The sequence below is a fragment of the Paroedura picta genome, chromosome 5, assembly GCF_049243985.1.
Source record: "Paroedura picta isolate Pp20150507F chromosome 5, Ppicta_v3.0, whole genome shotgun sequence".
Classification (NCBI taxonomy): Eukaryota; Metazoa; Chordata; class Lepidosauria; order Squamata; family Gekkonidae; genus Paroedura; species Paroedura picta.
In genome coordinates, this window is record NC_135373.1 from 58789533 (window position 1) to 59012914 (window position 223382).

A 223382-nucleotide genomic window follows, 5' to 3' on the forward strand; every position below is an offset into this window, starting at 1 on the left:
ATAGTAATGGAACGTATCAGCAAGATGCTCTGTGCCTGAATAGATGACTCCCAAGCCTGTTAGGTCTCAAATAGAGATTTGGACCATTTTTTAGCAAATGCAAACCTCCGAATTGGCATTCTTAAATATTTTCCGCACAATTTTTTGCCTCCCCAGTAGTAGATCCGAATTCAGTTCCCCATTTTCCCAATCCACTTTTTCTATGATTCCTCCCTCCCCTTCAGACCTGAACTTGCAGCTTTCCAGTGAAGATCTCCCAATTTAGAATTTTTGAATTTTGTCATCTGTGTCTCAGAGCCAGTGATTTAGAAGTACAGATGGAAGACTGACAAAGGAGGACAAAGAGGCAGGAAAACAGCTGAGTGCAGTCTGAAAACAACTAATGACCAGAAGTCAAGGGTGAAGACAATATAAGGCTGAAGGAAACCTTATCAAGCCCTTGATGAATCAACAGATTATGGTATCTCCATCTAGCCAAAAATGTTTGGTACCAAAGATCAGCTGAGAGGAGACCAGTAGCTCCCTCTTCTGGTGAACTAGCACTGACAATAAATTAATTAGTTCTGATTGCCACAACCAGATTTGAGATACCAGTCCTGAAAAGCATAATGAATTAAGTTATTTTCTAGATCCTGTAAAGTGAATCCAAAGCCAGTGAAGCTGGCACATCCAGAAATTTCCTAAAATTACCCCCTGGCAGTCAACGGACCCAAAACAAGTGTCAGGGCTATGTAGGGTATCAATAAAAATCATCATCCCCTCTCAGAAGAAGACAGTGTAACTCTAAGGATTCCTGCAGTCCACAAAGAAATATCACAACTTAGAGAATCTTGATATCACCAGAGTGCTTGATCCTTGAAATCTTACTGTTTGTCAGCAAACAGGTGATTAAATCCCGCTCTAAAAAATCACCAGTGTTGTCATGGTGGGGTGATCTAGCCCCTCTAACTTAAGTGGCTCTTCCGCTAAAAATTACCCAGAAGCTGTCCAGAATTTGGAGGAAGGCTTCATGAGGATTGGGAAGAGCCACCTAAGTTGGAGGAAGGCTTAGCTATAATTACATAAGAGAAAGAGAACTAGAATAGTCGAGGACATTCCTTTAATTCTTTGTCATTGTTTCAGTGCCCAAACAATGTATTTTTCCCCCGTTAACACCCAAGGGAGTGTACCATTTATAAAACAAGTCAGAAAATCTTAACCAAGTCTAGCCATTCCTCTCATACTTCGAGCCATCAAGTCTTTATTCACTATTGCAGCCAAGAATGCCAGAAACAAATCTCAAATCTAATCAAAATCATTGCTAATTTCCAGTCTGCCTGCTCCAGAGTCCATTTGTTCTCTATAGATTGTGGTTGCAAACACAGACACCGCTTGCTGTCTGCACTGGGGGAAAGCTATTAGAATGATTAAAAATGCCATTGTTTTAAGCTGCCGCTTCAGTGGAAGGCAAAACAGAGTACCATTTGTACAGGCCCAATATAGCCATTCTTCTTGTTTGCTTTTTGAAAAGGAGGAGATGATTTGATTTGTTTTCATTTGAATGTGGTGTTGCAGAACTGTTATCTGGCTTTAAAAAAATCCATTAGAAAAATCCTTCTTGGCAAAAGCATGTAATCATTAGAGAGATTAAGAGGAGAATGGTTGATGGAGCCATGCTTATGTGAATAGGAGTCTACTCAGTTGCTTTTTAGACTTATTCTTTTCCTGTCTGTTTTATGAGTAGTTATTGCATTATAATTTCCTGAACTACTGTAGTTTTAATTATATGGTAAACAATTTTTTTTGTATTCAGTTTTGTATTTGCATTTTTTGTATTACGTACTGGCTAGATAGCCATAATAATTGTACTTGACTAGACTTGCTCAGTAGCTTCTGCTCAATGGGAGTATCTGAGCAGAATATGAGAGGTATAGGCTAGGCCATCATATTGGATCAGACAGTCTAGGTCTCATCATGGCCCACTAAGAGATACATAGCACCATCCTAAACTCAGTTTCACTCTTCCAAGTCTGTCAAAGCCGGTGGGCTTAGAATAGCGTAACTCTGCTTAGAATGGCACTGCCAGAGAAGGTCCCATAAGGTGAAGACGCTGATGACTTGCTTTTGGGTCAGCATACATCGGGTCTCTCTCTGAGCTTTGTGCTTTTGGCTGTTGTCATTAGTTGTCACCAAATGGGACTGAGCATTTAGCTGAACAGCAGCTTTGCCTTGATGACTACGAGTTGTGCGGGGATTAGGGCTGCTTGACAAATGTGACAGAACTGTATGGGCTTGTGCCGGTAGGCTTGCGGCATACAAAGATATGGATAACTGTATGTACAACCTGCTCTGGAAGGAAGGGGTTTTTTTGGAGGGAGAGTGTATGTGATTTAAGTCAGGATGGGGGCAATGGGGAAAGGATATATATATATTTAAAACCTCCAGCAGCCTGATTTCCCACAAATTCCTTTAATGCTTGACAAACCACCAGGTCATCTAGCACAGACCCCCACCATTTGTCTCTCCAGTTTGGTCCTCAGCATAGTCTGTTGAAAGGATGCCCTTTGCCCAGCAGAAATTCATTGTGGTCTTTTGAGAATCAGAAAACCTGGCAACAAAAATATAATACAGGAGAATGTGTGCCACAAGAAACCTATTCCTGAGATGTATTGCACTGGAAATGTTTTATTTGTGTACATGATATCCTGCCTGTCTACAATGTACACAGAGGGGCTTAAATGATGGAAGCCTTCAGAATTTCAAATCAGAGCTGCATTGCATGGCAATAAACAACTGGCAGTAGCAGCAAAGTCACGTTTGACAACAAGAACATTGAATGCACTGATGATTTCATCTTTCTTGGCTCTATGATCACTCAAAGCAGTGGATGCAGCCGTGAAATTAAACGGCAAATAACACTGGGTCAGAACGCAGTGTTAGGCATGAACCGAATATGGAAGGATATCAGCCTTAATACAAAGTGCCAGCTAGTCAACACCATTGTCTTCCCCATAACAAGTTATGGATGCGAAAGCTGGACCCTGAAGAAGGAAGACAGAAGGAGAATAATGCTTTCAATTATGGTGTTGGAGACGAATGCTGCTAATATCATGGACAGCCAAAGTTACCAACAAGATAGTTTTAGAGAGGAGCAAACCAACTATGTCATTAGAAGGGAAGATATTTTTTTGGAGCTAAAGCTCACTTACTTTGGACACATCATGTGATCAAACTCACTAGAAAAATCATTAATGCTCGGCATGGTCAGCAGCAAAAGGAAACGTGGTCACCAAACGATCCGCTGGCTCGACACGATCAAAGCCGATACAGGGATGACCATGAAACAACTAAAAGAAGCAGTCAGAGACAGGGGCGCATGGCGGAAACTTTCCTATAGAATCATCGAGGGTCGGACATGACTGAACCAATAACATCATCATCATCAAACAACCTCATTTGCTTGGGTGGTTTACAAAAATTAAAACTGCAGGCTTTTGAGAAAGGCCTTAGTAACATTTAGATATCAAAATTGGGTGCATACTGTTGTGATTTGCTCAGGTGTGATTGAAGTCTTATACCTAGGAAAGTTTTTAAAAACTGCATAGCAAACCAGTTAACAAAATAGGAAGGCATTATACCTGGAAACGCTACAGGAAGAAAACAGATGGACGAGTTCAGTAGAAAAGTCAACATAAAGCTTTAGAGTCACATGAACTTTTAACATTCAGGGAATAAGTGCCTGTGTCTCAGCACGCCTTGCTTTTCCACTTTTCAGCCATCCATGAAATGCTCAACCTAAATTAGTTATATTCTGCCTCCTAAAAATAAACCTAGGAATTTATTTATCCTGCTTGCTAACTCTAGCTCAGTAGGGCTATTCTTTTTTCCATTTTGAAGCACAGAAAGAATCTCTTTCTGCACGTTCTCTTTATGCGGTTAAGCTCCTGGGCACACCAAGGAGGCAATTTCAGCTTGACTCTGCCACTGCCCTGCCAGGTTCCTGAGTCAGATGCTCATCCTGAGAAGAGGTTAAAAATAGAACCATATCTTTCCAAGTCTGCACTATGGCATTTGGAAAGGAACACCTGTTTTCAGAAGTGATATTTATGACTCTCCAGTGGAATAAGTATGTGCTGCTTGCATGTTCTGCTGATGCCTGAATTTGGCACCCGTTGGGAAACCAACATGGGCTGCAACATGCACTGGAACTTTACATTATAATAGAACAAGGTTCCGTTGTGCAGAGACTGAACGCCACACAGAGTACGAATAGGTGAATTACCATGACAACATTAACCACTTTAGAAATAAATGTCAGCATTTAACGGTGGGCTCTTCAAATATCACTGATGAGTGGGAAAAAATATTATGATTCCTGCAGTTATTAACCGGAATGCTGTGTAAGTTAATGCAGAACTTTAGCCTCAAGCCCCTCTCTCTAATGAGAGTCATTTTTCATAAGTACAATTAAACCCAATGATTAGTGTATGGGACGTACAGCTGGGGAGCTTGGGTTCAAATCTTCACCACAATTTCCAATGTCGTATGTGGGCATTATTAGGAATTAAGCAGTTAATTGGATTTCTGAGAAAATGAACACCATAAGGATTGTGGAAGAGCTGTGTGCAATTATCATATGCCCTGGATAATCATTAACGTGTTAAAACAAACCCATCCAGCAATTCTTAATTAGTCAGACAGGTACAAAACATGAGAGTGATGTCCCCATAGGACCCTTTCCTCTGGCCCACGAGCCTTGTTTCAAGGGGAAGGCACTTTCTGCTGGAGAAAGGCACCACCATTAGTGGAATGGGTCTGTGGGATCCAACCCTGTGTGTGCCTCTTCTGCAACAAGAACAAATGCCCGTAACTAGTCTTGCCAATCCCTTTCCTGACTGGTTCAAATTCTGCAGCAGCAGGCTGATGGGTGGAGACTGAAAAAGGTATTAAAGGTTCAGACTATCTTGCACTTGTCAGAGCTTGGAAACGAAACAGGGCTGGATGGGAGACAGCCAAGGAAGACTCGGTTTGCTATGCAGAAGAAGGCAATGGCAAACATCTCTGCTCATTTCTTGCCCTGAAAACCCCACGAAATAGAAGTTCATAGGGTTACCATAAGTTGATAGCAACTTGATGGTCCTTAATGATTTATTAATTTTCTGCTCCTCTGGCATTTTAACCATTATAAAAGGTGGCTTTATCAGGAAGGGAGAGAAAAGATATGATTTGCATTAGCTATCTCAGTCACTGCGGAGGGAAGGCGGCATAGCACAGCCTCATCTTGTCAGATCTCAGAAGCTAAGCAGAGTTGGTACTTGGCAAGGGGACTGACAAGGAGGCCTTGGCAGAGGAAGGAAATGGCAAAGCACCTCTGGAGCTCACTTGCCTGGGTTGCCGTAAGTCGGCTGCAGCTTAGCGGCCCTTTCCGTGCACACACATCTCAGTCAGTAAAGGCAGCTGATGTTTTTCCAATTTGCTGGAATGTAAAATAACAGTATGAGGTTGTTTGTTTGTTTTTTGTCACAGGCTATTTTATAAACATGCATTCTCTCTAAGAGCTCATGCTTTCTCGTGCTTATATAATCCAGGTGCAATCTGTAGAAAAAAGGAAAATCTTAGATTTGAATCAGTTTTGCTGGGCAAAATTGTTTCTACTCCCTTGAGGAGAAGATTCTACCACAGGATATTCAATTGTTTTTTCTCCCTTGAGGAGAAGTTTCTACCACAAAATATTCAATTGTTTGTTCTCCTTTGAGGAGAAGTTTCCACCACAGGATTTTCTTTGTTGTGTGGCATGTGGCAAATCACTAAAGATCAGATTATATAATATTTGTCCCCATTTCATACTAATATGAACACTAGTGCTGAAAGGATGTAATACAAAAGCAATACATAGTTGTGGTAATTGAGTCATTTGGGTGCGGAGAACATTCCACTTAATTCATCTAATGGCTGATTTGATCCTGCACTTCATTGTATCAAAGGCCCTAATAGTGAATAATTTCCATTAAGACAATTGCCAGTTTCTTTCTTTAGACAATTTTGTTTAATCTATCAAATTCCCAGCTAAATAGGAGAAAGCCAGACATATAAAAGCATGTTGTGCAACTCAGAGGGTTAAGCCAGCCAGCTTTTTCACTCATTTTCACCTAATTTTCCTCTTTACCTCCAGCCCTCTATCTCTCATGCCTTTCATTCATGCAGGCCCTGTGATTCCCAGAACAGCTAAATCAATGGTAAAAGTGGATGCTCTCCTTTTCACCAGCTGGCTGGAACCAACCCAAAGGCTAATCTTGCATCCTTTTCTTGACACATGGTGATCCCAAGGCTTAGGGAAATTGTGTGTGTGTGTGTGGGGGGGGGGGTCCTGAAACCCCTTCTTAGCACTGTTTTCTAGTACTGTTCAGAGAGTTGTCAGACACCTTGAGCTGAATTGGTCAATTGAGAAAGAAACCTTCATGCAGGAGACAGTTTATGGTTGTGGGCAAGAAACAGAGCTGAAGGACTAGAAAACCTTTCCCTACAATTTTTCTCACCAGTTGGGATTCTACAAGCAGGAGACACACAAAGACTTGTGGAGGGGGGATCTCATTTCCCCTTCTCCCACAATTCCTTTCACTAAAGGCCCCCATAGCATCTTCTCTCTTTTCCTGCTTCCTTCTCTCCTTCCCACCCACCCACCTATTTTTATCTGAGCCCTTGTCTTCAGCTTTCCTTCTTTTCCTTTCCATGTTAGCTTTTACCAGGGAGAATGATGTCACACAGTTGCATCATGGAGACCTGCAAGGGGCACCTCACTTTCCAATGGATACCCCTTCCCAAATCTTTTTCCTCATCTGTCTTCTTTCCACCCACCAAGCAACCTACCGTTTTATCTGCCTCCCCCATCTTTAGCTATTTACTTCATCCATACCTTACCTTTCTCTACAGTGGGGAAGCAACAGAGTGTACATTGTTTATTGTCCTCCATTTTATCCTTACAACAACCTGGTAGGGTTGGCTGAACTGAGTGTGTATAACTAGCACACGTTCACCCAGTGACCTTCTGTGGGAGAATAGTGATTCAAACCTAGTCTGAAAGAGTCATGCAAATTGTATGGTATCAAGTTACCCAGGGTTGCCCCCAGGCCTGCTTTAGGGGGAAGCAGCCCTCCCCCACTCTTTGTTTTAGAAACAGAAACAGAACTTTGAAGTATGTTCTTTATGGTGGCAGATTCCAACTAAAAGGATCAGGAATTAAGTGCCTTCTGCCAGATACCCTGGAGAGCCGCTGTCAGTCTGCGTAGCCAATTCTGACCTTGATAGCTTTGTGTGTGTTCATGTGTGATACCAAGTCAACACTCAACTAGGGCTGGATCCAGGTGACGCTAATGCTCTTTCGAGGTAGCTGGTAATGAAGTTATCAGCATGAAAAATTAAGGAGCTCATTAGCCCAGCTCCTGGGCAATGGGGCTGCATTCCCTGTTTTCCACAGAGAATTTTAAGGACAATGGGAGAACTTAATGTTTCCTTACTGACATTGCTGTTCAACTAAATGGTACTACATGGCCCTCAAGTCCCATATTGATCCCTGGGATTACACTATAAAGAAAGCCATTTAATTCTATTTTTTAAAGTAAAGTGATAGCAGATCATAGAAACATGGGCTGTAAAAAATGCACAAAGGAATGGGAAGCAGCCGTTTCTCATGTAAATAAAGAGTAGCTGCGTCTTGACCCTCATGAATATTCTTTTCAGTGACAGGTACTCTTGAGTCTCTGGAAGGAGTGTGGCAAATAAATGTAACAAATAAAATTTAAAAACTATCCTGTTCAGTGCAGATGGAACCCTTAGATGCCTTTGCCTTTGTGAAAAATGAGCATAGATATTTTCTTTCCAGTGCCCCAAGAAACATTAATCATGTTTTGGTTTGCTGGATTTATTATCAATTGACTCACTAAGGCCCTGAGAACACGACTTTAATCACATAGAGCTCTGAATTCTTCATTGCAGTCAATTCTAAATAGGAATATGGGACACACTGAAAAAAGGAGTTAAATCCACTAAAACAACAAGCATAAAAATGTCTAATTAACTAAGCCTATGCTCTTATTGTTAGTGACATTCTAAATGTCACCATGTGCTTTTGCAATTTGTGAACGACCCACAGGGCATCATAAGGATTGGCAGGAAAATTGAGCTATCTGGGGGAAAGATGGCATATTATATCTCTCTTAATTTCAGCAAGAATTATATCTTTTTTAGCAAAAAAAATTTTTTTAATGTGTTTAATCTTTATAGAGTCCATTACTGTAAAAGACATTTGAGTCTGCTGGGGTCTTAATGAATACCAAGCAAAAGTAATTAAGATCCATTTAGGCTCTCTGTGCTTGACAGAGGTGGGATACCTCTCTTGCCAGCCTGATTTTTGCTGACCAGTATCTTCACAGTGCAACTATGTCCCATCCAAGACTGCGTATGGATTTGGTGAACATCAACACCCATCCTTTAAACACAAAATGAACCATATTACTGTATTTGCTGGCATATAAGACTACTTTCCCCCCCCTGAAAAACATGCCTCCAAGTGGGGGGGTCATCCTATACGCCGGGTGCATTTCAGTTAGGATAGACAGAGCTGCCCATAGTGGCCTCCCGATGCCCGCCCACCTCATTCTACATACCATCCAGTATCGTGCGGTATCCATCGTGGCCGCGGTGGGTCATCAGTGTGGCTGCGGCAAGCATTACTAGCGAGACAGGGGTGCCAGCCTTTTCGGCATGACCGGCCCGTTCTGCTCAGCGGGAAGCAGAGCCACTCCAGCCCACCCCTTGTCTACGCAGAGCTCGCACATGCGCACTTGCAGGGAGATGCAGGGGCGGGCCGGAGGCACTGCGGTCATGCTGCGGCCGTACAATGGTGACAATGACAGATACTGTAATGTAATGTAACAAACTCTATATTTTGAGTGGAAATGTTGGGAGGGTCGTCTAATATGCCCAATGGGATGTATACTAGGGACCAGTCTCCAAAGATAAGTTATTTACAGGTGCAATCCTAAACAGATTTAAACCTTCCTAAGACCATAAGAATATGCTGAATCAGACCAAAAGCTCATCTTGTCCAGCGTTCTGTTCACACTGTAGTCAACCAGCTACCTCCTTTAATCCCACAAGCAGGACTACAACTCCTGCTTAGAAAACCTTCTGTCTGTTGAATCATCAGGCCATATTTTTCTGTTTCTTCAAGTGTCTTCTTAGAACTCTTTCTAAAATAAAGTTTTTACTCCAGGTATTTTTAAATGTGCTGAACTTGTGGGCACTTTTGGAATTTTGAGAGGACTTAGTAGACAGCACCACAAAATGGCTCCCATGGGAACTAGGTTTAGTCACAAACTGTTGAATGATTCCCAACTAAGAGTCTTCCTGGATGAAGCAGCTGTTTCCAAATGGGTACTCCCTGGAGACAAAAGTATCCCCTGAATTCCTGGATTCTTCTCAAGAACCTGTGGTAAAGGAAAGACAACTTAATTCTTTTTGTTTTTGGGGGGCGATGCTTTGGCAAAGAAAGAACTAGGAACCAGGAAATACATTGATGGTTGCTAATGATGCCTGTAGATGCAATGTTGGGGAAGGGTCACTGCTTTACATAAGCTTCATTCACCTTGAGTTTCTGAAGTTTCCATTGGATCTGAAGGTTCCTGCTGGGAAGCACTTCTGAGAAACTGTGAGTAAAAGTAATGGGGCTGATCATATTATGAACATCATCTTTTTTGGGGAAAAGGATCCTTGTAACAATTCATTACACCTGAAACAATGTTGGACCAACATTAGCATTTCATTAAAATGAAATGAGAAGCCCAAGCAATAGCTAATTTACCATCAGTAGCAAAGGTTATTAAATGCTTAAATTACTTAAAATACAGAAAGACTGAGTGCTACCAGAGTGAAATATCTCAGGCATATCAGTAACACTGGGATCATTATTGCTCTCTGCCAACTTTCTAGTCAGTCTGAAAACACAGTCGATACAAAAGAAACATTTTGGTTGACACTCAGAGATTGGATGCATAAATGAATTATTTCCCATTTTTCCTTTAGATTGAAAGGGAGTCCTAAATGACCACTTAGTGAAATAAATGTCTTTCCTGTGCACATATTTCTTATTGTAAGAGCTGATTAAAATCAATAGGAAAAAGACATATTTAATTTAAATTTTTGATATTTCAGATGCATGCAACCCCATATGGAGTCCATCCTTTCTATGTATGCATAGAGAATGATGCAAATAGAATCATAGAATCATAGAGTTGGAAGGGGCCATACAGGCCATCTAGTCCAACCCCCTGCTCAACGCAGGATCTGCCCTAAGCATCCTAAAGCATCCAAGAAAAGTGTGTATCCAACCTTTGCTTGAAGGCTGCCAGTGAGGGGGAGCTCACCACCTACTTAGGCAGCCTATTCCACTGCTGAACTACTCTGACAGTGAAATTTTTTTTCCTGATATCTAGCATATATCGTTGTACTTGTAGTTTAAACCCATTACTGTGCGTCCTTTGCAGCCAACGGAAACAGCATCATGCCCTCCTCTAAGCGACAACCTTTCAAATACTTAAAGAGGGCTATCATGTCCCATCTCAACCTCCTTTTCTCCAGGCTGAACATTCCCAAGTCCCTCAACCTATCTTCATAGGGCTTGGTCCCTTGGCCCCAGATCATCTTCGTCGCTCTCCTCTGTACCCTTTCAATTTTATCTATGTCCTTCTTGAAGTGAGGCCTCCAGAACTGCACACAGTACTCCAGGTGTGGTCTGACCAGTGCCGTATACAATGGGACTATGACATCTTGTGATTTTGATGTGATCTTGTGATTTTGATGTGAATACTCATGGGGTCCTCTTCCTAAATGCCAATGCACAAGGTAATAATAGTTAAGTATAGATAGCCACTAAGCCTGTAAGTCTTGTAATGATTTTGCTTTTAGAAATCACAGGGATATGACTGTATTTGATGAATGGATTGTCTGAAGTCCTACAGCATGCTCTACCCTGTGTCTCTGACAATACATCCGCCTACTGAATGCCATCGAGCTGAGCGTAATAGGACTTACTTCTGAGTGAGTGCATCTCAGACAGCAACCTCATAGCTGTTTTTCACATTTGGAAATATGGTGCACATGTCTGCATGCAAGGGCTTTCCTGTTTAGAGGGTGGAAGCTGATTGTATATGCTGAAGCTCACCTAGAACATTGTATCAGAATCTTAGGCCATTTCCACTTGATTATGGGGGCTCTCTCTGCCATGAATACAGAGGCATTCACAGTGGCAAAGAAGCTGCTACCATTCTCCCCAACTTTAATCTCACTGGAGGACTTTTGGGGGATTTTTATCATAACACATAATTGGCACACCTCTGTAATGTTACAGAGATGTATCGATTACCAGTTAAGAATCTGCTCCACCCATCCCTCTGGTGACATGGGTAAGGGAATCCCATGTGGAACAGAGGCATGGAAAATGGCATTGGTATGGAGGCAAGTGAGAAAGATCTATACTTTCCTATCTACACGGCATTTGCCCCAACTTTGATGCTATCTTGCAAAACTTTATAGGAAAGCAGATTTAAGTAGCAAAGCCCAGGGAAAACTGAATGGTGCACAACTACACCATGATTCTTTGTGGAAGCAGGAAACATACCTGTTTCTCATTCACAGCCATGACAGACCAAATCAGTGCCATAGAACAGATTTTGTCAAGATCATATATCACATTACTAAGGATGGGCATGAACCTGTTCACAAAGTACAGTTTGTGATGAATTTTGGTCAGTTCATGGTTTGCAAACTGAAGTTCATGACAGTTCAACTGATTTGACCTTATTCCTGTTGGGTTTGCACTGCCACACTGGCACAGGTTCTGCTAGGCACATTGTACTGGTTTTGCTGGGCTTGCAGAAATGTTTCCCCTCCAGTTTCTGCTATAGATATTCTCTAGGACTTTAATTCTGTTCTGCTGGGCCTGCAGTTTTGTAGGTTTCCCCCCTTCATTGGAAACAATGGAGGATGGGGGCATCTTTTTTAAGTGTCCATCTCAGACCCCGTAAATCAAATCCTTGCCAAACTTGTAGAGCAGGTAGAAGAGAATCAGCTGGAGATTCACTATTAGTTTGGCTTCTCTAACCCACTAGGGTCATTCTACCACAGTCACAAACCTCATGAACTGAACCAGTTCATTTAGCCCCTAAAAGTTCATGATAGTTTGTGGTTTGGAAACTAAGCATGCTACAAACCATCACAAATCAAATTTTCCCAGTTCATGCCCATCCATACACATTACAAAATTATCAGGACTTCCCATGCTGTTCATACAGCAAATGAACTAAGTGCTGTAAAAAAAAAAAAAAACCTTGTCAACCTCCCAAAGAGTAGAAAGGTTTGTTAGAGAATAATGGAAGAAACCCAAAGGCTGATTTTCATCCCAGAATAACTGATCTAAACTAATCTAGCTAATGCTTTCTAAGAGTCGATGTTACGTCCAGAACACTCATAGCTGGAATCTTCTACATAAAAATATCTTTTTTCACTGGTGGTATTTTAACTTCTTTATCACTGAATTTCTAAATAATCATTCTCAGGTGCCCAGGAATTGCTATAAACTATTCAAAATTGCTGGCCTCTTGTTATTGTTAAATGAAGCAAAATGTGATTTTTAAACTAAAAGCATGATTAACTGTTAAAAATAGATACACACAAAGAAAAAAAAGCCACTGAAATTGGCAGAAATTACCTCAGGGGTTGGTGCAGTCGAAACAAGCCAATTTAGATGTGTCCTGTATTCTGTTGATGGAGAATAGTTTTTCCCTGTTGCCATGGTCACCTTACTGTATTAATCTCACTCTCTAATTTTTGAAAAGGAGGCATCTTCCCTAAAGCTATGAACACTATTTCTCAAGCAGGCTATAAAAGTGGCATACTTTTGCTGCTGGATCTATATTTAAGCACTGTTGAAGTGTCTGGAGTTACGGGATATTTGAAAAGAAATGGAATCTTTACATCATTTTGTGCTTGAGAAATTTCAGGTCAAATCTTAACATTGAATATCAGCCAGGTTTGGTGTATATCAGTGCCTATTTCCATTGAGTGAGATCATGGCTGTTCTAAATATCTTGTACATGCTCAATAGAATGAGAAGTGCTTAATGGTGCATTCCTGTGCAGTACTATTTATTTATTGTATCGCATATATGTTCTGGCCTACATAATAAACATGCCACAGGCCCTTAATGCCTCTCATTATATCCAGCATGTTCCAAATATGTAGCATATCCATGTTTTCAGTAAATGGAAACAGGCACTGATGCAACCAATTTATCATATGACATGTGTGTTATGTAGCCAGGGATCCAACGATTGTCTGGCTGCCAGACAAGGGATGCTTGGCGGAGTGCCATTGCCTGTCCTCACATCATGGCTCTGGTAGTACTTGGAGGCAGGCCTGTCTTAATGCATGGCCCTGATGGGCACTTGCCCGGAAGCCCCACAAACAGAGGGGTTCCATGCTAATCGTAGTAATTTCATACTGTGCCATTTAATCTGTGTGGCTTACTGAGTATTATTGTACAATAAAATCGGAGTCCAGTAGCACCTTTAAGACCAACAAAGATTTATTCAAGGCGTGAGCTTTCGAGTGCAAGCACTCTTCCTCAGACTATGAACTGGCCATCATAACAGTAGGAATATATGAGCAAAAGTTAATCTTGTTACATTAGTAAACTGTTATTATTGTGTTTTTCAAGCCTTGTGTATTGTTCAAATGTTTATCATGTTAATTAGTAGCTGCTGTACAGCATGTTTTTAATGTTTTAACACCAGTTTTGTTGATGTGCCAATAAAATAAATATATGTCGACCATTTACTTTTTATCCCTGTGAGTGGTTGTCATAGGGATAAAACCAGCACACTGGTTTGCCCAGTTGCCCATAATGCTATTAAAAAGACCCTACTTGGAAGTTGTCCTTCCAAGTGCTAGCCAGTGTTGACCCTGCTTAGCTTCTGAGATCTAACATGACTGGACTTCCTTGGCCTATCTAGGTTGGTTTATTCCAGTTTAAGCTCATTTAGTGGATTTAGACTGAAGTGCTCTGTATAGGATTGCAGTGTGAATGGCCAGCCTCTCAATTATTGCTAGGGGTTATGGATGCACTGGTATGCTTGGTTCTGTTATCAAGCCAACTGAAATTTATCTTCTTCCAGATGTCACTTTGAACCCAGAGCCATCTTTGACATTCCGCACCAGTGGAGAAGTCCTTGATTTCTATGTTTTCCTTGGCCCAACCCCTGAAAATGTAGCTCAGCAATACACAGAGATCTACTCAGGCAAGAAAGGAAAGCTTTGACTTATAGGCACAGAATTTGGTCATGTATTTGTACATGAGATTCCAGTTTTAAGAATGAAGCAGAACGGATAAAACTGATTGAGTTGTTGTTAAAATCACTGCTACTGAAAACACTGAACAATGATTTATTATGCATCCTTAGAAATCAATTGGAAAACTTTTATAGCAACCCTTATTCAAATCCTATGAATTTCAATACAGAGAGGCTTTCCTTAGAAAATGCGGGAATGCTACAGGAATGATATGTCCAAAGTAATGTTATACGGATCTTTCTGAATTTTGATTATTCTACTGCAGGGATTCAATTTCCTATAACATGATTTCACCTGAAGTTATTGTGCTGCTAAATGTTAATCCTTATCAGACAAGCATTTGATGGCACCCAGGGATGAGGAACTGAAATAACAATCAAATATGATTTATTCACTTCCTATTTTACTCCAGGCTTATAACCAACATTAAGTCTGAATTTGTTTTTTCTCCTCCTTCTGCTGCTCAATCACTTCTCCCCAAGGTACTGCATTTTTTGGGCACATAGCAAAAAGAGTTTTTTAAAACACAAAAGGCATTTCTCAAATCACACAAAAAAATCCCTTGCACTGTATTATCCTAGTTAATGCTGGGGTTCTGATTACAGGTCTTGTAACGCCACCTGTGAGTCTTTGCATTCCTGGGCAGAGTGCTAAATTCCACAAGAAAGATGACTACAGTTATTATGCAATCTGAATGTACCTTTCTTTGTTCCTCCACTCTTCCAGCTTAGAAGGCTTGCTACTGAGAAAGGCATTGCTTGCAAGATGATTGGCAAAGAGCGATCATAGCAACCAACACTCATTCTCATGCAAGCATTTCAAAATCATTATCATTGTTACACTGGTTGGATCTACATGGAGGAAACAAAATGAACACACACACTGTGGCAGCAGGGAGTATCATGGGAGCAGGTAGGAAAGTGTCTACATGGCCCATCCCTGTGATGCTTGTTGGTGCTGCCATTCCCCTGCCCTTTCCTCCATTCTGTTTGGGGCCTAGGAATCCCTTTCCTCTCACTTTGGTTCCCAATCTCCAGATGAAGACTGGATTTCTCCCAGAATTACAACTGATTTCCAGACAACAGAGATCAATTCCCCTGGAGGAAATGGTAGTCTTGGAAGGCAAACTGTCTGTCATCACATCCACAATGAGCTCCCTAAACCAGGGGTAGCCAATCTGTGGCTCTCCAGATGTCCATAGGCTACAATTACCATGCTTGCAGGGGCTCATGGCAATTGTAGTCCATGGACATCTGGAGAGCCACAGTTTGGCCACCTCTGCCCTAAACTCTCCAAACTCTGCCTTCCCCAGGCTCTGCCCTCAAATCTCAGGGAGTTTCCTAAGCCAGAACTGGCAAATCAAACTATGGTGTTACACTACAGTGAAGTGAACCTGACAGAGCAGTTCCTCGGTGGAACAGGCTTCCTCAAGAGGTGGTGAGTTCTCCTTCTTTGGAAGTTTTTAAGCAGAGGCTAGATAGTCATCTGACAGAAATGCTGATTTTATGAACGTAGGCAGATTGTGAGTGGGTGGGCAGGAAGGGATGTGCCAGTGTTTGTCTCTTGTGGCCCTTCCTTGTATACTCAGGGAATTGCTGATGGGATGGTAGGTGGATTTCCTCCAGGCCAGACTATGAACCAAGGTGGAGAAGAGGGCATATTTTGCCTAGTTGTAACATCTGGAGGTTTTCTTTCTCAACAAGGACAGCAACCAGTCTTTCTGCATAGTGAGCATCAAATGTTTGAAGGCTGTTCAAATACAGAAACTCCAAAGCAGCACACCCTTGGTCTCTCCTTAGCAAAGATTCTGAGCTGTTACCATATTGTTGTTATGTGCGAAGTCGTGTCCGACCCATCGCGACCCCATGGACAATGATCCTCCAGGCCTTCCTATCCTCTACCATTCCCCGGAGTCCATTTAAGTTTGCACCTACTGCTTCAGTGACTCCATCCAGCCACCTCATTCTCTGTCGTCCCCTTCTTCTTTTGCCCTCGATCGCTCCCAGCATTAGTCTCTTCAGGGAGTCCTTCCTTCTCATGAGGTGGCCAAAGTATTTGAGTTTCATCTTCAGGATCTGGCCTTCTAAAGAGCAGTCAGGGTTGATCTCCTCTAGGACTGATCGGTTTGTTCGCCTTGCAGTCCAAGGGACTCGCAAGAGTCTTCTCCAGCACCAGAGTTCAAAAGCCTCAATTCTTTGACGCTCGGCCTTCCTTATGGTCCAACCTTCGCAGCCATACATTGCAACTGGGAAGACCATAGCCTTGACTAAACGCACTTTTGTTGGCAGGGTGATGTCTCTGCTTTTTAGGATGCTGTCTAGATTTGCCATAGCTTTCCTCCCCAGGAGCAAGCGTCTTTTAATTTCTTTGCTGCAGTCCCCATCTGCAGTGATCTTGGAGCCCAGGAAAATAAAATCTGTCACTATCTCCATTTCTTCCCCATCTATTTGCCAGGAATTGAGAGGGCCGGATGCCATGATCTTTGTTTTCTTGATGTTGAGTTTCAAGCCAACTTTTGCACTCTCCTCCTTCACCCGCATCAACAGGCTCTTTAGTTCCTCTTCACTTTCTGCCATTAGAGTGGTATCATCTGCGTATCTGAGGTTGTTGATATTTCTTCCTGCAATCTTGATCCCAATTTGTGACTCCTCTAATCCCGCATTTCTCATGATGTGCTCTGCATACAAGTTAAATAGGCAAGGCGACAGTATACAGCCTTGCCGAACTCCTTTCTCAATTTTGAACCAGTCAGTGATTCCATGTTCAGTTCTCACTGTTGCTTCTTGACCTGCATATAAATTTCTCAAGAGACAAATAAGATGCTCTGGTATTCCCATCTCTTTAAGAACTTGCCACAATTTGTTGTGCTCCACACAGTCAAAGGCTTTAGCATAGTCAATGAAGCAGAAGTAGACGTTCTTCTGGTACTCCCTAGCTTTCTCCATGATCCAGCGTATGTTGGCAATTTGATCTCTAGTTCCTCTGCCTCTTCGAAATCCTGCCTGTACTTCTGGAAGTTCTCGGTCCACATATTGCTGGAGCCTAGCTTGTAGGATTTTGAGCATAACTTTGCTAGCATGAGAAATTAGTGCAATGGTGCGGTAGTTTGAACATTCTTTGGCATTGCCCTTCTTTGGGATTGGAATGTAAACTGACCTTTTCCAATCCTGTGGCCATTGTTGAGTTTTCCAAATTTGCTGGCATATTGAGTGTAGTACTTTTACTGCATCATCCTTTAAGATTTTGAATAGTTCAACTGGAATGCTGTCACCACCACTAGCTTTATTATTGCTCAGACTTCCTAAGGCCCATTTGACTTCACATTCCAGGATGTCTGGCTCCAGGTCAGTAACTACCCCACTGTGGTCATCAGGGATGTTAAGCTCGCTCTTGTATAGTTGTTCTGTATAATTTTGCCACCTTTGTTTAATCTCTTCTGCTTCTGTGAGGTCCCTACCATTTTGGTCCCTTATCATACCCAACTTTGCATGAAACGTTCTCTTCATATCTCCAATTTTCTTGAAAAGATCTCTGGTCCTCCCCATTCTATTGTTTTCTTCTATTTGTTTGCACTGTTCGTTTAAGAAGGCATTCTTATCTCTTCTAGCTTTTCTCTGGAATTCTGCATTCAGTTGGGTGTATCTTTCTCTTTCTCCCTTGCCTTTCACATCCCTTCTCTCCTTAGCTATTTGTAAAGCTTCCTCAGACAGCCATTTTGATTTCTTGCATTTCTTTTTCTTTGGGATGGTTTTAGTTGCTACCTCTTGTACAATGTTGCGAACCTCCGTCCATAGTTCTTCAGGCACTCTGTCTATCAGATCTAATTCCTTAAATCTATTTGTCACCTCTACTGTGTATTCGTTGGGGATATGATTTAGTTCATACCTGAGTGGCCTAGTGCTTTTCCCTACTTTCTTCAATTTAAGCCTAAATTTTGCAACAAGAAGCTCATGATCTGAACCACAATCAGCTCCTGGTCTTGTTTTTATTGACTGGATAGAACTTTTCCATCTTTGGCTGCAGAGCACATAGTCAATCTGATTTCTGTGTTGACCGTCTGGTGATGTCCATGTGTAGAGTCATCTCTTGGGTTGTTGGAAAAGAGTGTTTGCTATGACCATTGTATTCTCTTGACAAAATTCTACCAGCCTGTGCCCTGCTTCATTTTGTACTCCAAGGCCAAACTTGCCTGTTATCCCAGTTATCTTTTGGTTTCCTACTTTAGCATTCCAATCCCCCATGATGATAAGCACATCATTTTTTGGCGTTGCTTCTAGAAGGTGTTGTAGGGCTTCATAGAACTGATCAACTTCATCCTCTTCAGCAGCAGTGGTTGGGGCATAGACCTGGATCACTGTGATGTTGAATGGTTTGCCTTGGATTCGAACTGAGATCATTCTGTCATTTTGGGGATTGTATCCCAAGACTGCTTTTCCTACTCTCTTATTGATTATGAAGGCTACTCCATTTCTTCTGCGAGATTCTTGTCCACAGTAGTATACCTGATGGTCATCTGAATTAAATTCACCCATTCCTGTCCATTTTAGTTCACTGATTCCTAAAATGTCGATGTTCAGTCTTGTCATTTCTTGTTTGACCACGTCCAGCTTACCTTGATTCATGGATCTGACGTTCCAGGTTCCTATGGAATAAAAATCTTTACAGCATCGGACTGTCTTTTCGCCACCAGTTACTTCCACAACTGAGCGTCCTTTCGGCTTTGGCCCAGTCGCTTCATTCATTCTGGCGCTACTTGTACTAGCCGTCTGCTCATCCCCAGTAGCATATTGGACACCTTCCGACCTGAGGGGCTCATCTTCCGGCGTCATATCGTTATGCCTATTGGAACTGTCCATAGAGTTTTCATGGCAAAGATACTGGAGTGGTTTGCCATTTCCTTCTCCAGTGGATCACCTTTTGTCAGAGCTCTCAGCTATGACCTGTCCGTCTTGGGTGGCCCTGCACGGTATAGCTCATAGCTTCACTGAACTACGCAAGCCCCCTTGCCACAACAAGGCAGCGATCCTTGAAGGGGGGTTACCATATTATAGAATCATAAAATCATAAAGTTGGAAGGGATCTGCACAAGGCAGGAAGTCACAACTACCTGCCCACCCACAGCAACCCCAATTTTTTATGCCCAAGTGATCCCTCAACCAAAATCTGCAGAATCCAGCCTGGCTTGGAGGAAATTCACCTACCATCCCACATTGGCAGTTAGCAATTCCCTGGGTATGCAAGGAAGGGCCACAAGAGACAAACACTGGCACATCCCTTCCTGCCCACCCACTCACAATCTACCTAAGTTCATATATTCAATAACAACAGTATTCACTCTTGATGCAGCATTCTACAAGTGCACATCATTGACACCTTTATGGATAACTTTCAAGATCCAGGATGCAGTATAACACAAGAGGAACTTCATGAACAATTTGTTCATTGTTCATTAGAAATCAGTATTAGAAGGAGCGGACCAACTTGCTTCTTTGCTCTGACCTTCTAGGACCTTTGGTGTGTTCAGCGCCTCTCACTTTCCGTGGTGTCTTCACAATATGTCTTGATAGCACAAGAGGACAGAGAGAAAGGCCACCTTCATGACTGAGATGAAATTAAAACCTGGCTTGTGCACATCACTGTTACCACACAGCAGCTGTCACAAAGAACTGTCCTTAAAGGTTTGCAATTGCATTCCCATGTCTGTATCTAAAAATAAGTGGGGTGTAAGATGAAAGGGAAAATCGACACAGCCTCCACAGAGAGTAGACCTGACTACTGAGGCTTCTCCTGCGTTCTTCATGTTCAGAGATCTTGTGCCAAGCTGGTTGCATGAGCTGTATTGTTTATTTTTTACTTACCAAGAAAATGCACATGCTGCTTCTGCAGAGAAATGACCAACCCATATAAAAAACTCAGGCAGCCAATACTTCTCTTTCCAGCAGCCACAAAATCAACAGAATAAGGACACCATAAAAGCAGGGCAAAACCCAGTGTAAAATAAGGTGAAATGCAGGCCATAAAACCATTAAAAGAAATTAAAATAAAGTATCCAAAGTTAAAAGCCTGGGCAAAGAAGAATATATATATTTTTAAGTTGCATTTATAAGTACCGTCAGTTCTGACATCGATTCATGGGGATTTATATGTTTCTGTAACATAAGAAGTGGCCCTTGTGAGAAAGATGAGAGGATAAGCAGTTATTGGATCACAGTGTACACACAAGGAGCTCTATAAATTGAACAAAATCAGGCGATGTCACTAGAACAAGCAAATAGTTGGTCACATATAGGCTTACCACCTTCCTGGTAGAGCCTGGAGATCTCCCAGAACTACAACTGGTGACCATATTAGAGAGATCAGTTCCCCAGATCTGCTTTGGTGGTGGACTCTGGCATTATTCACTGCAGAGATCCCTCCTCTCCCCTAACCTGGCCCTCCTTAGGCTCTATTCCCCATACCTCCAGGAATTTTCCAACCTGGAGGTAGCAACCCTAGTCACAGAACAGTCAGTAACTGCCATCCTGTATGGGAAAACAGAGGTGACAGCTGTGAGGCCAGAGAGCTATGAAAAGAGAATGCTGATTTTTTTAAAAAAACAACAACATTGCAATCACTGAGATGATTAAAAAAGCTTATATAGACTTTGACTTCGAGTGGACAGGGTCAGTTGCTTCCTTTCTCCTCCTGACAGAATCTGAACAGCTTTTCTGAACACCTTTTTCTGAACAGCTTTTCTGAATATGCTGGGCAACAACTGGGAAAGTGTCTGCCATTAATTTCTAATGTAGATAGTTGTATTTCTACAAAGTTTTTGTGAACTACAACTGAACTCAAAAGGACTGATTAGCCGTTTTAGCACAGTATTATCATATGGCATCATATGGCTTACTTTGGATGTTGTGACATAGTTTACTAATTTACGATAATTTGCTTTTGCCTTATATCTCTACAGTTATGATGATTTCTCATTTAGTCTGGGGAAGAGTGCATGTACTCGAAAGCTCACGTCTTGAATAAATATTTGTCTTAAAGGTGCTACTGGACTACTAGAAGATATATATATATATATATCTTCTATTTTATTACAACCTCTGACTTTTTGTTGTCTTTTCCTGCTATGGGAACCTTAATTCTCTATTGGTGCTGTACCAGTTGTCTTGTGATAATAGGAAATTTTCTCAAAATTGCCCATATAGAGAAAGAGCCTTGGTTTTTCATTCTATTATACGTGCTGACTTTATTAAGAAGTGTTCAGATTTCCACACCAGCCTAAATGAAATCCTAATCAAGTGGCAGAACTTTAAGATATCCCCCCTCCTGTGATGTCTGAAATAATAATTTCCCCAGCTCTGTAGGGGGCAGTAACTGAAAATAGTAAGTGAAATCTTGGATCTCAGCTGGTAACCCATTGGCAGCTTCAATTCTACCCTTGTTTCTGTGGAAATATAGGGTGGAGCTGTAAAAATAGCCTAAGCACTACCTAAGGTTTCTTGAATAAATATGTGAGAGGCTTAACTGTAACGGATATTGGCCCATGCCCTCAGCTTCTCTCTAAGTCTCTGTGGGAAGTCTAGGGATGTGCACTGAGGTAATTTCACAGTGAAATTATTTCTGAAGCCAACATCCTGGAGTTTTTAAATGTCTGCTTCTATTATTAGAACAGTATTAAACCAGTGGGTGATGACTGGGGATTTTACATTCAAGAAATCTGCCTGCTGGGAAATACATTGTTTTGATCAGGCCCGGTATGACTTTCATTCCCGTGAAGTCAATCACATTTTACCTCAGTTGTTCTCCATTTCTAGCTCCTAGCCCCTAGCCCCATAAGGTCTGATTAGCGAGTTACTAATGTCTGAAGGAGCTGGTTTCTTCTTTTTCAAGGCTTTAGAAAGGGGCCCAAACACCTTTTCCCAGAACCTTTTCTTATCTAAATAACATATTTTCCCTTTCCCCAAACAGACTCCATAGCTGAAAAATGAAACCTGAAAGCTGAATTTCTTCAGATTGCACTTTGGGGGGCTTTGGGGGAGCAACTAATATCTCTGTTTTTGCTGGCTGAGGACCTAAAAGTACCTTTTTCATTCTGTCAAATCTTAGAACAATGTTCTGCTGCTTAACATATGGTAACTGTTTATATGATTGATACACCCTTAATTTCAAAGAGTCAAGCTTCAGTTTGCTCTCTTGACTTAATGGGCTGTGGCGACTTCTTAGAACCTGATCTAGCTGAGGCAGTCCCATGAGGCAAATGGTGTTTATGGGTGTTAACAGGGGAGAGATTCCTTCTTGCTTAAAAACATAAATCATGTATAGTGCATGCACAAAGAACTTCTTTTTCTTAATCAGATAGCTCTAGGTATTTTTGTGAATAAAAAGAGAGTAAAAATCTCTACGCTCCTAATAGATTAGGTAGAAGCACCACTGTTTTCTCACTTCCTAGATGTACCAGTGACCCACTGACTAGAGATGAGCATATATATAGTAAAGGTATCCCCTGTGCAAGCACCGGGTCATGTGTGACCCTTGGGGTGACACCCTCTAGCATTTTCTGGCAGACTCAGTATGGGGTGGTTTGCCAGTGCCTTCCCCAGTCATTACCGTTTACCTCCCAGCAAGCTGGGTACTCATTTTACTGAACTCAGAAGGATAGAAGGCTGAGTCAACCTTGAGCCAGCTGCTGCAATCGAACTCCCAGCCTCATGGGCAGAGCTTCAGACTGCATGTCTGCTGCCTTACCACTCTGCGCCACAAGAGGCGCGCTCTCTCTCTCTCTCTCTCTTTATATATATATATACACATACATACATACATACATACATACATACATACATACACATAATAAAATTGTCCTGGCTCATGCTCCCTGAACCAAGGTCTGGGGAGGTGCCTCCCCTGAGGCTTTGTCGAATTCAGTTTGCAGTTTGGCTGGCAGCTACTTTAGGCTGACAGGAAATGGTTGTGAGTGCCCTGTTGTCACTGTAAAATGGTTGTAAGCCTTTTCAGAGTGCTGGTCAATTTCCCTTGTTTTCAATGGGAGGGAAGGGAACCGGTGGCAGCTGAGCAGATCCCAAGCTGTGCATGCAGACCCCATGCTTGTTCTCAATGTAGTCAGTTGTTTGGCAAGCATACCCCAAACTACTTGTGTGGGGAGCTCACCCTCCATGTGAGCAGTTGGTTGGCAAGAAGCCATTTTAGCCTGCAGTTTGTTTCCTCCCCCCCCCCCCCCCCACACACACTTTTAAGTGAAACAGACTGATGCAAACTGAACTGGTTTGTTTCAGGAATTGGGTCATTTGGAATTCAGTGACTGAGAACATGCCAAACTGAAGTAGAATTTTCCAGTCCATGCCCTCCCCTACCACTGATTACTGAAGTGTGTGATACTCTTTCTCTCACACATGTCTGAGGAAGTCCTTACACCTGGTTTTCTCTTTTTAACTGGGCAAGGATAATCCTCCTCTTTTTGAAGAATTCTCTTTTTAATTTAGCCTGAATTGGGAGTAAAATCTCATTGCCCAAATTTCCACTGCCAAATAGCTGCCCCAGTTGTCCAGACACTGTGTGGACTAGCTGTCAGTAAAAACTCAATTCTTTAACCAAAGTTTGTTCTCAGAGTGGATGGTCAGCAAGGTTGTTTCTGAACCAGCATCAGAATTAGAATGCATTTTTCTCCAGCACATGGTATAATAGCTTCCTCTCAGCCAGTTAGAGTGCTCAGAGCAGCTTGTTGCTTTGGCTAGTGAAGATTTTTAACCCTTCAGTTACTGTTGCTGTTACTTCAGCACTTGGAATCTGATTTTCAAAGTGCTGCCCTTCATACCATACCAAGACCAGAATCAAGGTCTTGGCTACTTAGTTTCAGACCTGTCATCTCACCTGCTGGAACAGGAAATTCCTTCAGGAATTTTGTCAAAGATAAAAGGATTATTATCTAAGCATTGAAATCTATTTTTAGATACCAGCTGGTGAATTTAAAAAATCATCAATTAGGGAGTTAAAGTGAGAAGAGAGCATGTGTGGTAACTACAAATGTGATTCTCAACAGCATAAATTTTCCACAAAATACCTCATTTGCATCAGTGATTTTTATTGAAAACCTAGAGGCGTTTTTCCAATTATCCTTAATCTTGGAGATGCATCTCTGTGACCTCAGAAAATATTTTCTCTACTAGACTTTAAAAAAGCAAGAAAGTACATTCATCATAAGCTTTACATTGCAAGATTATACCATGTTGATGGCACTTTAAAATGGTTTCCACATGCTCCTGGTCTCCATGGATTCTGGGGAGAATAAAATGTTTGTTTTTTAAAAGTTGTCCAAATTCCCATGGATCAGGATTCAGTCCAATGACCTGTATCTTTGAGGGAGGGGGTGGACACTATATTTCCTAAAATTCAAAAGCAAGTGCTGTTCAAGTTGGATTTGTTCCCTTTTACTAGCTAGGAATTTTTCTTCTAATTTTCACTCACCCTCTAATCTGTTTCCACAAATGATGGCCCTTTTTGTTCTTCAAGGGTTTGTAAAGAGCATTCTGTATCAAGAGCTTTGTAACAAACATACATCTCACAGAAATAAACTTTATACTGAATATAGCAAATCAAAACTAAATCCCAGTTCTGCAAAAGTATAACTCTGCTTCACTGAATCCATCTGGAATAGGTACCATATGTCAGTTTCTTTATTAGGATGCTTCAGGGGGATCCATTAGAGAGACCAGCTCTGGCATAATTAGAACAAGAAACATTTGTTTTCCCATCTGTCCTTTTAAAAAAATCCTTCTTTTAGAATATAGTCTTTTGATTTGAATTAAGTCTCACCCTAGATACTCCAGCCTTATCAACCATGAGAGTTTAAAAGTTAAGCCCACCTTGCTAGTGAAGTTTTCTTGTATTTGTTCAACTGAAAATGCAATTGTCTCCAAGGGGCTGTATCAAAAGACAGTCTTGCCTTGGGTTACACCTGATGTTGCAAATGTAAAAGAACAGTTACATAACTGAATCTATAACATGCAGATGTAGGGGATGCACTGTCTGGAAAGAATAACCATGTTGCCCACTGGAACGCTGTTGAAGAACTTCAAGAGGGTTGAGAAATATAGGAAAAACTACCACTCATACCCGGGACCTCAAAATCAACAAATATAAATTAAGCCCCATGAGGTTCTTGATGCCTTGACTGGCAAAAAGGAGCACTGATATTGCATCTGTTGGATGAAAGAAAGATTTTCTTTTCAGTCAATAAGAGAAATGCTTTCTGTATGAAGATGTCTCTAAAACTTTTCCCCTTGACAACACATTTTACAAATTTAAAGGATCCAAAGAACCACAAGCTAATTCCGTGAGGCCCAAGGGTTTCAGATATTTAATCTCGGGTGAACCTAAATACCTTTTAAAACTCCACCCTCCTAATTTAATCAAGTTATGGACTGCTCCTTTTGCTTCCTTTCCAAATGAGATATACTGCTGGAAAAATATCACTGGTACTATTGGTAGGTATAGTAATGTAGAACTTTGCTGTCTTCTAGATAGTTTGGAGATTGTTTGTACTCCTTGAATTGGTGCTGAACACAAATGTTGACCACATAACAAAGTTAAGGAAATTTCTCCCACTGAAAACCTGTTATTAAATGAGAAATCAAAACAAAACACCCTAGGCATGTACTTGTACTTAGGCTCAATTTTTGGCTGTTGCCATTCTTAAAATAGGCGTGAAGGGGCATGTGAGTATGGTATACAATTCATGCCTCCCACCTGTCTTCACCACTGTTTTGCCTCCACTTCAGCCCAACATTTCAAGGATCTGGGCTGAATATAGAAACGAGTTTTCTCATAGGTCATTTCAGTCACCAGGTCACAAATTTTCATGATGAGGCATGGCTGGAAGTGACTCTGCCAGTATAGGGCATCACTAGACTACAGTGGTTTTCATAGTTTTCAAATTTTCTGAGCTTTGGAAAGTGTTAGAAATATCTATTGATTGAGCAGCCTAAATAGTCTAGGCTACCTTGCTCTTGTCAGAGCTTTGATGCTAAGCAAGGATTGGCCCTGGTTAGTACTTGCATGGAAGACTGCCAAGGAAGGCTAGGGTTCTTCTTATGCAAAGGAAGGCAAAGGCAAATAATCTTCTCTTGCCTTGTCACAACTTGACAGCTCACTGTACCTTTTCACCGATTTATTTATTGTAGGGTATTTACAGTACAATCCTGAGGTCTGCCGTTATGAGGACTAAATGTCAAACTTGGGAGGGGAGATCAAATAATTAGGAACAGCTCCACAGAAGGCCCTCGTCTGAGTTCCAGCCAGTCATACTTCCATAATTGTGAGTTTCCACCACAAAAACAATCTCAGCTTATGTGCAAGGACCAAGTAGGACATATGGGTAATAGTAACCTTAGGTACTATTGGCGTGAACCATAAATATGGTCCTATCAGTGGCTACTAGTCACAGTTACTAAAGAGAACATCCATATTCAGAGGCAATAAACATGAATACCAGTGCCAGGAGGCAACGTTTTGGGAAGGTTTTAGCCTCTGTGCCCTGTTGGTGAATCTATGGAGGAACTGGTTGGCCATTGTGTGAGAGAAGGTGCTGGACTAGATAGATCATGGTCTGATCCATGAGGGCTCTTATATATAAGTACATTCTTCTTATATATACTTATAATATATATTATATTCTTATATTCTGATAGGAGAAGCTCAGTGAACAAATGGTAGGTATGCACAAGCCAGGTTGGTGTAGTGGTTAGGTGTGTGGACTTCTAATCTGGTGAGCCAGGTTCGATTCTGCACTTCCCCACATGCAACTAGCTGGGTGACCTTGGGCTTGCCAGGGCACTGATAAATCTGTTCTGACCAAGCAGTAATCTCAGGGCTCTCTCAGCCTCACCTACCTCACAGGGTATCTATTGTGGGGATAGGAAAGCTGCTTTGACACTCCTTCGGGTAGAGTAAAAGCGGAATATAAGAACCAACTCTTCTTCTTCTTCTTCTTCTTCTTCTTCTTCTTCTTCTTCTTCTTCTCTCCCATTTTACAATCTAATGGGAGTGTTTGTTCATACCTACCATTTGTTCACCTGACTTCTCCTGTCAGTTGCAGAAAGGCAGGATCAGGTTTAATTACTTAACACCTACCCAGCATTATAGCAAAAAGTATGTTTACATGGTATCCTTTTGTGACTAACTTGTGTTGGCCTCCCAAGTACAATGCTGCAAATGTTTTGTCTGTCTGTCCTATCTTTCCTTACCATTGTTCCCAGATCAAGCCAGCTTGTGGTGGTTTACTTAAAACCTCCATAAAATACAATAAAAGACAGTTATAAAACCCTTGGCAGCATAATCCTTCTTCCTCCCTCCCAACCCACCAGTCCCATGTGGGTCAAAACCACCCACCCCCTGCATTCCCCACCCAACTTAACATTTATCAGACATAGAGATTCATGGTTCTCAGTTTGTCCCTACACGTGGCAAGACATCTCATGTGATGCTTTCAAAGAGCACACAGTTGCATATTGTCATGTAAAGATTTGCACATGCTTAGTAATCCCAAACAATATTTTATGTAGCCAGTGGCAATTAACTGCATTTCTGAGGGGAGCCTGACCTGAGGAGGTGTAGCAAATTTAAAATGTAGGGTGCTTGGAATAAATACCGAGCTTTTTCATGAGATAACTTAGCAGACTGTGGTATTAAAAATAGCATAATTCTAGCTGGAAAGTTCAGAATCATGTATTGATTTAATTAAAGGATTGCTTTTCTTTAAAAAGTTGGAATAATTGGTAAGGACTTGGGGAGAGGGGGTGGAGAAGGAACTGGACTGAGCCGGTCTGTGAAAAAAGACCAACCTCTCCATTATTAGACCTTGTATTAGTGTCTAATGGTATGGAACTAGGCAACGGAAAAGACTCTGGCCTTAATGTCTGGTGCACCTTCTATCATTAATATCATAATATGCCCAGAATGCACTGGGGAAGGAATAAGGATGGGAGTGAGCTGAATAGAATGTAGCCTTTGTAGCTTCAGTTTGCAACTGTGGGCCACAGTGCTGAGGCCAGATGTCAAGGCCCCTGAACTTTCACTCCAAAGGCCATCCCTAATGGCATAAACTGCCAATCGGTCTTATTTCCCCCCTACCAGTATTGTTCATAATGGAGAGTTTTATATATCCTCAGAAGAACAATTCTGCAGCACAAATCTGGACCCCTTTAGCATGTGTGCAGCAATATGATTATCGGTAGTGTTTATTCCAAAGACATTTTAAAATCCCCTTTTAAAAAATCTCATTTGCAAAAAGAAAAGCACATAAAGCATATGTTTAGAGCATATGTTTATGCAGAAATGTCTTTGTTACTTTGATTCCAAAATTCTCTTCTATAGCTCATGGAATCTTGGATTGTACCATGGCAAATAAATACATAAGTACACAATTTTGTTACTTTGTTTTTAAGGCCATTGGACATCAACATCTCCCTCCTTACTGGTCTCTTGGGTACCAGCTCTCAGGTGGGGACATCCTGACATTGCTGCAGTAAAAAAAAAACTGTTAGGTGAATGGATCAGTATGGCATTCCTCTAGTAATTGTGCATTTTGCAACATGCATTTCAGTTTGTTTCCCAAGTAACAAGAATGAATAACAAGAAGTAATAGCATAATTCATGGTATTAGTACAGTTAATATTACACTAACAGTATAATCTTAAATAAAGTTATGGCCTTCTAAATCCCTGGGTTTAGAAGAGTGCATCTCTGTTTGGGATTGCACTCAAAGAGTTGTTGTCAATGGTGTTTCATCAGACTGGAGAGAGGTGAGTAGCGGGGTACCTCAGGGCTCGGTGCTCGGCCCGGTACTTTTTAACGTATTTATTAATGATCTAGAAGAGGGGGTGGAGGGACTACTCATCAAGTTTGCAGATGACACCAAATTGGGAGAACTGGCAAATACTCCGGAAGATAGAGACAGAATTCAATGAGATCTGAACACAATGGAAAAATGGGCAAACGAGAACAAGATGCAATTTAATAAAGTGTAAAGTTCTGCATTTGGGTCAGAAAAATGAAAAGAATGCCTACTGGATGGGGGATACGCTTCTAGGTAACACTGTGTGTCAATGAGACCTTGGGGTACTTGTGGATTGTAAACTAAACATGAGCAGGCAGTGTGATGCAACGGTTAAAAAGGCAAATGTCATTTTGGGCTGTATCAACAGGGGCATCACATCAAAATCACAAGATGTCATAGTCCCATTGTATACGGTCAGACCACACCTGGAATACTGTATGCAGTTCTGGAGGCCTCACTTCAAGAAGGACGTAGATAAAATTGAAAGGGTACAGAGGAGAGCGACGAAGATGATCTGGGGCCAAGGGACCAAGCCCTATGAAGATAGGTTGAGGAACTTGGGAATGTTCAGCCTGGAGAAAAGGAGGTTGAGCGGGGACATGACAGCCCTCTTTAAGTATTTGAAAGGTTGTCATTTGGAGGAGGGCAGGGTGCTGTTTCTGTTGTCTGCAGAGGAGAGGACACGCAATAATGGGTTTAAACTTCAAGTACAACGATATAGGCTAGATATCAGGAAAAAAATCTTCACAGTCAGAGTAGTTCAGCAGTGGAATAGGCTGCCTAAGGCGGTGGTGAGCTCCCCCTCACTGGCAGTCTTCAAGCAAAGGTTGGATACACACTTTTCTTGGATGCTTTAGGATGCTTAGGGCTGATCCTGCGTTGAGCAAGGGGTTGGACTAGATGGCCTGTATGGCCCCTTCCAACTCTATGATTCTATGATTCTATGATTCTATGATTCTATGATAAGGGGGCAGTTCTAAACAAATCTCTTTGGAAAGCTCATTTTATTCAATACGGCTTACTTCTTTGGATATTATTATTCTATTTCCACCAGCATTGCTATCATGTTAATTGTATAAAGAATAATAGATTTTTTTTCATAATTTAATTAAATATTATTATTTTCTTTAAAATATGCACATATGTCATATCTATAAAAGAATACTTCAAGGACATACATTCAGTTCCAAGGAGTGAATATTTAGTTAAATTCACTGATGATTTCTGTATCCACTCTTACTATGGTGCTAACTCAAGTGGCATACTAATTCTGAGTAACTGTGCCAGTTTGGCTCATGGGTTTAAAAATGCTCCAGTGGTTTGCAATCAGCAGGATGTCCAGAATACAGACATTGACTACATGGACCAGCAATGAGATTTCACTTATTATAAAGAAAACTATGCAAGCCTGCCTGTGTTCATCTAAGAGACGAAGAATGAAGGATTGTATTATGTCGTTATTCTCATAAACTTTCAGTATTTTCCCATAACCTTCCTGTTTGTATGAAGAGTGCATTGATTTGGGGAAGTAGGTGCTCTTCTAGGTACAGTGACATCCTTCTAAGCCCACTGAAAGTTTTAGAAAGGATCTCTGCTAGGATTGAACTGTAAGTCCAGGGTTCTCCACTCTATTTTCCTTTGTAATATGATTTTGGTCTTTGGAGAAACCATAAAGCATATGATGTTCCTAATAACTTCTCATGAGAAATCCTGTATTGCACTTTTCTTTGTGAACCATAATGGTAGTCATTCTTGTCCCCCACTCTCTGTTCCCACATTTGTATAGGGGAAAGGCCCACGTGTGAATTCTTTGGAAAACAATAGCTTAACTAAATTTAAAGCATATATTCTCAAATAAAGCAAATAATGAGGGAAACTAAAGGTATATATTTCCCTTCTCATATTTATTACTAAAGTGGAGGCCTATCTATATGAAAATATCTGATAAACTTTTTAGTAGGATGATGGGAAGCTAGTTATTTTAAGTGCTAATTGTAGATTGTTGTATGCTTGCATTCTTGTGAAAGAGGACTGATTTTTATAGCAGAGTTGTAGAATTCCAGTTGCCTAGAAAGCCCACTGATTTCATTGATGCTTACTTGATTGAACATGTTCATGAAATTGCATCCTCAGGTGTTATGAGCAAAATTTATCTATAGTGTATGAACATTGTGAATGTTGAGCTAGTCATCAACATAAAAACATACAGTAAGTTCATATATGGGACTTGCAATGATTTCAGACAGCAACAATAAAAAGACCCCAAAATGAGACTACCATTTTTCTCTCCAGTGGAAACCCAAAGCTACATACAACATTGCTCTCCCCTTCTCCATTTTACCTTTAAAAAAACCTTGTAAGATATGTTAGGCTGAGTGCAGGACTGGTCCAAGGTCACTCAGCAAGCTTCCATATCAGAGCAGGGATTTGTATCTGAGTCTCTCAGATCCTAGTACAGTAGTCTAACTACTGTACTAGATAAATGTACAGTGGAAATGCACATAACCTCATGACAATCCAAACCCAATTGCTTAGATTTAACAGGTAATTCCTAAGCACACAATAATGTTGAGTTCTTCTTTGCAAACGTATCACCTAATGGAACACATTGAGAATTCTGAATACACCCTGTAGACTGCCAGGGCCGAGTGATATAATTGCTAGAACACCTGTTTATAGCTGAAGAGCACTTTTTGCTTTCTCTCAAGAGCTGTGCTGCGTGCTGATGAAAATATGAGAAAAACTGGTCTTTACTTGGAGAGTGGGCTAGTACAATCTGTGGATGAATGCAAATGTGTTCAGGCACACTAGCATACTTTGGCTGCTGGGGGAAAAGCCTGCCCCCTTCTTTGGTAGGCCAGTATGTGCAGAAAAGAACTTTGAATACACACTTTCTTTCATTAAAGTGTCAGCATGGGAAACTAGTGAGTGTATTCGACAGGTAATTATGCCTACACTGAAGCCTTATGTTTCCATTGAAAGGTGCAGAACAGTGCAGTGCAGGACAATTTTGGCTTATGATTGGGATCTATAGAACTGTACAATTTCTTCTACGCACCCAAGAGGGTGTGGAGCTGGAAGTTCATCTGGGCCATTTGGCCAACCTCTTTTGAAAGTAAGAAGATGTTTCAAATTGGATTGTGATATGTAGTGGGCACGTGAGAGGAGCAAAGTCTTATTCTTCAAAGGACAAAAATCCAGTACTTGTGCCCATTAACCTAATGTTGTTCCTTTGATCTTGCCCTCTGAATTTGAAGCTAAAGCCTTACCCTTGCTGTTTAAAAACATTAATATGTAAGTCACTCTTATCCCATCTATGTGACTCTGCTAGGAAACAATGTCCCGACACCATCAATATGTGAAAGATACACACTTTCTTTCATTAAAGTGTCAGCATGGGAAACCAGTGAGTGTATTCGACAGGTAATTATGCCTACACTGAAGCCTTATGTATAGCCTCTTTCCATTTTTCAGAAGAATTGCGTGAAGAAGTGGGTGTCCTTTTAACTTACTAGGGACATTCCTGGTGGGCTGCTGCCCTTAGCCAAGAGCAAGCTGAGCCAAGTGGCTCCTGTGGTGGTGGCAGCATCCAAATGATCCAGCCCATGGTGAGGATGACAACTGGTATAGGCTTGGCCATTGGGATGACCTCTGTCGCCATTGTTAATGTTGGCTCAGTTTGTTCAAAGGCTGCTTTCACATCCTAATCTGCTCTTGGCCTACTAAATTGGTGTCTGGAACAGGAAAGCCTGAACGAGGGTCAATAAACTGAAGTTCCTGATTTTGCCATGTAAAAGCCTTACTTATTTTTCATTTATTAAAAACATTCATATCCCGTCTTTCCTTAGGGATCAAGGTGGCTTACAATAATAATTTAAAACATATCCAATTTAAAAGCAAAAATAAAGTAACCTCAAATCCCACTCCCCCTCTGGAGGGATGCCAGTCCCCAGGTGGGACCTGGGGATCCACTGGGATTATAGCTCATCTCTAGACTAAAGAGATCTGCTGCCCTGGAGAAAATGGCTGCTTTGGAGGGTGGATTTCATAGTATTATAGTCTACTAAGGCCCCTCCTCAAATTCCACTCACTCCTGGCTCAATGCCCCATGTCTCCAGGTATTTCTCAACCCAGAGCTCACAACTTTACTTAAAATATTCCTTACAATTCAGACTCCCTCAAAAGCCCCAGCATATAGCACCTCCTGAAGAGTGCTGGAGCCATCATGGAAAAGGCCTGGGCTCTGATTGATGCTAGATAGGCCAACCTAAGTGATGGAAATGCTGCATGATTATCATGCATAAGGATATATGGAAGGTGATAATTTTCAAATATATGGATCCCACGTCATCAAGAGCATATGTTCTTAAAGGGAAGCCATAGTTGGGCTGCTGTGTTCTGGACTAGTTGCAATTCCTGGATTGCCTTTCACAGCAGTGCTGTGTAGAGTGCATTGCAATAATACAAATGTGAGGTTACAGAAGCATGGATCAGCATAGCCCGATCAGGTGATTCTTGGCAATGAGTTTGGCAAATCATTTGATCAATTATTTGGCAAATTAGCTGATGAAACTTGCTCTTGGCCACCAGGCCAATCTGCTTTTCAAACAACAAGGCAGGATCCATGCTCTTAACCGGCTTGGAAAAGACCAGTGTCACTCTGTCTAGGATAATCCCTTTAGAATATCAACCAGAGTCCCTCTATCTTGTCTGGGTTCAGCTTCAGTTTGTTCTGCCTTGGCCATTTTGAACCAGTTCAGAACCAGGGAGGATGCATCTGGAGACTTGGATAATGAAATATATCTTATTCTGGATGGGGTTATCAGGGGGCTACTATCAGTGACTTTGTGATGTCACTTTTTAAAGAAACATGAAAGGGTTGTCAGACCTATCTAGGAATCACAAGTAAGGCTATGGTGAAATAATGGCATATCTGATAATTCCTAGAGATCAATGATGTTCCATCTGGATTTTCTCTGGAAATGACATTACAGTATTGCAAATGACTCAGTCATGTGTCCCTGCCCTGTGCTCTGAGCAGTCCTGAAGAATGGGAACTGGGGGTAAAGGATCCATTGGGGGAGTCAGCTTGGTATAGTGGTTAACAGCAGCAGCTTCTGGTGAACCGGGTTTGACTCTTCCACATGCAGGCAGCTGGATAACCTTGGTCTCATCACAGTCCTGATAGTGCTGTTCTGACTGAGCAGTCGTGTCAGAGATCTCTCAGCCTTACTTACCTCACAGGGTGGCTGTTGTGGGGAGAGGAAGGGAAGGCAACTGTAAGCCACTTTGACCCATTATGCATGGCAGCAGCAAAAAGCTGTGCCATCCCCCGTGTATGCACGGGGGCGGAACTCCGCCAGCTGTCCCGGCTCAATGGCCCCACACAGGCGGAGCTGCAGAGCCGGCAGAGGTGAGAGGTGTCCCTGCAGGTCAGGGGAGGAGCCGGGCCGAAAGCCTGGCTCCTCCAAATATGCATGGGACACAGGCAGCTTGGCCCTCGCCTGTGCCCTTGGGAGTCCTGGGACTCCAGAAGAACCCGCATTTCGTTAACGCGGGTCTTCCGAGGGCTTGGGCTGGGACATGCCTGCGCTGGCAGCGGCGTGCATTATCGGGGATTTTCCCTGAAGCCCTGCCACCACCAGCGCGGGCATTCTGGCCCTTGCATAATGGGTCTCAGAGACTCTTTCAGGTAGTGAAAAATGGGGTATAAAACCCAACTCTTCTTCACTGGGGGTTTGGCATCACCAACAATCTGAAAGAGCAGGTTCCTAGCTATTTTGCAGTAAATGGAGTTTTTTTTGGGGGGGGGGGATGTTTGCAGTCTCTGCTGCAGTACGTATGGCTTTCGCCCAACTTCAGTTGTTGCACCACCCATCTCTTTTACTTGAGATGCAGGTTAGCCATACTACGGTCACATCCAGATTAGATTACGGTAATGGAGTTTATGTTGTGCTGCCTCTGAAAACAGTTCTGTAGAAAACAGAACTGTAGTCCAAGTTTTATTTAGTGCAAACAGGCAGACAGGTACCTGTTACTGGGATTTTAACTTCTGAGTTTTTACTGAGCTTAGCTGGGTGTCTTTCTAGTTCCAGGAATGATTTAAAGATGTGGTTATGACCCCCATGATCTTAGGTGAGGTAAGGCTTCTTGAGAATGGTCCTTTTATATAGTGACACTATAAATTTGGCTTACCCACCCTCATCTGCCTGGTGCTTTGCATTTTTATTTTTAGGAGCCAAACTAGGCTTTTCTGTTTACCTGGAAATTTGGTTAACAATTAGGTCCCTTGAAGCCATTGCCTCAGGTTTGGGACTGGTTCCAGAATTTGGTGGTCCCTGAGCAGAAAATGTCCAGGGATCATCCTCCCCTGGTCTGCCACGACCAGACTCCCAGTTTGGGCTTCCCTTTCTGCCCAGCCTGTTTCTCCCACACATACCTGCTTGCAAGCCATCCCACCACTCCTAACTAGCTGCACTGTCAGCAGCCCTTTCCTTGATACTTCAGGGTAGTATGTACCACCTCCATGGATTCCAGAAAAACTGCTACCAGTGTGCACCCCCAGTATGTCTTTTTTGGTGGCAGCAGCAAAAATGTTCAGCAGGAAATGCAGGTGGCACTGGTGGAAAGCTTGCAAGCAGAGAGGGGAAGGGTGCATGAAAGAAATGGGTCCTACCAGAAGCTTTGGATCATGGAAGTTGCCTGTCTTAGGATATTTTGACCCTGCTTCAGGTTAGATGGAGTTTTTGACCTCACCATGACCATTTATGCACTGGGAACTTCACTGCCCCACCCCCCTATTAGGAGCACAGATAGGGGGTGGATGAGGCACACTAGGCCAAATGCTTCCCCGTGTGGGTGCAGGAAGAGATGGGACAACCTGCCACAACTAAAACTCCAGCCTGCAGCCCGGCATGAAGCATCCAGTGCATAAACGGTCCATGTGGAGACACACCTGAAAGAAATGGTAGTCTCATGAAAATGACATATACAAACTGAGGTTACTTCATATTTGAGAAAATGAATGTGGATATTTGAGATCAATATTTCCTGACTAGCAGCTCTCACCTCATTGCCTCTTGGTCATGCTTTTTCTAAGAATGTCAGGACTTACTCATCACCCTTGTACAATGGCCCCATTTTTGCCTGTGACTTATTCTGAGTCAGAGCAAGTATATTGTTTGGATAAAAAGAGAGATGTTCTAAAAGTAACAATGGTTATCAAGTGGAATGATAAACATCTGTTACAGCCGAAGAACTTTAATGAGCAAGGTTTCCTACTGCTTGTTAACTCACGCTAAAAAGAGAATCCACTCCGGAAGAAAAATCAATGAGGAAAGAATTTACAATGTGCTAGATGGAAGAGACTGTGATGACAAACAATATTCTGGAATTCTGGCATATTGAGAAATAGTGATGTGGTGAGATCTCATCAGAGATAATATGGTATTTGCTGCCTAATCTCAAGGACTAGGAAATGTAAATTTAGGAATTAACATTAAGGTATTGGTTGGTACAGTGGTTAAGAGTGATGGCCTCTAATTTGGAGAACTGGATTGAATTCTCTTCCACATCCAGCTAGCTATGTAACCTTGGGCCAGTCACAGCTCTCAGAGCTCTCTCAGCCTCACTCACCTCACAGGGTGTCTGTTGGGGGGAGAGGAAAGGGAAGGTGATTGTAAGCCACTTTGAGACTCCTCCTGGTAGAGAAAAGCAGCATATAAAAACCAGCTCTTCTTCTGAGCCTCATTTGTATATTGTGACCACTGGGAGTACTGAGAAAATTCGCCAGATTGTTTACTGTTGAATAACTTTTTATCAAATTGTATTCTTTATCACATTTATACATGCAGAAGAATGAGGTAGTAGTGGGCTGTACACTTTAGACTGCATGTAGGAAAAATCGTATTTCTGAATTCTTCTGTACATAAAACCTTTCTGAAAACAGAGAATTAGCAGAACTGATGAAAAACTGGGCTAAAACCTCTTCTCATCCTGTGTTAGTTCTTTTCTGTTTCCTAGGATTTTTTTTACATGGGGGAACATTCAAGATCAGCTTTAGTCTTAAATGGTGCAGCCCATTTAACTGCCCCCAAATTTCACTGCGTGGAAGTGGTGGGTTATAAATGAAATGAATAAATAAAATAAATAATAAATACTGTCACAGCATGTTGCATGTATAGATCAGGTTCTCTACTTCATCCAAAGAGTTCAAACCAAGTCTCGCTTAGGGTTTCTTATGTGGTCTCCCTTCTGGCCAATTTACAGGCCAGATCCTTGTAGCTTCAGCAGCATAACAACTTAGCTTTGTTGTTGAATGTCAAAGATACCTGAAGTTGGTTTTGAATGCAAAATCAGTCACTGAAACCTTTTGTTCTCCTTGAGATGACACTGAATCTGCATAATGGATTAGATTTAAGCATTAAAAAAACTTTTTTTGGGGGGGGGGAAGAGGCATCAGCTAATTAAACTGAATTGTCATTCAGTATTTATATTCCTCGAGAATCACCTTGCTGGGATTTACTTCTACAGAAGGGCAGCTTTTGTCTTTAAAAAAGGGCTACTTAAGACTCCATGCCTATTGAGCACTTACGTTCCTGAAATCTGGAGGTGTCAACCTTTTATATTTAAAAGGAAAAGTAAAGATGGTCCTGCTGATATAAGGGTGCAGAGGCCACAAACAACTTTGTATATGATGGCTGATATTTTGAGTTGCATCCAGTGACTAATTGGCAGCCAACTGGGATACTGGAGAATGGGTGTAATATGAACGCAGTGTCTAGTTTTCTAATAATGACTGATAATGATGATGATAACATAACTGAAACCAACCAGTTAATATATATAGTGCAGCAGTTGCAGTTACAAAAGAACTGGAAATAGACATTAAGAAAAAGGCAGTTGATTTAAAAGTGATACTAAACAGGCAAATGAGACTGGAAGAAAAAGTGCCTTAATAGAATCAAAAGAAAGGAAACTCAAGAATCAAAAAAGAAAAGCAAACATCAGGAAGAAATATCATATATAAAAACAATAGCCCAAGTAGCAGAAGAAATGAAATGAAGGGTTGTTATAGTATCCAAGAAGATAAAGAGGTACAACTATAGGATTCAGCAATCCTGACATTTCCACTTCCACATCTGGGCCCTCCCTCCCTCCCGTTGGTTCCTATGTATGGTATTAGGCTGCACTGGGAACCCTAGGTCGTTCTATCAAAAACTGCCAATCAATATTGTTAATATTGTCGTCTGTATTGATACCAATGGTTCAATGCTTGAGAAGAAGAATGTTTTTAAATAGGAAACTGTTTATACTGCTGTCTTGTATGATGTTGGGGATTTTTTTAGAATTATTGGGGATTGTTTTTTTAGGATGTGATGCCATACAGTTCTTCCTCCAAAGTTGTCTTTTCCTCCAGGGGAAATTATGTCTGTCATCTGGAGATAAGTTGTAATTCCAGGAGAACTGTAGGTCCCATCAGGAAGTTAGCAACCCTATGCAACCTTGAGGAAGTTAAATGCTTCTAAGGACTACTGGTTTTACTCTTCCTCTACAAAACACTGTCCATTCTACTGTTCTAGAAACCATCTGTATCATGGCAAGACAAAAGGAGAAAGCATTGGGTTTAGGTTGACAAACATACCTGTGGATCTGAAAATGGCAATACTTTATTGCTTTTGACTGGCTTTAGGGTTGCCAGGTCTGTCAGTGCTGCTGGAGGGGGGTTAGGGGCACTTTCCATGAATGAGGAGGAATACTGTGATGTGCTGATGTCACCCAAAAGTGATGTCAGCATGTTGGGGGTGTTGGGGGGCAGCTTCTAACCATAGAATTTCGACCCCAAACCAGTGTGTCATCTCTCCAATGACTCTGACAGAATGACGTGCCTTCCAAGTGATATCAGTATATCATGGTGTTTTTCCGGTTGGGGGGGTGGGAAGTGCATCCAGAAAGTGGGGGATTCCAGACATGGACCAGTTGACCTGGCAACCTTAACTGGCTCTCAATTTTTTATATTCAGTATCATTTGGAAGGGAAAGTAATACACTTGTGTGTGTGTGTGTGTGTGTGTGCTTTTATAAGATTTTTATTTTTATTTTCCAGGATTAAAGGTAATAGAATACATGTAATCTACATTATTAATACAGAAAAAAGAAAGGTTATGCTCTTCATTTAATACATTTAGTTCCCCATTTCAATCCCCTTTTGTATTATTTTCTTATATAGTTCAGGTAAGGGCTCCATTGTTCTTGAAAAGCCTCTTCTGTTCTTCCGTTGACTATCAGTGTCAGTTTAGCCATCTTGGCAAAGTCAGCTAATTTATTCAGCCAGTCTTCTATTGAGGGTAGTTCTTGCGTTTTCCATTTCTTGGCCAATTCTAGTCTTGCTGCCGTCGTCGCGTAGAAGAATAAACTTTGTGTGTGGGTTGGGAGGCACTGCGGAGGAACACTTAATAACATAGCTTCAGCTTTCATAGGAAATCTAAGACCCCACATTTTCTGCATAATAGTAAGTATTTTTGCCCAGAATTTATAAACTTTTTCACATCTCCACCACATATGAAAAAAAGAGCCTGCTTTATCATCACATTTCCAGCATTTATTATTACAGTTTTTGGCAATTTTGGCGATCACTTTTGGTGTTACTGTTTGTTTGTTTGTTTTTGATAGCATACCAACATATCTAGTAACCTGAGCAAGGAGTACAGTTTACCTGTATAGGCTGTCATATTCTGTGTGAAATGATTTAGAATGCCTGAGGTTAAAACTATATTCTAGGAAGCCAGAAACCCTACAGCTTCTTGTCAGCAATCCAGTAATTAGTCTGGTCAACATCCTTCAAACAAAGTCCTGCTGCTTTAGCAAGCCTAATTGGTGGCAGGCGGCGGGGATAGCTATTATGTGCTTTTTGGCACTGAAATATTAGAAGGAAATCCCAAATGAAGAACAGCTCTCTGTTACTTTCCTGCCACTTGCTAATCCTGAATGTTCAGCAACAGTAAACTATTATTTAAGAATTTATTTCTCAGTTCAAGAACTTAGTACAAAGGCTACGAAGAGTTTTTTAAAGACTGAGAGAAATCACTGCACAGGAAGTTTGATGGCTAGAGATACCCATATAGAATAAAAAACAGGTGGTCCTCTATTAGTAATCACTGTTAGGAAGGCTAAGGTTGCTGCTTATATGGGGCATAATAATAGTAGTAGTGGTAACAACAACAACAACAACAACAACAACAACAACAACAACAACAACAACAACAACAACAACAACAACAATAATAATAATAATAATAATAATAATAATAATAATAATAATAATAATAATAATAATAATAATAATAATAATAATAATAATTTGTACCGTGCCTTTTCCTGGTCAGCTCAGGGTGGCTGACAACAACCCAAACCAATCATATTCATGAGCATTAAAACATTGAAACATTTTGACACTAAAAGCCCTCCTTCTGATAATTTGAACCTTTTGACAGAACTTGGAGGGATTTTTCTTGGCGGATGGGTTGTCAGGCAGGGAGGCCAGCATTTATGATGCTCTGTCTTGCAAGCCCTCTGAAATTGTTTAAGATCCCAGAGGAAGTGATCTCCTCAGGCAGAGTGTTCCACCAGGTTGAGGCAAGGCTGAAAACTGGGCAAGGCCAGTTTTATCTCTTTAGGGCAAGGGATCCTTAGTGGATTTTGATTGCTTGGTCTTAACACTCCAGTAGACTCAGGGATCCCCGATCTTGAACCTGATTTGGGCTCCAATCTGGAGCCAATGCACCTGGGAGAGTACTGGGTCCTCATGAGGACCCAAGCTGCTGCATTTTGAACCAGCTGGAGTTTTGAAGCACCTTAAAGGGCTTTTGTACCTCAGCCTTCCTAACAGCCAGGTATGCTCTTTAGCTCTGTGCAATCACTTTTTCTCCCTGCAAAAGAGTTTAAGATGGTAGGTATGTGGGAATCTTAACCCTCTACTCAGGGTAACTTCTCACTATCAAATTCCTGGCCTGCTCTGAGCATAATGTCATGGTTTGTTCATGCATACTGGTTCTAATTCAGTAATCCCAAGAACACAGATCTATAAATAAAGTACAGTGATTACAGCAGCACTTTCTTCCAGGATGCTAGACATGTTTAGAATTGCAGAAGTTGCCTTATACTGAACCTGACTACAGCTCCATTAAATTCAGAATTGTCTACTTTGGCAGTGTCTCTCCAGGGTGTTCAGTAGGGGTCTTCCACTTCACATTCTACCACATCCTTTTAATGGGAGGTGGCAGGACCTGAACCTGAGATCTTCTGCATGCCAAGCAGAGGTTCTACCACTGAGTTACGCCCCCCCTTCCTTATAACTAAAATGTAAAGCCAGTTTGGTGTAGTGGTTAGGAGTGCGGACTTCTAATCTGGCATGCCAGATTCGATTCTGCGCTCCCCCACATGCAACCATCTGGGTGACCTTGGGCTCGCCACGGCACTGATAAAACTGTTCTGACTGAGCAGTGATATCAGGGCTCTCTCAGCCTCACCCACCCCACATGGTGTCTGTTGTGGGGAGAGGAATGGGAAGGCGACTGTAAGCCGCTTTGAGCCTCCTTCGGGTAGTGAAAAGCGGCATATAAGAACCAACTCTTCTTCTTCTTCTTCTAAAGTTGTTACATATGCCCATGAAAATAATGTGTAATGTAATTCCATTAGATGTATATATATAATTGTTCAATGAGATTTAACTCTTAGGGCTAAAATGAATCTGCCTCAAACTGCTTTTCGGACTTGTGAAAACCGACACCTAATTTTTAAAGAATTAAAGGCATCAGTAGAGATTCATGTCAGTAAAATGAGTATCCAGCTTGCTGCTGGGGGGTAAACGGTAATGACTGGGGAAGGCACTGGCAAACCACCCCGTATTGAGTCTGCCATGAAAACGCTGGAGGGCGTCACCCCAAGGGTCAGACATGACTCGGTGCTTGCACAGGGGATACCTTTACCTTTACCTTTAGAGATTCATGTATGATGATAGAAATTAGCATAATGGTAAAGGCAGAAGTGAAGGTTGCCCAGTGTTATTTAATATATGAATATGTCACAGAATTTGTTAATGATAATTTCTTATTTTCCATTCTCCTTTATTTCTTATATGGGGCAGGAATTGTGTTACTACAAGACGCTTGTTTGTAGCTGAATTCAAAAACATACTCCTTCCTAAGCTGCAGGTGAAATACCTGTCAAAGTTATATGAAAGTAGACCATGAAGCTATTTCACATACAAATAATTTGCCACGGAGCCTTTGCTTCCCAGAAATGAAAGCTCCTGTTTTGAAAAGATAGCTGTTTCTATCCTGCCTGTTACATTCAGTGCTTCATATGGTCACAACTTGTAGGGTTCTGTGCGGCGGTGTCCAAATCGGCCGTTCCAGGCTGACACAGCCAGCACTGCGCCGTGGAGGGGGAGAGAAAGGGAGGGGGGAGGCGCAGGCACCAGTGCATCTTAAAGAAAGCAGTTCCAGTGCATTCCCCTATCTAAGACTTGAGGAATCCTTCACACAAAGGTTTCCCCATGAATTGGCTGTTGAATTGTAGCAGTTCCCCCCCCCCCGTCTTTACAATGTTGTGTATTGGTTTCTGTAGTTTCTTCATCATTTCTCCATGCTTTCTCAAATAACTTTGGATCCAATTTTGGGAAAGTACAGAGAAACATGGCAAGGAAACTAGGGGAAAAACAGCTATGGTCTGACATCCAAACTGTTGGCATAACCTCTGGGCAGAAGACCCCCAAAAGAAAAAAAAAAGAGGATATTCCTTAAAAAAATTTTTTTGAGATGTTTTTCCTGGAACTTCAAGGCTGACTGTAAAGGCTGCAGTTTATCTAAAACATTTATCTGGTGTAGCTCATTTTACTGCTCAATTTCACATGGTAACCTCCATGAAATAAAAATAACCTGGTCTCAACACTTCTTACTGCAGCCTAGAACACAGTTAGTGTGAATTGATTGCCAAAGAGCATAGGGTCAGTATCAAAGCCATTCTCCAGCACATTTGTGCCCCTGCGGTGTGACATCTGCTAACAGATTAGTACTGGTGCAGGCACAGTTTAATCTTTTTCATCATGTGTATGTAAAGGGCTGTCAGGTCACAACTGACTTATGGTAACCCAAGCTATTGCCTTCCCCTGCACAGTCTTCCTTGGTGGTCTCCCTTCCACGTATTTTCCCTGCTTAGCTTCTAGGATCTGACAAGATCAGGCTATACCAGGCTACCTTTCCTCCCTTCTCATCATGTATTTTCCCCTCCAACCAGGTTTCTTTTAAATGAATTTTCTTTTATAAATATGATCTCTGGGATTGTTTGATCAAGGGAAGAGGGTGGAGAAAGGCTTTTTCCTCCCCTGGTTTCTCAGTCAGAAAAGCCAACCCTGAGCTGTTTGTTTGTTTTTTCCCTTGACAGAAAAAATACGTATACCTGTACGTTTTCTCTAAGAGGAGTAAAAGCAATTCGGGGTGGCTTCTTATTTTTCAGTAAGAAAGCAGTAGGAAAGTGCCAAAGCCCACCAATCCTGGAGACTGCTTTTGGAAAACAAAATAAAATACTTTAAAATAGTTGGAATGAATGCATAGTTTGGAATGAATGCATAGCTGATTCTTGAACCTCTCATATCTTTCCCACATGGTGGCAGCCATACCAGTCTGCTGCCGGGAGTTTACAATGGGGCTGTTTGCCCTGCCACCTCCTGTGTCCTCAAGAGGGACAGTTTTCAGTGGCAGACCCTATCCACCCAGGATTTCTGCCTCCATATAAGCCAGCCAGGGCAGAAAGGTTCTTCCATGCAGGGGCATGGTGGCAGGAGGGTTTATCTCCTTCATGAAAGTTTTTTTTAATGCCCCAGTCATCTCTGTGCCATCATGAAGCACCACATAGCCGACTGGGGCATTTTTGTTCCATTCCAGGACACATTAGGAGGGGGAGGAGCTGGGCCTCTTCCCCTTCCACACATGCCTGAGCTTGGATAGGCCCCATTGGTACCCAAGGTAGAAAAGGGAACCTGGAAATAGCCATGGTCTCTTTTCGTGGGGCAACAGAAGGCCTAAAGTCCACCAGGCCATGGATGGAGATGGAACAGCACTGATGTCACGTGGAAATGGAGTTTAGCCCTGCTGCTATATGAGCACTGGCCCAGCCTTTTTGCCCCATGTGGAAATGGTCACAAGGAGGTAAAGTATTGTTTGGGTGGCTCCAGGATCAGCCTCTTGCCTTCACCTTCCAAGACATAATTATTGGTGCACACCTGGCTACAAACTGAAACCTCTTGATGTAGTAGACAACAGAAAGGACAATAAATACTTCTTTTGCTTTCAAGTCACAGCTGACTGATGGCAAACCCATCGAGTTTTCAAGGAAAGAAATGTTCAGAGCTGGTTTGCCATTGTCTACCTCTGCCTCTGAATAGCAACTATAGACTTCATTGGCCATATCCAACCCAAATACTAAGCAGGGATGGCTCTGCTTAGCCTCCAAGATCTGATCCTATAAATGGTTGCACCATTCAAGTAACCTAATCATTTTAAATATTTTCCATTTGCAGGAATTTCTGATTTTTTGCTGTCTCAGAACACATTAAGTCCAGATTCCCAAACACATTCTCTTTTTGGTTCGGCAGAAGCAGCATCAACTTTTTGGTAAGTCATCCAAACATCTACTTTTAAAGAAATGATTCTATGTGTGTTTCATTCAGAGTTGCAGTCAAAGACCAAGTGATAACCTCTTGGAAACTCACAGTGGCTTCTATTGAGGATGGTTGCTCACTGAATAATTAGATAATATTTGTGAACAGCTATATTTCTGATGACAAGCTGACTCCTTGTTGCTAGCTGCTACAACTGTTTCAAAGCTCAAATAGCATAAAATGCAAATTTTAATATGGACTTCAAAAAAAAAGAGAATCCTTTTCTTACCTACCATTTTCCCACTCTAAATGTCCCTTTCCCTACCGAGCTCTTCCCCTCCCCTGCCATGAGACTTTCCAATGCATATTTATTATGATGGCAGACCCACCTAAGGAACCTCTCAGAATATGTGTATAGAAGCAGAAGGGGAATATTTGAAGAGCACGAATGGGTGGTGGAGAAAAGGTCGATAACACACACATCTTTGCCACTTCTCCATTCAAATTTGCATTCTGTGAAATTGCTTTTTATTCTTAAAAGTAACTGTCACAGTCGTCTTAGACACATTTAAATGTAATGCATGATTTTGTAGCTCCTTTCACTGCAATCAGTAGTTGCTCTGTAATTAATCATCCTTATTTTTAGGTGGAACATATAGCTTTCTTAAGAAGGTATAGCTGAAACATTCACAGAGGCATGAGTTCCTTGAAGGAAATGTTTCTGATTTATATATGCTTATGGTCAGTTGGCCAGGCAGTGTTGGCCATGGGGTCATACCTCTCTGGAATGCAGTGGAGGGAGTGATGTCACTTATTTGGAAGTGTTCCTGTGCTGGCAAGAAGGGTAATTTGCAATACTATTTGTAATGTATTTTTCATAAGTGAAAATCTACTTATGTGTATCTGATTAAGTGTGCTCTAGCCTAGAACACCAGTGTTGCATAATGGGTAGAGTGTCAGTCTAGGATCCGGGAAGTCCAGGTTCAAATCCCCACTGTGCCATGGATGCTCACTATTTGATGACTGGTCAAATGGTGCAATGGGATTGCATTAAACGAGTGTTTGTTGTGAGGGTAAAATGGAGGTGAGGAGAATAATTGAAGCTGCTTTGGGTCCCCATGGGAGAGAACAGTAGGATATAAATAAGGTAAACAAATACAATTAAGTAAATAAATAATAGCCTATTAAGCCTTAGACAGGCATGCCATTCTGTTAGTCTTTGAGGTGTCACGAGATTTCTGTGAAGGATTTGTTCTTGCCAGACACTTATACACGGAAGGAATCCACAGACTTGGCTTCAGGGCTTAAACAGAGGGAAATTTCATTTTCACACATTCCCGAGCAAACAGATATCTGACGGATGGTAGGGAGGGCAAGAGGCATTGGCCAGTACTCAAAATAGAACATCCCTAGTTGATAAAATTTAACTTATAAAAATTGGGATTTCAAAATCCTTATGCTGTGACTTGTTAGTTCTTATTGAACATCTTGAAAGCTCAAGGAGATTAATAGTGCAATCTTAAAATGAGCTACACCCTTATAAGCCCATTGATTTCTTCTTGAAAGAAATAACAAAACCAAGCAGGATTCCTTTCTAAGAAATGCTAGCCTGGTAATATCCAAACAATCTCAAGTTTGGAGTCTGCTCAGCTCTGGGGCTCTTTTCCTGGCATTTGCAGCCAAACATTTTACTGCTTAGCAGGAAGCTGCATTTATGCAGGGAATCAGCATGCATACTGTTTCTAAGCTGCTAAGTAAAGGTCAGCTTTGACTTCTCTCTCATGTGTGTGCATATCATTCTAGATGCACGCAAAATGCACTGCACAATCTCTCAGCAATCCTCTGGCCTCTCAGGGACATAGTATTACACTCATACACTATTGAGCTACTCAAGGAGAAGCCTGGGATAAAGGGACACAGGGGTATTCAAAAACAAATCTGCAGTTGGAAGCTTACTGAGTAATAGAATTTGGCAACGTGTGCTGAAATGGGAACTCAATTTGTTTTTAAGATATTTGCTGGATAGTATGGTTGCCAGCCACTGAGTGGAGCGTGGGGATCTCCCAGCCAGTTTGGCGTAGTGGTTAGGACTGGAGTGTGGACTTCTAATCTGGCATGCCAGGTTTGATTCTGTGCTCCCCCACATGCAGCCAGCTGGGAGATCTTGGGCTCGCCACAGCACTGATAAAGCTGTTCTGACCGAGCAGTGATATCAGGGCTCTCTCAGCCTCTCCCACCTCACAGGGTGTCTGTTGTGGGGAGAGGAAGGCAATTATAAGCCGCTTTGAGCCTCCTTCGGGTAGAGAAAGGCAGAATATAAGAACCAACTCTTCTTCTTCTTCAAATGTACAGCTGAACTCCAGGGTATAGAGATTAGCTTCTCTGTCGAAAATTGCTGCTATGTAGGTAGGGTCCCATATCTCCCAACCTCCCTGGACTTTACTCACAAACCTCTAAGAATTTCCTAACCTGGAATTGGCAACCCTAATGGAAGGGTTTGGGTTTTGTGAGTTTTTACCCAGTAATTATTAGTGAACATTTAATTGCCCATTCATTGGTTTGCTTTAAAAAAAATCATTAGAATCCTACTAAAGATCATATGTAGTGCTCAAGACACTAAGGTCCTACTTCCTCAGCAATAGCTGCAATGGGAGGGCTCCTTTTAAACCCACCTAGAAATATTTAAGGAATTGGGTGATCAGAGCTGCTGACATGATCTTTTGCCATTCAGGCATCACAATATCATGGCAAAAGCAATTAAAGGGGCTTGAGGTTTCCCCATCCAAGACCACACATACGTTCATTAATGTCAAGAAAATGATCAAAATTCATTTCCAGGTGGGAGCTTCTTAAGTTTGTATAGAAGGAACAGACAGAACACAGAACAAAACTTCTCTTTTAATTATTAAAGTAGAAAGGGTGAGTAGTAGCTTTAATAGCCTAGACTAGCACTATGAGTTCTTGGAAACTAAACAGGGTCAGTACTTGGATGGGAGACAGCCAAGGAAGACTAAGGATTGCTATGCAGAAGAAGGCAATGACAAGCCACCTCTGCTCAATGCTTGGCATGAAAACCCCATGAGGTGGAACTTCACAGGATCGCCATAAGCCAGGTGTGACTTTAAGGCACACTTTACCTTAGAAAGAGTGAATTATTGTTAATTATGCTCTTTGGGGGCAAATAGGAGGTGCGTGGATGATGTTTGAGCTGCAACCTGAAGGTTTGTTGAGCAATTCTGGGAAACTTTATAACATGCCAAACATCGTATCAAATCTGGTTGTACAACTTGACTGCATGCTGGAGAACTGCTGTGCCATCCTAAGCAACCCTTCCGCAGAAGGACATTTATTTCAGGGAATTTTTCTTAAATTGGGAATCTGACTCTCTCATGTGTTCTGCACTTCCTTTGAAAAGGAGTTGTGCAACCATGCCAGTCAGTCAGATCTTTATTACAGTCATAGCCCAGCATAAGGGAAATTCATAAACAATCTGTTAGAACATAGGAAACAGACAGCAAAAAGCATAAATCTACTAATATAAAATAGCTTTGACCATAAAAGCATAGAATAGCATATAGGAAATTATTCTGATCAATCACAACTCTCTGATTCATTAGGTATGAGTCATCTTGCACCAAATTTTCATGGCTGCTATGACTTGAACACCCTGGGAATTTATATAACAATGGTAAAATAAAAATGGAACATATCCTTATCCATGGTTCCTCTATATATTTGTGAAACACCCCTGTGGGAGGAGCATGTCCAGGGTGTCCGTTGAATATGGGCCAACCCTGATTGGGCCATCCCCTATGCTTGCCTCCCTCAGAGTAGGCCTATTATGGGGAGAGGAAGGGTAGGTGATTTTTAACGGCTTAGAGACACCTGAGGCCTGCTGGATGACTGTGAACCATTCCCAGAGCTCTCAGCCCCATTTCCCTCACACGGTGACTGTTTTGAGGAGAGGAAGGGAAGAAACTTTAAAACTGCATAGAGATACCTAAGGACTGCTGGGTGACTGTGGACCATTCCCAGTTCTCTCAGACCTCTCACAGCCCCACATCCATCATAGGTTGTGGGGAGATGAAGGGAAAAGGTGTTTGTAAACTGTTTTGTGACTCCTTTCAGCAGTAATCAGCAGGGTACAAAATCTAGCCTTCTTCTAAGGGGAAACAGTGAAAGAAGCATGTGGGCACATAGCATTATATCAAAAGTAAAAAAAAATGGAGACACAAGGAATAGGGCCACAGAACTGGGAGGAATTGGCTGTCATCTAATCTCCCCCTAAGAAGAGTCTCCAGTCTGATTTTCCCTTCACATATCTGAAGACATGGCTCTGGAAAGCTCATCTGTAACAACTATGCCACAATTCCCAAAGTTCAGTCCTTTCCCACACTCAACTAACATTCCAAACCACAGGTTCTTGACACCAATCTCTCCACACCCATGCCCTCATTGGTCACCACACCACCACAACCTCCCACACAACACACATATTCAACCTCATGCCTTTACAGATTGTACAGTCCCTCTCCTTACTCTTCCCAATGCCAAGCTATCTTGACCTTAATCACTCTTTTCCTTTCTACCTCCCACTTTCTTTGCTATTTTCCTCCCCCCCCCCACTCGTGCCCATTGTACCAGCTACAACAGGCTTTAATTCTAGTATCTTTATAGTAATAGCATTGAAGAAGAATATGTTCCGTTGTTTCTATTAGACCAGAGCCACAGGGGCACTTACTCTCAGCATAAAGATGCTTTCATTCATTTGTTATTTATGGTCATTGACCATCATCAGAGCATAGGTAAAACCACAATAACATTATTAAAACAAATGAACAACCAAGACCCTTAACATCAAGGAAGGATTTCAGCACTCAACTGGCAATATAATAAAACTTCGCCACTGTATAAGAAATCATGTTGGCATTCTAGGTCTACTACTTACTGTTTAATAACTTCTTTAGCTTGATAAGTCATATGATCAGACCACACCTGGAGTACTGTGTGCAGTTCTGGAGGCCTCACTTCAAGAAGGACGTGGATAAAATTGAAAGGGTACAGAGGAGAGTGATGAGGATGATCTGGGACCAAGGGACCAAGCCCTATGAAGATAGGTTGAGGATCTTGGGAATGTTCAGCCTGGAGAAAAGGAGGTTGAGAGGGGACATGATAGCCCTCTTTAGTATTTGAAAGGCTGTCACTTAGAGGAGGGCAGGATGCTATTTCCGTTGGCTGCAGAGAAAGGACGCACAGTAATGGGTTTAAACTACAAGTACAGCAATATAGGCTAGATACCAGGGGAAAAAATTTCACAGTCAAGAGTAGTTCAGCAGTGGAATAGGCTGTCTAAGGAAGTGATGAGCTCCTCCTCACTGGCAGTTTTCAAACAAAGGTTGGATACACACTTTTCTTGGATGCTTTAGGATGCTTTGGGCTGATCCTGCGTTGAGCAGGGGGTTGGACTAGATGGCCTGTGTGGCCCCTTCCAACTCTGTGATTCTATGATTCTATGATTCATATACAGCAGAAATTCTGGAAAAAATCCCAAAGTTGCAATTTTTCCCTCACAGTCTGTGCAGTTATGTCACTATTTATATTGTCAACAGCAGAACTTCCTTTTTCATATATGCAGCAACACTATAACAACATAACATTGTAAAAAAAAAGTCTGGATGCATCATTGGGGGGATCATGGTTACCACCATTTCAAAGGTCCCCTGCTTCTCTTTAATTGCCAACTAAGAAATGACTGGCAATCATCAAACTGGATACACCAGTTCATAACACTGCTATTCAGTAACTGTGAAACATGCTATGTCATCATGCACTTCATCACCATATGTAGTGATGTTGTGAGATCATAACATTGTGATGTTATAATATCATAACAGTATTAAAAAAAACACTTTGAAAGCTATAGAGAAGGAAAGAGGGGGAGAATGAAGAAACAACACAAGCACATGGCATCAATACATATCTGCTCACCCCCTTAAAAAAAGGAAAGGAAAGGAATTTCATGGACAAGTAACTGCTACATGAAGCCTCACTGCCTGTTTTGTTCCAACATTATAACATTGCTATATTACAATTTTTTTGAAAATTGCCTCGTAATGCAATCAACATTATACTTAAAAAATTGGTGGATTGCTCAGGGGACAACCTGGGGGGAGGGAGAGAATAGGGGGTGAATATGCAACACTGATGATGCAAAAGGATTTGAAATCAAGAATTCCTTGCTAGAAAAGTGCAAGTTTGAATCCAAAGGAGTGGGGAAAAGTGGATTTGAAAAACGCCTGGTAACAGGGTATTAAATTAAGATCTACTCCCGGGGAAACAAAAAGTTGTGCAGAAAGTTTTCCGAGCTTGGATTATTTAAGTATGCTAATGCAGAGGTTTGCCCTTGTGTGGAAGTAATTAAGGTCATGCAAGCAATACAGTGACAGTAAAAAGTTTGCAAAGTTGGCATTGAATATAATAAAGAGGGGAAGCCAGAAAACATTTTGGTGATGCCAGGAATGACAAGAATTCATGCCGATTCTATTCATGAGGTGTTCTTGTATCCCCCTCAGTGATATTCATTCTGGTCTCCTTCATGAAAATGAGACTGCTATGATATTTAAAATTAGCTCAAGTTATGTGATGTCAATGCAAAATCTTATGAATACACCGCATTGAGGGAGAGTGAATCTATTCATGAAAATAAATTAGTGATGTTCTATGGCTGGTGGTTCAAAAGGAAGCTTAGAGATACAAGCTGCCCAAATCACCCCCAAATTCAATAGATGTTGGATGGCTGTAATCTTCTACATTCTAAGAATGCCTTTATTAGTCATTAATACAATATATTCAATTACACCTAAATGTGAAAGCACATTTCAATGTATAGTGGATGACCCTTAGTCCAGTAACTTTACTTGTTCAGCAGCAGAAAGTACTATCAAAATTATTTGGTCTTCCTGTTGGGCAATGAAACTACAAATTCTTTGAGGATCAAAAGGAACTTTCTACTGGTTAAAAATATTGAGAAAAGAATCTGTTGTGTCAAGAAAGGAAATCCAAAGTCAAAGAGGGATTATATCAGGAATAGCTGGAGATATTTCAGTCAATTATTTGATACTTAGTCATTGTTTCTCATTTATTTCCCCTCAGAATTCTTTTGTGAAAATGATGCCACTGGTATTGCTTATATTGTTGCATTTTTAATTCCCAGTGCCATCCAGGAAGCGATGGGTAAGAGACCGTTTGTACTGAGTCGTTCTACATTTTTGGAAATGGGAAATATGGCTTGGTGACAACCATGCTCTGTGGGAAGATATGCATTTGTCAATAATTGGAATATTGGAATTTTATCTCTTTGGATTCCCACAAGTAAGTTACAGTCTAAAAAGATCCAGCAGTCAGTGGTCTCAATTCAAAATCACCACAAAAGTTTAGTTTTCTGAAAATACATATGTCCTACTCAGCAAAATAATCCTTAACCCCTAGGCAGGGGGGGGGGATCAGTTTTGAAACAAGCATAATGATGGTCTGATGAGATGTTACACTGATTGCATGGTGGATATAAAGAAGGCAGACCAGGTGGGTGTCTTTCTGCATGGGAACAGAATGAGAATATGCCTGTGCAACTGAGAACTGATCAGAGGCAGGTGCTGAACCCATTCCACAGTTAGCAGCTTCTGTACTAATCCTAGTGGGCTCCAGCAATCACACTAACACGTGGGTAACAAACACTGAGTGACCTGATGGTAAAAGAGTGGTCCATAATAACTGGCCTCTGTGTGCCTGTGTACTTCCTCCAATGAAACGGCACTTCTGTTCACAGAAAAGAAGGTAAGATTTCTATTGATTCTCTCCTCTCACTGCAAACCGCAGCTTTGCTGTCCATGCTGTTCCTGAAATCACTGACCCTCCCACCTCTCCCTGAAACAACATTTCAGGGAGCTGTGATACAACACAAAGGGCATTTCCACACCCTTTAATTGTGGTGAAATTCTTACCTTATGTAGTTGTTATATTCCGACCCCTCCATATGACATCACCAACATCCAGCGTCTGGGCAGTAACCAGCTGGCTACATCCTCCATTTTAAAGCGCTAGTTTGGGAATTGCATAAAGTGGATCTCCAAGCTATTTAGTGCAAGCTACGGGAGAGCAACTAGCAGAGGGAAGGTATAGAGGCTCAAACACGCCTACCTCATCCCGCCCTCACACCCGCCTCCCTCTCGTTTCTGGGGACGGGAATTTCTTTTTTAAAAGGTCTAACATCCTGGAGCAACAAATAGGTGGACAAGTGTGCAAGTGATGCTGGAAATACAGTTCCCCCCCCCAAAGTTGTAACACAAAGCATGCCTCTCTAAAGTCCCCACCCCCCAAAAAAAACAATATCAGGAACGAGATTAATCTTTTAAAGTTATATGCATTGGCATTTAAACGGAGAACTATGAATTTAAAAAAATTAGCGGGCATTGCAAGACCTTTAAAACATGGAGAAAGGGGATTGGCTGTCTGAATTAATTGACAGGTGGAAGAGAGTCACGTTTAAAGCGCGTTGCTCTCCTTTGCCATTTCCAGCAGCACTTGTGGTGGGTGAGAAGTGCAAAAAGGTGGCAGACGAAAGTGAGACAGTAAAAAGGTGAGGAGGGGCTTGGAGGTCAAATAATATTTATATATTGACCTGCTCACTCAAGACTTTGCGCTAAAGAGAGCAATTGGCCAGGAAAAGAACTTTTCTGTCCCATTAATAGAAGTTTAAAGAGTCACTGAAGAATTTAATTGCATGGAGCTAAACAGTATTGCCTGTTGATGGCTACTGATTAGATTGATATTAAAAGAGACCGCTGGAGGGACCATTTAAAAAGTAGGTAATCCAACATATCTTGCCCATTTCTTCCAATGGAGGGAACATCTCTTTTTGCTTGATGGGATGCAAATTCACAGAAGAACGAATAATAGTGATTTTCTAATGTTATCCTCCATTTCTGGAGTCCAATGTTTGGAAAATCACCATACTGGCCTGAAATTTCTTATGACTTTAGAAAAATGACACTCTCCTTCCCCAAAGCAGTATATATAGCTTCCCCTGACTTTTCTGAGCAGGCATTTTATCCAAGTGCAACAGAGGTAAATTTCCAGCAGTTACTCATGGAGGGGAATACTCACTGATGAATCATTCTGTTTTGATAAGTGGGTGGAGATATTTGTGTTTTTTACTTACGTACCAACTTGGAACTATGCTTGCGCTGAACACAGCTTGGTGCCTTCTAGCCCCTGTCTAGAAACAATAATGCACTTGGCCAACAGGTAAACCATCGGTGTTTAGGACTGCTACAATGTGGCCGTCAAACAGCCATGTTATTACTGTAACCTGCACATTAGTAAACAGTGTCCCCAACATACAGCCACTTACCACTTTCTTTCTGTAAACAGAAAACTACTTGGGCCGTAAGACAACCTCAGATGCCTATTACTTTTGCCATTGTGTTGTTTTTTCACATGAACTAACAGATAAAAATATATTATGAATTTTTGCAAAGGAAAGCTGATCCCAAGAAGCGCTGAAAAAAAGTGTTATAATTATCTGTTTACACAAAGTTTACACAATAATTGGAATTTGGCTTGGGGTTGTGAATACATCTTCAATACACTTTGTGTATGTTCTTCACATAGTGGACATTAAGCTAGTTAGTGTGACAAGCTTTGGGGAACAAATACTTCTGTCTGATCTGAAGAAATACATTTGGTGCATAAGGGTTACCTTTTGTTTCTGTAAATGAGTATACAGCTCATGGGAAGAGAGTTTAGCATCCTGGTCACATCAGTGCCATGTTGAGCATTGCATATTGTGAAGAAGTGAATACCTACGCATATCTATTGACTCTGCCAATGTTAATAAGCAATCTTAACAAAAACAAAGGAAGCTTTGATTATGGCTGAACAATGCCCACTGATTGGGAGAACAGTAATGTTCTGCTGTCAGATTTAGTTGTCTCAGAAATCAACATTTTAAGATCTAGAATGAAGATGTTAAATATGATTAAAATGGTAAAAATGCCTTTGCTTTCTCTAAATGGTGGGCTTTTAAATAGCATTTTAAAATGTATTACAATTTTTATCCTTCTCTCAACGAACCATTTTTATATTTCCCTCCCTGCTTTATCCTTAACACTAATTTGCTTCCTTATATATTTGGGAAATAGCCTCCTGGGAGGAGACTTTCCGGGGCCCTGTCCGTCCAAGGTCCACCCTGATTGGCCCTCTTCCTCCAGCTCCCATCCTCCCTCCTTGCCTGCTAGAAGCCTTGTGGCTGCAGCCTCCATTGTTGCCCATGAGGAGAGAGGGCGACAGGGCTTTGCGGCCCGCAGGTACAGTCCTGCTGGGGGGGGGACTTTCCACTCCCTTTAGCTTGCTTTGAGGGCCAAAAGGAGCCGTGGCCACCCTCTCACACCCTCCTGCCCGCCGCCCCTTTCAAAGCCCATTTTTAAAATGGGCTTTGATATTAGTTCTTAAATAAAGAGGCAGATTTGGATGAGATTGAGCAACTAATCCAGAATCATGGCTAACTGGTGATTACAACCTAGATTAGAATTCTCTTAGCTATGTCCAATGCTGTTTACACTACATCATGGTTTCATATTTCCTTAATCAGGATTTTCACCAAGGCATTCGTTATTTGATGTAGATGGTGGTTATTAACCAAAAATTCTTTAATTCTATAAATTCTTGAAAACTTAAAACTGTTATCCACCTGAAGTTCTGAGGAAGGGAATAAGCTGAGTGGTCAGCTAATTATTTCAACATAAAATCCTACTGTTCCACAGGAACAAGACCCAGGATCATTTGGAATTAAATTTGCTACCATTGCTCAATTGACCCTGCAGATTCAATACTCCCTCCTGCCATATTGATATACTCTGTTCTATGAAGCCCATGTCTCTGGAAATACAGTGGCCCATGGATCAATGCATGAGTAAATTAATTAACTATTCCTTTTTTCCCCCATGACTGATATGTTGTGAAGTGCCAGCTACACATTTTCCTTGCTTTCTGGCCAAGTCCAGAGTGGACCCTTATGATCAGATGTGCTCTGTGAGTTCTATGCTTGGAATTCAATGTCCAAGCAAGTAGGAGCCTCATTTGGACGAAGGTACATGGGGAGAGGGACTTTAAGCCTCCCTCTCTTTGGTGTCATTTTCCTGACCTGAACGAGTCCTGGGGAACCGCTGGGAAAAGCGGGGTGAAAGGCTGAGCAATGAGTTATTTGGGCAGACCTTGCAGCACGTGTTAGATTGCAAGAATCCAGGGACCCGGTTAGGATGCAAGGAAAGTATGATGTGTAGCTGGGCCTGAGGTGTTACAAAGGCTTTTGGTCAGCTGGTAACAGAAAGAGTCTAGAATGTTTCTTCCATTACCTTGAGTTCTAGTTCATTAAACAGCCTTCATATGGGATAAAGCTGTAAAGTGTAAATATTGACCTATTCACATATGAGAGATCTGAATTTAGTACTCTTTATATTGGGGAAATCCTGAAACTCTTAACCCATGTTCATTATGAAAACATTTTTCATAAACAACATTTCTTTGTATAAAACAAACAATAACTTATGGTTCATTTCCTTCTTGGAAGAAAAACTTGTTTGGGCAAGTGAAGGAAAAGGGCATGGCATATTTCTTCTTAACACAGAAGGCCCATAAAAAAATTCTGTCTTTAAATGTTTTCAGTCAGGTTGGTCTCTGAGGTTTGTTTTTGCCACAGATAAGTAAAGAAAGATGCCTGAAGGAAGCTTTTGAGTACATTTTGTTTGCTTTAGTCTCACAAGACTGTCAATTATTTTAGAAAGAGTAACTGAGATACATTTTGGTTTCTTTTTCTTTATCTCTTGCTGCAATTCCATTTAACCTTTAAAACTTTAGTGGTGCCATCTTTTTTTATTTTCAGAAGCCAATGTGGCTCATTGTGTATGTACACAGAGCAGGATAGGATGCACTGTGTCCCACACGGGAACAAAAGTGTGAGGGCTGCAAGTTAACAGTCAGACAGCCAAAGAGAAGAGAGTAGAAGCTTTCCATAGACTCAAGAACAACAGCAAGAACCAGAGAGATGAACAATGAGGCAAGTTACCCAAAGAAGTGGGCTGTCCTGGCTGGTACATAGAATCCCCTAGAATTATACCTCATCTCCAGTCTGATCAGTTCCTCTGGAGAAAATGGTTATTTTCGAGGGTAGATTCCATTGCATTATACTCCACTGAGGTCTCTCACTGGAGTATCCTGCTCACTCCTGGCAACACTTCCAAAGTCTCCAGGCATTTCCCAACCCCAAGCTGGCATCCCTGCTGGTACACAAGCTGGTTTATGGATTTGGTACACCAGCAGAGGTCAGATACCACTGAGGTGTTTGGTAGGAACTGATAGATCAGCCTTTCCTATCACCAAAGTAATAACTCTGAACCTCCCGAGACTCAAAGAGTCTAGTACTCTTTTCCTGGAGTAGGACTGACTTTTGAGACACCCTGAGCTGTCAGATGTGTATGGCTCTGCCTCATCCAGGTTTCTGCGTGGCATCACCACCTTCATTGCTCCTGAGGTCCCATCTGGAGGCAGAGGAAGAAGAAGAGGAAGAAGAAGAGTTGGTTATTACATGCCGCTTTTCCCTACCCGAAGGAGGCTCAAAGCGGCTTACAGTCGCCTTCACATTCCTCTCCCCACAACAGACACCCTGTGAGGTGGGTGAGGCTGAGAGAGCCCTGATATCACTGCTCGGTCAGAACAGCTTTATCAGTGCCGTGGCGAGCCCTAGGTCACTCAGCTGGATGCATGTGGGGGAGTGCAGAATCGAACCCGGCTCGCCAGATTAGAAGTCCGCACTCCTAACCACTACACCAAACTGGCAGATAGGTCCTGGTAGGCAATCCTGGATTCACTTTCTGCACTGACTCCCTCACCAGATCCCTTTCCTGTGAATTAGGCCTGGGGCCTCTCTCTCAAGATTTTGAGGCCCTTCAAGCCACTTTGTGGCAAGGATTGAGACGTTCTGCTGTTCCCTAGAAAGAATACAATTTGCATGTAGTAGTTTAATTTTTGAACCTAGATTTACAGGTGACCCAGAGACTCGTGGAATAGACACTGCTCTTATGATTACTCCAGTTCTTCAACAGGCAAGTATTGTTTTCCTAGAAATGCTATAGTGCTAGATGCGGGTATACCATTTGTGATTTTCAGTTAGGTGCAGGATGAATGTCTGTTTCCCAAGTTGGCAGTGCTGGTGCATGAACACAGTCAATTACAAAAGGAGATTGATTTTTAGAGCTAGTTAATTATAAATTGATCCTAGTCAATTATCCAAAGAGATTGACTGGAAATGAAAAGTAATGCTGGTGCATGGACTTTTATTTAGTAGCTTGCAAATTCTCCTGTGACTCCTGCCTGCCATCATATTTTTGTGCTTGGGAAAGGGAAGGAGATGGAGGGGAGAAAGGAATGGCAAAGCTGATTTAAATATTTCAGTGCTTTATAAAAATGTGCCATTGTACCAGGCTCTTTTGGACCACAATCAATACTCGTGTTTATTACATAAATTATTCTTTGGCTTTGTTCAGACAATTGTGTGAACTCATGGCTTGTTTTCATTATTGTTAGTATCTAAGACCAGAATTTGGCTCAAAGACAATCATTCAAATCCATGACATCACCTTTAGACTTTCTGCCACCTCCTCCACAAGGACCCAGCTGGCATCTTTTCTCCACTGAGGCTAGGACAGCACTACATCATGAAAAATTGACATTAATTTGGCCAACATCAGGCCATAGTTTCTGATCCTGATTTGAAGGATACTAACAAACCATTGCTAATAGTGTGATGTATTCAGATAATCACACTAATTATTTAATTAATCCATGGTTTTGCATAATATCTGATCCCAGCTTATGTAAAGAAAACTCCTATTTGATGAGTATAATAATGGGTACAGGAAACTAATTAATCATACTGGCTTAATGGCCCTTGTATATGCTTTGCCTTCTAGTCTAACAGATCACCAAATCCGATGTACTAGTCCAGGTTTTTGTGAAATCCTGGGGGTTCTTGACAACCATGGAAGGGTTTACTGAATGGGTGGGAGTTAATTTGTTAAGCATTTTTGGGTTTATGTGACCACATATAGTGATTGCCCAATTTTCATAATAATTTAGTTTCCATCTTTCTTCTATGCTCTGTTAAACTCTAAAAGGCTAGTTTCAAAGGGGTAAAAATATGACTCTCTTAGTGAGGGAAAATTAATCTGTTCTGACTTAATTTCACATTAAAAGTTTGTGACATTTGTTAAGTGTTGTGCCTTTAAAAGCCTGCTCTGATGCCATAAGTAAGTTATATATATAAGATAATCAGGCAATCCGTGAGGTTGCTTTAAAATGGCTACTGTTTTTGCTTTGGCCTGGATTTTGTGCCAAATGTAGCATAAATGCAAAATGGTTCCCATTCCACCATTTGACCAGAAACATTTCAGTGCATTTTCATTATTGCAGCATGAGGAGACTGGGTTCTTGGTGGAGGGTTGTCTCCTACGTGTTATCTTGACTCTTGTATATGTTGGTGATAATCCCTTGGAGCGATTTCTAAAAACCGGTTCAGGGTTTCATCTCTATTATCTATAAAGGAACTGAAAAGGCAACTTAAGTGCCAGTTCTGTAAATGCTTTATACAACAAGAGCCCAGTTCTGTCCAGATTGCTTTGTAAAGAATTCTTCCACTGCATCCAATATTTCGGTAGGGTGATAAAATACCAGCCTCCAGGCTCAACACACATGTCAGCATTCCTGCCCCACTGGAAAAGATCCCACTGTTTATCCACGGAAGTTACGTTTTGCCAACACAAGCACCAGCTAGAAGCACTGCAGTGAGGTAAATTACATATCTTTCTTTAAAAATGATCTGTTTCAAGACTGTTGAATCTGGAGCTATGCTGAAATTTGTCAATTTAGTACACAAAGCATCACCCAATAATTGGCTATGTGGATGAAATTAACCCTACTTTTGAACATTTAAAATGCATGTAATGCTCCTCTTCCTGCTTTTTGTAACCGTTTGTCAGGACTGTATGCTTGCTAATGCAATGAACTGTATGAGCATAGCTTTGAGCCTTCCTCCTAGCCATGGGGTTTCTATCAGGTCTTAATCTCTGGATCCCATTGAGACCTGACTGTCTCTCAACAGCATGCCCAACTGTGTTGCACACAAAACTGATTTATAGTGAATCAGACCATTAGTTCATCCAGGTCAGAATTGTCTAGTCATACTGGCAGTGGCTCAGGTGGAGGTCTTACATATCACCTGCTACTTAATCCTTAACTGGAGATGCCAGGGATTGAGCCTAGGACCTTACGCATGCTAAATGGATGTTCTACCACTGGGCCAAAGCCCCTCTCCAAGGCAGTGGTCTTATTGTACTTTTTGTTTACTATGAAATACTTTCATTTTGTTTCCAGGCCCAAGAGGTTTCCTGTGTCAATTTGAATGTAACTAAATTTAGTACTGTGGCCGTAGTTTGCTGAGTTGGCAGGTGTTATATAGATCTCAGGAGCTAATTTTCCCTCAGCACTTATCTCTTTCGCTTATCAAAATGGTGTGCAGTTCCCTATATTTGCTTTAGGATGCTTTGGGTTGATCCTGCGTTGAGCAGGGGGTTGGACGAGATGGCCTGTATGGACCCTTCCAACTCTATGATTCTATGATATTTGTCAGGCTTACAGATGCTTAGCTTTCTGCCACATCCGTATTGACAAATTTGATATTAGTATGTGGAAAAGCATTATGGAATGGAATTTAGGGTTTTATAAATTATCAGGAAAATAAACAGCTATCCCCCTCCGTTTGACTGATTTTTAATTGTCAATATTCTGGGTTGTTGGAGCAAATTCAGACCTCAACAGGCTGTGATTCCTCTACCCCCCTTTCTTGTTGCCAATTTACACAAAAATATTTCCCTGAATACCTGGGCCATCCTCCAAGTATGCAGAGAACCTTTTCTATGGTTGGCCTTCATGATTTGAATGACACTCTGTTCTTTAACTGTTAGTGTGTTGAATGGATGCTAAATAATTGTACTAGGTGTCAATTTCCCTAATAGTGTAAACAAGAAAATAAGTTCTGCTATTCAGAGGTACCCTCCAGTCACAGTTCTGCTGTTTGACAGTGGGGTGGGATTCACACATCATATGATTAGCACTCTCCCATTGTTATCAATGTCAGGTGGATAATCTGTGAACGTATAAGTATTTTCTCTTCTGTTGCTGACACTGCGATAGAGAGCTCTTATTTGCTCATGCGAGCTATGTAAGTTTGGCCTTCCTTGCTATTTGACAGCCTCTTGCCTACATTTTATGTTAACCATACTTTTAATCAACAGCCACCTAAATCCATTTGGTCTCATTGTTATTCTAACTGAACAAGGTGAAGCCTCAGGCTCTGGCTTCTGGGACGACAGTGAATCTATTTGTGAGTAAAAACTGCTGCCTTCTGGTCTTCTCAGGCTGGCCATTTATGCTGTATGTCTGGAGCAGTATCAGGTGAACAAGGCCTGGTACTTGAGGCATTGCAAATCAGAAGTCATTCCTTCGAAAACAACCAGACAATGCTAGCACAACATTGGCATGTTGTCTAATAGCCAAGGGCTGTCTCCCTATTTGGTAAAAAGATCCATACACTGAGGACTAGCCATGATTATGTTTTGGGGTTCTGAAAACCTAGGGGAGCTCCCAAGTTTGCAGAAAAATCTGCTTTGTAGAAATGCAGGAGACTCTCCAGATGTTGTTCATGCTGCCTTATACTGAATCAGGCTCAGACAACTGAGAGCACGTGGAGAGAGCTACTGGGGAGAGTTGCTGCTGACCAGGTGAGGCTATTGTGCTGCTTGGGTGAGGTGATTGCTGGGTAATTGTTGGGAGGATTAAAAAGGGCGAGAGACAAAGGGCTCTTGGCCTGTGGCTCTTAGCCCGGGGTTCTTGGCCGAGCAATTAGAATCAGTAGATTATATCAGTAGATTATATTTCCCTAGTACTTGCACTGCCTAAACATTACAATGGACCTCCAGGACACTCATCCCATCATCTGCAGTGAGTGTGACATGATTGCCTTCCTCCCAGAAGACAAGATGGACTACAGCTGCCCCAAGTGTAAGACTTTTGGAGGAAAAGATTAGGGGATTAGGAAACAGAATTATTACTCTCACCCAAAGTAAGAAAGGGGAGGAGTTCATAGACCAGAGCCCTGCAACTCGGAATAAAGAGAATACAACCAGTCCTGAAGAGGATTAGGAGATTGACCACAATAGGGAGCCTCTGCAGACAGATCAGAAAAAGACTCAACGGCAAAGAGCGAGATAGTTCTTGGGGCCTTTGGAGCTCCAGAATAGATTTCAGGCCCTTGCAGAGGAGGTGCAAGGGTCAACAAGGGAAGAGGTCCCAAAACAAAGTCTAAGACAAAGGGAAGAGGCCACGGGGACAGAAGGAAATGGAGTTGAGAAGAAAAGAAAAAGGAGAGTACTGGTAATTGGAGACTCCCTGCTAAGAGGAATGGATCGCTATGTGGCTGGGCCCGACCCCCTAACCCGAGAGGTGTGTTGCTTGCCAGGGGTGAAAATTAAAGATGTTTCAGAACGGCTGCCCAAACTCCTCAAATCTACGGATCGCTACCCATTTGTGATGGTCCATGTGGGAACGAATGACATGTCCCTGAATACCATCGCTCCTATTAAAAAAGACTATCAAGATCTGGGGAGGAAGCTCAAGCAAATTGGGGCACAAGTGGTATTCTCTTCAATCTTGCCTGTCAAGGGAAGAGGAATGCGTCGGGAGAGGAAGATAATGGAGGTGAATCACTGGCTGCGTAGTTGGTGCCGGCAGGAGAGATTTGGTTTCTGGGACCATGGGATAGGCTTTCTTGAGGAAGGCCTACTAGCACCTGATGGACTGCACTTATCGAAACTGGGGAAGAATGTGTTTGGCAGGAACCTGGGGAGATTCATCAGGAGAGCTTTAAACTAAAGCCACTAGGGGAAGGAGACGATCAACATAGGGAGTGTATGGAAGGAAAACGATCGGGGGCAGCCCCACCGGCAAGGCCAGCTCATAGGGAACCAAAAGTAAAAGGATTCAGATGTCTTTATACTAACGCCCAAAGCATGGGCAATAAAAAGGAAGAGCTGGAACTTCTCATGCTGATGGAAAGGTATGATCTAGTAGGCATCACAGAAACCTGGTGGAATGATTCTCATGACTGGAAAGTAATGGTGGATGGATATGAACTGTTCAGAAAAAACAGAATAGATCGAAGAGGTGGAGGAGTATGTGAGGAAAGGGCTTACCTTTCAGGAAATTCTAGTGAAGGAGAGCATATCTACAGTGGAAAGCATCTGGGTGAAAATAAGCGAGGGGAAAACAAACAGTGTGGTGGTTGGTGTCTGCTACCGACCGCCTGACCAATGAGAGGATGTGGATGCTGCACTTTGTGAGCAGCTTGAGAAAATATCCAAGCGGCAGGACCTTGTCATCATGGGTGACTTCAATTTCCCAGATGTGTGCTGGGAAACAAACTCTGCGAAGCGTCCTCAGTCATGCAACTTTCTGACCTGCCTGGCTGACAATTTCATTTATCAAATGGTAGATGAACCCACAAGAGGTTCAGCCATACTGGACTTAATACTGACCAACAGGCAAGAGTTGGTGGATGAGGTGAAGGAGGTGGGGACCCTAGGCGGAAGTGACCATGTCCTCATAGAATTCCTTTTGAGATGGGGAGCCAAGGAAGCTTGTAGCCAGACGCGGATGTTGGATTTTCGTAGGGCAAACTTTAATAAACTCAGAGACATGATGAGTGTCATACCATGGATGAGAATGTTGGAAGGGAAGGGAGCATGTGAAGGGTGGGCGCTACTCAAACAAGAGCTATTGCATGCTCAATCAATGACTATCCCAGAAATACGAAAACACTGCAGGAGCTCTAAGAAGCCTATTTGGATGAACAGAGAACTTCAAGAGGAACTAAGAAAGAAAAGGAAAATGTTCAGGAAATGGAGGGAAGGACAGAGCTCTAAAGAAGAGCACCTACAGGTTACTAGGCACTGTAAATTAATCATCAGAAAGGCCAAAGCTGAGAGTGAGCTAAGATTGGCCAGGGAAGCCCATTGTAACAAGAAAAGATTTTTCAGTTATGTGAGGAGCAAACGTAAAGTAAAGGAGGCAATAGGCCCACTGTTGGGTGCGGATGGACAAACTCTAACGGAAGATGCAGAGAAAGCAGAAAGGCTTAGTGCCTATTTTACATCTGTTTTTTCCCACAGGTCAAAGTGTTTAGGCACATGTAGAGATGGCCGTAGCCAAAGGATAGTGTCTGGGTGGCAGGTTAACATGGATAGAGAGGTTGTCGAGAGGTATTTAGCTGCACTGGATGAGTTCAAATCCCCTGGTCCGGATGAAATGCACCCGAGAGTACTCAAAGAACTTTCCAGAGAACTTGCACAGCCCTTGTCCATCATCTTCGGAACCTCTTTAAGGAATGGAGATGTCCCGGAGGACTGGAAGAGAGCAAACGTTATTCCGATCTTCAAAAAAGGGAGAAAGGATGACCCGGGAAACTACAGACCAGTGAGTCTGACCTCTGTTGTGGGGAAGATAATGGAGCAGATATTAAAGGGAGCGATCTGCAAACATCTGGAGGACAATTTGGTGATCCAAAGAAGTCAGCATGGATTTGTCTCCAACAGGTCCTGCCAGACCAACTTAGTTTCCTTTTTTGACCAAGTAACAGGTTTGCTGGATCGGGGAAATTCGGTTGATGTCATTTACTTGGATTTTAGTAAAGCTTTTGACAAGGTTCCCCGTGATGTTCTGATGGATAAGTTGAAGGACTGCAATCTGGATTTTCAGATAGTTAGATGGATAGGGAATTGGTTAGAGAACCACACTCAAAGAGTTGTTGTCAATGGTGTTTCATCAGACTGGAGAGAGGTGAGTAGCGGGGTACCTCAGGGCTCGGTGCTCGGCCCGGTACTTTTTAACATATTTATTAATGATCTAGATGAGGGGGTGGAGGGACTACTCATCAAGTTTGCAGATGACACCAAATTGGAAGGACTGGCAAATACTCCGGAAGATAGAGACAGAGTTCAACGAGATCTGAACACAATGGAAAAATGGGCAAATGAGAACAAGATGCAATTTAATAAAGATAAGTGTAAAGTTCTGCATCTGGGTCAGAAAAATGAAAAGCATGCCTACTGGATGGGGGATACGCTTCTAGGTAACACTGTGTGTGAACGAGACCTTGGGGTACTTGTGGATTGTAAACTAAACATGAGCAGGCAGTGTGATGCAGCGGTAAAAAAGGCAAACGCCATTTTGGGCTGTATCAACAGAGGCATCACATCAAAATCACAAGATGTCATAGTCCCATTGTATATGGCACTGGTCAGACCACACCTGGAGTACTGTGTGCAGTTCTGGAGGCCTCACTTCAAGAAGGACGTAGATAAAATTGAAAGGGTACAGAGGAGAGCAACGAAGATGATCTGGGGCCAAGGGACCAAGCCCTATGAAGATAGGTTGAGGGACTTGGGAATGTTCAGCTTGGAGAAAAGGAGGTTGAGAGGGGACATGATAGCCCTCTTTAAGTATTTGAAAGGTTGTCACTTGGAGGAGGGCAGGATGCTGTTTATGTTGTCTGCAGAGGAGAGGACACGCAGTAATGGGTTTAAACTTCAAGTACAACGATATAGGCTAGATATCAGGAAAAGAATTTTCACAGTCAGAGTAGTTCAGCAGTGGAATAGGTTGCCTAAGGCGGTGGTGAGCTCCCCCTCACAGGCAGTCTTCAAGCAAAGGTTGGATACACACTTTTCCTGGATGCTTTAGGATGCTTAGGGCTAATCCTGCGTTAAGCAGGGGGTTGGACTAGATGGCCTGTATGGCCCCTTCCAACTCTATGATTCTATGATTCTATGAATCAGACCATTGGTCTAGCTAGGTTAGTATTATCTAAAACTGTAAGCAGCTCTCTGTGATCACACGCAGAGGTCTTTCACATCACGTACTTGCTGATCTTTTGAGCTGGCTATCTAGTGACTGAACCTGGGACCTTCTGCATGCCAAGCAGGTGCTCTGCCACTAACACATAGGTGACCCCCATGACAGTGATGTATGTACTTGCACACTCATTGCCAAAAAAGGGTTGGCATATTGGGTTGCTGCAGCAATCCGAACCGGCACATGGCATGGTGGCAGCTGCATCATAACCAGTGCAAGGTTGGCGAGGAAGTGATTGGGGAGGGACTCAAAGTCAGAGCGGGGGAAATGAACCAGCAGAAGGGAGAGGGGGGAAGCAGTTCTAGATTCAAGGGGAGGGAAAGCAGAGGTCAGTGAGCACAGTGCAAATTCTTGTCCTTTACAGGCCTGCCTCTTGCTTTATGCTGACATCAAACAGTCCTTATATGTAATAAGTGAAAAAAATGAAGTTGGTGAGGTAGCTTCCAAGTTGGCTGACTGTGTTCGTTGCTGGGTATTGTTCTCAAATCAAAATATTCTTTCTTGGGTAACCTGATACTGACCCCAGTCTTTTGTTTTGACAGATACTACAGAGAATGGAATGTATTTCCTGATCAAATATACATACACGGAAATAAGTTGAAGCAAGGGTTGGGTATGTGTTTGGCAGCTGAGGATAGAAAAACTGTTAGTGATGACCAAAGTGTCATAGAATATAGGACCGGTCAAGAAAACTGGGTCATGGAAATAGCAATAGCTTACATGTGAAGAAAGGAGAAATGGGTAAGGTGGGGCAGAAATATTATTTTTGTAAGGAATGAGACCCCTATCCAGATGTTCATTTTAAAGATGGTTCAGCAACAGCTGATAGGCAGCAGCTGCTAACAATCTTGTGTTTGGGAAATACTCTGTGAGTCATCTTTCTAGCCTAGCTCTCCATCAGGGGCTATGACATTGTATCCCTGCCTACCCTCTGACTGTCTTCCAAGAAGAGGATGCCCCAGCCTTCCCTCGATCGCAGCTCACATCAGTGAGTTTCTCTCATGATTAGATAGCTGGGGGTGGGGGGGAATAGAATCTTTCTATTCAAAACTGGGACTTTGCAGATATGAAAATGAGTGGTTGTCTTCTTTTTGAGACCCTCATGAATATCTAACAACTGTCAATGCGTTTCTTCCTTAAAAGCCTTTCCTCAGCTCCCTGTTGTTTGTGCTGGAGGCAAACGTGACAGTTGTTATACGTTATGCAGAGTATATCATTATCAGATCTTTTTATGAGGAAATAAAATCCTGAACATTTATTAGAGATTAATGAAGTGTTTACTGATGGATGAAACAGAGAAAGATCTAGCCAGAAGCTATTTTCCTTTAAAAAGAAAGAGTGAGAGGGAAAGAAAAGGATGCTCCAAACACTTGCCAGGATTTTCACGGCACTCAGTTCCCAGGAATGCAATTAATAGGAGCAATTCAGAGGAACACAATGACATTAATATTCCTGTGGTGCCGTTCCCAGACCTGCTGCTTCCAGCCCTGACAGCAAATGGGTGAAGAGACAACAGCGTTTGTATGTGATGACCTCTGCAGCCTTATTTCAGATCCTCCTTGTACTACAGCAGATGTTGCCAGGCTTCCCTTTTTTTTATCTCCCCATCTTAGAAAAAACGCCATCATCTCAGGGGGAAAGTGGGAGATAGATTGTGCTCAATTTTGCTAGTATGTGGTGCACACAGTAAACTGAGGATGTTAACTACAGAAAGACAGTAGCGGCTTTTATACTCCAGTTGGAAATCACTTTGCATTTGATTGCTGGCTCAGTGATACATCTACTTTTCATTGTGCTGATTAGTTTTCCCTCCATAAATGTAGTGCTTGAATTCTGGAGGTGTCACAGCAGTCTATGACCAGCCTTAGAATGCTCCCCACAGCCCTATTTTTTTAACAATCATTTTTTTTCTTTTTAAAAAACTATTCTTTTTTCATAATTGGTTTAAACTTCTCACAATTACGTTCAATTCCAGTGTGATATGTTCATCTTTTCTGTGCCTGCAATTACCTTAATTATATGCTGAACACTGGGTCCTTTGTAGAGCTATTTAAGGAAGGATTCCTTACATTTATTTATTGGTTCACATACCTCCTTTTTTAAAGAAAGAAAAATACTCATGGCAACAAATGGTTCAATAGCTATAAAATACAAGCAAATAAATATAAACGCAGAGCAGGAGTTTCTTCCAGTTAGTTGGCCAGTTGTTGGAGGAAGAGAAGAAAATTAAAGTTAAGCAGGTCAGTGGATGGGACATGCAATCCTAAGCAGTGTTATGCTCTGCTAAGTCCTTTCACTTCAGTGGACTTAGAAGGACAGGACTCTGTTTAGGGGTGGCATGGTAATTCTATAGTCCTAAAACCTAGGAGTAAGCTGCACTGCATAAAACGGGAGTTATTTCTGAGAAGACCAGTGTAGAGTTGTTCCTTTAGTCTCCCTTTACTTCGGCCAGTTGTATCCAGGAACATTTCACTCACAGGTATTGGGAATGGCAACTCACACATTCATAGCATTGAGATCTGTGATGAATTTATTGCCTGAGAAGCACTTAAAAGCTACTCAGAAACTACCCTTAGGAGGTAGTTTTTATTCCTGCTTCAGCTTTCTTTCAAAACAAAAGGAGCAATGAATGTATGCAACTGATTACCCTATGCTTAGAAGCTATATTCTGAGTGCTTATCTACCAATCTATGGGCAATGCACATAAGCTTAGACTTAAGGGCACAGTGGGGCACTGGACATGTGAGCTGCACAACAGATGGGCATCCAAGTTCCCCCCACCAAAAGGGCTGCTCAGTGATGCTGGCAGATTGCCTTTGGGTTGATTTCATTGGCTTGGATCCACACAAAATATTCACTGACAGAAATAAATTGGTGGAAATCCCCCCCCCCATCAACAGAAATCCTTGTTGGGATGCCCCACCATGCCCCTGCCCTGTTTATTATCTTCAGACTCCATGATGTGTTACCAGAAATGGACTTAACACAAGTGTCCTGTGACATGTGTACATTCAGCTATGGGAAATTTCCTTAGTGAGAGGTGGTAACATAGTGAGATGGATTGTTTGCCAATGATTATGAGGTGATGATACCCATAAAAACTCAGGGCACACAACAGGTATATAGTAAAGCTGTGGGCCCTGGGAGACTTCAGTTGTCATACCTTTATAGTCAACATTTTACATATGAAATTACCTCTGTTCTGATTCTTTATTATAATACATTTTAAACTATTTCTCATTCTAAATTTGTTTCCTGCTCCATACATATAATACATGCTCCATCTCTCCTTGGATTTCATAACTGATCTGTTTCTCAAATAAGTTCTTAGTTTTGCCATGTCAGCTTTGCTCATTGGAGTAGGGTCTCTGGAAAGGGCCAGCCTAAAGATGGGCAAAATCAGCAACATGCTACTTGTCCGATGTGGACCCCACTTTGTGGAATAGTTTGCCTGAGGAGGTCAGGAAGGCTCCCACTCTTCTGGCTTTCTGCAAACTGCAAAACTGAATTTTTCAAGAGGAAGAAGAGTTGGTTCTTATATGCCACTTTTCTCTACCCAAAGGAATCTCAAAGCGGCTTACATTTGCCTTCCCTTTTCTACCCAATCAATATGGCAGGACTGTACAAGATGATTCTTGGACACATTAATAGGGTCTATAATCTATACTACCAAGTATAGCTTTCTGTAAGTAGGAGCCTACTGTGTAATTTTGCATCAGTTACTACTTATCTGTTGCTTCAATTCTGTCTTTAGATTTCTGGCTAATTCTACAACCCTAATTTTATTGCACTGTTTGTTGAATATCCACTCCTTTTGACTGGATGGACTGTGTAATCCACCTTGACTCCCAGTGGACTACAAATAATTGTACATAAATATATATGAAGTAACTGTCCCCCCCACCTGGGATTAATGATTTAGGTAAGCTAAATCTCAGTGTCTCTCATGTTTAAAGATAAGGATTGGCGTGGGGGGGGGGGGTTAAAATGGTAAAGAACTCCCACTGTATAGATTATTGCATTCAAAATCCATCAAAGTGACCTATTCCACTCCAAATATTTCTCTTGATTTAATGTTGAGTGTATTCAGACCCAATGGCCCTTAAAATTGTTCTTCCATCTGATGGCTCTTGAAGCAGTCCAGAAGCAAAAGCACAAATCTCTTCAAGCTCATACCCCTATTTCATTGGAGATAAGACCACCATAGGATCAGGCAAGTCATGATGATTTTTGCCATGTTTTCTAGTTAGGAAATGTAGTCATGAAAAAATGCTGCATTATTTGACAGTGTTTCTAATATCCACCTCATTGAACAAATTGGTTAAGCGAAGCAAATGGCATAACAAGAAGCCCTGTCCAGCGGAAATATGGGGAATGGAATTGTCTTTTTAAAAGGAAAAATGTCAGGGCACATAATCATAATTGGTTTAAAAAGTGGTACTCTATAATTCATGGAGAGCCACGCTTACCATTACTATCAACGAAAAGAGACATGTGACAGCTGCATGCCCACTGTGCCCCCTACCAAACACACAAATAGAATAATATATGATGTAACTATTAATATTACATCTATAAGTACAACGATACCCTTTTTAATTACGTCCGAGAATGTAGGGCTGTCTCTCTCCATCACTCTTGAACCTATGAGGTCCATGCTTCTGTTGCTGCCTTCTCACGCTCTCCACAGCATAAGGCACAGCAGCTTAGGCAAGAGAGGAAGATTTGCAAAGGTATCCAGGGCAAACTGGCCATGGAGAAAGGAAAGTCTAGCTACCACCACCTGTGGTGGCTAGCTTGTTTCTTTCCCAAGTAGCTCCTGTGGTAGAGGTTATAATTTTACTGTTTTCTCTGTGACCAGCTCGTTCTCTTCCTGAGATAAGAATGCAAAGGCCAAAGGAAAGGGTGAGAGGCTGTTGGAGAGGCTGGTCCTTTTTGTTCTCTCCCTGGCACTTTAGATGGCTCACAGCTTACCCATCCTCTGGTCCCTCCATTGACGGGCTGTTTCAAAATGGGAGCCATCTACCAACCACAAGCTTCATTAAGTAATGTCCTTGCCCACTTTCATGAAACATGAGGTTGGTGCCACATTAGACAATGTCCTATGAATCAGCAGTCCCCAACCTTCTTGTAGTTGGGGACCGCCTCCGAGGGTGGGAGAGAGCCGGCGGCCCGGCCACAACAGCTGCACGTAAATGCGCACGCGCAGTTGCCGCACATGCGCGTTTTTGCCACTAGGTGGCGCTAACGCGCGTGCACAGAACAGCCGCATGTGCACGTTTTTAACAGCAGAGGGCGCAAACACGCATGCGCGGCGGCTCCGCGCGTGTGCGTTTGCGTCGCTGGCGTGCCAGCGGCCGCGCCTGCCTCTTCCCCCCCTCTCACTGCGGGGGGAGGGGAAGGCAGGCACGGCCTCTGGCAACCCGGTACCATGGCCTTAACGGCCCGTTACCGGGCCGTAGACCAGGGGTTGGCGACCTCTGCTATGAATGACATAAAACCAGTTGTGTTCTGCAGCCTTTTTCAGTGGTTTCAAATACATTAAACATACATAACACACATTGCAAAAGTATTATATATTTTTCATAACCAGCTATTCTCTCCTATGCTGTGTGGTTAGGCTAATAATTTCTTATATTTAGGGCCATAGGCTCCTCTTCATGATGCCCATACTTACCCAATAGCTCTGGATGTATGTAACATCAACCAGTAAATAGTCAACTATACTTGTAACCACTGAGGAAGGCTGAAACACATCTGGCTTTATGTGGTTCATAGGCCATAATCATCCACCAGGAATGTTTGTAAATAGTACAGTCTGATATTCAGATCCCTAATGTTTTGAATATTATAATAAAATATTTATTATATTTATATAATAAATATTTTATTTTGTTATTTGTTGTAACTTGACACTTTTGACACAAATTGGAAAATTTGGGGTTGTTTGTTCCCCCATTTTTGTTGTCTGCCATATTAGAAAACTATGCCCAGGAGAGCTACAGGTAGCATGTCAAAGAGACATGTATGGTTTCCGAGCGACCTAGTGAGCATCACTGATTTATATGTATAGTTTATTTTCTTTATAGTTACATTTATTGACCGCCACTCCTGAGCACTGCCAGCTCAAGGCAGAGCTCACAGAAAATTAAAAACCATATAAAATACAATTATCAATTTACAACCCTTTACAAACTGGCAGCAAAATCCCCTCTAAAAAACCTCCCCTTCCTTACTACCCACACCTGGCTGTAACCTCACTCTGCCCACCACTGTGATCTCGGGGGTAACCTTGATGACCAGTACAAAGCCTATACAGGGAGGGACCTGGCCTTCCTAGCTTGGCCTCAACCAAACATCTGGTGGAAGAGCTCCATCTTGCAGGCCCTGCAGAACTGTGATAGTTCTGTGAGGGCCCTCAGCTCTTCTCATACCACCAGGTTGGGGCCAGGACCGAAAAGGCCTTACCCTGGTCGAGGCCAGGTGGTCCTCCCAGAGACTAGGGACCATGAATAGATTCAAACCCGCAGAGCACAAGGCTCTGTGTGTTGCATAAGGAGACAAGCGGTCCCTCAGGTAAGCATGGTCTAGGCCTTGAAGGTAAGAACCAAAACCTTAAACCTGATCCAGAAGCCAGCTGGATGTGAGCCCTCCAAGATGAGGACCCAGAAGCTGCATCTTGGACCAATTGCAATTTCTAGGTCAGAGACAGGGGAAGGCCAGCATAGAGCGAGTTACAGAAGTCTAGTCTGGAAGTGACCGTTGCATAGATCACGGTGGCCAGGTGTCCTGGGTTTTCCTTGGCAAAGATGCTAAAACACCACTTGGGCTACTTTTGTGATCGAAGCCTCCATAGATAATGAGCCATCATAGATCACCACCAGATTCCTGGCAGAAGGTACAGCCATAAGTTGCACTCCATCCAGGGAGGGTAAGCACGCTTCCTGATCCTGCCCTCATCTACCCAGTCACAAGACCTCCACCTTGGAAGGGTTGAGTGATTCTGCCTGAGCCATCCAGACACTGCTTCCAAATGCGGCTGACAGATCTAAAAGCACAAGGATAACCAACCCACCCCGAACAAGTTGGTGCCAGAGGTCCTCCATCAAGATGACCAGCACAGTCTCTACCCTGTGGCCAGGACGGAAGCATGACCAATATGGGCAAAGGACCGAAGCTTCCTCCAAGAACACCAGGAGCTGTTCCATGGCTGCCCTCTCAACCACTTTACTCAGAAATGCTAAATGCAAGTCCCCCCAACCCTGCAAGCAGCAAAAATGGAGAGAAATGCATATCATAATCTAATAACTTTTGAAGGTTGTTGTTGTTAGGTGTGAAGTCGTGTCCGACCGGTTTGTTTTGTTTGACCGGTTTGTTCACCTTGCAGTCCAAGGGTCTCGCAAGAGTCTTCTCCAGCACCAGAGTTCAAAAGCCTCAATTCTTTGACACTTGGCCTTCCTTATGGTCCAACTTTCGCAGCCATATATTGCAACTGGGAATACCATAGCCTTGACTAAATGCACTTTTGTTGGCAGGGTGATGTCTCTGCTTTTTAGGATGCTGTCTAGATTTGCCATAGCTTTCCTCCCCAGGAGCAAGCGTCTTTTAATTTCTTTGCTGCAGTCCTCATCTGTAGTGATCTTGGAACCCAGGAAAATAAAATCTGTCACTACCTCCATTTTTTCCCCATCTATTTGCCAGGAATTGAGAGGGCCAGATGCCATGATCTTTGTTTTCTTGATGTTGAGTTTCAAGCCAACTTTTGCATTCTCCTCCTTCACCCACATCAACAGGCTCTTTAGTTCCTCTTCACTTTCTGCCATTAGAGTGGTATCATCTGCATATCTAGGTTGTTGATATTTCTCCCTGCAATCTTCATCCCAATTTGTGATTCCTCTAATCCCGCCTTTCTCATGATGTGCTCCGCATACAAGTTAAATAGGCAAGGCGACAGTATACAGCCTTGCCGAACTCCTTTCTCAATTTTGAATCAAACAGTGATTCCATGTTCGGTTCTCACTGTTGCTTCTTGACCTGCATATAAGTTTCTCAAGAGACAAATAAGATGCTCTGGTATTCCCATCTCCTTAAGAACTTGCCACAATTTGTTGTACTCCACACAATCAAAGGCTTTAGCACAGTCAATGAAGCAGAAATAGATGTTCTTCTGGAATTCCCTAGCTTTCTCCATGATCCAGTGTATGTTAGCAATTTGATCTCTAGTTCCTCTGCCTCTTCGAAATCCTCCAGGACAGTAACTACCCAATTGTGGTTATCAGGGATGTTAAGCTTGCACATCCAGCTTGCATTGATTCATGGATCTGACATTCCAGGTTCCTATGGAATAAAAATCTTTACAGTATCGGACTGTCTTTTTGCCACAAGTTACTTCCACAACTGAGCGTCCTTTCGGCTTTGGCCCAGTCGCTTCATTCATTCTGGCGCTACTCGTACTAGCTGTCTGCTCATCCCCAGTAGCATATTGGACACCTTCTGACCTGAGGGGCTCATCTTCTGGCGTCATATTGTTTTGCCTTTTGAACTTGTCCATTGGGTTTTCATGGCAAAGATACTGGAGTGGTTTGCCATTTCCTTCTCCAGTGGATCACCTTTTGTCAGAGCTCTCTGCTATGATCTGTCCATCTTGTATGGACCTGCACGGCATAGCTCATAGCTTCACTGAGCTACCAAGCCCCCTTGTAACAGCAAGGCAGTGATCCTTGAACGGGGTAGTATTGAAGGTAGTATTCATGTTTACTGATTGATAAAACGTTTGCAGTTCCTGTGGCAAAAACACTGTGAAACGAAACATTGTTTATTCTATTGTAAACTGAAATTAATATCTTCTTACAAGTTCTCACTGGACTCACTTTCTTCTTCTGATTCAGACCAACACGTCTGCCTACTGGAATTAATTTCAACAGTGTAAATGAAAATGTGCTCTATCAAAACTATCCTTTGAGCTTTAGACACAGATCTTAGAGTTGGATTGTTTGATTACAAGCCCTCTTTCCTGCCTTGCCTCAAAGTTTAGCATAATATGCCCACATATGAGTAGCAGGAGGCCTCCATTTTTCATGCATAATCTCATCAAGGATGAAAATCGCATGCTGTGAAAACCATCCAAAGACGCTGCTTTGTTTGGGAAAGAATGTCTGCAAGGAGATATATGGTGCAATCCTTAACTGAGCTGCGTTCTTCTTAAGTCTGTTGATTTCAATGGATTTAGAAGAGTATAACTTTGTTTAGGATTACAATGATGGTTGATAATTATCAAATCAGTCCAGGTAATGCTTGCTTGGTGGGCAAAGATTTATTGTAATTGTAATACATCTTGTACCAACTGAAGTAAACAATGAGACTAGAGCAGAGGTCTTCAGATTATGGCTCTGGAGCCAAATGGGGCTCAGTATAGAACCAAATTTAAAAACAGAAATGGAATCTTTAAGACAAGGTATACTGAAAGGGTAGGTAAAATGCTGAAATAAACAGTATGTGATGGGAATGGTTGGCAAAGATTTTTACGTAATTAAAGAGCTTAGAGATACTTAGCAGAAATGGAAATGACAGAGGCAAACAATAACTGATAATGCAAGCAGAAACCAAGCACAAGTTTATACCAGCACATTAAAAGAATCACACAGTGCGCTCTTCGGTGTGCCCCCTTCTGATAAAAGACTAGCAATGATTAATGTTTGTGCTGTGGAAACTTTAACTGGTGCATCAGTTATCAATAATGTTAAGCTGTATTGTTTCAATTATGTAAATAGGCTTTTTTCTATTAGTTCTTTATTGGTCTCTTGCTCTGCCTTTTGATGGTTTGGCTCTTTCATGGTTCATGGCTGACCCTGAACTTGAGATTCTATTCATACGCCTCTTGTCATATGATTTAAAAAAACCTTCGATTTATAGCCCGCCACTCCCCTAAGGCTCGTGGCGGATAACAACATATAAAAACCCGTAAAACCCCTAATACATAAAAACATCCTACAAGAACAAATACACCGTCCAACCCAACCAACCCGACAGCGGCGGCATTCCCAGGGAGGGGACCAGGGAGCACTGCATATATAGCCCTGAGAGAGGAAGGGGGGAAGGGGGGCCCGATCTTACAAGGAGGCGCCGGCCTCAACCATAGGCCTGGTGGAAGAGCTCCATTTTGCAGGTAAATCCCACACGGCCCGCAGCTCTTCCGGGAGCTCATTCCACCAGGTAGGGGCCAGGACCAAGAAGTCTCTGGCCCTGGTCGAGGCTAGGCGCACCTCCCAGGGACCGGGAATCACCAACAAATTTGTTCCCACAGAGCATAAGGCCCTGCAGGGGGCATAGGGCGCCAGGGGTCTCTCAAGTATGTGGGTCCCAGACCGCAGAGGGCCTTAAAGGTTAAAACCAAAACCTTGAATCTGATCCAGCTAGCAATCAGTAGCTAATGCAGCTGCCTCAGCACAGGCTGGGTGTGGGTCCTCCAAGAGGTTCCTGTGAGGACCCTAGCAGCTGCATTTTTACCAGCTGTAATTTCCGGCTGTAATTACTGTTCTTCTTAGCAAAATATTTTCGGCCTGTTCGGGCAACATCTCACAGACAATGGATAAAGGTTCAGATTACTACCAGCCACAACATAAATTAGAATGATTCAGAATAACATGCATTCATGCCTTTTTATGAGGGTTTTTCTTTTATTTTACCTGCAGTGAAAAGAAAAAGCCACAGGGGAAGTAAGTTTCCAAAGCTCCAATGCAAAGAATAAAGGGTCATGTAGGGTTTTATACATCTACCTCCTTGTTCTGGCTCAGGTGCCTGGGCAAATACAATAATGCCACTCCTTCAGTGTCATCTCCAGGACCACCCCCAAAGTCTCCAGGCCAGCCCTGGAGCCCCTGATGGCATGGGGTCAATGGGTCAGCCCTCCCCCCTAGTTTACATTATACAGAGCACATTCCTCCACCTTCCTCCTTCCCAAGGAGGTATCCAAAAGGTTTTGTCATGGCAAGTTTCAAGTTATCTATATGATGTCTTGGTTCAATAAAACTTAATTGAACCACATTCCAGGGGAACAGCCTAGCACAGGCTGCTCTTCCCGTTGACTGGTGACTAAAGGTCAGAAGCAGGCAGAGAGAGGCATCTTTCTCCGTCAGTGAAAAACTCCTGGAGAGGAGGAGAAGGGATTTGATAACCACCTTCAAGTATTTAAAAGGCTGCCATATAGAGTAGCGATCCCCAACCTGTGGGCCGCGGACCATATGTGGTCCTTTGACTAATTGGAGGTGGGCCGCGAAGGACACCTTCTCCCCCCCCCCCCCCAGCCCTTTACTTCATCCACCCTGGCCCTTTACAACACACTTCGGGTGTCATTGTCTCCCATCACTCCCAGATCTCGTTGCAGAGAAACAAGCTCAGGGTTCCCATTGATTTGTCTTTGTCATGAGTTAAAATTTCCATGAAAATAAAATGTTCCTTATGTTCATTGTTGTGGCGTGTCTGTATCTTATTTTGAAGGGATGTTTAAACATTAACATAGCGATCAGAGAGCGTTAGGGCAGTGGTTGAGAGTAGAGGAGTAAACTCCCCCCCCCACCGGGCCTCAGTAAAATTGTCAAGTGTTGAGTGGTCCCCGGTGATAAAAAGGTTGGGGACCACTGATATAGAGGATGGAGCAGAGTTGTTCTCTCTTGCTCTGGAGGGACGGACCAGTACCAATGGGATTAATTCAAAAGAAATTCCATCTAAATATCAGGAAGAAGTTCCTGACAGAGCGGTTTCTCAGTGGAACAGGTTTCCTCGGGAGGTGGTGGGTTCTCCATCTTTGGAAATTTTTAAACAGAGGCTGGATAGCCATCTGACGGAGAGGCTGATTCTGTGAAGGCTTCAGGGGGTGGCAGGTTACAGTGGATGAGCGATAGGGCTGTGAGTGTCCTGCATAGTGCAGGGGGTTGGACTAGAGGTCCCTTCCAACTCTATGATTCTATGATTCTATTCATTTTTCATGTTGGATTCAGTAGGACTATGTTTTATATACTCAGCTGGAAATACCCAAGGATTTCCAAATGGTCATTAGAGTTTTGCAGGAATATAAGGATCTTGTTGAATAAAAAAACAATTGAATTTTACTTTGTCTTTGAACATAAATTTCTTATACTTCTCTGAATGGGTCAGGTTGCTGGTATTATGTTGGTCAATATTTAATGGACATAACCCTGTTATATTAAAGCATTCTTGGTCCTAGTGAGTTCCACAGGTGAATTGTGGAACTTTAAAGAATTTGGATGGATTGTACTCAAATATACCTAATGTTAATTATATTGAAAGTGATTTTACCAGTCCCTATACCATTAATTTGTTTGCTTGCTTGCTTGCTTGCTCGCTCTCTCTTTCAAACAGAAACTCACCTTACACATTTATGCACCTCTGGGTAAAGCACTGGATATTATACTACAGTGAAATAATAAAGCAAAGAAATTGTTTCTTACACAATTCAGTCTAATTAGACATCTTTATAGTTCAATAAATACAAATCTTTCTTGCAAAGCTTGTGAGTGTAATTATTTCTCTAAAATAATTGCTCTGTTGGAGAAGTAGATATCAGCAAACCCTTTCAGTCTGAATATATGTTCAATTCAAAGGAAGGTGTTTGAGAGAACAGCTATTTAACAGTGCCTCAGTATAAACATATGCCCTTGGCCATGTTGTGAAAGCAATTTCTGTTTTTCTCTGGCATTCTGGTTGCATTTCTGTAGCCCAAGGACAACCCAGAAGATTACCAGAACTGATACGCTTGGTCTCACCAGGTAAGTTGTGCTGATTCATTCCCATATGCAAGGCCATCACATGATATTACAATAATCAGATGATGTGCATAGCTGGTGTGAGCAAAGCTAGGTATGCAAATAATTTGGAACAAGTCACCATTTTGACAGGAGAGGGGGAAATGATGTTGAACTCAACATTTAAAGAAGCTACTTTCACCTATGTCCTACTGCATAGACAAATCTTCATAGGATTCCCAATTATGGAGTAGGAAATTCCTGGAGATTTGGGGCTGGATCCTCAGGGGGAGGGATTGGGGAGGGACCTCAGCAGAGTGTAATGCCACAGTGTGTACCCTCCAAACCAAACATTTCTTTCAGGGGGACTGATTTCTGTCATCTGAAGATCCATTCTCCAGGCTCTACTTGGAGGCTAAGAACCCTAAGAGAAACATCCAGCCTACAATTCGAAGAATACTTTCCTGAGAGTAAGCCTTATTGAATACAATTTCTGAGAACACCTTCTTGAGGTTGTTCTGTCTCATCATGTACAAGAGCAATATATTTTAATGATGCTTAATTTATATTGGTGCTGGTTATGGCTGTTACTGAAGATACTTTTTGTACTCTGACACAAATATCCAAACATAAAAAATAAGTAGTTGTAAATTTCTTACATTCTGCAGGGAGTTGGACTAGATGACCCTGGAGCTACCTTCCAACTCTATGATTCTAAGTTAAAATAAATAATAAAGTATTTTAAAAACCAGCATTGAATACCACACACATATTTAAATCTAATCAGACTGCATTATCTTTTGCCAGCAAACCTTAAGAGTATGTCACTGTGGTAGAACTATTTAAAGAAGCAAATTGCCTATCCATTTATAAAATCTAAAGAGTTCATTGCAAGTCTTCTCTATTAAGCGCATCACAGCTGCTATCTGGCTATTTGAACATCTGGAAAGAAATAACCACATAGATCAGAAGCAAAACCCTAAAACAAAGGGTTTCTGCTGAAGATCCCTTCTCTCTGGGAGTTAAATCTAGTATTAAGGCCTCAGGAGACCCTTCAAAGTGTGCAAGGAGAAATGTGGCTGCAAACCACCATTTATTAATATTTTTGGTCAACTTTAAGCAAGGATGGTTAGGGCAGGGAGCCTACCCAGAAATCTTTGCGTATCAGGAATAGGTCAATGCTGTCTCTGTGAGGTCAGTCTTAGCCAAGATAATTTCTGACTATCACAGGAGTATACAAGTGATCTGCACAAAGGAAAGTATGGGCCTTCTCCTTCACCCTGAGACAATGTGGATAAAAAATCGTTGGCATCTAGCAGTTGGCTAATCATTTCCATGACTCTCAACATCTGATGTCTTTTCCTGATGAAGTCATCCTTCCAACCATTTCCCCATCCTTAATTGTTGGGTCATCAAACTCCCATTGATTAGGTGGTCCATCATGCCTAAGGCATTCATTCAAGCCAGTTGCAAATATGGCTAACAGCTGAGGAACTCTCTTTTCATTACATGGACACCAGAGGTTTGTCAATTGAGGCTTCTTTGTCAAGAACTAGCTCATTCATTAGCAAAGTCTCCACTACTTTGTCTCACTTCAGCAGCTAATCCAAATACATTATCTTAGAAACTGATTGCCCAAACCTGGCCCTAGGATACATTTTTGGCTATAAAAACGCTCTGCTTGGGTCAGTCCAGCGTGATGTGTTTTTGGACCTAACACTCACCTGGTGTAGCATACTGGCTTGTTCTGTGCTTCTTTCGTAGGTGGACTTCTCTATTGGACTTCTGCATGTTGCGAAAGGTAGCTTTCAAACCCTTATTGACCCCCCCCCCAATCCTCTTTTGCATCATTTCAATCCTTTACTTTCTTTTGTGTGCTTGTTTAGTTTAAATAGAGTGAATATGTTGTTTGACTGGGATGGGGAATGGTGTTTTACTCACCATCTGTGGGACTGTTAACTTGTGATTGCTGGGGTTTTAAATTTGAAAGTGATTTTATTGGATTGTATTGTTATATTTTATTCTGTTTTACATAAACTACGGAACAAGATAATTCCTTCCCTTACTTGGTCCAGAGGGTTTTGAGCCTAGATCCCATCCATCCAAACTTGGCCACTTTAAGTTAATTCTTTATTCCTATCTGATAACATACAGGAGAGGTAGTGCATTCTCTGCTGCCCCGGAGAGCCTTGAGTTATAGGAATGATGAGATCTTCGTGAATCTACTTACAGATTTTACAATCAAAGATGACATTCTAGAGTCTCAACATTCCCGTCACAACAGATGCATAAGCGTTCTTCAAATGGAGTCTCTTTATATCTGCCTTCAATAATGGCAGAAGGGAGCTCATTGTGCCTCATTAAAGTGAAGGTTCTCCTGTAATTAGAGTTATTGAGATGTATAAGATAGGGCATCATCGAATCCTTAGACAGGGATTCTGTGGCCTGCTCGTAAGACATGGACAGGAGCAGATTTTGCGAGAGGCCATAATATCCTAATTTGCTCTTCACAGATCTCAGCCAGGGGGAAACATAATTATCCTGTAGGATCAAGGATGTATGACCTTTTAGAAAAAAGACTGGTTTTACCAATAAAGGAATGCAGCAGCAGACATCTTTGCTTCCACAGCAGTCATGCCAGCTTCCAACTAAAGAGCAGCATTAGAAATACAAAAGGGGAGGTAGGCTTGGAAAATAAGTCTTAGAAATGTAGTCTGGATCCTTTCCATCTTATCACAGGGCTCCCATATAGCAACTGGGCAAGAGATTTCGCATTTAACAGCTTAATAGCAGCAGGGTCCCCCTTTAGACCAATTTTTTTTTGTATTATCCTAGCACTTTTCTGAGCATTTAAAGTCACATGGGTTATATGGACATTCCTTAGTCCTGACACCTGAAAACCCACTCCCAAATACTTGCTCTATCATGACCAAATTCAAATACCATGAATATATATTGGGGGGGGGGGGTTAGCAAAAAACATTGTTTTGGTTTTTGAATAATTAACCTCTAGATGATTTCCATGGCAATATTGTACAAGTGATTGCATCGCTCTTTTCAAACCAGTGGGAGTCCTTGAAAGTAGTATGGTATCATCCACATAAAATAAGATAGAAATATGTCTGGCTGTTATTTTGGGGAGATGAAACACAGGCTTGGCTAGATAAGGCACTAGATTGTTGATATAAAAGTTAAACAGTAGAGGTGCCAAGATACACCCGTCTTTGACACCTCTCTTGGTATTATAAGGTCTGTTAAATGGCCCTGGAGATTGCATTTTACAGGGATATTATCATGCAAGGCTTGGATCAAATATAATGGGTTCAACAGGTTACTGTGACAGGTGTGACATTGGCATGTTGATCTAATCTCCCACACACCCCACCCCCTAAACTGCGAATGTTGCTGGGCTTTGCCCATCTTTGTGAAATGGAGTTTGGTGCTTTATTGCACATCCACATAATGGTACAGTAACGTTTTCCAATTTTGTCAAGTGGGTCAAGCTAAGATTAATAAAATTTTAAAAAATTAAATATTTATTATATAGTGTGCCCCTATCAAGTTAACACTATTAGGTGGCTGAATAGCAGACTGTACAATTTACAAGCATGCCAAGTGGATGAGTATGTCCTGTGTTCTGTGCGGGCATTGAGGCAGCTGTGGATGCCTGTGGGGCAAAGAGCTCAAACTGCCTTCCCATTGCCTGGTGCCTGGATCTGCTGACAGGAGTTAGTCTCTTCAAGGATATTGGGGGGGGAGGGGGGGTGCTGCTAACAGAACTCCTGCGGCCCACCCTTCTCAGCTCCCTGCTTGACATGGATGCTGGACTCCACCCCCTTGCCACATGTCCCCTTATTGGTTCAGGCTGTCCTGTCCATCACACAGCTACTGCCTTTGCATAATACTTCCAGAGACAGTGGCATGATTGTTATGGGCAGGGCACATTTGGGGTGTGATGTTGCCCTTTCCATCCCCTCCCCACTCCCTGCTATGAGCCTGTTTCTTTCCTTGATTAACTGGAACCTAGAGGCTTTAGAGTACAGAGAGGACAATCTGTATTGGAATTTTAAAAACATATTTAAAAACAACTGCCTCAGACAGTCTAATTGATCACCCCATAGAAAATAATGGCTTTAGAAATCTGTGACTCAAAAAAAAGGAACCCAGAATGGGATCCTGTCTCAAAAATCTGCAATAATGAAAAGAAAGCCCCCTCTGAATCCCAGATCCAAAAATGAAACAAAAATTTTAACAGTGCATATCACTATACTCAGCCTTCCTGTTCTGAAAAGTCTCCAAGAGGCTGGCAGAAGCCCTCATTTGCATCAGTGGCCAAATGCCCACAGACATAACAGACAATTTAAGGCCTCTGAGCTGAATGCATTTCCTCAAAGTTTTCCTCCCAGCCACTACCTTCAGTGCTGCCTCTGAGCAGTGGGAAAGTGCTCAGTCTGTGGTGACAGTCAGATATGCACCCGTACTTCACACTAATGTTCACTGAAAAGTTATCTTTTGTAGGCTACTTCAGATGAGACTTTGCATGGGCTGACTATTTTCTCATGGCCCCGTGTATAGTTTGTGTGCTCTTGGGACTGATTTACACTTTTTAAAAATCAAATTCCCCTCCAGCCAAGCTGACAAGATGGTTAGTTTAGCACAATATATAATTACACTTTCCAGGGCTGCATTATGACTTTTGTGGGCCGTAGGCACTTTTGCCTTCACCCCCCCATCACATCAGTATTAAAAATGATCTTTGATATAATGTTAAATATTCAACATTTTGCAAATTTTCTGTTTTAGGCAAAATTTAATAGATTTCTGTGAGCCCTAAAGTTTCATTTTTCCCCCTGATGTGAGCAAAAATGTAAAATGTTTCCTTCGACCTTAAAGGTTCATTTTTCCCTTCAGCTTTTAAAATAAATTAAAACATATTCATGGGCCCCTTAAAGTATCATGGGCCCTAGGCACTTTTCCTATTGTACCTAATGTATAAATTAACCCTGCATTCTTTGCACAGTCTTCTCTGTGTCTCCCATTATTAATCTCTTTTTGTTATTTATCCACTTTGGCTGTTTCCAAATCCCATTCCTAATTGCCCCATTGTTTTAATGGTGTATTCATTTCTTTACCTGGAATCTATAATGTGTTCTATTCTGAGCATCATTGGAAAAAATTATTAATAAGATGGTTATTTCTCTTACCTCTGTCACCAAATTACTGAAAGTTAAATAATGCTTGCTTTTACACTGAAATATATAGCAGTCCATCAGCTTCCCACTCAGGAAAGTAATAACATTTCTCATTAGTATGATTCATTATCCTTCATTTGCCATTTTTCAGCCAGACAGCTAGACTTTATATACAGGAACATAATAATTGCTCAGCATGAAATACTGGATCTAGCATTTTGCTAGAATACATGGAGCAGTATTGGAAAACATATCTCTAAAGCAGTGTTTTTCAACCCTTTGACCATGGAGGACCCCTGAAGGCTTTGAAGACCCCTGGAAGTGATGTCAGCTGGCCACACCTCTAGAAGTCATGTGCCAATGGAAGTGACATCACCTAGACACTCTCACTGGATGTGACATCAACAGACCACTCCTGCATTGCAGTGGTGTTACCAGGAAGTGGTGTTACCAGGCCTCATCTTTTGTCACCAGTATTGACATATCTATTAGACCCACCCCACCCCCACCTATTGGCCAAAGCCCAGGGGCCCTCAGGAGGCTCACCAGCAGGGCCAGAACTCCAGAAGCACTTTCTCAATGGTTGGTTTTTGGCACAGGGACTCTGAAGATTTGTAATTCACATGTCCTTCCCCATGTGGCGCAAGGGCTCTTGATGGCCTTTGAGATTTGGCCACTGTGATACAGGCTCGTGGACTGGATGGGCCATTGACCTGATCCAACATGGCACCTTTTTTGTTCTTATGACTGGGGCAGTGATCATCTTATTCTGGGTGCTTGGGGGGGCAACAGTGGGAGGAGTTCTGGACTTTATAGTAGACTTCTTGATGATCCCTGGGATTTGGTGACTGTGTGACACAGAGGGCTGAACATCATTGCCTCTCTTGTGTTCTTATGGTTATCTGGCAGCCCATCTGGTGAATATTCCCAGTCAGGAGTGAGGCTAGCTTCTGTAAGGTTACACTGCAGGAAGGTGAGGAGGAAGAAGCTGCAGCCAGGCTCTAGGCTTGTGGTGGAGGGAGGAAACCTTATCCTTATTAGTTATACTCTCTCAGTCTAACCTACTTCACTGAATTGTTGTGAAGATAAAATTGAGGGGAGGTACTATGGAGAACAGTAATGACTGGGGAAGGCACTGGCAAACCACCCCGTATTGAGTCTGCCATGAAAACGCTGGAGGGCGTCACCCCAAGGGTCAGACATGACTCGGTGCTTGCACAGGGGATACCTTTACCTTTATCTTACTATGGAGAACAGGTTGCTGACACCTGCCCCCCAGGCTTCTGTTGTTGCTGAGTGGAGCACATTGTGGGGATGGGGATGGGGGGGTTACATCACACACTGCACTAGGAAATTCACAAATCTCAACAGTAAAATTCTGGAAGTGATGTGGCATCACATGACACCAGTTTGTTGTTGTTTTGTTTAGGTACTATTTCTTACAAAATATTCCTGGGGAGGTCAGATTGTTCAGTCATGGAAGGGAAATCTAAGGGGAGAGACCAGCAGATGTTTTGAGTCGGTCAGCAGCCAGTTGGAGGTGGTGGAGCATAAGGCTCTATTGGGGGTATAGGCAGAGAGACCTTAAGCTTAATCTGGAATTCAACTGGGAGCCAGTTGAGTTGTTGGAGTACCAGCCGGATGTGGGATCTCCATGATTTTAGTGAGAATCCTGGCTGCAGAGTTCTGCAGCAGTTGTAGTTTCCAAATCAAGGATAAGGGTAGGCCTGCATAGAGTGAGTTGCAGAAGTCCAGTCTATAGGTGACCATTGCACGGATCACTGTGGCTTGGTGTTCTGGGGTCAGGTAGGGCACTAGTAGCTTGGCTTGACGAAGGTCATAAAATGCCAGCTGTGCTACCTTTGTGACCTGGGCTTCCATTGTAAGGGAAGCATCCAGGATCATGCTCAGGTTCCTGGCCGAGTGAGTTGCTGAGAGCAGCACACCATCCAGGGTGGGCAGATGCGCTTCTTCCCATGGTCCCTTCCTACCCAACCACAGGACCTCTGTCTTTGCAGGGTTGTGCTTCAGATGACTCTGCTTGATCCATTTTGTCACTGCTTCCAGACATCTGGCTAAGGATTCTGGGGGAGAGTCAGGGCAGTCATCCATCAGGAGGAAGAGCTGGGTGACATCTGCATATTGGTGGTAACCTCCACACCAGCTGAGCCAGAGGGTGCATAAAGATGTAAAATAAGTTAGGAGAGTGGATTACTCCTTGTGGGAGTTCTCCTGTTGAAAGGGACAGGTTGATTATTTCCCACAGAGGGGCTCCTGTTCTTATGTCTATTGTTTTTAGGAGCCATGATGGACATGGGTCTAGTGGACAAGTGGTTGGCCTAGTTGCTGCTGGCATCCTGTCCACTACATTTAGTGAGAGTTGTCTGAAGTAACTCAATGTTCTCTCCAAATGGGTCTCTAGTTCACTTTCTGAGTCCAAAGTTGGAGGAAGGTCATGGCGGAGATTTTGTCTGTGAAGTGACATCCAACTGGCTAATGTTTTGGTGCCCTTCATCGAGGGCGGTGAGGGATCAGACTACCCTGAATAATTGTGCTGGGTGTGAGTGTACAGATGCGATACAAGTTGAGTAAAAGTTGTGTTTCACTGACTTCACCCCCATCTCAAAGGCTCTTAACTGCATTCTATAAGATGTTCTAGATTTTTCGTCACAAGTCTTCCTCCAAACTCACTCTAGTCATCTCAGTTCCCATTTGAGATGGGGGCGGAGAGTACATCTGGGAGCTATCTCTTCAATGGTGGCCATCATTCTGTTGTGCCAGTTGCTGAACAGTCCATCTAGAGAAGTGCTGGGAAGCACTGGGTCCCACAGAGCATTCAGGAATCCAAGTGGACCCATAAGTCTCTGTGGGTGAGCAGAAACGTGCTTGGTGCCCAACTGAGGGTGAGGTGGCAACCTGAGCTGTGGTTTTAATATGGTGGGAAATTCACTTCCATAAACAGAGTGGATATTCTGTAACTGGTCATTTTACTCTCCCAGTGAACAAGGGCTGCCAGCCTCCAGGTGGAACCTGGAACTCTCCTGCTATGCTCATGAATGACCTATGTCACATCCCCTGGAGATAAATGGATTGGGGGGATTCTGTGCAATTTAACTCTCCTGAGGACTCCCTCTCCCTCTCAACCGTTCCCTCTCCAATCCTTACTACCTAATGCAAAGCAATTTTCCCAACCTGGCGCTGGCAACCCTAACACCAACCAAAACCTGGTCTTTTTTCTCAGTGACAACGTGTCAGAAAGGGTGGGGAGGGAGGAGGAGAGAACTCCTGCCCCTGTTGGAATCAACGGCAGCTCCATCTTGAGACCCAGCCAGATGGCCACGGTCTCGATTCTGCCCCACCCGAGGCCAACACACACAATTCCTGGGATTGTTGGTATAGGAAGAGCCCTGAAAGAGATGTTATCACAGATCAGGATTGTCCATGACTGATGGTGGACAGAGAACCAGGCAGGGGCTAGTTCTTTGAGGGTGACTGTTTTACCACCCCTGGACCAGATTTCCATCACGCACGTCAGGTCTACTGCCTGCTTTTGCAAAGTAAGCTTGCAGAGTTGGGGCTTTGTTGTTAATCATAGAATCATAGAATCATAGAAGGGGCCATACAGGCCATCTAGTCCAACCCCCTGCTCAACGCAGGATCAGCCCAAAGCATCCTAAAGCAATCCACCTGGCATTGCACAGCATCAGTGTTGGAGCTGGGCTGTTAACCTTTGCCTCCACCCCAGTGACTTGACAGCTGGGGTAGATGTTACAATGGGTTCAAGCATGGTCATATCTCAAGCCCCTTCTATTGTCCAGCTTCCTCCCACTGCTGTCTGTGCCTTATTATTGGGTCTCCCTTTGATGTTGATGTATCCTTTGTTGTTGTTGTTAGGTGCGAAGTTGTGTCCGACCCATCGCGACTCCATGGACAATGATCCTCCAGGCCTTCCTGTCCTCTACCATTCCCCGGAGTTTGCACCGATTGCTTCAGTTACTCCATCCAGCCACCTCATTCTCTGTCGTCCCCTTCTTCTTTTGCCCTCAATCGCTCCCAGCATTAGGCTCTTCTCCAGGGAGTCCTTCCTTCTCATGAGATGGCCAAGGTATTTGTGTTTCAACTTCAGAATCTGGCCTTTTAAGGAGCAGGCAGGGCTGATCTCCTCTAGGACTGACCGGTTTGTTCGCATTGCAGTCCAAGGAACTCGCAAGAGTCTTCTCCAGCACCAGAGTTCAAAAGCCTCAATTCTTTGACGCTCGGCCTTCCTTATGGTCCAACTTTCGCAGCCATACATTGCAACTGGGAAGACCATAGCCTTGACTAAATGCACTTTTGTTGGCAGGGTGATGTCTCTGCTTTTTAGGATGCTGTCTAGATTTGCCATAGCTTTCCTCCCCAGGAGCAAGCGTCTTTTAATTTCTTTGCTGCAGTCCCCATCTGTAGTGATCTTGGAACCCAGGAAAATAAAATCTGTCACTACCTCCATTTCTTCCCCATCTATTTGCCAGGAATTTAGAGGGCTGGATGCCATGATCTTTGTTTTCTTGATGTTGAGTTTCAAGCCAACTTTTGCATTCTCCTCCTTCACCCACATCAGGCTCTTTAGTTCCTCTTCACTTCCTGCCATTAGAGTGGTAACGTCTGCATATCTGAGGTTGTTTATATTTCTCCCTGCAATCTTGATCCCAATTTGTGACTCCTCTAATCCCACCTTTCTCATGTATCCTTAATTGGGCTCAATGATTGGGAGCTGTCCCTGGGTTGTCAACTGTCCCTGGGTTGTCAACTGCTTGATTTCTAGGGTTTTGTGCTGTGGTTCTAATTCTTGTTTGGTTGCTTTGGTTTTGGTTGCTTTGTTTTTTCCCATTTCAGGTAGGTTGATTTGATTTTGGTCATTACAGGTGGGTTGAGTTCCAGAGGGATGGTCCCATCATCTGTGATATTCCTTTTTTTGGGGGGGGATTATAGATTGGGGTGGTGATTGGTAGGATTAGGGGTATGGTTTGTGATAATTTTGGGTGATCAATTTAGCTTGTAATAATTCAAGGTGATCTACGTGGAAATTCATAATGGCTAATTCACCTTCCCTTCCCCCCCCCCATGTTCTCCCCCCATCAAACTACTGTTCCTGCCTTGTGTGTGAACATGTAGAATATGAATTGATTGCCTTGTTACTAAATTTGAACATCAATACTGTTAGCAATTTTTGAATATAGAATAACCTGTGAATATATTTTTGGCCTCTTATACATGGTGATATTTTGTTTTGTTTGTTGGAGATTCACTGTGTACTGTTGAGCTATTGAGTTCTGAATTAGCTTCAGCTTGGAGGTGAATAAAAGCAAAAATTGCTAGGAAAGCACTCTTTAAAAAATCAGGGAACAGTGAATTGAAAGAGTGGAAAATCAATGCAGATAGGACCCCCCCCCCCCGAATGCAGGTCCAATTGAAAAGCAGGATGAAATGAAGAAGGGGAAAAAATGACAGGAATGCATGGTGAAAGTGAAGGAAAATACCAGAGCAGAAAAAGCCAGAGTCATGTAAGATTTAGGCGCAAACTTGTTCAGTGTGTGTAATTCAAGAATAGGTTTAATCGATAAAAGATGTATACTGGTATGGTCAATTCATTTATTTGTCTGAATCCAGGTGGGCAGGAGAATAAGGCCATTCCTGAGAGAAATGTGTATTTCTCAGTTATCTTTTAGAAGCCTTGATGACCAGCAGTTATTACTCAAGCAAATGCTGTATGTTCAGCGTTGAGAATGGATGTTCAACACAGTGATAAACCAAATGATATATTGTCATATTATTACTGTAGCACAAGCCTACCTTTTACTTAATTCTTAAATGATTAAAAACAAGTTTTGCATCTCAAAATGATTCCATTTCTAAACCTGTGTATTTGGAAGTGGTAAGTGAAACAGTATTGCTTCCCACTTCCCAAAGAGAGGTGTGTGTGTTGGTTCTAAGTACATGCTGTACACACTCACAAAAGCCAGTAAAGAGATTAAGCAATCAGGAGACAATTAAAGCCAATTAGAACAATTTTGCAGCTGTGAAAGGGACCTTATTGTTTCAGGAATTTTGTCCTTGTGGCATGCATAATGAGTAGCTTGTGACTAAGAAAAGAAGTAACCCCTCCAGCCTAGGATAAACCACTGAAAATAAGACGTTTCAGGTTTTTTGGTAGTATCACACTCTACATATTAAAAATTTGAAATGCGTTAATTGCGTTATTCTTTCTCAGTGCATATGTCATGTGATTATAATAAGAGTTTGTTCTCATTAAGCCAAAGCAACCAAATGTGTTTTTTGAAGAAATTTTGATTAAATATATTGGCCACAATCTGATAGAGAGTTAAACCCATTGAAATCAAGGAGCTTAAAGTACGCCTCATTGTGACCTGGGCTTCAAGCCTCTTGTGTATATACAAATCCTTTAACTAAACAGCTATCAATCGAGTAGCAAAGAATAGCTGTAGAGATGAAAAGAGCTACCAATGAGCAGAGAGGAGCTAAAGGTTTCAGAGAATATTCTAGACCCCCCCCCCCAGTGCTGTATCCCCAGTCTCCCATCACAGACATCTTGTGCCCCAGCTCCTACAGACAGGGATCCTGAAGAGCAGGCAAAGAAACAATGTACTCACTTTGTGGCTTCTTCACTCACTTTGTATGCTGGATATTTTGTTAGTAGTACCAATCCATAGAATTTTCAAGGTGCTTCATAAACATCAGCCCAGTATTCAAGTATACTGATGATACCATGACTTTTATTTATATCATTTGTTTCCAACTTTTCCTCCAAGGAGCATTTAAGGCTTATAACACCTTAAAGGTTAGACTGACCTGAGGGAGAGAACAATTTTCTTAAGTACTTCTTCTGTGCATAATTGTATCTAGCAGTAAACTCATGGCATGGTCCTATGCCAATTGCAGAAGCGACCAAAGTAGGCAACACATAGAGAAGGTGAGAGTGGAACAATTCAGGGAACAATTTGGGTATCCAGGAAAATATAATTTTATAAATTAAGGGGAGGAAAGTGGCCTGGAGCAGTGGTCCCCAACCTGCGGGCCGCGGCCCGGTGCCGGGCCGTGAAGGCCATGGCGCCAGGCCGCGGCTCCCTCTCCCCGCCCCCCCTACAGTAAAAGACTTCCCAGGCCGCAAGCTTGAGGCCTGGGAAGCTTCTTATTGCGGGAGGGCAGGGAGAGAGAATCAGGGCCGGGCCGCGCGGCCGTGTGGGCGCGGCCCTCAGGCGCGGCCCGATGCGCGGGCGTGGCCCATGTGGGCGCGGCCCGCGGATGCGGCCTGTGGGGGCGGTCTGCGGGGACGGTCCGCGGGGGCGCGGCCCGATGCCCTGCCGGTCCCCAGCCTCAGAAAGGTTGGGGACCACTGGCCTGGAGGACTGAATATGCTCCCAGAGACCCCTAATTAACCTGCTAAAATTGCTATAGGTTTACAGAATCCTGGAAGGGGAGATGTTATGGGGTGGGGGTGAATTTCCAAAATGTTTCCCTCAATCCTCATAGTCCCCCTTGGCCTGTTATAGCTGAATTAGGATGTCAACCTGGAGGTTCTCAAAAGCAAATTTACCAATCTTTCCTCCACGTCAGATTAGTTTTCTTGATTTATTTTATCAGTTCTCAATGCACTAACAAATTCTAAACCAAAATTTGAATACAAATTTGGTTTAATGCTAACCTTTTCGTACTATCTTTTAAGAGTAAAATCCTTTCCATGGCTTCCTAGACTTTATCACTCCTTACTCTTTAGTCTCAACCAGTACACCCCAACAGGTTACTCCTGATCTATTACTAGCTAACTGTTACTCCTTAACTCTCATACTTCAGTTGTTACTCTTCAGCAGCCATTACTTCCTAACCAACATCTCAATGGACACTTCTCAATGATACCCCCACAGCTGTCATTTCTCTGATGTTCCCTCCTCATTGCTTAGTTGTCATTGGTCAGGTTTCACTGCCCTATGATGATTCCTCAGCTATCAATCCCCTCATTCCCCAACTGATGCCCATGTATCAGTCCCCAATACTCTCTCAGAACTTTATCCCCAGCTCCAAGGAAAGAGGCACTGTTGAGTCAGTTTGAATCTGTGATGTGGATATGACCCAAGAATATTAGCTACATACCAAGAACCCCTCATTTCAAAAGTCAGTTTACTTATGGACTCATCTGATGGTCTTAGGCAAATCTCTCTTTTTTTCTCTCAACCTCATTTCTCCACCAAAAAGCCTCCACCAAGTCCACCAAGGGGGAGAGGGGAAGATTGAAGAGATAGCTGAAGAACATAGTGACAAACCAGAACATAGTTGAGTATTTCAGAAACCTGTTGGAATTTCTCAGTGAGAATAGATATAATTAAATCTGAATATAATTGTTATAGAAAGAACAGAGAAAACCACGTGAGGGTGGAGTTGCTTTGCATGTCAGAGATCAGTGAATTATAAACATGAATAGGAATAAATTCCCCTACTACTGTATCACTGTACTGTATAAATTCCCCTCCTACTGTAGGAAAAGTCACTGGGATTAGACTATTACTCTCTAACCAAAGCTCTTGAGGGCTAAACTTAGTGCGGCGGGAGGCTACTAGTGTCCATCTCTTCAGATGTGAGAGGAGCCTCTTAAACATTTTAAAAAGCTGCATTTTTGCCTCAATTCAATTTCTCTATCACAAGTCAGACTAAAATGCTTAAAGCAATGGAAAGGAGCATGAAGAGAGAAGAGATAATGTTTAGTTCTTCTCCACATGCTCTCAGTTTTCTCTGAAGAATAGATCCCACTTCCACTCTACTGGTGAATGCTAGGCATGTGAATACATGTACATGGATCCACCTGGTTTGAAATGGAGCAAGGAATCTTCAAAGCAACTCAAAGAGAAAGTGTTACACTAGCTGGTGATTTTGCGCCAGCTCATATCTCTCTTGACAACTCTGTCAATGCATACTTAGATCTATGACAAACACATTTTCATGTCTCCCTTCAACAGATGTCTACAAAGCAGAGGGGACCGTCCTGAGTGGTGCCCAAGATCTCATGCATGATTTAAGAGTCGCTGAACTTCATAAAGACAATAACCTCACAAAGTCCAGCACATATGTTAGTTGAAAATGCCCAGAAATATTCAGCAAGGTCACCATTGATTTCAGAACAAAATTTTTCAGAAATGAGGGAATTTTGGAAGGAAACTGAAATAGAGAGCTGAAAACAGTAACATTCAGATTTATTTATCAGTACTTGGGAAACCAATTACTGACACAGCCTAAATATTCTTTTGGAATGTATTTTTAAAATCAAGAACAAAATTTACTTGGGGAAAAATTGCTACCAGGTTACATTTCTTTAATTGAATTCCTTCCTCTCCTCTATTGCCCTATAATTACACTTGCAAAGGAACTGTATTAATAAAAAATAACATGAATTTCTTATGGAATGAATAAGCAAATTAAAAGCATTGACGGGAAAAAGCAAAGAGAAACTGAAGTTATTACTAAACTAGCATCAAAGCCTGTTCCTAAGACTTCTAATCTGGCATGCCAGGTTCGATTCTGCAACTCCCCAAATGCAACCAGCTGGGTGACCTTGGGCTCGCCACAGCACTGATAAAACTGTTCTGACTGAGCAGGAATATCAGGGCTCTCTCAGCCTCACCCACCTCACAAGGTATCTGTTGTGAGGAGAGGAATGGGAAGGCGACTGTAAGCCGCTTTGAGTCTCCTTCGGGTAGGGAAAAGCAGCATATAAGAACCAACTCCTCCTCCTCCTCCTCCTCCTCCTCCTCCTCCCTTCTGTGGTGTCCCAATTTTATTTGGGCAAAACACTTTCCCTGCTTGTCTTTCACCCAGACCCTCAGATGGATGGAGGCAGTCTGCTTCACATGTTGGACATTTGAAGGGCATTTTTATTTTACTTGGACAGAGTGAAAGCCTTTTGGTGGGATAATAGTCTTTTAATATGTTTTAAGGGAGCAAATTAGGGAAAGGCTGCTTCAGAACTAACTATTTCACATTAGATCATCTGTGCCATTTGCCTGGCCTATGTTTCTGTCAAAGTTCCACCTCCCTGAAACGGACAGCACACTCAGCATGGGCCCAGGTCTCAGCAGCAGCATTTGCAGCTGGGTTCTTCTGGATTACATCTGCAAGACAGTAAACTGGTCCACACTGTCCACATACATCAAACATGGCTCCATGGATATGGATTCTGCAAAAGATGATACAGTGGGTAAAGCGGTATTGCAATCCATCCTCTGTACATAGACCACTCCCTCTTCCATGGTGAGTGATCTTGCTGTTCTCCCATGTGGGGCTGCACAGGAACCACAAAGATGAAAACAGGGTTGCACTTACTTGTAGCTGCTGTTCATTGAGTGGTCTTCTGTAGTCACACAATACTCCCTTCCGCACTCTAGGCTGTTGCTGCTGGATTGGCTTACCTGTTCTGGCAGCAGGAAAGAGACCTAAGGGAGAAATGCTAACTCCTCCCACATCACATGACTTTGGACAGGGGGTCACTCTCTGTGCAGGGAGAGATGAGCACTCTTGGAAGCTTCTAGAATTATTATATTATATTGAGACCTCTCAATGAGCAGCAGTTACAAGTGCAACCCTGTTTTCTGCTGGACTTGCAAATATGCCTTCCTACCTTCAGTTTCTACTGCAGATATTCTCTGGTTGGATTTCTGTCCTTTGGAGGCAGGTGTGGCCAAACTGTTCACGGACTGCAATTGCCATAAGCCCCAGCCAATTGGACATTCTGGCAGGGGCTCATAGGAAATGTAGTCCATGGACATATGGAGAGCCACCGTTCGGCCACCCCTGCAATGTGGGGGGGGGGTAGTATGTTTCTTGACATCCAATCTCTTGAAGTTTGCAATCATTATTTTGTGATGTTTTGGTAGTGTTAGTTAGTAGAACTTAGTACAAAGGCCAGTCTCCTACCTCTCAAACTGCCTTGTGGATGTTCAGGATGGTAATTTCTTGGACTTCAAAATGGAGATCAGAAGTTCTTAACCCCTCTTAAGTACCTACTTAGAATATGAGTGGTGTGATAGTTTTTTTTTTTTTTTTGGCATTAAGTCACAGCTGACTTATGTTGACTCTCTAGGCTTTTCAAGGCAAGAGATGTTTAGAAGCTGTTTACCATTGCCTGCATCCATGCTGGCCCTGCTAAGATTCTGAGACAAGATCAGGCTGTGGTATGACTATCCAGAGCTAGGCTGAGAGTAATCTGATTGGCCCAAGGTCACTGAACAAGCTTCCCTGGCATGAGTGGGGATTTGAACTTAGATTTCCCAGGTCCCAGTCTAACACTTTAAGCTGGCTGTCATGATGGGATAGCATATAGGAATTTTGATTTTTTTTATTGTAATGATTATACATATGAAATTAAATAAAATGTTCACTGTTTGTTTCTTTTCTGGCCATTGAAAGAAAGTTTAGGTTCAGTGGCACCTTTAAGACCACACAGTTCTGATTCAGAAGAACATGGCTATCCATCTGAATATTTTCTGGCCATTAATATTTGTTTTATTTTATGATTACTACGGAAAATAATTTCAAACGTTGGCAGGGGCTCATGGGAATTGTAGTCCATGGACATCTGGACCACAGGTTGACTACCCCTGTCCTACAGGGTCACTATAAGTCAGCTGTAACTTGATGGAAAAAACTGAGGAGGGGGTATTAAAAGATTAGTTGCCTCAGGCACCGAACAGGCTAGGTATGTCACTGGTTCTGTTCTTGAACCTGCATTAGCTACTCATAGAGAGAAACAGAGGCAGGACCAGAACCTACATATACACCATGATCACAGTCACCATTGATGGGTGAAAATTTTGGCCAAAGGTAGGCCATTCTTGAAGCCTCTATTGGGCAAAGTGGCCATACATTTCTATAACACACCTGGGTGGAGGAATTCTCCTTACTATTTCTGTCAAGTTCTGAGTTCGCATTGAATTATCATGTCAAAATGCATTATCAAGTAGCATCTGAAAACTGAATTTAAGGAAGTTAATATTTAAAGGAAGGTTAAGTCTTCCTATATTATAATTTTCCTTGCAATTCCAAATTTATTCTCACTAAATAATAGTGTGGTGTGTTTTTTTAGAAGTGTAGATTCTGAGTCATGAAAGTTGTCTTTTCTTGAGAAGTACTGATTAATGACCTACTATGAAGAAAACAGAGGAAGGGGGGATGTTTGCATCCTGTAGCAGTCAAGTTCAATTATAGCCTAAAACATGGGAAGAGCAATGTTAGAAAGTAATTATTCACTGCCACACTTATCATTTATTCTTGACTGGATAGACTGCCTGTAAATCATATTTATTTTCACACTTTCCCTTGAAAACAGGATTTTTTAAAAAGCTAGCAAGTTAATGTCATAACAAGTAATAACGAGACCTTAGATATAATAGAATATCTTCCTTGCATTTCTTGTCTACATCTGGCCACACAGGGGCCATTATGCTATGTTGGCCAGGTAGTAGCTGCTGCACTTGACTTCAGCGTACGCAACTGGGATGAGGGTGGTCTTAGTTCATTTTGGGCTGTTCCCATAAACAAGGTTTCTCATGATATCCCAGGTGTTTGGGAAAGAGCTGCATGCCAACAGTTCCTAACCCCTCAGAATTAATGTAAGAAGAGAGAATGAGATGAGATGTAGGTTCTTTGGACCACACATGCGATATTTGGGTTTTTTGTTGATAGGTTTTATTGTTAAAAGAATTATGGTGAGTTTAATGAATCTGGTTCAGTATTGCTAGTTAGCATGCAGTGTGACTGACATTCAGCTATGCAGTGCTCAACTGCTAGTCATTCATGTATATAATGAAGCCTACTTCATATATTATTATTATTTCAGTTTTATTTCCCGCCATTCCTGGGAATCAGCTTGTGGTGGGTTACAATATTAGTCCATAGACACTATCCCCCCACCAATAAAGCCCCATTAAAATATTAAATACAAAGGACATAAAAATACAGAGAATTCAAGAAATACAACAGGGCGGTGTAATTCGTCTACCCCCCCCCCAATACAATTCCCAACAGGGGAGGTGAGAGGTAGCCATAACTGAATGCCATTAGATATTCAATGATTGTGTCTGCTTCTTAGCAAGAGGGGGCAACTGATCTTCTCTCCACCCCAGCCTCAACCATAAACCTGGCAGAAGAGTTCCATCTTGCAGGACCTGCAGAACGCCAAAAGCTCCAGGAGCTTTTCCAGGAGCTCAATCCACCAGGTGGGGGCCAGGAAATATATGACATTTCCCCCCTTTTATTGTGAGAAATATACAACGTAAGATTAACAGGCTTTTATGGATGAATAAGGGTGAATTTTGAGGCAAGAGCAAACACTGAACAGCCTCTACATACATTTTGTCTCTCAAATTACGTTTCTTGCATAGTTGTTCATGTTGTTTGTTCTGTTTAATTTTTGCTATGATTGTCAAAAATTAATCATGCCACAAGAAATACAGGCTTAATTATATTAACAGAGCACATGCGGAGGAAAAGCAGAAGGAACACGCAAGAGGGAAGAGCACAGCTGCAGTGTAACTGCATAACTGTATTAGTACAGTGACATTTAAACCATTTCCAAGATTACTGCTGCACTGTGGATTTAAAAAGCCATAACAGAAATGGAATAGTTTCTTAGGAGGTGGTGCTAGTGCCTGTATCTATTGACTTGGTTACTGCCAATGGGAGACAGCTTGGAGGTTTGCAGCACAGTTTGGGCATGAAGCATAACACAGTGGGTGAGGTTGATCAAGGCTGGTGGTACACGTTGGAAATCTGGTAGCAACACAATACCTGTGAGCCAGGGAAGACAATTAGCTAACTGCGAAGTATCATTGCAGCAGAGATTATGAGAGAGTAAATAAAGTATGTTAAAAAGGAGCCAAAACAAGAAACAAATGGAAACACTACAAGAGTCGATTCAAGTGGGTAGCCGTGTTGGTCTGAAGTAGCACAACAAAAATAGAGTCCAATAAACAAAGATTTATTCAAGGCATGAGCTTTTGAGTGCATGCACTCTTCCTCAGACTAATTGAACAACCATCATAACTGGAGATATAAGTCAAAAGCAAATTATGGCAAATTAGTAAATTGTATCACAATATCCAAATTAAGCCATATGATAATGCTTTGCCAAAACAAGAGTAGGAGTATATTTTTATACCTGGCTTTTCTCTAAAGGAGCCCCAAAGCAGCTTATAATCACATTCCCGTCTCACAACAGGCACCTTGTGTCAGGTGAATCTAAGAGAGTTCTAACAGAACTATGACTGGGCTGAGGCCTGGGTAAATATGTACCGTGTAGAAAACATTGGCTGAAGCTTTCCATGGCATGGAAGAAAATAATCTATCATTAAGCCTCTATTAAAGGGACAGGGTATATGTTGTACAGGTCTAGTGGCAAACCTATATGTACCGATTTTTGTCAACACTGTATGTTTATTTTTATTATTTATATTTTTGTTATTATCTTCAAGGAAGATTACACATAGTATGATTACAATCAACAGATGGAACATTCAATAAGTAAAGGCTGTCTTGAATAATACAGTTTTGCATAGTTTGCAGAAAGCTATGACAGTCTCTCATTTGTCTAGATTGACCCATTTAATTGATTATGGAGGTGGAACATGTTGCAGCTGAATAATGGTGACTCCATAGGGTTTTCAATACAAGACACTTAAATCTAGTGAGCAAAACCTTAAAGACAAAAAGCTTAAGATGGCTGGATGAACTTCCACCCACCCTAACCTAACTACCTACACATATACACCTAGGGTGCCTTGGGATGAATGCTGGATCTCCCTACTAGGGTCTCTCCAACACCTCCCAAGACACCCCCCAGGACCACTAAACCCCTACAGTTCGACAATGTTAAACCAGGAGTGAAAAGTTGGCATTCAGCCTTCTGCAGTTCAAGTTATTCCCCACTAGGTGGCCTTTGTTGCCTGACTCTGTAGGACAGTGGTTCTCAAACTTCCTAATGGCGCGATCCTTTAATACAGTTCCTCATGTTGTGGTGACCCTCAGCCATAAAATTATGCAAGTGTTCTTTCACAGATATTAAACGAAACTGACCAATAGCGTGAAGATCCATTGTTCATGATTGTATATAAATTGTTTTTTTTTCCTGGAGTTTCTCAGTTTAGTTCTGCTTCTTTTCCCGCTGAGTTGCACCGCCACCTGGAGTGCCTGGCGGGTAACCATGCTGAGCTGGAGGCACTGCTAGACTGGCTGGCAGCCGAGCACGAGCACCTGAAGGAGGAGCGGTAATGGTGTCAGTGCCCCTCCCAGCCAAGCTGCTCGCTCTGCTGCGACCCCTGTGAAAGGGTTGTTCGACCCCCAAAGGGGTCCCGACCCCCAGGTTGAGAACCACTGCTGTAGGAGATCTACTTGGGAGAACTCCTTCCCTGCCCCCTCCACCAGCAGGCTGCTAGGCTCTTGTTACAAGGAAACCCCTCCTCCCCCAACCCCATTGGCTGAGTGTGATCTTGGCTCCCCAGACTTCTTTGTCCGGCCCAATGCAGATCAAGATGTCCTACTCAGTCTGTGGTTTTGCCCAGTATACCACGATCTTCTTGATGCCAGGACTCCCTACATGCCATTGCCACATTGCCGGCTGCAACCACTGCTAGATTTTCTTTGCTGCTCTGCAGCCCTCCACAACTCCACTGGCGTTGTCAAGAAGAGTCCTTCATTGACACCCAGTTTCACAGGCAACACCCTGGAAGGAGGCACATCGCCAGGCCTCCCCCACTATTGCATTTGCGGCCCAGAAGTTGTACTCCATCCAAGACTTTGCAGTTCCCCCCCCCCCAGTGAGTAATAGAGGGGTCCTCATAGGCCGCTGGAATGTGTGCCCCTCTCTCTCTAAAGAGAAGGTGGCCCTTCTCAAATTGTGGATTTCTAAATTAATAATTTTAGGATTTTATATGTCATTTTATAATTTTATGTGAAATTTATAAACTGTTGTGGGCTGCCCTGAACCCCCTGGAGGAAGAGCAGCAAACAAATGGAAAAATAAATAAAATAGAAACAAACAGGTGGTTCGTTATTTGCTGCTTTTGTGTAGCAACCCTGGTCATCTTTGGTAGTCTCCCACCCAAGTACTAAAGGACTCTACTTAGCTTCTGAGGCCTGATGAAATTGGGCTAGTCTGGGTCATTCAGGTCAGGACTAATAACAGTTGGCTAATTTGTTGGTCAGCTAGATGTAGATATTCTGAAGAACAGCATGTGCTCTGAAAATCTTGTATGACTCAGTATAGTTAGTTGCCCTACCAAACAGTTTTTTTCCTAGCATTGATAAACAGTAGTAGCTTTAGTGTTTGAAAAATTTGAACAGATCTCCAATTTTGCTTGCTGCTCTTACTAAAAAATTGTAGTTACTTGTTTCTGTATTTAGAGTTAGTCAATTAAATAAATATAGTCAAAGATAGACTTAGTCAATTAAATATAGATTTGATTGACTGGAACCACTTTTTAATCAGAATTATGTAAACCAGCATGATCTAAAAAGAATTTAGCTGATCTGCATTTTAGATTCTTGCTATTACCATCATACTAAAGGTGTTCCTCAAATGTCTGCTTAAGGGTGTTCCACTTAGCTGCCCCTTTCCCTTGCTGCCCATAGCCCATCCTCCATTCTGTGACATCCAAAATAAAAATGCTTACTTCAGTTCCTTTCTGGCTGACAATTTCATTTATCAAATGGTAGATGAACCCACAAGAGGTTCAGCCATACTGGACTTAATACTGACCAACAGGCAAGAGTTGGTGGATGAGGTGAAGGAGGTGGGGACCCTAGGGGGAAGTGACCATGTCCTCATAGAATTCCTTTTGAGATGGGGAGCCAAGGAAGCTTGTAGCCAGACGCGGATGTTGGATTTTCGTAGGGCAAACTTTAATAAACTCAGAGACATGATGAGTGTCATACCATGGACGAGAATGCTGGAAGGGAAGGGAGCATGTGAAGGGTGGGCGCTACTCAAACAAGAGCTATTGCATGCTCAATCAATGACTATCCCAGAAAGACGAAAACACTGCAGGAGCTCTAAGAAGCCTATTTGGATGAACAGAGAACTTCAAGAGGAACTAAGAAAGAAAAGGAAAATGTTCAGGAAATGGAGGGAAGGACAGAGCTCTAAAGAAGAGCACCTACAGGTTACTAGGCACTGTAAATCAATCATCAGAAAGGCCAAAGCTGAGAGTGAGCTAAGATTGGCCAGGGAAGCCCATTGTAACAAGAAAAGATTTTTCAGTTATGTGAGGAGCAAACGTAAAGTAAAGGAGGCAATAGGCCCACTGTTGGGTGCGGATGGACAAACTCTAACGGAAGATGCAGAGAAAGCAGAAAGGCTTAGTGCCTATTTTACATCTGTTTTTTCCCACAGGTCAAAGTGTTTAGGCACATCTAGAGATGGCCGTAGCCAAAGGATAGTGTCTGGGTGGCAGGTTAACATGGATAGAGAGGTGGTCGAGAGGCATTTAGCTGCACTGGATGAGTTCAAATCCCCTGGTCCAGATGAAATGCACCCGAGAGTACTCAAAGAACTTTCCAGAGAACTTGCACAGCCCTTGTCCATCATCTTCGGAACCTCTTTAAGGACTGGAGATGTCCCGGAGGACTGGAAAAGAGCAAACGTTATTCCGATCTTCAAAAAAGGGAGGAAGGATGACCCGGGAAACTACAGACCAGTGAGTCTGACCTCTGTTGTGGGGAAGATAATGGAGCAGATATTAAAGGGAGCGATCTGCAAACATCTGGAGGACAATTTGGTGATCCAAGGAAGTCAGCATGGATTTGTCTCCAACAGGTCCTGCCAGACCAACCTAGTTTCCTTTTTTGACCAAGTAACAGGTTTGCTGGATCGGGGAAATTTGGTTGATGTCATTTACTTGGATTTTAGTAAAGCTTTTGACAAGGTTCCCCATGATGTTCTGATGGATAAGTTGAAGGACTGCAATCTGGATTTTCAGATCGTTAGGTGGATAGGGAATTGGTTAGAGAACCGCACTCAAAGAGTTGTTGTCAATGGTGTTTCATCAGACTGGAGAGAGGTGAGTAGCGGGGTACCTCAGGGTTCGGTGCTCGGCCCGGTACTTTTTAACATATTTATTAATGATCTAGATGAGGGGGTGGAGGGACTACTCATCAGGTTTGCAGATGACACCAAATTGGGAGGACTGGCAAATACTCCGGAAGATAGAGACAGAGTTCAACGAGATCTGAACACAATGGAAAAATGGGCAAATGAGAACAAGATGCAATTTAATAAAGATAAGTGTAAAGTTCTGCATCTGGGTCAGAAAAATGAAAAGCATGCCTACTGGAGGGGGGATACGCTTCTAGGTAGCACTGTGTGTGAACGAGACCTTGGGGTACTTGTGGATTGTAAACTAAACATGAGCAGGCAGTGTGATGCAGCGGTAAAAAAGGCAAATGCCATTTTGGGCTGTATCAACAGAGGCATCACATCAAAATCACAAGATGTCATAGTCCCATTGTATATGGCACTGGTCAGACCACACCTGGAGTACTGTGTGCAGTTCTGGAAGCCTCACTTTAAGAAGGACATCAATAAAATTGAAAGGGTACAGAGGAGAGCGACGAAGATGATCTGGGGCCAAGGGACCAAGCCCTATGAAGATAGGTTGAGGGACTTGGGAATGTTCAGCCTGGAGAAAAGGAGGTTGAGAGGGGACATGATAGACCTCTTTAAGTATTTGAAAGGTTGTCACTTGGAGGAGGGCAGGATGCTGTTTCTGCTGGCTGCAGAGGAAAGGACACGCAGTAATGGGTTTAAACTTCAAGTACAACGATATAGGCTAGATATCAGGAAAAAGTTTTTCTCAGTCAGAGTCGTTCAGCAGTGGAATAGGCTGCCTAAGGAGGTGGTGAGCGCCCCCTCACTGGAAGTCTTCAAGCAAAGGTTGGATACACACTTTTCTTGGATGCTTTAGGATGCTTAGGGCTAATCCTGCGTTGAGCAGGGGGTTGGACTAGATGGCCTGTATGGCCCCTTCCAACTCTATGATTCTATGATTCTCCACATTTCCCTACTGAGTCCTTTAACACTCCAGTCAATAGACTCTGAAATGGTTTATGTATTTCACCTTGCTGGCCAAGGTTTTTCAAGCGTCATTTTAAAGTGCAGTGCACTCTTCTGGGGTTCAGCTGTGTAACAATACACTTGCCAGAGAAAACAGTGGACTTAAAAGCCTCAGGAATGAAAGGATGCCTCACTTTGGAATTCACAACTTGTGAACGTTGCCAATGCAGTGTAGAATGCTAAAGAGAATAGTCTAGTTTGCATTGTGCTTGTGGCCAGGAAGTCTGCCTCCTATCTAGCATTTAAAATGGGATATACTTTCTAGGCAAGATAGGCGCTAATGTCCTGTGCGAAATACTTTAAATGGGTCTTTTGGTCTCTACTGCTATTCAAAGATTGTTCATTCAGCAAAGAAAGCAGCAGCAAAACCATTTCTGGAAACTACACGAATGCTCTATCCAGGGTAGGTATTAAGGCATATTCATATACAACATTCAAAAGCACCTTTGAGCCTCTCTTGATGAGTCATATGTGAGTATTCTTAATGGGGAGATTTAAGATGGAAGAGAATAATTTTAAAAGCAAATTAAAAATGCTGCTTGAATCTCACATGTGAAAATGTCCTTATACGTTACTTGCAGAAGGCAGGCAAAGCCAGAAAATGATGACAGGGGAATTAATGCCAGTAAAATACCTTTGGGGCAGAGGGATTAGATTGGAGAACATGAAGAAGAAGAGTTGGTTCTTATATGCCACTTTTCCCTACCCAAAGGAGGCTCAAAGCGGTTTACAGTCACCTTCCCATTCCTCTCCCCACAACAGACACCCTGTGGGGTGGGTGAGGCTGAGAGAGCGCTGATATCACTGCCCGGTCAGAACAGTTTTATCAGTGCTGTGGCGAGCCCAAGGTCACCCTGCTAGCTGCATGTGGGGGAGCGCAGAATCGAACCCGGCATGCCAGATTAGAAGTCCGCACTCCTAACCACTACACCAAACTGACTCTCAGGAAATGAGAGCCAGTTTGGCGGCTCAAGAAATGAAGGCACAGGAGCTGGAAGCAGACATGACCCAGCAAGCTTGTGTATGCACAGGACGAGAGTTTTATGGCTGATAATTCAACCTGGTGACTACATAGGAGATGGCTTACTTTGGAGCAGTGGTACTCACTCTGTGGTTTGCAGAGACCCACATTCACAGTTACCATCAACTCAAAGAGCCACATCTAGTTTATCTACTTCAGTCCCTGGCCAGAAGCATGGCTCAGGGAGGTTCTCAGTTGACCTGTTCTTGTGCTAGCTGCTATTTCAAGGTGAGCATGGTTATATTCACTTTCTGAACATGGAACAGGTGCCAAATTGAGGAACAATGTTCAGAAGAGGCACCAGTAGCATGTCAGTCACATGTATCTCCAAAGTCTCTGATTATCCCTGGAGTAAAGCTGGATTAAACTGTGCAGGAACCGTCAGATACAAAGCACTTAGTGGAACACCTCCAAGACTCCAACTGTTGGTGTGAAAGTGTTAAATATTCCCCAATAGGTTTTAAATGTTTATACATAGTGATCTAGATAGACTGACAGCCACGCTGGAAATAGTGTTGCCAACACACCTGGAGAAAAATATCTTGTCCCTTTATTGTGTGGAAATAGGCAGCATGACATGGAGGCAAATGTCCCATTAAGCCAGAACAATTTGCTGGGGCTTCCAGTTTCTCGTGTGGCTGCACTTATTTCTTGAATTAACGTTAGGCTGCGTATAAACCGGCAACTTCCTTCCCGCTCCTGCTGTTGTCCCAGCGCTTTCGGGAAATACTGCAGCACTTACAACGTTTGGCAAGCAGTGGAGAAATTTCCTGTCTTCGCTCTTGCAGCCCAATGGCATGCCAGCCACGCCCAGAGCTAGAGACTCCCCGTCTCCTCAGGAGGGAGCGGTGGAATTTCCCCCGCCTCTGGAGCACACACACGGACAAGCAGAGATTTCATAACAGTGGCGTCCCTTTTCAGCAGGAATCCTGGCTCCATTGCCTTGGAAGGGGAACGAGTCCACAGGAGGTTTCAACAGAAGCGGGGAACGAGGCCAGCGCGCGACACCTGGCCTCGCTCCCACGTTGAGATTGCTGCCTGTCGCGTTCTGCCGCAAACACGTGAAGACAAGCGCGTCTTCTGGCGAGCGTCGCGTCGTCACGGGGCTGACCTGCTGATACAGCCACAGGTTGCCCTTCCCGTTTAGAAGCAGGGATCGGGCTCCCGCCCTGCCCTTTCGGGCGTGGTAGCCCAGCAGGCGCTTGGTCGCCCGGCCAAGTCAAGGCTGGAGCAGCGCCCTGCCCTCGCCTTGCTCAATACCTGCAGCCCTGGTCAAGTTTCGCCATTCGCCTCAGCCTCGGATTCTCCTCTCCCGCCCGGGCCTCAAGAAGCTGAGCGAGAGCCGGGTGGGCCGCGAGTCTCACCCCCGCCCTTCCTTTTTCCTGACCGCAACCCTGTGAGGCAGGACGGGCCGAGTGTTTGCGGGGATTGGGCAGCCCGCGTCCAGCACCCTGTCTGGAAAGAGGAGCCGGCTCTGTGTTAAGAAAAGTGACGGCGGTGACCACCCGCCCGAGCAGCGACGGGAACTCTGAAGCACCCGCTGTAAAAAGACATCAAACTAACATGGAAAAGCGGGGGGGGGGGGGGAGTAACCCGTCGAAGAGCCCCTTCTCCCTTCTAGCGGCTCCTGCGAGTGGAGGAAGTTTGACGGGAAGCCACGCCTACTCCGCGGCCAGAAGGGGCACCGCCTCCCGCCGCCAGGGGGGATCCGTTAGAAGCGTTTGCCCCATTCAGAGTGGTCCGTTAAAGGGGAGGGGGAGGAGGGGGAGGAGGGGGAGGAGGAGGAAGAGGGTGACACGCAGGAGTTCTGCCCGGGCGGTGACGTCACAAAACACACACACACACGCCCTGCTCGCTGCTTCGCCTAGTTCCAGCCCCCCCTCCCGTCAGTCAGTCAGTCCGTCCGTCAGCCGCTGGTGGTTTTCACGCTTCCCGGTGCCCTCCCTCCCAGCTTCGCCTGACCACCCTCTTGCTTTGCTTTCCCTTCCTCCCCCGCTCGTGTGCTTCTTTACCCTGGGAGGTTCCCCGAGCGCCACCTCGTCCTCTCCCTTCCCTCCTTTCGCATTTGCCCCGCCTTGTTGCCCCCATGTTCGGTCCGGACAAACTGTTGGGGCAGCTGTCCAAGCTGGACAGATACGGGAATATGGCGACCGTGGGGGATTTTAACCCGCTCAGCGCCAGCATCCCTGCGACGAAGGTGGAGGTGTCGGTGTCGTGCAGGTGAGACATGGGCGGTTGGTGGGGGTGGGGGATGTCTGTTTGGCAGGGGATGGATTCTCTCTCCCCCGCCACAGGCATTTGTCATACTTGAAAAGTCGCCTTTGGGGATAAGCAAGAAGTGGCAGCCAGGTCGGAGTGGTGCTTTTGAGAGGCTTCTAGAGGTGGAGGAATGTGTAAACGAAACCCGTGTGGCTTACTTCAGGTTGTGTGTATGGGACTTGGGTCAATGTTAGTGGTGGGGTGATGAAATCCTTCCCTGCTGTGATGCCCCTATGGCATCCCCCCTCGGATCCTGGCACATAAATTCTTTCCTCCCTCCTCGCCCCAACCAAGTGGAAAATCATTACCACCCACTAGAGTGCAAAAAACCAACAGGAGTCTTGTGGTGCCTTCAATAGTCCACAAAAGCTTATTCTGAAATACAACTATTGCCCCTCTTTTAAGGTGCCACAGGATTCCTTTTTCTGGGGGAGGTGGGACATGGGTGCATTAGTGACCTGCTGGAGGTATATAAAATTAGTGCAATTTTCACCACTGCTCCCTTATTCCAAATAGAAGGTGTGCCTATATATGTATGAAATTTCTTTCCTGTAAGTGATTGTGAATTGTGTGGATGAGTTCATAACTCTGAAGTGAACCACAATAAAACACCATCCTTTCACATGATTAATGAATACAGAATGGTTGGAAGGAGAGGGGGGAGAGAGAGAACAGGAATTTATTGACAGCAATAAGAGTGTTATCTTCCTCCCTCCCTTTCTCCTGGTCCTCTGAAAATGTTTGATTTCATTTTTTGCTGCATGTTGAAAAGTTGTGAAATGTCTTAACTGACTGTGTGATGCAGGCAGAGAAAAGCACCCATGGTCACCTTACTTTTTGGCATCCCCTTTCACTGGGTGTTGTAAGATGTGAATTCCTCCTGGAATTGTTCCACCTGTGTTGCTCCTCTGGTGATATAATTTACCTTCTCATACTTTCTTGGGTTTGTCTTTTTGCTTTGTACAGCAGGACAATCCCAGACATTTCTCCTGTTTTGCCTTCCTTTGCTTTCCTCTGCCCCATTTGTTTTACCAGTGTTTTTATCATAGGTGAATGAACGTTTGAATATGAAATCACTCAGTGCCTCTCCATAAAGGCAATTTCTTCAGATGAATGAAGAGCATATAATTTCTTTTGGTGATCACCTCAGTTGTTACATGCGACTAGATTCTCTTCCTGTAGTGCAGAATGGGAAATCTTATCCTTGGTGACTGAGGTACTGGGATCCAAGTCTGAAATAGCCCTTTTGCTTCTGATGTCCCTATTGTGTAATCCACAGGGGTAGACTCAAAAAACCTTTTAGTTTAGGAGTTCCCCACCCACTGGGTATTGGGCAGTACTGCAATGATTTATTCCCAGTGTCTTTGCCTAATATCGGAAATTTGCTTTTGTTTTAGGAATGGGTCACTTGACAATCTGTAAAGCTGGGTGCAAAGCAGTTTAATATTCAGTGTCTTTCTTGTCAGCCCTCTGTCTGTTACCAGAAGAAATAAATGGTAGGAAAAATGTTGACTTAATTAACTCAGTGCAAACACAGGAAGAGCTGTGTGTGTGACTGTTGTTTACTTATGGAGACAAAGAGTATGACAATAAAAATTCTTAATCACATTTTATACTGAAGAAATTGGTTTGAAAATTAGCTGCTTAGTCTGATATCTTTCCACAGCTACCCACCTGCACCACAAAATTTTTATTAGTTGAAAGGGTTGTTTTAGTGTGTGTTGACGTTTAAATGAAGGGTATGAGTAAAAAAAGGGAAAGGTGGTGAAAAGAAGCATATAGCTTATATTTGCAACTAAATCAGTGTTATCTTTTGTTTATTGCTGCCCACTTTATTTTGTAGGAAGCTGCATAGAATTTCAGGTCTTATGTTTATTGAAAGAATTGTACCTTTGCTCATGCTTGGAAAGCAAAGAAATTCCATGAATATGCATAATCTTTATGCTCAGAAGCATTGGGGCCCACACCCTCGTTTAATTGACTGTTTCCAAATTCTCTTGGATTGATTCTTGAATCTGGAATGATTGGTTGGATATTTTTTTAAATCATAGGTAATTTTTGAAGGTTTTTGCTTGCAAGAAGATCAGAGGGAAATAATACTGCTCCTTTTTCTAGAATATGTTTTCTATCCACATTTATTATGTCACATTATTTTGTAAAATATCTGCCTGAAACAACACGTTGTAAGGTGCTTACAATAATCAATGGGTAGGTATCTCCATATCATCATAAAAACTTAGGAACCTGTGTTTGTTATTGGCAAAATATAGTATCATCCAGCCTATACTTGATTTCTTGTGCCAGATTTATCTGGGAAGGAAGGACTCCTGATAAGATAGCAGTGTATCTCATATGCCACATAGTATCTGTCCTGAAGTATATAATGCTGTGGAGAATTTTGTGCCTTCCTCAATGATGACTACATCTGAAGAAGGATTATTGGGCAGTGCAGACTGATACCAATGTGGGGCTGAAAGAACTGGTGATGCAAGATCAGAAACTTGTGCACTTGACATGGATGACTCGTTTTTTTTTTTTTGTTTTATTCAGCTCTTTACACATCTGACAAAAAAAAGATGTGGAAGTCTAGGAATCTGAATAAAGGGTACACTCTGTTGACTGGTACTGTAAGCTAAGTTGTTCTTGCTGCATATTACCCACTAAGCTAGAACATTGTGAAGATTTGTTCAACACTAGTATCATGCAATGTGTCTGGGTGTGATAGATAGCAATGAATGTAAACAACTTGCTTTCAGTTAGAAGTTTGATTAGTATTCATGCAGGCATTTTCTGCCAAGATAGAATTTGTCACCCTTTTTTAACCGTCTTATCTACTATTTTTTATGATTCTTCATATCTGCTGCTTGTTGTGCATGGAATAAAAGATGTTGAATATGGTTGATCCTGTGTCAGTTTTAGGTTGCTTCTTCACTAGTTCTGCCATCTGCAGCTGGCCTTTGGATTCCTGTTAATTCTGATATCATTGTTAAGTGGTTGCATTTCAATATTTCCTTGTTCTGTATATTTACAGAGCTGATTTGTATGCATTTGTGGAGAGCCTGTTCTAACTTGCTCTACAATTGCAATGTGATCATGTTCGGTGCATGCTTCTTAGCCTGTCCCCTGAGGCAAACCTGAGCAAACTGGGCTGGGAGTTTGATAACTATACAGTCAACAAATTCCCTAATTCCTATTGACTTCTTCCACACATTCTTGACTGCAGTGGGAGGTGGGGAATGAAGGGTTGACTTGGATGCCTCAGGAATTGACCATTCCCTTGAATCACTGATGCCTGTCTATGCTTACCACTTTTTGCCTGGCACATGTTCAATAGCCAGACTGAGCATATGGGGGTAGCCCTGCCTATCCTAAATTTCCTTCCTAAATTATCTGCCTTTCCAAGAAGATGGGAGCAGAGCTAGAGCTAGTGAGTACCAGCAGCCTATTTAGAGGACATGTATATTGCCTTGCTTGATCTTTTTCTGGGATTACCACAATTGCAACTCTCCTTGTTTGCAGCTACTAAGCATTCTGCTAACTCCAGTACAAACATGACTGCCAGGCAAACTTTCCTTGCCCAAATCCTGTGATCAGATACATGACGATATCTGGTTGAATTGCCACTGTTGATCATTGCCAAAGTTTGTGGTAAGCTGGTTTGAATTTGAGCAGCATGTACCTATTCCACAGGAACAAATTGTTTCACCTTCGGTCCTTGTAGTTCCAATGGTTAACTTCTGAACTGCTTGCAATGGTTGCCATTGTTAAAATCGCTTTTTGAAATTGTAGGTATTAAGCCATTTCACTGTTTCTACCATTAAGTAGAATTCCTAGTATCAAGGTATAATAGTAGAAATCTGCTCATTCTGTTGGGGGGGGGTGTAGAAGTATATTTCCACCAAATCAAACAGAATGGGAAGTACATTTATATGCTTTATATGCATAACGACAGACACTAAAAGGATTGTTGTTGTTATTGTTGTTATGTGCGAAGTCGTGTCCGACCCATCGCGACCCCATGGACAAAGATCCTCCAGGCCTTCCTGTCCTCCACCATTCCCCGGAGTCCATTTATGTTTGCACCTACTGCTTCAGTGACTCCATCCAGCCACCTCATTCTCTGTCGTCCCCTTCTTCTTTTGCCCTCGATCGCTCCCAGCATTAGGCTCTTCTCCAGGGAGTCCTTCCTTCTCATGAGGTGGCCAAAGTATTTGAGTTTCATCTTCAGGATCTGGCCTTCTAAAGAGCAGTCAGGGTTGATCTCCTCTAGGACTGACCGGTTTGTTCGCCTTGCAGTCCAAGGGACTCGCAAGAGTCTTCTCCAGCACCAGAGTTCAAAAGCCTCAATTCTTTGACGCTCGGCCTTCCTTATGGTCCAACTTTCGCAGCCATACATTGCAACTGGGAATACCATAGCCTTGACTAAACGCACTTTTGTTGGCAGGGTGATGTCTCTGCTTTTTAGGATGCTGTCTAGATTTGCCATAGCTTTCCTCCCCAGGAGCAAGCGTCTTTTAATTTCTTTGCTGCAGTCCCCATCTGCAGTGATCTTGGAGCCCAGGAAAATAAAATCTGTCACTATCTCCATTTCTTCCCCATCTATTTGCCATGAATTGAGAGGGCCGGATGCCATGATCTTTGTTTTCTTGATGTTGAGTTTCAAGCCAACTTTTGCACTCTCCTCCTTCACCCGCATCAACAGGCTCTTTAGTTCCTCTTCACTTTCTGCCATTAGAGTGGTATCATCTGCATATCTGAGGTTGTTGATATTTCTCCCTGCAATCTTGATCCCAATTTGTGACTCCTCTAATCCCGCATTTCTCATGATGTGCTCTGCATACAAGTTAAATAGGCAAGGCGACAGTATACAGCCTTGCCGAACTCCTTTCTCAATTTTGAACCAGTCAGTGATTCCATGTTCAGTTCTCACTGTTGCTTCTTGACCTGCATATAAATTTCTCAAGAGACAAATAAGATGCTCTGGTATTCCCATCTCTTTAAGAACTTGCCACAATTTGTTGTGCTCCACACAATCAAAGGCTTTAGCATAGTCAATGAAGCAGAAGTAGACGTTCTTCTGGTACTCCCTAGCTTTCTCCATGATCCAGCGTATGTTGGCAATTTGATCTCTAGTTCCTCTGCCTCTTCGAAATCCTGCTTGTACTTCTGGAAGTTCTCGGTCCACATATTGCTGGAGCCTAGCTTGTAGGATTTTGAGCATAACTTTGCTAGCATGAGAAATTAGTGCAATGGTGCGGTAGTTTGAACATTCTTTGGCATTGCCCTTCTTTGGGATTGGAATGTAAACTGACCTTTTCCAATCCTGTGGCCATTGTTGAGTTTTCCAAATTTGCTGGCATATTGAGTGTAGCACTTTTACTGCATCGTCCTTTAAGATTTTGAATAGTTCAACTGGAATGCTGTCACCACCACTAGTTGTCACCACCACTAACTAAAAAGAGAGTGGAGTGATAGCATGTCATTTATTAGTATTTCCATTTTTGCAGTAGCGCCTCCTCACATCTGCCAAAAGACAAATATTTAAAATAATTTGTTTGAATTGAGATTTATAGGTCTGGACTAAAAGGATACAGACCTATAAATCTCAATTCAAACAAATTATTTTAAATATTTGTCTTTTGGCAGATGTGAGGAGGCGCTACTGCAAAAATGGAAATACTAATAAATGACATGCTATCACCCCACTCTCTTTTTAGTTAAATTGTGGAAGTGCATTATCATTTTTTCTTTGCTTGTTTAAACCATAGCACCAATAATTTTGCCCAATAATCATAATAATATAATAGTATAATGGCATCAGTTTCATTTAAAGAAATGCTGATCACTTCAAGCAAGCAGATGGAAGAGGATGGGGCCTATATTTATTTATTTCATGTATGCTCAGCCTTTCTCCCCAGTGGGAACTCAAAACTGCTTACATCATTTTCCTCTCTTCCCTTTTATTCTTACCTTGAAGGCTTGTCTAAGGATACCACCTTCTTCCCATTTGGGTGATGGGTGTATTTTTGTCCACCCACAGAGACTTAAGGATTCTGACAGATTCTTGAATCCTCTGCAGGGTCTGATGCACTCCGGCATATTGTTGACGGCCTTGGTGGAGGACTAGCAGTCCCATCTATCGGCAGCTATTGACAAGATTGCTCCTAAGTGCCCTCTCTTCCTTTGCCTCACACAGGTTCATTGGTATTCCCATGAGCTTTGGGAGAGGAAGAAGGAAGTGAGACTGCTAGATCAGGTGTGGAGGAAGACTTGTGCCGAGGTAGCCAAGACATCTCATTGCACGCTTTTGAAGGCATGTGAGAATGCGGTGAAAGCAGCTAAACGAGAGTTTTATGCCGTGGAAATCCACAAGCGCATGCCCGGCACAGTTGTTTGGAGTAATTAGGTCACTGCCCGCAAGGAAGGGCTTCATACTATAAGGGAATTGGATTTGAGCTCTGTGGCTTTTTCGAGCTATTTCACAGACAAAGTTCTGTTGCTCTGCCAGGACCTTCCTACCACGATTGATACAGTTCGTGTACTGGAAGCTCCATGGCCGTCATAGGGGTTAGTGTTTGATGGCTTCAGATGGCTCTCTTTAACCGAAGTGGACAAGTTGCTGGGGTCAGTGAGGGCGACCACCTGTCCCTTAGATCCCTGTCTGCCTTGGTTGTTCAAATCAGGCTACCAATAGATAGGAGGCCCCTTAAGGGAGATTGGGAACCTCTCCCTAACATTAAGAGAATTCCCCAAGGGGCTTGAGGAGGCTGTGGTATGCCTTCTACTGAAAAAACAATTGCTGGACCCATGGGACCCCATCAGCTACTGCCCAGTCTCACATCTTGCATTTCTGGGTAAGGTGGTAGAGCGGGCTGTGGTGGACCAGCTCCTAGCTTTCTTGGAAGAAACTTAGGCCCTTGATCCATACCAGTTTGGCCGCCATCATGGCTATGGGGTGGAGATTGCGCTGGTCGCCTTGACAGATGATATCTGGCACCAGCTGGACCAAGGCAGTTCTGCCATTCTCATGCTTTTAGATCTATCAGTCACATTTGACCTGGTCGACCATGAGCTGTTGGCCCACTGGCTCACCGGGACCGGGATTAGGGAGACTGCACTGCAACGGCTGGTCTCCTTTCTTCAGAACTGGACACAGACAGTTGCTGTGGGGGATAATGTTTTTGGCCCCATTTTGGGCTCCCATGTGGAGTATCACAGAAGGTGATACTCTTTCCCACTCTTTTTAACATCTACCTGTGCCCTCTGGCCCAGCTGATCCAGGGCTTTGGGCTGGGTTGTCACCAATATGTGGACGACACCCAGCTCTACCTCCTAATGGATGGCTGGCCAGATTCCCCCCAGGATACATTTGCCAGTAGTTTGGAAGCGGTGGCTGGATGGCTCAGGCAGAGTCATCTGGAACTCAACGCCTCCAAATCCTGTGGCTGGGTTGAAAGGTGCACCTCCCATGCCTGGATGGGGTGTAATTAACACCTGCACTGACTGCCAGGGAGGCTAAAGTCACAAAGGTAGCCTGAGTGGCGTTCTTCCATCTGTACCAAGTGTGGCTACTAACGCCCTACCTGTCCTCAGAACACTTGGCTACAGTGATCCATGCAATGTTCACCTCCACGCTAGACTATTGTACCTTGCTCTATGCAGGCCTTCCCTTGGTTTTGATTTGGAAACTGCAGGTGGTACAAAATGCAGCTGCAAGGGTTCTCACTAGTACACCTTGGAGGGCCCACATCCAGCCACTGCTATGACATCTGCACTGGTTATCAGTCTGCTTCTGGGTCAAGTTCAAGGTATTTGTTTTAACCTTTAAGGCTATACACGGCCTGGGTCCTGTTTATCTACAGGACTGCTTATCTGTCTATGCCCGCTGCAGGGCTCTTCACTCTGTGGGTATGAATCTATTGGTTGTCCCGGGCCCCCGGGATATCCGCCTGGCCTTGGCCAGGGTGAGGGCCTTTTCGGCCCTGGCCCCAACCTGGTGGAAAGAGCTCCCGGAAGAGCGAAGGGCCCTGTTGGAATTGTCAGCTTTCCTCAGAGCCTGTAAGACAGAGCTCTTCCGCCAGGCATATGGTTGAGGCCAGTACGGGGTCTCAGAGTTACCACTGGTGGATCCCCAATGTGTTTGTCAGGTCAGAGCCCTAGTTTCCAAGGAAAGAACTTTTGACCCATATGCTGAACGGGTGGGGGAGGGGTGGTGGGGTGGTGGAGGGTTTTTTAAAGAAAATTCCTATTGACTGCCATCTTGTTAATTGTTAATTGTATTAAGGGGTGTTTTTAGGAGTTTAACTCTGTTTTTATCATTTTATTGTAAACTGCTGTGAGTCAATTGAGAGTGGTGGTATAGTAATCAGTCAATCAATAAAATAAACAACAGCCCTGTGAGGTGGGTTAGACTGAGAATGTGAGACTGACCCAAGGTCCACCAGCAAGCTTTCATTGCAGAATGGGGATTTGAACTTGAGTACCACATTCTATTAACCATACCCTAACATTGCAAGAATAACTGTACTTACAAAGCAAAATTTGAGTCCAGTGGCAACTTTAAAGGCCAACAAAGTTTTATTCAAGGTATATAAGCTTTTGTGTGCATGCATGCTACTTTCAGATACATTGAAGTGGTAGTTATTAGTCATAGAATCATAGAGTTGGAAGGGGCCATACAGGCCATCTAGTTCAGCCATCTTGCCTATTGCAGGATCAGTCTAAAGCATCCATGAGAACTATCCAGCTGCTGCTTGAAGAATCTCAGGGAGGGGGCGCTCACCATCTTCTTAGGCTGCAAATTCCACTGCTGAACTACTCTGACTGAACTTTTTTCCTGATATCTAGCTGATATTGTTCTCCGTGTAGTTTAAAATCATTACTGCAGGTGCTATTCTCTGTCCTCCTCTAAGTGACTACCTTTCAAATACTTAAAGTCCATACTTGTAGGTCGAGGGTGAGCTTTCATCTATTGAAACATTATATTGTATGATGATAATCTGCTGCTCACCCTCTGCTTATATATATATGGACTGATAACTTCTATTTCATTGTATCTGAAAAAGTGTGCGTGCGTCTGAAAGCTTATACCTTGAATAAAACTTTGTTGAACTTAAAGGTGCCAGTGGACTTTAATTTTGTTCTGTTGCTTTAGACCAGGGGTAGTCAAACTGCGGCCCTCCAGATGTCCATGGACTACAATTCCCAGGAGCCCCTGCCAGCATTTGTTGGCAGGGGCTCCTGGGAATTGTAGTCCATGGACATCTGGAGGGCCGCAGTTTGACTACCCCTGCTTTAGACCAAAATGGCTACTTACCTGAATCTGTACTCATATGTAAGGTATCTTAAAGCAGTGGTCCCAACCTTTTTATCACCGGGGACCGGTCAATGCTTGACAATTTTACTGAGGCCTGGGGAGGAGGGTAGTCTTTTGCCGAGGGACGTCACCCCTGCCTGAGCCCCTGCTTCACTCACTTTCCTGCCGGCACCCCTGACTTCCCGCTGCCCACTGGGGGGCTCTGCCAGCAGCAGCTGCGCAGTGCCACGCTGAGGGGGAGCCCCAGTCATGGTGGCCACTGGAGAGCACCAAAGGTGAGCCAGCGACAGAGTGGCAGAGCAGCCCCCGAGGCAGCAGCCGGGGAGGAGGATGAGGAGGTGCCGCAGCCCGGTACCGACTGATCCACAGACCGGTCTCCAGACCAGGGGTTGAGGACCACTGTCTTAAAGAATGTAGTTTTCAACATTGAGTGGAAATCCTAATCTGAGTTGATGAATGATTCTGTGGTACAAGTAGTGATAGTCATTCTTAATTCATTTTGAACTACATGAAATGTTCCTACTTTGACTTAATCTAGCACACTTAATCTAGAGTTTGTTACTGTTTGTTACTATGGTGGTTCTTGTATGCTTTCAGTTCATAAAACTTAAAAATTAATACTGTGTGAACCTTGTAATTCCCTTTTTGACAAGATATCAGAATTGTCAGGATATTTCACTAGTTATGCAAGTTTTAAGAAGTCTAAAATGGGACTTTCCAACATTCTTACAATGGGAAGAGTGAAATAGATAAGTAATTTACTTCTTAGCAGGTAGAATGGCAAAATTTACTGATGTCATCTACAGGAAATGTTGGAAAAATATTGTTGTGTTTGGTAAAAATTCTTGACAAATTTTAGTTCATATTGGAAGTAAAAAATCTAGTACAGTTTTTCAGGTCAAAGGCAGGATGGAATATCTGAGGAATTTCTGTGCTCTTTTACATTATCTGCATTTATCTTCAGGAATGTATATTTATTTACTGATGTAATATAATGTAATATGTGTATACTGTTGCTCTCAGTTTACTATTTTATCTTTGCCCAGCATTTATCTTTGCCCAGAGTATTTGCTATCTTGTGAGATTCTGCAGATTACTTTCAGATAGAGTTTATCCAGATAATTTAAAATGGGTCTGTTTTATATTTTAGAAATTGGATACTTCAGTAGTATTAGTTCAAATTGTGGAAAGGTAGTATCTAGAAACTTGTGTATGAGGGATGGTGTAAAATCAGCAGCAATTGGATATATTCTTTGGTGTACATAATAGGCTGCCTAAGGAGGTGTTGAGCTCCCCCTCACTGGCAGTCTTCAAGCAAAGGTTGGATACACACTTTTCTTGGATGCTTTAGGATGCTTAGGGCTGATCCTGCGTAGAGCAGGGGGTTGGACTAGATGGCCTGTATGGCCCCTTCCATCTCTATGATTCTATGATAATAAAAGGTGAAGGTGAAGGTATACCCTGTGCAAGCACTGGGTCATGTCTGACCCTTGGGGTGACGCCCTCTAGCGTTTTCATGGCAGACTCAATATGGGGTGGTTTGCCAGTGCCTTCCCCAGTCATTACCGTTTACCCCCCAGCAGCAAGCTGGGTACTCATTTTACCGACCTCGGAAGGATGGAAGGCTGAGTCAACCTTGAGCCGGCTGCTGGGATTGAACTCCCAGCCTCATTGGGAGAGCTTTCAGACTGCATCTCTGCTGCCTTGCCACTCTGCGCCACAAGAGGCTCTTGTGTACATAATGGGAGCCCACAAAGAAAGAACTTGCTCTAGGCTTGAATTTGACTGGTTTAAGGCAACTTTAAAGCTTTTCCCCAAAACATTATATTACAGTTTGAGTGATGAGAAAATAATAGAAGTATTTCCTTGAGGGAAGATATCAGACTCCCACACAACAAATAAGCAATAGCAACTCCGTAAGGCTGTTTCATTGAAAGATGCTATGTGGTACAGTGTGAAAAGCTATCCAGACTCAGACTTTGGTCTGCTATCCAGCGTCATCTGATATTTGTGTTACTGATGTAGTTTCAGAATGTAGCTGTTTTCAAATACTTTTTCTTCTGTTACTTCTGTGCCTTTCAATAATTTATCTAACAGTAACATTTAAATTGCTCTCTTAGGTGAGGTCCCTATTGGACTGCATTAGCATCTGCTTATCATACTGATAAGCAGCAAATGTTCCACAATAGCTCATTTGCATATATGAGTTTAATAAATGTCCATCTCCTATGGTCACACTCCATTCCATCAGCTGAGTCAAGTTAGAATGATTAAGCACCATGACAGAAGTTCTTCTAAATGTTCTAAATGATTCAGCTGTTTAAAATTGTGCAAGATTAAAATACGGTATATTGAAGGCTAATGCCATTTTTAACAGACAGCACTTATATTCTTGAAATTATGTTTGTAAGTTGGTTAAACACTGGGAAAGAAAAAGTAGGAATAAATGGACAGTTCTCTCAAAGGAGGGAAGTGAGCAGTGGGGTCATACAAGGATTGGTAGTGGGGCCAGTACCATTTAATTTGTTCATAAGTGAAAATTTAATTTAGTGATAATAAAACAAATCCTTTTGCAAGTACTTATGAGTAATCTTTCTGTGGTTGATGGGGACATTTTTGAGAGTTTCAACAAGAGGTTCAAATAGAGACAGTGGACTTCAGCAGAAAATAATGTATTCAGGAGAGAAGAAGAAGAGTTGTTTTTTTATATACCATTTTTTTCTACCAGGAGTCTCAGAGCAGTTTATGATCACCTTCCCTTTCTTCTCCCCACAATAGACACCCTGTGAGGTATGTGTAGTTTAAATTATGGAGAGAAATCCTATCCAGATACTGCAAATAACTCACCAAAGTTCTAACAGACACACTAGTATCCTTTCATCTCCAGTTACCCTCTGACCTATCCACTACATATTCACTGTTTTCATTAACATTTGCCAATTGCATTACTTTAATGCACATTACACTAATCCTAAAGATACCAGGCATTTACTCAATGGTAAGCAACTGTTTTGTAATTATGTCTTCATATTCTAACTTCTGTATTTTAGCTCTGAGTCTAGACATCACCAGACATTTATCTTGAATACAGCACTAGTTCTTCTATAAGCAGGCACATTATATTCTTAACATGTCATCGCACTATGATGCTAGCAGAATTTATGATAGCAGAATTCAGGTAGAGTCCAGGGGTGCTGACTATTCCCCATACAGATGGATCTTCAATCAAAATGGAGTTATGATAGTTCTTAAATATGGAGGGGCCTTGATCTTTTGTGCCCTGGCCTCAAACACCTGGCAGAAAGTCACTGTTTTACAGGCCCTGTGGAGCCACAAGAGCTCTTTCAGGGCCCTCAACTCTTCCAGAAGCATATTCCCCCAGGACCAAAAAGGCCCTGACCCTAGTCGAGGCCAGGCAAACCTCCCGCAGACCAGGAATTATCAACAAATTAGTACCCACAGAGCGCAAAGCCCTGTGAGGAGCATAAGGCGATAGGTGATCCCTCAGATATGTGTGTCCCAGACCATGAAGGGTCTTGAAAGTTAAGATCAAAACCTTGAGATTGATCCAGGCTGCAGCTGGCAACCAATGAAGCTACCTCAGCACTGGTTGAATATGGGGCCTCCAAGATGATCCTGTGAGGACCCTAGCTGCTGCATTTTGTATCAGCTGCAATTTCTGGGTCAAGGACAAGGGAAGGCCTATGTAGAGAGAGTTACAGAAGTTAATCCTAGAGGTGACCATCACGTTGATCACCATGGCCAGGTGTTCTGGAGACAGGTAGGGTCCTAGTAGCTTTACCTGGCGAAGATGGAAAAATACCAGGCATACTACTCTTGTGACCTGTGCCTGCATAGAAAGGGAGGCATTAAGGATCACTCCCAGATTCCTAACACAAGGTGAGATGTTAAGTTGCACCCTGATCAAGTCAGTCAAGTGACTTCCTGTCCTGTCCCTTTCCTTCCCAGTCACAGGACCTCCATTTTGAAGGGGTTGAGTTTCATGCTACTCTGCTTGAGTCATCCAGCAAACTCATACAATTTCCTCAAATGCTACAGTATTTAGTCTCATAATAGATCTGGTTATACTGCTAGAACAGCTGCAACTCAAACACATTTAGCAACATTTACTGTCTATGTGTGAGCAGTAAGGAATACTAATGAATATTTCGAAGGCACTCACAAATTTCCTCAAAGACAAAATAGACACAGTGATTTAAGAGGGACAAACAATCAAAAACAAGCATAGTCCTAGGAATTGGAATGTGTTTTTAATGTTCTGGGAACTGTCATCTTAGAGTTTTAATAAACAGTTATTCATAAGGCATGTAAAAAGCTATTCCTTTGGTTATCAGTATTGAATAAATGTTCAGCAGGGAATCATTAAACACTTTGTGGGTAGTATTAAATTAGGTTTTCCTTTGTTCTAGGCCCCAAATGACTGTAGTGACAATTCTATTATTTAATTAGACAGTGTTTGGTTCTAGCAAAGATGTGGGTTTTCTCGTCAAATAAGAATACCCCCCCCAGAAAAAAAAACCCTTGCCATTGACCTAAATATAGCCTATGTTTAAAAGTATTCCGTGTTAATTTTATGTCCTGACAATCACTTGAACCAAAATATTTGATCAGGGAAAAACCTGCCACCAAATAAAGTGTGGTTTAAATGTTCAAATAAATTCAGATGTTGTGTGGAAATGATTTTTACTGGAATACTACTAAAATTATTGATACAGTATAATGTATGCTTCAGTTATCTTGTTAAATTTAAGCAGGGGGGAAGGAACCAAAGGCACTGAAAACTGCTGGCATATACATTTTAGCATACCTAAAGTGTAAGATGTAAAATCTCAGAATTCTGGAAATCAAAAAGGAAGTTGATCAGGCTTTCATTCTGAAACCTCAACAGTTTTGCAAAGGGTTCTTAATTGAGTTTCAGATTCAGCAAGAGAGAAATAAATTGTGTTCAAGAAAGCTGAATCTTTTATTTAATACAGGCCTTTACAAATCAATTTCCCTAAGGTATATTCATGTGCCCTGGGGCCTAACCAGTTTGGAAATAAAAATGACTAAAAAAGATTTCTATCGTGTATTTCACAGGTCTGATCTTTATATTCCTTCTACTTGGGTCTTGCAGACATATCACTACTCTATGGGGCAGTCATGAGAATCTTTTGACTTTTCCTCAAGGGGTGATGTCATTTTCTGTCCTTTATGTACCACTATTTCTTCCTGAAAACTGAGCTGACATCCAAACTCCTATGCTCTACTTCTCTCTTTCAGCATCATCTTCCATCTGTAGGCTGAGCCTCCTTAACCAGTTTGTACATGTCATTTTCTATTATCCTCATCTCGCAGTGTTCACTCACTATTGGCCCTTATGTCTCCTGTCCAGGTTCTTTCCCCAAGGAAACATTCCCTTGGGTAAGGTGATTAATTACTTTATCAGCAACAGTTTTGCCAAGGCAGTGGCCATCACCTGTGTCACATTTTCCCCCAGTCATAATTTCTCCTGACTGGTTACCCTTCCCTCAACAGACGCATCTGCTGTACAGGCTTCTTAGATGGCACATCCAATTTGGACTACAAGAACCCAGTGAGCAAGAATAGTTAGCTTTTACATTTTGCTTAAAAAGAGAAAAATATATGATTTATAGATTAAACATCTTTAATCTAAATCCTGATAAAGACAAATGGGACTCTTAGATAGAATTCCTATCTATTAAAAATGCTGTGCATGATAAGGCTTGGGTGACTGTCTATTCGTCCGTCTTAATAAAATTTAACTCACTTTCATGAAGGTCCTTTGTGCACATCAGTTTCATCATCACTTTCTGTATGATTGCATGAATTATTTGTGAGTTCCATATCGGATTGGTGATTACTGTATGAGAGACATATAAAAACATTACCTCCCTTGGGAGTTTAACTCCAAAACCGGAGTTTTGATCTAGGCGTCCTGCCCTATTTGAACACCCCAGATGTACAATTAAGATCGCCTACTGCTTCAGTGACTCCATCCAGCCACCTTATTCTCTGTCGCCCCCTTCTTCTTTTGCCCTCAATCGCTCCCAGCATTAGGCTCTTCTCCTGGGAGTCCTTCCTTCTCATGACGTGGCCAAAGTATTTGAGTTTCATCTTCAGGATCTGGCCTTCTAAGGAGCAGTCAGGGCTGATCTCCTCTAGGACTGACCAGTTTGTTTGCCTTTCAGTCCAAGGGACGCGCAAGAGTCTTCTCCAGCACCAGAGTTCAAAAGCCTCAATTCTTTGACACTCGGCCTTCCTTATGTATATTTTTTATCCTAGAGGTAATCAATAGGTGCCAGCCACCCTTAATGTTTTCAACTTGGAACTAAATGCCCAACTGCTCTGTGGCATCCCAATCTGGATCAGTACTTTTAACCAAGCTGCTAAAAGATTTGTCTTCCTTTGCAAAATTCTTGGAATTTCAAATTTATCCATCCTATGTTTAGAAACCAATAGAAGACTATTGGAAACCAGACCATGGTTGGTAATGATAAAGTTCTGGCTTCTGACCTTAATAGTCTCATTTTCAATATGTCATCTATGTGGTTAAGACATATTGAAAAAATTAAATCTATAGGAATCTCTTTAGACTCCTTCTGTTCACTACCTAAAAAGTCTGCATTTGATTTAATAATATGCAGACTGCTAGACAGAACTTCAAAAACGTAGCAGTAAAGCCAGAAATAGCTGCTCCCCCATGAGCCTGGGGATCACATCACATTCTCAGGCCCTAACTGCATATTTTATCATATAATTGTCCCACAACAATTGTAGTTTTTATACTAGCTAGAACTAGAAGAAGAAGAAAAGTTGGCTCTTACATGCCACTTTTCTGTACCTGAAGGAGGCTTAAAGCGGCTTACAGTTGCCTTCCCTTTCCTCTCCCCACAACAGACACGCTGTGAGGTGGGTGAGGCTGAGAGAGCCCTGATATCACTGCTCGGTCAGAACAGTTTTATCAGTGCCATGGCGAGCCCTTCTCAGTTAGCTGCATGTGGGGGAGTGCAGAATCGAACCCGGCATGCCAGATCAGAAGTCCACACTTCTAACCACTACACCAAACTTTCACTCGACCTTCTGCTGTGTTAAATGGGAGATTTCAACAAATCTCATATTCAGCTAGGCTTTGCCCTTGTGGACAATGCTGCGTGGAATCAATCAAACTTTTTTTTCATTGTACATTTTTTTTTACCATTTGAGCTAAATTTCTTATCCTGTTGCTTTGTAAAAGAACAGCATTTTGATGAATTTAAGATTTGGTTTCTTTTGACATTCCAGAATCTTGTTTTAATTGAATCAGCTGAAAAGTTTTTATAACTTGCAATGAGATGTTGTGAACATACTCTCTCTAAAGAATATCTTTTTTGTCTACTTTGTATTGCAGTAGGACCTTCTGTATATTGTTGCCTTTTGTACCTCTTTTATATATGGCTATAAAGGCTCTGTTGTTGTTATTGTTGAGTACCAAAAGTGTGTCTTAATTCAGTGTTTTGGCCATAATTAGTCATGCTTCGTTAATGTTCCTCTGTAATATTTACCCTTGCTTGACTTGGTATGACTTGGTTTTTTATCATGCTAGATGGATTCCCCCCGCCCCCAAAATGTGGTTTTCTGCATACTTCATCCTATTAATTTCATGCTCAATGGGCCAACAAAATATGATGTGGCAGCAGGAAGAGAATTACTGCCTTACAATTTTCATTGATTTGCCTTAATGGAAGATAACTTCAGTTTAGGGAAGTTATTAATGTACATGCAAGCAATAGATATATTTATCAGGGTTTTGGATGCGTTCCTTCTTTTAGCTTCTTATAACAAACTAGCAAAATAGCCTGTTGTAATTGAGAATACAATGGGCACTAGCCTTCTCTCCCCCCACCCTGGGCAGATCTACTAAGGCCTGGAGAGGCTGTGGTGGGCCTTCTCAGAGTGGGAGGGAGAGATGCTGGGGATTTGCCTCCCTGCGGGCCCTGGGCAGCCCACCGAGACCCTGGAGAGGCTGCAGTGGGCCATTTTGGGGCCAGGGGGAGCACTGGTGGGAGTTGCAGCTTTCCCCGCCCCCCATATGCCAATAAGGCCTCCCTTCACTCCCAGGCCCCAGTTTCAGCTGGGGCCCCAGGCCTTCTCCCCGCCCCCAGCTCACGCTCACTGACTACCTTACCTTTCACAGTCAGTCAAGTGGCGTGAGCTGGCAGTGGAGGGGAATGTGGCTAGGGGTGGGACACCATCGAACTCTGACCGGCTTTATTTATGCTATAGAATATTGTTTTTCAAAATGCTGCATAGAAATTCACTGTGACATGGTATGATGATGGAAAAGCATGGATATATTTTATTATATAATCTTACTAGGTAAAAAGCCCGCTGCATGCTTAAATCCAGCTGGTGCTAACGGGGGCATTGTTTGGGGGAGGGGAGGCAGAGGGAGGCAGGGCCAGGAAGATAAAGTGCCTAGTGAGCCATGGCCTCACGAACCTTACCTCCATAATACAGCATGGGGAGCGCACCATGGGGCCGGGTTGACCGTTTCTTGGGCGGGCTGCTGACAGTGGAAGCAGTGTGGGGCTGCGGCAGGCGGCTCAGGGCCTCAGGCGGCTCAGAGGCGCAAAAGCTGGCTGGTCCCCAGGACCAGTGCCACCCCCTAGGGCCCACCAGATCCTCTTGGCCTCCACTCCCACCTTGGGCCGGCTCTCTGACCCAGCAGCTGTTGGTGGGTTTCTCTAGTGGGCGCAGGCGGAAGCTACTAGTGGGCGGTGGGGCGCCCCCTCTGCATTGCAGCTGCAGCCTGGTTAAGCTGCTGGCGGCACTGCTGGTTCCTCGTGGCCATGTGTGGGGCTGACTCATGAGCACTGCCACCTCCTCTCGGGTGACGTCTACTCCTTAGAGTTCCTGCCACATCGGGGCTGCCTCGGGGCCACCACCGGTGTCTCTTCGTGGCTGCCTCTGCCTCCTAGAGGCATCGCCGCTGCTTCCTGGGTGCTGGCGGCGGCACCTTGCAGCCTCCACTACCGCCGCCATCAGGGTAAAGCGGAAGCCTGTGCATGGCTCGGCGTCTGGCAGGGAGTGTGTGGCTGCAAGGTGGTGCGCGCCTTGCGGCCAGGTTTTGGAGTAGGCACTGCAGGATTGGCCCGCTTCGCTGGAAACAGAGTCCGGATACACTATGGTTAAGATTACATTTATATACTGCCCCCCCCACCCCCTTGTTGCTCAGATTTGTTGTACAGTACAAAGAAAACACCATGAACCTTATAATGTTTCAAACAGTAGAACTTAGAATTTATAGCATTTTAAACCTTTAACTTTACAACTCTGCAACTGAGTAATATGTTTTTTAACTGTACAGTTGTAGATTCAATTCTTCAAGGAGCGTTCACAGTTGATGGTGGGAGGAGCTTCTGGGTTCTAGGTGGTGGCTATTTCATTGGCCTCGACTGAAGACATGGTGGAAGAGCTCCATTTTACAGGCCCTGTGGGATTGTTTTAGTTCCAGCAGAGCCCTGATCACTTCTGAGAGCTCATTCCATCAGGTGGGGGCTGGGACTGAAAAAGCCCTGGCTCTGGTAGAGGCTAGACCAACGTCCCTGGGGCCGGGGATCACCAGCTTGTTTTGTGTTTGTAGAGCGCAGCAGTATTTGGGTGATATAGGTGGAAAGGTGATACCTCAAGTAATCAGGGCCCAGACTGCGTATGGCCTTGAAGGTGACTACCAGAACCTTAACCTGGTATTCAACTGGTAGCCAGTGCACTTGTTGGAGAGCGGGCCAGATGTGGGCCCTCCAAGGTGTTCCTGTGAGAATCCTGGCTGCTGAGATCTGCACCAGAGAAGAGAATGGGGATCCAAGTGGGCTGGGAGTTTCTTAAAAGTAAAATACTGAAGGCTCAATCACAAACAATTCCCTTGAGAAGAAAAGATGGAAAGAGCCTAAGGAAGCCAAGTTGGCCCCATAAGCAGTTGTCAAAAGATTTGAGGAATAAAAATGAGGCATTTAGGAAATGGAAGGAAGGCCATACTCATCCTTAGTAATATGAGTATATACAAATAACCAATAATTATAAGTGGAGTGTTAGAAAAGCTCAATATGAGCTTAGGCTAGCAAAAAATGCTAAATATAACAAAAAAGGCTTCTTTAGTTATATTTCAAGCAAGAAAAAGAATAGGGACACCATAGGACCACTGCGAGGACAAGAAAGTGAAATTATAACAGATGATGAAGAGAGGGCTGAACTGCTTAACTCCTATTTCTCCTCAGTTTTCTCTTGTGAGGGAAATAGTGATCAATGTGGCAAAAACGTAACACAACATGGGGGCAGATGACTGGAGGCGGACAAATGTTTTCCCCATCTTCAAGAAAAGGAAAAATGAGGATCCGGGTAATTATCGACCCGTCAGCTTGACATCTGTAGCTGGCAAAATTTTGGAACAAATATTCAAACATTCAGCCCTTGAGCAGCTGGAACTGAGAGCTGTGATTTCTAAGACTCAGCATGGATTTCGCAAGAACAAGTCATGGCAGACCAACCGTATCTCTTTTTTCGAGAAAGTTACTACCTTGCTGTATCAGGGGAATGCCGTGGACATAGTTTATCTGGATTTCAGTAAAGCTTTTGATAAGGTTCCACATGATATTCTTGTTCACAAGTTGGTAAAATGCAGTATGGATCCCAATTCTGTCAATAAATTGGTTGATAAATCGTACCCAGAGGGTTTGTTAATGGTTCAGCATCTTCTTGGAAAAGAGTGACAAGTGGAGCATCCCAAAGATCTGTCCTGGAGCCTGTGTTGTTCAACATATTTATAAATGATTTGGATGAGGGATTAGAGGGAATTCTTATTAAATTTGAAGAAGAAGAAGAAGAAGAAGAGTTGGTTCTTATATGCCGCTTTTCCCTACCCGAAGGAGGCTCAAAGCGGCTTACAGTCGCCTTCCCATTCCTCTCCCCACAACAGACACCCTGTGAGGTGAGTGAGGCTGAGAGAGCCCTGATATCACTGCCCGGTCAGAACAGTTTTATCAGTGCCGTGGCGAGCCCAAGGTCACCCAGCTGGCTGCATGTGGGGGAGCGCAGAATCGAACCTGGCATGCCAGATTAGAAGTCTGCACTCCTAACCACTAAACCAAACTGGCACTAAACCAAACTGCAGACGATACATTGAACATGAGTCAGCAGTGTGAGTCAGTGGCTAAAAAGGCAATTGGGATTTTGGGCTGTATCAAACGGAGTATCGTATCCAGATCACGAGAGGTGATGGTACTACTTTATTCTGCTCTGGTTCCACCTCACTTGGAGTACTGTGATCAGTTTTGGGCACCCCAGTTGGAGAGAGATGTAGACAAACTGGAACATGTTCAGAGGAGGGCACCAAAGATGGTGAAGGGTTTGGAGACCAAGACATATGAAGAAAGGTTGGGGGAGTTTGGTCTGTTTAGCCTAGAGAGGAGACAACTGAGAGGGAATCTGATAACCATCTTCAAGTATTTAAAGGGGTACCATATGGAGGATGGAGTGGAATTGTTCTCTTTTGCCCCAGAGAGACAGACCAGAACCAATGGGATGAAATTAATTCAAAAGAAATTCCATCTAAACATCCGGAAGAAGTTCCTGACAGTTAGAGTGGTTTCTCAGTGGAACAGGCTTCCTCGGGTGGTGGTGGGTTCTCCTTTGGAAATTTTTGAACAGAGGCTAGATACCATCTGACGGAGAGGCTGATTCTGGGAAGGCAAAGGGGTGGCAGGTTACAGTGGATGAGCGATTGGGATGTGATTGTGCTGCATAGCGCAGGGGGTTGGACTACATGGTCCCTTCCAACTCTATTATTCTATGATTCTATGATTTAATGAATGCATTTTCTTAAGAGTTAAAATTGCCTTACAATTTAAATCTATGTAATCATTTCATTTTATTATTATTGTCAGTGTTATTATTAATATTTTAAGGTAATATATTTTTGTTTTCTTTTATTCATAGAAACCTTTTGGACAGAGACACATTTTCAAAATCTGATCCAAGTAAGTATTATTTTCTTTTTACTCTCAATTATTGGAATTTGGTAATAATGGACTAAAGCTGCCGGCTTGTTGTCTCTTATTTCTCACAGTTAAATGTTTTCCAATACTTCTATCTAAACTTTGCAAGGAACTAAATTGAAGATCTTTTTATATATACAATATTACTCAATAACCATTGTGATGTGCAAATAAATCTGTACTCTAGTACTTGAAAGCCTTCGCTATAATAAAAGTTAGCTTTCTTGGTGGTAATGTTAAAGGAGGGTTGACTCAGGTCGGTAAAATGAGGTCGGTAAAATGAGTACCCAGCTTGCTGGGGGGGGGTATACGTTAATGACTGGGGAAGGCACTGGCAAACCACCCCGTATTGAGTCTGCCATGAAAACGCTAGAGGGCGTCACCCCAAGGGTCAGTGCTTGCACAGGGGATATCTTTACCTTTAATGTTAAAGGACATTTTGATGTACAGAAATGCCCCTTATTAGTGAATAATTAATTAATTAATGAGCTGTTCTAAGTATTTTTACTGAGAATTTCAGGAGAAAATATATAGATGTTAAGTACAGTTTTGTGCATCTCATTCCTAATAATGGTGTTTTGAACCTGCTTGGGTAGGATAAGCAGATGACATATTAATTCCATAGAATGGAATGGTTGGAAAGCAATGAGTTGCTTCCTCTCAAAGTCCATTGGCTTTAATTTGCCTGCATGTTTGGAGGGGGGGGATGTTTGGAAGGAAGAGCCTAAAAATTAAAGAGTTACTCCTGTCAAGGATCCAAGCCCAGGTCCCTCTGACTCACTACCCTTTGGGCAAGCAAGCAGTGTACAGACCTGTGGATCCTCAGCAAAGTATAATACCAGGGTTATTTTAACACAAGAAACCAGATCTTGGTAAAATACATGAGGGTTTCTTAAATACTTTAAGAAATAAGTATCACTAAGCAACACAATCTACAATCCTCCAGCAAGGAAAAAAGAAAAGTTAACTTATTTAGTACTTCAGTATCTGGTATTAGTTGGCATATATCAGAGTGCAGGCTAGAGCCTCAAGCACAGTATGTGAAGAAGTTCATCAAGGAGGTTTGGCATAGTCAGAGCCACTGCTCAGTCAAATCATGAAGTTAGCATGGCTTTCCTCTTGTCTCTTGTCTTTGCCCCTTTGGTACCAGATGATCTCCCAAACCCAATCAGGGAACTCACTTGATGTGACCCTCCAGAATATGATGACCCACTCCTGCTCCCCCACCCCACCCCTAGTCACAGAACTGAACACTAGTTCTCACAATACCACATTCTTAAATCCAACTTTGAAGGAGATAAGAATGTAGGCAGGGATGCCCAATTATAGACACCTGCAACCCAGAGCAGGCCTGCTAATATTCATGCCAATTCTTCAGGGGAAATCAGGGTGCTTTGCCTTACAAGTACTGTATCTAAATCACAGAACAATTCTACTATGAAATTTTGTTATGTGCGAAGTCGTGTCCGACCCATCGCGACCCCATGGACAATGATCCTCCAGGCCTTCCTGTCCTCTACCATTCCCCGGAGTCCATTTAAGTTTGCACCTACTGCTTCAGTGACTCCATCCAGCCACCTCATTCTCTGTCGTCCCCTTCTTCTTTTGCCCTCGATCGCTCCCAGCATTAGGCTCTTCTCCAGGGAGTCCTTCCTTCTCATGAGGTGGCCAAAGTATTTGAGTTTCATCTTCAGGATCTGGCCTTCTAAAGAGCAGTCAGGGCTGATCTCCTCTAGGACTGACCGGTTTGTTCGCCTTGCAGTCCAAGGGACTCGCAAGAGTCTTCTCCAGCACCAGAGTTCAAAAGCCTCAATTCTTTGACGCTCGGCCTTCCTTATGGTCCAACTTTCGCAGCCATACATTGCAACTGGGAATACCATAGCCTTGACTAAATGCACTTTTATTGGCAGGGTGATGTCTCTGCTTTTTAGGATGCTGTCTAGATTTGCCATAGCTTTCCTCCCCAGGAGCAAGCGTCTTTTAATTTCTTTGCTGCAGTCCCCATCTGCAGTGATCTTGGAGCCCAGGAAAATAAAATCTGTCACTATCTCCATTTCTTCCCCATCTATTTGCCATGAATTGAGAGGGCTGGATGACATGATCTTTGTTTTCTTGATGTTGAGTTTCAAGCCAACTTTTGCACTCTCCTCCTTCACCCGCATCAACAGGCTCTTTAGTTCCTCTTCACTTTCTGCCATTAGAGTGGTATCATCTGCATATCTAAGGTTGTTGATATTTCTCCCTGCAATCTTGATCCCAATTTGTGACTCCTCTAATCCCGCATTTCTCATGATGTGCTCTGCATACAGGTTAAATAGGCAAGGCGACAGTATACAGCCTTGCCGAACTCCTTTCTCAATTTTGAACCAGTCAGTGATTCCATGTTCAGTTCTCACTGTTGCTTCTTGACCTGCATATAAATTTCTCAAGAGACAAATAAGATGCTCTGGTATTCCCATCTCTTTAAGAACTTGCCACAATTTGTTGTGCTCCACACAATCAAAGGCTTTAGCATAGTCAATGAAGCAGAAGTAGACGTTCTTCTGGTACTCCCTAGCTTTCTCCATGACCCAGCGTATGTTGGCAATCTGATCTCTAGTTCCTCTGCCTCTTCGAAATCCTGCCTGTACTTCTGGAAGTTCTCGGTCCACATATTGCTGGAGCCTAGCTTGTAGGATTTTGAGCATAACTTTGCTAGCATGAGAAATTAGTGCAATGGTGCGGTAGTTTGAACATTCTTTGGCATTGCCCTTCTTTGGGATTGGAATGTAAACTGACCTTTTCCAATCCTGTGGCCACTGTTGAGTTTTCCAAATTTGCTGGCATATTGAGTGTAGCACTTTTACTGCATCGTCTTTTAAGATTTTGAATAGTTCAACTGGAATGCTGTCACCACCACTAGCTTTATTGTTGCTCAGACTTCCTAAGGCCCATTTGACTTCACATTCCAGGATGTCTGGCTCCAGGTCAGTAACTACCCCACTGTGGTCATCAGGGATGTTAAGCTCGCTCTTGTATAGTTGTTCTGTATAATTTTGCCACCTTTGTTTAATCTCTTCTGCTTCTGTGAGGTCCCTACCATTTTGGTCCCTTATCATACCCAACTTTGCATGAAACGTTCTCTTCATATCTCCAATTTTCTTGAAAAGATCTCTGGTCCTCCCCATTCTATTGTTTTCTTCTATTTGTTTGCACTGTTCATTTAAGAAGGCATTCTTATCTCTTCTAGCTTTTCTCTGGAATTCTGCATTCAATTGGGTGTATCTTTCTCCCTTGCCTTTCACTTCCCTTCTCTCCTTAGCTATTTGTAAAGCTTCCTCAGACAGCCATTTTGATTTCTTGCATTTCTTTTTCTTTGGGATGGTTTTAGTTGCTACCTCTTGTACAATGTTGCGAACCTCAGTCCATAGTTCTTCAGGCACTCTGTCTATCAGATCTAATTCCTTAAATCTATTTGTCACCTCTACTGTGTATTTGTCGGGGATATGATTTAGTTCATACCTGAGTGGCCTAGTGCTTTTCCCTACTTTCTTCAATTTAAGCCTAAATTTTGCAACAAGAAGCTCATGATCTGAACCACAATCAGCTCCTGGTCTTGTTTTTATTGACTGGATAGAACTTTTCCATCTTTGGCTGCAGAGCACATAGTCAATCTGATTTCTGTGTTGACCGTCTGGTGATGTCCATGTGTAGAGTCGTCTCTTGGGTTGTTGGAAAAGAGTGTTTGCTATGACCATTGTATTCTCTTGACAAAATTCTACCAGCCTGTGCCCTGCTTCATTTTGTACTCCAAGGCCAAACTTGCCTGTTATCCCCGTTATCTTTTGGCTTCCTACTTTAGCATTCCAATCCCCCATGATGATAAGCACATCATTTTTTGGCGTTGCTTCTAGAAGGTGTTGTAGGGCTTCATAGAACTGATCAACTTCATCCTCTTCAGCAGCAGTGGTTGGGGCATAGACCTGCATCACTGTGATGTTGAATGGTTTGCCTTGGATTCGAACTGAGATCATTCTGTCATTTTGGGGATTGTATCCCAAGACTGCTTTTCCTACTCTCTTATTGATTATGAAGGCTACTCCATTTCTTCTGTGAGATTCTTGTCCACAGTAGTATACCTGATGGTCATCTGAATTAAATTCACCCATTCCTGTCCATTTTAGTTCACTGATTCCTAAAATGTCGATGTTCAGTCTTGTCATTTCTTGTTTGACCACGTCCAGCTTACCTTGATTCATGGATCTGACGTTCCAGGTTCCTATGGAATAAAAATCTTTACAGCATCGGACTGTCTTTTCGCCACCAGTTACTTCCACAACTGAGCGTCCTTTCGGCTTTGGCCCAGTCGCTTCATTCATTCTGGCGCTACTCGTACTAGCCGTCTGCTCATCCCCAGTAGCATATTGGACACCTTCCGACCTGAGGGGCTCATCTTCCAGCGTCATATCGTTATACCTATTGGAACTGTCCATAGAGTTTTCATGGCAAAGATACTGGAGTGGTTTGCCATTTCCTTCTCCAGTGGATCACCTTTTGTCAGAGCTCTCAGCTATGACCTGTCCGTCTTGGGTGGCCCTGCACGGTATAGCTCATAGCTTCACTGAACTACGCAAGCCCCCTTGCCACAACAAGGCAGCGATCCTTGAAGGGGGATACTATGAAATAGTTCACCTAATTATAGAGATCATGCTGAAAGCAGTTCCCCTTTCCCACCAGAGATTTGATTCCACTGTTATCTTGTTTGGGGATCACCTGTCCCCCAGGAGCAGCATTCGGGAAAGCATATTGGGCTGCTGGGGAGGTATTCCATTGACAAATCCTATCCTTTACATTACATTTACAGTGGGTTACAAACCATGGCTCACTAATGCCGTTGAGTAGGCATACATGTGGAACTGTGCCACTTAAGCATACAAGTAGGACATTTTTATTTGAATACTGCCCACATCTATTATGCTCATAGCTGACATAGCGGATGAAGAAAGGTTCTAGTCTAGCCCCTAGTTTTTATTGCAATTTTCATTTTAGTTTTAATAATAAGTGCAAGATTTTGTGTTTTTTATGATGATACTGGATAAGGAGCACTATGATCATTATGTGAATTAAAGAAATTAATTGCACAATAATTCATTGTGGCTTTTGGGTCAAGTGGGTTCTAAATAGAGCTAGGGTCATCTACTGGCAGTCATCTACCGCAGGAGCAGTATAAATACAGCAGTAAGGGCACTTGAGGTGGGCCCTGTCTGGGATGGGGAAGTGTGGCCATTGGCCCCTTCCCCCTGGATTGACAACAGGAGGGCCCAATCGCCAGGCACTTTGTGGTTGATAACAACAATAACATTCACATAATACCAACAATAACATTAAAGAACGGTGGAAACTGCAAAGAGCATCAGTTCAGCTCATACTGCGGCCCAGCGGGTTGGATGAATTTGTAATGGTCGTTGTAGGACTACTTAGGGGCCCATGGGAAGTGGTGGCTTAGGTCGACCTCAACCAAATGCCTGGTGGAGGAGCTCCCTTTTGCAGGCTTCGATTCACCTATGCATGTGGAAATGTAAACAGACTCACCAAAGTTCTGCTTAAGCAACAGTTAGTACTTTCGTCCCTTTATATTACAGTAACCAGAAATTGGTAAACAAGATGGAACACCAGTGGAAATGGAAGTGGAAAGTTTGTGCTGGATCCAAACTCATAATCTACAGTGCTATTGGGCTTAAAAGCATCAATCCTGCACTCTCCTCAGTTTGACTGAAAGCAGAACAAGTGCTTGAATAGGTCCATATTTGAACATTAACAATAAACTGAAAGATGCAGATACCATTCTCTCCTCAGAATAACTCATAATTTAATCATGCATTAAAATCACAGGGAAATTATGCAAAAAACGATGTGAAATACACAAGGTTAGGAAAAAACTGTAACACACTCTGAGATTACTTTAAAATACACTGTACACTGAAGACTCTTTAAAAATTCATTTCCACACTTGTTAAATATACTGAAATGCTTACCTTATGTAGTCGGTATATTCTGCCCCCTCCGTATGATATCACCAACACCTGGGCAGTAATGAGCTGGCTACATCCTCCATTTTAAAGCATGAGTTGGGGAATCACATAAAGTGGATTCCCCAACCTATTTAGTGCAAGCTGCAGGAGAGCAACCACAGGCAACCAGCAGAGAGAAGGTATGAAGGCTCAAATACACTAAAGGTGCCTGCCTCGTCCAGCCCTCACACCAACCTCCTTCTCCCTTGTTCCCAGGGTCGAAAATGTATTTTGAAAAAGGTCTAACTTCCTGGAGCAACAAATAGGTGGACAAGCATGCAGGTGATGCCAGAAATGATTTTTGTTCACAAAGTTGTTAGACAAAACATGCCTCTGTAAAGTCTCCCCCTCCCCAAGTCAGGAATGAGATTAATTTTTTAAAGTATCAAGACTCATGATTCCATAATGGGTGGCGTTCAACAAGCACTATGCATCTATGATTAGATGCATAGGTGTTTCAATGGAGAACTATGAGTTTAAAAAAATTGTGGGCATCATGGGACATTCATTCATTCATTCATCTTTAAACCCCCCCCCCCGCTCCGGAGGAGCGGGAGGAATAAAGGAGTAAGGGCAAGTGGGGAGGAGTTAGGGCGGGCCCTGTCCGGGATAAAAACTTGGAGGGCCCAATCAGGAGCCACGAAGCGGCTCCTGATTGGGCCCTGCGAGTGTCATTCGAGGGCCAAGCAGCCAATGGGGATCCGTGCAAAACGCGGCTCCCCATTGGCTGGTTAGCCCAGCCCCGCCTCGGCCGGCCGGGGAGTCACCACTCAGAGGAAGAAGCCTTCCCCAGCGGTAAGTCCTCCAGCCGGCTTCCCCTCGCCCAGGGAGCCTTCTGCCAGGCCCTGGGGCAGGCTTGCCTGCCCCTGGCCCTGGCAGAAGACCACAAAGCCCACCCCCGCCGTCCTGAGCCTTCTGCCGGGCCCTGGGGCAGCCTCGCCTGCCCCTGGGCCCGGCAGTAGGCTGCAAAGCCTGCCGCTGCCATCCCGAGCCTTCTGCCGGGCCCTGGAGCAGCCGAGCCTGCCCCTGGGCCCGGCAGAAGGTCCCAAAGCCACCTACCTTACTCTGTTCCTTCCTTCCTCCCAGCATTCCCTTTGTTTCTCCCTTTCTCCCTTCCTCCCTCTCTTCCATCTGCCTCTTTCTGGCTACCTGTTTCTCTCCCTCTTCTTCTGTCTCTATCTTCCTCCCTTTCTTTCTGTCTCTCTTTCTCCTTTTCCTCCTTCCTTCGCCCCATCCCTCCACCCACCCACCATGCTAGGGCCTGCTGTATTTTGGCTACAGCGGGCTTAATATCTAGTTCATTCATATTTCAGTTTGTATACTGCCGCATTTCCTAGGAACCCACGGCAGTTCACAGAATAAATCATTAAAATACAATAAAATCCCCATAAAACCCCAAATTACAATAAAACAAGCAAGTGGTCAAACATACTTCAATAACCTATCCCATCCACCTTGTTCAGACAGAGACCAAGTCCTCTTCCACTAGGAGTAAGTGGGTACAGATCTGATAAACTCTAATAGATGTTGGGAAGAGGTCCTTAGTGGAAACACCGGAAGTCTGCCCTGGCTTCAACCATATGCCTGGTGGAAGAGCTCCATCTTGCAGGTCCTGTGGAAAGCTGACAGTTCCGTCAGGGCCCTCAGCTCTTCCGGGAGGTCATTCCACTAGGTTGGGGCCAGGTCCGAAAAGGCCCTGGCCCAGGTCGAGGCCAGTGAACATCCCGGGGGCCTGGGACAGCCAGTAAATTCCTACCCACAGAGCGGAGGGCCTTGCAGCAGGCATAAGCAACCAAGTGGTCCCGCGGGTCCAACAATGTTTTTTTCAGTAGAGGGTGTACCACTGCTTCCTTAAGCCCCTCAGAGAACTCTCCTGCTTTTAAGGAGAGATTGACAATTTCCCTCAAGGGGCCTTCTATCTGCTGGTCGCTCGATTTGAGCTGCCAAAACGGACAGGTCCAAGGGGCAAGTAGTCGCCCTCTCTGAGTCCTGTAACTTGTCTATTTCGGTTGAACAAGGAGAAAGGGGATTGGCTGCTTGGCTTGATTGACAAGCAGAAGAGATTTGCATGTAAAGCGCATTGCTCTCTTCCACCATTTCCAGCAGGCGATGTGGAGAGTGAGAAGCGTGAAAAGGTGGCAGACTAGAGCGAGACAGCAAAAAGGTGAGGAGAGACCAGGAGGTGCAATAATGTTTAGCAGTATTCCATTCAGCTGATGTAACGCTATTTTTGCTAATGTGTGGAAATGCCCTTGATTTTGTTTTGAAAAGTTCTATATAGAAAACTTATAGAACAGGGTTCTACTCATTGGGGATGTTTTGAACTGCTTCACATTGTATAGAATATTTGAAGAGCAATCCTCTTTATGTTAATCCAGAAGTTAGCCTCACTGGATTTGGCAAGGCTTACTCCCAAGTAAGGGTCCATACCATTGCATCCTAGACTGCAGTTTTATGTTCTTCTTAAGTCTTCTGTGCAGTCTCACGTTCGGTCTGTGTTTGTGCAGGCCAGCCACCAGAAGCTCTATTACAGCTATTCTGGAATTTCTTTAACAGTCCAATGGGAGTTCCTCTCCTGCAGAGCTTGTTAGAGGCCATTTTTCTGTCTGTCATGTGCTCTGCAGGGAAGAATTCCCTCTACTTCATTTCTTTCTTTGCTTTCTTTGCATTGTGAGGATGTGTTCTCTTCAGCTATTGAGTATCATATTTTTCTCAAAGTTTCCTATCTTCTGAGTTTTCTGTCTTCATTTGGAATGTCACAGAAGGCTTTATTTAAAAATGTACCCACTATGGTACAAAAATGACTCACTCAGATTGATTGATTGATTGATTACATTTATATACCGCCCCCCCCCCCAAGGCTCAGGGTGATCTATATCAAACAGAGATAACTGTACAAATAACTCAGTATGTAATAACATAATAATAACTATAACATTATGAACAACTAGTTTTAAAGCCTGTTGTACTTGTAAATACAGTGGGCGCTAGAAAAGGTGGATGGGAGAGAGTCTTGCCTGGTAGTGACAGGCCTTCCTGTCCTCTATCATTCCTCGAAGTCCACTTAAGTTTTAAAAGATGGATTATTTATACAGGGTGCAACAAGGTCATATCTACTTATCCTGCAACCCCCTGGCTTCATCTCTTAGCTGAGGGGATGCAGGTGAAACAGCATACAGGTGTGCATTCAGCACCAACTGATACAGAGGGGCAAAAAAATGGATGCACTTTGTAAGAAAAATTACTCTTCTGCTGGATGCACTTAAGCTTGCCAACCAGGTAGACATTCCACTGACTCTTCCTCCAGGACCATGTCTTCAGCACTCATGCTACAAAGGTATGCTTAACGATACTCCATGGCTCTCTTTCTGGACACTTGGCAGAAGATAGGAGGTCTCCCATTTGAGGGAATGACACTATTTGCTTCATGCCAATTCATGACTGATTTTTTTTATTCCATATCAGGAAGAACAAACAAACAGATTGTTCATTTGGAATCACAGCAGGTTCTGAAACTTCTTATCAGTTTTGGCAGATCTATAAATATCATCCATCACAGCAGCCATATAGTCAGTGCTTGCTTCAGCAACTGTGCTCATTGCAGTATCCTGCACAGCACCCTTTTTCAGGGTCTCTTTCAGGGCAGACACAGGCCTAATCATAGAGCTAGAAGTTTGGGCTCACAACATCAGCCATTTCCTAAAGAGATGCAGCAGGCTCCAAAAGATTCCTTCTGTAACAAACCAATCACCTATCATCTTTAAACACAGGTTGGCTATTTTTAGGAACAAATGGCAAGAAGCCACTCATGACATTTTGGTTTTGTTAATTATTAGTTTGGATTATAGACTAGAATTCTGGCAATGGCTGTCTATCCAACATCCTGATCTGGCTCTGAATAACTCTGTGCCTGAGTTGGAACAGGAGCTACCATTCCTTTATCAAAAAGGGAGCAGTTCAGAGTGTCCCTGACTCTGACCCCATCATAGGATTTGATTCACAATTTTTCCTAGTACTCGAAAAAAGATGGAGGTCTTAGACAAATCCTAGATATTAGGGATCTAAATTGTTTCCTGTATCCTAAATTGAAAATGTTGTCTTTAGAGTTAGTCCTGCAACTATTAACATTAAACATACTGGTTTTGTGTACTTGACTTTCAACATACTTATTCCCATATAGCTATCCATTTTGGTCATTGCAGGTTCCTGTGTTTTAAATATAAATACTCATTTTACCAGTACATGGTCCTTCCATTTCGATTGGCAACTGCCCCATGGGTACTCTCTAAATTTGTAGCGGTTATAGTAACAAACTTAAGATCTAAAGGTTATTTTATTTATTCATACTTGGGTGACTGGCTCATGATGGCATCTTCCCATGGGGAACTAGAGTTGCAGGTTTTCCTGATTATACAAACTTACCAGGAATTAACTAAGAAATCATTCCCCCAACCTTTCCAGAATGTTTCCTTTTTTTTTGGGGGGGGGGGGGGCTCCTGGATGCCACAGTAGCCAATGCATTCCTACCAGTAGATAGAACCTTACATATTAAAGTGTTGAATAGATAATCTGTCTAATAACACATTTCAATCAGTCCTTTTCTTTCATAAATTGTTAGGACTGATAGTGTCTACCACAGTTACAACCCTGTGTGTACACCTAAAATTTGGACCCTTACAGAAATAGTTTTTAAGCAAGTTTCACCCTGCTGTGCATTCCCCGTATACTAGCTTCACAGTCCCTAGGTCTAAAGTATGACTGTTGAACTAGGGACATGCATGTAATGGTAACCTCCTAGCTGGAGTACATTTAGAGCAGGCTTTCTCAACCAGGTTTTAATGGGTGGGAGTTAATTTATAAATATATATATCGGGTGATATGACCTTATATGATCATGCCGAGCTGCTCCCCCCTCCCAAGATGGTCAGTGATGGGCACAGAGGGGGTGGGAAGGGGAGGGGCCATGGCTGTACAAATCCTTGCTTGCTGAGGCTCGTCACACATGGTAGTGATTTAGATTTAGATTTAGTTTATTAGTCGGCCATTGGCCATTTCCAGCAAATTGACTGTACAGTACAAAAGTCAGTTAAAATTAAGACATCAAACTGATAAAATCACAGGGAGTAATAAAAGTAATAAAAGTAATAAAAAGTTACACAGATAAAAGGAACCATAATGATTAGGGTTTTAATCCTAATTGCACAATTTGGACCTGATTTTCCTGGCTGCGAGAGCAAACAGTGCAACTCTGTTGGTAACGTAGGCATTGATATCAGAAAATAAAAAGATCATATACTCAGTTTTTGAGAGGCCTGAGGTGGTAGGGAGTATTCTTTTAATAAACTTGCCTCTTGGTTCATCATAGAGGGGGCAGTCCATTACACAGTGTGTGAGGTCCTCAGTTACTCCCCTATCACATTTGCAGATGCATCCAGATAGGGGGAGATGGGAGAACCGACCACTACGCACTGCTATGGGTAAGGATTGGTACCTTAAATGAGTAAATGCCATCCTGAGTGTTAAGGATGGCAGACTCTCCAGATATGAAGATCTGCAGTGAATTCTCTTGAAATGTTAAAAAAGAGGGACAGCTCTGGACCGAGCAATTATATCACCATCCAGAACTGCATCCATTTGATAGATCCATTTCCGGAGCTCCTTTACTGAGCTTCCAGGCCTGATTAGATCGTCTGGCATAGAGTAGTGTAAGATAATACTATTTATGTACTCTAGATGGATTCTATCAGTAATGGAAGTGAGCTCTAGGTTTTGACTGCTGATGACTTCAGAATTCTTTCGTGTACATTTCAGCCAGTTTTTCATGGTGATTAGTTTGACCCGTGCTTTTATGGATGGTAGTCCTAGTTCAGCCCTCATAAGAGCCACTGGAGATCCTTTAGGAAGAGCTAAAATCCTTCTCATAAAGAGGTTCTGAATTTTTTCTAGGTTGTTAATCACTTGCTCATTCCAGCCCCAAATCTCTGCACCATATAGTATGGAGGATATTACTTTGCTGCCAAATAGTTTAATAGCGGGGTCAATCAAGCAGCCTCCTTTTGGAGAAAAAGAATTTGACAATAGCCCCCATACTTCTCAGGGTAGCCACTCTCAAACTGGACAAGTGTGCCTTCCATGGTAGTGACTAGAGTCTAGAGAGGTAAGTACTCTCATTTTAACTTAACTGTGTTGGGGGAGACAGAACAGCATCAACCTGCCCCAGCAGACTAGGCATGGAGACCTTTTGGCCTGGGGAAGGGGAAATGATGAAGTGGCATAGGCCTGCTTCAGCCCCATTGGGGTGATGGTGCAAAATAGGCTTTCCCTGCCCCTATTTCTTGCATTGGGGTGGAGGTGGGGGTGATGAAACAGCTTAGATCTACTCTGGCCCTGTTTCTGCAGGCTCCCACCACAGGCTTCCTTTGGCGAAGAGCAAACTGATAGCCAGCCCAGAATGCAGAAATCATGTGAAAATACTTCTGTGCTGTCAATCCCTGTGTTGTGGGAGTGGCCTGGTGATGTCACATCTGAATGGAGAATCTGAGTGATGTCATTTCTGGTGACATGTAATTTCCAGGGGCATGGCAGGAAGGTGTGGCCTGCTGACATCACTTCCAGGGTTTCTCAAAGCCTGTAGAATGTTTCATGGGGGTTCTCACGGATAAAAATGTTGAGAAAGGCTGATCTGGGGGGAGGACACCTCAATTTTCTGTCACCACTGATGCATCCCTACAAGGCTGGAGAGCCCATTGTGGGTCACTTTCTGTGCAAGATGTTTGGTCCCCAGAGGAAAACTGTCTTCATATGAACCTTTTATACTTATGTGCAATACATTACACGCTTACCTCATTTGCAGAGCTCACCAAGGGAGAAGTCATTCAGGTCATCAGAGGCAATATTACAGCAATGACCAATATAAATTAACAAGGGAGCATAGGTTCTATATATTACAATAAACACGGCTGAATTTTAAAGACTTAATTTTGAATGATTAAATAAATAAAGGAAGTTAGGAGGGATAACTACTATTGGTTCTGCATAAACTTAAGAGTTTTAGATCCCCTTTCCCTTCCATGCACATGCTGTACAACCCAAATGCAACAAATTCCAAGTTTTCCCCCCTGCTCCTCTGTCCAGACCCACTGCATGCAGGAACTGAAAATAGTCTGTTGTTGCTGCTGTGCTCATGATCCTTTCCTATACAGAAAGAGGCATGCCTACATTTTTGAAATCAGTGGTTTTAAATGTGCATAATTACTCAGGACATAACATCATCTGGTCAAAGGAGTTTTACTCAGCAGAATTAAACATATTGTTGCTGGGGGAAGTGGTTTTTTATGGAGACTGATTGTCTGAATAGTATCTAGGCATATTATGTTCTACAACTTTATATCAGCTTTAGTCTTGAGAATAAGTTCGCCATCTCATCAGATTTGCAATGTCTTTCTAAGCAGGGCTACTTTATCCTACTCAGTGTGGCTTAGTCCCAGTAAAGAGCCTTTATGATTGTTCTGTGAGTCTTTTGTTTAGTTTCATACATATGGTCATGCAAATGATATTTCCTTCTGTTTATATCCACTGTTGATCTGCTTTTTGTTTTACTTAAAAACATCATATATTAGATTGCTTTTCTGTATAATGTTTGAATGTTCTAATAATACCTTTTGCTTTAAAAAACAATTTAATTGTTTAGAAATACTATTATGATATTTAGAATAGTTTCATGGAAGAAACTTAAATTGGCTTCCTTTTCTTTCCTCACAGTCTGTGTTTTGTATACCCAAAGTATGGGAAATAAAGAATGGAGAGAGGTAAATATGTTGTTACTAATATCTATGAATACAAATTGTTTTTTTGTATATGTAGAAGTTAACATGTGACCTAGTTCTAATTAAACAATGAAAACCACAGGTTTTGCACAAGACCCAGGATCATGTTTTTGAAAACATGCACTTGTTCACAATCCTGTTGTTTAAGTTTGGCAGTGCAAGTTCTGTTATAAGACATCATTTGTGTCTAATCATAAGGGTTAGTTCCATGAGGCATAGCAGTCTGGGTGAACAAGATCTTGAGATAACTGTGGATTGTAAGCTAAATATGAGCAGACAATGTAATACGGCGGTCTCTAAGGCAATGTAATACGGCGGTCTCAGAGGCTTCACATCAAAATTGCAAGATGTAATAAGTCTCCCTGTATATCACATTGGTCAGACTACACCTGGTGTACTGTGTGCAGTTTTGGAGGCCTCACGTGAATGCGGAAAAAATTGAAAGGGCATATAGGAGAGTGATGAGGATTATCTGGGGTCTGGGAACCAAACCCTATGAGGATAGACTGAGAGACTTGTGAATATTCAGCCTGGAGAAGATGAGGTTGAGAAGGGACATGATTGTTGTCTTTAAGTGTTTGAAAGGTTGTCACTTGGAGGAGGGCAGGGAGGAGCTCCTGTTGGCAGCAGAAGATAAGACTCACAGTAATTCCTTTCAACTATGTATAGAACATTACTAGCTAGATATCGGGGGTGGGGAATTCACAATCAGAGTAGTTCAGTGGTGAAATTGGCTGCCTAAGTAGGTGGTGAGCTTCCCCTCACTGGCAGTATTTAAGCAGTGGCTGGACTTTAGGCTGATCCTGCATTGAGCAGGGGATTGAACTATATGGCCTGTATAGCCCCTTCCAACTCTGTGATGCTATGATTCTGTGTTTTGAGGGACCCTTGGAGAGATGCTATCAGTTAAATTCCATGATTAAGTGAATAACATGGGTGAGTAGTGGTGCAATTACACTTGGCTACCATTGCTGCATTGTTGCTGATGCTCAATGGCAGAGTGAAAGCCATGGCATTTAGTTGCAGTTGCTGGCACCATGTACTCACTCTTGAATGGAAGATGGTGAAACTGAGAGGGGAGAATGCCTGTAATGCCTACCTTGGATAGTCTGTCATCCGTAGACCAGAAAGAAAAGGAAAGAGTAGGAGGAAATGTATACCCCAAGAGAGAAGGAATCTTATTGCCTCATCCTTTGATGGCAGTGGGAGAGGACTGTCCAACTGAAAGAATGAACCCCATTTGGAAACTAGGGGAATCTGCTCATTTTGTTGAAAGTGATGGATTTGATTCTAGATCAGTATTTTTAAGATTAGGGAATAAGTCCACAAAGACCTAACTTGAGCATAGTGGGCTGTTGTAATTTCCCCAAAAATAAAGCTTCATATTGTTGGTAATACTATCCAAATCTACTGTAGTAGTGAAAAGAGTTAAAGTTGTTATTTAATCAAGGGGAAAATGGCACTCTGGTATGCTTTTGTTGGGCCCACCCCTGAAACACCCACCATTTAGCTGACTTGCCAGTGGATGAGACCCACAAACAGTAGTGTTGACAAACTGCCATCACCAAGGTGTATTTATTTTTGGTACTTTCCAGTTAATCTTGTATCCGCCCTTCCACCAGGCACAACAGAGGGCTGTTTGCCACTTCACCTGCTGAAAATGGGGAATTAAATTGAGCAGTTTTGCTGTAATCTTCCAGACAATAAAGTGTGGCATATTTCAAGCTGAAGTCAAGCTGAAATATAATATTATTGTAAATTGGGATGAATCATGAGGGAAGGTGGAATATAAACATTTTAATTTTAAAAATTAGTAAAAAGTCCGTACTGTTACCATAGTAAGGGGAGAACTGTATTTAAAAGAAGACAATTTAGCAATGAATATTATTCCATTAATATGGAAGGCACATGTCAGAATGCAGACCAGCAGCTTGACCCTGTTAGAATTATACATGACTAGTGACTTCAGTATGAGAGACCATGCTCTTAGTCAAATTGGGGCCAGAGTATATGAAGAAGATCTAGACTACCAATCCCGTTTCCCCTCATTGTTAATACAGGACATTGGAGAAAGGGATTTACAGGAGATGAATGTTGGACTGATGAGGAAGCTTAACCCTTTTCTTGCTCAATGATTATTCCTTGCCCTTCCCTGGTCAATTCTACCCCCTTCCCTCACCTGTCTGTGAAACTGGAAGTGAACCCTACTGGAGGAGAAGCTTCTGGGAGGGGGGGGGACTTGCATTGGAGAATTGGTAGGCGTTGGAGGAGTTCCAGAAGTACCTACTTCTCCTTTACAAGCCTCCTTTTTTCTGATTGTATTGGCAAATTAGAACTGGGACAATTTATTTATTATATTTATATACTGCCCTTCTCAGAGATGTGCTGAGACATTGCAAACATGGCCCTTGGCTGGCCAAAGGTGCCTGGGCTTGTATAGGATTACTATTGGCAGGGTGCAGTTTGCTTGTTAGGCAAACTTTAAGTTTTGGAAAGAGCACTGAGAGATTTAGAAAGGGTGTAGGCATATTTATAGTGAGGTTTAAATGTCCGTGAAAATCCATATACAACACATTGATAAAAATGTGCATTTCTGTAGGGTTATTTTTGAATCATAATAAATTGCCACAGTACCCGCCTCACTCCTTCCCAAATAATGCTCATGTTTTTAGATATATGAGTAATTTCCAGCAGCTTCATTTTGCTGGATCTTGACCATTTCTCTATCAAGAGCTACTGTTCATTGTGGTCTTCTTTTCTTGAAAACTGCAAGTTTTATATGCTATAATTCATATTTTCTCTTGAAGCAAGCAGTTGCCTAGTGTTGCTTGCTGTTAGTAAACTGCAATATAGACTGGATTATATGCCTTTTATGAAATATTTTTCTCTTTCAGTTTGGTAGAACAGAAGTAATTGACAATACTTTGAACCCAGATTTTGTAAGAAAATTTATAATGGATTACTTTTTTGAAGAGAGAGAGAACCTGCGGTTTGACTTGTAAGTTTATTCATTAACTTTTAAAGTGTGATTGCAGCCAATTAATACAATAAAATTTTACAATCACAATTTCAACTCACAATGCCTTGGTTTCCATTACCAAAATAAAATGTAGTAATGAAAGATTATATCTAGTGTGTTCACAATTTTAAGCTGAACTGGCTACTTAAAAGAAATGATATTGTAAGAGAGATACCATATGAGAATCCTGTTCTCAAATTCAGGAGGCTGAAGTTGCTTTTTAACTTTTCATTCAGTACTTATTTGTGAATTCAACCAAAAACAATGAGGATAGTTTAAAAGCTCTGAACCCAAAAATGATGTGTGGACTACCAGAAATCATACACCCCACATTCTGGGGACTCTGCCCTTTGAGAGGACATATGCTTTTTTCCCCCTGGTCCAAAATCAGTTCTTGTGTTACCTACTCCGGAGTGGGGTACCTCCAAGACTTATGCTGTTTCCTCATCAAAAGCCTCGTTATTGTGCTAATTGCTCCAAAATGGAGTGCTTCTGACACCAACATGCATGAAATAGTGTGTGGGCCAAATATGGCTTCTGGTACTGAAACCTCCTATTGGAACCAACTGTGATCCCTACTTTCCATTTGCAGACCCTAATTGGAAGAACCGGGCTTGATTCCCCACTCCTCATGTAGCCAGCTGGGTGACTTTTGACTTGTCATAGTTCTCTTAGAGCTGTTCTTACAGCTGTTCTATTAGAGCTCTCTCAGCCCCACCTACTTCACAGGGTGTCTGTTGTGGGGAGAGGAAGGGAAGGAGATTATAAACCCCTTTGAGACTCTTTTGGGTAGTGAAAAGTGAGGTATAATCTAGGCTTGTGCACTAAGGGTCCTATCTGGGCCGAAGCCACTTCATACCTCTTTGGACACCCATTAAAGTCAATGGCACCATTGACTTTAATGGGAATTTTGGCTTTTCTGCCTTTCTCAGGGCCTGGGGGAGTGGAGGTTTAAGTTACAGCCTCCAAGATCTGGGAGGCTCTTCCCTGACTTCTCACCAAATTTCAAAAAGATTGGAACAGGGTCCAGATTTTAAAAAGATAGGACCCTGATGCTACTTGGCTTTGGGATTAGTTCCTCTAAATGTGGAGGTTCTCGTCAGTCACCATAACGAGTAGTCATTGACAGACTTATCCTCCATGAATCTATCTAAACCTTTGAAAGTTGTTTATTCCTGTGGCCATCCCTATATCCTCTGGCAGCAAATTCCATAATTTAATAACTTTTTGTGTATAGTAGAACCTACTGCCCATCAGTTCCATTGGACGCCCTTAAATTATGGTATTTAGGGAGAGGAAGAAAAAGTTACCTTTATCAAATCTCTCAATCCCACGCATCTGTAAACCGATCCTTCGGAGCGGTAGTAATAAAGCCCTAAGGGCAGGTTGGGAGGAGAATGGGGCGGGTGCCATCCGTGATAAAAACTCGGAGGGGTGAATCAGGAGCCATGAAGCAACTCCTGATTCTCCCCTCCGAGTGGCACTCGGAGGCCAAGCTGCTTGGCCCGTCTTCGGCTCTGCACTCTGACGAGGCGCACGTCCTCGCCTCTGCGCTCGTGCTCCAACGATGCCTTCCCCGGGGGGGAAAGGATCAGGCCCGCCACGTCAAAGACGTGACGCCCCTGCTTCCTTCCTCCCGCCAAGGTACCCAACTTGCCCATGGTCCCACGCCCCGCCGGCCGCCATTGCCAGTCTGTTGGAGCCGGCAGCTGATGCTGCCGCTGCCTGGGGATGGCCACCTTGAGCCCCTCCTGATACAAGCTCCATGGCCACATGACTGAGGTAAGTTCCTGGCCAAAGCGAACCCCCTCCAACACACACCCACTCCACCTACTGCCGTGGTCTTCCAGCCCCCAACCCACCCCTCACGCCGCACTTCCAAGATGCACCCACTCCGCCGCACCCGCCCTGCTGCCCCGCTCACGCGACTACCTTTGCCAGGACGACGGGCTCCCCGAACGCTGACCGCCGCCTTCTCTCGCTGCCTCCCCCATCCGCCGCTCCATTACGGCCTGCCTGCAGCCTCCTGACTGCCGCTGCTACACCCAGCGGACCAGGGACGCACCCACCTGCGGCTCGCGCCGGCCTAGGGCCGGCCACGCCGCTGACTGCGCCCTGCTGTGCACGCCCACAGGTTGGGATTCTGCCCGCACTTCTTCGGAATGCGTCCCTGAGGCAGCGCTTGCTGCGGGGACGACCGCCGCCAACGCTACTTCAACAGTAGGCGGGGGAGCCGCGACTGACTCCCACCCCTCCTCAATGCCTTCCCTTCCCCCTCCACTGCCACTCCAGCTACGGCTCCGGGCACCACGCCAACTGCCCCGTTGGAGGCCCATCTTGCCCCAAGCCCTCCATGCATCACCCCAAGGGCGCACCTCCCTTGACATGCGCTGACACCTGCTGCGGCTTGCCTCCCAGGCCCCAACGCTGCCCAGGTTGCTGGGAGAGCCGCCCCTGGTTCCCAGGCCTGCCCCATGACTTTGTCTCTCCCCTCCAGCGGTGCCCCGCCTCCCGCCACCTCCCCAATGCACGCACCTTGCCGGGACCCAGGGGGCCGCATGGGCCCCTCATCAAGCCCCATCCGTGCACCCATTGCTTCTCTGAGTACAATGTCCCCAGCCTCCACATGCCCATTTTTACAAATGGGCTTTATTACTAGTCTTTAACCCGCTCCTAGCGGAACGGATTAAATAATTCGGTACGGGCCCGCAAGGCGGGCCCTGTCCGTGATGAGGAAGGGTGCCCATAGGCCCCTTCCCCAGGACTGACAACTTCCCCAGGACTGACAACTGGAGGGCCCAATCAGCAGGCGCTTTGTGCCTGCCGATTGGGCCCTCCTGGTCCCTTGCCGCCGGACTTCGCACCTCCCGTTGCACCCCCCTTCCCTCTTGCTGGGATGCGCCCGGCAGCCACCATTACCTCCTTCCCTTTCAAGCCGCCCGGCCGCTACAGCACTGACCGCCCTGGAAGCCCCCGCCGCCACCGCTGTCCTCGCGCCGCCTGCCTACGCCGTTACATTCCTAGATGCCGAGGAACGGCCACCCGCTGTCCTCCTCCCGCCACCTCCACCTGTGCCAGCCTCCGAGACGCCTGCCCCCGGCCCACACGGCCAGTACCGGCCTGCAACGCCAGCCACCCTGCCTGCACCAAGATGGCCCGCCCGCCCTCAGACCCTCACAAACATGGCGCCTTCCACCATCGCGGACCACGCTGCTGGACCCTCGCCTGCGCCATCTCCTCCTGCACCACCACCAAGGTAGGCCACGCAGCGGGACGGGGGAGCACTGGACGAGCCCCCGCTCACTTGCATGCTGCCCCTTGCCCATCCTCGCCTCCTGGCCCTGTCCCTGGCCCCGCTAGCACCCGCTGCATTCAGCCTGCAGCGGGCTTATTTCCTAGTAGTTTTATAAACCTCTATCATTTTATAAACCCCTTATTCGTCTCAAAATTTCAAGACTTCAGCCTTTTCTCATAGGGAAGATTTTCCAACCCCCTAATCATCTTGGTTGCCTTCTCTGTAGTTTCTCCAGATTTGCAATGTCCTTTTTTGAGATACAAGGACCAGAAGTGTATATATTATTCAAATGAGATTGCATTATAGATCTGTACAAGGATGCTACAACATTACCCATTTTATTCTCAATCCCTTTCCTAATAATCTCTAACATAGTTTGCCTTTTTTACAGCTGCAGCACACTAGGGTGACACGTACATTGAGTTATTCCAAGATCTTTTCCCCTCACATTTTCATCAGGCTCAGATTCAATTAACCTGCACGGGCCATTTCCACACAAGGAAATGTTCCTGGACAGCCTTTGCATGATGGTGGCATATAGGGCCTTCTCCACACAATGACACCAACATCCCAAGGCTGTCCAGTAACCAGGTCACAATTTGGCCATTTTAACTTGGGATTTCGAGGATCCAGAAAACTGGAATTACCACCCTAAATATTATGAACCAACAGTGAGCAATCAGTGAGCAACCAGGGATAAGTCCGCATGGAGGGGAAAATGTGTGATAGACTGGCCAGCTTTGTCCTGCCCTCACACCTCCCCTCCCCTCTCCATTTCCTGCTTTGAGTATTTTTTTAATGGTGCGGTCCGTGTTATAGCGCAACCGTAAACCTACATTGTTAAAGGTGAAATAAAATATTTAAAAATCCACAGTCTTTTTTGGGTTCAGGCAGACAAAACACAACCCTTTTTCTGTTTTCTGGAGATGGAGAATAAGCTGAGAAAGAGAAGGAATGGGTGATGGGGCTGCCTTCTCCTGACCTTACAGGGGTCTGACTACCTTATTTTAAATCCAACCATTAGCACAAAATGTCTTTTAGGGCTTCAGTTACCTGTTCAGCCTTCTAATAACTGGGGCAGGCAAAAATAGCCCTGTTTGCATTTTCTGGAGGTGGGAAATGAGCTAGGAAAGGGAGGGGTGGTGATCTGGCTGCCTTCTCCCAATATACTGGGGTCTGAACACCTTGTTTTGAAGGCACAAAACGTTCAGGGTCTCAGAAATCCACCCAGACAGAAATAAAGTGAAAAAGAACATGAATTCCAAAAGGGGGGGGGGAATGCTGTATCGTTCTGGTGTTTCTTCATAGCAACGGGGCAGTGTTGATTTCTATTAAAAATACATCTGTCTTGTGGCATTACCGCATAGCAATGTGGAAGTGCTTTTTTAAAAAAAAATTAATTTCAGGGCTGGGGGGTAGAAATTATCTGTCAACGAGAGAACTGCTGTGTTGTGATTGGTGGTTTGATATGATTGATAAGCCAAGGAGCAGAGGAAGAAGTTTGTGTTGCTTTCCCTTGCAGCCTCGTCAGGAGGCAAAATCTGCAATGGGGAAGAGGGAAAATGCAAGAGGAGTCTCCCTGTGAGGAGGGCTGCAAACACGAGATTTACCATCCCTTGTTTGTAAGCAGGAAGCCACTCACATTTTACCCTTCTGTGCGGAAATGGCCTTGAAGTTGGGATTTTGTGTTTCAATGTGCATAACCGTAGACTTACCAACATTGAACTTCACCACATTGTTGTTCACTCACCCAGTTTGTGGAGGTCCTCTTAGAGCTCTACACAGTCAGCCCTGGTTTTAACCATCCTAAATAATTTGGTGTCATCTGTAAACTTGGGCACTGCACTACTCACCCCCTGTTCCATATCATTGGTGCATACATTAAATACTACCCGCCCCAATACTGATCCTTCCAGGATACAACTGCTTACTTCACTCCTTTGGGAGAACTGTTAATTGATTCCTTCTCTTTGCTTCCTGGCATTTAACCAGTTTGCTCTTTAGTAAGAGCCTCTTGTGGCGCAGGGTGGTAAGGCAGCTGACATGCTGTCTGAAGCTCTGACCATGAATTTAATCCCAGCAGCCGGCTCAAGGTTAACTCAGCCTTCCATCCTTCCGAGGTCGGTAAAATGAGTACCCAGTTTGCTGGGGGGGGGGGTAAAACAGTAATGACTGGGGTAGGGAATGGCAAACCACCTTGTATTGAGTCTGCTAGAGAGCATCACCCCAAAGGTCAGACATAACTCAGTGCTTGCACAGGGGATACCTTTACTCTTTAGTAAGGTACCTTGTCAAAAGCCTTCTGAAAAGCCATATATATATAATGTTTTTTGAAAGGTCCGGTATATAATTTCTACCATGTCACCATTTTCTACATGCTTGTTCACTTTCTCAAAGAACTCCAGTTTGCAGAAACAGGACTGCCCTTTGAAGGAGCTATGCTGATTTTTCTACAGCAAGTTTTGTCCCTCTGTGGTCTTAACAGTCCTCTTTTCGACTACAGTTTCTATTAATTTGTCTGAGATCAATGTTAGGCTGACTGGCCTATAATTTCCTGGTTCCCTTCTGGATCACTTTTTAAAAATTGGTGTCACATTTGCTACTCTCTTGCCTTCTGATACAGCAGCTGAATTTAGTGATAGATTGCATATTCAGGTTAGTAAATCAATAATTTCAAATCTGAGTTCCTTAAGAACACTTGAGTGTATGCCATTAGGACCTAATTTATTTTACTTATTTGAGTTGATTATTTTCTAGGCTGCTCCTCTCCAGTGTGGTCTCAGGGCATCTTACAACAGTTGCATAAAATCACACTCAAGTATAAACACATATAAAATCCATCCATTAAAACTCTACCTGGACTCTATACATTCATTGCCCATCAATTACATATTTGCTCCATTCACAGGGCATACAACTGATAGTATTCTGCTTTCGGGCCCAGCTCAGATGGGGGCACCCAGCTTCGGCAACCAAGGTGTGAGACTAGTCAAGGGGCCCATATAGATGGTAAAGTGTAACCTTTTGCCTCAACCAAATACCTGGTGGAAGGGCATCATTTAAAAGCCCTTCAGAACTTTGAGAAATATGTAAGGGCCTGGGTCTCTGCTGGCAACTCACTGTGCTGGAAGATGGAAAAGCCCTGGCTCTGGTTGAGGAGTGGGGCTCACCAGCAGTTTGGAGTTAGCGGTGTGGAGAGCTCTTCCAGGGGTATGTAAAGAGAGGCAGTCCTTTAGGTCCCAGACCACGTAAGGCCTTAAAGATTAAAACCAGCACTCTAAACCTCATCTGGAAGTCAACTGACAACCAGCGCAGCTGCTGGAGAACAGGTCAAATATGGGTTCTTCATGGGGTCCTTATGAGGATCCTGGTAGATGTGTTCTATACCAACTGTAATTTCTGGGTCAAGGATAACGGAAAGCTCACATAGAGGATTTGCTCCATCAAGACATGGTAGGTGTACCTCCTGGTCCTTTCCTTCCCAGTCACAGGACCTCCATCTTCTTGGGGTTAAGCTCTGGGCGATTTTGTTGGAGCCACTCTGCCACAACTCCAAGACACCTGGCCAAAGATTCAGGAGGAGATTTCGGCTAGCCATTCATTAACAGGTAGAGCTGGGTGTCATCCACAGATTGGTAACATCTCAGCCTGTACCCCCTGACAAGCTGGCCTAAAGGGTGCATGAAGATGTTGAAAAGTATCAGGTAGAGGATCAGGCCTTGTGGAACCCCGCATAGGAGTTTGTGACGGCACAACCATTTCTCCCCAAATTTATCATTGTTCATTTCCCCAGTATATCTAGAATTTCATCTCTGGTAACCTCAATTTGGCTCAATTCTTGAGATTCCCTTCCTGAAAATAAGGGCTGTCGCATGGGTACATGCCCCACACTTTCCACAGAAAACACAGAAGCAAAATAGGCATTGGGCTTTTCTGCCATCCCCCCATCTTTCTTTAGCCATGTTTTATTTATTTCTCATTCAAAGACTTCACTGTCTGCCTGGTTTCCTGCTCTGGAGATATAGTTTAAAGTTCATTTGTGGTTTGTTTTGATATATTTTTTAATGTTTATTGTTTGTCTTGACTGGGCAGCACTGTACATCCTCTTGCAGGGGACGGTCTCTGACATGTGGAAATGTATGACTTGGGATGGTTCAAAGATAGTTTTGGAGTGCAACTTGGTCTCAGTGTCTGCCTGTAAAATTGTCCTGGGGCATCCCACATTGTAGCAGCTAGCACAAGAACTAGATTTGGGTCAGGAAACAGCATATGTCCTCTCAAAGTGAAGTGTATGATGTGTGGTTGTCCAGACCTTATTTTGATGTGCAGAGAGAATGCAGCTGTTCCAGTTTCTTATTTATTTCTACAATTTCTATACTGGAACTTTAAGAGAAGGGCACTCTTTAAACTATTTTCAGAATGGCACTGAGACAATGTATAGGGCAGGGTTAGATAGAATGAGTTGATAAAGCTTTGGTGTAAACAAATCAGTTGATGTACAGTTTGTTGATTTTAATTTCGAGCTTTAGAGAGGTGTTGAAGCTTTTTCTTAGACTGTGAATTTTCTTACTGAAACACTTTTTTATTTTTTAAAAACACTTATATCTTTTCTCTGTGTTCCTCTGAACTCTCCTGGTTTTCTTTGAAGGATGGTACCCTCTCTTAGTACCCCAAATTTCCTCTATTAAAAACACCAGTTTCCCTCTAACTTCTGAGATATTTGAAGCAAGTTTCTTTCTGCACCAGTCCAGGGAAATCCTCACAACTAATTTCCCCCTTTTAACTGGGCAGAGATCTTTCTCCTTGCCATAGAAGGTCTTTCCTTTGGCCTGAATTGGGTGTCTCATAACTATTACTCAAGTAACTCCGCTAATCCCAACTGTGTAGAACTACTTTCAGCCTATGCTGAATTCAGATTAATTAGTCAGAGAAGATTTTTCACAGCTAAAGACAGGTAATCTTTCAACACAAGTTTTTGTCAAAATCTGAACTAAACTCTTCTTTCAGCAATGCTGCTATCAAAAGACTCATCTCACAGCTGTTGCTGGCATATCAGAGCACTTGGAACATCCTATAACTCAAGCTTTCTGCCTCAGTAGAGGATTAGCCCTTCACTTACTGGTTCTCTGGTGCTTCAGCTCTTGGAGCCTTACTTTTTAAACTGCTGTTCATCATACAGATCCATTAGTCCTGGGGGCGCTCAAGAGCAGCTGGCACAAGAACTGATTTGGGAACAGGAAATAGCATATGTACTCTCAAAAAGCAGTGTCCCATAAATGTGGGGTTGTATGATTTATGGTGATCCAAACCTTATTTTTGGGTTCAGAGCTGTTAAATTATCCTCAATGTTTTTGGTTGGTTTCATGAATAAGTCACAAATAAGGAATGAATAAGGAACTGGGAACCAACTTAACCCTTGTCCCAAATGTTAGTAATCTATATTAATTGTATGTTCTCAGTTAATACAATCTATATGTATATTTAAATGTTATTATAATAACCACTGGCCATGGCATTATTCATACATTTACCAAAACATATTAAACAAATGTAAAATCGCACAGGCCAGAACTTATACAAAGAGTACAAATAATATTACCTGCAGAGAAAAACTACATAAAGACAACTGTGCATAACCCTTTTATCACCTATAATCTAATTTTGGTTACAGCTCATGGATAAGGTCTCCCACATCTGGTAATATCTAGATCTTTGTCTCTTAGCAAAAATAGCATTTTTTTTCATAATGTACATGTGGGACATTTTTTCCAGTCCTGAGGTTAACCATTTTCTGAGTTACAAAAATAATAAATGGTCTAAGAATGTGGCAGAACTCAATGATGAGATCTGATAGCAGCTTGATCAATAGCAATTGAAAGTTAAGATAATGAAAGCTCAACTGATGTTCACAAATGTCTCTTTTTGTATGGTTTTTGTGATGCAGTCTGCTCTTCTTAGTTGTATGGAGAAAGCACTCCCCAGAAATCCACTGATGATGATTAGGTTTGCAGGAGGACAATAGGCAGCAGGAAACAGAGCTCTCTTCCTTTCTTTTCCACTTTTCAGGTCCTTGTCACAGCTCCTGTCCATTCTTTCCCTCACATTGAACTAAGGAGCACCCACTGATTATAATCAAGAAATTTATTAGGAAAGCTTTTAAGTGGAACAAGTTTTGCCCCTTTTCCCTCAGTCATTATTGTCAAGAGCTGAACCCAATCTCCACTGTGTCCCCTGACTTTACAGAAAGGGATGAGTAATGCAGAGCTGGGGGAAAATTTAGAGGAACATCCAGGAGTTAGTCTTATAAGGGCTGAAGACAGAATTTCTATCTCAGCCTTAATGCTTTGCCTGCTGGAGCCCTGTTAGTTTATTTCTTTAGATGTTAACAGAAGCTGTTTAGTACTGTAGAATTAAACAAGTTGTCATACTGAAGGGCATTTCAGTCCTGCTATTCCTCATAGTAATTCAAAACAACTTCTGTTTGTTGAACTATTTTGGTTTCTGTTAGAGGTTTCTGTATTCTGCACAGAGTTTTCCTTTTCAAAGTCAAAGAACATTTATTGGCATAACGTTTTCCTTTTACTTTCACCATTGGTGTGGCATGTTGCTGTGTTTTAATACTGCATTTTAAACCAAAGATTTAGATTCTTTTCTGGAATACTCCCTTTATGCTGTACTTAAATATAGATATATAAAAATGTTAAAAAAACAAACAAACCGAGAAACTTTGGTACCGTGAATGCATTTTGTTGTTTAGTGTAGGTATATACATACATAGACTTGACTCTATAGTCCAGAATTGTAAGAATATTAAGCAAAAAAAAAGGTTTAAACAATTTCATTGTGAGAATTCACATGTGCTGTTCGGCCTGTTGACTGCAGTTTATTCCTGAGAAGGATTAAGGATTACCTCCAGCAGCAGGAAATTCTCTAGCCCAGTGGTTCTCAACCACCGTAATGCCCAACTGCGGCAGCAGGAGCAGCATGCGCAAGCGCACAACAATCTGGAGGCAGCATGGAGGCAGCCAGTGCCATGGGTCCGCTGGCCCACTGCCGCCTACCACCGCTGCTGCCACCAACCTGATGACCCCGTGGAAGGGGCCAGGTGACTCCACTTGGGGTTGGGACCCCAAGGTTGAGAACCACTGCTCTAGCCTATTATATATGCCTTGCTTTTGGGATGGCCAGTGATGGTCTTTAGCCTTTGTTGTCCTCTCTGTCAAAGTGTTCTTTATTCTACTCAGAATATTGGGAGGCTATAGCTGAAAGAGAGCTATCTGCCATTTGATTTCAGGAGCTGGTTGAGGTTTGAATGCATAGCATTGTGGCCTAAGCCCAGCCTACTCTCTGATTAATTAGACTAGCTTTATGAGGGAAAAGCTCTTTTGCACATTTATTTTGTTCATGTAAATACATTAAAATGTGTTCCTTTTCATTATAGGTATGATGTTGATTCAAAGAGTCCCAACCTGTCAAAGCATGTAAGTGCCAATTTTATTTATTTATTTGTATTTATTTTATTGCCTTAGAATCATAGAATAATAGAGTTGTAAGGGACCTCATGGGTCATCTAGTCCAACCCCCTGCACTATGCAGGACACTCACAACCCTATAGCTCATCCACTGTAACCTGCCACCCTCTTAAGCCTTCACAGAACCCACCACCTCCCGAGGAAGCCTGTTCCACTGAGAAACTGCTCTAACTGTCAGGAACTTCTTCCGGGTGTTGAGATGGAATTTCTTTTGAATTAATTTCATCCCATTGGTTCTGGTCCATCCCTCCAGGGCAAGAGAGAACAACTCTGCTCCATCCTCTATATGGCAGCCTTTTAAATACTTGAAGATGGTTATCAAATCCCCTCTCAGCCGTCTCCTCTCCAGGCTAAACAGACCAAGCTCCCCTAACCTTTCTTCATATGTCTTAATATCCAAACCCCTCACCATCTTTGTTGCCCTCCTCCAGACACGTTCCAGTTTGTCTACATGCCTCTTCAACTGGGGTGCCCAAAACTGAACACAGTACTCAAAGTGAGGCCGAACTAGAGCAGACACTGCATCAATTCAGGGAGTGTTACATGACTACCAACTGTCAAATTCCATAGTTCAGATCACTCTCATAGAGCACAAACAAAGAGATAATGTTGTGACATACACCAGCCATTGTAACACAGTGATGGGTTCAAGCATTGCAGCAACAAACCCATCCCACTGATATTGACATGCTCATCAACTGCAAAAGGAACAGAAGGGGGGAATTAGAGGACATGGTGATGGTCCTCTCTGCAAATGTTAGAAACTTGGTCACAAACTTGCTATTCCATGCTTCATATAAGATATTGCAGTAGTATCTCTTTGCAGCACCACAGGAATGGATTGGTCAATTCTGGCACTTCACATAGTAAATGTATACCTTTGGACTTTACTTAATTTGATTTCATTCAGTTTATATCGGGTTTGGTTGATTAAGAAAACTTTCTGTGCTTGGAACGCACCTAACCAAATGCTGGTGCTTCCATTAAGCCAATGGTCCCTAAATGTCTCCAGGCCACTACCCCCTTGTTCCATAAACTCATGCTGAATACCCTTACTCAAGAAAAATCTACCCTAACCTATAAAAATCATTATTCAGCAGTTTGCATAACTCTCTCTGCCTACGCGCAAGGAGAGGACGTCCCCCAATGCCCCACCTCTGTCCATGTTCATAAATGGGCTTTTTCCCTAGTAATAACAATAAAACTGAAAACAGAAGCAATTAATGAACATTTTATTCAAAGTCCAATTACAATGTTTAGTTCTATTCAACAAAATTAATATACCTGATCCAGTGATACCAGTTTTTCAAAGCCTGATAGTAATTTAGAAAGAATATTAGATGCCACATTTAGTAATTGCTACACTGTGTAGTAAATTCTTAATATGGCAGATGGGTTACACTTAATCTAGTAATATTAATATATTTAGTATATTAATTATACTATAATTAATTAATATATACCTAAAAAGTATATTTCATCATCAACAGGTTCAGTAACCGAGAACATAGGAAAATATCACACTCAAAATACTATTATTTTAAAGACTTACCAGCAAAAACTTTACAAAACTTGTGGCGATGACAGCTCAGTACACTGGCTTGACTAGAGCTCTGGTGGCATGAGTTTCAGCACTATGCATAAGGAGAAACTTGGAGTGCCATTGGCTAGTATTTTTGCTCTACCCTGGTCAGTTGTAAATAATGCTGATAATATAAAACTTGGTAGCATCTTGTGGGTATTTTGCTTTTTAATCTTTTTGCTGTGTTTTCTGAGGTGTTTGTTTAAGAATATGTTATTTATTTATTTATTTATTTATTAAATTTATAACCTGCTTTCCTGCTAAGACTCAAGGCAGCTTAAATGTAAATCATACAATTATCTGAATGGAAGCTAGAGATGTTCCCAAGATGCTTAAAAGTAGATTATAATAACTGCAGGTATTTGAGCATCTCTCATTTGAGCTTGAATCCTCCAGCTGTTTCTAGTCAGAAAGATGGAAACCTTTCCATTCCTCAGATTTGACTAAAACACAGAACAGTGTAGGCCCAACAACTTTTACAGATGGCCTGTTCCTGTATATAAAAACTCAACATACACAGTCCCATAATGTCAGTTGATATTGAATTGTTAAAAGGGCATGAATTTGGAGTTCAGTGTCAGAGTTTTGAGCAGTCTCTTTTAAAATTTTGGTTTAACTCCTGAGGCACTTGTTCAGAAAATGTGGAAGGCAGTTCACTAAACACCTGTCGTGGAATGAATGCAAACAGATGCTATATGATATTTAAATCTGTATTGTCCAAGGCATTCCCAGAAATATGTTCAGATAAAGCAAGTGCATCATAAATTCTAGGAATATTTTAAAACTGGCAATTGCATGTTGTTGTTTTTGTTATTTATTTTATTTAAATACCTCCCTCCATACTGCTCAGTTTGGTGTACAACATACATTGCATCAATAAAACATAAGTATTAAAACCTTAAATCAATAAATTAATCAGAATATTAAAATCTCAGCAGTTTTCCAATGTACCTGTCAGAGGACATTCTCCATGGGGAGTTGTCTGGGGGAGGCCCATTTAATGATATTGACTCTATTTTGTTGCTGTTGAAATGCTGGATGAAATTTTCTCCCATCCTTTAATCTGTTGATGGGAATTATTACTGAAAGGGTTTTTTACCAAGATACTAAGCCTCCTTTCTGAAGGATGAGATTTGTCAACAGCAGTAACAAATTATTCTGCCAACTGAAAGTCATTAGACATAACTAGAACTAATTTTGTTTTCTTTTGTGTCATTCCTCTTTAGCTGGACATGTATTTATATTTGTACAGAAGAACAAATAGCTACATATAAAATTTGAGGCTGTAAAATGCATATTACAGACCTTGTATGAATGCTGATATTTAAGGATGATTTTTAAAATTCAGCTATGTGGTATGCACCCTGTGGAGAGAACAGGACATTTAAACCAGTCAGACTATTAGTGTCATGTGCTATGTTAAATATTTCACCAAACATGAATTCAAAATTAATCTTCAGTTTTCTGTGCAGTCCCACATTGGGACTGTGCATGTGTAGGTCAGTCACAAGAGGCTCTCTTCCATCTAAAATGTTACTTTTTAATACTCTAGGGAGAGCCCCTCCACTGTAGAGCTCAATAGAGGACATATCCCCCCCCCTGCAATAATCACATGTTCTACATAGAGGGGCCTGCCCTTGCCTTGGTCCTTTCTGCACCATTGTGTGGTTTAGATGTGCTTCTCTCTAACTCTGGTACTTGTGAATGTTCTAGAACTTGCTTTGATGCTAGAGTGTTTTTCCTTGGTAGGAAAAACGTTGGATAAAGCACTGTTTAAGAAATATATCAGTGCAGTACTAAAATGACCTGATCGTATCATCATTTACTTTGCCTTTTTTGTTTGGACGAGGCCCATAATATGACCATGTGTAAAATTTGTCTTCAGTTTACTCCTAAAGCTTGCTTGGATCAAGCTGCATTGCTTAAGGCAAATTTATGGAAGAAAGTATTTTGATGTTGTAACAGTCTAACCGTCTAGCAGCAAGGCTGCTGCCCTGATGGAACATAGTCAATCCCTCCTGTTGAAATCACAGGCAAAACCCAACCATTTTACGAGCCCATCCTTGAATGTCTCAATTTCATCAGTTTCAGGGACAAAACCAAAGCATCAGCCTCAATCACCATCTCGGTTAGTTGAACCATGCTCGTTGGAGCCACCATCTAAAAATTTGGCCAGTGTGTAATGCCAGTTTCAACTATTTGGCCATCCAAACCTCCATCACTGGCATTGTGGTAGAGTTCAATACCACCATCCCTGTAGGGGGACTACCCATATTATTTTTCATCCCCCAGACCACAGGTTCTGCTATTCCATACAGAGTACGGCAGTTCTACTGTTTCCATCAGCCACAGGCACCACACATTTGGCATTCCCACCAACAGGCCCATATGCTACAATATCCTACACCAGAGGTCTTTTGTGCGTGTTCTACCACAGGGCAGGCCCAATCATAGGCCTAGGAATATCCAACTGCTCTCTAAGGCGGTACAGCAGGTTTCAGAGGCCCTTTCTAACTAGAACAGGGCATAGATAAGACAGCCACTGTATTTAAAGACAGGTTGGCTGTGTACAGGGGTAGATGGCAAGAAATCACCAATGGGAATTTGGTCTTGTCTATTATAAGCTAAAAGTGCAGGTTAGAGTTTTGGTAATAGCCACCCCTCCAGCATCTTGATCAGGTTCTTAATAATTCCATGCCTCGGTTAGAACAGGAGTTGACATTTCTTATGGGGAAAGGAATAGTACTGAAGGTTTCTGAATCTCACCTCATTACAGAATTCTGTATTTTTCTTGGTAGCCAAGAAAGATGGAAGTCTTAGACCCGTCTTAGATCTGAGGGTTTTGAATTTTTATGTATGTCAAAAAGTTTAGAATGTTACTGTTGGAGTTGGCTTTACAATTGTTGACATTACACTGCTGGTTCTATGTTCTTGACTCTTGTTATTGCAGATATCTGTGATTTAAGTATAATCAGGTTCCTACTAAGGGTATTCTCTAAATGTGTTGCATTAGTGGTAACATACTTATGGTCAAAAAGATGCTCCATCTACCCATATTTAGATGATTGTTACTATACAATCCAGGGAGGAACTGGAGTCTCAGGTTTCTCTAATTCCTTATTCATGCCAGGAATTGGGCTTTTTAGTCAACACAAAATACTACCATATCAGAGGTTCCCTTGATTGGAGCTGTACAGAACACTTCAGTTGTTGGGGCCTTTTTACCTGTTGAAAGAGCATTGCTAATAAGGGCATTGATTGAGCAATTGGCCAAAAAGATATTTCAGTTAGCCTTGTTTTTCAGTATGTTATGCCCTTACGTCATTTGCAATAATTACAAAGGGGCAAGTTATTTAGATAGCTACTGGCAGCACTAGAGCAGTGAGTTACATAATCCAGCAAAGGGGTACAGTCTCAGCAGCCTTGAGCAGGGAAGCCACTTTGATTTGGGATGGGCGTATAGCACAAGGGTCCATTCTTCAAGTAGTGCCAATACAAGAATAGATACTTTGAGCAGAATAGGGCAATCTGAACTTGAGTGGTTCCTGGGAAAGAATTATTTAGACCCAGTTTTTCAACATTGGGGGTTCCCAAAGTTGGACCTTATGCTACCTGAGCCAATATGAAAGCCCCAGTATTCTGCTCCAGAGCAGGCTTCAGTCAGTGCTCACAGGGACCTTTTCTACATGGGGAATTTGGCCTGGACTGGTACTCATCTGGTTGCAGGGCTAATGGCCACTTTCAGAGGCTGAGGCTGGGCTGAGGCTGTCTGGGGCATGGCCGAACTCAGGCCCTTCTTTGCCCCACAGCACAGGAACATGGCTCAGGGCACCAGCAAGGCCTATGGCAGACTTGGGCCATCCAGATGGGAAAGTCATGCTGTTCAGGCCCAGCTTTTCCCCTGACTACAGAAGGGACAAAAATGTCTCCGCATTCTTTTTAATTTTGAAGATTTATTTATTCAAAATAAAAAGGTATGCCCATGGCGGTGGAGTCCACTTGGCAGAACCATATTCCTCAGCTGCCTTGTCTGGAGGCGCAAATCTGGGGCATACACAAGATCAGGTTGATGGTCTGGCTTCTGAGTTAACCCACTTCCTAATGGCTTCTGAATGGACCCTACCTAAGTAACCTTATCCTACCTAAATAAATGGGTCAAGTTTTCAAAGTGAACTAGGGAGCTGATCTTGGTATTCAAATATCTATTGTCACTTAAAGAATTAGGTCTGTCCTTGAAAGTGGACTTAGCAGTGATTTCAGCTTACCATTGCAAGGTCCAGGTCAGGAAACTGATTTCACATCCAATGTCCAAAATGTCCTGAAAAGTTTATTGAATATGTTCCCTCCTAGATCTCCTACCACACTGATCTTTGTCAGCAATTTTATTCCAGTTTATTATGTTAGCCCCAGTTTAGGCATTGGGCTCCTGTAGTTTGCAATTTTTGTCCTTTAAGGTTGTATCTTTAGTTGCTTTTGCAGCAGTCAGAAGAGATGGGGAGTTAGCAGCTTTGAGAGCTGCTCACCCATTGAGTTTCATACTAGTCATGTAGTATTAAGGTTTAGTTTGTGTTGTCGTTTTTTAAACCCAAAGATGGTATCTAGTTTTCACCTTTTTCATGACATAATTGTCCCTGTATTCTTTCTATCCCATACTTCTGAAGCAGAAAAGTTGCAGTCTTCAGATGTAAATAGATCTTTATTGTTGTACTTGAATAAAACAAAAGGGTTCAAGCGATCTCCATGGTTGTTTTTAAGTTTCTCTGGTGATTCAAAGGGAAAGCCATCATCAGTTCAGACGATTTCCAGATGGATGATTGGGATATGAGCAGGCCCAGCTGCCATGTCATCTAGAACTTAGAGAACACTGGCCAAGAATGCAGGCAGCATCAGCAGCATATCACAGAGGGACTTCATTGGAGGATATCTGCTGGGAAGTGACGTGATCATCTTTGGATTCTTTTGATGAATAGGAATTCAAGAAAGGAATCAAAAACTGACAGAGCAGTGCTGTACTCCTTGTTCAACTGAGATTCACCCCACCTCCAAGGCTATGTAGTCTCACAATGTGGGACTGCACAGAAGACTAAAGATGAAAACAGTGTTGCGCTTACCTCTGTTGTTCATTGAGGAGTCTTCTTTGCAGGCACAGATTCCCTCCCCCCTACCCTTCTGTGAGTTCATAGGCTGTACTGACATCTGTAACGTTCTTGGCAGTTCAGAAGGCCTGAGAGAAGGGCCCCTATCTCCTCCCTTTACAGCATGTGACTGAAAAATGGCCTCTTTAAGTTCGACAGGAGAGGGGTTTCCTCTAGAGCTGACATTCCCAACCGGGGGTCCAGGGACCCCCAGGGGTGCTAGAGGCATCTAGAAGGGTCTGCAGCTTTTCCTCTCTGCAGCAAGAAAAAGAAGGAAGTGGGGCCTGCTCAAAAAACAAGCTGCCCCCACCCCCAAGGCATGGGCCAGGCTCAAGGTGGAAGAAGGACACTTTATTCTGCCCACAGAGGTCCAGCCCCTGGCTTAGCCTCTTGAATCGACCTCAGGCACCTTTTCCCTGAAGAAAAGCAAACAGCCAGCCCGCCAGCACAGAGTGCAAGCATTGTTTTGTTCACGAAGCAAAGAAGATCAATTTGTACCTCTTTGAGATCACCAGCCTCACCCCCATCTCCCAGAGGCCGGCTACTCTAGCAATGTGTAAAACTCAAATGTAGGTAGGGGTGGGTGGGTCTATAGATATGTCAGTTCTGCTGGCATAGAAACAGGCTGTTATGTAGGAGTGGTTAGGTGATAGAGTGATGTCACATCTGGTAGGAGTGTCTGGGTGATGTCACTTCTGGTGACATATGACTTCTGGGGCTGTGGTTAGCTGACCTCTCTTCAGGAGTCCTTGAAGTCTGAAGAATATTTCATGGGGTCCTCCAAATACTGCAGTGAAAAACGCTGCAGTATTAAGAATTAGCAGATTAGCTGGAAGAGATCGTGTGTTGGCTGGCCTGTGAAAGCTCAGTCCATTGTCCATTGTGCACTTGCACAGAAGTTGCCTCAGTGAACAACAGTTACAAGCAAGCACAATGTTGTTTTACAGCATTAACCTCTCCTACTACTTATGACAGTGAAACATGCTGAGATAAACAGGCCAGCCAGCTGAGGACTATCATTAGGCCAAACTGGAGCCAGATGTGAGTGTAACTAAACTACTGCCTACTTCCCAGTTTCCTGATTTTTATGACTTCATCAAAGGCAAAAATGTAATTCATCGTTTCCTTCCCGCATTTATCTACTCTTATAGCTAATTGGAGTATAAATATTTAGTAGTTAGAGATGGTGTGCATAACACAGTGCAAGAGCTTATTTCATGATCTTAATGTGTTAGTTTAAAGCAGTGGTTCTCAACCTGGGGGTCAGGACCCCTTTGGGTGTCAAATGACCCTTTCACAGGGGTTGCAGCAGGCCAAACAGCTTGGCCAGGGGGGCACCCATTTACACAACAGCCTTGCGGGGTAGATCAAGATTGAGCGTTCATCTGTCTGGAGCAGTGGAAAACAGCGAGATAGGCATGGCGGGACAAGAGGCAGAACTGAACTGAGAAACCCTGGGGGGGGGGGAAATCAATTTATATACAATCATGAACAATGGATCTTCATGCCATTGTTCAGTTTCGGTTTAATTTTCTGTGAAAGAACACTTGCATAATTTTATGGTTGGGGATCACCACAACATGAGGAACTGTATTAAAGGGTTGTGGCATTAGGAAAGTTGAGAACCACTGGTTTAAAGGATATACATCTTCTTATTTTTATCTTGTTAAAAGATTGTCCCACATTGCACAGCTCAGTGGGCATTGTTAACTTTTTATGTCTTTTTATTTTATTTATAAGAAAATGTAGTCATTTACTTGAAACATTGGCAAGGTGCAATAAAACATCTGCTTTTATTAGAATGTGTCATCAAATGCTTGCTTTTCCTCACATATACATTGTATTTATTTATTTGATTGACTGATTTTTATACCACCCTTCCCCGCAAGCAGATTTGAGGCAGTTTACAATAATAAAATATCATAATACGCAATTTAAAACAAATTTAAATGAGGTTAATATGAACATAAGCCAGGACAGCCAGGAAATATCCCTTCCCACCTACTTACCTGAAATTTTCCTGCTGCCTACCTGGACTGGAGATGGTATTGAGTTTGGGGGGAAAAGAGGAGAAGGAGGGGAGGTCCATCTGATTTTGGCCCACCATAGTCTCAGCCATGGGCCTGGTGGAAGAGTGCCATTTTCAAGCCCCACAGAACTCTGACAGCTCCAACATGTCAAAAAGTCCCTGGCTTCAGTTGAGACCAGGTGAACATCTTTGAGGCTAGGGATTATCAACCAGTTGGTGTTGGCAGAGTGTACTGCTCTGTGGGGAACATATTGGGAGAGGTGGTCCATCAGATACACAGGGTCCTCAGAATACCACATAGGGCCTCAAAGGTTGACCTTGAATCTGATCTAGAACTTTTCCTCTTTCCCTATTCTCTTCTAAGCATTATGTCTTCCGATCCTTTGTCTCCCTTAACTATAGTTTAACATTATGTTAACCACGGTTAATGCTAACAAAAGGTATACTGTAATTGGATTTTGAAACAACAGGTTGCAGTAGGTTTGTAAACCATGGTTAGTACCAAACAGAAATGTAAGGAGGATAAATGCTCCAGAGCAGAAGGAGACGTGGGGATCCTGTTGTCATGAGATATGCAGTTTCACATCTGTATCAGATTTTATTGAACAAATTATATTTGTCTTTGAAAATCCTGTTGTCAACTTGCCATAGCCATAAATCTCTAGCAGAAATGGGTAGATTGGAGAAAGGTTGACCAGAGAAAATGTATTGAAATTTTCTGATTGTATGCGTTTTTGGTTTTCAGGATTTCTTAGGACAAGTGTTCTGTACCCTTGGAGAGATTGTTGGGTCACAGGGAAGCAGATTAGAAAAACCAATTGTGTAAGTATATTTTTTAAAACAAGTTAATGCATAATTTAAACATAACAAGTAAATGCCAGACTTTGTTTTGGCAAATAAGAATTCTAGACAACCACAGAAGAATGATAACAGTATTCTTATCCTGTAATAGCTATTCAGAATTTGATTGTGACAAACTTGTAATTATTTATGTTATATGAATATGCCATCAAGTATATAATAAAGTCTACAAACAGAGACCTAGAAAAATAATTTTGTTTCAATCAGCCTTGTTTCAAAATGGCAGTTGTTGACCTGTTGGGATGTTTAGCTTGTGATGATTGGTTAGTTAATTTTAAAAAAGCTTTGCTTGTATTTCACACTGTGGTGTAATCCCATCTCAATATTGTATTGTTCCAGAGGAATTCCTGGGAAGAAATGTGGCACAATAATACTGACAGCAGAGGAGCTGAACTGTTGCAGGGTAAACTTCACATTTTGGGGGTTCATTTTATTAAAATATACTGTTTTATTCCTAGTTAGTATAGAGATCATCTGCACATCTATAGAATTTAAGAGTTGCCAGAGCATACTAAATAATAGTAATTGAAGAGCAATTGGCAGGGTATTTGTGGTGAAAGGAACAACTATGAAACTGTTCTGTGTTTTCTTTTTAAAGAATTACAACTATATAGAGCCAATACCAAGGCATACATTTTCACTGTAGTTTTTTTGATGGTAATGGAGGAAAGGAGATCATTAAATGATAGTAATATTTTGTGAAGTGGATTAGAGACTTAACTAATTTTTTTTTGTTCATTCATGAACTTGCTACATAATCACAGCCATCTGGCACACATCCTCTGCTTCCCATCCATAAAAATTGGAATAACGACCATTAGCTTTCTAATAACGACCATTAGAATAAACAAATCCAAATAGCTTTAGGCCAGTGAAATTGATTGTATTCATAATATGTGCATTGGACAGTGTCTGATCAATTTAATTGCAAAATAGGAATCTGTTCTATTATGTACATTGATACAAATTCATTGGATGGGATTAAATCACCTTGCAGTCAAAAAGTAAAAACAGGGCTCCAAATCCTTCATTGAAAATGCATCTGTAGTGCTAATGGATCATGCCATTAGTGTTTAATATATATGGTGGGTGGCATGAGTAATACCTTTCATAGTGGCAGTTTGAGTAAAAAGGTGAAAATAATGTAAGTTGGGGGCCTACTAAGAAAAAAAATGTGGTCATCACATCTCATTCTTGAAAGTTGTAGTGCTTGGATTTGAAGCTGAGATAGGAAGCCTTGTACTATCCAATACAACATAGGGAGGGAAAACTAATTACGTCCCTGTGATATTGGAGTATTAGGGAATATTGGAATTGGGGGGCCCTGCCTTTGGGGAAGGACTAAGTTGGCTTTCAGAAAGTTGTTTTCCTTCAGATTACAATTAACCAACTGATATTGTCCCTAGTCCTTTAAATGTAAAGGAATAGGATAGGAGGATGTCAGTTGTCATTCTCCCACACTGGGATCAAACAACATAATAGTCATGCCATGACAGCTGCATGGAACATACTTATCCAGGTGCTATAGGGCCATTGTTCCAGCATTATTTTCCTGGGCTTAAAAGAATCATTGTGCTTTTTGTTCCATTGTGAAACTGCATGTTCATTGGCCCAGTTGAGGGCCATATGTCTGACAATTTGGCACTTACCTACATACAGAAGGGAAATAAGTTGCAGGTTGTTTCATCATGATTCCCTGGCATGCCGAGGCTTGTACTATCATTCTTCTCTCATGCTACTCAGACTCCATGCCAGACAGCAACATGCATAATCAGCCACAATTTGCAGACAATTTGAAGGGGGGGGAGATATGGAGGGAGAATCTTCAAGGTATACAGAAAATGGTTCTTTCTCTAGGTTGTTCTGTTTGACACAAGATTAGCCCATTGTTAGAGGGAATAGTAGAGCCTCTTGTGGCGCAGAGTGGTAAGGCAGCAGACATGCAGTTTGAAGCTCTGCACATGAGGCTGGGAGTTCAATCCCAGCAGCCAGCTCAAGGTTGACTCAGCCTTCCATCCTTCTGAGGTCGGTAAAATGAGTACCCAGTTTGCTGGGGGGTAAACGGTAATGACTGGGGAAGGCACTGGCAAACCACCCTGTATTGAGTCTGCCATGAAAACGCTAGAGGACGTCACCCCAAGGGTCAGGCATGACCCAGTGCTTGCACAGGGGATACCTTTACCTAGAGGGAATTACTTAGAGGGAATAGTGGCTTCAAAAGCAAATAGTTCAAACTTTTTCTACTTTTCACATTTTATGTATATATTTATTTTCTTGAATTTCTGTACCACCCTCCCATAAGGCTTAGGGTGGTTTACATAAAATGTTGTGGGTATACATCATAATCATAATCATAGTAGCGGTAATCATAACAGTGCTTCCAAATTTGAACAGAATATTATAATAGATTCACATTGTAACTACAGCTTTTAAAATAGGGGAGGTCAGTTCAGTTCAGGTCATGAAGGGGGATGTCTGGGGGACCAGCAGATGTTGGGTCGGCCAGTCTCAACCAAATGCCTGGTGGAGGATCTCCCTTTTATGGGCCTATGGATTTGTTGGAAATTAAGGAAGGGCTCTGATCCCTTCAGGGAGCTTGTTCCACCGGGGGGGGGGGAGCAGGACAGAGAAGTCTCTGGCCCTGGTTGATGTCTGGCGTGCTTCTTTGGGGCCAGGGATCACCAGCCAGTTGGCGGTAGCAGAGCATAGGGTTCTTTTGGTGGTATAGGCAGAGAGGTGGTCTCTCAGGTATACTGGGCACAGACCATGTATGGCCTTGAAAGAACCAAAACCTTAAGCCTGATCCGGAATTCAGCTGGGAGTCAGCAGAGTTGTTGAAGTGCAGGCCGAATGTGGGATTTCCATGGTGTATTTGTGAGGATCCTGGCTGGATCAGTTGCAGATCTGGATCAGTTGCAGTTTCCAGGTCAAGGATAAGGGTAGGCCTGCGTAGAGTGAGTTGCAGAAGTCTAGTCTAGAGGTAACCATATCATGGATCACTATGGCTAGGTATTCTGGGGCCAAGTAGGGTGCTAGTAGCTTGGCTATTTTTTTGACCTGTGGTTCCATGGAGAGCATCAAGGATCACCCTCCAGGTTTCTGGTGGAGTGAGTTACTGATAGTTGCATTCCTTGCAGGTTGGGTAGATGTGCTTCCTCTCTTAGTTCCTTTCTGCTTAGCCATAGGACCTCCGTCTTTGAAGGGCTGATCTTCAGACAACTCTGCTTAAGCCACCTCGTCACCACTTCCAGGCATCTGGCTAAGGATTCTGGGGGAGAATCAGGGTGGCCATCCATCAGAAGGAGATGCTGGGTTTCATCTGTGTATTGGTGACATCCCAGCCCAAACCTCCACAGCAGCTGAGCACGAGGGCACATGAATATGTTAATAAGATAGGAGAGAGGACTGCTCCTTGTGGGACATGGGATGATCATGGCTAGGTGCTCTTTTGCTACCCTCTGTCTGCAACCCCAGAGAAAGGAGATCAGCCATTTGAGGGCTGTCTCCCATATCCCGGTGTCATCGCTTCTCGGCCTTTTGGCTAAGATCAAGTGTGTAGCAAGGTGGTGAGCTAAAAGCTCATGGCTGACTATCTCAAATGCTGCTGAAAGGTCTAATAGTACAAGTAGTGCTGATCCGCCTCAGTCTAGCTGGTGACAGAGGTCATTCGTCAGGGCAATTAGTGCTGTTTCTACCCAATGGCCAGTCTGGAAGCCTAACTGGGATGGTTCAAGGGCAGAGGTTTCCTCTGGGAATGCTCATATTTGTTTGGCGGCACCTGTTTCAACTAACTTCCCCAGAAACAATGCAATGCAATGCAAAAATCATAAAAATCCCTGGAGGGTGGACATGGGAATAGTTGCAAGCCACTTAGCAAGGCGGTTCAGATCTACCTTAGTGCGCCGGCCTCAACCATAGACCTGGCGGAAGAGCTCCATCTTACAGGCTCTGCAAAACTCCGGAAGCTCCCGCAGGGCCCGTAGCTTTTCTGGGAGCTCGTTCAACTGGGTAGGGGCTAGGACCTAAAAGGCCCCGGCCCTGGTCGAGGCTAAGTGTACTTCCCTGGGGCCGAGTATGACCATCAAATTAGCACCTGCAGAGCGTAAAGAGCGTAAAGCTCTGCAGGGGACATAGGGTGAAAGGCAGTCCCTCAAGTATGTGGGACCCAGACTGCATAGGGCCTTAAAGGTAAGTACTAGAACCTTGAACTGGATCCGGGAAGCAACCGGCAACCAGTGCAGCTGCCTCAGCACAGGATGAATATGGGCCCTCCATGGTGTTCCGGTGAGGACCCTAGCAGCCACGTTCTATGCCAGTTACTTAGAAATAAGTTATTGTTTTGAAGTTGCTTAGAAATAAAACAATCATACATTTGAGAATTTGATACCATTTTATGACATTCTCTTTATATTATATATAGTAATCGGTGTGTTGCATTCCTCTCTTATTAGGATGCTGTATTGATGCAGTTTTGTGCAAATAAATTAGACAAGAAAGACTTCTTTGGAAAATCGGATCCCTTCCTGGTATTTTTTCGCAGCAATGAAGATGGCAGGTATATATTTTTATTTTAGACATGTCGATTTGTGATTGGTGTCTTAGGCTCCTCAGGAATCCAAACTCTACCACACCCGCTCTGTCAGTTCCAGAGCTGGAAAATGCAGGGGAAAATATAAAGACCAGCAAGGGCACTTACCCAGTTTGGGAGAAAGTGCCAGGAAATAATTCAGCCATGGTCTCAGAAGCTGCAGAGGGCAGCACACAGCACGAGGTAGCACCTGGCAACTCCAAGGATGTGAGAGTAGCTTGGTGAGTATTCACCAGCACAGGAAGCTCAGCAGAGGAACAGGACGATAGACCATCCCCTCTCAAGAAAATGAGAGGCAATGACAGACCCAGAAACACACCTGGTAGCATCCAGAATGAGCCCAATGCAGTTGGAAAAGGGATGCCGCTGAAAGGGGTGGGCACAGCCAGGCTAGTGGACAGGGAGGTGGCTGGGGCCCCACCTTCACATCTCCCTTTTGTCTAATGAACTGGCTGAAAGTGACCGATAGAAGTGGGGAGGGAAAGGGGCGGAACAGTGCAGGTGGGATAGCAAGGGATTGGATCAGGGATAATTGGAGGTGGAAGGAGGCTTCTTAAAAGAGGAACTCCTACAATTGATGAGGAGGAGGATGGCTGCTTAATGCCTGAGCAGTCCTGCCAAATTGAGAGAGGGTATTGGTGCTATTTGTGCTGTCAACCTCCTCTTTCAACCACATCCGAGTTCAACCAACAAAGGAATGGCCAGTCTTGTATTCCAATCTTGATGGCTACTCATCATTTACAGATATTGTATCTTTGTGCCATCATAGCAGCTTCTTAAATTGTTTTCCTTGGTGTCCATGCACCCCCGTCTTATTTTCTACTATACCTTTATATTTATTAACATAAGCATCTACCAAAATTAATACCTCTTTGGAATGCTACGGGTGATTGTTAATGAAATGCTGAGGAGCAGCCTCTGCAGGCACCTCTTTTAAAGAACCCTGATTGGTACTTCCAGGCACTCATAAGAAGACAGTCAGACACTGGTTCCCCTCTGATCCAACACTTTTCTAACAATGGTTATCCAACTGCTTCTGGGAAACCTCACAACCAAGGCATGAAGACAATACCTTCTTCTGTTATTGTTTCCTGTCCCCAACAAATACTGCTTCTGAACATGAATAGTTCATTTCATTGTCCTAGCTAATAGCTGTTAATAGATTCAAATGGGTAGCTGTGTTGGCTTGAAGTAGCACAGTTGTGGAACTGTCTGAGGAAGAGTGCTTAAACTTGAATAAATCTTTGTTGGTCTTAAAGGTGCTACTGGACTCTGATTTTATTGAGCTATTAATAGAATTTGTCTAATTTCCCATCTAAGCAATAACCATCACCAAATACTGCCACAATATATTCTTTAAGTTAATCGTGTGTTGTGTAAACATACTGCCTTTTCTGTGTCCCAGAGAAAGAGTTAATTCCTTTCTGTAATCCCTATCCCTATGAAAGCCCTTTTGATTTTGATGTTGATCTTAGTTTCTTATTGCTGTACTATTGTTGTTTATCATTATTGTAGTAATCAAGTGTCAAGGGGGTTTAAATATTTTAAATAGCCTACATATGTAGACCAGTTTAAAAATATCTTGTCTGTTCTCCAGTTAAATATTTTTTAAAAAAACTTGTTGATGTTTTCTTGTTTTTGTTTTAGCTTTACAATCTGTCATAAGACAGAAGTTGTAAAGAATACATTGAATCCAGTTTGGCAAGCCTTTAAAATATCTGTCAGAGCACTTTGCAATGGAGATTACGACAGGTAAGGCAAAGACTGGACTTCTGTTACTCTGAAATCATATAAGCAAGTGTTTGTAAGAACTGAGATCCTTTGATTTAGGCATAGTAACTGTTCAAAATTCAAAGTATATAACTTCTTTATATTTCATTTAGATGAATGTTTATTTCAGGAGGTACAAAATGTAAAAAAGTACTTTCCATATACTAAGAGCCCGTCTCCTTCCACAAGTGATTGACAAACAGATAAAAAGTAGAGTTTCTGGACACAAGGAGTAACTGCTGCCAATGCACCAAGAAAACACTTTTGTGTCACTGCAAAGCAAACAGTGTTGGCCTTCCTTTCCTCAAGAAAGCATTTCCTGTATTCTTTAACATAGCATAGCATTCATTGGATAATATCAGCCTAAGAAGTATCTAAGCAGCATATACTGGTGGTTTCTCCACCCCGTAAGGAACAAGTTATTATGTGAGTATCTAATGAAACTGTATTCCCCAACTTTGCTACATTTTCAGTTCTGTTTTTCTACATATCATTACACTCACTAGAGTGCTTACTGTATTGCTACTGCCATATCTTCTTCAGCTCTCTTCTCCCTCTTCCCTTGTTGCTGGCTTGGATTGAAAGCTGCAGGCCACACTATAAGCCAGTTAATGGAAGACAAAACATTCAGAACATGTTGACCAAGCTGTATCTTACCCAATAAAACCAAAGCATTCAGAATGAAGGACAAGAACTGAATAAAGTTCTTGTTTTCTAGCCAGCCTGATGACTGCTCTCTCCTCCTTTTTTTCATTGGGAATGGAAACTTTTGTTTTACAAAATGTAGTAATGGTTTAATTCTTACACTCTTTAATAGGTCAAAATGTTTATTATTATAAGCTTTATTATTATAAGTCCAGTTAGTACAGAGTCTTCAAGAGGATTGCAATGTTTGTGTTGCATGGATTATAATGAAGATCTACTTAAAGTGCCCCATTGAAATTAACATGATTTTGGCTCTGCCTTTCATTAATATCCCCAAACTACCTTCTTAAATGATTTTAAGCATCATGCTGGATTCTGACTTGACATATTATGTGGTTTGTGGAGCAATATTATAATCCAAGCAAGGATAAGAATTCTTTCATTACTATTTACAATGATTTAAGTAGTGTTGCTAGACACTTCTAAAGTAAGTACTTGGCCTCAGCAAATACTCAGTTTACTTTTGCTTTCGAAGATTAAAAAGTGACTATATTTACCTCCTTGGATGATATAAAAGAAACCGCATAGGCATGAAAACGTAATATATTTTCTTGGTCAAGACTATAACCAAAGAACATCTTCTGAGGGGCAAACATGATAGTTTCAGTGTTTTTCTTTCATAGGAAATACTGCTGTTAAGGCAAGGATCATGTTATTCCTCATAAACTTAGTAGGTTTCCTCTGGTTATCTATTAATGAAGTGAATGTAGTACCAGCTTCTGCTGCTTCAAGAATAGATTCTTCTGTGATATAGTTTGTACTTGAGCCACCTAAGCTTCCTTGTGGCAGTAACATATGCAGTCAAAAATGATGTGTTACAAAATCTAGGCAGACAAGTTGATGCTCTCATTTGATTTAGACCTGGGCATAGAATCAAAGCAGTGTCAAAAATGTTGATTTTTGCTAGTGGTGATGATTAATTCAGTGAAGCATTCCTTCAAGAAAGCTGCCTTTCATCACATCACATTCAATTCAGCTCAGAATTAGAGCAGACGGCAACCTTTCTGAAGATATCTGTGAATTGCTACCACAATATAGAACTTTACTTGCATTTTAATGAATTGTTAATTCTCACCAGTAATCAACAGTTGTTATAGAAGTAAATGCCATTACTTTGATCCATGGTAGCTACTGTTTACTCAAGGGACTGACTGAAGATTTTGCAATGGCATAGAATTTGTTTCTGCCTACAAAAAAACCCAAAGGTTTTTTGTTTAAATCCTTCTGTTTAGTATTTTACTGAAGTTGTTCTCATAGTAATTGAGTGATTAGAAGTCTGCACTCCTAACCACTGTACCAAGCTGGAGGGACATTACTTCTTCAGTTCTCTTTTTGCTACTGTGAAGAAAGGATCTCCATTGGTGTTCTCTTGGTTCTACTTATTTTTTCATCATTACTCATTTTAGTGCAGAGTATACTGCATTTAAAGAAGAAAAGTTTCTGGCTTTCTACTTTGTCATTATAGCTGAAAAGGAGCCTTCTCAGTATTGTGCCAGCTGTTGCTTTAAACTTGTATTGTCCATTCTCTGTGCTTTATCTGTCTGGGGGAATCACGCAGTAGAGCTGCCAGCTTTCTCTGTCACCAATTTACCCTGAGGGCATGATTTGATAGAGTTGGATTCCAAAGGGCTCTTTTTCAAAGGCATTGGTCACACATCAGCCTGAATAAAGGCACCTTCCCCCTCCCTGGTGAGGTGTGGTCTGATAGAGTCTCAGATTCATTGACTCTTTTCAAAGGGTTTGGCTGCATACCAGCCTGAATAAAGGCACATTCCTTCCCTGTGGCTGTATCAGCTCTTAAGGGCTGGAGGTGTTGCTTGGAGCCTTGGATTCAGACTGACCCTTTTTGAAGGTTTTTGCTGCAGGCTGTCTGGCTGAAGGAATCTTTCCCCTTCCCTGGCTTTCCCCTTCCCTGGCTTCTCAGAGCCAGAAGCCTGGATGTGTGGTCTGATGGGAACCTCTTTTAAAGGTTTTGCTATGTGCATGCTTGTCTGAAGGAACACTTATGTGGCTGCCCTCAGTTCCAAGGTGAAATCCTTGGAGGCATGGATTAATAGAGCCTAGCAGTTCGTTAAAAGTGTCATGTATATCAGGAGGGTTTCGTGCTTTCTAGTTAGAGTTGTTTAGACTTCTTCAACCCCTGTAGTTTTAGAGTGTTTTGGATGGAGTTTCTTAGTTCCATCCTGAGACGATGATCTAATTAAGCTTAAGGCCTGCTGAGCTTCATTTTACTACTCGCTTTATCAGGACTGCTTTTGTTCCAAAGTCAGAATTGATTCTATGTTGATCTCTGCTCCAAGTGCTCTTGTTAATGTCTGGTTCTAAAGGTCTCTCAGCATTAATACCTCATCTGAAAGGGCTTTCAGCACAGCTGCTGTTTCAAGCAGAGACAAGGCTTGTTCTTGCCATCTCTAGGGGAACCTTATAACCAGTCAGCAAGTATACTTTTTGGAGGTAAGCTTGAGCAATTTGGCTCTCAGTTCCATGGTAGCCTTTGGAACCATCAGTGATGCCTTGGAGATCCGTGAGCTCTTCTATTTTTCAGTATCAATGATAAAGCTGCCTCTCTAAGCCCAGTCCTTTTGTAGGCACTTTCTCATTTGTTTCATGCATACCTACACTTCCTTCTTCCTACCAGGGAGTGGCACTGACTCTCCCCACATTCAGTCTCACTGCTGTTTCTGGTAGATTCAAGTGGGTAGCCGTGTTGGTCTGAAGCAGCACAACAAAACAAAATCAGAGTCCAGGGGCACCTTTAAGACCAACAAAGATTTATTCAAGGCGTGAGTGTTCGAGTGCAAGCACTCTTCCTCAGACTCACGCCTTGAATAAATCTTTGTTGGTCTTAAAGGTGCCCCTGGACTCTGATTTTGTTTTGTTGTGCTGCTTCTAGGATAGAGTTCTTATCTCAGCTGGGTTCAGATTGTCTCTGGAATCATTCCTATGTGACACCAGTGGGGATTAGAACTTTCGGGCTAGGACCTGGAAGACCCAGGTTTAAATTACAGTCTTCCTGAAAAACTTGCTTGTGACATTGGGACCTTCACATTCTTTCAGCTTGACCTGTCTTGCGCAATTCTGATGAGGATGAACTGGAAAGGTGTTAAATGGTATAAACATGGAATATATGGAATCCCTATTGAGGAGTAAGATGGGGAACAGATAAAATCCACGCCTATCTTTGACATACAAACTCTTATTAAATTAGCTGATGCTACAGCTCCTACTGTAGTATTTAGCAAATGTATGCATAATTCCACTAATCATCTCTATTGTTGTTAATGGCCTGCAGGCCAAATAGCATTTCATTTCTAGTTCAGAGTGCTGCTACCTTGAGTGAGAAATGGAATTTCTGTGCTGCACTTTCCATTTAAAATGCTAATCAGCAGTTCAATATGGCCATTTTACTATCCCCTTTGAAGGAAGCTTGACATACTACTTTTAACCTCATCTTGGAACATGGTGACTATTAGCGAAAGTGTTATAAAATGGGGCCATTCAGTATCTCCAATGACAATTTGTCTCTGTGTATAATAAAGCAACAGCCCAGTAATATATTTATTTTAAAATAAGGTTTTTGTCCATCTGACTTACTTCTTCAGATATCTGTATGTCTCACAACCCGTACCTGTAGTGTACGTGGCAAGTATCTATAACTTTTATCTGGATCAGTCTTTTTAGAGTGCCCTAGTACGTGCTGTATTGTGTTGTAATATTGTAATAAAAATGAAAGGTACTGGTTATTACTGTTGCTTCACTGAGAAGCTATCGATTCTTCAGTCCACTTGGATAACACTCTATAGGGAGCAATAGACTTGCTGTTGGATCCTCAAAAGTCTCCTCCTTCAAATAACATGATGTCTCAAGGTTGTGCACACATGCACAAAATGCCAGATTCTATTCTTAGCATCTCCTACTGAAAATGTCTCTGATAATAGGATTTATAAAAACTCCTTTCGATTCATTCATTTGTTCTCTATGGTCATTTACTGTCCTAGAGAAAGTAACTATTCTGTGGTATACTGTGCTGTTTACCACTGTGGCAGGCTTCTCAGCCACAGGTCCATTAGCAAGGTTCACCTGACTGAAACAGGGTGGGACGAGAGGCAGGAAGGTGCAGACAGGAGAGCCTTAGCAATAGGAAAGCCTTGACAGGCTTTCCCAGAGAAGCTCATAAGATTTGGAAGCAGTCACAATCCTGGAGGGAGAACAGTGACTCTCTAGGTCTAATTGTTTTAAGTTGGGAGTGGCTGAAGAAAGAGGGGATAGAAAAGGAGGGCAGAGCTCAGTTTAATGGCCATGTTGGAAGCTGTAGCTATAAATAGGGAGGAAGGGAAAATGGGAGGAGGATGGCTGGAGAAAAAGGTAAGAAGAATGTGTGTTGCAACATCAGAGCTCTTCTCCTATGTAACAAATAGGAGATGGGTTAAATGAACCATGCCTTCAAGTATATAGACTGATGAATAAAATAACTTGTACAAGGAAATAGTGGTTGGGTGCTGATCTCAAGACTCCTAGGACTGCAGAGATAATGTTCCTCTAACCCCAGAGTGCTACTACTCACAGGTTTCCTACAGTTCTTTTCTCTTATGTGAGAACTCAGACTCAAGATCTTCCCTACCTCTCTTCTGAAGGAAGGTCACCAGTCTTCCCATTAATTAGACTAGTCACTTCAATATTCTCCCTGTGACAGGAAAAGGGTGCTGTATTAAGAAGGGCAGCTGAAGAGGCCTAAAGCTCAGGTCATCTAACTATGTGTGGAGTCCCACAAGGAGCAGTCTTCTATCCTATTTAATGTATTCATGTGCCCTCTTGCTCAGCTGGTGCGGAGGTTCAGACTGGGTTGCCACCAATATATGGGTGACACCAAGCTCTTCCTTCTGATGGACAACCGCCTAGACTCTCCCTCAGAATCTTTAGCCAGATGTCTGGAAGCAGTGATGAGGTGGCTCAAGCAGAGTCATCTGAAGCTCAATCCTTCAAAGATGGAGGACCTATAGAGTAAGTGGGGACCAAGTGAGGAAGCATGCTTGCCTGATCTGGATGGAATGCGACTAGTAATAGCCACTCCACCAGAAACCTGGGTGTGATCCTCGACGCATCCCTCTCCCTGGAGGCACAAGTCATGAGAGTAGCGTGACAGGGAGCTTCTTCACCAGGCATTTGGCTGAGGCTAATCTGACCCAACAACATCTGTGGGTCCCCCCTCAAGACACACCTTCCCTGACCTGAATGATTCTGACCTCCCTAGGGGTTCTGTTAAAGTTGCTCCTACTGATATTTGTACAGTGGGACCAGTTGCAGTATTTAACTTACATCCACCAGTTAAATTGTTCATTACATGTTTTAGAATAACTGTTATTTATATCTTTGATGATCCATGTAACTCATGGCGTTCCATGTGAATGGCTCTGAGCTATATGGGAGGGTGGTATAAAAATATAATATAATAAAATAATATTATAGTCTTTACATTTTTGTTTGGCTACTGTATTCATAGATCTCTTTGCCCTTCTGGCAGAGACTCCTGTTGGGGTTGGAATTTGACAGTAGCAGAATTCCAAAAAGGGGACAAAACCCCAATCTGAGAAAACAAGTCAGAAACCTGAATGTTGAGCAACAAAATAAAAATACAAATATTATAAAGTGCACATTAAGAAGATTAAAAACAACTTTAAAACCAAAGAATCAGAATTTGTGCAATATTGCAATACATTCTCAGTGGTTGCACTTGGTATGACCTTAGACCAAATATGTTTCAACCAAGAGGGTCTTCATCAGTGGTCAGATAAAATATATGCACACATGATGACCTGATTAGATCTGGAATCTCAGTGAAGGAGCTCAGGAAATGGATTTACCAATAGAATGCAACACTAGATGGTGATATAATTGCTCATCCTAGAGGTGTCCCTCTCTTTAAATACTTGAAGAGAACTCATTGTAGATCCCTATATTTGAAGAGCTTGCCATTCCTAACCCTGAGGATGGTCTTTACTCATCTAAGATTTCAATCATTACCAATGGGAGTATATAGTGGCTTGTTCTCCCATCTCCCCTTATCTGAATATACTTGTATATGTGATAAGGGAGTGGTTGAGGACCTTATGCACTATGTAATGGACTGCCCCCTTTATGATGATTTATTAAAATAATACTTCCCACTGCCTCAGGTCTCTTCAAAACTGAAAGTCTGATTTTTTATTATCAGACATGATACCTATGTAACCAATAGAGTTGCATTGTCCTTGCTGCCCGGAGGATAAGATCCAAACTGTATAATTAGATCTAAGATTTAACTATTATGACCTGCTACACTGTTTGTTTTATTCAAGTAATTTTATATTATCATGTAGGAATATATTTGATAATTTTCACACTTCTTTTCTTTTTATAATTCCATGTGTCTCATAGTCAAATCCTGATTGATGTGTATTTTATATCTGATTGAAATTTATATCTGATTGAAAAGGCCTGTGGCTGATCAGTAAACTAAACTGAACTGAATATGCATATACATATATGACTGTCCCATGTCACATTACATATTATGACTTTCTCCAACAGAATGCTTTTTTTGTTTGCCATGTTCCTGCATGTATTTGGATTAGGATAGTTGCAGAGAGCACCTTGCTCCTTTATAAAGCATCTATCTGGGTGAATATCAATATGGGATGCTAAACAATTGTTGGGAAGGCAGTCCACACCCACGTCCTTCACTCAGTGAGCTTGCTAGTCTCCCAAAGTGGGAACTGCACAGAAACCTGATGATGAAAACAGAGTTGCATTTACTCATAACTGTTATTCATTGAGTAGTCTTTTGTGCAGGCACATGTCTATCCCTCTTGTCCTACCGTGAGCCTTAATTTCTTTGGGTCTCCAGCAGCAGCATGGAAGGAATTTAAGAAGAAGAGCTAGTTTTCTGTACCCCACTTTTTACTACCCAAAGATGTCTCAGAGAAGCTCACAGTCACCTACCCTTCCTCTTCCTACAACAGACACCCTGTGAGGTAGGTGAGGCCTGAAGGAGTGGGCATGTGGTAGTTTTGGTGGGAAAGCACCAGAAGGAGGAGGGGCACTCCTAGTTCACTAGAAAGCTTTAGAAACATTTTCTGCAGCTGGCCTTTACGTACAGAATCCCAATGTGTATCTGCACCGAAGACAACTTGATGAGCAAAAATTGCAGGTATGTGCAACCTGTTTTCTTCCTTAACCATACAGAAGATGTTTCTGTTGGCGAAGGGAGGGAAACACTTTTATCTGATTGCTCTTTCCAGCAGCAGAGCACTAACACCTCTACCTACATCTGTTCCTGTAGCCCTGTCTGTTTCGGGGGGGGGGTTAAGCTGTAGGAAGAGGCAGAAACATTCCACTCTGCTGAAAAGATTCCTTTTATCAGCAGAGATTTTTCATGGGATCCAACCCATCAACCTGTTTGCTTTTAAGCAAAAAAAAATTTTTTTTTTCACAGAGTAGTTCAGCAGTGGAATAGGCTGCCTAAGGAGGTAGTGAGCTCCCCCTCACTGGCAGTCTTCAAGCAAAGGTTGGATATACACTTTTCTTGGATGCTTTAGGATGCTTAGGGCTGATCCTGTGTAGAGCAGGGAGTTGGACTAGATGGCCTGTATGGCCCCTTCCAACTCTATGATTCTAAAATTAAAAATGGCTGTCAGCTTCATGTTTAATCATTAGACATGGAACTGTACATTTCACACTAGGTCCTTAATAAAATGCATTACTTTTGACTCTAAAAACAGTTTTTTTCCCTATTGTCAAGGTTTTTCTTATTTCTTTTTGAATAGCTTTTCTGTTTTGTTTGTTTTTCCTTTGCAGAACAATTAAGATAGAAGTGTATGACTGGGATAGAGATGGAAGGTAATTATCTTACTGTGCTTCACTACTTAGCAATACTGAAAAGGATTTTATGACTAAATCCTTTTAAGTCCAAGAGTCTGTAGGAAAGTAGTTGCCTCCTACATATTTATAATATTTTGACTTTACAATGATGGCTTTGTAAGATAGGGTTGTTTTAGGATAATGAATATTTCTTTTGTTTTTAATCCAGTGTGGTTTTCTCCCATGACTTTCTCTCCCAGCAGCCATGAAAGTCACACAAAGGATCTTTATTTTAGCTTCTGACATCTTTATTTTATTTCTATAACCATGGTCTGCAACAAACAATATTACTGATTTACACTATCCCAAGCTAAACTTGTCATCAGCTCTAGAAACAAGGGGTGCTATTTCCTTTCAATCTTTTACTAAGTCCCAAAATAGGCATAACCAAAAGTTACCATTTCTGTATTGTGAAAGTTGTTGTGACATATAACTATATTAGAGGGTCTGATTTAATTTTAAGTCTATAAGAAGTAATAATCTTAATTTTTTTATCATTCAGGAAAGTGGTCACTTTAAGGTTACATGTACTTCAGCTGTGGGCTTCTTGCCATATTTATTAATTTCCATTATTTATGTCTAGATGGATCAGGAAGAGAGATAAGAACCTGATCAGTCAGATTGGACAATTTTGAATTAAGTGCATTTTTCAGTCACAAGTTTTATTAACTAACCTTATCAGATATATTTGGGGCTGGTAAGATACATGGCTTGGCATCCCCTAAATGTCCCAGTAGCCTGTAACTTGGAGATAATGATTAAATAGCAAAGCCTTCTACTCCATATGAGGTAAATATCTCTACAAGGATTCTTAGGAACTATTGGATCATCTCTTTCCACCTTTATAGCATACGTCTACTAATCTGAATCTCCTTTTTCCCATTTGTAGTCATGATTTTATTGGTGAATTCACAACAAGTTATAGAGAGCTGTCCAGAGGACAATCACAGTTTAATGTGTATGAGGTAAGCTAATATATTAAGTCATGTTGTGTGTCTTAGAATTCAAATAACGACAGTTGCCTATGAGGTTTGATATTCTATGCAGTATGATCACTGATTTTATTGCCTTTCCAGGCTGGAAGCCTCTTGTTCTGGTGGGATTGGCAGACAGCTCTTCAATACCAACTCTGATCTCATGATGTTTTGTGAGATCTCAGATGGCATTCTCCATTGTAGGGTGGGGTGGGATTTTAACACCCCTCTCTTTTTCTTTTCAGATTTTCTTGCAAAACTGAGGGTTGTCCCAGGTTTTTTATAAAATCTCCATTCTCTGTACATATCCCCTTGTGTACATGTAGATTTTAAAATATGTATTCTGTGGATATGTTCAGAATTAAATATATTGATGGATCAAGTAGTCTTTATATAGTTAAATAAAGCCTCTGAGCATATACTTTAAACCTGTTCTGGATAAAGTCATAGAGCTTCCTCCAGTAACTCCCTTACCTTTTCAGCATGGCAGTGGCCTGGCAAGGCCACTTCAGCTTCCTTGTGATGCGGGCAATTAGCCCTACTGCATCCCAGGTCCTCATGGGCAAAGATATTCCCTGTCAGACCTGGTCCACCACAGGTCTGACTGGGGCATTTTCTGTCCCTTCTGGACGCCTTAGGAATGGAGGAGCTGGACCTGGAAGGACCAACTCTTCCTCTTCTACACCGGCCTGCCCTAGGATAGACCCCGTTGGCACCTGCAACAAAAAAGGGAACACAGAGAGCCTAAAGCAGGCCAGGGCCGGGCTGGGACCAGGTCAGTGCTGAAGTCATATGGAAGTGGAGATTACTCCCGCTGCCATACGAGTGCCAGACCGGCCTTTTCTCCCCACTGTGGAAAATGTCCCTCAGATACAAATGTATCGGCTTGGTAGTTGGTAGTTTGCTTCTTCCTGCCCTCACCTACCGTTGTTATTCTGTGACCATTGTACATATTCAGATTTCTAAATTTGTTTCTGTGGACTGCAGTTACAAAAGATAATGACTACAGTAGTGTCACTGTATTTAGGTTAGTCCTGATTTACTAATTCCTTTGTTTCTATAGAACTTAATCATGAGTGTAGCCACATTGTATCAGATAACAATAAGCCTTTGTCTACAAAAAAATCATCCCACAATAAATTGTATATTTTGTAACTTATCTATGTGTTCATGTTTCAAGTCCACTGTTCTATGTGCTTGAATAATTAGCAAACAATAAGATTTCAAAAGGAAAGTGATAGAAATAAACATTGTGATTTTCTTCTCTTTATGTGGTACACTGTAAGCCAGATTCTTCCTCAGTTATGCACATATTTTAAAATATTCTCTCAATTTTTTGAGGTAAATCATTCTTTAGGCTCTCATGGAATTAATTGTTGTTGTAATAAGTCTTTTATGTGAATCACTGACTTATGAGTGCAGTTTCCAGTTATATGTTTAGACAATCAGCTTGTGGGCTTTCTTGAAGCATCTGACTAGCTGCTCCCTTGAAGTGAGCTTCATATACCGATAGAACAGTCAGATTCATGCTCATGTCCTCATGTTCTTCTAGGATTCAACACTTTCATTTTGAAACTGATGTTCAGCTTGTCCTTACTGTGCCATTTTTAAATGTGCTTTCCACAAATTCCTGCTGAAACCTTTACTTTATTAACATTCATGTTTTATTATTGTATGAAATGGAATAATGGACTACTGTTGTACACCGCCTTGAGAGACTACAGAGAACAATATATTAAATAACTAATAATAATAATTACTGTGGTCTGTAGGTTGTAATGTGCTGCAGTGAGATGCATGTAAGATTATATGTATTTGGCTACAAAAACAAATTTTATGGAGGGGAGGGGGTTGCATCTTAAAAGTGGGGCAAGTTTATAATGGGGAAGTTTGAGTTACAAATTTGAAAAACAGCCCCTTCAAAAGATTTCATTACATTGCATGCATACAAATTTAGATATTTTTCTGTATTTTTCTAGGTAATAAATCCAAAGAAAAGGGGGAAAAAGAAAAAATACATTAATTCAGGAACAGTTAAGTACATGATTTCCCATATATTCTTGTTAGAGTGAGATCTATCTATCCATCTATCAAAATTTGCTTTCTTACCCGCTGCTCTCAGCAATGCTAGCTCATGGTGTGTTACAGTGATTAAACCCCACAATCAGCAATAAAAACAATAAGAACAATCTCCACTTTAAAATCCTTAACCCTCCCCGACAGTGAACTCTAAACCTCATCCTCTCCCCCACATTCAGCAACCCCACCCCAGGTGCCTCAGGGGGATTAAGGGGGGATAGCCTGCTATCCTGGCTAAATTGAAGAGGGGCCCCTGAATATTTAAAATATTTAGCATTGTTTGTGCTAAATATTCTCTGAAGAACCAGGGTAAGATATGCTGCTGTGGTAGAGAGCAGCAGTTTGGGGCAGAAAGCACAAGTGTACATTTTCTTGTCCATATCCATACTTTCCTCCTTTCCTAAATCCAAATCCCTAATCAGCAGGTTGGCTGTGACTGGGGTGCATCTTGTATGAATCCTGGTTCCACTCCCAAGCTCACCACCAGCCAAGTGATAGTGGTGCTCACCCTCTTCCCATCACCATAGTGCTGCATGTCTCTCTCATTGTTCTGTATTCTCTTCCTCTCTACAGTAGCTTTCCAGCATCCCCTTGCTCATTTGATTGGGATGTGCTCAAGTACAGATGTCGATCGGTTGAGCAATGAGACTTTTAACAGACTTTTAACAGCTTCCCCCACTGGCCTAGCTCATCAAAAGTCTGTGGTTGTAGTGCTGCAAGCATAGACTGCAGTCATTTTCGGGGGAAGCCTGAGACCATGACTACTGTGCCTGTCCTTCCACCTTCCACCATGACTAGTCAGCTGATTGTAGGTTGAAAGAGAAAGTACAGTAAGGATAGACTCCTCCCCAGTCATCGGGGGGGGGGTTTGCTTTGGGCTATGAAAGAGGAAAAAGGGAATAACTGAAAAAGCTTTATGATATAGAAGCTCTGGGATGGGAAATCTGGAGACATTGGGGGTGGAGCTGGGAGCCGGCAGGATTTGAGGTGGGGAGAGACCTCAGTGGAATATAATGCTGTGTAGTCCACCCTCCAATGCAGCTATTTTCTCCAAGGGAACTGATCTCTGTCGCCTGGAGATGAGCTGTAAAACCAAGAGATCCCCAGGGGATCCCAATCTGAGGCTGACATCAGTATTCTGTTAAAATGCTGTCTTTATATACATATACTTTTCAAAGGATAATGTTCATGAATTGTTCTGTGTCACTTGCTCTCAGGTAACATTACTTTCCTTCCTAGTGGAAACAGAAGTTTCCTTCCTTGACTATATTAAAGGCGGGTAAGTGATAATTTTGATATATTACTGATGTTATATGTACAGCCAGTAATAATTGCTGTAAAAGTGTTTATCTTGTAACATTAATATTCAGGTATAAGGACACAGCAGAAGGATAATATGTGTGCTTATCAGACCCTAGAAGGCTGTACTGGGTATAATCCTTTTAGAGGATTCAGCTCTGGTCTCATGTTCTCTTTGGCAGGCTATGATATGCACCTATTTGTAAAAATGTGGAGCTGCATTCTGCGGAGGGTGTAACTTGCTTAGGACTGTACTGAAAGGCAAGCTACTCAAGCTAACTTTTTTTCTTGAGGAAGTAGAAAGAAATTTGTTTGTTCCTTTTTGGTATTTTCCAAAGTGGAGGTTGTATTTTGAACATTTAAATAGCATCTGCACCCTTTGAAGGTTAAAAATTACGATGAGGGGCCATGGCTCAGTGCTAGAGCATCTCTGTCCGTCAAGTGCTATCAAGTTGCTTCTGACTTATCGTGCCCCTATGAATTAATGACTTCTAAATCATCCTGTCATTAATAGCCTTGCTCAGCTTTTGCAAACTGAGAGTTATGACTTCCTATTTTGAGTCAACCCATCTCATATTGAGTCTTTTTTCCTACTGTCTTCAATTTTTTTATAGTTGGTATTTTAAAAAAAAGGATATGACAGATTATAAACTGGTAGCATCACACTTGCCTTCTGGCCATTCTGATTCTGGTCTCTGTATTTAATATGTGGCATTAACAAACGACAGCTTGAGCAAAAGGCTGTGTAATTTAAAAATTTTATATTTTAGGACAAATTAGGGCTTTGAATAGATCACTCAACCCAAAAGTTAAACAGTATTCTGTTTAGCAGTGTGGTTGTTCTTGTTTCTGTTTGAACTTTACTAACTAGATTTTAGCTTTAGTTTCTACCATGTTAATTAGATTTCTGTCCAAGTTATATTTATGCCAACTTCTTTCTTTATACTATTACAGAATTTTATACTATTAATCAGACTGCATGTCTTGTCTTTTTGTCACATATTTGATGAATGAGAGCTCTTTTGACGTAATGACAAAACACTCCTACCCAGCAAGTATTGTTCCATACTTGTGAGAACATTAATCAAGCTATATTATAAGAACTACAGATCTGTTGGAAATGTTCATGGTTTGAATCAGTATAAATCCAAGTATGAGTGTTTTCATACTGAATTGCATTCAGCCAAATATGCATGCAGATTGTTTATATTTTATATGTATATCCCTATATAGACAACTCACATAAATTTAGATTATTAATTAAATGTAATGAAGCACTCATAGAATCATCAAATTAAGAAACATCAAAAGATAAGCATTAATAATATGTTTTAGATCTTTTCAGTCAGCAGATGCTTGGAATAGAAACACCTGCCCTTACCTACTCCAGGAAGGGATGAGACAGTGACTTCTGTCATGTCTGAGTGACCACCTAGCATTGGTTGGTTAATTTTCCCCTAAGGATACAGTAAGGGCAGATCATTGTCTTGTCACTAAACCAAAGGGTTTTTATGTACAACCAAACTGATAGCAGTACATAGGCTGCATCTGCACTCAGAAGCATATCCAGAAATGTTTCTCTGCCAAGTGGCTGATAATGAAATGTGTTCCTGATGCTCATCCATATGATAATGGAGTAGATAAATTGGGCAGGATGTGTTGTCAGGGATGGTGTGGGTCTCCTGTCTTCCTTTGGTTGCTGCATATCAATGAGGTCCTCCTTATACTTACCTGCACATGTACACATGGGCTGCAGCTGGAATGTGATCTTTGCACAGGAGATCACCTCTGCTACCTTGTTCACCCCTGTATAGGAAAGTGGGATCATAGCTAAGACTACAAAGTCAAATGAGAACTGCTTACTTGAAAAAAGTCATAATCGTTTAAATAAATTTTATTAGATTTGAAGTCATATTTCTTTGGCATAATGGTCAATAGCTAGAGATTATTCCTTTGATTACACAAATTGGTCTGCTGCTAAAATTCATATGACTGCTTAAATGACTGTGATTCACAGGCAGTCGAATACTTTGACTCGAGCACATTGGCACAGTGATATAATGTTAGCTAATCTGAAATTCTTCTCCTGGGAATGAGGATCCCCTGGAATAGATTAGGTGGAATTGGAGGCCCCCTGTAGGAGTGAGGACTGGCAAAAATTACATGCACCATTCCTGCAAAAATTCTGTAAGAGTAAAGCCATTGTGTTAGAAAAATTATTATTTCAAATAATATTTTAATTATAAATGCTTCTGCTTTTAAAGAGGCAAAGTAATGTCAGCACGAATATAATTTCAGTTTGGGGTAGATAAACTTTGACCAGAATTATGTGCATATTTTAATTTTCTGCTATGCTAATCATTTTCCATGTTTCTTTTCCCCATAAGAAATAATTTAAAAGTAGTTCATATTTGTTTCTCTCACAGGACACAAATCAATTTCACTGTGGCTATTGATTTCACAGCTTCAAATGGTGAGTATTTTAGGTTAGAATTGACTAAGAGGCTGTCCTATATTAATAGCTTTATTCACTAATTCCTGCTTGGCCAGTCAGATTACCATAATGTCAAACCCTGAGTCAATATGGGATGTCCCACTTTGCTATGAAGGCTTTCATGGGTAAACTCAATAAGTCCTAGCAGATATTAGTTAAACTGTTTTGAAGTATTATTTGGAATAAAAACAACAACAACCAAAGTTTATTTTTTTAAGCTTATAACTGTCTTACTTCAATGTCCTGTTTACTGGTCTTTTATACTTGTGTGCAAAACTTGGGTCCAGATAAGACCAATGGTAAACATGTGCCTTTGTTTCTACAGGCAATCCTGCACAGCCAACCTCCCTCCACTACATGAATCCATACCAGCTAAATGCATATGGAATGGCGTTAAGGGCAGTAGGTGAAATCATTCAGGACTATGATAGTGACAAAATGTTTCCAGCTCTAGGTTTTGGTGCAAAACTGCCTCCAGATGGAAGAGTATCTCATGAGTTTGCTTTGGTAAGAAATATATACAACATTTTATTTTTATCTTTTATTTTGTGGCTCTTGTATTCATGGATCCACATATGTTCGAGTTCATTTGAGTGATAACAGTAATGTTTTTTTGAAATACAGCATGAAATTCTGTATATGGACGAGGAATTTTATTGTCACCTCCTTCACTATTTGCTCTTTCCCTTTTCTGAAACCTCACATCCTCTCGCCAGACACCCTACAGTCTGCTTCTCTGTCATAAGCTTACCCTATTTCTCTTCCCCTTGGCAACCTCTATCTGGAAAAACTATGTTTCAGTTTGTGTGATGCTGATTAGAGAAGGGCACAAATTGGTTCATGAGCCAAAATTCATAATTCGTTTGGCCCAGTTAGACTTAAATGGCTGGCAACCATTTAAACCATCCATTTTGCTCCTTCCCCTGCCCCCTGCCTTAGAAGTGCTAGGAAGTGAAATGGACTACTGAGATGGCTGACAGCAATTTCATCAATCAGTTTTGCTTCCTCCTTCTTTGAAGAATGGGGAAGCAAAATGGAGAATTGAAATGGCTGCCAGCCATTTAAACCAGTGGTTCTCAACCTTCCTAATGCCACAAACCTTTAATACAGTTCCTCGTGTTATGGTGTCCCCCAACCATAAAATTATGCAAGTGATGTTTCACAGAAATTAATCTGAAACTGATCAATGGCATGACGATCCATTGTTCATGATTGTATATAAATTGGGTTTTTTTTCTGGGGTTTCTCAGTTCAGTTCTGCCTCTTGTCCCACTATGCCAATCTGGCTCTTTTCCGCTGCTCCAGACAAACAATCTATCTCAATCTACTCCACAAGGCTGTTTGCCCTGCCATGATCCCTGTAAAAGTGTCAGTTGACCCCCAAAGGGGTCCTGATCCCCAGATTGAGAACCACTTATTCAAACCTAACAGTTGATAGGTGGATCTGCCAAGTTGCTAGATTTAAACAATTGGCAGTCATTTCAATAGTCCATTTACTTCTCCTTGTTTCTAACCTGGGAGAAGCAAATAGACCAGGCAGCAGACAATGGGGACTTAACAACATTAGAAGCAGGGTGCTGCACTTTGATGATTCACGGTCTGATGCAGCAGGGATGTTTGTTCTTACTGAGGAAACAAATTTTATTTGAATTGTGACTACAGTCACTGAGGATAAAAATAAAGCCCCAAAAGTGGTCATGTGAACTGGCTCACCTTCTCTTTTTTCTCTGTTTCATGATGTTAGCTCCTCCTTTTCTGGTCACTGTCTTCATTGGCTGATTTCACATAGTTCTTACACCCTGTTATTTGTGATAGTTCATAATATTTGCCTCTTTCACCATCAGCACAGACTGTATAAAAATTACAAGTTGCTTTTGTTTGGGAGAGAACTAAGTAATGTTACCTTTCTGTGGTGGAAGCATGCAAAATCCAAATTGTTTATTAGATTTCATTTGCTAAAGGTTTGTCACCAATGCATAGTAGCATGTATTTACATTTTTTTTGCAAAATGAACAAAAATTACGGACTGGATATTACTTACTTCCTAATAGGTAAATAAGAGACACCAATAAGGTGTACTTTGGAGCTTTTTCCTGCATTGAGAATTTCAAATTCTGTATTCAGAGGTTGATATCAATCTTGAACTCTCATGTAAATCTTTTATATAGCATTCCTATAATCAGTAATCATAATCAGTTAGCTATTAGTTTCTTACCACTCTTCTTCCACTTACAGAACGGAAACCCTCAAAATCCTTACTGCCATGGAATAGATGGTGTCATGGAGGCATACTACAGGAGTCTAAAATCTGTACAGCTTTATGGACCAACAAACTTTGCTCCTGTTATTAATCATGTAGCAAGGTAATGAATATATCTGTTGTGTCAAAATTTAGTGTACTGAACTTTCACTGCCTGCATAATTATATTGAAAAGTTAAAAAGGAATATAATTCAGCAATGATCAAGAAGGCAAAGCTGTATCATTTTCTTACTCAAGCACTTGTGTTCCAGCTTATACATTTTCAGACATAAGCTTCATATTGTCTTTGAATAAGTGTCTTTCTTTGATTATTTATGCAGTTGTGATAGAAGTGTTGGAAGTCCCTGGATTTATGCTCTTAATGGACTCTACAACAGCCATGTCAAGGTTACAATTTTCTGGCTTTGGATTTCATAATAATCATGGGCTGTGCCTTGGACCTCACATATTATAGGACGCATGTTAAAGATTACTGTTTTTCCATTTCTGGGTTGCTTTGCCTAATTATGACGAGGTTTTTCCATATTTGTAACTGTCAATACTTGGATGACAAGTGATTTTACTCTTATGGGCAAATGCATCATACAGGAAACAGGTTTTCATGGCTGACAAAGCAGGTTTACATTAACAAGAATTGGAGATTCTTTCTAAATTATTTAGATTGCCAAAAGTACAATGTAACAGTATACTATTTCATATTTTTCATTCCAGCTTCTTTAAAAAATTGATTCATAGAATATGTATAGATATCTTTGAAACAGTATTGCAAACTATCATGTCACTATTGCTACATTATATTCCGTGCCTTAAATATCCAGAAAAGCTGAAAGCACAGGGTGAAAATCTATATGCAAGTTCAGTGTCATAATTAATGTACCAGCTATAGTTCATGCTGTGTTTTATATGCTTACCTTTTCTAAATTGTTGTGCATGGTTTATTAATTCATTTCAGGAGTGCATATGTGTATATTTAAATGTTTTATTCACTGACATTAAAACTGTGGTTTTTGTATTTTTTTTAGATATGCTGCCTCAGTAAAAGATGGCTCCCAGTATTTTGTTCTTCTCGTTATTACAGATGGGGTAATTTCTGATATGGCTCAAACAAAGGAGTCCATAGTGAATGTAAGCAATATTTAAACTTGGTCTTCAATGGAAACAATGTATTTTAAAACAAAAAATAAGTAATATAGGTTCACCTTTGTTTGCAGTCCCAGATGGGTACTAAGCAGGCCAGCCACCAGAAGAGTATTTTTAGCTAGCTTAGTAACAGAGCAGGAGCCCTTCCTGGTCATACGATCTTTTGGTGGGAAAGTACCAGAGGGAAGATTGCAGTTACAATCCCTCAGATTGCAGTTACAGCTGATGCTTCCCTGTCAGGGTGGGGAGCACCCTGTAAGGGTAGATGTATTTATGACAAATGGTTGCAATCAGAGACAAATTTGTATATTAACTTAATAGAGCTGAGAACTCTTCAAAATGCCCTTAACTCTTTCTCAGATTTACTGCACAGCAATAATTCAGATTCAGGTCGACAACACTATGGTGATGCTTTATTTAAACAAACAAGGAAGCATCTCATCCCTTCAGTCATGCCAAGAGGCCATTACTGTTTGGGAGTGGGCAATAGAGAATTACTCCTACATGCCATTTATTTTGCTGGAGTAGAAAATGTCATGGCAGGTAGATTCAGCAGATTGGAGGAACACAATCATGAGTCATCCATTCATCAGAAGTATTTTTACCCCAACTTCCCACTTTGGGGGTTTCCCAGGATAGACCCTTTCACAACAAGGTTCAATTCCAAGGCCCCTATTTTTTTATTTCAAAGCAGACATAGACTCACTGTCCCTGGGAGATGCTTTCTAACTAATTTGGAATCAGGCACTGTTTTATGCTTTTCCTCCCTTGTCTTTGATAGAGAAGGCTGTGGCCAAACCAGTCACAGACAATTCCCACTGTATTCTAATTAACCCCCTTTTGGCCAAGGCAGATACAGTTCCAGGTTCTCTTATGGAGATCAGAGGGTAATTTCATTCTCCTCCCTGTAGTATAGGATATCTTCTTACCCCAAGACCAATCTCATCCAGGGTTGCAACTTGATTGAGTGGTTGCTGACACCAACCAACAATGCTTACCTGATTCTGTGATTACAATCCTAGATAATGCTTGGAAACCCTCTACCAGAATATCTTATAAATTCACATGAAGACAATTTTGAATTGGCTAGTACATAAGCAGGTACCATCAGAGACCTGTCCTGCACATATCTAGTGCTGCACATATCCTACAATATCTAGTGTTGTTAAAACAAGCTGAGCTTTTCAACTCCTCGATTAAAGTACAGTTAGAAAGTATTTAAACTTCCATTCCACAGTAGCAGGGAAATCTTTTCTCATACAAGATGTCAAAGAAGTTTCTTAAAGGCCTTGATAATTTATATCCTCATAGGGCTGCAGTGGTCACTGTCCATATTACTGACATTTTATGCAATCACACTTTGAACCATTAGGCACTTGTTTGGTAGACAATCTCTTCTTTAAAACTGTCTTCTTAGTGGCTAGTATACCAGCAAGTAGAGTTAGCAAAATTGCAGCTTTCTAGGTGGACTATTGATTTATTAAATGTCATTATCACAGAGTAGTACTTAGACACAGCTTAAAATTCTTACCTAAAGTGGTCTCCAGATTTCAGCTTAACCAGGACATCTCATTATTCATCTTTTTTGTACACCCATTATCTGGAACAGAAAAGGGACTACACACTCTGGACGTTAAACATGCATTACTGTTTTATTTCAAACAAATTAGAGATATTGGAAGATTACCATGTTTTTTCTGTTTCACTGGTCACTCTAAGGGAAAGACTGTGTCAGTTTAAACTTTTTCTAGATGGATAGTGTCCATGATCAAGACTACCTATAAACAAAGATTTACAGTGCCCATTCAATATAACTGCACAGAAAACTAACTGTCAATCAACAATGGCTGCCTTCTAAGGAGGAATTACATTTCTGGTGGTGCAAAACTGTTACCTGGTCATCTGCAGATACGTTCATCAAACATTCTGAGGATATCAGCATAACAAAAGAAAGATCAGTGGAGACAGAGGTCCTGCAGTTTGCTTCAGTGAATCACTCCCCCCATCATTTTGTATGTCCACTTGGTAGTCTCCATGTGGGACTGCACAGGTCAAAAATGAAAACAATGTTACACTTATCTGTAACTGTTGTTCATTGAGTTGTTACTGTGCAGGTATACATCCCTCCCTCCTAGTCTGCTGTGACTTTTTTTTAAAGAAATGTAAATAGTAAGAACTCCTTCCAAGGCTGGTTCAAAGCAACATCTTAGGGGAATTGTGGGAGTGTGGAGACCCTACCTGGAGCATGTGACCATTAGACAGGAAGTAGCAATAGTATCTCCAGATGGAGGAGCCCCTCCTGCTCTGTTACTATGCTAGCTAAAAAAAAACTCTTCCAGTGGTTGGCTTGTGCCTGTGCAGTGACAACTCAGTGAACAACAATTACAAGTAAGTGCAATACAGTTTTGGTTTTGTAAAACATTGGAGAATAAACATTTGGGCCATGCAGATTATGAGCTTTCTATCCACCTATCCATCTTTCTTTTTTTTTTTTTTTATAGAAAGTTTTTATTTTATTTTCCAGAATTGAAGAGTTGAAGACAGTAAGATACATGCAATCTACATTGTTAATACAGAAAAGGAGAGCTATACTCTTCATTTGATACACTTGGTTCCCCATTTTTAATCCCTTTTGTAAATAGTTCAGGTAAGGGCCCCATTGTTCTTGAAAGACCTCTTAGTGTCAGTTTGACTATCTTGGTAAGATCAGCTAGTTTATTCACCCAGTCTTCTGTCGAGGGTAGTTCTTACGTTTTCCATTTCTTGGCCAATTCTAGTTTTTCTGCCGTCGTCGCATAGAAGAAGAAGCTCTGTATGTGGGTTAGGAAGCACTGTGGAAAAACATTTTGGTTCCCTGTTTCAATCTTAAAAACCCTCTTCTCTCCATTTAAGATTATAAACTGGCTACAATATTATGGACTTTTACCCAAAGCTTATAGACTTTTTATAGACTTTTTCACGTTTGCACCACATTTAAAAAGAGAAGTCTACCTTGTTACCATCATTTCAACATTTGTTTGCATAGTTTCTGATAGTTTTAACAATCATAAACAGTTTATACTTAACGTAGTCCTAGAGCCCTCCACATTTTCACTAGAAAAAGGGAAAAAGGAAAAAAAAGAATAAGCCTGCTTAATTGTACAGAAAGAAGAGAAACAAATATGTATAAGTATACATTGTTAATACCAGAAATAATAAAATGGAGTCTTCATTAATTAATAGAATAGATTTTTCGTTAGTTATATTTACACCTCCTCAGTTAAAAACCTTCTTTTAGTTATGCATTAAATTTAGGCTGAAAGTCACTACAGAGATATGCTAGATAATTCAAATTCAGCTATCATAGGAAATCTAAAACCCCACACTATAATATAAGCCCATTCCATTAGGTGTCTCCTTTTAGTTATGCTTTGATTTTGAGCTAGTAGGCAGTGCGAAATTAGGTTTAATAATACAGATTCAGCTTACTTAAAAGATCTTAGACCCCAGATTAACTTCTTAACTAGTTATATTGCCTATATGGCTACATACAGGAGGTAAAAGAGGAAAGGAATTTCGACCACTGTGTTGCATTTCCATTCCCCAAGCTTCTTAAGGAGGTCTCATTTCGAGGCTTATTACGTCTTGTAGCTCCCGTTGACTAATGTTCTGTCCTATTGGTCTTTGGCTGGGAAAGTACAGTTGTAGTCTTTCCCTCGAAGTATACATCGATAAATCTTGAAGCAGTTGTACCTCCTGGACTCCAATATCAGTACAGATGTTTTTCCATGAAGCTCCTTTCAATCGATTGCTTTCACCGCAGATCCATATGTCTTTCTTGTGTATTGTTGCTTTGGAGTGGCTATATATCTTCTCAGGTAGGGTGTCCTTATCTGAGCTGCAAGACTCTGACATCCCCTTTTCCATCTCCATAATTTCAGATTCCTCTTCTGCTGGTAATTTTCCATCTTGTTTAAAGCTATCATCAGCCACTACCATTGGTTCATCATTCCTGTTAGAGACTTCTTCCTTAATGCCTTTAAACTCCATGAGCATATTTTTAAGTGAACCATTTTCTATCCATCTTTCTTGATCACAAATCTTTTCTTCATATATGAATGTGCTGTCAATTTCTGATCTTCCACCCAGTATGTTACCATACTGTCCTCATTTATTAAATGTTGCCTGTATTCTGAATTCTGTCGGTGGTAAGATCGATGTTTATTTTGCAAGTAAAATATTTGCATGCCACCTTGCCAAAGCTCTGAGCAGCTTACAAAAAATTAAAGTCAGTGATGTCACAGTTCAGTAACCTCTCCCATGTGCATGTTTATGCCATCACAATAAAAAACAAAAAGTTAATAGCATCAACAAAATTCTTACCAAGGTTCAGATAGCAAAAGTCCTTTTGGAGTAAGAGAAATTTGAACCTCTTCTAAAAGGCTAAAGGAGAACAGCTTTGAACCTAATCAGGGAAGTTGCACCTCAGGCACATTTTTACACTTTGTGCTGTAAAGGCATTCAGAGCAGACCTAGCCTAGAGAGCATACAGCTTTGTGAGGATAATGAAAACTAATTGGAGCTTAACATTCACTGCTGGCCCCATACTTCTGGTTTAAGGAAAATAAATCAGAAAGGAACTGCAGATTTGCACAACATACCCTTTTATGAACAGCCCCTGGAATGTAGCATCACAGGTTACAGATAATGCTACCAGGTAAGTGTGAAGAGATTGTCTGTTAACCCCTGCAAACACAGTTGAACTAATAATTAAGCACATGCTTAGTTTATTAGATCCATTGTCATCACCCTTTCACCACGTTAAGGAATGCTTAGTTTATTTTCACTGAAATCACTAGGATCTATAATAACTGTGACGATTATGGCCTGTGGTTTTATAAGTAGTCCATCAAATATATGAAATCCAAAAAAAAAATTTCAAACAAAATTGAATGTACAAGGAAGCATATGTGCAACTGAATTTTGAAATATTTTATTGCCTTTCTATTACCAGGGAACTTATTGGAATATACAAATGGTTTCTCATGCAGGTACTGATGAGATCCAAACATGCTTAGCATCAATGAGGTGGTTGCCTCATAGGTCCTTATACCATATCCTGGGCCATAAATATTGTTTTACTACACCAGTCATGTACTTTTATATCTTCCTTCAAGAGCCAAACTAGATGTTTGTTTATTTTTTGTTTTAAAAGAGTGGGCCTTTTAAAAAAGAGTTGGATCTGGGTGCCCTATAACCATTCAGCAGCTGCAGAGAATGTCTGTTTAAAAAATAAGGCAGAGCATCTTCGGGCTTGGGAAAGGAAGGGCTCACCCCCCTGCCATCCTTTTTCCTGTGCTGAAAAAGTTGTTGGTGGGAGCCTAGCATTTCTGCTGTTTCACATGGAGTATTCTGCTCATATGGAACAGCCAAAACAGGGAAACAGCTTTCCCCCAGTACTGTCTTTGTGTAGAAACAGCTGGGGCAGGAGGCAAGAGCGCCCCTCCTCCCCCGGTGTTTCATGTGAACCTCCCTGAGCCTCAGGGGAGGTGGTTTATAAATATAATAAATTTAAAAAATAATAAATAAATAAATAAATTTAACAAGACCTGAAATAATCATTTGCATAATTAAATCAATTTATGCAGAAGTTAATGAGGGAAAAATTTTTATAATTTGTACAGCTCTTTTAGAATCTCCAAGTATATCTGTTCCTTTAAAAATGGTTTGAAAGTAAAATTTGCAAATTGTGAATTATAATATCTGTATTTTTGTTGCTCTTTGAAGGCTGCCAGGCTTCCAATGTCAATAATAATAGTAGGAGTTGGGCCAGCGGAATTTGATGGTGAGCATCCCAGTTTCATTACAAGTCGTTTCTTGTTTTTATGGAAAATCCCATTGTCCAGGGATCTAGCACAGATTTGCACATTGAATCATGTTCACATGTTTTCAAGAGAAGTCTGTCATATTAGTGGCATCATCACGGTGTCTTTGATGTTTAAAATTGCAACACACTGCCAGCCATACTCCGAAGATTGAGGTCTGTTCAGAAACTATGCAGGCTTTCCCGAATTACACACCTTGTTTTTACAAAAATGAAAAGCAACTGTGTTAAAATGTTGAGAAACATAGCCATACTCCAGTAAAGCCTTTGTGTTGTTCTGCTACATCCTTTTCTTTGCACCAGATTTATTTTAAACAATTAGAATGTGTGATCTCTTAAATTATTTTCATGTTGAAAGCATCTTTATCTTGAGACAAGCAGTGGTGCTTTGTAACAAGTGCAGTAAATCCTAATTTTTCTTGTCAGAAATCTTTTGAAAGAAGCTTCCGGGAAAAGATGTTTGATAGCTTAATTAAAATAATGACTTGTCTGGCTTATTCACAAATGCATTTCTGTGTCCACAGTAATTTGAGATCTATTTCCTATAATACTGTACTGTTCAGCTGAGTATTGCATCAATAAAATGCAGATGACATTAATCCTGTAATCTGCTAAACTGAAAACAGCTTTTACAAATGCTAGGTTCAAGGCAACACCCATGGGCAGTTCTAGAGAGGAAATGCTGCCACCTTAATCAAGACTGTGTGACTTATAAGTGTTTTAAATATATTAACATGACCTTTTTGCCAGCCTTTCTCAACTTTTTGATTACTGAGAAACCCCTGAAACGTTCCTCAGGTTTCGTGAAACCCCCAGAAGTGACACAATCATGCAGAATATGATTGGGAAACATAGCTGTGTGTGCCCACCCGGAGGTCCTCTCCTTCCCGTCATTTTGGGAGGAGGAGCAGGTTCATATCACTTGATAAACGTTTAACACATTTAAAAAATTTAAACAAATTTAACAAACTTTAAAAATATATTTAAATATATGAATGCTTGGTCTTTGGGGGTCTCACTTCATGATGATTAAGTTGCTGCATTTACCAGTTATGCTGCTTAGGCTATAGATCCTTATTTTTGGTAGTTAAAATGTATATTATAGTAGTAAAGCCCACTGTGTAATGTAATACAACAGACTCTAGCTGGTGTGAGTTTTGTGCCTCACTTGGAAGCTGGCAACCCTAAGAGGAGCACAATAGTCCTAATCCAAGTCAGGTTCAAGCACACCTAGGAAGTATGGAATCCAGAACATGAACCTACATCCATCCGGCAACCTTATCGCCTCTCTGCAATGTTTTCTTGACCTGAAATATGCCAGGGGCGCTATGTGGCTGGTTGGGTGGCTGTGGAGTCAATATACCCTTTTGAGGCCACACTTTCATGGAATATTTCCAACCCAGGGGTAACCAAGCTCCAGGTGGAGCCTGGAGATCTCCTGGAATTACTGCTCATCTCCAAACTGTAAAGATCAGCTCCCCAGGCAGAAATGGCTGCTTTGGAGGGTGTGCTCTGGGGTAGTGATCCCCAACCTGTGGGCCATGGACCACATGTGGTCCTTCGACTAATTGGAGGTGGGCCCCGAAGGACGCCTTCTCCCCCCCCCCAGCCCTTTACTTCATCCCCCCCCCCCAGCCCTTTACAACACCCTTCATTGTTGTGGCGTGTCTGTATCTTATTTTGTTTAAACATTACCATAGCGATCAGAGAGCGCTAGGGCAGTGGTTAAGAGTAGAGGAGTAAACTACCCCCCCCCACCAGGCCTCAGTAAAAGGCGTTGAGTGGTCCCCAGCATTGAGTGGTCCCCGGTGATAAAAAGGTTGGGGACCACTGCTCTGGGGCATGGAACCCTTTTGAAGCCCCACTTCCAAACTTCTCTTTCACTGGGATTAGCTAAAATAGTCTGTTGCTTGGCTGGTGATGCCTGCCCTTCTGAAGCCTGGGGCTTTCTGCTTGCAACTGCAGTTCCTGTTGTTGTGCGCAAAGCCAAATTGTTGCCTAATAAAGCTGGAAAACCTAGTTCCCCCCAAAGTCTCATTGTTTACTTTCCTGTAAACCCTTTGTATGTGAAAACCCAAGCTAACTTCACTTGAAATTCTGGGCCACATGCCTTTTATTTCATAGGACCTTCATGCCAAACTCTGATTTTTATTTATCAGGCCAGGCTTGAGCAAAGTCACTTCAGCCCCTATGTCTCTCCAGCCAGTTGCTTGTTTCCCGTTTACAGTTACAGGGTCTAAATATTCCTTATTCAGATCTTCCTACACTTTCCAGGCTCACAGGACCCTTGCTGGTCTGTCTGTTTGCAGCAAAAAATAAAAACTATTGCTGATAACGGCTGCCTAGAGCCCACAGCACAGTTGGGACACACCCGTGCCACTCCACCCCACACTCAATCCTTGGCAGTGCAAACATCAGTATAATGGGAATAAAAACTACATATCTAGCTGCACTCTTGCTAGAATAACAGATAAAGAATCATATTTTCCAGGATCACAAGTGAATAGTTGCAGACAATTTTAATTGCTTGTTGTGGGTTCATCTGATTCCTGGATCTGGTGGTAAAATTACTGTACAAACAGATAACATAACTATTGCTTTCTTTGTGAGATTTTTTGAGCAGCTGAAATTCAAATGTTGTTATATGATCTTTTTTCCATTCTTTTTAAGCTATGGAAGAATTAGATGGCGATGTGGTCAGACTTTCCTCAAGAGGAAAATATGCAGAACGAGATATTGTACAGGTAAGATGAAAAGTCCCTTCTGCCAACAAACCTTTTAAGTGTTCAATGCCTGCATATATGTTTTTTCAATATGTTTTTTCTCATGCACTCTCATATTTGGATAGGCACCTGTCAGAAAGCATAGTGGGTAATTATGGAGAAACTGGGCACTTCGATCACTTCCTCAAGAATAAGTCTATATTAATCGTTAAGAGTTGTGTTTATGTTTTTAGAGTTACCAAAAATGTCATTTAGGCTGCATGGTGGCTCATTTTGTTACATAAGGGTTTAATTGAATTTATTTTTCCAATGATTTCAGTGATTTCTCCCTTCTTCGGCAAGCATTTCATAAGCTGGCAGAAGTTTATGATTTTAAAGGTGTTGTCAGTGCAAAGAGATGGCACAATTGGTCCCTACCTACTTGGATGAGGAAATCAAGCACACATCTCTAAGTGCTGCATGAAGTGCGGCAAAAAGGCTTATAAAAGCAAATTAAGGGCAATTCTAAGAGAAGGAAGCTCTAATGACTGCATTAGGCCAGGATTCTAGGACAGTGATAAAAGCAGATGACAAAACTATAGAACTATCCAACTGTTCAAAACCATATTTTATCTAGATAGGGTACCAGGAAGTGTAAAGTTTTTACTATACTTTGATGCAATGTGTTATAGCAATGACATCTTTCCATACTCCGTAATGCAGTGCTGTCATAAAAAATACAAACAGATGGGGTGCTGTAGCCATTATCAGTACATATAGCTTTCCCCCCACTAGTTTCAAAAAGGAATTGAGTATTTTACAGAGTAGGAAATGTTGTAGTATCTGTGTTCTTGAGAAAGAGTGATGGTTCAGAAATTCTCATCTAATCTAAATCTCTTTATAATTTACAGCCAAAACAAGTTCTAGTTTGTTTTGTATTATTGCCAATGTGCAACCAATTAGGCATTCTCTTTTATTCCATTAATTGTTTTCAGATGAATATATGGATACAGCTTAGTAAGTTTGTTTCTTCCTCCTTCTGCAATTGTGATAAATACAAACTTGATCACTTGTGCACTCACACAAACTGCCCTCCTGCCTCACTATGAGCTCTTAACTCAGTTTGGTAACCTTCATCTCACTCCATGGCAACAGAAAGGGAAGGATGCTCTGTACCCTCTATATCATGCTGAAGAAGGCAGGAAACAGTGTGGGAGAGGGGACAGATTGCCTCTAGGCATTTTGTGCTTCAAAAATTCCTCTCTGGAGCATGCATATGCATGCACAGTGCCCATGTGTGACTGCACAAGGGAACACTCGGTGAACAAGTATTATCATTTTTGCCCACGGTAAAGCATATTTCCCTCTAAGGAATAACAGCAGGGTATATGTGGAAATTTCCCTTAATCTCTCCCTCAAAAATTCTGTAGCTTCTTAGAGAGCCTTCTCAGTTGTTGCTGATATTTGAATGTTCTACCTTCCCCTCCATTTCTATGATTTTATTATTTGGAATTATGATTTGGAATATTGCAAGTATTTTTGAGCTGTTTTATTACTGTAACACTTGCAGTACGTTGAAGATAAGCAGCATGGTGAAAAGGAAAGGTAGAAAGTTCAGAACTGATAGTTTCAATTTTATCATTAAAGGAAGAGGCAAAGTTTTAATCAGAAAGCAAAAAGGAAAGAGACCATGAAACAAATCTTCATAGGACATCAAGAGTAACACACTGTGGATTCCTAGAGGTTGGATAGATGAGAGAGTTATAGTATTCTGCTTATCTGTATACATGGCAGATAGAAGGACAGGAATGTATAAAATATAAAATTCAGCCTTGTTGGAAGAACGGGATACTTTCATTATGGACATTAATTCTAGTTTCCATAAGTCTTAGAGCAGAGGAGGATCTATAAGAAAGGCTAAGATGTGGGTGCATGGAGCATAATTTGTAAGTGATATAACATCACACTGGACATTGGGTTCAATGCTAGCATGGTACAGAAGATAAGGCACCATATGAAATCAATAACATTGTTCTTAAGAGTATGAAAAGTTAGCCATGATGAAAGTTATGTTTTTGTTTTTAATTTCGTTTCAGTTTGTGCCGTTCCGTGATTACATTGACAGAACTGGAAACCACATTTTAAGTATGGCCAGACTTGCTAAAGATGTCTTAGCTGAAATACCTGACCAGTTCCTCTCCTACATGAGAGTCCGGGGAATCAAGCCATCTCCTGCACCCCCTCCATACACACCTCCTATTCATGTACTACAGACTCAAATATGAATAATCCAAACACTTACTGCTTTTCAGACCATAGAGCGCTGCTAAAAAAAGTGCTCAGTCCAGTACTGTGGTGCACTTTAAAGAGCCAATGAACTGAGGCCAAGTGTCCCTCTTTGTATGCAGTAGAAGTTTCTGGTGGGCTTTTAAGCAAAATAAGTTAATACCAAAATGCCAATCTGGTTGCATGTGCAACTGACAAAGCTTTTATGTACAGGGAGCAAAATGGTAATGTTTATTTCCGAGTTATATTTTGTTTCTGACAAGAAAGAAAAACTAGCATCATAGGTTTTTCAGAAACAGCACAGGTCACAGGTTCAACTCAGAAGTCAATGTCCTTGACTTAATATGTACATACAATGTGCAAGAATGCAACTCCTCTGTATCTATGTTTACATGTTACTACTTTTTAAAACTACTTTTTAAAATAATTCTTAATCTTAAGAATTTGGAATATTGAATTGTCTTCTAGCTTGCAATAGTTAAATCTACAAGAGAAGCAATATCTCTTTGAATGATTATCCAGACAAATATAAAAGCAAGACTAAGTAAAGGGGGGAGGGTGTGGAGACATCCATAAATTTCAATAATGGAAACACCTCACTCAAGTGCTCAGTAATAAATTAATCTAATACACTTTTCAAAATAGCGTGATTGAAAATAAGCTTCCAAGATGTGAATACTGTAAGAATATGTATTTTGCAAGATATTCCAGTTTCTGAAATAACTTGTGTTTACATTTTTTAAGAATGATTATGCTGGCATAATAAATTTGAACTACATACACAATGTGATACAGATGTGTTCAATAACATTTGAGTCTTATAACTTTAGTTTCCATAATGTATGAAATCTGTAGAGTATCTTGCATAACAACAGTAGGGCTTTGGTATCCTGTTAGTTTCTGCGGGTTAATATTTCATTATGAACGTTAGAAAGATCTTAAATGGCCAGTTCCTATAAGGTTGTCTAGATTGTCCATTCAAAGGGATGCTGACTCATTTTGAGTTGGCTGCTGCAGCAGTGTTATGTAGAGCACACAGGTAAATATTCTATTCATATTATGGATTAAAATTGCACAGATATGTTGCTTTGTGCACAACTTTGTGTATGGAAATACTCAAGTATTTTATGATATGCCTGTTCTTATCTTAACTATCAGATGTTTTTGCATGTACAGTTTTTACAAGAAATTCACAGTTTTGTGAGTATTTGTGTCAAAAACCTTAGAACAAATGGCCTTAACTCACACAAGTATCTTGGAAATGATTGAGAAATGCCTTCAGATACTGCAAGATAAGTTTAACTTTGTGTCAAAATAGTAATTGCCTTGTAATGTGTTGCTCTCTTCTTTGGCACATAACCTGTTTACTACTTTCTTTACTACTATATATGTTATACTGTACAGAATTAAACTAAGGTGCATTTTTTAAGCATGAAAGGATTTTTTTCTCCCTGGAAAAGCATATATAATGGTATCAAAAGTATATACACCTATGTAACACAGAATCTTCCATTTTTAAATATATTAAAGGATCTTAAAATCACTTCAGGCTGGAAATTGATTTTCTGAATATTATCATAAGCATGTTAGGTGAAAGCGAATCAGTTATTCAGAATAGCTAACTGCTCTTCAGGTTAGCAGTGCATACTGAAAATAATAAATCCAAATAAAGAATTGTTCATTTCTTTAGAATGTCTCAGCTTACACTGGCTTTTTAGAATAAATCTATTAATTGTAAAGATATTAAAAGAAAAGGGGCCACTGAGAAAGGGACCACTAAGGAAAACATTCCTCAGTTGTCTCAGCAGATAAGAAAAAAATGTATCTTAAGTATCCAAATAATGCAGCAAGTATCCTGTTTTTATTGTCCGGCAGAATTCTAAAGGAGCTGCCTCATATTACATGGCATGTAAATTAGTATTCTCTCTAGAAAATTTAGTCTGGCTCCAACTCAATGGAGTGCATGTACACAGGAATACAAAAAAAAAGGAAAAAGACATCTTTCCTGGACAAGCGTTTTATGTTTTTGTATTTTGCTGCCAGTGCCATGGTGGAAGAAGGCATAAATGTTATATGAATATGAAGCAGTTCTGTCTGAAAGGATGGATTCAACAGAAAGGAAGGCTATAACTCTAGGTAGTTGTTTTTAGGAGTAAGTCCTACTGAATAAAGGGGCAAGTTTCCCTATATAAATATACATAAGACTGCCCATCATAGCATGAAATGTTGTATCAATATGTGTGTCTATATAACAAGTAAACTTGTCTCTTGACAAGTAGTCAAATTATCTATGAAACTGAAATAGAATCCTGAGATACATCTCCACAAGATATGTGCATTATTTTTGGGAACAAATTCTGATGTTTTTGCACATGTGCATTATAATATTGAATTTCGTCACACAAAAGTTCAGTGGCTGTCGAGTGCATTTCTAGCCTAGTGTGTTGTGTCTTTCCCACAGCATCTATTGGCTGCCTGTTATCTTACTATAGAGGATGTCATAATGCAAATGACAGCAGCAAGTTGCGGAAAAGACTTAAGCATGATTACAGTTGTAGGAGTTGAATCAATGTGCACTTTTGCTGGATCACATGTTAGTGTGCTACCTAGCTCATGACCTGTTCCTTAAAACAGTTTCATGTGTAGAAACATTTCAGTGTAGAAAAAAAGGCAAGTAAGGGTGGGGGGGGACATGATAGGGATGCATAAAATTTTATGTATAGTGGAATGCTAGAACTTGAGGACATTAAATGAAGATGAAGTGCAGTCAATTCAGGATGGACAAAAGGGAATTTTTATTAACAGTGATGAAAATGTAGAATTTGCTGCCCAGGATTGTGATGGAGTATTGCAGCCCTGTTTAGCTGGCACGTACCACAATGGAGAACTGGGTTCTACATCTGGGCACTAGTTGGATGGCACTGGATTTTGGTGCTGGGGACTGGGCTCTAGTACATTCATTAATTGAAGCGGTTCTGCTGTCCCTGGATAAATGCCCCCTCCATCTTAGTTTGTCCTCCAGAAATTTGCTGATATGAATTTAATACTGTTGGATTGGCACTGCGACAATGGCCAGTATTGCCCTGACCCTGCTGCTGGGTTGGCTTTGCAAAAATGCCCTCCTTCACTTTCCTTACAGAGATTCTCTGGGACATTCTGCTGGGCTTGTATTGCCTTGCTTCCCCCCACCTCCACCACCATTGGAAACAAAGGCAGATGGGACACTTTCTTTGGGTGCCCATAGAATTAGACCCCCTGGTTTAATCTTTTTTAAACTTGGGGGATATTTTGAAGAGATGCTCCAGTAACTATGCTGGAAATTTGATACCACCCCCACCAGACCATTGAATAGAGAGATGGGCTATGTTTCTCATACACTTCAATGTTTCCATAGGTTATAATGGAGCCAAATTGCTTAGGGAAACCCAATTAGGGTGATTCAGTATATACCCAAATAAAAAATGAACCATTTTTTGTGTGTGTGCACATCCCTGTTTCCTCTGCAGAGTCTTCCTTGGTGGTCTCCCAAGTACCAACTCAGCTTCCATGATCTGGCAATACCAGTCTATATCATGGTGCCTTCTCTCCCATCCACTGTCTTAGGAGGCGCATAAAGACCAGGGAGCATACAGGATAAATTAACTTTGTCCATTGGTAAGCAGTTCAGAAGAATAGCTAAAGCTGTCTGTCTGAAGTGCGATTAAAAAGAGTCAAAGGCAGATGCATCATCCAGACATGGTTGTACTCTAGTGAAAAGAACTGCATTTTACAGGCTAAACCTATCATCCACTTTTGACATAAGGAAATCTGTGTATTTTTCGCCATTAACACTCATGGTGAATATCAACAAGTTTTACAACAAAGATAAAGGGAGTATTTAGGTTATGGCATTGCAAAGGCTGCATTGTAGACTGAATATTATTTAGTGTTCTGGGGTAGTTCATAAAAACTAAAAGATATCTATTACTAATTAAAATGATCAAAGATATTACTGGAAGATTCGGCACTTTGGATTTCATACAGTTTGGGGTTTATATACAGTTCCGTGTATGGACAAAAGGTGTGTATGTGGGAAAACATTTTGTTGTTCACATCTATTGGACCTGAAAACACTTTGGTATTTCTGAAAATCCCATGTCTGAATACTGGTTTGGTCATTGGCTTTAGCTGTTTACATGTAACTCTTACTCCATTCAGCTGGAGACTATTAGCAAAGATGTATTTTACAAGGGTGGTTTGTAGGTCAACATTATGCAACGGACTGGATCCTTCCTATGCAGGTTACTATGCTGCTTGGGAACTTCAGTTTTTGTCCATGCTGGTCAGCATTTGGAATGTTTCAAATGCATGGGGATTTGTTCTAGATCTTGTTATGGTTATGGTTTTTGTATTTTTGTATTTCATATTGTTTCAGATGAAATGTGCTATGACAAAGCTGAGGTAAAACAAAGTATTCAATACCAGAACCTTGTCACATATTAATACAGAAAAATATATGCAACTTGAATTTAAAAAGTCAACTTTTATATGAATTTTTGAATTTTTTGTTGGTTTCGCTATCTATGCCATGGTGTTTTCTCTTATAATGATGCTGTAACGTTTTCCTATGGCTGCCTATATTTATTCTATATGGATCTGACCACCATTTTCACAATGTTAGGTTATCCCCTTGGAAAACAGATTCCCCCCCCCCTGAAAAAAGAAAGAAATAGAATCTTTAAGGGATTGCCTTTTAGTGAAACTCACTTTTCCCATGACACTCCAAAGGGCTCTGACATAGTGATCCACCACTTTCTCCCCACAACAACCCTGGTTGAGAGAACAGTTTCCTTGGCAGAGTGGGGATTTGAAGCAGGGTCTCCTAGATCATTGATACTCTATCACTACCCCACTTCTAATCTCTAGAAGGGGACACCTCTGCACTGTCCCCCATGACTTTGAAATCTTCATTGATGCCTTGTTATAAGGCTGCAGTACGTATAAGGCTAATATTGTCAGTGTACCTGTCTGGACATGATTTTAGACTATAAATAAAACTACCAACATTCAGAACTATTGAGCATACCTTTGATTCTTTGGTACTTATGATTAAAGTCCTTTTTGCCCACAGGTGCTCTATGGTAGTGATCCCCAACCTGTGGGCTACGGACCACATGTGGTCCTTCGACTAATTGGAGGTGGGCCCCGAAGGACGGCTTCTCCCCCCCCCCCAGCCCTTTACAACACTTCGGGTGTCATTGTCTCCCATCACTCCCAGATGGTACTATCTCGTTGCAGAGAAACAAGCTCAGGGTTCCCATTGATTTGTCATTGTCATGAGTTAAAATTTCCATGAAAATAAAATGTTCCTTATGTTCATTGTTGTGGCGTGTCTGTATCTTATTTTGAAGGGATGTTTAAACATTACCATAGCGATCAGAGAGCGTTAGGGCAGTGGTTGAGAATAGAGGAGTGAACTACCCCCCCCCCACCGGGCCTCAGTAAAAGGCGTTGAGTGGTCCCCGGTGATAAAAAAGTTGGGGACCACTGCTCTATGGCACAAGCCTATATGAATGAACATGGTGGACACAGGCACCTTGAGTTTTATGTCACAAGGCCACAAGGCTTAGGTTCATACAATATAACATACTGTTCATATCTTTGCCATCTTGGCATGACTGCGAACCTCAATGAGAGCCAGTTTGGTGTAGTGGTTAGGCGTGCGGACTTCTAATCTGGCATGCCGGGCTTGATTCTGTGCTCCCCCACATGCAACCAGCTGGGTGACCTTGGGCTCGCCACGGCACTGATAAAACTGTTCTGACCCAGCAGTGATATCAGCGCTCTCTCAGCCTCACCCACCCCACAGGGTGTCTGTTGTGGGGAGAGGAATGGGAAGGCGACTGTAAACCACTTTGAGCCTCCTTCGGGTAGGGAAAAGCGGCATATAAGAACCAACTCTTCTTCCTCTTCTTCTTCCTTTGTGTTGGCCTCTACAGCACATATATTAATTTTGATGATTGATACAGGGAAGACTAAGCAATTATTATTATTTAATTTATTCCCCACTACTCCCATAAACCAGCTTGTGGTGGGTTACAAACATCCAGTAAAAAAAACCTTGTTAAAATGGGCACAAAACATACAAGAACAGGCAACATGGCAAAATACCAACCCCCACCAACCCCAACCCAGCTAACACCAGGGGGGGGCACTGATCTTCCTCACTGCCCCCAGCTTCAACCATAGACCTGGTGGAAGAGCTCTGTTTTTCAGGCCCTGCAGAATGCAGAAAGTTCCCACAGGGCCCACAGCTCACCTGGAAGCTCATTCCACCAAGTTACAGCCAGGCCCTGGTCGAGGCCAGGCATGCTTCCCTGGGACCAGGAACAACCAGTAAATTATCACCCGCAGAGCATGGGGATCGGTGGGGGGCATAGGGTGACAGGCGGCCCCACAGGTTTCTGGGTCCCAAACTGCATAGGGCCTTAAAGGTAAACCTTTCACTGGATTTGGTCAGCAACTGGCAACCAGTGCAGCTGCCTCAGCATTGGCTGTATATGGGCTCTTCACAGTGTTCCTGTGAGGATCCTAGCAGCTGAATTTTTCACCAGATGGAGTCTCTGTATCAGGGACAAGGGTAGGCTTGCGTTGAGTGAGTTACAGAAATCCATTCCGGAGGTGACCGTTGCATGGATCACCGTGGCCAGGTGTTCAGGGGACAGGTAGGGCGTGAGTAGCCAAGCTTGGCAAAGATGGAAAAATGCCTGGCTTCTTGACCTGTGCCTCCATGATCTCAGTCACATACTGAACACCCCAAACATAGTTGTTTTTTTTTTGTTTGTTTTTTTCTGCAAGAAGCACTGTACATGGTGCTCATTTGCTCCAGGAAGCCATGCAGGTGCTTTTCCCCCTATAGGGTTCCTATGTGTGATATTTGCAAATTCCAGATGGACAGTGTGCACTTCATTTCTGAAGTGCCTTATGGACCAAGTCCACTGCCGGGTTTGGATAATGTTAAAACCAAGCATGAGTTTTCTTCCCTAAGTGGGCCTCACTACAGCCATTATACGTTGAATGTTGTCCATTAAGCTGACTTAATTTCTGCCTGAGATAAATGGCCCTATTGATATCTCTCCATATTACACATATGTTCAGAGTTTTTTCTGCAGCCTTCATGGCTGGATTGCTTCTAATGGAAATCTGCAGAGGGGCAACCTGGTCAAATGAGCCATATTTGTCTGCCACCATGCCATAGATGTCGACTCCTGGAGACAGGGAGCTGTAGGTAAAACAGTCTTCCAAACTGTTTTTCCACTGTATAAGCACATACCTTCCTTCACAGTGAGTGATCTTGCTATTTTCCCATGTGGGACTGCACAGAAACCACAAAGATGAAAACATGGTTGCACTTACCCGTAACTACTTTTCATCAAGTGGTCTTTGTGCAGCTTTACAACCCTCCCTCTTTCCCTCTGTGGGCTGCTGGTGATTGCTTGATTTACCTGTTCTGGTGGCAGGAAGGAAGACTGAGGGGAGAGTGCTAGCCCCTCCCACATCACATGACTCTGTGAGGGGTGGGGTGAGCACTCTTAGGAGCTTTTAGAAACGAGTCTTAAGCTCTTCTCTGTGGCAGGCCTGCAAAGATGCAGACCCATGTGTGATGGCACAGAAGACCACTTGAAGAAAAGCAGATACAGGTAAGTGCAACCCTGTTTTCACACTAGTTTTGCTGTTTCAAGTAAAGTTTCTATTCTCTTACCTTCTCATATCACTCATTCAGTAGTATCTCCTTTCTTATCCTCCCTTTCTCTGTTTGATTCCCCACTTGTCCACATGGAGCCAGCTGACTGCTCTTGAGCTAACCACAGTTCTCAGAGCTCTCTCAGCCCCACCCACCCCACAGGGTGTCTGTTGTGGGAGAGGCTACTGTAAAAACCCTCCTTATATCTGAACTGTCAGCTTTTTCACCAGCCATCTTAATTACTGTCAACTACTTTCCCCCTGGAATTCCATTAGTCCACCCTGACACCTTCAATTCAGTTTACAGTCTTCTGCCTGCCCCTTCTATCCGATGTGCTTCTTTCTACCAAGAATGGGCATCTGTCAGTTACTCCATCTCCAAAGGAATCTATTATGCTCCTGTTTCCAGTGACATTGATTTCAGATTATTTCCATCTAAATCATAGGGGGAGATAATGATGATGTTAGCCATTCAGCTGAGTCTCGCTAGTCTGTACTAAGCTTGTTTGGAAAAGCTTGTAAATCGATGCGTCTGATTTCCAAGTATAAAGATTAAACTTTCTGTAGGTGAACTTCACTATCCTTATCCATTATTGTTCCTCTATATATTTATGAAACAGCCTAGGGAGTGGGACGTGTCTGGCTGTCCAAGTTGGAATAGGGCCAATCAGGATGCAGCCAGCTTTGCCTTGATTGGCCCTGCCCCTGCAGCTCCCGCCCTCCATGCCTGGACTCTAGCCTCTTTGCTCTCAGACACAGTGCCTGGAGCCAGCAGCAGGTAAGGGGAGAGGCCCTGAGCAAAGGATTGTGGTGGAGTGCCTCCTAATGAGGGCCTGCTGACTGCTCGTTAAGGACTGCTAAGGAGCTGACTAGCTGCCTGCTAAGGATCTCTGTCCTGGCCTTGCTAACGAGCTGCCCAGCCCCTGCCTACCCCACTTGATCTGCCTGCAAGCTGCCTGGCCAGGGGCCAGGGGAGGGGGTCCTTTCAAGGCTCGTTCGGGCTTTCAAGCTAGTCCGTATATAATGATGGCTCGAATCCTCTACTGGTTAATTGTGTTTTAGAGTTTGAAATGCAAGAGGTGAATGTATGAACATATACAAACACATGACGTTGTCTTGTACTGAGTCAACCCGTTGGTTTATCGGGATTACTATTTACTCTAACTGGCAGCAGCTCTCCAGAATCTCAGGCAGTGGTTTTTTGTATCATTTTAACTAACCATTTTACCTTTTGAATGGGAGATGCCAGTGACTGAAGCTGAGGCCTTCTTCATGCAAAGGTGGGATGCAAGGATTGAATTTATACTTGTCAGCTAGAGAGTGTGAGTGATGATCTGTAAAGATAAGGTTTTTTTCCCTGTGGACTATCATAAGCCTTCTAAAGAATGATGATACATTGGTGGTTCAAGTTTAGGCTTGCACAGTGTTCTGAAGGAAGCCCTTAAAACAACACATGGAACTGGCAAAGTGTGTGGCAATAGTGCAGTGAGATATTTTCATTGTTCTGTTGTATGGAGCAGAGGAGGACATGGCATTCTGAGCAATGACCACTGAAGACTCTTGAAGAGCTCATGTAATTCTGTAAAGATGTCTTTTTATTTACTTCTTTTCTCAGACAGCCAGTTTGTAGTAACTGTGATAGTTTGCAAAAAAATGTGTGCTCCTGAGAGAGTAACTTGATATGATTTAATGACTGAACGTCAATATCTAGTTCTGCATCAAAATACTCAGCATTGTCAGAAGTGCAGAACTTCTGCCATAAATATTAGCAATTGTTAGAAATGTAAATGTCCTTGCCCATGTTTATTGCCTGTCCTGTTTCCTTTCGCTTTTGCATCTCACCCTCATCCATCTCTGCTTGGCTCCAGGAATGAGAAGTTTCAACCTTGGATCGCCTGGCTGTCAGGGCTGTTTTGTCTTTTGAAAATTCTGTGTTTCGCCGGCTCTCACAGGATGGGGAGCTAGTCCAGGAGTTAGATGCTGAGTCTGTTTTGTTGGACAAAGTATTGTTTGGTTTAACTTGCTTGCTTTCAATAAAATCGATATTATGCACCAAGTCAAGAAGTCATGTTCGGGGGCAATCTGCAGAAACCTGACAAGCATATAGGAGCTCACTTTTGGCCTAGAGGCTCAATAACCTGTAGTGCAGGCGTGATACAGGTCAGGCAGTGAGAATTTATGACATTCTATGAGTAGATGAACCCATCATTTTAGCCTTTTTAAAATGCTGCAAGGGCAGCATAAAGCAATGAGGCACTGTTCCTTCCATATGCCTTTTCAGCTGGCAAAATGGCTGCCCTAAAGTTGGTGGTGGGGACTAGAGGGCATTGCTTTGCTGCTGGCCCAATCAGGAGTTCTAAAGTATCAGTTTTAGGCTTTAAAATGATGTCAGCATCCCTGGGGTGGATATAGGGATGCCATCGCATCTAGTTTTGTCCTGAAATTATCTTATTGAAACTGCAGTTAATTCCTATTAGTTTTACTGCTGCAATGGGACATTCCCTTTCCCTAACACTCCACAGCAGGAATGTAGCAAGGCTTTCAATTTTAAAATATTATATTTAGAAAGTGCCCATAAGGACAAACTACGATTTAGAACCAAACGATGAAAGAAAAATCATGTAAGTTAAGAAAGAAAGAGTAAAATTAATTCAACATTCCAATTCATGCTGAAAAATCAATCAAGAGAGGTCCCTTTGGGGGCTGTTCGAATACCATCTGGTTCAGATTGCATCCTGATTACCAGTCAAGAGCAGGCAGCCAGTTTTTCAATGACCAGTTTGACTGCACATGACCTGCTGACAACTGATGAAAAGGTTGCTATATACCTTCCCATACAACACAGTGGAGTGAGATCATCTTTCACATTTGCAGGTTGCCATACAGCCTGATGGAGCTGTTTCTCTACTCCTTAGTCATTGCTGTGTACTATTTCATTTCACTGTCAAAATAAACAGTCAACTCAGTCCCCAAACATAGAAACTACTGGCAAATCAGCCTGCATGTGTATTTTGTTCGAAATATATCTTCCTGGCCTGAGAGAGAGTCGCCTGATCTCAACCATGGCTAGGGCCTTTTTGGTCCTGGCCCCTACCTGGTGGAATGAGCTCCTGGGAGAACTGCAGGCCCTGTCAGAACTTTTGCAGTTCCACAGGGCCTGCAAAATTGAGGTCTTCCACTGGGTTTTTGGTTGAGGCCAGGGCAAGGAAGATATGGGGCCCCCATAAAAACATGAGATCTTGGCTCCCCCTGAGATAGTCACCTCTTACTTATTCCAGGAGGTCTGTTGAGCCCCGGGGGTGGGAGGGGGAGGTCACCGCCAGGGAATGGATGTAATTGAGTTTTTAATGATTTTAATGGTAGGAGGTTATGATTGTTATGGGATTTTATTGTGAGGAAACTCTCCTGTGAACTGCCATGAGCCATCTTGGGAATGGTGGTATAAAAACTGAAATCTAAATAAATAAAATCTTAACGTTCACTGTTCCTTTCTATATTCCGTGGTAACAGTTATATCTCCTGATGTGTTTGCCTCCTGGCTGTGAGAAGAGCCTTCCAAGAAACTAGGTCATGACTGTGTAGTCTACAAGTGAGTTGCAAAGTATGCTAGGAAAATTTTTAAACTTGCTTACTCTTAGAAGTAGAATTTACATTTTATGGTTATAGCACCCAACACTGGCAATCTACTGCAACTGCAGAAACATCTGTTCTCCCCTGAGCATCTCAGACGTCTGCCTTTGTGGTGAGCCTGAGGCAATAATTTTTCTCAGTGGTGGCCTCTGCTTTAATCATTAATTGGAAAAGAACTCTTATTTCCTCTTCAATTTGCTTCAAACCAAAGGCTTCCAATCAGTCAGCCCAGAGTCTTGCCTCTCTGAATGTACAGATTCCTCTTTCAGACAAGAAAAAAGCAGTGATGCTTCTCTCTATAGAATATAACAAGAACACAGTGGGATGAAAAGGTAGAACACTCAGGTGCTGAGCTGAACCGCCGTGAGCCAGCTTGCTGGGAGTGGGGGTATACAAATCCAATAAATAAATACATAAATAAAAATCAGATGCTGCCCACTCATTATTCCTTTGCTCATAAAACACTGCCATCATCACAGCAGAAATCTGCCAAGATGTCAATAACACTGCTTGTTGAAGACAAATATGGGTCATCTATCTTTCCTTATTTCCCCTTCTAGCTGCTTTACCTTTTTCATCGCTTCCTAAAATTCTCTGTTTTGTTTCCCTACTCTTCAGACAGCAAGGATAGCCCAGTTAAACAAGTCTCTTATAGAATCTCATTAAACTGCTTCAGGAGATTTAGTTGTACAAATTTACTTTATACAGTCTGAAATGTACAAAAACCCATTTGAAAAAAGCTTTTTTTTTTTTTAGCTTCCTTGACTAGGCCTTCTTTTAGACTTGTCAGTGCCTTTCCTAACCTTTGGAATGAATTCTGTCAGGGTTTCATTTAATTTCATTTAATGTGGTTTTCAATAGCTTCCAAGCATCCTCTAGGGATCTGTCTGTTTTGTATTTCCCCTTCAGCTTCCTTTTTAGTATTCCCCTCATTTCTGTTGGGTTCCATTTTTTTGAAATAAAATATGACAGTTTTGGACTTAAGGGGTAACTTTTTACTGACCTGAATGCTGAACATTGTGGTCACTGTTCTCAGTTGGTATAACAACCTCTAGATCTGTCACCAGGTCTTGAGACCCACTAAGAACCAAGTCCAAGTTGGCTCTGTGCCCAGTCATTTATAATGCTTAGGAATCTCATTTAGAATCATAGAGTTGGAAGGGAACATACAGGCCATCGAGTCCAACCCCCTGCTCAATGCAGGATCAGCCTAAAGCATCCATGAAAAGTATCTGTGCAGCTGAGGCTTGAAGACTGCCAGTGAGGGAATGCTCACCACATCCTTAGGCAGCTGATTTCACTGCTGAACTGCTCTTGACTGAAATTTTTTACTGCTATCTAGCCGGTATTATATTACACATAGTTTAAAGGCATTATTGCGGGTTCTATCCTCTGATTCCAACAGTAACCATTCCCTGCCCTCTGCAGCAACTTCTGTACAACTGACTCAAGAACATGCCATTTCAGTTCACAAGCAATCTGAAGGCCATTTTTCTGCTCTGGCTTTGAACAGTCAGTAGCTTAGTTTGTACGATGTTAGACTCAAGATGCAAAGGTCCCTGGTTTGATTCTGGGTTTCATCAAGTAGAATTTTATTTGCAGCAATTCCACACACACACCCTAGAGTTTTGTATTTGAACAAGATGAGTATATTAAATGAGTGAACAGGGCAACTGTTTCCTCCATGGGTCCCACAGAAACCTTCTGGAATCTCACTTTTATTTCTACACTCCTTCACCTCTCCCTACCACATACACAAAGCCTTCTGGGACATTTCCAAATCAGTTTGGAGGGAAAGGGAGTGGGACAATAAAGCTTACAATGGTTTGCCTATCAACACAAATCCCCCAGACTTCTCCAAAAGTGGGGTCCATTCCGCACGACTTTAATATAGCACTAGTATCACATTTTGTTTTTGCCACTAAAACTATGTTCCGCATGACGTCGTGAGCAATCTGCAACACTCCTGCAACACTAGCGCCAAAATCGCTTCATTGTAGCGATTTCTGGGGAATCCAGAAAAGTGGATTCACTCTCAGAAAATCGCTACACTCTTGCCAACAAACTGCAACAGTTGCAAGAAAGACCTGTGCGTTCTCAATGTAACAGTTGCAACAAAGTCCCTCCCCCTGGCTCTCTCCTCCGAACTTCCGGCGAAGAGATCGCCATTTTTTCCCCCTCGGAGCAGGGAAAGCAACGAACCAGCGAGGCTTCTCCGGCTACAGTGCCTCCACAGAAGTGCTTTAAAGCTACCCTAAGCCCCCAAGTACAACACAGCCCCCTGTTCGCCAGTTCCCTTTAATTTCAGCCAAAAATCACGCCTGCGTGGGGGGGGGGATTTTTTTTTTCACTCGGGGGAGCTTGGTAACGATGACTTGCCAGCTCACACGCCAGTTAGATCGGTCTCTACATTGCAAGGAATCAAAGCATATTTGTTGAAACGTGTGTGTGTGTTTTAACTGTGCTTAAAGGGAAAGGGGCTTTTCGGGAGCATGATAACAACTGCCCATTGGCTGGTCCGTTTGATTGATGGCCAGGGGCACAAGCACAGGAAAAAATCACTTCCTTTCTAGCGATTCCTGCGAGACCGGAAACCTCTGGGGAATGAATGAAACGCTACTGGATTCCACTACAAACAAAGGTATGCGGAACGCCGAGATTCCACTATTTAAAATAGCGTTATTGCTTTGTGAAAGCAATTGGCAACATTGGTCCTTGTGCGGAATGGCCCTGGATCTTGACTCCTGATTCTTACTTCTCCAAACACTCAATTTAATCACCACTCGCTCTGAGAGTGAGATCCAGGTACCTTTTAAAGTGGTTCTCCATGCTGCCAAGACTTCAGGGCAGTGCTGCCTTTAGCCAAACTTTTAAAGTTTTCCATGCCATGTAGCAAGCAACATGCCTTTTCACTTGTAGTCTTGACTAATGTTTCTCCCATTCCACACACACACACTGATTTGGAGCTTGCTAAAAGGCTCTTTGGAAGGCTGATACACATTGCAAGATCAATGTTGCGCAATGTTACTTCTAGCAAAACTTTCCCTGCCAATGGTTTATCTCTTACCGATCTGAGTTTAGTGATCCACATGCCTTTTCCATTAGACCAGCCCCAATGTCAGAAAATAAAAGATATTTAAAATATGTAAAATACTTACACCAACGTGTGGGGAGAGAACACTAAAGTCCTACTACAATGGCTATCCAAGAGTAGATACAGATTGAAGACTCTCCATTTTTCAAGATAACACCCTATCAAGAAATTGACCGATCAGGAGATTAACATACCATATCTCCCCCCCCCCCAAATATCTTGGGGCCACAACACAACTGAGTTTTTCTCCTCTGAATCAAAAGTGTATACTCTGTTATTCCTAGAAGAAAAGTCAGAGAAAAAAGGAAGTTGCAGAGTGCATGTACAGCATTCAAATTAAAGTCATACCAACTCAAATTCAGTGAAACTCCAGAGTAAATTGTGCATAAAAAAAGACCTTTGACTCCAGTTTGTCATTCTTGAGAGATTTAAGAAGCATTCTGTTGAGCTAGAAACATGCTTGCTTGAAGAAAGGAGTTTAGAACTTGGACAAATAAAATGATATGCTCACCAAACCAAACTCCCCTAAGATTTTAACAAAGCTAGTATTCTGCCAGTGTACACAGCATACTGTATTTACAGTCCTGGCTGAAGCATCTTGGCTGATTAGTAGGAAATAATCACAGCATAGTCAGCTTCAGCTATGTCAGAAATCCCTTGTTTACAGTCTTGAGGACCTCAGAGTGTTGTTATCACTTCACCAACTGCACACAGAGCAATAAAAATAGCTTTCTGTTTTCTAAAACCCGAATGTGTATGGGTAGATTGCTTTTTAAAAAAATGGCCCATTGAAAACTGTTTTAACAGTGATGAATTTCAGTTGTTCCAAAAGCATGAAGAACAAAGTGCTTGATCTTTGTTCACCCTGTCAGACATTGACACACACACCTTTCCAAGAAAGAGTGGCCTTCAGAAAGCAATAAAGATGACCTTCTAGCTCTGTGATACATTTCCCCATTTGGGAAAGGTGCCTGAGCAAGAAGCATTGGCTTAATTCCATAACTTTCTGGATTACACTGATTTTCTAGAACTCTTTCAATCTCACTTCCAGCCAGTATGAGGGGTGAAATGGTCATGGTTGCCTTTGTCAGGGGTGGCACCATCCACTAGACAGCCATAGGCAACTGTATAACATGCCAAAGGAATGAAAAGATGTTAACTCATCTTGGGTTGAGAGGCACTTTACTACATGAGCTCCATCTGATTTTGCTGGAGAATAGTGGGAGGTGGTTGCACTGTTTCTAGGCTCTGTTTTGTCCCTCTTTGTGGTATTTAATATCTGCGCGAAACCCCTGTTGAGAGATCATCCAGAAATTTGTAATGAGATGTCACAAGTATAATAATGCCATGATCTTTCTTCTATTCATCTAATCCAGATGGAGGTATCTGGAATCAGAAACAAGTTGAATGAAAGCTAATATAGAAAAGTGCAATACAGAGAAGGTGGAGATTCTGTGGGAGCATTCATCCAGATTTGAATTGAGTCCATTAATCAGGTTCTTGGTCTGAAGGCTGAATCTAGGTTTGCCTATGGATACTCAAGTGTTACGGATAGCTTTTTGACCAGCTTCCATTGGCATACCTGCTGTGTCTCCTTCTGGGATTATCTGGCCACAGTTATCCATACTTTGATCACAGCCCACTTGATTACCACACTATGTTGTATATGGGATTTACCTTGAAATTTTCAGAAATCTTAATCTAGTCTAGAAACCATGTTGTTGACTATGGCACTATGGTATAATCATGCCAGTATTGAAAGAGCTACACTCAGTCACAACTCTGTGTGATACGGAGGGGGGTTGCGGTGCTATTTTTTTTTCCTTAGAAAGAGTCTCACCGATCTGTCTAAGCAAAAAATATACTTGTCATGCCATGTCTCTTGCTGATTTCAGCCTTGACACTGGATGCTGAGACTCAAGGTATGATGTCAGCTCCCTGCCAAAGGATAGCAATGGACAGTTTTGAAGAACTGATTTGCATCCCTCCTTCTGAAAAACCAGCTCCTTCAGTAAACCCGCTGCTCTTATGAGAAGTGCACTTTGCTACTGCCTGAAATCTTTGCCTGTCAGTTTCCATAAAGGCTGAACTCCAGAGGCTGGGTTTGGATAGATCAGCTCTGATAGAAACCACAGTATGATCCCAGAGTTATTCCCTGCTAAAACCATCAACTTCAGTGGACTTTGAAGCGGGATAACTTGGCTTTGAGTGGCACTGCCTACAGACAGGATTACAACTTGGAAAGAGCTGATCTTGTGTTTTTCCCTGGCACCGAACACATAAGACAGTGAATAGGAAACAGAAATGTACTTAAATGAGTAGATTTATCAGCAAGTAAGAATGAATTGGTGGTATTTTATTTCTTGCCAAGATTTATTTAGTTGCAAGAGCACAGAAAGTTACTAATGCCAGGGTAGACCAGGACATACCAACAATCAATCCTGATGTAATTGCTTAAATAAAGCCCTTTTCTTCCTTTGCCCAGAAATTCTGGTTCTGGAAAATGGGGTCACTAGATCCCTCTCCTGGTATGCTTTGCTATGAGAGCTTTGTCTATCCAAGGTCTTAGGAATGTGTTAACCTGCAACCAGATAAGATCAATGGCTGCCCATTCTGGAGCATTCTCTCTGGTGGCCCTTCCCTGATGGAATAACCTACCCAAAAAATCAAGAAGGCTTCTAAAATGTACAAAGTGGATATTTTCAGGAGGACATTTCAACTAAGGGGATTATTGTTGCAGAGTGTAATGTCTGTGGAAATCTTGAGAATGTTATTCTATTTTATTGGTGACTCTGAATTTTTGTAATCTGCTTTGAGTCTTCATGAAAGAAGTGGACTTTAAACAAAGTAGTGAACAAATAAATAGAGAGTGAACACAAGATTAAACTTGATGGTGGCCTTCACAAAGTTTAGGACTCCAGAGATATTGCTTCATAATGTCTAACATCAGTGGACAAACAAAGGACATACCTATCCAATATTTACCTTCAGAACAATGGCTACTGGAATTAAATATTGGCCTCATTAGTGAACTCGTATTCATGGTTAATGAAGATCATTTCAGAGGGGTAACCATGTTGTTCTACAGTAGAACAGCTAGATTCAAATCAAGTAGTATCTTTGAGACCAAAAAGATTATCTGAATAGGAGCTTATGAGAGTTAATGCTTCCTTCATGCCCTCGAAAGCTCATGCCTTGAATAAATCTTTGTTGGTCTTAAAGATGCTACTAGACTCTGATTTCATCAGACACCATTCACATTTAATGTATTTGTCATCTCTCGATACTACCTATTAAATTTATGTAAGTTTTCCATATAGCAAAATGTGGTTATATTACCCAACAGTGGCCTTGACCCCTCCTCCCCGCCTGGAGACTCCAGACTTTCACCTTACACCCCAGGTTGCCTCTCTGTCCCCCTGCTCGGAACACTGGATTTAAATGTGCCTATGAACATGTGGTAGGTTATTTACCTGTAATATCATTCTACATGAATGGGACTTTGATAGCTCCTTGCTTTCCCAAATTGTATGCCAAAAGGTGGTACATTTTTCTCTCCACCTGGTGGGATACTACAGTGCCTTACCTGCACAGTCTGCTGAATTACCAATTGGTAAATGGATGTTTCCATTTTTACCCTGCCCTTCCTCCAAAGGAATGAACATGAAGTTCTTTGTAATTACTAGTCAAGCTCTGACTGGCTCCATGGATCAATTGTCAACCCATTAACAGAGCTGTTCTTGAGGAACAGTTCTAAAATACAAACAAGAGGCACTGTGACCATTACAGCAAACAAGGCCAAGTCACTGCAGAAAATAAAAATATACTTGACAGAAAAGTTTCCAGTTCACTCAATTACTATAAGCAATACAGCTAAATTCATGCAACAGTTTTAGTAAGGTAAAGGTAAAGGTATCCCCTGCGCAAGCACCGAGTCATGTCTGACCCTTGGGGTGACGCCTCTAGCGTTTTCATGGCAGACTCAATACGGGGTGGTTTGCCAGTGCCTTCCCCAGTCATTACCGTTTACCCACCAGCAAGCTGGGTACTCATTTTACCGACCTCGGAAGGATGGAAGGCTGAGTCAACCTTGAGCCGGCTGTTGGGATTGAACTCCCAGCCTCATGGGCAGAGCTTTCAGACTGCATGTCTGCTGCCTTACCACTCTGCGCCACAAGAGGCTCTGAAAGTTTTAGTAACAGCTGTCAAATATTCCAATGCTAAGGGGACAGGTCAGGATATCTCCATAAACACAAAGTAAGAGGGATTCAGAGGAGATACAATCCCAGGAGAAAAAAGACCTTCAGGGCCTTTCCAGCCCAGCATTCACTTGTATTAGGAAGGTGCAAGATCCAAACAGTTGACTTGTATATATCTATTCTGTTGACGATGGTTACTTTCCCTGTTGCAAGCATCTTTCTCTTATATAGAGTAATTCAACTCTTTAGCCCTTGAGTGGAGTCAGGGGAAGGCAGTGCTATTAGCCAATGATGCACCTAGCCTGACACTCAGGATGGATAATATTTAACACCCCCCCCCTGTTCTTTTGCCATCAAGTCTCTGCTGACTTATGGCACCCCATAGGGCTTTCAGAGGTGGTTTGCTATTGGCTGCCTCCACAATGACCGTGCTTAACTTCTGAGATGTGACAAGATCAGACTTGGCTTGGGCTATCCAGATCAGAGCCACTCCCCTGTTTGACAAAATTATTTTCTGTAACAATCATGAAATAAAATGATTAATAATACTGGCTAGAAAATAGATTCAGGTGAGCAGTTGTTGTTCTGAAGCAGCAGAAACAAAATTTGGCCTTAAAGGTGCCACTGGAACCATATTTTGTATTCAATGGTCAGAAAAGAGACACAGTGCAAAAAGAAATCTTGTATTTAACTTCAGATACACACTATTTCCACACTAGGGATATCATTTGGATTTGAATATTTAAAGAGTCAAGTTTTTCATCCATTTCCACACTGAAATTCGTCTTTTCAGGCATAGACCTGAATTGACCCTCACTTGCCCCGCTGCAAAGGAATCTCCAGAAATCCATTTTTCACTTTTGGAGCAGGGCCAACAGGGTCTACTTTGGGGTTGTTCACTGCAGGAAGGAAGGCATGCATGCTTGGGCACACCCCTTTTCTCATCGCTGTCCTCCCTCCTCCTTCTCCTTCCATGGAAAGGGTGCCCTAGTGCTCCCCACTTTTATAGGCCCTGCCTCTCTTCCCCCAATAATGCCCCTTCATTCCATGTTCCTCCCCTCCTTCACCCTAAGGGGTGTGTGTGTGTGTGTTGGTAGCAAGCAAAACTGGTGGTTTTTTGTTCTGGTTTTTGTCCCTGGAGAATTAGCGAAGGCAGGAATGGACTTTCCTGGCTGTCCTTCCCTCATCTGAGCTAAACGTCGCCTTCTGAAGAATGGGATGAGATGGTGTGTGGAAATTTGTGTCTTCCTTCCCCCATTCAAGCTCACACAGCCTTGTGCAGCCTTGGGGGTGGTTCCCCACTGCCCAGGGTGGCTGCCCGATTGCACTGGGGAGAAGAGGCAGGGCAGCCCTCTTGCTTCCCCTCCCTGATCCAAGACTGCAAAGGGGAGGATATTTCAAGGGACTCTGTTTAAGCAATTGGAAACAATGGAGGAGTGGGGCACCTTCTTTTGGGGACCATAGAATTTGACCCCCTGGTCCAATATTTCTCAAAGTTGGGATGCTTTTTGAGGAAACATGTGGAAAGGAAGAAGAGAAATATAGAGAGGTAAAGGTTTTATTTTGCTGCAGCACCCTCACCACTGCTTTGCGAGATCTGGCTGAGCTGGGTGCAAGGAAAGGAATAGACAAAGGCTAGATTATTGCAGAAAATGGCCTGCTGGCTGGCAATGACTGAAGCAGCTATCAGCATGGTTGGCTAAGGAAGTTTGCTTCAGTCTTGGAGAACAGGAAAGCTTAGCTGATCCTAGAGTGGTTTTTGCAGTCCTCAGACTTTTCTGCGCCTCTAGTGGATCTGCATTTTAAAAATAAACATGAAGGCATTTGATTGCAGGCAGCGGGAAAATGCTGGCTTTGAATACCCTCTTCAAAAGCCTCCCTTAAACTGTGCCTTGGGCAGACTGCCCCTTCCCCCCTTGGTATGCCACTGTGGTTAGCATAATGGATCTGTAGGTTTCGCTTCTCTGTTGCCTGCATTTCTGAATCCCCTTGTGGGATCACCTGAATATGTTTTGCCCAGCTAGCACTGTTTGCACAGAAAATTTCAAGCCCCAATTTGCTGATGCAAGGTGAATCTGTTCCAATCCCCACATATGCACAAGCTGGCAATCCTACATGCAATTCCATGTCTAGAATATAGCAGTGGAATTTTTAGGGGCATTCATTTCTGACACTGCTGCATCAACTGTATATATCTCCCCTTTCACTTCTGCCATTTTGGAAGATCTCAAAAATTCTTAAATGTTTGGTTGATACAGGGTAGGGAATTTGGGGAAGTTGAAAAAAATTGTCAAAAATTAGTAGTGACAGATTTTGCAACTGCTCACATATTGTATTCAATGATAAAGTAAGCTGTTCTTCATCCTGCCATAAAGGCAGCCCGGGGTATGGCTTTTTCCTGTAAGAAAACATCAGGGGAGCAAAGATTTAAAGTTATACTCTCTTCCACACCACTCTGGTGTATTAAAGGGTGGCAGACTCTCATCAGGAGTATTATTTATTAGATTTATATACCGCCCTCCCCGAAGGCTCAGGGTTTGATTCCTTACTCCTCCACATGCCGCCTGCTGGGTGACTGTGGACCAGTCACAGTTCTCTCAGAGCTCTCTCAGGTCCACTTATCGCACAAGGTACCTGCTGTGGAGAAGGGAAACAAATGCAGTTGTAGGAAAAACACAATATAGAAAACTTCTCTTTTTTTTCTCTTTAATGTCATGAGGCTTGAATTTGCAAAAAATACAAGTGTTTACAGTTCCTCCTGTGTTTATTTTAGCTTGTCATTCAGCCTTGAAATATCGCCATTGACATAAGGGTTATCAAAGAAACCCTTGAGGCTGAATGGAAATTTGAACGTAGGGCTCTTTAGTTTTTAAGTCCAACAGTCTCACACAGGCACAGTTAAACATAGTTGTCAGTAACCTTTTCATTGCAGGGAACAACCTTCCTATGGAAATCTGGACACTTCTCTTGACAGGGCCTCCGTTTATCAAAAAATGCATACCTTATCTTCACTCTGGACAATTCTTCTGTGAGCAGGTATGTTTTTCTGTATGTCAGCATTCATTTGAATACTTGATTTCTCCTACTCCCACAGACCGCTTTGGGGGGAAAATAGGCCTGTGGAGACACAATGCAGTAGTACTTACCAAGTGGGTGAGTCACAGCCTATGGAACATTTTTCTATATAGTTGAGGCAGAGCAAATAAAGAGATATTTATTTCCAGAACTCATGGGACAGAGCACTCTTATTACAGTGACACTCTTGTTGCTTCCACCACTGTCATCAGAGCACCCCCTGCTGCTTGGGAGGCTGGGTCAGCATTTGGAACATTAGTCATTCCTCTGAAAGAAAGCCATGTACAGCTTGCCTTGGATGGTACCGGTGGGCTGAGAAATCCAAACAATACTGTTTGTCTTTCTTTCCTTTCTCTTTTATGTTTTAATTTTTTTCTCCCCCCCCCCCCCCCGCCTGCTGCCCCTTGCAGTGGTCCAATCACTGTGTAAATTGCCTATTCATCCTATGGACAATCTGTTCCAAGCAGAATGGTAAAAAGCAACAAACTCAAGCAGTCAACTGTACTGAAAGTCGTCCTCAGCAGGATAACGGATAGAGCTACTGTTATGACCCACAGCAGAGAACACTATTTTTTAT

At 42.3% G+C, this 223382-nt stretch overlaps 1 protein-coding gene and 1 long non-coding RNA gene across 6 annotated transcripts; one reads left to right on the top strand and one right to left on the bottom strand.

Annotated features, from left to right (window-relative positions):
• Positions 1–104603: 104603 nt before the first annotated feature.
• On the bottom strand, positions 104604–105846 carry LOC143837846 (uncharacterized). Of its 2 annotated transcripts, none has more exons than XR_013231107.1 (2): positions 105332–105846; positions 104604–105182 (listed from the first exon to the last, which is right to left on the bottom strand). It is a non-coding gene; the product is annotated as an uncharacterized LOC143837846 (long non-coding RNA). The 2 variants fall into 2 exon arrangements; XR_013231108.1 differs by having other exon boundaries at positions 104604–105185.
• A 116-nt stretch (positions 105847–105962) lies between these two features.
• On the top strand, positions 105963–202628 carry CPNE8 (copine 8). Of its 4 annotated transcripts, XM_077338221.1 has the most exons (21): positions 106202–106291; positions 127641–127681; positions 135853–135913; positions 141511–141557; positions 144470–144573; positions 155331–155370; positions 164913–164989; positions 165368–165431; positions 169480–169583; positions 171264–171368; positions 179925–179966; positions 180877–180952; positions 182941–182994; positions 184258–184319; positions 186766–186812; positions 187159–187340; positions 189069–189196; positions 190117–190219; positions 196001–196058; positions 198768–198841; positions 200896–202628. In XM_077338221.1, exons 3-21 carry the CDS (start codon positions 135859–135861, stop codon positions 201082–201084), a joined length of 1611 nt encoding a protein of 536 aa, XP_077194336.1. In that variant the 5' UTR covers positions 106202–106291; positions 127641–127681; positions 135853–135858; the 3' UTR covers positions 201085–202628. The 4 variants fall into 4 exon arrangements, with proteins under 4 accessions (XP_077194334.1, XP_077194336.1, XP_077194337.1 ...); XM_077338219.1 differs by lacking the exon at positions 135853–135913 and having other exon boundaries at positions 105963–106291; XM_077338220.1 differs by lacking the exons at positions 106202–106291; positions 127641–127681 and adding an exon at positions 134011–134031.
• The last annotated feature ends 20754 nt before the right edge of the window (positions 202629–223382 follow it).

What these genes read in the sequence shown, in the direction of transcription:
- CPNE8 (XM_077338219.1), top strand. Translation starts at nt 106,158, where the DNA reads ATGTTCGGTCCGGACAAACTGTTGGGGCAGCTGTCCAAGCTGGACAGA. An exon ending in TGCAATGGAGATTACGACAG is followed by an intron (nt 171,369 to 179,924) that starts GTAAGGCAAAGA and finishes TTTCCTTTGCAG; the next exon opens with AACAATTAAGATAGAAGTGT. An exon ending in CACAGTTTAATGTGTATGAG is followed by an intron (nt 180,953 to 182,940) that starts GTAAGCTAATAT and finishes GTATTTTTCTAG; the next exon opens with GTAATAAATCCAAAGAAAAG.